This window comes from Pinus tabuliformis, chromosome 1_2, assembly GCF_031772625.1.
Source record: "Pinus tabuliformis cultivar Carrire ecotype Pingquan chromosome 1_2, CPIR1, whole genome shotgun sequence".
NCBI lineage: Eukaryota > Viridiplantae > Streptophyta > Pinopsida > Pinales > Pinaceae > Pinus > Pinus tabuliformis.
In genome coordinates, this window is record NC_142298.1 from 381,646,695 (window position 1) to 381,935,052 (window position 288,358).

Consider the following 288,358-nt stretch of genomic DNA (forward strand, 5'->3'; position numbering starts at 1 on the left):
ACAAACTTACTTTGAAATCTATGTTCGCACTGTTATGGCGATGGCCATTCCAGAAATGGTATCCTGGAACTTTGATGCTTTTGGTTCAAATTTAGATGTATTCTTCATGCTAAATGACTAATCCATCACATAAGGTAAATCATGAACTTATTTATTGAATGTCGATTTAATTGGTTGAACATTAAGGCAATCCTTGGGCTCTAGCCACTCAAGTTAATGTGCTCTGAAGATTAATTCATAGTTTTTTTTAATGCCACAATTCTTATTGATAAGTGTTGTTTTGCATATTATTTCTTGGATTCTGGTGTTTCTGAGCATTATCCACAAATTGGTTCAAGCACTTGTTATATTACCTTATACTGACATATATATTTAATTTTTTGGTACACCATTACCTTGAATTTCCTTTATAATAGATTTGCAACATATGAAGTGGTTTTCTTAACACAAATACCCATTAATACATTGTAATATGTCTGAACACTAAATATGTAGTAATAACACTAAATTCTACTCTTCGCAATTATGGTGATTATTTGATTCATATCTGTAGATGTTCTAATCTAAAAAATATGGACAGGGAATTATATTTTGGTATTTTTTCATATGTGTGTATGTGTGTGTGTCCCTCCTGTCCTATTTATGGGGTTTTCATGCCTCGTGTTGAATGCTCATATTTATATGTCCTCATGTCATGTGACTTAGGCTGAAACACATTGTGAAAAACCTTTTCTTGACACTTTGACCTTTGGACATCCCAACTCACAACATATCCATCAAACCCTAGGGCTTGCATTGCCCCAATTTGACCTCTCTAAGGAAAGTGAATTGCCTCTTGTTCATAGTTGGAGCCTACTACCTAAATTGTGTCTTTCCCTTAGAAGCCTTTAAGTTACCTTATACCTTTAAAACCTAGATTATCTATTATGCATGACCTTATACTGGGATTCCTCCCATTGGTGAAAATCCATAAAGAGAAAGGGGTAGTAGTTTTGGTGAAAATGGGCTACTACCTTATTGTTATCACTTGATCTAATGATTACCTTGTATGGTACCCCTCTCCAAGGCTTGCTACATTTTGCGGCAACCTTTTTGGTGTTGTTGTCGAGGATGAAGCACGTGTTTCATCCCTATAATTTGAAGATCTAACTTCATCCCTTTGAAGAAAATATATCTAATCACAATATTAATCCTCTTCTGGAAACTCCACTAGAAGAACAAAGCCCTAGTTCTTCGTTGAACTTCAAAGTCTCATTGCTTGTATGGTGAAGCAAGCATGTTTAGATGAAATTTTTGAATTCACCCTAGCGACTCCAATGTCATTGATATGTGAAATATAGCAAAATGGTTCTAGCAAAATTAAACAAGTTGTTCCTAGATTTGGATATTATAGGGATCCCTGGATATCCAAATTGCTTGGATTGGAAGTATATGGAAAATATGCCAAGATTTGATGGTGATCCATCTTCAATAAGTAATCACATAGCAAAATTCATCAAGCATGCTTCAAAGATCAATGTGGCTCATCAATACATTCTCATTGAGTTGTTTATTATCTCTATCAGATATAGGCATAGGTATTGGCTTGATAATTCATGTGAACCTAGAAGCATTCCATCTTTTGTTGTACTAATTGGAAGACTTCTGAATTATAAAGGGCCAACATTTCATACTAATGAAGATTCCTGTCGAAGTTTGGAGGTTTCTCTCCAAAGGGAAGGCATCATCGACTATGCTAAAGAAGTTGAAGAAGATCATGGCCATCCAAAGGAAAAAATCACCCTTAATCATCTTGATCATTATATTGACGAAGGAAATCAAGGAAATGATGAGGATGAATTCCATGACGAAAGGGACGAGTCCTTTTTGGATCATTAAGATGAACTTATGGAAAGTGATATTGAAGGTGGTCTTGAAGTGGACTATGATGAAGAGAAATATTTGGAAATGGAGGTTGAGGCAAGTTCCATCCCCCTCATGGATGTCAAGTTTGATGATCTATTTTTTGAAAACCTTGAATCCATTGATTCCATAGAACTTAATATTTGTGATTTTCTGCATGTAGAGGGCAGGAAGTGGGGAATGAGTAGTGATAATTTTGACAAGGATCCAATTTATCATATTGATGATTATTTTAACAATGACCTTGTTTTTCCTTACACTTATGTTGATGTTGTGATCAACACCCTCCAATTTTTTTCCTACACGTGAAATTTGGAGCCTACTAATGATCTAACGATCTATTATTCCAAAGTCACTTCATGATAAATGGAAGTTTTGATAAGTGTTTGAGTATTCTTCTCGGTTTCTATGTCAAAGTCACTTGCATACACATGTTTAGTCTGTAAAAAGTTCATGAGTGCATTCCTTTACGAAAGCTTGAAAAAATAGTGCAGTCCATCAAGGCAGTACCTATGAAATGTTCAACCTATGTTGACAGCCAGTGCACACTTTTAATTGGCAACCTGTCACTTTTGGTTGTGATTGCACTTCAATTTCAGTGAGTTTTTCCAACTGTCGCTTTTGTGCACCTTCGCTTTCACAAGTGCCACTTTCGCATTACGATCGTCACTTTTTATTTCTTTCACTTTAATAAGTGTATTTTTCATGTTATCTTCACTTTGGCATGTGTCACTTTCAATGTCATTCACATTTTGTAAGTGTCATTTGCACTTGTCTCTTACCGTCACAAACATCATATTTTGGCATGGAAAGTGTTGCATATCACATAAGCATATTTATGGTTCATTTCAAGGGGTAACTTTGGTTCCAGTGGGTCCTATTTATCATATAGACATGTATTACACTCATTCCCAAAGTTTCATGCATTGTCGCACAAGTGTCATCATTGTCATTGCAAAGTGTATCTTAAGTGTTGCACTTGGAGGAAGTTGTTGTATTGTTGTCACATTGAGTGGATCATGTTGTTTGTGTGTTCTGAGTGATCAATGTTTTTCCATCGATTGCTCTAAGTGTGTGATCATGTTTGAGTTTTATCCTTTCTCATCTAGACCTCACTAATCCCACACTTAGCCAAATTATGAAAACCTCTTTCCTGAGGAACTAGACTTCACTCAGCCCTCTTGAAATGCACAATGTGTAGTCTTAGCCCTTAATCTCAACCCTTGCCTCTTGGAACTGCGCAATGTGCAGTTCTTGGCTTCCAGAACTGTGCACTATTTAGCATTAGTGCTCAACCCTAACCCCTTAAGCTTTGGAATTGTGCAGATCAGCCTCCAGTCAGTATTATTTTGCGCGTTTCATAGTCTCGAGCCTCAAGCTTCCAACCTAACTCATTTAACTATGCAATTGCACAAGCCCTAGGCCACTCTCCCTCTAGAACTATGCAGTGGGAAACCTCAAGTCTACCTCCTTGAGTCCCTCAACTATGTATTCACCCTTTCCTGGCCTTCATGAACTGTGCATTGCACAGTCTCAAGCCTCAGTCTTGGCCCCTAACCTCTTGAGTTGTGAAATTGCACAATCCTTGAGCCATTCTCTCCGTCCAGCGCTCAGTTCCAACTCAGTTAGTGATTTTCATGAAGCGTGTTAGACTAGGAGTTTTTGGACTAAGGTCGACTTGTCATGAGTGGATTTCATTTGCTGGTACTATATTTTCACATTACATGATGATGATGAAAGAGAAAAAGAAGGAGACCCTACTGGAAGACACCTTTGGAGCTGGAAGACAAGATGATCAATGGAGAGAAGATGAAGAGACACTAACTTCTGATAGAAGATCAAAGATCATGATCACATGAAGACTCCATAGAAATTAGCTCCTTGGAGGATGGAGACAAAACACATGCAAGATCCTTCATGAATATGCAAATAAAGTAACAAAATGAGCAGCTTGGCAATGCCACATCATCATGAAGTTCCATGTCATCATTGTCAAGAGTCATTTCAAGAGTCACATGTGTCATAGTGTCTTGCCACATTTTTGGAATGTAATTATGTAATTCTCCAAAATGAGAAAATGTAAAATATGTGGAATACCAAGGGTCCCACATGAAATATGAAGAGTCAATATTGAGTTCGAAAAGTCATTGTAAAAACTCAAGAGTCACGATGGGGGTAAAGAGTCACATGGGGGGTGAAGAGTCACCTCATTTGTTATAAATACACCCTCATAACTCAAGAAAAATGACTTTTGGAACTTGAACTTTTACCTTGGCTTCTCTAGCATTAGCATTGTAGAGAAGATCTTTCTTTGGAGAAGCAAGTGGTGACTTAATGTTCTAGTATTGGGGCTAGTGTGGCAGCATTGTACTTGTATATCTTGCCACTTCGACTTAATATATGAAGCTTGATGAGCCAACACATTTTCATGCATGTATCATTAATATCATAGGACTATTCTTTAGATGTTTGTGGTATGTGTTTCATTCATATGTACTAAGGAAATTGAACTATTTCGATGGCTTTGGTACTTATCTTGTTGAAGGTGTGTTGTATTTAGTTTTACGATTGTGGTTAGCTTGTGAACTACTTTGCAAACTAACTTGTGATCCTATTATGCTCTTGTGTGTATCTTTTAGGATGGTACTATTAATTTTCTTCTAGAGGCTCACTCTCTTTCTCCCTGTCGTGAAAGTACATTGTATACATCACAATTGTATGTCTCATAGTGTCGACTAACTTGTTTGTTTCAAAGAATGTTGTATAACCTCTTATGTTAATAATTTCAGCCAAGGAAAATCCTTAAGGACAATGGAAACCGACCATATTTCCGGTTGGGGCTCCTACTCCAAACGATGTGAGGTCTAATTGGGACTTCACATCAGGGAGACCCCCTTGGTTGACAAATTTCCATCATCGTCAACATTTGGTGCTAGAAGGAGGGCCAAATGACAAGGTGTGCCTGTTGAGTCTATATTGAATCTCTGATCTTAAATGTCTCTTTCCCAAATCATAATCCCGAAATGATTTTCTAACCCATCCCCTGGTAAATTTTTCATCTCCGCAGAATAGTTTCATGACTTGTCACAATTAGCTTTGATGGTGATGGTGGTAGATTCATAGCCAAACATATATATGATTTTATTGGTTTTTGTAAGTCTAATGAAATCGACGATGAATATGTTGTTTGTATATTATTCACCCTCACTCTTGAAGGTCGACTTAAGAAGTGGTGTTAGACTTTACAATTTACTTCCATTCATTCATTCAATCGATTTAGCAAGGAGTTTCATCAAGCCTTTGGAAGGTATGATTATAAAAAATTATGTAATAGGATTGATCTACTCCTAATGAAATCTAGTGAATCCGTAGAGAATTTTCTTAATCAGTTTCTTCACTTTTTCTATGAATTTCGCGAGGGAGTGATTGATTCATATTTTATTAGTGAAAAGTTTTAGAACTTGGTTCTTCTCTCCGTGAAATCATTTGCATATGAATCCTTCGATGATTCCTCTCTCCCAACTTATGTTGATCATGAGACACCCAAAATATGTGAGGAGGAACCTACTATTATGTTTGTTCCTTGTCCTCCTCCTTTTCCAGTACCAATTTGGGTGCCACCTAATGATGATGTTAAAGTTGGGAAATTTGAAAATCGAATTGTTGCTCTATCTGTTCAACCTTCATCTAATTCTCATTACTCAAATCTTATTGAGGAGGACTTGGAATGGTTTAGCAATTACACGGAGCCTGAAGTAAAATTTGATCCCTTAGTTTTTCAAGTACATAATCCTATTCTTGAATCTAATCCAACTGAAATTAGAATTTCCTCAAGGGATGCTTTTCAACCTCTACCATCTACATATCATGATTCCTTATTTCACAATCTGCTTGATCAACCTACTTCAGTTCTTAATGATGATCAACCTATTGTTTAAAGCAGTAATAAAAAACAAGGTAGTTGCATTTCACAGGTAGAGGAGCAAAGTGTTGAAGACACATTTCATCTTTATTCCCTCTTTCAGGATGACAGTCTTGTATTTCTAGCTTATCACCGATTTTGCAATCATAATAACCTATCAAATGATTTCAGATCCTTCATTTAAGTTGATACTTTGGACAACCATCACCATGAAATCCCTATTTCCATTAACACGTGGTGATAGAAATCCAAGTACATCAAGTGATATATTTTCTTCTTTTGAAGGCTTAGATTTGCAAAGCATCAAATCAGAATATGTTTCTCACAACTTGCAACCTTCATTTATGTGATGGGATTCTCTTTCAATTCGGAATGATTCTGAAATTTCTTCAATTTATGCCTCTTTAGACACAAAATTTGAAGAAACAAGTTGTCAAACTTTTGAATCTTCAATATACCCTGTTGAAGAAAAGAAAGATCAAAATGAATGCTACATCGGTATGCATGTCTTTGATCATTATGATGATGAAGATAATATCATGGAGCATAACATGCATGTTGGTCCATTGTTCTTACAAGCGTAATCTTATTTAGTTACAATTGGTGTTTCTCCTCCTAAGTATTTTCATCTCTCCTCACCTATAACACACCACTCATTGTACCCATACATGTGTGATAAGTTTATTATACCAGCGAGTATTTATCTGGTTGCCCATGGTTGTGCTCAGGTACAGGATGGTGTGATTGTAGCATTAGAGGATGAAAAGCTTGAATCTATTATTCGCAATCTCTTCAATTGTAAATCTTTCATATGTCGGGAGGGACATGTTACACTTCTGAGTGATCAAGGGGGTTTTCCAATTGAGGTCTCTCAATACTCTATCTATCAAGAATCTGATATGTTTAACCTTAAGTCTAATCAAACTAGTGGCATTAATAGTGTTTTCATTGATAAATCTAATGATAGTGGTGCATATTTACCTGTTGATTTTTCTAAGGCACCCATATTTGATGTTCCACCATCAGAAAGTATAGAGACCTGTCAAGAAGTGGAGGCACTTCAGCCCATGCAAATGTATATGCCAAGTTCTCGCAATTCTATTGAGATCTCCGAACTAAGTTGGATCTAGATTGTCACACATAATTATTTCTTCGACATCTATCCACTCGTTATGAGTTTGTTCCTAAAGGACTTTCGATATTTTCAAGTTGATCTTCACTGTTAAACACAACCATCGCGAAGACAAGAGATAATATAGAACATTCTTTGCATTTATTATTCACTAGATATACATTTATAATACATTTGTGTGACTCTTGGATTCATCTTCTAAGGTGTCTTAGACTCCCTTTGACTGTTCAACTTCCACACCATAACCCTTAGCGGATTAGGTGTCTAACATTCTCCCCCTTAATCCAAAGGGGTATATACGAGTGCAAGAAGAGAGTTCTAATACAAAAATACAACAATGCATGACAACAATAATTTGAATGTGCTCTCTAAGATGATGGAATAAGGTGGGAGAACTCGAGGTCTCAACCGAAGATGGTTTAAGGATTACCACCAACACTAGAACACTTAGTGCAATTCTTGGAACTCTTCAAAATCTGGCAAGAAGTTGAAATCTTCCGCTAGAGGAAGTTTCCTTAATTATTTGAAGAGGGAGACCCTCAACCTAGAAAAGGGAGGTTTGCAACTTGCAGTAGTTTAAGGAAGGCTCCGAACCAAAGGAACACTTAGTGCAATTCCTAGAACTCTTCCAAATTTGGCAAAAAGCTAAAGTCTTTTGCTAAAGGAAGTACTACTTAATGTTTTGGAGAGGGATGCCATCAACCTGGAAAAGTGAGTTCTGCAACCTGCGGTGGTTTAAGGAAGACCATTAACCAAAGGCTTGTTCATGGGATTCTGTGTCTCTGGCTACAACTCTGAATTTGGGTATGGTTGTCTTTGGTTGTAGGCTCAGGTAGCAGGTTCAGGTTGTGACTCAAGCTCGCTTGATGCATCTTTGAAACTTGTATATGACCATCAACCCCCCCTGTCAAATACAAGGTGAGAAGATGAAGATAACTCAACTACAAGACTTTTCAATACTCTAGAAGAAATTCGGACATATGACTGAAATATCTTCTTGGTTGTTGAAACCCATTGCCAAGAAGCGATCCATCCAAGGTGAACCTTTGTTCTTGCAGAAGGTTTTTTTTTTAAGCATCTATGTGAATAATGAGTGTGTTGACCACAATTATTGCATGGGTGAAGATCAAAACAATGATCTTTCACACGACCAACTCAGTCACAATGTTGGCATCTGCAAATCTATTGTTGTGGAGGAGAATCAGGAACATGTGAATATGAACTGTCATGTAGAAATCCAACACTCTAAAATTCAATTGGATTAGAATAGTCCATAATATGAAAGGACACATCCTTATCATATCCAAGACTAGTTATATTTCTGTTATTGACAATCTCTTCCCAAGGTCTAATAATTGGCTTGGGAAGTGCAAACTGAACCTCTACATATTTATGCACATGCTCCAGAAATGGGTACTACATTTGCCATTTCTTGTCGCTGATGGGAGTCTGTCTCAATGTTCTGAACAAAAATAAGATCAGAATGATGTCTACGTTGTTGCAATTCATCTTATTGAATTTGTGATTTGAGCTGCAAGAAATCTATTTTGTTATGTGCATTTTCTAATGTTGGATAGAGTGTCCTCGCTGATGTTTATCATCTCATCTACAGTGGAATGTATTAGAGTATTCAACAGTTCTAATACATCATCAAGTTTGACCATTTTTCAATCTCAAGAATCAAACTTCAGCAAATAAAAGTGTCGACTTCAAGTTCTCAAGTAAATTTGAAATATATCTCTTCCTTTCAAGGTGAAGTAGAAAGTGACATAAAAGATCCTCAGCGAAAAAGACTAAGGAACATAAAGGCCTCAACAAAGTTTTGCAACCTCTCTTCAAATGAATAAATATCCAACCTCAATGGTCTCCAATGTTCAAATTATTTTAAAATATTCAAAACGCCACAAGCTATAAAAACACAGACCTTAATCAAAATCCACTGTAGCAAGAGAATTATTTGGTAGATCAATAAAATTGATGAGCTCTATTGTAGTGACACACAAATTTGTTGTTGCTTGGGTACCAACAAAATCTATGAAGATTGGAGAACAGTAAGTGGCATCTCAAGTCCGATGACAAGTCAATCGTTCGATGAAAAGGCGCAATGAGTAGCAACAGGTGCTTTGCGTAGCTTTTTTTTTAAGCCAGGTCCTTGAAATTATTGGAAAATTTGCTAATATCTGAAACAATGCCCCAAGTTGTGGATTTTAAATGTTGATCTTTCTGGAAGATGAATAATAATTCTACCGAAGGAGGCTCGGCACGTCGGTCACAATTTGGTTAACGCACATACCAATGCACAACCGTGCACCAAACACCATTGAAAACTTAACGCATGCAACATTTCACGCATAGAATGAACCATACACATAGCAGACAATCTTTAATCAATGCGCCACCGAATTCAACGCAGATAATATACCAGAAGTTGACAACAAAGTGTTGAGTAAAATAAGCAAATAGAGTCGTTTTGTTGCCTATTTGATGCAAATATGGAGGTGAATTAATTCCTCAAATACAAGGCATTGTTAAAATCGCTTTAACACAAGTGACCATTCTTTCTCTAGCTAATCGAACCTGTGACATGCTTTCAGGAGGTTACATATTCAGTGTAACGTATATCGCACTATGCCTGACCTCTGAAGATGCATCTTTCACCAACGATGTCAACCAAGAACGGAATGGAAGACTGAATCAAATCCTTTACCTTTTTTTAAATCCACAGAATGGTGACCCTCTTATATTCACTCAATTCAAAATTCACAAAATATGGAGGCACAAAGTGTTCTCATAACAAGAAACTTATTTCTACTCTTTGTCCTCTCTGCCAACTCAAATTCTCTGAACTGATTAGAGCCATGACGAGAGGAGAGATGTACGTATTTCGGATCAACATACGCATGGACTTTAAACTCAATGCATAGAGACTGCATAACCAACTCTAATACGGCTTCACTACATCGGCACAATACACATATAACTAGTCTCCTATATGGCTTCACTGCAGATGATTACTCAGAATCAACACTTCAACGTTGAATACAAAACTTAACTCACAATGCAACGAGTTTTAAAGTGTTGTGGATGGCCTATGGGTAAACAAAAAATGCCCAAAAAGTAATAAATGTTGTGGACGAGTTGTGGAAATAGTATAAATTCCCAATAAGCAACGAAAACTATGTATGGCCTATGTGCAAAGAAAAGTCTCCAATGAACAGTCCAAATGCATCTAGAGGAGTCAAGGCGGTAGATAGCCTTTGAAATGGTATTAACACGCTCCGATGATACCACGATGATGGGAAGAGTACCATGACTCGAACACATATCCATTTAAACAATGTAAACAACAGATAGTGCATGGTGTTTCGTTGTTGGTTTCACATTATTGCCAACAGACAGTGAATGGGATTTTAGTTCAAACTCAAAGGAAATACAAAACCATTCTCTCATAATAAGAGCACAAAACCATCAATAGGAGTGTCTCCTTGCACAACGCAGAGAACTGAATACGCTTAGGGTAACGCCAAAAGTCATTAATGATAGAGAGGCATTTTCTGAAAAGGAAATGAATTGACAGAGGAGATACAGTGGGACAGGAAACCACGCAGAAGATTCATACCATCGGAACAAATAATTCTGATGAGCCATCAATCCAATTGCAGCAGAAGGCGTTATGATTCCAGATTAAGAATAGCCAGGAGAAACAATGTGCGGTCAATAAAAGATTGAGACAAAAAAATCTCACAAAGTGAATGATTAGCGCAGGTCTATAATGGCCAAAAAATAACAAGTGGCTCGGGCTTGATCAGGGCCAAAATTTGCCCGCTCTGATACCATGTTAAACACAACCATGGCAAAGACAAGAGATAATATAGAACATGAATTGCATTTATTATTCACAAGATATACATTTATAAATCATATGTGACTCTTGGATTCATCTTCCAAGGTCTCTTGGACTCCCTTTTAATGTTCAACTTCCACACCATAACCCTTAGCAAGTTAGGTGTCCAACATTCACGATCTTCATGATAACAATTCTGATCAGATGAAATATTATTGTTTGGTTAACCCTTCTTCATCATGTGAATCCCTTGCATTGCACTCAGGGTTGGAGAGAACATATTTCACGAATCCCCATAGTTTCAAACCCTGATATTATGATTATCAAGATAAAATTCATTCTGGGTTGAAGGATTTCTCTTTGTCAAACATTTTGTGATTGATCAACTTCGTATCACTCTTGTGCATGTCATGAATCTAATCATATTTATTGCACAATCTCTCTTCTGAGTGATGGTAAATTCTTGAGTCATTCAAAAAATCAAGACCCTTTTGTTGTGATGAGTACCTGGTTTGGTTTGACCCTTGCTTCCAATATTTCACCAGCCTATTGTCTTAATTGGTTTCTTGAATTTGTGATGTCAATGATTGTTTTAATTACTGGAATGATGTCTAATACAAAGCGAACCAATGGAGAATCGAAGATAGTATAGTCACCAATCTGGTTATGGTCATTTTACATTAATTGATTTTGTTAAATCGAGTGATCTTCATGGTTTACCATTCCACATTTCATATGCTTTTCAGATATTTGAGACATTTCAGCGTGAGTTGATGGTTATGTCAGGTTTTCACCATCTTGAAAAGGTTGATGAACAAGATTAGATTGAATTCCCCCAAGAAAATTATCTTTGCGATTTGAGCACGTTAATTGAAAATCCATTTTCTAATGAGCATTAGGGTTTTCAAATTGACTTTTCTGAATATCAAGATCCAATCGCCGAATGGTTAGAGCAATCTTACATCGCAAGCTCTGTCACAAATAATAAGTTTCAATCTTTTATGATGTTTGCAAAAACTGAAAACATCAATGAATGCACTTCCGCGAGCAACCTTCAAGGATTGTATGAACGTCATTTCAAGCAACAAGATAAAGCTCGAATCTAGTTAAATTTGGTAAGCATGGCACATCTTTCGATCGATAAGAAAGACCTTCAATTTATTGGGCAAGTTTGTCAAGTTGTAGTCTTTTCTTTTGCACAATATTGCATATATCCTTGAGATTGGGGGTCGGGAGCAGTTATGGTGGCTACATTGGAAATTCCATTATACTTAGCCCTAACCTTCTAGTTTGTTAGGAAAGGAGTAGGTTTAGTTGCATGTTAGTTTCACTTTCACACTCATCCCTGTGCTTTTCCTCTTATCTAGTCATTTTCATTTATTTTCTTGCTTCATTTGCTTCCCATGTTGTTTTTTCAGTTAAGGTTTACTTTCGCTCTATTTTTTCTTTTGTCTTCTTGTTATGCCTTGTATTGTCTTTATTGTTTAATAAAAATTCTTTATTATTTAATAAAAATTCGCATGAAAGTTATTTTGAATTTGACTCGAAAGACAATGTGGAAAATTTTGAAAAGGGCAGTTGTGATGACTAACAATTCTTGGCTTATCTATTATGTTGGGTCCTTCATTTTGAGTTTTTGCGGAAAAAAGGAGTGAGGGGCAAGTGGTGGGGACGACCGTTGGGGTTGCGGAGCTGACAACCGAGAGTGGAATAGGAACTAGAAGTGAACCGGAAGTTGTGGAAAGGTGGTGGAGAGGAGCAAGTGCAGCAAAGCAAGGGGAGAACAAAGGTAGCTGAGGATGAAGACATCCGAGCAAAAGACAGGCAGAACTAGTAGTCTGAGCACAGGGCAGATGATATAAAGCAGAAGGAAGGACGAAGAAAGGTTGTTGTTGGTCAGTCAAGTGAGCTAGGGATCATTGGAGCTTTCTTGTGTTGCGGAGAAGTGTGAACAACTCCTCAATCCTGTCTGAGTCTGTTTGTGTTGGTTATGATATTCCTGTTATTGATGATCAGGCCTTGAGCCTCTTTGTATTACTTTATATTATGTTAATGGAAGAGACATTTCAGACCCACATTGTGTTCTTATGCTCCTTATTGACTCTTTAAAATTTTGAATGAATGCATATGTTTATATGGTTTCCTAAGATGGTATGAGTAGATCGTTGTGATTGGGTTAGTGTAGATTATGAGTTACTATGTTGTGGTATCTTATGTTTGTCATGACTCCCTTGGTGCCTAATTCCACCCTCATCTAACTTCAGTTGTGGCACGCCTCGAGTGAGACTCCTTACCCTTTCTGGGTAAGTTGAAAATGCGTGCGTAGCTCTAGACTACAGCGAAGCCTTGTTGGCCCCTTGTACCCAAACCTAGGGTCTCAACCTTCCTATCATTTTATGAGTCGTGATACCCAGAAGCCATGACCTGTAGGAAAGTTAATGAAGATCTAGAGGAGGACGACCTAGAATATTATTTCATTATATTTAATGTGCTTTAATTAACTGCGAATTTATGAGAATATTAAAATTATTGGAAGGATTGCATGCATTACTCATAGACAATGATGAAAGAATGTTCCTAGAGGTCAATCTTATATATTGCATCCTTGAAACTCCATCAAATATTGTCAACGAAGTATAAAATTCTATTGTAGTTGTGAAGTTGCCTCCTCTAGGGTTAGCGAAGCTGCATTAGGTCTCCTTGAAGAGTGAAATCATCAAATCAAAGTAATTCTTGACTCCATTATTCCCAATAGGTAGGCGCCGGTCTAGAATCCTTGGTGATCATCTTCTTATTGAGAAATCAATCTTCATTCACCTCCTTCTCTCTCTTTTCTTCATTCTTTTAAGGCTAACGGAGGCCTTCTAGGGCTTGGTGTGAAATCCTCTAGGAGAGTGTGCTTCAAATTTCATCCAATATGATTGTTATTTAGTCTCTCTTCTAGGGCTCCTCAAGTTTTGAATGAATTGTGGTGGTGGAATTTCATTTAATTGATGCCCTAGCTATCACACCAAGTGGGAACCCTTGAAGTTGCCCTTCACCATAGGGATTTCTTGAAGGTTTGTACTTTAGTAGCATATCATTCGAGACTTTTTCTATTAACTATCTTGACCTTGGATGAACTCTAATCTCGTCAAAGATTTCAACCTTAGGTCTTGTATAGTATTTATCTCAAGGGGTTTTTCCTGGAAATTCATCCTAGCTTCTCCCAAAACTCGCACCTCAATTGAACCTTTCCATTGAATGAGCCATCATTGCCTCATTTTGAACACTAGTGAAGATATATTAATCACACGTGAGAGATATTGGGACTCCTCCTGTTAGTGAAAATACAAGAAGAGAAAGGGACATACGTTAAAGGCCCCAAATTGTTGTTATGCCCTCTAACTCTAGCCTATATACTAGGTCTGTTAGTTTGTGCAGCAACAAAGACAGTTTATCTAGGAAAGAGAAGCAGATATTTGGGAGCAAAGATATGAAGGTGATTTTCCTCTAATTTCCAGTGTCCAGGAGGCAAGAAAAGAAGAGGTTGAATTTTCTGCAAAGTTAATTTGTGCAATGTGAGTTGTCGAAGAGGTTTTTTTAGTTTTCAAAGGTTGAATCAGGATCCTGGAGGCAGAGCGAGTCATTTCTAGAGGCAAAGTGAGGGAGTATGACTCACTTGGAAGGGTTCCAAGGGTTGTGCGAGTTTATCCAGAGCCACTAGTGTGCATTCTGGGAAAAGGTGCGAATAGCCTGGAGGAGGTGTGAGTGGCTGGAGAGAGGCTAGTGTGATTACAGAAGGATATAGAGTGTCTCCAACATATTTTTCCAGTATATTGTCGGAGGTTTTCCAGTTTGGAAACCAATTGCAATTATTCTCTCAAATTGTTGCATAATAATAAAACCCTCATCTTCTACACTGATTTTCCCTTTGGGGATTTTCCAGGGACAATTATCCGAAAACAACAGTGTTAATTTTATTGCACGCGTGCACCTATTTCTTAGTTCTTGTTTATATTTTCATGGCGCAATTTTATTGTGAAGAATTGCAGTGTGAATTATTTGTTATTTTTCGTAATAATAATTATAGAAAACAAATAAATTGTTAAAGTTATGAGAATAGTTTCCAGTTGTTGCATTTCAAGGAATTTTCACATGGGATCATATCATTGAAGATCAAATCAAAGGCTCGGAAGTGAAGTGATATTGTGTAGTTTTAGAGGGAGATATGAAGCACCAATTTCCAGATTTACGCAAGCTAACCAGATAGTGCAAGTAGCAGAGGGGCGGAAAATAGATTTCCAATTAATGTGAAGGAAAAGTTTGATTTTGCCTCAGATATGTAGCAGCAGGAAGTAGGATTGCTAGAGAGGGTTTATGGTGAGCAGATCAGTGAGTTCACAAAGCAGATCTATCACAATGATTTTGAAACAAGTGTTTTGCAACAACAAATCAACAGAGAGAAGGAAGAGAAAAGCACACAGGAAGGTAATTTTCAGAATTTCTCAGAGGGTTTCCAGTTGCACGAAAGGAGGCCGTAATTTCTAGCAGCAAAAGGTCGTAGCAGTCTTTCTAGTTCAATCAGTGCGTGTGTCAAATTCTAGAAAAGGACTTCCGAAAGGAAGAGAAAGTTGTCCATATAAGAGTAGCAGACAATTCGAGTTCCAGGAAGGACATCGGAGGCAAGCAGGTCTGCACATTCCAAGAGGAGTGTGAGTAGCAGGAGAGAAGGCCGAGTTAGTTTTCCGGAAAGAGAAGGGGATTTCCAACATGTAGTTCTCCAAGTTATTTGACTTTTGCATAGATGGGCACAACATGTCTGAGAGATCAAGATAGAATTGACAGAGCCTCAAGCTTTGGCATCTAGAAGGCCAAGATGCAATTCCGTTTAGATGAGCATGGTCTAAAGGAGTTTCTGATAGATGTAATTGTTGAACTGACATATCCTATCTAGTTTCATTAGTACAAGAATGATATGGCCAAAGCAAAGAGGATCATCCAAGACGGAGTTTGGGATGACATAGTCTTGCATATCGAAGATAAGAACACAACAAAGGACATTTGGGAAGCCATTGTAAATCTGTAAGAGAATCCTTCTGAGAATCGGAAAATGATTCTCAAGGAGAAGCTAAGGACAGTGAAAATGTAGAAGGGGGAGAACATTGCATCCTATCTCTCCAGGATTCCAAGTGTCATAGAGAACATGCAGTTGTTGGGGAGAAACCACAAGAAAGTGAGATGGTACACAAAACACTAAATGGGTTCACCAAGGAGTGGCGTACTTTCGTCGAAGTGATTTCTAGGCGAGATACACTTCCATTTTGGGAGCGCCTATGGAGCTACTTCACTCAGGAGGAGTTGAGGCTCAGTGTCGTGGAGGGTACTACTAGTAGAATTGGCAAGGGACTGAAAGTGGAGGAGAAAGAGAATGTTGCTCTTGCAAGTAAAGGAGAGGCAAAAAAGGGTCTCAGTCAGGGACAAGGCTTGAAAGGAGAAAAGAAGGTGGTCTTGTCGAAGGTCAAACGATTTGGATGTCGTGATTTTCGTCACTACGTCATCTAGTGTCCGAAGAGGAAGAAGGACAAGAAGGGGGAGCAAACAACAGCTTCGACAAAGAACAATGAGTTGACATCTAGATTGGAGGAATTCACATTGATAGTGATAGTACTTCCAAATGGCATTAGAGAAACTTTGAGGTCCAAAATGGGCCTCCTAAGGAATATTCTAAAATAATAGTGGAAATAATCAAATAAGATTAGATTACGTCATCAAATTTTAGAGAAAAAAAAAAAAAAATATATATATATATATATATATATATATATATATATATATATTTCCAACTTGTATTTTCAACTTAGCTCCCTACGGTTTTACTCAAAATTCAAGTAGGATAGCTCATTGGATGTAGAATTTAATTCCTCATCCAAGGAGTATCCATGTTTCATACATTCGATGGATCCTGCTACACGAGAAATGAGAAATACATGAAAAAAACATGATTACAATCATGTTTTTCACGTATTTCTCATTTTTCATGTAGCATGGTCCATCGAAAATATGCAACATGGGTACTCCTTGGACGAGGAATTAAATTTTGCATCCAACGAGTGCTCCCACTCGAAATTTGAGTAAAATCGCAAGGAAATAAGTTGAAAAAGTAGATTTTTATTCTTAATCTTTTTACTTTTTTACTCCAAAAGTGGTGATTCATCCCCCATGGTTGACATCATCATCATGAATCCTATTGATTCTTATAAAGTTGATTTTGGTTATATATTTTTGTTTTGAGACCCATTTTTTACCTCAAAATTTCTCTAATGGAAGAGGAGCATGATACTTCAGATTGTCAGATCGGGCAGGGTCCATGGGAGGAATAGTAGGTGGTCTAGATCTAGCCATGGCAGGTTTGATCAGTAGATCAAATCTAGTCATTGTACAATCCTCACATGGATAAGTACCTATGCTACGAGAGCCCACAATATTTCAGTAGCAGGAGGATCAAGGGGTTAGCGAGGCACAATTAGATACTTGAGAGACATTGTAGAGCTAGGGTGGCGTAGTCAGTAGCTCAAGGGACAATTGTAGAGCCAATCATAGTTATAGGAGGGTTTGAAACTCAGAGGGAATCTAGGTTCATAAGGAGCAACCCTATGGAAGCTTGATCTTTAGGATCTAAGAGATCAATACACATAGGAACAGTGATGGTAGCAGTGCAAAGCAGGAGAGAGGCAGTGTGAATTTTCAAAATGCAGTGGACAAGTGCAATTCTAGCCAGATTCACTCCAGCACAAAAGCCTCAACAGTGTGAGATCGAAGTAGCTTAGTAGCAGCACATGATGGTTCAGTTACAAGTTGCAGCAATTGAATCGGAGGTTGTGTGCAACATGAGTTAGTATAGCTACAAGATGTTCATCAGGGAGAAAATGAGCATAATGGATAGTGGAGAATGGAGAACACCTTCCCTACTAAGAGGAAGTGTTAATTTTTTTATGGATGTGGTAGCATCAAACAAGTGTTATAGTCTCTAAGGTGTCAGAGAGGTTAAGGAACACGAGATCTCCAAAACCCAAAAAAGGTTTCGAGATAAAACACTTAGAAACCTCTCAATTAAATTAATTGATCAATAATTAAAAAGTTCCCAAGTCTAACTTACGAAAAATGATTAACTAATGGTATTACTTGAGGAAATCAAATTTTCCCTAGAAACTTCCAGAAAAAGTGATTTGACAAAGTCTAAGATTATCTAAGCCATCGATCATGATTAGATCTTGGTCATTGATGCTCTAGCAAGAGATTATAACAGCGGGTCGAAGGGATTCGAGAGGATACAACTTACAGTTAGTGAGCAAGGCAATTTGAATTCCCCAGTTCACAGTATTTAGTGAGGGCGCAATTCGAGCCAAGGAAGGGCATCAGAGAGATGGAGCAACATAGATTTAGGAGCAAAGATCCAGAGGTGATTTTCCTTAGGTTTCCAGTGTCCAAGAGATAGGAAAAGAGGAGGTTGAATTGCCTACAAAGGAGGCCGATTTTTGTAGTGCGAGTTGCAAGAAGATGTTCATTTCAGTTGTCGAAGGCCGAATCAATATCCCGGAGGTAGAGCAAGTCATTTCCAGAGGCAGAGGAAGTCAATACGACTCACCTAGAAGGGTTCCATGAGTTAAGTGATTTTATATAGAGCCACCAGTGCACATTCTGGGCAGAGGTGTGAATAGCCTGGAGGAGGTGTGAGTGGTTGGAGAGAGGCCAGTGTGATTGTTGAGGGAGATAGAGCGTCTCCAACATATTTTGTCAGTATATTTTAGGAGGTTTGCCAGTTGGGAAACCAGTTATAATTATTCTCTCAAATTGTTGCACAATAATAAAACCCTCATCTGTTGCACCGATTTTCCCTTCAGGGTTTTTCCGAGGACAGTGGTCCAAAAACAACGGTGTTAATTTTATGGTGTGTGTGCATCCATTTCTCAGTTCATATTTATATTTTCACATCGTAATTTTATTGTGAAGAATTGCAGTGTCAATTATTCATTATTTGTCATAATAATAATTACAGAAGAAAATAAATTATTAAAGGTAGGGGAATAATTTCCAATCGCTACTGTTCGAGGAATTTTCACACCCATTAGGATTTTGAAAATGCAAAATGTCATGGATGATTGAAATTTTTCATATGTTGGTTATCATATTAATCGATCCATAGCCATGCATAACTAATTCTACTAAAACTCTACCACTAACAAGGCTTATCAATAACATAGGCATGTTTATGCAAGTAGGGACATCTAGTTGCTTATCACTTTGAAGCTCTTTCAACAGAAGTTGTATTATAGTACATATGATGAAGAATTTTATGAAAATTTCTCTAAATTTTTCATATAGATCATCAACCACTACAATCGGCAATTGACAAATTGATTTAAAAAAGAGCAATTCCATATGAAGTGGACCACCTATTGACAATAATTTCATATATTTTGATACAAGAAGGGGGGCTAATAAAGTAGTTGAATTCCTAAGTTGGCCACTAATTCACGTCTTTGTTAACATAATGGATGCCCAGTGTCGTAATTATTAAAAGTGGAAGGACCTATGATTTTTTAAACTGCACTTTTGGTTTATTCTCTCTAGCTTGCAATAGCTCAACGAGGAAACTTTCATTTGAAATATGGATTGTTACATAAGTTGGCCCAATTGTGTCTTGCAATGGGTTTTTCATACCAATAGTTTCTTAAAGAGACCTAATGTTCCTCTCATAGTGGACATTTTAGTGTTTATAAAACTCTTCAACAATTACAATGATATTTCCATTCCAAAAAAGCAAAAACATGTTGAAAACCATGTTCGGCATTGTGCATGTTGTTGTAAAATCTAGCAAGCCTTAGAGAGGGGCACCCTACAAAGCTTAAACTAGACCAAAAGACAACAATGGGGTAGTGGCTCATTGTCAGCATAGCCAAAACCCCCTGCTCTTTATGGATTTTCAATGATGGGAGGAGTCCTGGTATGTGAGAAGGTCACCTAATGGATATTCTAAGGTTAGGGAACAACGTGACACAATAAGGCATTCTACAAGAAAGACACAATTTAAGTTCAAGGCTCCAATTAGAGACAATTCACTTTCTTGATAGAGGCTTATTTGATGAGGCACAAGACCTAGTGTTTGATTGATGAGTTGAGTGTTGGTGTAACCAAACGTCTAGTCTAGGAGAAAAGGTTTCCAACAATCTATACTAAGTCCAGGGTTCGTGAAACCTTCGAAGAAGCCCCTAAGTTGAAGTAAACTAGACTAGGGTTCCCCTTAGGGAGAACAATTAGGACAAGAAAATTTATGGACAAGATTGAAGTTAATGCCCACCAAAAGGATAGATTTTGTGGCAAATGTTATCCATTTGATGTTTAGGCTCTCCAATCCCACAGATTCACCTTGCCTAGGGATTTGCACTAAGCCCTAGTTAGTTCACTTGGCCTTGAAGGGGGCGAATTTAGAGAAAGAAATTATGGATTAAAAGAGATTTTGATCACCAACCGAAATTTCGATGCCCTAGCAATAAAATTCCAATAATTACCTATGTAATGGAAGATGGATTTTTCATGGGAGAGCTACCAAAAGTCCATCACTAAAGACATTCATTCACATGTTATGTATGAGTAATGGATGCAACAGATCTTCTAGATTAGCATTCAATAGATCTTCATCAAATTAGGGCACAATTACAATAACTAGAATAAAAAAATGTTCCATACATTAGACATGTAAAAGATAGATATTCAACATTAAGATGCACTTACAAGATAACATGCAAAGATTCCATTCCTTTCATCCAAAGAATAGCTCCGAAGCACATTGATTTAGTTCCAAATATCAAAATGTATCAAAGCTTTGAATTCTCCACAAGGGCAAGAGGTCAAAATTGCAAAGGATGTTGAAAATCCAAGTGTGATGTGATGATGAGATACAATGAAGGCCTCCTCTATTTATATGAGGAGGTCGAGTTCTAATTTAGCTTATTATCTCCTCAAAACAATAAAGTAATGGGCAAGTAACAGCCTAGATCATAAGACGACCTAATAGCCAATGAAATAAACTAACTCTTTCCCACACGCGTGAGTCGTAGGAGTAATAAATGATGACATCATGCATGTGTAGGCCCTTTTAGGGTTGACTTTGAGGGCTATGGGCGCCATGAAGTGTGTAGAAGCCCTCTAAAATCATCCTCTAGGGGTTGGCCCCTAGATCCCTGACAATCTCCCTCTATGGACCCTAGTTTTGGTTTTGGGGGCACAAAAGTGGTATCATGGGTCTCCAAGGGGTCAAACTGCCTATCTTTGCTCCCACGTGGAGGGCTCTCAAGGTGGTGCTAGCCCTCCCATGTCTCAAGGTATGAGACCATCTTCCTCTGGGCCCTGAATTTAGTTGCCAACCCTCATGAAGTGTTAAGTCGGCTGGAAGCATGCTTGGTCCAGGTGCATCATCCCATAAAAGTCATGAATGTAGGCAAAAGTGTTGGAAAGTTGTAGGTGTTGGAGGTGCCCATGGCTATGTGTGATGCTCTTATATTGCTCAAAGACACATGGCTCTCAACACCTTACCTGTGGGTGCCAATATGCTCCTCTAAAAGACTTGCATCCTAGTTAAGTTGCCCAAGCCATGATGAAACCACTTGACAATTACACACAATATACATTGTTGGCATCTACATCATCAGGTACATTTAATCATTTTTGCATCTAAGTGAACCAAGCTTGCAAATAATGGGCAATTTGACACTTCAAACAAGGCTTCCCTTCCAAAATCAAAGCTTTGAACTCGAAATTGTGTTACCTCCCAAGGTAGAGTGGTTAATAGACCACCTTATTAGGTGTTCCCAGCGCCTAAGGGGAAACGACATGTCCTTCGTCCACCCTTCAATCAATAGGTGTCATGTGAATAATGATGGAATGACGCGGATAGGACTTCATGGCCAAGTGCCATGGTCAAAGGGACCAACTATGATGGGGCTTCTCATCCTAAGTGTATAGATGTGGGGAGGGAGAAATTTGTTGAATGGCGTTGTCATTAATGTCAAAGGAAGCCATTGGTGATTAGCATAAAGAGTGCATCCTCCTTGGAAGTGGTGAAGGAAAGAAGGCAGCCATTGGCGATCAGCGTAAAGAGTGCATCCTCCTTGGAAGCGGTGAAGGAAAGAAGGAAAGTCTTGACTATGCCTTGAAGATGGATTCTTGTAATATACATACATTGATTGCATTAATTGGAAGTACCAATGGACAAGAAGCCCTAAAAGAAAGGATAGTAAGCCCTAGTCTAGATGCCTCGCATTTGTTGACGTAAATGAATGGGCATAACAGTAAATATGCAAGCAAGACCATCATCATTTGATAGTACTCGTCATGCCATTTCCAACAGTAGGTTGCATGCCACATGGTTCATCACAGCTGAGAAGATATGACCTTCTAAAGTTGAAACCCTGAGGTCATGGTCAAAGTACCCCAAGTTGAGTTGTAAAGTTGGCATAAGATTAAAAGTTCCTAGCCATTGAAGAAGGGCCATCTCTCAAGTTCCTAGACATTGAAGAAGGGCCATCTCTCAAGTTCCTAGCCACTAAAGAAGGGTCATCTCTCCATGTTGACCAAGACATTCCTAAATGAAGGATTTATCATTTTGAAAAGGGGTTTAAATTAATTGGAGTATTATTTGAAAATTAACTTGTAATTTCGAGCAAGTCGCGCCCTCCCCCCCACCCCTTTCTGACCTCTCTTTAACTCCCTTGCAATAGTATAAATAAGTCACACATGAGCCCTTGAAACATATCTCTCTTTCATCATTAATTCACGTGAATAACTAAGGTCATGGATAGAAAAACGAAGATAATGTACAGAGGCATGAATGTAGCGCATGTTCTATTGTTAGTGGTTTGTGATGATCCAATGATCTGAGAGAAGTCTTTTTGTTTTTGTTATCTGTTTTGGCATAGGATTATGGATTTAATCAAGTCTCAAAATGCATAATGGAATGAAGTCAATACATATTGGTTTTGGTCAAGTGATCCAGAGTATGGGATGTTGGATCGACATTCAAAATGTGTAATCGAATAATATATATGTGTGTGGGCAATGGTTATGTAACTTTTCTTCTATTCTGAGCAATTATCCATTGTCTAAGCTATAGGTTGACTGAGACATCTTTTTCTGCAGCAAATTGAAGAGTCTTGATCCTGCACAACTGATGTGGTCAAAGTTATGTGCTAAGATTCTGGTTTGTTTGATGAAGTCTGAGTTTTGGACACTGCGAAGGAGTTTCATTTTAATGTATGTTGTGTTTCCGATACATGAAGTAAATGTGTCTGGTGCTTTGTGATCACATGATTGGTCTGGTCTATGCCTTGATAACACATACCAAAGCTTAACTATTTGGCTATATATATCGAAGGCGAAGGTTGAATGACTAGTGACTATTATCTACAAATAATAGAGGCAACAAGATTAATTACAATTTTGGTGAAGTCTGAAAGATTGTAGTTCAAGATCTACATTGGTCCACAAATAGCAAAGTCCAAAGTTTGTAGCTTAGTTACGCAGTAGAGGCTGAAAAGTATATGACTTGGCAGAGTTTAATTGATGTTTAATGAGCTAGCAATAGTTCATGAAAATCTGGTAGTGATAATATTATGACAAAGTTTTGATAACCAAGTTTGTCTTGTCACGATAACAGGTCCCACAAGTCACGACACATATCTTAGTTAGCATGAGCAGAGATTTGTCTAGACTAGTGAATGGTTGTTGACTCACAAGCAATGTCGACTATGCATCATGGACCGCGAACAATGACTGGCCGAAGCCATATTAGATTAACCAAGTCATCAAGTTCCTCCGCTAGTTTGAAGTCTTATACATCGGACGACAACAAATTGTATTAAAAAACATAACTATGTGAGCATCACTTGATAGTGGACTTGGTAAAGTCCATTTATTATATGTTGGCCATCGCATGTTCGAACTCCTCGATAGGCAGGCCCCATTTAAAAAAATATTTTATATACTGTTAAATTGCCACACAATTTACATGTTCCAGTGACTAGTGTCAGAATCCGGTGCCATGATTGAAAGGCGCCCCTAAAAAGGTATTTTGTCGAATATTTGATTTTTATATAGTTTATTATGGTCATTTTTATTTCTGGGAGTATAATTTATCCAAATTGATATCTAGAAGATGTTGGACGATCACAATTCAAAGATGAATGCAGCGAAAAGAGCTTTGAGAGAACAGTATGACAGCGAATTGCAGATAATGATATGATTCTTTGTGACAGCGATATTACGAACTGACAGTGGTTGCAGGTTATATGGCATTTGCTACAGGTTGCATGATAGTGTGATGGTTGCAGTGGTTGGACAATGAACAAAGTAGTCGATGTAGTGCAATGATCAAGAGCAATGGCTAAATAGCATTATCTATCTTACTCAATTATCTTTTATCTTTTGGGTGGCAGGGTGGTGCTTAGGCAACAAATTGGTGCTAGCAAGGTGTTGAAGCATCCTTCCAATCGGAAATGGTAAAACCAAGGTGTTGGTGCATCTTTTCAATTGGAGTTCATAAAGCCAAGGGGTTAGATCCTCCTTCTAGTGGTTGTAGAATCTTGGAAGTTGGAGCTTCTTGTTGATGTAATCTTTAGGACATATTAAGAGTGTTCTGTGGTTTTCTCTTGTTTGATTTTCCACATAAAAATATTTTTTGTGATGTGGATAATGTTATGCATTATTGAATGGTGTTGTTAATTATTGATGTTTACATGATATGATTAAAATGGTAAGTGTCCAATATTGATTCACCACCCCCCACCTCCTAGTATTGGTAAATATTCCAACACAATCATGGATGCATGAGTTACCAACTCGACCTTTGTTTTTCCACATCTTTTGTGCGCCTTTTACATTTTCTTAATTTTTCTTTATATTATTGCTCGTAACTCAAGGGTTAGAGCTTGCCTTATATGATGTATAACAATGATTACCCCCTTAAGGGTGAGGCATCTCATTGCTCACCAGGTGTTGGGACATGCAAGGGTTCCTTCTCATAATATGAAGAACGTCATGTCCTCAAGAATTAGGCGATGGCCATAATGAGTGAGGTAGAGCTCATGCTAAGCTTTTGCCCACGTGCTAATGTCTATGTCTCAACCATCTTTTGCATTTTGATATTCTTTTGTTTTTTTTATTTGTGGCCATTATTTGATTTTCATTTTCTTTTAGTTGCATCGACCTCCCAGGGTGAAGTCCCAAGCCCTACCCAAGAATGAGGATGTATGGTGCTAATCTTAGAGAACCAATGGTTAGCTGAACCCGAGGAAGGGAGGTGGAATATGGAGCTCATAATGTAAGATGGAAAGTGGTAAATGTGAATAGGGAGAGATGGGACTACGCTATATCAATCGGGGTTTCCCAAGTAGTGCCCCTCATATATCCATTAGGCCATTAGGGTTGGCCCCACTGAACTATGGTGAAAGATTAACCCCCCATTTAAGGCGAGGGAACAAAATGACAGTCAAAACCCCTCTTTCATGGAGGTTAAATCATAAACCATGCCAAGTGCCCAAAATACAAACAAGCATAAGCACTCGATTGTAAAATGAATAAAGTACCTTTTGGTCGAAAGCCCACCTTCCAACGTGTGCTCATGCCAAATGGGCAATGAAACATATGACTAATGTTGGTGACGGAGATATAAATGGCACATCACCACTAGTTACTAGTGGTTGTAAAGGGTTGTTGGCTGCCAACTAAAGAGATGGTAAGCGAAAATTTCTCCTATGGGGTCACCCACTTATGGTGGGTAACAGTGCACTTGGTAGTTAATTGAAACCTTCCAATTGAAAGCTTGGGTTGTAATAATCCATCTAGTGCCTTTTAGACCTTGGGAGTCAATCTTTGTGGATCTTATCAATGGAATGCCTTTGACAGAGGGACAACGTGATTGCATCTTTGTTGTGTTTTGAAAATTTTCTGAAATAGTGAATTTCATTCTATGTAATAAGGTTGTTGACAAAGCCAAAGCAAAACAATGATTTTAGTACCACGTCTAGCTGCATTTTGATTTGCCTTTGTCCTTTTCGGATTGAAGCTCCCTCTTTCTCAGCCACTTTTGGCGGGCTTAGTGGAAAAAATTGGGTTGTCAACTAGATTTTCAATTGCTCATCTGCAAATGGATACTCAATAGAATTTTTTAACATGACGCTTGTGTGAACCCTTAGGATTCATCATTAATCCAAAAGAACTGTAAGACGTGTATCTTCATGTGATCCAGCATAGTTACAACTAATGTGTGTACTGGCTTCCAATTCGTTCAACAGTTCATGAACAAAAAGAACAAGGGAAATTCACTAATTCGGAATCCATGATGTTCTGAACATTAGCAATCTCAAATTGTATGCTTTGTTGCATCCTGAGGAACAAGTACCTCACCCATCCAAGCAGACACAACCCCTTATTTTCAACATTCTCTTTGTATAAATACAATTTCGGATACTAGAACATGAACAACTAGAAAGAAGCACTGAACTATGTACCATGTCAGTAGAAAAGGAACTTATATTTGCAATCTAAATGGATGTGTTAGGCGACAATTGAATTTTGAACAATAGTTTCCCCATCTAAAAGAGAAATTGGGGACACTTTAATCTGGAGCAAGTAATGAAGCACATAATGTTAGCATCTTATGTTAATTGTAGGATAACATTAAATGCTGGTCATTAGACAGCATAAAATGTTTTCTTATTAGTGTTAAACTCTTTATTAGCAACTGATTTTATATTATATAGTAACATAAGAGGCTAGCCCATAAATCAGGCTCAACATTATGAGCTAAAGCACCTAGAGAATTTCAGTGAGGACACTTCCTCCTAAAATTCTCATTCCTTCAGCAAGCATTGAGGGTGAACATACTCTAAAGAAGTCTAAGCCTGTGTTCCCACCTCATTCACATCGACCAAAGCCAATAATGCCAACTTGGTACAATACAAGGAGTTTTGATTTCCAAATATAGAAATTAATAATTAAGTATTGGAGAAAAAAATCACCTTTCCAGGATTTCTAAAGTCGTAATTGAGTCCCGTAACCTAGGTTAAACACTTTTACCATATGGGTAATCTTTAAAATCCACAAGCGTACATATTAGTTATATAAGTGCCACCTGTGTGACAATAAGGATCCACAAACAACTTGAGAAGAGAAGCTTCAATGATATTATGCAACATGCCTGTGGCATCAAGGCCTGCAAAGCAACATGGCACATAGATGATATTTAAAGACAGTTTCTGCCTTCCTGCATATGAAGTAAGGAGCATTCTATAGGATTGTTGAATGCACAAAATAATATCAAGAAATTATAAACTTAAAGATAATACGTACCCATCATCAATTATGAGCTTGATACTGAACCTTTAAGCTGTCCACATATAAACCTCAGACCTTAAGGTTTCCTCTTCTGCTGTTGGACCGATGGTAGAAATAGAGAAACAGTTTTTCTACACAAGCATATTACATTTTCATCTCCACAAATCTCATTCTGCAGAGCCTAGAGTTTCTTGAACCTTGAGGTTGGTTTACTTGCATTTGGAAAATACTCAACTAACAAATTTTCTAATATCTTCATTCCAATTTATATTTATTTAGGCCTTGTTTAGTAGAGGGTCCACCTGTACAATTAATATATATTTAGCCAAGGAGGCCTCCACGGTTTTCATTAAAGTTGTATGTACCTACGTACATTGCCGAATATGAACAGGTACATGCATGTCTTTTATACCATGAAATACAAAAATCTGAAAAAGAAGCAATGCAAATGGTATCGAGAAAGCAGCTGCTCAAAGCTCAGGAATAATTGGTTCTCTTAAGTTTGCAAAAGCTTGTGCACGACCAAAGCGAGCATTCACTGCATCCCATGAAACTAGGTTATCCATGAATGCTGATACATAGTCTGCCCGCCGATTCTGTCACCATAGATGTGTCAAGTGACCAAAAGAATTTCAGATGAAATTAGAATTTAGAAAAGTTCCCTGATTGATAACTAACAAGCCACAGTATTAAAGAAACTTTTGTCTCCAACAAAGATTAAAATCCACACTAACCTGATAGTCGATGTAATAAGCATGCTGCATAACCGAAGAGAATGTAGAAAGTAAAACCAAACAGTAAGTATCCAGAACAAAGTTGCTACTGCAATATCCTGAATCAATTCCTAGATGTCTGTAAGTGAAGCTGACACAGAATTGTTTCTACTTAAGGCTGTAAGCAAGTCTACTTACCTCACAAACATTGCTAATGTAAGAATCTAGAGTAGTTCATGAATTTCTGCATCCTAAAACAAATATTAAATTACTTCAGAATCCAATTACCTCCCAAACATCAATGGTGAGCAGTGGCTGCAACAAGTAGAACAACGTTAATGTTCCGTTAGCATATCATACTAGAAAATAAAAACATAAAATATGCTAGCAATGACTTAGACTCTTCTCTATCTTATTTATGGAGCTTACATCTACTAGAATTTAGGAAATAGTAAGTCCTTTTGGGCTTTCTTATAAGCTAATAATTACTGATAGTATGTTCTTATTTTAAAATTATCCATGCATGTTGTTTCATATGCATTAATTATTTCATGCATTATGGTCATTGGCTCCAAAAATGCCCCACATGTCTACTTTGGAAATTGCCAGAAACTTCTATCGTAGACCTTAATGCCTGCTACAAATACCTCAACAACCAAAGACATAAGTTGCAAATTAGTGTAACCAATTCAATACTACTGTCTTTTTACCATATAAAAGTTGAATTTAATATTAATCCACATGTCTTTAATGCATATTCACTTCTCTATCGAAAGCCTAATTCATGCTGATTATGATAAATCGTTAAAAGGATGCATATTGCTTCAGTAATCAGAAACGTTTCATCCAATGTTTTTAAGAGAATAAATTATACGGCTCATACATTGTTAAGTGGTCATAGTTACGTGGGTATAAATTTCAGTCTATCGAGAAGTAAATTTGGGTTTGCAGATTAAAATCAGAATTAATTTTTTGGTCTTAGAAACCACATAAGTGTTGAACTGGATACAAAAGCCCTCTCTTGAACTGGTCTCTCTCCAATAGTCATGCAATTCGTGTTCAAAATAAAAAATTCTAGTAGGTAATAGGTTTGATTCAAATTTTCCAAGTGCATAAATTATCTATATAGATTGAAATCTTGGTCAGACATTAAGATTTAAAATAAAAATAAAAATTGATATGCCCTCTTTTGCGCACAGGAAAGAATATTTAATAAGAGAACATATCATCTAGCTAATGTGGTAGTCAAGCTGGGCCCAAGCATATTAAAGATCTGCCTCTCCCCGTAATGGGAACAGGTCATCCATCTCACTCAAGGAATTCTCCTGCGAAGAATATCTTGAGCAATCTCTCAATGGTGCAACATAGAGGGTTCAGAACAGTAAAGGGTTTAGTCCTGAAGCATTTGGAAAAGAGTTTCGAGTTGCAGAATGCTTGAGAAAGGAACTGGTCCATAACAATCAGGAACTAGCAACAAGTACAATTACATAAATGAGGGAGTATCGTATATGGCATTTATATGCCTATGGTGACCCTTCATGTACAATTGTCTACACTAGTTGTACCTTTTACTAGTTATATATGATTTACATTCTAGCCTAATTTCTATGTTCATATATCTATATATATTATTTATTATTGATAACATTGGCTTGCCCTTAAAAAAGCTGTCCTCAAAGAATTCTTGAAAGAGTAGTCTTTGGAAGATTCCCTTTCCGAAGTGTCCTCCCTAGTCCTTCCCTCATTGGATGGGAAGCTTTTTTGGTTCCAGATTTTGGATTTGGAACTTGGTTTGCATGCTTCCAAGGTTTGTTTGTAACTTGATTATAACTCTTTGAAGTTCATCTAATCCGTCTCTTAATGGCATTTTGTTGATTGCTAACATGATGTTTTCTTTAACATGTAGATCGATTGCCTTGACATTTTCTTTCTTTGTTAAAATTTGCAACTAGGGCCAAACTCCATGTGGGTCATCTTATTCATGGCTGATAATATTTTTATTAGATTCCTCTCATTGAGAGATGTAGGATTGATCTAAAGATCATCCGATTCCAAAAAGTATTTATGGAGATATGAATTTATTTTGATTATGGAATAATTATCAAGCCAACCTGCACTCATGTAGGCTCAGAAGCCCAACAGTCACATCTATTAAATTATCATAAGATGTGTATAAATACAGGAAGACTTTTCCTCATTTGCACTCACTCATCTCATCACATCTCTCTCTCTCTCTCTCCTGCACAGAAAAGAGGCTCTTCTCTACTACGCAGAAAAGAGACTCTCTCTCACACATGTGGAAGGAAGGACGCAGTTTTAGGGCTGCAACTGCAGAACCAAAGTTTGACGAGCGTTGACCAAAAGACCCCCTCCTCAAAACTGCACTGTAGGTCCATCTGGACCTCCTCTGAAGGCCGCATTTTTTGGTGGTGGAATCAAGCCGATCCGACAGTCAGTTTGCGAGATATCAACTGCCCTAGTTTTGATGATGAAGCCGCTAATGCTGATGCTGCTGATTTAGGGTTTGCTACTGTTGATATAAATCAGATTCTCTTTGTACTATTTCTCTCTGCTAAATTATTGAAGATAAAAGAAGATTTGATCAAAGGGTTTCCCCACACATTGTGGGGTTTGTCCCAGGCTAGCCGCCACATCTTGTGTCTCTTGTCTTGGCTTGTTTTCTGTCAATCGTTTAATGTTCTATCTGCACTTTACTTTATGTACATGTGATTGCTAATCTGTGGATAATAATAAGAAAGATAAGTAAACTGCTATAAGCATAGAACATACCATAAATTAACATGGTATCACAACTGAGGTGAAGACAAAGCCCGAGCAAGAGCAAGAGCAATCACCGAAGAAAAGATTGGCAAGGCTATCCTAAAAGAACTATGGGTTCCTCATCACTCTTTCCTACCGAAGACAAGCTCCGTGAGAAAGCTGACTATCACAGATGGAAGATGTCTATCGATCTAACCTTAGAAGATCAAGAAGTATTGGACCATGTGAGAGGCAATATTGTTGAGCCTCCATCAAATGCAACCGCTGCTGCCAAGAACAAATGGAAAACCGGTGAAGTCAAAACAAAGAAGATCATCTGGGACTCTATCGACAAGCACTTGGTGGCCTACATCTCCGACCTGAACACCTCCAAGGAAATCTACGATAGACTGGTGAGTTTATTTAAAGTTAATGATGCAAATCAAGTTTTGTTTCTTAGAAATAAGCTAAAGGAAATTAAGAAGGGCAAAGATGAAAGTATGCAAGCATATTTCTTAAGAATCACCGAGATCAGGAACGATCTCCTATCTATTGGGGAGACTATTACTGATAGGGAAATGGCACTCACGATTCTTGGAGGATTACCATCCAAATGGTACGTGTTCAGGACTACTCTTCTGAACAATAATGTAATTCCTGGTTTCGAGGAATTAATGGCTAGATGCATTCAAGAAGAAACAAGGGTTGAAGAGCAAGAAATGCCCATACCTAAAGGTCCTCCTACTGCTTTTTCTTCTCATGCTAAGAAAAGAAAAATTCTGGGACTAAATCAAAAAGAAACGCTGGACCTAAGGGTGGAAGAAAAGGAAGATGTTACATTTGCGATAAATCAGGTCACTATGCAAGGGAGTGCCCTGATAGAAAGGACTCACATCGAGATGATGATCAAAATTCCTCTCATGGCAATCAGAGGAATGGGAAATCTACTAGCAAAGTAAAAAGGAGTGTTGGTAATCAAGGAAGAGGACAACCATTCAAGAAGGCTAGAAATTCCAGGTATGAATCCAACATTGTTGAAAATAAGCAAGATGAATATTATTTACCAGCTGCTCTATCTATCTCTGCTCCTTCGGACTCAATGGGAATTTGGCTCATTAATAGTGGTGCATCAAGGCACTTCACTGGTTACAAATAAGTTCTCCACAATCTAATAGAGAAGGAAACTAACCTGGAAATTGTCCTTGGAGATAATATGAAATATCCCGTGAAAGGTGTAGGCAATGTCTCTCTTAAATTGAATCAAGGAAATACGATCCACTTACAAGATGTGTTATATGTACCTAACCTCAAGAAGAACCTCGTGTCCATCTTGGCAATGGAAGACAAAGGCTACAAGGTGAACTTCAGCGATCGCAAGGTACGTATATGGAAAAACAATGTTAAAGATGCCTTCACTCTTGGGTTTCGAGTTGATTCATTATATCAGGTCAGTGGAAGTCCGCTAGGTGTCATGTCTTGTGACACATCTCTTCAGTCCGAACTTTGGCATCGGAGGTTTTCCCACCTTCATTATAAATCTCTACCCGATGTAAGACAAATGGTAACAGGGATGCCTGAATTCCGAGTAGAGAAAGAAGGTGTATGTCCAGGATGTGTCGAAGGAAAGCTCAAAAGGGTACCATTCCCCTCAAGCCAAAGCAAGACCTCCAATATATTACAACTGGTTCACTCAGACATATCTAGTATGATGCTTGTGAACTCCTTGGGAGGATATTTATATTACCTTACTTTTACAGATGACTATTCTCGAAAGACTTGGATATACTTCTTGAAAAAGAAGGATGAAGTGTTCTCTTGGTTTCGACACTTCAAAGCCTTGATCAAGAATCAAACCGAAAAGAAGATCAAGATCTTAAGGACTGATAATGGGACTGAATATGAATCTAACGAGTTTCATGACTTTTGTAAAGAGGCTAGCATCAAGAGGGAGACTACTACACCATATACTCCTGAACAGAATGGTGTGGCAAAAAGGAAGAACCGTACGATTATGGAAGTTGTTCGTGCCATGCTCCATGATCAAAGACTTCCGAAGTTTCTATGGGCCGAAGCTACAAACACCGCCGTATATGTACAAAACCAATGCCCTCATCAAGCATTGGGTTCCAAGACTCCTGAAGAAATGTTCACCGGTAAGAAACCTGACATATCTCATTTTAGAATTTTTGGAAGCCCTATATATTTTCATGTGCCAAAAGAGAAAAGGAATAAATTGGGTGCATCTGGAAAGAAAGGAATCTTTGTGGGCTATGGTGAAAATACTAAGTGCTATAGAATCTATGTTTTTTTAAATTTTGTGGAAAAACCTGTGAACAGTCGGTCAAAGGGAAGTCATGATTAGTCATGATGTCACCTTTGACGAAGATATGGCTCTCAGCAAGGTGGATAACCTTCCAACTTTGAGGAGCTCTCAAGAAGCCAACACCAGGGAACCGAAAGAAAAGGATGATGAATCAATGCCTGATGTGGAAGAACCCATGGATCCTATTGATCCACCTGAGCCTTCCTCTTCTAGGAAGAGGCCCTCTTGGCTTAGGGGGTTACTCGATGATGCTGAAGGACACACTGCACCCCGAGGAACCTTCCGTGAAAGTAAGAAACCCAACAGGTATCAGGGATACCTGACCATCATGAGCACGATCATACAAAATGAGCCTTCATCATTCTCAGATGCCGTCAAGCATCAAGTATGGAAGGATGCTATGACCGAAGAATATGAGTCTATTATGAAGAATGATGTCTAGGAAGTAGTTCCTAGACCCCAGGACAAGACAGTTGTCACTTCTAAATGGCTTTACAAGATAAAGCATGCAGCAGATGGAAGTACGGAAAAATATAAGGCTTGTTTTGTCGCTCGTGCCCTCTCCTAAAAGGAAGGTATAGACTATGACGAGATATTTGCACTTGTTGCCAGATATACCACCATCCGCTCGATCATAGCCCTTGCAGCTTCACAAGGATGGAACCTACATCAGATGGATGTCAAGACCACGTTCTTGCATGGTTCAATCAAAGAAGAGGTCTACGTGGAGCAACCCGAAGGATTTGAGATTCATGATCGAAAATTTCATGTATGCATGTTGAAGAAAGCCCTCTATGGGCTGAAGCAAGCACCCCGAACATGGTATGAGAGGATCAATAGCTACTAGATGAAGCTAGGATTCACTAGGAGTGAAGCCGATCCTAACCTTTACTTTAAGGTTGAAGATGACAAACCTCTCATACTGGTGATGTATGTGGATGACCTCTTCCTAACAGGTGCAAACCCTCTCATTCACAAATGTAAGAGGGAGTTGGCTTCTGAATTTGAAATGAAGGACCTAGGACTAATGCACTATTTCCTAGGACTTGAAGTTTGGCAGAAGCTAGGGGAAATTTTCCTATCTCAAGGAAAGTATGTGGTGAAGATTCTGGAAAGATTCGGTATGGTGGACTGCAAGCTCGTAACTACCCCGATGGAGCTTGACTTCAAAAAGTTAAGCGGTAGTGCTGCTGGACCTGTTTTACGAAATGCCACCGAGTATCGTCAACTCGTCGGAGCATTAATGTTCTTGGTGAACTCCCGTCCAGACATATGTTTTGCAGTCAACACATTGAGTCAACATATGGTTGAACCTCACCACATACATTGGATTGGTGCCAAGAATCTGTTGAGATATCTTCATGGCGCAATCACTTTTGGGTTAAGATACATTGCCGGAGATGTGAGACTACTTAGATATATTGATGCTGATTGGGTAGGCAGTGTGGTGGACCGTGGACCGTAAGAGCACTTCCGGGTGCTGTTTCACCTTGCGATTTGCTTCGATATCCTGGATATGCAGGAAGCAGGAATCGGTGGCTTTGAGCACCGCCGAGGCAGAGTATATTGCTGCTAACATGGCCGCCTGTGAGGCAATCTAGTTGAGGAAGCTCTTCAGTGAGCTGTTTGGATTTACACTAGATACCACTGTGATCCTATGTGACAACTAGAGTGGGATTCATTTGTCAGAGAATCTCGTATTTCATGATCGCTCCAAGCATATTGATATCAAGTACCACTATATTCGAGATATGGTACAGCGGGGAGCTGTAAGGCTCCAGTATATCGGTACAGATGAACAGGTCACCGACATTCTGACAAAGCCCCTAGGGAAAGTCAAATTCCGGACTTTCCGAGAACAACTTGGTGTTGTTCAAAGACCCTCTGATGAGGATCTTGTATGATGCATTGAGCTCTAGGAGTTCCAGGGGGCTACGGGGTACTTCTTGGAGCGACATATGACCACAAGGTGATTCACTATCCCCTGGTGGTGTGCATGTACACCCCGTGGTGACTATGTAGCAGGATGATTGGTTCTCCAGTGAGGTCTGGATGATGTGTTCTCCATGACGATTATGTAGCAGGATGATTAGTTCTCCTGTGAGGCCTGGATGATGTGTTCTCCATGGCGATTGTGTAGCAGGATGATTAGTTCTCCTGTGAGAACGGGATTGATTAAGTTCTCCTTTCAAGGCATCCTACCCATGCAGTCTGGGACTCATGGGAAGTACCTCTCATCTGATCAATGAGCAGGGAAATAAAGTTAGGGACCATAGTAGTATTGATGGACGCATCGTTGTATCTACCGTACTCCCTACGCTAGGATGACCTTCATTGATCTGGGATCAATGATACTGGTTTGGGACTAGTGGTAGGAGTTGTACCTACTATGACGATGACTTCGGGTCAGTTGAGACTGGTCTGGGACCAGTGGTACACTCTCTAGGCTTGCGATATTGGTCTGGGACTAGTGGTAGGAGTGGTACCTACTATGACACTGACTTCGAGTCGGTTGAGACTGATCTGGGACCATTGGTACGCACTCTGAGACTGACTTTGAGTCAGTGGAGGATGATACTGGTCTGGGACCAGTGGTAGGAGTTGTACTCACTATGACGCTAACTTCGGGTTGGTTGAGACTGGTCTGGGACCAGTGGTACATACTCTGAGACTGACTTTGAGTCAGTATGATGCATCCTCGATCATTTCTTCTTCTTCATAATTCGGACAAAAGCAGAGAAAAACAGAACAAAGCAGAGCAGAGCAGTACAGATCAGTACAGGGCAGAACAAGACAAAGCAGAACAGGCAGAATAGAGCAGAGCAAGGCAAGGGTCAAGCTGTACAGGGCAGTGCATTTGATGGATGAATAGTAGCGACCGACAGACAGATTGCAAATGGAGTTCTCCCTAGTTGAGAGGGAGTGTTAAAATTTGCAACTAGGGCCAAACTCCATGTGGGTCATCTTATTCATGGCTGATAATATTTTTATTAGATTCCTCTCATTGAAAGGTGTAGGATTGATCTAAAGATCATCCGATTCCGATAAGTATTTATGGAGATATGAATTTATTTTGATTATGGAATAATTATCAAGCCGACCTGCACTCATGTAGGCTCAGAAGCCCAACAGTCGCATCTATTCAATTATCATAAGATGTGTATAAATACAGGAGGACTTTTCCTCATTTGCACTCACTCATCTCATCACATCTCTCTCTCTCTCTCCTACGCAGAAAAGAGGCTCTTCTCTACTGCGTAGAAAAGAGACTCTCTCTCACACGTGGAAGGAAGGACGCAGTTTTAGGGCTGCAACTGCAGAACCAAAGTTTGACCAGCGTTGACCAGAAGACCCCCTCCTCAGAACTGCGTTGTAGGTCCATTTGGACCTCCTCTGAAGGCTGCATTTTTTGGTGGTGGAATCAAGCCGATCTGACAGTCGATTTGCGAGATATCGACTGCCCTAGTTTTGATGATGAAGCTGCTAATGCTGATGCTGCTGATTTAGGGTTTGCTATTGCTGATATAAATCAGATTCTCTTTGTACTATTTCTCTCTACTAAATTATTGAAGATAAAAGAAGATTTGATCAAAGGGTTTCCCCACACATTGTGGGGTTTGTCCCTGGCTAGCCGCCACATCTTGTGTCTCTTGTCTTGGCTTGTTTTCTGTCGATCATTTAATGTTCTGTCTGCACTTTACTTTATGTACATGTGATTGCTAATCTGTGGATAATAATAGGAAAGATAAGTAAACTGCTATAAGCATAGAACATACCATAAATTAACACCTTGACATTTTCTTTCTCCGTTGATTACAACAAGCCAGCCTTTTGACAGAAAGTCTCTGATCCATATAGGTATAATGCTTTCAGTGCCACTTGAAATCCATGGATTTCGCTTGGAGGTTTGTGGCATAAGCACCCCACTGTATCAACCATTTAGCACTTGATACCATATCCATTTCATCGTGTAACAGCATAAAACCCTGTTTGCACTCTCAAATTTTCTCTTTGTACGGAAATGTTATGGCATCATTGTACTCCTTTGATTTCTTGGACATCAAAAATCTTAACTGTGAGATCCTTGGTAAGATACACAATAGGTTTAGTTTCCTAGTACAACTGATGTCTATGCAGTTATGAGTGCTGCCAGAATCTACTAGTAGCATTACATCTCTACTTTTTGTCTCCTCCCAATTTCAGAGTCCTCAATTGCAAAAAAAAATTCATAGATTTAAGGAAAATTGTAGGTTTGTTTTCTCCTTTTCTTTGACATGTAGATGGCTTGCCTTGACATTTTCTTTGTTCGTTGATTACAAGAAGCCTGCCTTATAACAGAAAGTCTCTGATCCATATAGGTATAATGCTTTCAGTGCCACTTGAAATCCATGGATTGCTCTTGGAGATTTGTGGCATAAGCACCCCACTGTATCAAGTTATCAACCATTTAACACTTGATGCCATACCCATTTCATCAAGTGTAACAGTCTAAAACCCTAGTTGGACTTTCAAATTTTCTGTTTGTATGGAAATGTTATCGCATCATTGTACTCCTTTGATTTCTTGGACATCAACAATCTTAGCTGTGAGATCCTTGGTAGGATATACAAAAGGTTTAATTTCCTAGTATAACTGATGTCTATGCAGTTATGAGTGCTACCAGAATCTACTAGTAGCATTACATATCTACTTTTTGTCTCCTCTAAAATTCAGTCCTCAATTGCAAATTTCTTTTCATAGATTTAAAGAAAATTGTAGGCTTGTGTTCTCCTTTTCTTAGATCCCTAGTCTTATCGTCATTCCTTTGGTACAGTGGAGCATATTTACACCAGGTAACAATCAAGGACTTGCATCAAGTGATAGGAAAGGTGTTCATTTTCCACTGTTCTATGCTAGTACAATCACTTAGCCCAATTCTTTCTTCAATTAGCAATCACTTTTAAATAAATTTAATCTTCCAGTAACAATGAGCAATTGTAAATAGAACAATAATTCAAATGTAATAGAAGACAGCCAAGAACATGAGACAAAAGAGACACAAGATTTGGTCAAAGACCAGGGAAACACCCCACAAGGGGAAAACCCTTTCAAATTCTTTGATTAGATTGTCATCAAATGTTCAGCAGAGAGACACAATGTTCCAATTCATCAATAATGAGTCAAAGGTCAACAGCTTTGACTATCCAATTCAACTAACCAATATGCAATGAGAGATGGGTCCAAAAGTCAAATCTGATCCACAGTCAAAGTCAACAGCAGTTAAATATGCCCTGGCCCCTAACCAGTCAATGTTCAACAGTCAAATCTGCTCCAAATCAGCTTGGTCAACAGTCAAACAATTCGGCTTCCTTTTCTGGTCAAACTTCAGTCAAAACAGTCCCAAAAAGACTCGGTCAAAGGAGAGAGAAAGCTGGGTCAAACATAAGATTCCTGCAGTCAGTTTCAGTCAACAGACCTTTGGTCAACCCAAGTCAAAGTGCCCAGAAAAAATTGGTTCCTTCACCAAGAAATTCAGCCTCCAAAAATCAAACTTTTGCAAGTCAAACCAAGTCAAATGCCAAGTCAAAAGTGGTCAACAACTTCCCAAACAAAAAGTCAACCCAGAAAATCAGATCAGCCTCCTTCCCTTCGAACATGTGAGCTCAGACTCCTTAGTTGCAGACCTGTACGAACCAATCAAGAGAGGAGAGAAGAAGAGATGTGTTGATGTGATGTCCAAATGAGGTGACCTTGATGTGTATTTTCTCCTTTAGGCTGACCTGTACTTTTGTGTACTTGTGGGTTTTCTATTAAAAATAATATTTTTCCTTGACCAAATTAAATTCTTCCAAGGGCAAAGAGGATCTTATTTGGATGAGTAAGGCTGTCCAAAGGAGGGAATTTGTCCCTGAGCTGCCAAATTAACACTCCCTCTCAGCTAGGGAGAAATTTATGACTACATCATGAATCTCATCTCAAAAGTCTCGTCATCATGATCAATGAACCAAGTCATATCTCGTCTCTGCTCATCTTTACTCATCTGCTGAACATTCTCGAATCTAAAGAAGAAGAATCATCATCATAGGGGAGCTCCAACTACCACCCTATATCCAAGGACAATAAGTGAGATCCACTTACCGCAAGGGTAAGGATCACACTCTATCCTATTGTCTAATGACAATAGGCGAGATTGACTTAAGGATCACACTTTGTCCTATTGTCCTTTGATCTTCCCATCTAGACCCTCAAGAGTCAAGTGGTAGAACACCTGCATCCCATCAGTTGAGAGAGATACAACTTACCATAAATGGAAACGATCACACCCTATCTCAAGTCACCTTGACCCATTGGCCAGATGGGGAAGAACAATCTCGACAAGCCCAACTTGTGGGTAGGATGCCAGCTAGGGTATACTCTGTCGAGCCCCAGACTTGATGGTAGGGGGAGATACCCACTTGTCATAAATGAAAAGGATCACACGCACACCCTACAGTGACAATAGGTGAGATCGACTTACCATAGGGTAAGGGTCACACCCTATCCTATTGTCTAGAGTTCCCTCAACAACAGGAGCTCTCCGACTCAATTCCTCTCCCTGTGAGCTCAAACAGGGGAGAAGAGCATAGTTGTGTGTTCTCGATCAGCCAAGACCCTTACCAAGGAGGGTCACCTCCATTAGTCCAAGTTGCTCTCTAAAGACCAAGAAAATCCCTTTCGGCAAAGCCTTGGTGAGTATGTCTGCTATCTACTCGTCAATCAAAATATGAGGGAGTCTCACGGCTCCTCTCTGCACAATGCCTCGTATATAGTGATACCTAATCTCAATATGCTTGGACCTGTCATGGAACACGAGATTCTCTACAAATTGGATTCCACTCTTGTTGTCGCAATATATCACTGACGTATTTAGGACCTGCTCCAACAACTCTCCAAAGAGCTTCCTCAACCATATTGCCTCACAAGGGCCATGCTAACAGCAATATACTCTGCGTCAGTTGTGCTCAAAGCTACGCACTTCTATTTCCTACTCATCTAAGATATCATGGAAAAACCAAACTAAAGCAACACCCTGATGTGCTCTTCTTATCAATAATGTTTCCATCCTAGTCGGCATCAGTGTACCCACGAAGCCTCACATCTCCGGTAGAATATCTCAGACCAAGATTAATCGTCCCATGCAAATATCTCAACACATGCTTGGTAGAAACCTAGTGTGCATGAAGAGGCTCAATCATGAATTAACTCAAAGTTTTAACTGCAAAACATATGTCTAGACGGGTGTTCACTAGGAACATCAATGCCAAAATCAATTGTCGATAATCAAAGGGATTCACTAAGTCAAGTTCAGCAACATCTCCACATAACTTCTTGAAGTTCATCTCCATCGGTGTGGCCAAGGACTTGCATTTTACAATTCCAAATCTTTCCAACAATTTCACAACATATTTCCTTGAGAAAGGAAAATCTCTTTGGGCTTTTGCCACACTTCTAATCCCATGAAGTAATGCATCAAACCAAGATCTTTCATTTCGAATTCAGAAGCCAACTCCCTTTTACACTCGTCAAAAATAAATTGTAAACATATAAAATCAAAATGAGAGGCATACCTTGAAACACTTTGAAGTAGAGGATCATGTCAGCATTGCTTCTTGTGAATGTTAGTTTTTGGCAATGTTTTAAAACTCCGACTCGGCCGAGGGTCGACTCCGACTCCGACTCGGTATTGACTCAACCGGCTCGATTTCAATGATTCGGTCGTTGTAAAAAATACATAAAATATTTATTTTTTTATAAAAAAACATAATTTTAAAGATTTTCATTCATGTTTCCAAACACACAGCATTATAATATAGATGGAAGACAACATCTGATCAAAGTGGGCTCATGAATATATCCATTATATCAAAATGACACCCAGTGCACTGTCCAATACATACACGATGATGATATAGAGATCAAAACAAAAACACATAACCAAGGAGGTTAGAAATGGCCTCTACAACAAAAGTCTGTGACTAGTACTACTGGCTACTGCTAGAGTTGCCAACATCATCTGGCTCAGTGTTACTTGGGAGCAGGAGCGAAAGCGGGGAGCGAGAGCGAAAACGGGATCGGGAGCGACATTTTCAGAAGCTCCCGGTTTGGGAGCGAATCCCGGAGGAGTTCGAACACCAATGTCACTAACATCAAGGTACATAGAGGGATTGGTGCTCTTGATTAAATACAAGTTCCATACCCTAATACATGACAAAATTCAATGGAAACATTGCAATCCCCCAATCCTAAAATCCTGAAAAACTGATAAGTCTGCTGGATTTTGAATGAAATCTAAAATTCTACTTTCTCCATATGAAATCCAATGAGGCCGGAACCACTCTCAAACATCCTGAGTCATTCCATGGTAATGTAAAAAATTTAAGTAAAAGGATGAAAATGAAGATTAAGGAGAATGTAACATTACCATGAATAGCATATCAATACTAGAGATCAGAGTGGGTTAAATGGGGTTTGGGAGAGGGGAATGGACCCCAAATAGCACTTAACCAATTTTTAAAACAACTTGGAGTCCCCAACACTCAGCAAAATCTTAAAAATTTAAAAAAAATATTAAAAAAACGCTATTTTTGGGGTTTACTGGCCGCATGAACTAACCCGACCGAGTAGTTACAGATCCGGCCAAGTTGGCCGAGTTATGACTAACTCGGCCGAGTCACGCTATAACTCGGCTGAGTCAGTCATAACTCGGCTGACCGAACCGTTTTTCTGCCGAGTTGAAATTTTTTTTTCCGGCTCAAACCAACTCGGCCGAGTCGGTTCCGAGCTGGCCGGATCTTAAAACAATGGTTTTTGGTAGCATCGGAAGTCCTCTAGCCTTGAAAATTGGTGGAGAGACTAAGGCACATGAGTTCTAAAAAACCCAGAAATCGTTTGGTAAAATTCCACCCAGATTGTATTTTATTAAAATAATTAATATTTTTAATGGGATTCCTAAGTCTAAACTTAGGAAAATTAAAATATTAATGGGTATTAATCAAAATATAGGTGAGAATGATCTAGAAGGCGGATCAAGTCATGTTTTAATCTTAGTCATTGATTATAGACTTAATCTCGGTCGTTGAAGACTCAACAGGAAAAGTATAAAATGGAGGCTTGGGGTTCACTTGGAAACACACACAGAGAGAAAATTGATCTAGAGTTTGATTTCTGGGGCTAGGAAGCTGAGAAATTCGAACTAAGTGATCATTTAGCAGCAGAGGGGCAGAGAGAATCTGGAAGAAGGAATTTCTGAAGAATACTGACAGAGAGGCGGAGAGAGCTTGCAGAGACGCAGTGCAGTAGCTGGGAGAGTTGACGTTGGGCCAATTTGGGCCCACACAGTCTTGACGCAGAGCCAGAAGGGCCAACGCAGAGCAGAAAAGATGCCTGTTACACAGAATCCAGAACTGCCGGGAACAGCCGGGATCGCTGAAGCAAACGGCAGAAGAGGTGACATAGGTCTGACGCAGAGCCTACGCAAAAATAACCGAGGTTAGCCAGTCTTGTGCCAGATCAGCATTCCGCCGTTTGAAGTGAGGTAAAACTCACACAAGTTTTCCACCAGTATTTTCTCTGTAAAGGATTGCTAGATGATCATCCTAGATATGTATTCAGATATTTCTCCTGCATAATAATAAACCCTCTGAACTGTTGCACTGGTTTTCCCGCATTGGGTTTTTCCAAGGACTATTGTGTCCAAAAATAAGTGTCCTGTGTATCTTGTTCTTTGCTTTGTTTCTATTTCATGAGATCAAATATTTAATTAGTGTAGGCTGCAAAAGTAATTTGCTTCAGTATTCAGAAGAATAACTTGATGAAAGTAATTTAAAAATCAAGTAGGTGAAGTAGATTTAGATTTGTTGCAGTAGGGGTTACTTTAGTGTACGAAATTTCACAGTGAATCCAAGCTTCACTAGATAACTATCAATACAGGCATACCAAGGTCTAGGGACTTGATTCAAACCATAAAGTGTCTTCTTCAACCTACAAACATGAGTGTTCCTTTCTTGTACTTTGTAGCCCAGTGTTTGCTCAATGAATACTTCTTCCTGTAGTATGCCATGAAGAAATGCAATCTTTACATCCATTTGGTGAAGGGTCCATCCTTGATTAGAGGTAAGGGCAAGAATAAATCTAATAGCGGTATAGCGGGCAACTGGTGAAAATATATCATCATAGTCTTCTCCCTCTTTCCAGGAGAAACCTCTAGCCACAAACCTTGCTTTATATTTCTCAATACTTCCATCAACTCCATGCTTGATTTTGTAGCCATTTCGAGGTCACAACAGACCTTCCTTTGGGTCTCGGAACAATATCCCACACACCATTCTTCATAATGGATTCATACTCTTCCACTATGGCATCCTTCCAAGCCTAATCTTTCACTGCTTCTTCAAAAGTGGGAGGTTCAGCCTGAATGATGGAGCTAATAGCTATAACATATCCCCAGTATCGGCATGGCTTCTTGCTTTCTCTAAAGGTTCCTCTGGTAGCGGCATGTCTTTCGACATCCTATAATGTATCACGAAGCCAAAGTGGTCTCTTCCTAGCAAGGGGATCACATGGAAGAGGATCCAATGGGTACATAGGCTCCATGGGATCATTAGCTACATCTGGCTCGAGCACAGAAAGGCCATCTAGTAGGTCCACATCATCATCCTTCTTCTCAACAGGAGGAGGAGGAATATCCCTTGTTTTTCCAAGGGCAACATCTTCATCGAAAGTCACATCCCTGCTAAACTCAACATTCCTCTAACCAGGCACATATATTCTAAAAGCTTTAAAATTATCACAATACCCAACAAATGTACCTTTCTTTCAAGCGGCTTCTAGCTTGTTCCTCTTATCCTTCGGCACATGAAAATACATGAGACAGCGAAATATCCTTAGATGTCCACATCGGGCTTCACACCTATGAACACTTCTTTGGGAGTCTTGTCACCCAAAGCTTGATGAGGAGTCTTGTTTTGAACATAGACAGTTGTATTAGTGGCTTCTCCCCAAAGGAACTTTGGCAGCTTTTGATCATGCAACATGGCTTAAGCAACTGCCATGATAGTCCTGTTTTTCCTTTCAGCCACAACATTTTGCTCAGGATAATAGGGTACGATGGTCTCCTTCTTGATTCCAACCTTTTTTGCAAAAGTCAATGAACTCATTAGAAGTATATTCTCCACCATTGTCAAACTTGAAAGACCTTGATCCTTTTCCCTATTTAGTTCTCTATCAGTGCCTTGAAGTCCTGAAACATCTCAAATGCTTCATCCTTGTGCTTCAGGTAGAGTATCGATGTCTTCCGAGAGAAGACATCCAGAAAGATTATATAGTATAGATAGCTACACAGAGATTTTATTGGCATGGGACCACATAGATCAGAGTAGATGAGTTGTAGAATGTTACTAGTCCTGCTTTTGCTGGAGGGAAATGGTCCTTGTTGTTGCACAAACTAGCAGACCTAGTTTGTAGGCTAGAGCTCGAAGGCACAACAACAATTTGGGACAAAGGCCCACTATCAACATAGCTTAAGTCCCCTTCGCTTCTCATATTTTCACCGACGAGAGGAGTCCCAGTATGGAGGAAATCACTTAGGATGATGGGATCAATAACGAGATATGAAATGATTTCCAAGGCCCATTCAAGGAGAGGCTCAATTAATGGTTCAAATGCTTCAAAAGGTAGTTGAAAGGCTCCCCAAGAAGGAATTGTAAAGGATTACTAGACCTTGAGCTCAGGAATGCTCTATATGATGAGTGCCTAATATCAAGAATTCCAATATTCTGCACTTGCGATTAATATGTCTATACCAGGGTCTAAAGTGAGGCAAGGATGGCTCATTCACAGGAAAGATTCAATCAAAGTGTGAGCTTTGGGAGAAGCTAGGACGACTTTCCATGAAAAACCCCTTGAGGGAAATACTCTAAGAGACTTAGGGTTGAGAGATATATCGAGGCAAAGGCTCATCCAATGGTTAACTATAATTAAGATAAAAGATTTTGAATGATGAACTACAAAGTGAAAACCTTCAAGAAATCCCCAAATCAAAAAGAGCTTAAAGGGTTCCCACTTGATGTGGTAGCTAGGGCATCAATTTATTTTAAATTCCACCGTTGGAATTCTTTCAAAACATGAGGATGACTAGAGGAGACACAAAAGAAGAAATTTGTCACGACGGAATCGCAAAATTCCTCCTCCCTAAAATTTCGCACCAAACCCTAGAAAATCTCCTTATCCTTAGAAGGACGAAGAAAAGAGGTGAAAGAATGATATTTCATTAAGCGTGAGTGATCACCAAGGATCTAGGGCCAGTGCCTAGCTATTGGGAAGATTGGAGTCAAAATGATCAAGATTTAGGAACTTCGCTCTTCAAGGAGGCCTAAAGAAGCAACTTCACTATCTATGGATGCAACTACATGGCAACTTTAGATTTTTACACTTTGATGGCAATTATTATGGAGTTTCAAGGATGAAAATGCAAATTATCCCCTAGGAACATTCATTCATTCTTTGTCCAATGAGTAACACATGCAAAAATCTCTAATAGTTTCAATGATTCCACTAATTTGCATTAATTAGGGCACATTATTTCACCATAAGAAAATAATTCCATGCATTAGACATCCATTAAAACATAAATATAGCATTATATTGCACTTACAAGACAAAGAAGAATATATCCATCCACAATCTTGCCAACAAGAAGCTCCAAGAGAGATAGCGAAAATTTTCCACACATCAAAATGCATTTATTCATCCAAATCATTCCACAATTGCAGGTCCAAATTCTTTAGAGAGAGATATCCCAAATCCAAGTGATGATGAGCAATTATAAATGAGGTATCTTAAGTTTATATGAGCCGCTCACAAGTTCAAATGGTCTAATTAGCCTAATTAAGCCCCTAATAATATTTTAATGTGCAAATAACAATAACTTTGGTGACAAGCCCACCAAATAGCTCAAATGTGTAAAATAAGCCTTCCTAATGAGGCCGAAATGATAAGAAAATGGTGCAAAGGACCATTGGAAGGCCAAGATGAGTCCTTAATGTGCCATGATGAAGAAGAGGGCTCAAAAAATGATGATCAAGGGGGTGGCCCCTTGATTTCCAAGAAAAACATCCTGTGGTGCTCCCAAGTGGTTGTGGGGCACAATCAATGGTCTCATGGGTCTCCAACTGGATCAAACATGTCAATGCTCCATCAATAAGGGCTAGAATGATAACATAAGCCCTCCCGTGTCTCTCTGAATGAGACAACACCTCATCTGGGCCCTGGGTCAGTTGCCAAGTGTCAGGTGTAAATGTGTGGCCGATTGGACAACGTGGTCCAAGTGCATCATCATCTTTCTATGATTGGGACACGAACATGCAATGTGTGGCACCAAAGAAGCCCATGGTGTAGTAATCAATGCTCTGAAAGGTAGGAGACTCATGGCTCTCAACGCTCACCCTATAAGAGCTAGTATGACCCCCTAGAGGGCTTGGACACTGTATAGGGAGACCACGTCTAGGATGAAGACCCACTTGCAATATTGTATAAAATCCAATGCATCTCCCGACCTTCCAATACAACAATTCATTAGTGCAATTGAGTAAATAAGCTTGCTAATCAAGGGGGCACTTCATAGTGGCATGACCTTTCAAATGGGCTTTAAACATGTACTAATGTTATCTTCCTTGACAAAGAGGTTAATGAAGGACCCTATTAGGTGCTTTCTACCTCTAAGGGAGTGGTAGGTCCATGGTACATCCACCAAATAGCAGGGGTCATGTGAAATAATGATGGGACGAAGTGGAGGCAAAAGGGTAGGCTCCAAGCCACAATACAAGGGTAGCTATGACGAGGGAGGCCCATACCTTGGGTGTATGAATGTAGGAGGGAGCAATCGTGGTACATGAGTTACCATAGCCTTTGTTTTTCCACCCTTTTTCATATGCCTTTTTCTTTTTATTGATTTTTCTTCATTTTACTGCTTGGGGCTCAAGGGGATGAGAGCACGATGCGTAAGATATAGTAGTGGATTCCCCCTTAAAGGGGGCAATTCATCGCCCACCAAGCGCTGGAAAAATCATGGGTTCCTTAATGATGTAAGGGGGAACTCATAGGGGCCCTACGAACCAGGGTGATGGCCATATATATAAGGGGTGGAGCTCATGTCAGGGTTTTTCCCACAAGCTAAATTTTAATGTCTCGAACATCTTTTGCATTTTATGGTATATTCCTGTTATAAGAGCCAAATTATGCTTTTAACTTTCATTTTCGCTACATCAACCTCCGAGGCATCGTTCCAAGCCTGACCCAAGGTGGGGGCAAGGGGAGGGGTAGGTTAACACCTTATGGAGCCAATGGACAAATGTGGACCCAAATGGAAAAATGTGGAAAGGGCTTATAATGACCGAAGGAGAGTGTGATATATTGTAATGTCCTTAATAATAAATAATAAAAATAATAAATAACAATAATAATAATAATAATAATAACAAATAATATAATATAATATTAAAATACAAGAAAATAAATAATAAACAATAAATAAATAAATAGTAAAAATCAGTAAAGCTATCAAAAAGTAAAAACAAAGGAAATAAAACAAGAAAGCAATAAAAATCAGTAAAGCTATCAAAAAAGTAAAAACAAAATAAATAAAACAAGAAAGCAGTAAAGTTACATGTGGACACATGGAGTGTGTGCATGTGGTTCCCCTTCCAATGTTTGCTCTATTTAATAGATGGTGAGGAAGATGAGAGGCATTCCATCATCCATTCTCTTGGGAGAATAGTGTTATGAGACAAAGGATTCCCTGGCAGTAGTACGTTGATTGAGGGCTCGGGGGTGGCCAGTTGTAGCAAGATTTTGTGCAATTGAGCCTACGGTTGGGTGGAGAGTCGTCCCCAAGACTTTGTTGCAGTTAGCAGAATTCAACTAGCGTTCAACCCCGAAATCACAAGTGAGAAACATCATCGCCACAGGTAAGTTGTCTCTACTCATATTTCTGAAATTTGATGTTAATTAGTTGATAAATTGCGTGTTGATTATATATCGCATGATTAATCTAATTAATTACCTGTTTTTATTTCGGGGCTGTTACATATGGTATCAGAGCTTAGGTTCAACTCTTAGGGCCTATAGACATTTTAATGTAGAAAACTTCGATCTAAATGATTTAACGAAAAAGAAAACTTTCGAGTGTGGCTATGACTTGAAGCTTTTGACTCTAGTTGTGGCTTATCACTCACATAATGTGGCTCTGCAAGTTGCGGTAACAAATTTTACTCATGTCCTCCTCTTTTGGCTATGAGGTTGACTCCTCACTCTTTCCCTCACCCTTGCTAGGTCGTTTACATTTGCTCTTATTCCATTGTCTAAATAGAGCTAGGTTCTCACTTCTCATTACCACCCTTCTTGTTGGCCTTTGACTCCATCTAAGTCTCCTCCTAAATACAATCATGTCCTATGATGCAAAAGGTTCTCCCAAGTACAAATACGTTTGAAAATAATTTGCATGAAGCTATGAATCCATTCAGTGCCATGTTGATCACAAATCTGTGACCTTATTTACATCTTATAAATTTGTATTCCAAATAAAAGTCGAAACGATGGTGAGCCCCAACTCCTCTTTTGCCACTTTAGGCGTTTATTTAAAAAATGTTAGCGTCCAGTGCTAATTGTATCCATTATGCTTCGACACGGTTGCTGATAGCTTAGCAATACAGACGCGAATTCCGTTGTTCTAGTATCTTTCAAAGGCGTTTTAACAGTCTCCCACAGTGGTCTGTGTTCCTCCCTGCCATTTAATTCCCCAGTTATTCCAGGTACTCACTTTGATGTTTGCAAAATTTTAGTTTTCTTCAAGAATCATTTGCTATGTGTTCATCTTGCATTTATTGGTTACCGAATCAGTGCGGATATCCATCCAGTGCATTTAGTCATGGATGTCTTCCTTAACTAATGATTAATGGACTGGATTGAATTGAATTGCTCTCAATAAATTTAGGGAGACATCTCTATTGGGGTATGCATCTGAAAGATGAAATTATTCTACTCTAAAACAGAAGGCCATTACATTTCGTGCTATTCTTCATATACCTTTAAGCCTGGTGGGATCCTGCTTGTCAATCTCAAACCCTAACTGACTTTCTATTCTCCACTGATAACGCCCATATATATACCAACAAATAATGTGCATTTTTCTTTTTTCCCCCTTTCTCCGAAGCCGAAGCAAATTGTAAGCCGCTTACTTTTCCTGAGACTGATAGACGAAGACCATTTCCATTTATTTATTTATATTTTTCACCGCGTCCTTTAAACTCCAAAAGCATTACCTTTTGGATCTAATGCTCCATGAACCACAAGCAGTCTGCTTTCATGACATAGGCACTTTCGATTCGGCTAAGCTCCCGCGACAGTGGGTTACGCTTCTATCAAAATCACTGTGTCTTTGAGGATTGAAATTTGGTCGATTGTCCCAACCACTTGTTTTTGTCTCTGGGAAGACTGTAACTTGGTGGATTGCCCCAATTGCTTATTTCTTTCTTTGGGAGAACTGAAGCTCGATGAATGGCTTGACATCTCACTTCCTTCACTGCTGAACCGGGATCCCGTTTGCAAAGACCATTACATCTGATAATGGTTGGTATTAAATAAATGAATGTGTAGTATTTTTTTTTCTTGGCTAGGTAGATTATGTTTAGCAGAGATTTAATCCATTCTTCATATTAAATTGCATCTGGAATTACTGCCCAGTTTAGGTGAGCATTATCGAATCTTTTGATGTTTCTGTTCTGTTATATTCAGACCAAGGTATTGCTTGCTCACTCTTTATTAAAAGCACAACGGCATAGCCTTTTCTCTTATAAGCACAAGAGGGGCTTCCTTTGTGGACGGTGTTGTTTTTTTTTTTTTCATTAAAGTCAGTAATCATGGGCTGTTCACTGATATCCCTTTCATGTCATGACAGTGTTGTCATGCAAAAATATAATGATGAATTAAAAATTCAAAATTAGAGGCATCTTTGTTCAGGGAGCTCTCTCATTGGTCATTTAAGTCAGTAATCCATGGGTTGTACATTGAGATCTGTTTCAGGTCATTACACTGTTGTCATGCAGAAATGTAAGTTGTAACGTTGTTGAATTAAGAATTCAAATTGTAATTTTAAAAAAAAACTGTATGCTAATATTTGATTTATCCAGCATTATGTTAAATAGACAGTTTACGTCACCCTTACTTGGGAACTTTCTTGTATCTAGAGTTTTTGTGTCAGCTGAACTTTCTATCCACTACTAGACGTTCCAGTATATCCTGTATGCTTTAAGTTGCAAAATCACTTCTTTTATGCCATATTTCTCTTGCTTTATATAGTTCCTTCAGAACTATATAAAGCTATGAATCCATTCAGAACATGTATACAGTATGTTGGTATTTCATGAGGTGAAGCATGTGATAGTTGCATACAAATTTATGACATGCATGAGCATGCAGTTCGTTATTTTGTGATTAACAATGATGAATGTTCTCATGATGACATGCAAGACTTGGCATGTGGATTATTTTCTATGATACTATGATAGTATAGCTAATGCATTGGTTGCATGTTGAGGTGTGATGATTGACAGGACTCCACAAATGGGCCGAGAGGGCCAGTTTATTTGATGATCTCGTGTGAGCCCTTACGCACGAGGGAGAATAAGTAACACCATATGGGTTGGGGGCAAACTCAATCAACACTACATATGCCAGTGGTTCCTTTGTCTTGTGTAGCTCTTGATGGATAGTTCTTGAAATGCTATGGGACCATCTTGAGGAGGCCAAGTGCCTGATGTTCTAGGCTAGGTGCCTATTATTGAGTTGGGATGCCGAAATCTGGTGGGGGTGTAAGGACTTCGATGCCTGGGAATATGCACCTTAGTAGTTGTGGAGGGAGTGGGCCAACCTTGCGATATGCCCGGAGTCATTGAGTACCGTACCAGATGCCTGCCTTGGGGCAGATGAGGTTTGAGTCAAGCGCGAGCCTTGGGGCCAGCCTTGGACTAGGATACAGACTGGGGAGGCTTATGCCTGGTTCCGAAAGTGGGAAAAGGACAAAGATTCCTTGAGATTTCCTGGGTGTTGTGAAAACTTTCGATGCCTGCTGGTTATACTAGTTCAGCAGAGGGTGTAGGGCAAACATGAAGTAATAAATAACAAAATAAAATGTTAAATAATTCAACTTAACTTCGGGATGAAGTTCCTTAAAGTGGGAGAGTATGTAATGTCCTTAATAATAAATAATAAATAATAATAATAATAAAAATAATAAATAATATAATATAATATTAAAATACAAGAAAATAAATAATAAACAATAAATAAAAAATAGTAAAAATCAGTAAAGCTATCAAAAAGTAAAAAAAAAAGAAATAAAACAAAAAAGCAATAAAAATCAGTAAAGCTATCAAAAAAGTAAAAACAAAAGAAATAAAACAAAAAAGCAGTAAAGTTGCATGTGGACACATGAAGTGTGTGCATGTGGTTCCCCTTCCAATGTTTGCTCTATTTAATAGATGGTGAGGAAGATGAGAGGCATTCCATCATCCATTCTCTTGGGAGAATAGTTTTATGAGACAAAGGATTCCCTGGCAATAGTACTGTCAGGCCAGGGTAACTCCTCTTTGAACGAGAGAAAACACTGATTGATTTATGCATTAGACGATTATTTATTTATACACATACACAGCGGATCAGTTCATCTTCTAGATGACTGTCCAGCTTCACCTCATCCGTTTCGGATTAGGTGTCAACATTCCCCCCCTTAATCTGAAGGGATGTTGGTGAGTCCAAGCATCGTTCTGAATCTTTCAAGCTTTTCTCTTCCAAGTGCTTTGGTGAAGATGTCTGCAATTTGCTCGTTTGTGGAACAATGACGGAGATGGATTGTTTTGGCCTCAACATGATGTCGGATCAGATGATATTTAGTATTGATGTGCTTAGTACGATCATGGAACTTTGGGTTCTTGGCCAATTTTATTGCAGAGGTGTTATCAATCATGAGTGGAGTTGATTGTATTTGTTTTACCTGCAAATCTTCAAGAATTTTCCTGAGCCACACAATTTCTTTCGTTGCTTCAGCTGCTGCCACATATTCTGCTTCTGTTGTGGAATCTGCTGGTACTGATTGTTTGCGTGATCTCCAGGAGACAGCTCCCGATCCAAGACTCATAGCATATCCTGAAGTAGATACTCCAGTTTCTTTGTCTCCATCGAAGTCTGAATCAGAGTATCCAATCAAGTTGAAGTCGTCCACCTGTGTATACTTGATTCCAAGGTCTTGAGTTCCCTTCAAGTACCTTAGAACTCTTTTTGCAGCAGACCAATGTCCCTCACAAGGCCTTTGCATAAACCTGGAGAGGATTCCAACAGCAAATGAAATGTCTGGTCTGGTAGTAGTGAGGTAGATGAGACTTCCTACAAGCTGTCTATACTTTGTTGCATCCTCAAATTCCTTTCCTTCAGTAGATGTGAGCTTCAAGTTTTGTTCCATTGGAGTAGAAAGGGGATTGCACTCTGTCATGCCAAATCTGTATAACAAATCTCCAATGTATTTCTTTTGAGAAAGAAATATGGACTTTGGATGTTGGGTTACTTCAATGCCAAGATAGTAATGAACATAGCCCAAATCAGTCATTTCAAAAAAATTTCCTAATTCTTTCTTTATGGATGCAATATAGCTTTCATTGTTCCCTGTCATTAAAAGATCATCTACATATACCACAAGATATACAACTGTTTTGCCAACTTTCTTGACAAATAAAGTTGCATCATCAAGATCAAAATGATTGAAGTTGAGTTTCAGAAGATGCTCAGTTAGTTTTTCATACCAGGCTCGTGGTGCTTGTTTGAGGCCATACAAGGACTTCACAAGTTTGCATACTTTGTGTTCATGTCCTTTCACAGCAAATCCTTCAGGTTGGGACATAAAAACATTCTCTTTTAGATCTCCATTCAAGAATGCAGTTTTTACATCCATTTGATGGACTTTCCAACCGTTCTGAGCAGCTAGTGCAAAGAGTGTCCGGATGGTGGCCCATTTTGCTGTGGGAGCAAAAGTTTCCTCATAATCGACCCCTTCCTTCTGTGCAAATCCTTTTGCCACAAGCCTAGCTTTGTGCTTGTCAAGTGAGCCATCAGCTTTGTACTTGTTCTTGTAGACCCACTTGCAGCCAATTGGTTTGGTTCCAAATGGAGGATCAACCAGCTTCCAAGTGCCATTCTTTATGAGGGCATCATACTCCTTCTGCATCGCTTCTTTCCATTCATCATGAGAAGCAGCTTCTTTGAAGGAAGTTGGTTCAAAATCTGTAGACAAGTTCAATTCACAATCATAAGTAACATCCATATCAACAGATGAATTAGAGTTATCTACATCACCTCCATCTTGTCGGTTTGAATTTCTGGTTCCTGTTTTTCCAATTTCATCAGGATGAACACTTTCAAGTGTCTTTGTCAGCCACTTTGGGGGACCTTTCTGAGATGGTCCAGGCTGTTCTGTTGATGGAGTTGGGTCTGAATCAAGATTGAGTCTCCCAATTCTATCAATTACATCACTTAAAGCATCATCCGTTGTTGGAGTGTCATGCAGGGGAGATTGTTCTTCAGAAGAAGATTCCACATGTTGATCTAGTATAGGAATCCCCCCTTCAAGATGTGGAATCTGATTATCAAACTCTTGAAATGATTTTGGTTTTGTGAATCTATCCAAGCGATCAAGTTGCCGCTCAACAACACTGTCAGATTTGGATGATTCAAGAAAAATGACATCTCTAGATAAAACAAACTTTTTATTTACTTCATCATAAAGGCGGTATGCTTTAGATGTGTTTGAATACCCCAGGAAGATACACTTACGACTTCTAGCACCAAGTTTGTTTCTATGTACCTTTGGTATTAAAGCATAACAGGTGGAACCAAATATCCTGAGATGTTTTACCGAAGGAACATGTCCATACCACAATTCATAAGGAGTCTTGTTTCTTATAGCACTAGATGGACATCTATTCTTTATATATGCAGCACATAGAACAGCATCAGCCCAAAACATTGTCTTTACATTTTTGAAGAAAAGCATGGATCGTACCATATTCAAAATTGTTCTGTTCATTCTTTCAGCTACACCATTCTGTTGAGGATTATAAGGCACAGTTGTTTGATGTTTAATCCCATGTTGGCGAAGATAGTGTTCAAATTCATTTGATGTATATTCTTTTCCATTATCAGTGCGAATAGACCCAATATGAGATTGTGCATCGTTTTCAATCCACTTATGAAAATTCTTAAATGTTTGAAAAGCATCAGATTTGTTCTTCAATAAGTAAACCCAACACATTCTGGTGTAATCATCAATAAATGTCATGATATATTTATTTCCATTTGCAGAAGGAACAGGCATTGGACCACATAAATCTGAATGAATAAGTTCAAGCTTCCTATGTGCTCTTGAATGTGAATCATGAAAAGATTGTTTGCTATGCTTTCCTAGAATGCAAGCATCACATTGTTTATGTTTTCTAGGAATTGTAGGCAAACCAGCAACACCATTTTTCTTCAACAAGCGGAGACTATCATAGTTTAAATGTCCAAATCTAGCATGCCATAATAAACTTGATGGAAGTGCATCTTCTTCATGATGAGAAATATATGAGAAATGTTGTGCATGAGCAGAGGTTCCTTGCAGTTTAAGGAGTCTTTCTTCTTCTATACCCCTCATGACAAGTGAGTGGTCAGATGTCTTTCTTACCTCAAGCTTGCCATCAAACATGTGAATGGAGTGACCTTGCTGGCGGATGTGGACCAGGGACAGCAAGTTTCTCTTCAGCTGTGGGAGATATAGAACATGATCCAGAAGAAAGTCTGGAAGACCAGGCAGTTTAAGCCTGATTGTGCCAAGCCCTGATGGCTTGATTTTTGACTGATCTGCAAAGTATACTGCTCCATCAACATTGTTAGTGAAATCTTCAAAGAAATCTCTCCTATGAGTCATATGACAGGTTGCTCCTGAATCAAGCAACCAGTCATTTTTCGAAGAAGCAAGTGAAACATTAAACAAGTCTTCATTTACTCCAATGTTACATTGTGCCTCAATATAGTGAGCGGATTCAGGTGCTTTACCTTTGTCTGTGTCATCAATTTTACCTTTCTGCTGATTTCTTCTCTGCTCAACCTTGTCCCATGGTAGCTTGCATGTAGAAGCATCATGTGATCCATTTCGTTTACAGCGAATGCAATGCAGATCTGCCTTTTCTGCTTGAGGATGTCTGCCCCCCCTTGCCTCTGAAGTATCTTCCTCTTCCTCTTCGTCCACCTCTTCCTCTTGTAGAATCTTGAGCAGGCTGCTTTTCTTTATGAGCAAGGCAAACAGTCTCTTCAGAAGATTCAGGGACTGTTTTCTTTCCAAAGGCTTTCTCTCTTTCAGCAAACTTTTTCACAAGAGTGTCAAAAGTTATATCTTTAAGATTTCCATTTGCTTGTAAAGACTCAAGATAGTTAGAGTAGGTAGGATAGAGTGCTTTGAGAAAGGCAATAAGAGAGATATCCAGCTCAACCTTAGTGGATTTAATGTCATGCACTATAGACTTTATTTCAGAAGCAAGAGTAAGAGGATCATTATTTTTCAGTTCAAGAGTGAAGAGTTTAATCATGAGCTGAACAACTTCAAGTGCAGAATGTGTATCATAGAGTTCTTTGAGCTTTTGTAAAGCTTCAAAGGCAGTGGAATAGGATGAAATATGACGACTTACTTCCTCATTTACAGATGCTGCGATCAATGCAAAGGCTTTGCTGTTCTTGTTTTCCCAAATGGCGAGTTCTTTGTCTGATGTGGGCTGCACAGGGTCTCTATCTTCTTCCCCGACACACACACCTTTCCACAGCTCATTGTAGATGAGGGTGTGTTTCACCATCCGAGACCATTCAGGATAGTTCTCCTTGCCAGTGAGAACTATTCCGACCATTGAAATGATTGAATGCATTCTGTAAAAAAAAAAAATATCTCTGCCAAAAAACACTTCTGTTGAGAGAAAAAAAAAAATCCTTATATGATAGCCTTATGCATTATTTTCTTCTAACTTATCATCAGCATATCATGAGCATTTCTTATATCACCATCACTTCCATAATATTATGTGCATTTCTTATATCACCATCACTTCCATAATATTATGTTTTTAAGAAAAAAAAAACTGCTCAACATATATCACATACCACTGCTCAACATATATCACTGTTCAAAAAGAGGGCGCTCAAATATATATCACTGCTCAATATATATATTAATGCAAAAACTGTTCAAGGCATTTGTATTTGTTTAACAAAAAACTCTGCTCCAAGTATACTATAAACTCTGCTGCCAGACTTCAAATAAAAACGCAGTCTATAGTACTGAAGTGGGAAACGTAGTCCACAGCATTTAAATGTATGTACCCACAGCTTCAAATAAAATAGGCAGTCCACAGCATTTATATACCCACGGCTTCAAAAAACGCAGTCACAAAAAAAAAATGCAGTTGGCTTGGAACTTCGACTTCCTGCCAATATCCTGAGCGTAGTGCTGTTCATACCACTGACGGAAAGGAGCAGCATCAACCTGAATAATGGCACTCTTTACCAAAGTCTGGGTTCGGACAAGCTCATTATTAGATGCATTGTAAACCACGTCTAATATACGAGTCTTGCGAGTCACAGCCTCGGAACCCCAAGAAAAGTTACCAGTATCGAGTCTCAAAGCCCTCCACTTTACATTACCATGTTGGTGGACAACTTAAAGCCGACGAACGACATAAAGCTGAAGGTTACGAAGGGCAATATAACTGCTACCATTGCGGGAGGTGCCAAAGTTCATACAGACGGTGTATTAACTTTGGTTCCTTCGTTTGACTTGGAAGAAGAAGCAACAGAAGCCACTTTCCGTTATGGCAACATTGAAATACAGTGCGGGTTTCACACAGCCAGCGGAGTCTGCTGCATACGGGCCACCACGTTTGACGAGATTTCTGTGTCCCTTTACAATCGTTTTCAAGCACGCACAGCGAGATAGGTTTCAAAAAAAAAAAAGCCTCACAACAAGCATGCACAGCGTAACCACAGCGTCTCAAAGCCCTCACAACAAGCACGCACAGCGTTTTCACACCACAGTCTTTACACTAATGCAGCGATACTTGCAGAATTCAACAGAACACACCACAGTCTTTACAATAATGCAGCGATACTTGCAGAATTCAACAGAACAATATAACTCGGCGTAATTTCTATACAATACAACAGTGAGATAGGTTTTACCTAACAGTGGAAACGCATCAACGTATACCATTTCCACGGACAGAGGGCGCAGTCTCCATGTCAGAACAGAGGGCGCAGTCTCATGAGAGGGCAGTGTCAGGTCAGAACAGACCAGGAGTTACAACCAATTTGGGACCTGTGCTCTGATACCATGTCAGGCCAGGGTAACTCCTCTTTGAACGAGAGAAAACACTGATTGATTTATGCATTAGACAATTATTTATTTATACACATACACAGCGGATCAGTTCATCTTCTAGATGACTGTCCAGCTTCACCTCATCCGTTTCGGATTAGGTGTCAACAAGTACGTTGATTGAGGGCTCGAAAGTGGCCAGTTGTAGCAATATTTTGTGCAATTGAGCCTATGGTTGGGTGGAGAGTTGTCCCCAAGACTTTGTTACAGTTAGCAGAATTCAACTAGCGTTCAACCCCGAAATCACAAGTGAGAAACATCATCGCCACAGGTAAGTTGTCTCTACTCATAGTTCTGAAATTTGATGTTAATTAGTTGATAAATTGCGTGTTGATTATATATCGCATGATTAATCTAATTAATTACCTGTTTTTGTTTCGGAGCTGTTACATATATGGTGTCGGGGAAGCGGGACCGCATATCCAAAGTCGGGATTTCCCATGTAGTGCCATTCCTAAAGCTAGTAGCCAAAAGAGGAGATCCCACGGGATTAGAATACAAGATTAACCCCCAAGCTAAGGTAAGAGAACAAGAGTACAAGCAAAGCCCGTTCTTTCTGTCGAATCACCCCACCAATCCATGTGTAAATGTGCCCAAGAGAAGCAAGCATAAACACCCAATTACGTAATGAAAAGTCATACCTTCAGGGTTGGAAGGCCCACCTTCAAACATACAATCATAACAGATGAGCGAGGGCACATAATGGCTGGCTCAGGTGGCGGAGAATGGTGGCACATCGAGCTATCTGGTGGCTACAAGGGGTTGTTGGCTATCAACTGAAGACAAATCTAGGAGAAAAAATCTCCTATAGGGGTCACCCACTGGTGGTGGGTAACATCTAGCTCCAACTAAGTCATGAGCTCTCAGTAGAGTGCACGAACCATGTACTTGAATAGGGAGGTCATGAGAACACCAACAATCTCTTGGGACCGTAGACCTTTTATCTGCACATCAAAGACTAAGTACACAGGGCAACATGTTTTGATGGCGTACTTAGATCGCCCATGCTTTCATTAGTCCGTAAAAACCAACAGGAAATAAAATCTACTTCTAAATGCAAACCTAATCTAGTATGAAAACATAATATGATGTTAAATTCTAATGCAAAAACAATATGCAATGCATCCTACTCTAACATGCATACATCATGGAAGTACTAAGTGTAATCATAGACCCAATGCAACTAACATATCATCCAATCAATATGAGAACACAAACTTCTCTGCTTTCTCATACAATAGATCCAAAGGCAAGGGCAGGAACGGCCATATGGAAGGTCACAAGGGCGGGAGGTTGGAAAATAAAATGGCCACACATGGAGGATCATGGGTGAAGGGGGAATAATGGGACGCAGCCTATTCCATAGGATCCTCGCCTTCAACCAAAATATAGAGATATCAACAATTAAGCTCATAAATCTTCGATGAATGGCAACCTCAGGCATATCATCCTTATCATTTGCATTGTGCTTTGTGGCCACCTGTTGGGTGATTTAATTGCAAGTTAAATCCCTGTCATTAATTTTCAACTCGGGGTTCGTAGAACTGATGAGGTATACCTGTACTATATGTACTAGGTAGTTATTTATCAGAATAGATTAATCTAATGCAATTGAAACTAACTACAAAGTTAATTAAATCAATCCAATCCAAACCAAACCAAACATAAAGAAATTGAAATCACACTTGCATAAAGGAAATCACACTTGCTTGAAATTGAAATCACACTTGCAAAATTGAAATCACACCGCACTTGCATAAATTGAAATCAAACTTGCAGAATCGAAAGCACACCACACTTGCATAAATGAAATCACTTGCAAAATTGAAATCACTCACCCCTGCTGAAATGAAATCACACTTGCATAAAATGAAAACACACTTGCTGAAAAGAAATGAAATAAAATAACTACACTATGTTACCAATATGTACAAAGGTGTGCAAACTGTGGTTGATGGGGGCCCTCCATTCCTCAGCAAGCACACTAAACAAACTATCACATCTTGGAGATCAAAGTGGCAGTGTGTATTTCATAAAATTAGTTACAAGATATTACAAGAATTCTCTATCCTCACTTTACAAATCACATCTTGGATGGAACTTGGAACCTCCAACTAACAACTAGCAACTATAACGACCCATCTAAATTGATCCATTATATAAAATTTTAAACTTTATCATATATATATATATATATTAAATTTTATAAAATATATAAGTGAACTTTATAAAATGAAATTTTATAAAATATATCATGGAACTTTATAATATATATAAATGAAATGTTATAAAACATGGAATTAAACTTGATAATATATATATAACTGAAATGTTATAAAACATGTAATTAAACTTTATAACATATATATAACTGAAATGTTATAAAACATGTAATTAAACTTTATAATATATATATAACTGAAATGTTATAAAACATATAAATGAACTTTATAAACGTAAATCTAAACTGTGCTAAAGAATATATATATACCAAAGATCATTAAAGGGCCCTTTTAAAAGGGGGACGCTTGCAACCACCTGAAAATTTATAACAGAGTGCGTTAACAGGATAATATCAGAGGGCTTAAATTGCATGGGAGGCGTGTCGAGTCGAGGGAAGGCGGTGGCTGCAGGTAGGAGGGCGGTCACCGCCAGGCTCATAGATAAAACCGGCAGCCTGGCTCGAGAGTTAGGGGGAGAAACCAGAGAGGGGCAGAGAGAACCGGAAGCAGAATTTCACCAGGAGAAAACCAGGAGAAGATAATTATCTATTGGAAGAGCTTTGAGCCGTCTGAGGTTCTGGGCACGGAGGGACAGAGAGCTTCTGTTGAGCAGCTTTCTGGATTGAGCAGCCAGGTTTGCTCAGTCTGGTTGGGTGGTATTGGTCTCCCGGAGATTGGATCAAAATAGCCACGGCATCACCAGCAGCAGAATCACCAGATCAGTAGCAGAATCAGCAGCAGTTAAGGTAAGTACAAATTAATTCTTCAAGCTTCTGTATTTCAGATTTTAGTTACTGTGTGTGAATGGTTATTACAGCAACTAGCTACTAGTGAACAACTACTAAAATAGTTAAGAACCGTTTGTATGAAGGGAGCACTCCTATTTATATAAAAAATAAGGATAACTATTCAAAAAATATAGATCCTTAAATCTCTCCAAAATCTACATTTATCTCTTGTGGTTACAACCAATCTCCTAAAAATGTAAGATACAAATCCTCTCAAAATCCTCTCATCCATGATTCTTCTCCTTTGGATGTGCATAGTTAATGATCCACATCTTCTATAATTATTCCACAAATCCTCATGAGTTGGAATTTGAAATTCGAATTTGTGGTTGGGTGGCCAAGTAGGACCCTTCTAGAATCTCCAAGTAGGCCTACAATATCACAAAACTCGTAACACTTTTATATATATTTATAAAAACATGTTAATTTCCTAATATTTAATCACAAATTCACTTAAAATACTTAAAATCAATTACTTGGAAAATAATAATGATAAACCCATATGATTATGAAAATGGTTACTTGATGTAAGGTTATGGGGCTATAGAGTTACAGAATGAGGGTAAAATGATGGAAATGAAGGTGAAAGTGGATGACATTTTGGAGGCCCAACATACCCCCTAACTGAAGATGTTGCATGTCCTCATGCAACTATTGCATTGATTTCCTTAATCATAAGTTTATCTTCTTGAAATGTTTTGCTTCTATATGAGCTTTGGCTTTGTATTGATTCTCTTTTAACTTTGCATAATCATATCATTTGACAATTTTATTCTTTTTGCAAAGTGTACTTTGAAATACATTTGATTGCAACATATATTTTTTATGGTTGGTTCTTGTGTGACAACCAAAATTTATGAGTATTGGTTTTTGTGTAACAATATTTTTGTTATTTTTTGTTGCATCAAAATACTTGAAAACATTGAGAATTCCTTTTTAAGTTTCCATAGTGACTATTAGTCATTTAATGTGTTCATCAAATGATCATTGCAAAACATATAAACTTTTGGAATCAAAATGCAATAATAGTAGATTTGGGAAAAATATGTTGGTTAGGATGAAATGAAATGTGAAATGTGACATGTGACATGAAATATGAATATATCTTCCCCCCAACTAAAGGTGTTTTCAGTTTTTGGCAAATGGGAAAGGGAATATAAATGTGGTGAGGAATTTTCCAAAATCACAATTTTAGCATTTAAAGAATTACATGATTAAAGATTAGAAAATTACATACCTTCACTTACCTGAAAAGTGGACAAGTTATGTATATAGAAGAGTGTGGTTGTTGCTGCTAGAACATGGAATATGAAGTAAAAAAATATGATCTGCTTCTTCTTTCTCTTGGTTGTATGAATTGAGGATGAAATTGGAATCTTTATTGCTACGAATATTGAATTTTGAATTGAGTCTTGCTGCAAACTGCTGAAATCATGTAGTCTTCATTCGTTCCCACTCAGTGGCATAATTCTTATCTATGTGAATAGATGTGTCGATGTCGAACATAGAAAAGAAATTGTTGGATTACTAGCCATTAATGAATGCCTATGTTGCCAGGAAACGTGGATTCGGGGACGGGGACGGGAACGGGTACGTCATTTTTTGAAATAGGGTGCGAGGGTTCATCGGGGGTATATTATAATTTATATATATAATATATAAATATTATATTTTATAAATTATAATATATATTAATTTGTATATTTTTCAACTTTAAACAAGAAAACTAAAATATTTATGTTCTAACCATATTGATTTCAGAGGTTAAATGCTGATCAAATATCCTCTTTCAAGAGATAATAGAGCCCAATTTATGTATCCTTATTTACTCTCCAAATTTCAAGATTTTTGCCAAATCCTGTAGCAGCTTGCCTACTCAAGAAATCAAGTTAATTGCAGAAGCTCTGACAATCAGCAAGTTTAATTTCTTATCAGATGGAGCATGTTCTAGGTGTGTCCTTCGCAATGGCATTGTAAAATTTGGGAAATTTGCTCTTAAACAATATCAAACTTTGCCTTGTTAAACAACGATTTTTTAGAGAACAAGCTATCTTTATTGCTGATCCATCTGTGCTGTAGAGGACAGATTTTAATGGCTGGAGATCTATTATTTAAAGGCTGATATTCCATTTATACATTGTTGTAATGCTACCAGGTTTCACTGTTTTGACCTTCACTACATCTATTGGTGTCTAGTTAATTGCATGGCTGTTTATGCTTAGAAATTTTCATCATTTTAAGTTGTAACAGTAGTGAAAGTCTAATTCTGAGTTTATAAACAAGTTGTCTAGTTATTTGAAGCATTTTCCCATTGCTGCAATGACCACTGTCCATGTCACTTGAGAGAAAATATAAAACCAACATCTACAGCAGTTGTCCTTCAACTATTTGATAAAATACCTCAATTAAGACTCATTGAAACTCAATTAAAAACTCAGAAATTTTAAGAGAAAATTGAGTATATTTGAGTTGGGAATATTACATCTACATCGACACTTTGCAATCCTTTCCGATGTATCAAAAGAACCCGGTTTATGATTTCGAAGTCTCGGGTTCTTTCAAGAAGAACTGGGTTCTTCAGGGTTCTTCTCAGAGGTACCCGTTCCAGCACCCGGAACGTGGGGACAGGAACCCGGGACGGGTTTGAGAACCCCACCCCTCGGTTCGGGAACCCATGCAACATAGATGAATGCCATTATTTAACATGAGACTACTCACCATTGATGTCAATGAGAGTCAAGATGCCTAAGTACATCTTACTAGGTATGAATAGATGTGTCGTAGTCGAGTCACCTAGAAGATCCAACAAATAGGGGACATTGATGTATTCCCACTGTTTATTGGTGAGAGAGCTTGCCATTAAGGCATGCAAGCCTCAAGGTACTTGAAAGATCTCTAGTTTTGATCCCAAATGATGTGTCGGAGTCGATGGGTCAAAACTTGTTAGAAGGGAGGCCTTAATGAATCCTCCATCATCTAACGCGAGTATGAAATAATAATTTGAAGAACTATAGATGGAAAATTTGCATTGAAGCAAGGTTTATTTGACAGAAAGGAAAAAGAAAATGGGGTGACTCAACTTTGTAAGGGAACTGAATGACTTTATTTTTGGGTTAAGGGTGAGTGAAAATGAGGCAGGAAAATATGAAGATTGCAAAGGGAAATGAGTTTTGGTAGTAGGGAGATGGAAAGTTGTGGATCGACTGCAGACTTAGAATGAGTAGCAATCTTAAAATTGATATGTGTTTAGTAGAAATGGTGTAGTGGATATGATTTTACATTGAATGATCATGTTCTTCTGAAAGAAAGTTTGTCTTTAAAAAGGTACTCATGCATATAGTTTCATCTTCCTTCATTGTCCTGGAACCTACAAAAACTTAGCAATTTCTGCAATAAAATGTAAGACTATCAAAAGAGAGAGATGATTAGTCTCTCTTCATCTGATATATACACAAAAAAACTCAGAAATAGTAATAACAAAACAAATTCAATAAAAATTAAATGCACTTTTACCTGTTTAGAAAGCAGTACCTTCTTCATTGTGTTTCTAACCAATTTTGAGCTTGAGACCTCTTCTCCATACACTTAATGCTTTATCAATAGACCATAAACTAAATTTGCATAAGCTACTGAATTGTGTTGATTCTGCAGCTACCAAAAATATGGATCGTTGCATTGTCTTGCCGCTTTACAACTTGCAATTAGACTCGGATGGTGGTTTGTCAATTATTACAGTTGGGTTTTTAATATTTGCAAGTTTTTATGAAAGTCTAAGCCTGTAACTGTGTTTGTCCTTTCTCTCTAGCGTTCCACCCTTATCCATGATCCCGTGGATCAAGAAAATGCTCAAAATTCAAAATTCTTGGATCATCTTGAAACCAACACCAAAGCATAGCTCTCATTGCCCTGAATCCAACCTAGCTCGTTTCACTGAAATCTGACTTCGGATACTCCCGGAATCGTGTTCTGCTCATTTTAGGAAACAGCTAAAAAAATGAATTTTGACTTGAAGGAATGCTCAATCAGCAATCCGTACACTCACTGGGTCATGACTTGGAAAGTTGACTGGATCTTCATTGGCCAATGAGTGATTGACACTTGTCACGAGTTGATTGGTTGACACGTGGCTATTTTTTATTGGCTACGGTTTTCATGGAGGATCAAAATTTTCGGGTGAGGTCGAACTACCCTCCACCAGAATCAAAATCGAGACCTCATGCGTATCAACAAAGCGCCTTCACCAACTCAACTACTTTATTACTTGTTAATTATAGTCCCAAATCCTCTATTTAAAGTTTATTGCGCACATTATTCAGGAAAGGGGTCGGGCTAAGCCCTAGCCCCTGGCCCTCCAGGGCCATAAAACCACGGGTGGGGGCCAAGAGCTAGGCTACAGTCCCATGCCACCGTAATATGACCAGCACTACAATGAAAGGGGCGCGGCGAAGAATGGGGCTAGTCCAGGGTCGTATGGCCCTCCATATGACCACACTGGCGAAAAATTTGAGGCTTAATGACCGTTTTGACTGTCCTACAAATTTGACCGCAGATCGGGAATATAGGCCAAATTTTCGTGCAGTTTCCACATTCAGGGCACACAGGTCGGGTTTGAGTCGAATTGTAGGTCGGGTTTCAATTTTCTTTTCTGATCTTCCAGATCGCAAAGAGCACAAGAAAAAACATACTCGACAATACTGAAACTCTTTATTCATTTGGAATGTGAATTTTAAAAGACAATCAAAGGATTTGATCTCTAACTTCAAATTGTGGCTCTTGAAACTCTGTTTGTTCTCCTTCTTATCAAATATTCCTTCTCTTTCTACATCTTCCTACAAATGATTAGTGAGATGGGTGGCTCTTACTGCACCACCAATAAATAAAATTAAATCTAACTTTAAAACTTAAAAGAAAAATATCACTAAACTTGGTTTTTATTCATTGATTCTATCCTACTCTACTCTACTGCAAATAGAAAGATTGTTTCAAGTGTATGCATATTTCCAGTGTAACCATGTGCGTAACAAAAGTAAAAAGATATTCATGTTTAGTTTTGAAAAATATACATTAAAACACATCAAAGCATGAAAGACCAGTTGTTTTGATAATACAATTAAGAAGTAAAGAAGAATGGAAGATTGATGTGACTTGATCATTGATTGGAACCATCTTTCAATAAAGCCATCATATTCCTGATTCCTTTCTTGGTTTAGATCACATTGAATATCCTCCTTTATTATCCCTTATTTTTCAGAGGTGGATAATTTTCTGGGTTTTTTCACTCACTTTTTACCCCAAAGTCGGGGTGACGGTTTGAAAGTTGAGCCCCTAACACATCTTAGTGTCTTGAGTCAATGTATATTACCGTACTAGATCACACAAAAAAATCGTGGAATTTGGTTAGGTCTAGGTAGTCATTTTTAAAAATTTTAGATTTTCCGCATTGCAGAAATTGCAATAAAAATTGTACTTGTAATGTAATAAGTGATCTCTAGAGAAGTTGTATGGGGTATGAGTAATGAAATTTGCACCTCTGACCCTCAACTCTCTACTATGATACACTTTGAGGGGTTAAAAATGTGTTTTTAACCCTCAAAACCCATTTTTCTTAAGTTTAGTGGGAAATCTGGCAATTAATTAACCCAAAAATTAAATAAATGAAGAAAAATAAATATCCACACATGTTAAATGTTGTGGAAATAAGGTGGAAAATTATGGTGGAGTTAAAGTAAAGTCCCAATGTGTTGTGGACTCCTAAAATCAAGGAAAGGACATGCTCAAATAAAATTGAATTTTTGGCATTAAATGAGAAAGTTGCTTACTTGGAAATTTGAATTTGTGAAGTTAATGCACATTTGGGAGGATATTTGGTGGAGATTTTTGTGGGAAATTGTCCCCACATGGGTTACCACCCATATACACTTGTCATTCCATCATAAAATTCGAATTTGGCACATAAGGGAAGAAGAAAATGATGTCCACTTGCCAAAATTCGATTTTTACACTTGGCATTGGAGCTCCATTCAACAAATTCGAATTTCTCTTTGGGATTGTCACCTCATGCCACTTGTTTAATCACTTTTACATTGGGATTGGCTCCCATAGTTCTATATAATAGAGCCTTGAGCTCTCATTTGTATCATATTGTTACTAGCTATTGTGTTTGCGAAAGCGTTGGTGCCTTGTACACTTTCAAAAATATCAATAAAGACTTTGGGGTTTCATTCATGAGGTGTTCCTCCTTTGGGAGTGTGATGAATTGTTGATCATTGGTATAATTCATTTTACTCATGCTTTGATCTAATTTGTTTCCATATGCTCTTGTAGATTTGTTAATGTAGAGTTATTATCTTGCATTTACATTTGATTTAGAAGTATGCTCTAGGTATAGAATGCTCTAATTGGTTTTAAATAAATCTCTAGAGTTTCTTATCATTGTTTATTGCTAAATCTATATGGAACTAATTCTTGATTGAAGTTTTGTAGAGGGAACATCTTGTTGGGATCACAGAATCAAGCGTGAGGGTAAGTCTTTGAAGAGACCAACCCACTCTTGATACATTCTTAAAGGAGCTCTCATTTGTTCTTTGAGTCTTCATAGTCTTATCTTACAAAGTGGTTTTGCAGAGGTTTTGGCACATAACTTATACACAAGTTGAGCACTTCTAAGTTTAAATCTCTTTTAAAAAACATTGTACTTCATTTCTTTCATTTGCTATCTAAGAGCTTGAAGATGACTAAGCAAAGACGAGAGTTTACTCTCGCTCTTTAGCTTAGCCTTTTGTAAATTATAGTTGTACATATACATTTTATCTTGTTGATTTTTCACTAATACTTAATTTATTTTGCAGTCATTGTTTGGATTGTTTGCTAACTCTTGTGTGGCAGATTTTGAAGAGCAACCTCCTGCAACATCTAACAAGTGTTTGCAGGACCTTTGGCAAGTGTTGGGAGTTCAATTTCCAAGGATGCCATGAGACCTTTTGAGGCTTATTTTGGCCAAAGTCAAATTCACTAGAGGGCTTCCCATTTTCCTCTCTAAGTCGTGGGCATTTGGAGGACACTTTCACCTTGTTTCCCTTACATAAGTTTTGTGAAATCTTGTCATTACTTTCTCAAGAAAGGAGGTCTAGTGTCCAAGTTTCAGGCAATTATTGTGAAGACTCTCCTTGAAGTTTAGTTGAGGACTTTGAAGGGCCCTCTTCTCATTGTAATATTAATAAAAGATCTAATTTGCTTGTGGGAGCTTGGGATTTCTCCCATGGTATCCTATCTCCCCATTTAGAGGGAGGCTTCTCTTGGGTGGATTGACATTTGCATGGTTTAAACTTTCACACTTCATTCACTTACATGCATGCTTTAATTGGGAATTAACACAACCTCACTATCACATTTCATTTTTAAGTTAAAGTTTGTTACAATTTCATTTGAGCTTTGCATTTTCTATCTCATTGTTGCTTGGAGCCACAAGCTTACACTTTACTTTGGGCAATTCATTCTTTACATGCAAGCATTTTATATTCTTAACAAACATTGATTTATTTCCATTTACCTTGGTAAATTGTTTTATGAGCACTTGAATACATGCTTCATTTTTATGCTACATTGTTATCTTGAATATTGGAGCAATTTATTGTCATTGTCTATTTGAAAAAAAAAAATTACTTTCAAGCAAATTACTTGTATCATTTTAATTCATTGATGAGACACATGCAACACTTGTAAGCTAATTTTATTCCTCCAATTGAAGTTATAATTACAACTTATGTTGAACACTATTTCATTTTCAAGCATTGCAAATCAATCTCTTTGAAGCATTTGCATGTAGCATCACTTTAATTTGGGTAATTAACACAACTTGCACTTCATCTAGGCATTTTAGTATAGAAAGGCCCCAAGCCTCATTAAAATTTTACCTCCAACATAAGTTGGTTGAAGTAGACATCTTAGGGATCCTCTATTCCTCTATTGACTCCTCACTGTGAAATCCATATCTTTGGGCGAAAGTGAGGTCTTAAGATTAAAGAGTTAAATTGTAATCTTGTTATAGGGATAATTAATAAAATTACCCAAGAGCATTTTCCATTACATTTACTTTACTTGTCTCTTAATGGTTTCAGTTTTCATATGCAAAGTCTATTCCAAAAGCAAGTATTGTAATCCTTTCAAACAAGTGTTTTTTTTTTCATACTTCAAGTCTAATTGCATATTGATGTCTTGGTTTAGAGTTTCCTTTCTTTTACATTTCCAAGTTAATTACTAATTTTTGGGTTTTGGCAAGATATGTTTCACATGTTTCTATTTATAAAGAGTATTATCTCAAAAACATCTTGTATCTTAAATATCTTGTGCTAACAATTTGTATTTACATTTTAGGGTTACTTTGCTTTCTCTTTTGAGAGCATTGCATTTTACTTTGAGAAAATATATCTTTAAATTGTTGAGCAAATTCCTTATAAGGCACTGGTTTTATGATGTTTGTCATATTAATGATTGGCATTGTTATTTCAAGTTGTTCACTTCATATTTGCTCATAAATCCTTAAAAGTAATCCATTCTCACTATAACACTCTCCTAGAAACTCACATCTTTTAACATAACTTTTCATTAGGAACCACCCTCCTTAGCTAACCTAGGAGATAGCTCAAACGGAGAGTCGGGATTAGTGTGACAGTCCCTTCTCTAAGTTCCTTGCCACCAACCACACCTTGTGGGGTTGAAGGCTTTTCTCACTAACTTGTAGGTAGGTGTAGGTAGCAAGGTCACCAGACCCTATTAGGTGTTTTCAACCTCTAAAGGGGGTGGCATGTTGTTAATTTTAGGTATGTTCTATGCTTAGAGCAATTTATTTCAATTTTACAGTTAGCTCAATATCTTTTCTAGATTAGCAATCACATCAGCATTAAAGTAAATTGCAGATAGAACATAAACATAGATCGCAGAAGACAAGCCAAGACAAGAGGACACAAGATGTGGCGCTAGCCAGGGACAAACCCCAATGTGGGGAAACCCTTGATCATTTCTTCTTATATGTTCTTCAATAGTTCCACGGAGAGAGAAATAGTACATTTACAACAGAAGTCAACACTTTGACTTATAATAGCATAGATCATCTCTAAGAAGATGATACATGAGGTAGTTGAACTCAGTTGAAGACATGCTGCTTCAACTGAATCTCCAAGGTGACTCCATCACCTATCATTGTGTTGCACCTCGTCATCACGCTGCACCTCACTGTGTTACATTGTGTTGCACCCAACATCACAATGCTGGACCTCATTACCATGCTTCGCACATCATACTGCTACACCTTATGCTACACCTTCCAGTACTTCAACATCTTGTTGTACCTTATCATCTTGCTGCACTTACCAGTGCTGCCTCATCCTGTACCTTACTGTGCCCATCATGCTGCATCTCATTGTAGCATTTAATATCACTGTACTATACTAGCAAGTGTTGCACACAACATGCTACACTTCACTTTGTCATGATGCCCATCATTGTGCTGTAGCATTTCACATCATGCTGCCCCTTATCACAATGTTGTCACTGCTCATATTGTTGCACCATGATTGCTTGTTGTCCCATGCAAGCACCATGTCCTTGCTGTCCCATCTACCATGCTCCACCATGATTGCATTTGTTGCACCTTGCTATTGTTGTTGTCTCGTTGTGCCATCATTGCACCATGCCATTGCTGATGTCCCATTGCACCATGTCATTACTGTTGTCCCATTGTAAGCATTGTTGTGCCTGCACTTTTGGTTAGGGCATGTGCCACTGCCCTTAACCCAATACACAACAAGACTATCCCTCTAAACGACTGCAGCCTAGTCAAGGTAGAGTGTTGCCTCATCTGCTATTGTTCTGGGTGTATGGCAGCCTCTCAAGTCTACATGCAGCCCTGATTTGAAGTGGCTAGGCCTGCGGCCTACCACAAATCTCTACGGCACCCTAACAGCCCTCCAAAACAGTCAATCCTTACCTCTTGCTGCCCTCAACCAATCCGCAATTCTTCTTTCCTAACTCGGCCTCCATGCAAGTGTGAACAATCCTCAAAATACATCCACTGCACCTTCAGCAACTCGACCTTCAACCACAGATTTCTCCCACGTTGTCCCAAAATCTCCTCGACCTCCTTTACAGCAACTCGGTCGTCCAAAAGACCCATGATTTGCTGCGACTAAGACCTATTTGGGCAGCGTATAGGTGTCTGCAATTAGGGCTCTTTTTGTCACTATGTCTAGGGTTAGATCTCCCCTCTAAGACTGCGGCTAGGGCATCCTCCTTAGGATTGTGTTTTCCTTGCTAGGGCATCATAACTAGGGCAGCTCCCTTAGTCTCATTTCCTCCTGCGTCTAGGGCTTCATCATCTAGATTTCTCTTGCCACTAAAACCCAGAACAAGTGGAGAGAAATTAAGAGTGTAGTGTGTGTAGAAATGACTATCAAGTCACCTTCTTTTATACTAAAACGTTGAGCACATTTGTGGGTTATTTGGTTGTTGGCCGACCTTGACGAATTGTCTTATAACATAAAAAAATTCATAACTCCTTGAATACTTATCAGAATCTGATGATCTTTAGATCAATCCTACACCTCTCAATGAGAGGAGTCCAAGAGAAATATCAGTTGCCATAAATAAGATGACCCACATGGAGTTTGGCCCTAGTTGCCAATTTCAGCACATGTCCATGGTGCATCCTTCAAGTGGTAGGTGGCAAATGATATAATAATGCAATGGAGAGGGGATCAGGGGAAACATCTAGTCCACATGTCAAGGTGCAAGGGTAGCTATAACAAGGGAAGCCCACACCTGGGTATATAAGTGTAGGATCAAATTGTGGTACATGAGTTACCCCGGCCTTTGTTTTTCCACCCTTTTTCATATGCCTTTTGCCTTTTATTGATTTTTCTTCATAACTGCTCGGGACTCTAGGGGTTGGAGAGGATGATGTGTGAGATGTAGTAGTGAATACCCCCTTAAGATGGGGTGATTCATTGCCCACCAGGGGTTGGGAAATCATGGGTTCCTTAATGATAGAGGAGGTTCATCTAAGGCCCCATAGGAACCAGGGTGATGACCATGGTAAGGGGTAGAGCTCATGTTTGGCTTTTGCCCACATGCTAAATTTGTATGTCCCAACCATCTTTTGCATTTTGTGGTACATTTCCTGTTGAAAGTGGCCAAATTATGTTTTTCTTTTCTTTTTAGCTGCATCAACCTTCGGGGCATCGTTTCAGGCCCAACCCAAGGTGTGGACAAGGGGAGGGGGAAGCTAACCCTATGTGGACCCAATCAACACCGAATGGGGAAAATAAATGAATGGGGCTAAAATGAATGGAAGGGGAGTGATGTAGGTGAAATCGGGAAGCGGGACCACGCAACCAGAATAGGGATTTCCCATGTAGTTCCAACCCAAAAACCAAATGGTCAGTAAAGGAGATCCCACGAGACTAGGATATAAGGGTAACCATGAAATCGAGCAGTGGAGAAAAGAATACAAACCTAACTCACTCTTTCTGTTGAATCCCCCCACCAATCCATGCCCAAAAGTTCCCATGACAAGGAAGATTATTCAACTATACCAATGACAAGCCATACCTTTGGCGTCGGGAGGCCCACCTTCAAACATACATTCATGACAAGTGGTCGAGGGACCACATGGTTGGCTCAGGTGGTAGAGACAATGGCACATTGAACTATCTGGCGGTTCCAAGGGAATGTTGGTTGTTGGCTGAGGACCATCTAGGATAAAAAAATTCCCCTACATACACTACCCACAAGTGGTGGGTAATAGGGCCTTAAACATGTACTAATGTTATCTTCCTTGACAAAGAGGTTAATGAAGGACCCTATTAGATGGTTTCTAACTTTCTACCTCTAAGGGAGTAGCAGATCCATGGTACTTCCACAAAATGGTAGGGGTCATATGAAATAATGATGGAACGGAGTGGGGACAAAATGGGAGGCTCCAAGCCACATGCCACAGTACAAGGGTAGCTATGACGAGGGAGGACCATACCTTGGGTGTATGAATGTAGGAGGGATCAATCAGGGTACATGAGTTACCTCGACCTTTGTTTTTCCACCCTTCTTCATATGCCTTTTTCCTTTTAATGATTTTTCATCATTTTATTGCTTGGGGCTCACGAGGATGAGAGCATGACGCGTAAGATATAGCAATGGATTCCCCCTTAAAGTGGGCCAGTTCATCGCCCACCAAGCGCTGGGACAATCATGGGTTTCTTGATGATGTAAGGGGGCACTCATAGGGGCCCTACAAACCAGGGTGATGGCCATATATACAAGGGGTGGAGCTCATGTTAGGCTTTTGCCCACGCGCTGAATTTTAATGTCCCAACCATCTTTTGCATTTTATGATATATTTCCTGTTATAAGTGGCCAAATTATGCTTTTAGCTTTCTTTTTAGCTGCATCAACCTCTGGGGCATTGTTCCAAGCCCGGCCCAAGGTGGGGGCAAGGGGAGGGGTAGGTTAACACCTTGTGTACCCAATGGACAAATGTGGACCCAAATGGGAAAAATGCATAAAGGACTTACACTGAGCGGAGGGGAGTGTGATATTGGTGTCGGGGAAGCGAGACCGCATCGCCAAAATCAAGATTTCCCATGTAGTGCCATTGCTAAAGCTAGTAACCATTAAGGGAGATCCCACGGGACTATTATACAAGATTACCCCCAAGCTAAGGTAAAAGAACAAGAGTACAGGCAAATTCCATTCTCTCTGCCAAATCCCCCCACCAATCCATGTGCAAATGTGCCCAAGAGAAGCAAATACAAACACCCAATTATGTAATGAAAAGTCATACCTTCGAGGTTGAAAGGCCCACCTTCAAACATACGATCATAATAGATGAGTGAGGGCACACAATGGTTGGCTCAGGTGGCAGAGAATGGCGACACATCGAGGTATCTAGTGGCTACAAGGGGTCGTTGCTTGTTGGCTGAAGACTAAGAGAAAAATTCCCCTATAGGGATCACCCACTAGTGGTGGGTAACAGTCTCCTTGACTTTTTTCCACTAGCACATCTCGAACATATTCCATCGTGGTTAGATTGAACTTCAAATATCTCGGAAACCATCCTTCTAACTTTAGACAAGGCTTCATAATGTATATGTGCAAACCTTCGGTGCCATAGCTCACTATGATGATTGCTATCATGTATTATTGCTTGCAAAGGTCTTCCATTGACTCTATAGAGTCCTTCAATTCTAGATCCTAGGGTGAATGCATCCCTCATGCGAGATTCCATAGGTCAAGTGAGGACCTTTCCTCTTATGAAGGCAACTCTCATCCCTTTGTCTTCCAAGGCAGATATAGATACTAGGTTCTTCTTTAATCCCGAAACATACATAACATCATGAAGAAAAACAGTTTCCCCATAATCCAAATGAAATTTGACAAAACCAAAACCCTTCACTGGATATGTAGAGTTGTCCCCAAGGATGATCTTTAGATTATTCTCCCTCTCAACCAAATTTGAGAGAACTTCCCGATACCCAAAGAAATGTCTAGAAACCCCACTATCTACCAACCAATTATTACATGAATCTGGAGGAGAGGAACTAGAAAGAGCAGAAATAAGAATATATTCAGATTGAGTAGCAAATGCATTATTTCCATACCTAGAGTTCCTTGGTCTCTTATGAGGATGATAGCCTTCTTCACGATCATCAGGAGCATCTCTTCTGTTTCTATCATCTCCTCTGCAGAAGTACCTGCCCAAGCTACAAACTCAGCATCCATTGGGCAATCGGGTCTTCGTTTCATGCCATGTGCATATGGGCAGGTAACAATGTGTTCAGGAAACCTATTTGGGCCTCTATTGGTTAACCTACGCCTCTAGATTGAGCCACAGTAACCTTTGAACCCAAATCTGGAAGTTACTCTCATGTCCACCCTAAAACCTAATTTCTTATTCTTATCCTTGGGTGGAAATAGTTGTAGTACTCTTAGGGGGCAATTAGCTTAAGCTAATTGGGTTATTTGATCCCTGAGATCTACTAGGGAAGCCTACCTTGTATTGGATTGCATCCATCACTAAGACAAAGCGAGTTGTTGCTGAGGTGACATTCCCATTATTAGAACCTATCTAGGTCATGTGGTGATGCTTTGCATAAGCAAGTTGTTGCTGAGTTGACAGTGGTGACACTACCATTGTTGGACTATCTAGGTCATGTAGTGAGGCTTTGCACTAGAGTGCTAGATTTTGCTGTAACATGCCCAATAGTGATATTATTTTCCAAGTTTGGGATTTCTTCTTCCTTCTTGTTCATTATTTTGCAATATTGTAGTGACTTTTCTGAACATCATTGTTGGAAACCATTTCTAACCAAAACTGCATCAAACGTTTCCCTTCTTTGTCCCTTTCATGTGGTGGAATTTATTGTTGTTGCATTGGTTTTCTGGATTACAACTAGTTGTCTTCTCTAGTGGTTCAAAAGCTACCATTTATTTACCAAGGATTTTTGTTTAGATCAACATTGCTGTGCACTTGGCCTCTTCCACATTTTCAGGTTTCCATAATTTAAGTTCATTGGGGATGTTGTTGTGTAATCCTGCAATTTATGTTTTCACGAATCAGGTATTTATGAGCATAGGATTTCTTGTTGCAAGGATTTCCCATTCATGGGTGTATTCACTCATTGTTCCTATTTGCTGTATTCAAGCAAGCCTGGTATAACTATCATCTTCTTCATCGTGAAAAATTGAAAACCATTTAAGAAATCATCAGAAAACATTTTCCAATTTCTTGAGTGTAGAAATTTCTATATTCTTTGATTTTTAATGTAAAACAGAATTTCACCTCCCAAGAAGGTTTCCCAAATTTAGTCCCTGTGAACTTCAGCCTTAGGGCTGATCTGAAATATTAATTTACCACAGCAAAGACCAAACAATATTTCATCTCACTTTGACCCAACACACTAGGTGGCTTGAGAAAAAGATACTAAACACATGGCAACAAATTTCAGCCCTTAGGGCACACTTTTCCAAGCATATGGCATATCATATATCACTTTAATTACTGCAGATTTATAGCATTGATTTTGTTGATTTTTCACATAATAGAAAGTTAGAAACTGATCTTCCAATCTGATAATTACTTTCCAATGATTTCCAATTGAGTTACCTTATGTCACATATATCATTAAGCAATTATACATAGAAAATCTTAACAGTAATCATTAATGCAATGGTAACAGTAGGATTATAAAGAGATAGGCAAGCACAAGAGAGACACAAATTTAACCTAGGAAAACCCAACCTTGGGAAAAACCCAGCAAATTTTTCTTCTTAGGAGAAATTGTTCTTCAACAATAATTAAAATTCCAAAATTAATCTAGGAATCTGTGCCAAAATCCAAGTCAAATATACCAGTCAAATCTGGTCTAAGTATCACCCAGTCAATGCTGATCAAACCCTCAAAATCATCACTTCTGGTCAATTTTCGGCCTAGTCAAACAGTCTCCTGCAGTCAACTTCAGGTCTGTGGTTGACTTCCTACAGTCAAATTCACAGTCAACCCTGTGGTCAAAGCTCCTCCTTCCTGTGGTCAAAGTCCAAATTTTATGCAAGCAAAACAGCCTCCTTTCAGTGGTAAAACTTGGTCAAAATCTCGGTCAAACAGCAGTCTATTCTCAGTCAAACAAGGCAGAATAGATTTGGTCAACTTGAGCAGGTCAACGACGGTCAAATGCAGCTCCAAACTTTAGTCTTATTTCTCTCTCCTTCACACATGTGGATCAAAACAGAAGATATTGATGTGATCTCCTAATTGGTCAAAGTGGAGGAAGTCAACTTGTATTTATATTAGTTAGATGGGGTGACTTTTGACAAAAAGTCACACCCCTTCACTTGTGGGGCTTGTTACCCACCACCGGTGGGTGACCCCTAAAGGAGAAATTTTCTCCTAGATTTGTCTTCAGGCGACAACCAGCAACCCCTAGCAGCGACTAGATAGCTTGTTGTGCCATTATTCTTTGCCACCTAAGCCATCCATTGTGTGCCCTCGCCCATCTGTTATGATTGTATGTTTGAAAATGGGCCTTCCAACCCCGAAGATATGACTTTTCATTATGTAATTGGGTGTTTATGCGTGCTTTTCATGGGAGCATTTGGACATGGATTAGTGGGGGGATTTAGCAGAAAGAATGGGCTTGGATTGCACTCTTGTTCCCTTGTCCCAACTTGGTGGTTAATCTTATTTCCTAGTCCCGTGGAATCTCCTCTATTGGATACTAGCTTTAGAAGTGGCACTACATGTGAAACCCTGATTTTGGTTGCGTGGTCGCACTTCCTGACACCATATATTGCACTCCCCTCCGCTCATTATAACCCCTTTTCACATTTTTCCCATCTAGGTCCACATTTGTCCATTGGTCCACAAGGAGTCAGCCTCCGCCCTCCCTTTGTCCACACTTTGGGTTGGGCCTGAAATGATGCCTCGTTGGTTGATGCGGCTAAAAAAAGGTTAAAAGCATAATTTGGCCACTTACAACAGGAAATGTACCACAAAATGCAAAAGATGGCCGAGACATAACAAAAATTTAGCGCGTGGGAAAAAGCCAAACATGAGCTCTACCCCTATCATTATGGCCATCGCCCTGGTTCCTAGGGCCCTTACAAGTTCCCCCTGCATCATTAAAGAACCCATGATTGTCCCAACCCCTAATGGGCAATGAAATGCCCAACCTTGAGGGGGTAAATCACTGCTATATCATTCACATCATACTCTCATCCCCTGGAGCCCCGAGCAATAAAAGAAAGAAAAATCAGTAAAAGGCAAAAGGCATATGAAGAAGGGTGGAAAAACAAAGGCCGGGGTAACTCATGTACCACAATTGTTCCCTCCCACATCCATATACCAATGTTTGGGCTTCCTTCATCATAGCTACCCTTGTGCCATGGCATGTTGCTTGGAGCCTTCCCGTTGTCTCCGCTCCATTCCATCATTATTTCACATGACCCTTGCCATTAATGGGTGTACCATGGACTTGTCATTCCCTTAGAGGTTGAAACCACCTAATAGGGTCTTTTATTAGCCTCTTGTAGAGCAAGGTAACACTTGTACATTCTAAAGCCCATTTGGAAGGGCATGCCACTATGAAGTGTCCACTTTTTCCGCTGATTAGCAAGCTTATTTACTCAATTGCACTAAGGGATTGTTGTACTAGAAGCTGAGGAGACACATTGGATCTTATACAGGATTGCAGGTGGGTCTCCATCTTGGACTTAGCCTCCATATACGGGATCCAAGCCCTCCAAAGGGTTATAATGGCACTCATAGGGTGAGCGTTGAAAGCCATGGGCCTCCACCACAGCAAAGCATTGATTACTACACCATGGGCTTCTTCAACACCACACATTGTTTGTTCGTGCCCCAGTCATACAGAGATGATGATGCATTTGGACCATGCTGCCTAGTTGGCCACACATTTGGCCACCTAATAGGGTCTTTTATTAACCTCTTGTAGAGCAAGGTAACACTTGTACATTCTAAAGCCCACTTGGAAGGGCATGCCACTATGAAGTGTCCACTTTTTCCGCTAATTAGCAAGCTTATTTACTCAATTACACTAATGGATTGTTGTAGTGAAAGCTGAGGAGACACATTGGATCTTATACAAGATTGCAGGTGGGTCTCCATCTTGGACTTAGCCTCCATATACGGGTTCCAAGCCCTCCACAGGGTTCTAATGGCACTCATAGGGTGAGCGTTGAAAGCCATGGGCCTGCACCACAGCAAAGCATTGATTACTACACCATGGGCTTCTTCAACACCACACATTGTTTGTTCGTGCCCCAGTCATACAGAGATGATAATGCATTTGGACCACGCTGCCCAGTTGGCCACACATTTGCACCAGACACTTAGCAGCTAATCCAGGGCCCAAACGAGGTTTTGTCTCATCCAAAGAGACATGGGAGGGCATGTGTCATCTTCTAGCCCTCATTGATGGAGCATCGACTTGATCTTGAGCCATTTGGAGACCCATGAGACCCATTTGGAGCCCAATGAGCCCAACTTGGGGTTTGGAGATGTTTTGCAGCATTTGGAGGGCATCCCCCTCTTATTCATCACTTTTGAGGCCCTCACCCTCATTCTCAACACATGAGGCCTCAACGCTAGCATTGGAGAGCACTTCGCATTAATTACATGGGCTAAATGTAAAAAATAATAATAATTAATGTAAAGCTATCTTGGTTGGCTTGTAACCAGTGGTTTGTTATCTTATTTTAGCACATTAGGGGCTTCTTCTTTAGAAAATCGAACTCATGAGACTTGTATAAATATGAGAGACTCACTCTCATTTTGGATCATCACACTTGGGATTTTCGGCTCTATCATTAGAGATTTTCGGCCTGCAATTTGTGGAAGGATTTGGATGATTAAATGCATTTTGATGTGTGTAAAAATTGCACTATCTTTTCTTGGAGTTTCTCTTTGGCATTCTTGTGGATGGATATACTCTTCATTGCCTTGTAAGTGCCTTTTAATGTTATATTTCTAAAATAATGAATGTCTAATGCATGGAAGTTTGTCTTATGGTTATTATTGTGCCCTAATTCTTGAAAATTTGTTTAAGGCCTTGATATTATGGGAAGTTTTGCATGTGTTACTCATAAGATGATGAATGAATGAATGTTCCTAAAGGATAATTTACATATGCATCCTTGAAACCCATAACATTTGCTATCAAAGTATAAAAGTCTAAAGTTGTAGTGTAGTTGCATCCATAGAGAGTGATGTTGCTTCTTTGGGCCTCCTTAAAGGGAGATGTTCCCAAATCTTGATCATTTTGACTACAATCTTCCCAATTGCTAGACACTAGTCCTAGATCCTTGGTGATCACATCAGATTAACGAAACATCATTCTTTTCACCTCTTTTCTTTCTCTTTTCTTCATCCCTTTAAGGATAAGGAGGTTTTCTAGGGCTTGGTGCAAAATCTTAGGGAGGAGGAATTTTTGGATTCCATCCAGACAAACTTTTTCATTTTATGTCCCCTCTAGGCATCCCCCAGTTTTGAACGAATTCCAATGGTGGAATTTCAAATAAATTGATGTCGTAGCTATCACACCAAGTGGGAGCCCTAGAAGCCATTCTTCAACTTAGCGATTCCTTAAAGGTTTGTGCTTTAGTAGCATATCATTCAAAACCTTTTCTCCTAACTATCTTGACCTTGGATGAACTCCCATCCCGTCACATACCTCAATCCCAGGTCTAGTATAATCTCTCTCTCTCAAGGGTTTTTTTGTGGAAATCCATCCTAGCTTCTCCCAAAGCTCACACCTCAATTGAGCCTTTCCATTAAATGAGCTATCTTTGCCTCACTTCACACCCTATTATAGACACATCAATCAAAGGTGAGGGTTACTGGGGCTCCTCCCGTCAGTGAAAATCCGAGAAGAGAAGGGGGCATAGGTTGTAGTGACAGTGGGCCTTTGTCCCAAATTGTTGTTGTGACCTCTAGCTTTAGCCTATATATTGGGTCTGCTAGTTTGTACAACAACAGGGTCGACTTGACACTTGGGGCCTACATGAAGCCCAAAATTCATAATTTAAATTTTCATTTTGTATAATTTTCTTTGGACGACCTAGGAGGCCTGTTGGCATGCAGGAATACCTCCCGATGCTACAAAAAGTCAATATATTTTGCTCTACTATCTTCCCATTATATGTTAAATCCCTTAACAATTTCAGCCTTTAAATGTGTCAAATCAGCCTAAAATATAAGTGCTAGAAATTAACTAACCAAGAAGACAATGCTAGCCAAAAATCAATCTACAATTACACAAGTACACAAGTATTGGACAACTACAAGCTTTATATATATATATATATATGATACAAACTTCAAGTTCTCCATAAACCCTACCTAGCCACAGAAAACCACAAAAACCCTTGCCAACACCAAATATCTCCAGGAAGTGAAAGTCCTCTTTGGCTTCAACATTTGTCTCCCACGAGTTCGAGGTGTCTCCTCTCCTCCTGCTAGCCAAAAATCAATCTACAATTACACAAGTATTGGACAGATACAAGCTTCATATATATATATATATATATATATATGATACAAACTTCAAGCTCTCCATAAACACTACCTAGCCATAGAAAACCACAAAAACCGTAGCCAACACTAAATATCTCCAAGAAGTAGGCATTAAAACAAGAAAGTCCTCCTTGGCTTCAACATTTGTCTCCCACAAGTGCAAGGTGTCTCCTCTACTCCACAGCAATGTTTTCTTCTCCCCTAGGATTTTACCAAACCCTAGTCTATTTTCCCTCCTTAAGGTGAAAACCCTAACCCTAAGTTTCTCTTGGATTCTACAAGAACCCTGGTGCTAAAGCAATGACAAAGACTATAATACAAAATAGTACAAGAGAGAGAGGCGTGCTCCATTCCGGAACTCTCTAACACAAAATGATGAATGAACGAATGATTAAAGGACTCTCCTTCCTCTTTATAAAAGAGGTAAGGCAGGCCAACAATACAAAGTGGGCCTAAATCCTTACAAGCAACCTTTCTCTAGCAAGAAGGCCCACTCATGTGAAATGCTCCACTCTAAAACAACACACGCCATGTTCCAAGGCAATGTCATTAACAAGTGAAGCTCCAAGATATAAGTGCTCCTCAAGCAAGCTTACCGGTTTGTTATGTAAAAGAAATCCAAGTCTGATCCAAAAACACATATACAAGGGTCTGTGCGATAGAAGACAAACAAAACCCATAGGCATGTTAGGATATTTAAACACTTAGCAGTTAGTTAAGATCAACTTGCTTTAATGCATCTTTAGGATAAGTGTGCATTTATAGTGTGCTTTTGTAACTATCTAATTGATTATGTCTTAGACATAAATTGATCAGAAGGTTCATCTTCTCCTTGGTAATAATGGCACTTGATCCATGGCTTGACCCCCAACTGGTCCATGAGCTCTATTTAAAGAGCATGGAAGCTCATTTGTTAATGATCAATTGTGAGAGATGTTCATGTAATCTGTTTTGTTTTTGCATTGATATATTTCCTCAAGTGGTAGGCTAAGGCCATGGATTGTTTCCCTCTGAGGGTTGTAATCATGTAAAACACTGGTGTACTAGTCTTTGATCTGTGTGTGTATGAGCGTTTAAGGTATTCAACCTATGTAGAAATACTCTGTTTTTTTAACACAGTATGGCAGAGGCTCCACAAGCATTAAACTTTTAAATTTTATTACTATAATATATTGTTTATATAAAACAGAAAGTTTGACTCAATTTTCTCTTTTAAGAAACATTGCAAACATAGATATAAACCTATGTCACCTTAAAAAGGGAAATGGCTACACTTTCCATAAGTGGTGTGGAGATAGAAATACTGCTTTCAAAATTTAGGAAATAAAAAATCGGAATAGATTATTTTATTATAGTTAAGTTTCAAATATCCATAAATATTAGAGAAAAAGAAAATGCATAGTTTTTCATAAGCCACATATCCAAATTTTCATTTATTTGGTTGTTTTCCATGTGTTATCATTTCTTGTATTTACTTTTCGATTCTATAATTTTGGTTGAGTCCTACACTTACAAAAACATTTTTTTCAAAATTGTTTTTCAGAGGCTATATGTGCCTTTTCTCTATAAAAAATAGGCAGGAAATATCCAAAACTCTTTGCAAAGCACACAGAAGTGTGTTCTAGTTGCAAGGTGTGAAGTGATCGAAACTCGTATTAATGTTAATACCCAGATTCAAAACCCCCGAGTGTGTGCAGATGATGCCAACTCCGAGTCCTAGGTGATGTTGACAGCACAGAAAAGCCCCACATAGTGCAGCAGATTAGCCAAAGGACCTGTAAGCAGCATTCCGAAAGAAAATATCTTTGCAAACGTTTCTGTAAAGGAAACAACCAGGAAACATTTTTGAGGGGTTTATAACAGTCTAACAGTTTTTGGTGTTTTGGTTAAGGATCTGTACCCATAGGTAAAACTTCCTGAGGGGTTTATAACAGTCTAACAGTTTTTGGTGTTTTGGTTAAGGATCTGTACCCATAGGTAAAACTTTCTGAGGGTTTTATAACAGTCTAACAGTTTTTGGTGTTTTGGTTAAGGATCTGTACCCGTAGGTAAAACGTTCTGAGGATCTGAGTTGTATAAGAAATGTTTCATGGGGAAACGGGGCTCCTTTTAGATTGGAAAACCCTATTTTTAGTTATATATATTTATTTAAGTCCTATACAGAAAATAATTGTTAAAATACCAAATTTCTGAAGCACACTTCTTCTAGGAATATATAACATCCATCTATGCCAATTGGATTTATCCCAGGTGGTTGGGAGGAATATTTGTATCCTTCCCACCCAGGCTCAATTCCCGCAAGTGACATGTTGAGCTTTGTTGTAATGGCTTCAAGCCTTGTTGTTGGGTCTGAGAAATCCCTCAAGGGATCGAAACATGTATATTCTTCATATGGAAAATATATATATATATAGAGAGAGAGAGAGAGAGTAGTCTAACGAGGCCACAATTTTGCCTGGAAAATAATGGGAATTCCAGATTCCAGCAAGATTTTGACAAAATCCGGCAGAATTTTTGGAAATTTGGGTTACAGCTGTCAAGCTTCATGATTTTGGGTGCCCCAGGGGTCCTTGATGGTGCTGAATCCATTTCCACCAACAAAAAAGATATTCAAACACTCCAACAGTCAGATTTTTTGAAAATTTTCTCACCGGATTCCAGCAAGAAATTTGCCGTCCGAGCGAAATTGTGGCCTTGGTAGACAATGCCTCTATATATATATATATATATATATATATATCGGCATCAGGATAAAATCGGCAAAGGTACAGAAAATCAAAAAATCGTAAAAATCGGGAAATTATTCGTAAAAATCGGCAAACATTGGCAAAAATTAAGATACCATGAAAATATTGGCAAACATTGGCTAGGCCAAAAAATCGTGATTTCGTGATAAAATCGGGATGTTCACAACACTAATATATATCCAACTATGTCTCTTGGTAATTACCTCCAAAAATATCATCATTATCTTCTTCAGTAACGAAAGGTGTAAGAATGTGGCTTCAAAATGTTGTAACGGGAGAAACATATTTATGTAAACCCTGAACTGGCTTCCAACATCTTGTTTGAAGCGTAAATGTGAATTCAACATTGCTGTTAAACGCAAATAAATTTCATGGAAGCAATCAAACAGCAAGAACTGCAGTCACAGAAAGACTACCCAATGACATATTCAACAGAAAAAGAATAAAAAATTAAACATAACAAAGTCATGCCCAAAGAATATGGTGAAACAATTTGGCCTTCTAAAAATCTAACGTTATGTTGACAATCTTTTAGTGTTGGATGAGTGTGACATTAGTTAAGAAACTATGGAGTCCTGTTTTGGAAAATTAACGGTCATCAAAATAAGAATGGCCACTTACTATTTGGCCCCATATGAGTGGGTTCACAGCATTTGTACTCTTTTCGACAGCAAGTTTGTTATCTTTCACTGCAACAATATAAAACAGAAAGTACATGAACAAAACCAGACTAAGATGAAATGGATATTTAAAGAATAAAAACATTTTAGATTCACCATCACATTGAGTCTGCTTATATCGAATAATTCATACTGACTTTAATTTTGAAGTCAGTATGATAAATTAGCAGCATAGTTCAAATTCAGCTACACAAACTTTTGCAGAATACTGACCTACAAGCCAAACCCAACCAGAACCAAACTGTGAAGTTGCAGCCTGCTTGAACTCCTCCCGAAAATTATTATATGAACCAAAATCCCTTTCAATAAATTCCTGAATCATTCCTGTGCAATCTCCCCCACCTTCCGGTTCCATGCATTCCCAAAAAAGGTCATGATTCCACACCTGAATGACATCCAGGTTGGAATAAATATAAGTACCTCTGTAATTTTTATTTGTTATTCGCAATAGAAAAATATAAAAACAGTGACAGGATTCAGTCCTACCAGACCATACACCCAATCCATAAAAATATAAGCAGCAGTTAAGCACTCTTCTTGCTACTGTCTGCATGCTTATGCAGAAAATATGGATTCAATATGCTGAGAAAACTTCTTCATGGACATTACAGCAACATGGCGTTGACAATGAAAGCTAAAGATTAACATTGATCAGTATGGAGTTGTTATGCTCTCTCCTGATATTTAGGATTAAGTTGAATGCTGTCCACGAACAATGCAAATTAAAGTGAAGAAGAAATTTACCAAGGGAATCATAAAAATCTGTGTAACAATCAAGCAAATCATCATATACTCATTCATGATATATTGGTGAGATTTTTGGATCTGTCAGCATATAATAGAAGTTAGTAGTGGACTAGTGATCTGTGTACCCATATCAGCATATAAGAGAACATGAAGGTATCAATACTCATTTTAGTTTTCATATGTATTAAACTTGAGTTGGATTTCCAAGACACCTTTAAGGAGATAATTGATCATCATTGGGAACATCTAACATTTTAATTTCCTTCTATCTGTCTCGACTTAATATGTAAATTCTATATTCTGTTCAGTTGTCTTTGATCTATCAATATCACATTAAAGTAGCTATTTTTGTTGCATAATATATTTTGCATTTTATGATCTAGAAGTTCATGTTAAGGGAGGTACCCCCTCTGCCTTTGTTCCAGGGAAGGAGTAGGCTGATGCTACAGAGTTAATGCACACCCAGGCCATTCTCCTAAGGCCATTATCCAGAAATAACTCAGTATTAGTATCTGCATATTATCGATTCAGAGGATGAGCAGGGATAGTTTCGAATATCATGGTGGCAGCTGCACACCTATTTAAACTTTTTTGTTCACTGGACATCCTCCATGTGAAAATTTCACTACTTAAATCCTATTGCAGCAACTGGAAATTATTCTCCTAATTGTTAATTTTATTTAACAATTTATTTGCAGTTTTCTAACACAAATACTGAATAAATCACACTGCAACCTTCACAAATAAAACTGCGGAAATAAAATAGCGCTGGAATCTGAGAAAATACTAGCACACCCATGTAAAATTTAACACTATTATTTTTGGAAAAATGTCCCCAGAAAAACCCAACTTGAGAAAACTGGTGCAACAGTGAGGGTTTTTATTATTATGCAGCAATGAAAATCTGAGTACAATCTGGATGCCGGAAACTGGCAATCCATAGCAAGAAAATCTGGGCAAAATTATTGAAGGGAATTACCCTTCCTCCACAAGCAATCCAGGCAAAACCTTCCTTCAGAAAACTCGGCCTCCTGAACCCTTTGCATTAGCCTCTCCGCAGTCACTGTGACATCAAGCCTCCAACTAGTCTTTGATGAGGTCGTTCTGCCTTCTGCTGTTGAGGAAATCATCTCTTTGGCCCTCTAGAACCTCTGCTCGGCCATTGTAACTGAGAACAAATTTCTCTCCAGCAAATCGAACTGTCCTCTATGAAGCAACTGCGCAGTCCTCTGCGCTGCTTCACTAGGAACAATTTGGCCCTCATGCTGCTGCCTCTCTGGATCTAGAAAACTTTCTCCGGATCACTGTCTCTGTCACTCACTCACTGCTTCGATCTCTGGCTCTCTCCGACAACTAATTGTTGCTACTCTAGAAATCGATCTGCCAAGTAAATCGAACTGCTCAATTGTCTTCTCCATCACCACATCAATCTTCTCTTATAATCCACTGTTGGAGCACCAACAGTCAAGATTAAAACTTAATCAATGGTTAGGATCATCTTTCGATCAATCTGTGTGAGTTTCTAGGCTATTCTCACTTTATCTCAATTAATATTGATTAATTAACCATATTCCCTAAGTTTATACTTAGGAAATATTTAAAAAACAATTAATAATCTAATTGAGACACTTCTAGGTGGAATTTCCAGAAACAATGTTACGTAAAAAATTAGTTAGCTTAGGTTTATTATTTAATTTTAATTTTAATTAGACGAAAGGGCACGATCATAAGATCTTGCCCTTTCCCAAAGGGTGTCCATGGCGGTATATAAGCCAGGCACCCGCAATTGTAATAGCATCATCTGTAATTTTCATCTTTTTAATAAATATTTATATCTCTATTTCTGCGTATCAGAAGATTTTTGTTTCATTGGTATCGGAGCAGGTTCGTTCTCTGTTAATCTTCCGCTATTTCTGCCATCCGTCTCCGCTCCATTGCCATTCTCTGTCCACAGGTCGTCTGCCACAATTAACCCGCTAACGTCTCTGCACTCCATCCGCTGCTGCGCATTCCATTTCCGCTGCAATCTCCGTCCCAAACCCTCCGCTCCGTCACTACGTAACCGCGTTTCCGCTCCATTGCACACCAGTCATTCGACCCACACCGTGCGACGTTCTGCCAGTCGTTTTGTTGCCGCCGTAATTAAGATCAAACTCTGGGCAAGTTCCATGTGACCTGCGGTTGCGTGGAAAACAATTGCGGAAACTGTCCATTACGTGACTGTCACATTCAGTCATTGAAATAATTAAAGTAATACGTAATACGTGACTGTTCACGTGACTGTTCAGAAGTTATGATATATATAAAAAATATTATAACGTGATTTAGTTATAATATACGTATATCATATTTTAATTTATATATAATATATATATAATTTAATTATAAGTTATATAATTTATAACGTTAATTTATATATATAAGGTTAATAATTATAAATTATAATTATTATAATTTATAATTTAAAAAAAAAAATTAATTAATTAAATTAAATTATTAAATTAATTAAATTAAATTATTATAATTAATTTAATCTAATTATTTAAAAAAATTAATTAATTAAATTAAATTATTAAATCAATTTAATTTAATTATTAAAAAAAAAACCAACTTAAGCTGACAGATAAATACACGCCCCCACAAACCCGCTCAATGTCGACAATGACAATGGCAGATTTCCATAAAAAATTGGTTGACGCAGAGCATAAGATAAATAACAACCACGACGAGGTCAGTAAAAGATTAAATGAAGTCGAGAGCAAGCTTGGGGAGCAAGCAGACAAAATCAAAAATCTTCAAAATACGACGAATCAAATAGAAATAAAGATGGAAAATTACCATGTCCAGACAGAAGCAGGGATACGAGAGGTCTTAACAATGCTGAAAAGTCTGTGTAAAAGGTCGAATTGTACACCCGAACAACTACTAAAAGAAGGTGAAGAGAATCAAGAACACATCTCGTCAGATTCAACTAAGTCCACAGACTCTCATGACAAAGTTGAATCCCCAAAAAAATCAGCGACACCCCACCAAGAAGCGAGTAACACAGCCTTTACAAACAAGCAACTCTGGGATAACTTTACCAATCAACACCCTTTTTTCGCTCAACCAGTAGCAACATACCAGCGACGGGCAAAAGTCGAGATGCCTAAATTCGATGGAAACGAAAAAAACAATGTTGCATGGATAAATAAAGCAGAAGAATACTTTGAGATATATGACATCAATGACGATGACGAAAAGCTTAGGCATGCATCCATGAAAATGGAAGGAGAAGCATATAACTGGTATATGTGGTGGAAAAAGACAACACGCGTCATTAGCTGGAGAAAATTTAAAGATGCATTCTTCAAAAGATTCCAAGGTGTAAAGGAAGAAGAATTCTTTTCAAAACTCATCAAATTACGACAAAAAGGAAGTGTGGATGAATACACTCAAGAATGGAAGACCTTAGTAACACGAGTACCTGGGTTATCAGAATCTCGTCTAATTCAGTCATACATCTCGGGACTCAAAACCCATTTACAAGCAGAACTTGAGATGCATGACATTACATCTATAGAAGTAGCAAGACGAAAAGCAAAAACAGCCGAAAAGAAATCCGAACCAATATTTTGGTCAACAGCGGAAAAAGCTTATGCAAGACGAAGGATACCCCAATATGTGGACTCAAATAATACAAGATATGTTCCACCACATCGTCGTGAAGATGAAAAATCTAATGTGGAAATGCAAAGGATAAAAGAGGGTAAATGTAAACGTTGTGGTGAGAAGTGGGACCCCAAACATAGATGTGCTAAAGGAAAAGAACCAAAGAACCTATATAATTGTGAAGCAACCAATGATTCAAACAGTGAAGATTATGACATAGAAGACACAGACGACGCCCCAGAATTCTCACCGGAACTAGATGATGGATGTATTCCACAAGTATCATTATCAGCTATGACAGGTATATCACAACCTCAGACTTTAAAGTTAAAAGGACACATAAAGAAGAACAACGTAGTGGTTCTCGTCGACTCTGGAAGCACACACAATTTTTTAGATGCAACCGTGGCAAAGAGACTCAATATCTTTTCATTTCCCTTACCAAACATGAAAGTGATGGTAGCTAATGGTAAGAAGATTGAAAAGGTAGGGAAATGCCATAAGGTCAATTTGCAGATTCAAGACTTTAATCTAGAGTCTCCATTCTTCACGGTACCGTTAGGAGGAGTAGATGTAGTCTTAGGTATCCAATGGTTACGAACTTTAGGTACTTATGCCGCCAACCATCAAGTACAATTTATAAAATTCAAATGGGGAGGTCAGAAGTACAAGCTACACGGATTCCAAGCACCAGAAAATCAAGTTGTATCATCATCTCAGATGATGAAACTAAGTCGAAAAGGAGCACCCGCTTATGTAGTACAATGTCACCAGTTAGAGATGTTATCTGCAAATATGACCAGAGAAGAGTCACCAGAGATACAAGATTTGATTCGGAAGCATGAAAAAGTATTTCAAGACCTACCTATGAAGATGCCACCTAATAGGGAAATTGAGCATACAATAGAAGTCAAGGTAGGGTCAGACCCTGTCAACATCAAGCCATACAGATATCCACATCACCATAAAACGGAACTTGAGAGATTAATCCAAGACCTTTTAAAGTGTGCGACCTTGATCATCTTAGAATATCTGATCAAGTGGAAGGACTTACCCGAAGAAGACGCTTTCTGGGAGAATGAATCATTCTTCAACAACATCCGTCGTTACTTATGCTTTGAGGACAAAGCATTCTTTCGAGAGGAAGGCAATGTTATGTAAAAAATTAGTTAGCTTAGGTTTATTATTTAATTTTAATTTTAATTAGATGAAAGAGCACGATCATAAGATCTTGCCCTTTCCCAAAGGGTGTCCATGGCGGTATATAAGCCAGGCACCCGCAATTGTAATAGCATCATCTGTAATTTTCATCTTTTTAATAAATATTTATATCTCTATTTCTGCATATCAGAAGATTTTTGTTTCAAACAATTTATGGGTTTTGGAGATCTAATGTATTCTAATCTTTCCACCAAATTACGTGTCTAGAACACATCTGATGCTACAAAAACTAACACTCTCTTAGTAAGGAATGTGTTCTAGTGTTGCACACCCTATCACAACACCCTGTCTCTGCATCATCTCCTGTCGCGCTATTGATGTCTGGTTGTTGCTGCCCACCAACTACTGTGCAACTCTGATATATGTTGCATATGTGTTGTTGTTGACCCTGTTGTACTTCTACCAACACTGCATTTGCACTGCAACTCTGTTGTTGCTACTACTGCAACATCTGCAACTCAAAAACATCCAAAATATTGAATCATCTGTGATCAGTATGATGCATCTGTCTCCCGAGTCTCTGACTACTACTAGCCTCTACACTGTCTCAAAAGGATCTGTGTTGTCGTTGACTCTGCACTGTGCCACCTACACTGCCGCCAACTCTGCACTACGCTCCCCAGCATTTCATTGCAACTAGTCTGCAATTGTCACTCTAGCATCTGACCGCATCTCCTGACACTTATCCATCCTGCAACTGAATACTTTGGGCCCATGTAACCAGAGACTAATCCATGAGGTGGACTCGTCAAGGACCCTGCCCGTCTGTAGCTCTCTGGGGCCACAACTCCAAGTCACCCCACCTCACTCCTAGAGGTATATAGGCAATCATTGCGAAGTCTTCCTCCAACCTCGAGGATAGTCTATCGATATCTGTTGAAGTTGCCTGTTGGTCCTACTTCTCCTCCTTGTCCTCCTTCTTGAGAGGACGCTGGGTACTGTAGTAACTGAGCTCACCACACCTGAATCACTTGACCTTTGACAGGTCCTTCTTCTTCTTTCTTTGCTTTCCTTGCCCCTGACTAGGACCCTTAGATGCGAGGGCCACATTCTCCTCCTCCTTTACCAACTTCAATCTGTTGCCCATGTTGCAATTGATGGAGCTCTTTAACAGAGCTTGTCTCAACTCCTCCTGCTGCAATTCGACCCACATCCTATCCCACTCTAGTAGTCTATCTCTGCCCAATATGCTTTGCACAAAGACCAGCCAATCCTCTAAGACGTTGTTGAGTGCCAATCGTACAAGTTCCGTGGGTTGAGGCGTTGCCCCAACAACTGACAACTGGTCTCGAACCCCCTAAATCCTGGTAAGGAAGGGATCTATGCCTTTCCCTCTTAGCATTCGAATGCATCTCAACTTCTCCCTAAAGAACATCTTCTGATGCTTGAAAGTTCGCTGGTATAACATGGAGAGAGCATCCCACATCTCTTTGGTCGTTCCCTTGGCCACTATATGTAAGACAATATGATCCCGGACACCATCCAAGATCAACCGCTTCGCCCGCGCCATCTCCTTCCTATATTCCTTCAGTTAGTTTGTATCCTAAGGAACTGCCACTACATTATCAATGTAGGCTTTCAAGTCATATTCATCTAGAAGGAAGGACATCCTAGCCTTCCAGATGACGTAATTGGATGATTTGTCCAACCTATCCTGATCTCGAAGCCCTGCAGTGCCCATCTCAAAAAAATGTCGAAAACTCCCTCTTTCCCTCTACTTGGCTATTGCTCTACTACTCGCACTCCCTCCTGGAATGCATAGATTTGCTTGATGCTACTGCCAATCTGCCAAGAAAATTCGAACTTCTAAGACTTGAATTTCCCTAAGGAAAATTTTCCCTCTGTGTGTGCTTTTCTCTCTTCCACCTAACGTTAGCTTTGCTCTAGCAAATTACTGCAAAACCCTCTGCGTCCAGCCAGAAATCTAGCCAACGAAAAAATTGAGCTACTCCCTCTACCTCTGGAATCACTCGATCTGGAAAATCGAATTTTTCTGCCTCTCTGCTCTGAAAAATCGAACTCCCTCAAGCAGCACAGCCTGCCTGGCAATAGTCTGCACTGCCCCTGGGAATTTCATCCTATTGCTCTTACTGAACAGTGAAATTCCTTCTTTCGCTTCTGAGCTCCCCAGCTGATCAATCAAGCTCTGATACCTTGTGAAAATTTCACTACTAAAATCCTATTGCTGCAACTGGAAATTATTCTCCCAATTGTTAATTTTATTTAACAATTTATTTGCAGTTTGCTACGACAAATACTGAATAAATCACACTGCAACCTTCACAAATAACACTGTGGAAATAAAATAGTGTTGGAATCTGAAAAAATACTAGCAGACACACATTAAATTTAACACTATTATTTTTGGACAAATGTCCCCGGAAGAACCCAACTTGGGAAAACCAGTGCAGCAATGAGGATTTTTATTATTATGCAGCAGTGAAAATTTAAGTATAATCTGGATGCCCAAAACTGGCAATCCACAACAAGAAAATATGGGAAAATTATTGAAGGGAATTACCCTTCCTCCACAAGCAATCCTGGCACAACCTACCTTCAGAAAACTCGGCCTCCCGGACCCGCTGCGTCAACCTCTGCGCTGCTTTGCACAATCACTGTGACGTCAAGCCTCCAACTAGTCTCTGATGAAGTCGTTTTGTCATCTGCTGCTGAGGAAATTGTCTCCCCAACCCTCTGGAATGTTGATTTGGGGTAGCATCAGATGTGCTCTAAGCCTCAAACTTTGCAGAGAGGCTTGGGCACAGGTATTCCAAAGAACCCAGAAAGAGTTTTGGGAAATTTCACCAAGAAGTGATTTTATTAAAATAATTAATATTTTTAATGGGGTTCCTAAGTCTAAACTTAGGAAAATTAAAATATTAATGGGTATTAATCTAATCAAGGTTGAAACTTTAGAAAAAGCCATGGATCAAGCCAAAATGTTCTGAGCCTTTCATTATGTTTTAATCTAGGCTATTGGTTGTCCAACAGGAAGATATAAGAAGGGGCTTGAGGGTCATTTGGAAAACATACAGAGAGAGATCAAGAAATCAATTTTCTGAAGTGAGAAGTTCTCAGGAGGAAAAATCGATTGAGGAGATCTCTTGCAGCAGAGGGGCAGGGATAGTTGGGTTGGAGGATCTTCTCTGGAACCCCGAATACTCAGCAGAGAGGCAGAGATACACCAGTGGAGGCAGCGCAGACCCAGGGAGGACTGACGCTGGGCCAAGAGGGCCCACGCAGTGCCAGAAGGGCCAGTGCAAAGGAAGAGTTGTCCTCCTGCAGAAATCTGAAACTTGTCGGGGAGCAGCCGGATCAGCCGAGAAGGTTGACATCAGAGCTCCAGGAGGCAGTGAGACCCAACACAGAGCTGACGCAGAGCCTCAGAGAGCTCCACGCAGGCCCACGCAGTTACTGCAAAGGGGCAACGCAGTTGTAGCCAGGGATAGTCAGTTCAGTTGTCGGATCAAAGGGATTTGTTGGGTGAAGTGAGGTAATCTCACTAAGTTTTATGCCAGTGTCTTTTTCTTTGTAACTATATTGCCAGAAGGGCATCCAAAGTTGTATTCAGGACTACTGCTTAATGATAATAAACCCTCAGAGCTGCTGTATCGGTTTTCCCACATGGGGTTTTTTCGGGGACTATTTGTCCTGTTGTTGCATAGAATGTCTAAGCACCACGACAACGACTCAGATCGGGGGTTGTCACCCTAATCCCCAATCTCTCCATTTAAGCTATCTCCCTACAGCAGGCTAAGGGGGGTAGACCATATGGAAAAGTGGAATGAAGAACTAGTTGGGAACCAGCCAGTTCGGGAGACATAGTGAAGCGATCAAGTACTTGATTAAGATTTAACAAGACTTATAGGATTTGATTAGATTTTAAACAATTGATACGAGTGCCTTATGGATTCAACGATCTTGCTAGGAAAATTAAGACCAAGTAATCGATTAGCAATTGCTGTTTAGATGAATGACTATCTTATATTAAATGCAGATCCTAAAACTAATGTGAGATGCAAGAATCTTCGTTAATTTTAGTTAAATGCCTACTTGAATGTGAATCCTTCAATCCTTTCTGTGTTGAGCCTGATTTCGTAGTAATTGGCAGAGAGAATATAAAGAGAAGCACACTGAAGTGTGATTAATGATACCTCTCCTGAAATTCTAACATACCCGGTGCCTCCGCCGCTGCAGAGAGCTATGGCTCTGACGACTGCAAGGTCACCGTTTTAAGTACTATTAAAACAGGCTTCTCAAGACCAAGCTTATGCTTGGAAGTAAATTTTATTTATGCAAAATTAACTTATATGCAAATGCACCAGGTGATGAGAAGATGAGATGAAGTTAGATTCAAGGATGAAAAGATGTTTATGTTGCAAAAACTTCCAATACCCAAATGAAATGCTCGCCTTTTTTTAGATAAAGACTTCGAAAATAAACTCTTGAAGATACTATAGTTAAAACACCAGCTTATTTCAAATCTTCTTGATACAATTTAGATCAAAGAAAACAAAAACAACTTTGCAATTCGATATCAGTGTCAACAGATGCTCAAAAAAATACTCAGTTTATGAAACAAAGGATATGCATTTTATCACAATTCCATGACAGAGTACTTAATTTTCAAAAATTAATTTTTAGGACAGCAGCAAGAAAAACTTTATGACAGCAGCAATATGACAATAAAAACAGCAAGCTATCAATGATATCTTTATACCAAAATTTTTCCAAGCATGCCCACATGAATTATCAAAAATTTTCAGCATGTTATGATGTAATTTCCAGAATTATATTAGATCTGATACACTTATTACAGCCATCAATTAAAACATGAAATACACCTAATGATAAATGCCCAACTCAAGAAAATAATTCCTTAATGTATTAGACAACTTACGAACTGATTTTAGACTAACCCACATGAAATTTTACCACTGTTATATTTCAGACTTCAGAAACATAATTATTCAAAGATAACAGTCACCCAAAATGTAGATCTAGGCCAAATTTTTGATACACATCAAACATAGATGACTTATTAATGTATTTAGCAATTTTTTTAGTTAATTTCAAACCACTTAGATGTGTTTTTCACCACTACTAGAAAGGTATATGACTGTTGTAGCAAACAGTGAGGAAAAAGATGGTTTAGATATCAAACCCTTAGGCCTTAGGCCTTGAAGATCACTTCCCCAAGTCGCTAAAAAAATTTCAATACCTAAAATACAAATTTTTACCAAATTTTCTGCAAAAATCCACCAATGATTAGCTTCAGAAAATTAAATATTCAAATCAGAAATGGAGCAAGGGGAATCTAGAGCCAATGAGAGCTAGCACAGGGCCAATAGAACTAGTGTTGGGCTAAGAGAAGGCAAATCTGAGCTTAGGAGCCCCAAAACTTGAAACCCTTGTTCTGAAAAAATTATTTTGCTTCAGATCTTCAGATTTATTGCAAAATCTTTAATGGCTAGCCTTATAAAAAGATTTGGGATAAGATATTGCCCTCCAGGGCCTAGATATATCTCAAAACCCCCAAATCTGCTTAAAAAATCTTAGATCTGAAGATTTACTTGGTTGATTTCTCAGATCTATTCCTGCAAACAACCTTTGAGCCCAGATCTTGCCCTCCAGGGTCTAGATCTAGCTCAGATCTGAAGACTTATTTGGTAGATTTCTCAGATCTATTCTTGCAAACAATCTTTGAGCCCAGGTCTTGCCCTCCAGGGTCTAGATCTAGCTCATATCTGAAGATTTTCTTGGCTGATTTCTCAGATCTATTTCTCCACAAGTGAAAAGAGAAAAACCCAATACCCAATATTGTTGAGATTTTCTGTTTTATAAAAATAGGCAAAAATCTCAGTGTGTGACAACAATAGGAATTTGTTGCTAGATTAGCTCCAGGTTGTTGGGAGAGAGTTAATGCATCCTATATTTGATGTGAGAGGATTTATGAGGCAATTAGATTCTCTTAGCTATAAAACAGGTATCCATACGGAATGTTTTGGTGTGGGGTGAGAGTTTGTGAGGAAATTGACTATTTTGTAATCTCCTGTTTGATAATAAAGAATTGCCAATGCCTATGTTTGGTGGACGTAGCCCAGATTGGTTGGGTGAACCACGTTAATCTGCCGTCTTCTGTGCATGATTTATTTGCTGTGTATGTATGTATGTTTATTTTGACTGCTGTGCATCTTGGCTCTAACAAATGGTATCAGAGGAATGTTGGAGTGCTCGTGCGCAGAATTGTTGGTGTGTGATTTAACTGCTGTCCAACGGAACTGCTGCGTGGAGAGGAGCGCATGATTGCTGGTGCGTTGCGTGAAGGAGCGCATGTTTGCTGCAGTTGGAGACGCGGACAAGACTGGGTGGTCTGCTGGAGGCAGCTATTATGTGCAACCCACGAGCCCCGTCTGCCCCGATCCATCGAAATACGTGTTCTGAGATTCTTTCCATCCAACAGAAGGAGCGTATCTCCACTGTTCTGATGCGTGGAGCATATCTGCGTAAGTAGGATTGCTGCGTATTTAATTTATTGCTGCGTGGAGGTGGATCGTGTGTTGAAGCTGGGTGCTTTCAGAATGATATAACAGCCTCAACAGTGTGTTTCTGTACATTCTATTCTTGCATATTGTTTTCTCAGACTGAAAAGTGCGTAGCTTTTATATGTGCTTGTGGTTTTAAGCTGTGTATGAGGTCCCGTTAGTGTATTGAAGCCAGAAGCGGGCTTTATACTTTGTTTATTCTATCTCCATGCAAGGGTATAAATATTTTTTGATAGCCCACGCAAGAAGAAATTAGGCTCTCAACAGTTTCTAAAATACGGCAAGCTGGGATAACAAAACTTCAAAACCTGACTGGCTAAAGATGTTATTAATAGTACAAATTGTGCCATGAATTTCTTACGTATGTGAATGTATGGTACAACGGCACAGAAATTTGTTTTTTAAAAAGGCAAAGGCAGTGTCATATAAGCCATAGGCAGTTTTTTTTTTATTAATTATTGGTATTTAATAGTTGGTTTTGGAGATTATTGTGTTTTTTGGTTGATACAAGATGGCAAAAACTCAGAGTGCCCGGTTTGAAATTGAGAAGTTTAATGGCAAAAATAACTTCGAGATCTGGAAGGTGAAGATGTACAATTTGCTTGTCCAACATGGTGTGGCAAAGGCATTGTTGGGCAAATCCAAACAGCGTTACAACATCACAGATAATGAATGGGCCGAGATGGATGAAAGAGCAATAAGTGTTATTCGACTATGTCTGGCAGATGATGTCCTGTTTAATATCGTGTCGGAGACAACAGCTGATGGTTTGTGGATGAAACTGGAGAAACTGTACATGACCAAATCCTTAACCAATAGGATTCTCCTGAAGCGACAGTTGTACAGTTTGCGAATGAAGGGAGGTACATCGATTGCTGATCATTTAAATGCTTTTAATACTCTTCTGGTGCAATTACAAAGTATAGAAGTAAAAATTCAATCTGAGGATAAAGTTATTACTTTATTGTGCTCGTTGCCCGAATCATGGGATCATTTTGTTACTTCTATAAGTCTTAGTTCATCAGAAACTATTGAGTTTGATGATGTAGTTGCATCTTTATTATCGGAAGAAACAAGGAGAAGGTCGCATTCAGAAACCTCTACATTCGAAGCTATGATGGTTAGAGGTCGTTCGAAAGAAAGACGCTCCAGTAGACCGAGCGACTCACGTTCAAAGTCGAAAGGGAAGAAGAGTAAGGTAAAGTGTTGGTTTTGTGGCAAATCAGGGCATTTAAAGAAGGACTGCTGGAAGCGACAGCAGCAAACTTCTAAAGCAGATTCTTCGACAGAGAAGGAGGCAAATGCGACAGATACAGGTTCGGCATCAGGTTCAGGTATGAGTGATGAAGTATTATCAGTTAATGTGTCAAATCATAGTAAACATTGGTTGTTAGATTCCAGTGCATCAAACCACATGTGTATTCATAAAGACTGGTTTAAGACATATAAATCAATTGATGATGGTGTTGTGTACATGGGTAATGATGTAACATGTAATATTGTGGGAATTGGGAGTATACAACTGCAAATGTTTGATGGGACAACTAAAATGTTAACTGATGTGAGGCATGTACCAGATTTAAGGAAAAATTTGATTTCATTAGGAGCACTTGATTCAAATGGATATAAAACTGTAATTCAAGGTGGAGTAATGAAAATTTACAAAGGTATTTTACTAGTTATGAAAGCTAAGAAGGTAGGAAATCTATTTCAGTTAGAAGGAAGTACAGGGTCAGATTATGTGTCTACGGTGTCTGAACATGACAGTAGTTCCAATCACTTATGGCATCAAAGATTGGGGCATATGAGTGAAAGAGGGTTAAAAATTTTGGCTGATTGCAAGTTACTTCCAAATCTAAAGTCTGGAAAGTTAGATTTCTGTAAGCATTGTCTATTTGGAAAACAAAGTAAGCAAAAATTTAAAACAGGCAAACATACTAGTAAAGGCATACTTGATTATATCCATTCAGATGTTTGGGGACCAGCCCCTACAACCTCATATGGTGGCTCGTCTTATTTTGTGTCGTTTATTAATGACTTTTCTAGGAAAGTGTGGGTCTACATGTTGAAAAGGAAGTCTGATGTTTTTTCAGTTTTCAAGCAGTTTAGAGCATTGGTAGAAAACAGCACTGGTAGAACAATAAAATGTTTAAGAATTGACAATGGTGGTGAGTTTACTTCCAAGGAGTTTGACAGCTATTGCAAGGATGCAAGGATTGAGAGACATAAGACCACGGTTTATACTCCTCAGCAAAATGGAGTTGTTGAACGCATGAATAGGACTCTTCTAGAGAGAGCAAGGAGTATGTTGAGTAACGTTGGGTTGCAAAAGGAGTTGTGGACGGAAGCGGTGGCAACAGCTTGTTATGTGATAAACTGATCTCCATCGACGGCGCTAGGCTGCAAGATTCCTCAAGAGGTATGGAAAGGACACCCTTGTGACTATTCTAAACTCAGAGTGTTTGGTTGTGATGCATATGCTCTAGTGCCTAAACATCAGCGAACTAAATTAGATCCAAAGTCTAAAAGGTATATCTTTGTTGGGTATGGTGTTGGAACAAAGGGATATAGATTGTGGGATCCTACTACCCGCAAAATCATCATCAACAGAGATGTAAATTTTAATGAATCCTCTCTTGTACAGTTAGATGTAGATAGTAGATTGAAACAGGATCATGTATCTGACTTTCAGCACATTCAATTTGATAGCATTTCTAATGATAGTCATGATGACCATAGTTCAGATACTAGTCATGAACAGGTTTCAGAATCAGAACATGAACAGGGTTCAGGTATAGATCATGAACAGGTCTCAGATACTGATCGTCAAGAAGTTCCTACAGATGGTAGTCAGCCAATCGAGGAAGCGCCAGAAACATCCTTAAGGAGGTCGACAAGAATCAAACGGCCACCGAGAAGGTATGATGATTATGTCACTTCTGTTGCATTTACTGCTAATGACGATGAACCTCTGTGCTATCAGGAAGCAATAGAAGGTTCGAAAAGTGACAAGTGGAAAGCAGCCATGAAGGACGAAATGATGGCCTTAGGTAAGAATGGCACATGGGATCTGGTTGAGCTTCCGAAAGACAGAAAAATTGTAGGGTGTAAATGGGTTTTCAAGCTGAAACGGGGTGTGAATGATACGGAAGACAGGTACAAAGCGAGGCTGGTTGCAAAAGGGTTTTCTCAGAAAGCCGGCATTGACTTTCATGAGATTTTTTCACCAGTTGTTAAAATAGTTTCAATTAGAATTGTGTTAACATTAGTGGCTTTGCTTGATTTAGAGTTGCAGCAGTTAGATGTTAAGACTGCATTTCTACATGGAGACTTAGATGAGGAAATTTACAATCGGAAGGGTTTGTTCAGCATCGCAATGAGAAATTTGTCTGCAGGCTCAAGAAGTCATTATATGGCCTGAAGCAGTCGCCTCGGCAGTGGTATAAGAAGTTTGATTCTTTCATGTTGAGTCAGAAATATGTTAGAAGTGAATATGATCATTGTGTTTATTTTAAACAATTTAAAAATGGCATATTCATTATCTTAGTATTGTATGTTGACGATATGCTTTTAGCAAGCAAAAGCATAGAAGAAATCAACAGGTTGAAGGCTCAGATGGCAAGGACATTTGATATGAAAGATCTAGGAGCAGCAAGACAGATTTTGGGCATGGAGATTTTCAGAGACAGGAGCAATGGTAAGCTATGGCTATCACAACAAAAGTATATTGAGAAAATACTTTTGAGGTTCGGTATGAATAATGTGAAGCCTGTGTCAGTCCCTTTTGCTTCCCATTTCAAGCTTTCTTCAAGTTTATGTCCTAATTCAGATGAAGAAAAGGAATTTATGTCTCGAATTCCATATGCTAATGTAGTAGGGTGTTTAATGTATGCGATGGTGTGTACGCGACCAGATATTTCACATGCAGTTGGAGTTGTCAGCAGGTATATGGCAAATCCGGGTAAAAAACACTGGTCAGCAGTGAAATGGGTGCTTCGGTATTTGGGAGGCACAAGTAGTTATTGTATCACTTACAATATGTTGATTCTGATTTTGCAGGTGATTTGGATAAGAGAAGGTCAACATCAGGGTATGTCTTTACTCTTGCAGGTGGAGCAATTAGTTGGATGTCAAAGTTGCAGAATATTGTTGCTTTATCCACTACTGAAGCAGAATACATTGCTGCTTCTCATGCTTGCAAAGAAGCGATTTGGTTGAAAGGTTTGTTTGGTAAGTTTGGTAGGCTGCAGGACAACATCAAGTTATTTTGTGACAGTCAAAGTGCAATACATTTGGCTAAAAATCCGGCCTATCATAGTAAATCAAAGCATATACCGATCAAGTACCATTTTGTAAGACAGGTTATCACTGAAAGGGGAGTCTCTCTTGAAAAGGTGCATACAAAGGAGAATTGTGCAGACATGTTCACGAAACCAGTTTTGTTAGAGAAGCTACGTTGATGTTTGGCTTCTCTTGGCTTACAGAAAAGATAAAATAATAAACAAACATGGTATCAGGCTAATTGTTGTCAAGGTGGAGATTGTTGAGATTTTCTGTTTTATAAAAATAGGCAAAAATCTCAGTGTGTGACAACAATAGGAATTTGTTGCTAGATTAGCTCCAGGTTGTTGGGAGAGAGTTAATGCATCCTATATTTGATGTGAGAGGATTTATGAGGCAGTTAGATTCTCTTAGCTATAAAACAGGTATCCATATGGATTGTTTTGGTGTGGGGTGAGAGTTTGTGAGGAAATTGACTATTTTGAAATCTCCTGTTTGATAATAAAGAATTGCCGATGCCTATGTTTGGTGGACGTAGCCCAGATTGGTTGGGTGAACCACGTTAATCTGTTGTCTTCTGTGCATGATTTATTTGCTCTGTATGTATGTTTATTTTGACTGATGTGCATCTTGGCTCTAACAAATATGTACAAAAATAGAGAAAATCCCAAAAAACCCAAGTGTTAAAATTCAAAATTATGTTACAAAATTTCAAATCTACACAATTAAATAACAGATCTATACAAATAATTTACAGATCTATACAAATAATTTATATATTTATCATATCTGAGGAGTATGAGTCCAACTCCGCTCCCAAATTTGATAATCTAAGGCTCTTAATAGCCAGATCTATCAAAATTTCCACAAAATATTTAAAAGATTTTGACATTTTAGAGGTACTAGCCCAAAAACACCATGCAGAAAAAATGATTATCGTTAGATAAATTCTGAGGATTATATGAAGTAGGCTCTTCAGAAAATATGTGTTGAGAGTTGGTTGTTCCAACTGAGAACTGTCCCCAAACGCTCAATGAGAACCGGAGAGATCTTCTGCAAACACTAGATCAACCATCAAATTAAGTAGAGAAATAAAACAACAATAAAATTCTAAAGAAATAAAGATACCTGCTACTTCAATCAAAATTTAAAATGTTACCCTAGATCCAACAAACTGAGAGTTATTGATTGATAGTTTTCACATAATATTAAGCAAGAACTAAAACAATGTTACCATAAATTCATGAAGAAGAACACTACAGCACGTTGAAACCCTAAAGACTTTTGCATTAATTCAAAAAAGTATACAAGAGAGTTTGAAAGCTTAGTACACGATCCAGAGATCGGATGATCCTGACTAACAAAATGACCTCCTATTTAAAGATAAATCCTCCAACGACTAGTTCGAGTGATCCACGTCAAAACAATTTCGACCGTTGATGAGGATCAAAATTTCTTTTAATCTCATCCATCGAAATTTTAAATTATTGAAGAAATTCAAAATTTTCAATTAAATGTATTTTAATTAATTTAAAAAATAAATTTTTGAATTAATTTCCTCAAAATTTTTACTTTGACTTAACCGCAGGGACCAGGGCTTAAAATTTAGCAAAATAATTAATTTACCTTAGTCCCTGGACCTCTTAAACTTTAATTTTTTAAGGACCAACGAATTTTGCCTTCAAAGAATTTACATTTACCTAGGACTTAGAATTAATTAAATTTCTGGCTTAGGATTTTAATTAATTTTGGCCAGAAGATTTAATTAATTACCCTATGAGGAGATAAAGTATTTTTCCAACCCTCATGACACTTTACATCATGATTTTCACATTTTTTAGATCACAAGGGGGAAAACCGATTTAAAAAGGACTCTCACAAACCACCTAGTTTTGTGACACAAATATAATCTAGCAGATCAAGCAATTTGTAATAAAATAACCTAACCAAATAGTTAGGATTATTCCCAAATCACTTTTACATAGACTCGATCTATAAAACTAAGACTCGCCTAAGATCCCGATGACAAAATTCATTCTGGCTTTGGGGTACGGCTGAAGGAAAACTCTGCCGACCATCCAAGAATGGATCGGTGAAACAAAAAACCTCCCGGAATGTAGATCGTCACCAGAAAAATAAGTTTACCTAGGCAATTACATACATCACACAGATCTACTGAGATTATTTACATCATATACATGCAGAATGGGTTTACATTATAACATGACAATCGGGTTGATGATGAAAGTTGGATGGCACGAACACTTCGATCAAACGTTATCCCTTTTGCGAAAAAAGGGGGTGTACTGCGATGGGTCGTTGACACGTAGTGGTCAACATGTCCAAAAATAATTGTGTCCTATGTGTTGTATTTTTCTTTCTTGCTCAGTATTTGTTTCCGCATATATGTAAATTAAGTGAAGGTTGCAGATGTATTTACTTCGAAATTTACCGTAGAAGACAATAAATAACTTGCATGATTTAATCAAGTAGGAGAAGTAACATCAGTTTGCTGCAGTAGGGATTCCGGCTTAGAAATTTTCACATGGAACCTCTACCCGACCACTAGAGCAGAGAACAAATTTCTCTCCAACAAATCAAATTGCCCTCTCTGAAGCAACTGCACAGTGCTCTGTGTTGCCTCACCAGGAATAATTCGGCCCTCTTGTTATTGCCTCTCTGTATCTGGAAAACATCATCCGGATCATTGTCTTTGCCCCTCACTCACTGCTTCGATCTTTGGCTCTCTCCAACAACTAACTATTGCTACTCTGGAAATAGATCTGCCAAGGAAATCGAACTGCTCAAGTGTCTTCATCACCACATCAATCTCCTCTTATAATCCACAGATGGACCACCAACGACCAAGATTAAAACTTAATTAATGGCTAGGATCATCTCTGGATTGATCTGTGTGGGTTTCTAGACTATTCTCACCTTATCTCAATTAACACTGATTAATTAACCATATTCCCTAAATTTTTACTTAGGAAATATTTTTAAGACGATTAATAATCTAATTGAGACACTTCTAGATGGAATTTCCAAAAATGATTTATGGGTTTTGCAGTTCTCATGTATTCTAGCCTCTCCACTAAATTTCGTGGCTAGAACACATCCGATGCTACAAAAACTAACACTCCTTCTTAACGAGGAATGTGTTCTAGTGTTGCACACCCTATCACAACACCCTGTCTTTGCATCATCTCGTGTCACGTTGTTCATGTTTGGTTATCGCTGCCCACCAACTACTGCACAACTCTGATATATGTTGCATTTGTGTTGCTGCTGACCTTGTTGTATCATTGCCAACACTGCATCTGCACTGCAACTCTGTTGTTGCTACTACTGCAACATCTACAACTGAAAAACATCTGAAATACTGAATCATCTGTGATCAGTATGATGCATCTGTCTCCCGAGTCTCTGACTACTACTAGCCTTTGCACCGTCTTTGAAGGATCTACGTTGTTGCTAACTCTACACTGTTGCCAACTTTGCACTGCGCTCCCCAACATTTGATTGCAACTACTTTGCAACTGTCACTCTGTCATCTGACTACATCTCCTGACACTGATCCATCTTGCTACTAAATACTTTGGACCCCCGTAGCCAGGTACCGATCCATGAGGTGGACTCCTTAAGGACCCTAGCCATCTATAGCTCTCTGGGGCTACAACTCCAAGGCTCAAGCCACCCCACCTCGCTCCTGGAGGTATATGGGAAATCATCACGAAGTCTTCCTCCAAACCTAGAGGACAATCTGTCGATCTCTGTTGAAGCTGCCTGTTGGTCCTGCTTCTCCTCCTTGTCCTTCTTCCTAAGAGGACACAGGGTACTATAGTGACCAAGCTCACCACACCTGAATCACTTGAGCTTTGACAGGTCCTTCTTCTTTCTCTACTCCCCTTGCCCCTGAATAGGACCCTTAGATGCGAGGGCCACATTCTCCTCCTCCTTTACCATCTTCGATCCACTGACGTTGTTGCCACTAATGGAGCTCTTTGACAGAGCTCGTCTCAACTCTTGCTGCAAATCAGCCCACATCATGTCCCACTATGGTATCCTATCTCTGCCCTATACGGTTTGGACAAAGACCTGCCAATCCTCGAAGACACTGTTGAGTGCCAATCACACTAGCTCCGTGGGTTGAGGCGTTGCCCTAACAAATGACAGCTAATCTCAGACCTCCCGAATCCTGTTAAGGAAGGGATCTATGCCTTCCCCTTTCTGCATCTAGATGCATCTCAACTTCTCCTAAAGGAACAACTTTCGCTGCTCGAAAGTTCCCTGGTATAACGTGGAGAGAGCATCTCACATCTCTTTGGTCGTTCCCATGGCCACTATATGTAAGACAATATGATCCCGGACTCCATCCAAGATCAACCGCTTCGCCCGCGCCATTTCCTTCTTATATTCGTTCAGCTGATCTATATCCTGAGGAACTACCACTGCATTATCAATGTAGGCTTTCAGGGCATATTCATCTAGAAGGAAGGACATCCTAGCCTTCCAGATGACATAGTTAGATGATTCATGCAACCTATCCTGATCTCGAAGCCCTCTCAAAGAATTGTCGAAAACTCCCTCTTTCCCTTTACTTGGTTGTTGCTCTACTACTCGCACTCCCTGCTAGAATGCGTAGATCTGCTTGCTGCTACTGCCAATCTACCAAGAAAATTCGAACTTTTGAGACTCGAAGTTCTCTAAGGAAAATTTTCCCTCAGTGTGTGCTTTTCTATCTTCCACCCAACGTTGGCTTCGCTCTAGCGAATTGCTACAAAACCCTCTGTGTCCAGCCAAAAATCTTCCAAACGAAAAAAACTGAGTTGCTCCTCTGCTTTTGGAATCACTAATTCCGGAAAATCAAATTTTTCTACCTCTTTGCTCTGAAAAATCGAACTCCCTCAAGCAACTCGGCCTACCTGGCAATGGTCTGCTCTACCCCTAGGAATTTCGGCCTGCTGCTCTTACTGAACAACGAAATTCCTTCTTTCACTTCTAAGCTCCCCAGCTGATCAATCACGCTCTGATACCATGTGAAAATTTCACTACTGAAATCTTATTGCAGCAACTAGAAATTATTCTCCTAATTGTTAATTTTATTTAACAATTTATTTGCAATTTGTTACAAAAATACTTAATAAATCACACTGCAACCTTCACAAATAAAACTGCGGAAATAAAATAGCAATGGAATCTGAGAAAATACTAGCACACACACATAAAATTTAACACTATTATTTTTGGACAAATGTCCCTGGAAAAACCCAACGAGGGAAAACCAGTGCAACAGTGAGGGTTTTTATTATTATGCAGCAGTGAAAATCTGAGTACAATCTAGATGCCTGAAACTAGCAATCCACAGCAAGAAAATCTGAGCAAAATTATTGAAGAGAATTACCCTTCCTCCACAAGCAATCCCAGGGCAACTTGCCTTCAGAAAACGCGGCCTCCTAGACCCTCTGCGTCAGCCTCTACGCTGCTTTGTGTAGTCACTATGACGTCAAGCCTCCAACCAATCTCTGATGAAGTCATTTTGCCTTCTGCTGTTGAGGAAATTGTCTTTGCGGCCCTCTGGAACCTTTGCCTGACCACTGAAATTGAGAAAAAATTTCTCTCCAGCAAATTGAACTGCCCTCTATGAAGCAACTGTGCAGTCCTCTGCACTGCCTGACTAGGAATAATTCAATCCTCTTGTTGCTACCTCTCCGGATCTAGAAAACTTCTTCCGGATCACTGCCTCTGCCCCTCACTCATTGCTTCGATCTCTGGCTCTCTCTGACAACTAATTGTTGCTACTCTAGAAATCGATCTACCAAGGAAATCGAACTACTCAAGTGTCTTTTCCATCACCACATCAATCTCCTCTTATAATCCACTGTTGGAGAACCAACGGTCGAGATTAAAACTTAATCAATGGCTAGGATCATCTCTGGATCAATTCGTGTGAGTTTCTCAACTATTCTCACCTTATCTCAATTAACACTGATTAATTAACCATATTCCCTAAGTTTACACTTAAGAAATATTTTAAAAACAGTTACTAATCTAATTGAGACACTTCTAGGTGGAATTTTCAGAAACAATTTTTAGGTTTTGGAGATCTCATGTATTCTAGCCTCCACCAAATTTCATGGCTAGAACACATCTGATGCTACAAAAACTAACACTCCACTTTATGGATTTTTCTCCCTTAGGAACCTACTTGTACAAAGAGGGTTATGTTACCTCATTTTCTACTATTTTTGTACTTAGTTTCATTTCATTTCACTTTCATCTTGGGGGGGTGTTAATTTTAGGTATGTTCTGCACCTATCATTGTGCTGCTCCTCATCATCATGATGCACCTCACCGTGCTGCACCATGCTGCACCCATCATCACTATGTTGCATCTCATCATGCTTCACCAATCATGACTGTACCCATCACTGTACTTCATCATGTACCATTGCTCCACCATGAACCATTGTTGCACCATATGCCATTGTTGCACCATGCTTGCCACTGTTGTCCCATGTGGCATTGTTGCACCATGTTGTCAGTGGTCACACTACTAACATTGTTGTCCCATGTGGCATTTTTGCACCATGTTGTCACACTACTAGCACTGTTGTCCCACTGTTAGTGACATTGCCATTTCATGTTTGCCATACTGCTGTCCTATTGTTAGTCATTGCTGCTCCTATGATTGCTTGTTGTCCCATTTGTGTTTGCAGCATCGAGCTTGCTGCTGTGTGCTTACTACACCTTACCCAATGTGCTTGCAGCACCATGCTATCGTTGTTGTCCCAACATTGTTACTATCCCATTGTTGTTGTTGTCCCATTGTTGTATTGTTGTACCATGCCATCATTGTACCTCCCTGAGCTTTTCTATTGGCTACATAGGAATTCTAAGCAGCCTCTAGGTTAGGCCATCATAGTCCTACCTATCTTCACACATTGTCATGTTGCTCCAACTTTGTATGTTAGAGCACACTGTTGTAGCCTCAATGTTATCCCACAGTCAACCCCATAAGGATTGCGGCTAGCTCTCCACTCATTGACTGTGGCTAGGGATCTTTAGGCCTTCATTCGACAGCGTATAGAGTCTTCCTTTAAGCCTCTCCTTGCTGAAACGAATAGCCTCATTTGAGATAGCGTATGACCCTTCCCATGACTGCGTCTAGGGCACTCTAGAACAACACCATAGGACCTGCGTTTAGGCCTCTCCATATAGCGTCATACGCTGCCCTTTCTTGCACCCAAGACACCTCAATAGACCTGCAACTAGGGCTTGAACAGACCTGCGTTAGGGTTGGGCAGACTTGCGGTTAGGGCAGATTAGGTCTGCGTATAAGGACGGTGAGTAGGGCCTCCTCCATCGTGTTATTCTTCCATCCTTGGACTGCGGCTAGGCTCCTTTAGGCAGCGCATAGAAGTATGGGTCTACTCCCTTGAATTCATCCTCCTTAGGACTGTGTTAGGGCATCTAGGACTGCGGCTAGGTCATGCGTAGATCATGCTAGGGCTCCTTCCCTACTGCATCTATGGCTTCCTCTCTTAGATTTATCTTCCACTAAAACCCAAAACAAGCGAAGAGAAATCAAGAGTGAAGTGTGTGTGTAATGACCATCATGTCATCTCCTTTTATACTAAAACATTGAGCACATGTTGGTGTTAATTAGTTGCTGGCCGACCTTGACGAATTGTCTTATAACACAAATAAATTCATAACTCCATGAATACTTATCGGAATCGTATGATCTTTAGATCAATCCTACACCTCTCGATGAGAGGGGTCCAAGAAAAATATCAGCTGCCATAAATAAGATGACCCACATGGAGTTTGGCCCTAGTTGTCAATTTTAACAAGGGGTCAGTGGTCCTTGTTACCCACCAAAAGTGGGTGACCCCTAGGGGAAAGCTTTTCACCTCATTTGAGGGCCATCCAGCCAACATCCCCTTGACGGTCAGCACATAGCATTATGCCAAAATTCTCCACCCACCACTCCAGTTAGATTTCTCTCCCATCTGGCAAGCTTCTTGAAGGAAGGTGGGTCATCACTCAATAGGTACTCTGGCCATTATTGCAATCATGTCCTTTCATTTAATGTTATGGGCATACTGATATGGATCACAAAGCAAATGGGATGATTGATCGATCTCGATTGTATCCTTGTTCTCATACTTCACATGGGAGGCTACTCTTTGACTCATGTCCAATGGAACTTGTCACCTTAAAATCTAGCGAGTCTTATGAGGGTAGTTCAAAAGACGAGAACTAGAGCAAGGTACAACAATATGAGGTGTGGCCCACTATCACCACAGCCACTACCTCCTGCTCTTTAGTGGACTTTTACCACAAGGGAGGCGTCCCTATATTAGGCCACCTAAAGGATATGTCTAGTCCAAGGGATAAAGGTGACAAATCAAGCCAAGGAGTGGTGCTCCTCTTAGGAACAAGGCTCAACTAACACAATTAGGGCAATGCGCATTCTCCAAGGGGGCCCAATTAGGGCACAATATGACCGAGGGTTAGAGAATAAGCAAGGTTAATAGGATTATCTAGGATCACAAGGCCAAGAAAAGGCTCATAATAGATGTATACTCCCAATTGAGGGCATAAGAAGCCTTTAATAAGACTCAAGTTGAAGCCTAGGGCAAACTAGGGCTTAGCTAGGGCACAATACCTAGGGCGTAAGACATTTGCCCTAAAATGGAGGAATTAGCCACTAAAAGAGGTTGATTTTGATGCAAACACCTCACTACCAAGTGTTGAATCCCTCCACAAGGCAACACTCTCTTCCTTAGTTGAAATCTATGCCCTAACCCTAGCTAGTGAGTTTCCTTAAGAGGTCGAAATTAGGTTTTAAGGTAGAAAAGTGAAATTTAATGTGAATTTTCAAGGTGATCAACAATGTGACCAAGGTCAATGCCTTGACCTTGGGTGATGGAGTCTATGGGATTCCTAACTTAAGAGAAATACTAAACCCTAGCAAGGAGTAAGGGAATATGAAACCCTAGGTTTCAAACCCTAGCTATCATTTTTGTGAGGGAGCAAAGTCAATGGGGAGAGCTAGTTGAAAGATTCACCCATGGGATTGTCATACAAATTCTATAAGTGGTAATGCATGCAATACTATTACCAAGATTCCATAGAATAATTTTCAACAATAACTAGCACATACAAACCCTAGATAATTAACCATTCTATACAATAGCCACAAAGTATAAAGATTTATCAAATACAAGGTACACTTACAAGATAGAATGCATGAATCAAGTGTTTATTGTTCCAAAATGACATCTCCAATACCAAAGAATAGCTCCATAAGCATAAATCCACCATAGATCACATCTCCACAAGATACAAGGTCAAATTCAACTAGGCCAAAATCTCTAAGAGGGTCGAATTAGATCACAAGTGATGATGAGAATGAAATGAGCCTATCCTCTATTTATATGAGGCTTAGGTCTTCTAATTTAGCCTAACAAAGCCTCTAAAAACAAGTTTGATTATTAGATGACCTTAGGTTAAAATCCAACCCATTAGCTAATGACAAACTAGTAAGAACAGCAATGAACATGGAGAAAAAGATATGATGGCGCGCTCTGCAGCTGTCCGCGAGGGTTTCGGTTAGGGTTTCAGAAAGCCCTCCCACAAACGCCTGAAGCCTAACCGTGCACCTGATCTGCCTGTTACCTGGCCCGGCTTTTCAGGCCCCAACTGTCGTTTTCAAGATGACCTCGGATACTGTCAGTGATGTTATGGAAACGGAGGAGGAGGTTGACTATTCTGAAGACCCGCTTCCTTCACAGGTAATTTTTGGTCGCCCTAATTTCATTTCGTCTTCAGCTGGCCCTAGCCATTCACCGCATCCCTCTCCGGTGGTTACTCTCCCGGATCCCCACCCCTCTCGTCTGCCTGAAGGTTCCTCCCCTCACGAGCCCCCTGGCTTGGAACTCCCTCCTCTGTCACCGGGGACTCTCCGTTTCCTGTCGACTGTCATCCCCCCGTCGCCATCCTTTGACCCGCACCCTCCGTCCACTTCGTTCCTGGCTGCAACATCTTCTGGACTGCCCCCTTCGTCGGCGGCCGGGCCTTCTGCTCCCCTCCACTCACCCTCGGGTTGTTTTGAGACCCCTGCAGTCAGGGTCAGCTCATCGAAGGCGACTCCCCTGGAATGCTCCCCGGATCCATTAGCGGACCACCCTTCAGCTCCGCGTTCGGGAAAGAAAAGAACCAAGTGCGTCAAAGCAACCTCCAGGGACATTTCTATTCGGTTCGGAGAGACATCGGCTATTGGGGAGGCAGCCAGAATGGCGAACACCATTCTCGTAGGGCATGTTCGAGGGCGTGCATATTCGGCGACCCGGCTCACCCTTTGGGTGAAGGAGATTTGGGGAGGGGTTCTTAAAGAACTTCCTGAGGTGCAAGTTCTACCCCGAGGCTGGTTCGCCCTTCACTTCGCTAAGGAGAATTACACGGACATGGTATTAGCTAGGTACTGGCACATTGAGATGGCGCCGGTGCTGCTAAAAAGATGGAGCCCCCTCTTCGATCCTGAACGAGAACAGATAGGGGCTGGGCCATTGTGGGTTCGCCTGCCTGGGCTCCCCCTCCAGTACTGGAGCGAAGAAGTCTTCATTCGCATCGGGAACGCCCTGGGATCATACCTCGACCATGATCGTACCTTCGTGGAATCCAGGAACAGAACGCTTGCTCGCATCCTAGTACATCTGGACACTCGTGAAGGCTTGGAGGAAAAGATTACACTTCACTGGGGCAGATTCACGCGGGTTCAGATTCTGGACTACGAAGGGGTGCCATTCAGATGCCGCCGCTGTCATAGGGTGGGTCATATCTTCAAGGATTGCCCTCTCAACAAGAAACAAGATGAAGCCCCTGTGCCATCAACCATACCCTCGAGGACTATATCTCCGGTCGCTCAGCGCACTCCGGCATCGGGCACCCCCACCAGCATACCTCATCAGGCACCTGGAGCAGCTCACTGCACTGTATCAACGCCGGTCACCAGATCTCGGGCAGCCTCAGCATCTACATCCGCTCCGGGTACATCACTCTTCCCTCCTTTGTCTATTTACTCTATTGTTCCCTCTTTGCACTCTCCCTCATTGTCTGCTGCATTCTGCACATTGCCCTCCTCCCCGGTTTTTGCTCCTTCCGCACCCTCATCTCATATGCACCCCTCGCCATCTTCCTCTCCCTCATCATCCCGGGGATCTAAACACAACTATAACCTGCGCCCTCGTACCCACACCCTGGGTTCTCATCTGAAAATCGCCGGATTGGGTATCACATCATCTGGGTTGACCCCTTTGTCTGCTCGAGGGAGAAAATCACATCTATCAAAAGCTATCAGGAGAGCGGAAGCTGAGGTTGCCACTGGGCGACAATCCACCATTGTTGGGGTTCTTAGAGCAATGAACACCCCTGGCAATCTTCCTCCATGAAGTGCCTTTCTTTCAATTGCCGAGGCTTGGCTAGTGCCTCCAAGAAACTAGCCCTGCACAGACTGATTGAATCATCTCCAGTTGACATTATCCTCCTCCAGGAAACCCTTGGCCCTGCCGACTCCATATCTGCCTCTCTATCCTCCATCACCCCGGGATGGCAATACACGGCGATGGACTCCACGGGTAGATCGGGGGGCCTTGCGATTGGTTTTAACCCTGCATCTATCAGGGCTCATGGTACATGGGGGGGACCTGGATTCTTGGGACTAGACCTCTTCTCGGCTGATCTGGGTATCAATCTCAGGGTTATCAACATATATGGACCCTGTCATCAAAGAGAATCTTTCTGGAATCACCTTCTGAGTTTATCTATCCTCTCAGCTGAGAATACCATCCTAGGGGGTGATCTAAATTTTTCTCTGGGATATAGCGAATCTTGGGGATCTATGGCACAGATTGACTCGATCACCGGATTTATGACCGACCTCCTGGAACGTCATGACCTGATCGATGTTCCCATGAATAAACCACTCCCCACCTGGAGGAACAGAAGAATTGGAGAAGCTGCCCTGGCGCGCAGATTAGATAGATTCATTATGAAAGGTACTCTGTTTCAACAGCTTCATCATTACAAACAATGGGTCGGTACCGGAGGAATATCTGATCACTATCCTATCTACCTGGAGATTTCGGGGCCAAACAAAAAACCAAAAGCCCCCTTCAAGTTCAACCACGGCTGGTTACAGGATCCCTCTTACATCAAGCTGGTTAAGGATTTCTGGATACACAATCCGATTGATAGAACAGACTCACTGGCAAAAGGCTTCTGCATGAACCTATCGCAGCTCAAACATCATACTATCGAATGGGCCAGAGAAAAATACCAAAAGGAGAACTCAGCTCTTATGCACATAGAATCCGAACTATCCTCACTTTCAGATGAAAGAGGCCTGGGCTTTACTACAGCTGAAGACAAAGCCCACCTGGTGGAACTTGAAAATCAGAAGCAAAAAATCTTAAGGGAGCGAGAAGAATCCATTCGACTTCGCAGTAGAGCAACATGGCTAAAAGCCGGAGATGACAATACCCGCTTCTTTCACAATTATGCAAAAGGCAGGAAGGTAAAAAATACTATATGGAGCCTCCCTCTGCCAGATGGTGGTGTAGCAGATACTTTCTCCAAGCTCTCACAGCTGGGATCAACCCACTTCAGGAACCTCTACAAGCAACCCCCGGGTTCAACTATTGCAGATATCATCAACATCGCTGGTCACTTCCCCAGGTTTGTAAATGAGGAAGAAGCGGAGAATCTTTTCGATCCAGTGACACCTGAGGAACTTGAAAACACCATAAAGTGGTTCAAGAAGGATCGAAGCCCGGGGCCGGACGGATGGACCATTGAGTTTTACATTACCTTCTATGAGCTGATCAGCAATGATTTACTGAGGGTTGTAGAGGAATGCAGGGTATCCGGGTCTCTGTACAATGCCATCAACTCAACTTTCATAGCTCTGATCCCCAAATCTGATTCCCCTTCCTCCTTTGACGATTATCGCCCCATCTCCCTCTGCAACGTGCTCTACAAGATCATCTCCAAAATCATAGCAAATCGCATCCGTCCTATACTGTCTCGTCATATTGCTCCACATCAATTTGCTTTCCTGGAACACCGTCAGATTCATGAAGCCATTGGAGCGGCTCAAGAAGCCCTTCACACTATCTGGACCAAGCATCACAAAGCCATTATCTTAAAGATTGATTTAGCCAAGGCTTTTGACCGAGTCAGTTGGCTCTACCTCAAGATGCTTCTCATCCATCTGGGGTTCCCTAATAACTTCATCACTTGGATTATGGCTTGTATCACCACTCCCACCTTCAGTGTACTGATAAATGGATCTGCATCCCAGTTTTTTCACTCTGAACGTGGTCTTAGACAGGGTTGTCCTCTGTCTCCCCTTCTTTTCCTGATCGTCATGGATGGCCTGAGCCGCCTTATTGACTCTGCTAAGAGAAATGGGGATTTTAGTGGTCTCAAGATAACAGATGATTGCTTCCTCACCCACCTTCTTTTTGTGGACGACGTTATGATCTTCCTTGATGGCAGCATCCGAGATTCCCGCTCTTTCTCAAACATTATCACTCTTTTCTCATCTGCCACAGGGATGCTTGCCAACCATACTAAATCCTCCATTATTCTCTCCAGAACTTCTATCCAAGAATCCCACCTGGCCCGACATCTGTTTCCTTATAGCATCCATCCCTTAGACCATGGCCTCAAATATTTGGGTTTCTGGATCAAGCCTATCAGCTCAAAGATCACGGACTGGGTCTGGCTAGTCGCAAAATTGGAGAAACGCCTCAATATCTGGAGCCATCGATATCTCTCTAGAGCAGGTAGACTCGTACTGGTTAAAGCTGTCCTGGAAGCTACCCCGGTCTTTTGGATGGCACTAGCCTGGATCCCGCGTAGCATCCTGGCCAGGCTACAGCAAACTTGCAATAGGTACCTGTGGAATGGGAATCAGGATAAGCGCATATATGCTTGGGTCGGATGGAAGAAGATCGCAACTCCAAAAAAATGGGGAGGATGGGGTCTAAAAGATCTCCCTACATTCGCTCAAGCCCTCGCGGCAAAAATGGGGTGGACCTTACTCACTGGCAACAATCTCTGGACCAACATTACATATCACAAATATATCTGGCCTCTCCACATCTTGGATTGGATTCGCCTTCCTACCTGGCCTAAATCTGGCATATCACCTGTATGGAAAGCACTTCTTAACTCTATGCCACTTATCAGGGATAATCTGGTATGGAAAATCAATGACGGAACACTGGCTCGTATTGGTCTGGACCCATGGAATGGAAGTGGCGGTAGGCATATTCTACCTGAAGCACTCATCCGGCATCTTCACTCACAAGAGATTAAAGTTCTGGCTGACATTGCTGATCCACAAAACTCTTCCATATTTGACCAGCGTTGGAAATCTGCAATACAGATCAATATCCCACCCCTCTGGCACCAGGATTGGTCTGCATATATCAATGCATTATCAGAATCGCATATCAGGATCAAACAAGGACAGGACGAGCTCATCTGGTATCACTCGGAGAACGGAGTATACACTCCTAAGTCTGGCTATCTCACTCTGATATCGCACAAGGTTCCGGACACAATCTCATTTTGGTGGAACTCAGTTTGGAAACTCACTGCTCCCCCCAGGCAGAAACTATTCTTCTGGTGTATCTTAAAAGGAGTTGTCCCCACTGGGGAATATCTCATGCGTCGTGCAGTCTATGGACCGACCTGGTGCACCCTGTGCAAACTTACCTCCGAATCGAGCGTTCATTTGTTCATAAACTGCTCTTCATTAACGTCTTTATGGCAATCTGTATCATCCTCTATTCAACACACAGGCAAATGGGAGGGAGATGATATAATTCGAACCTGGGAAACTTGGTTTTACAATCACAAAAACTCCAAGCTACAAAGCCTGCCTATCATTATTTGCTGGTACCTATGGCTTGCACGAAATCGAACGATCTTCGAAGATAAACCTGTGAACTGGCCGCATCTTACTGCCCTCATCATATCGGCCTATAATGAGCTGCCTGAGCCGCCGCAGCCTAGATCTAGAAGACCGCGTGACCCTCCGCAAATAGAACATAGCACTCCATGGGCATTCTTCGATGGCGCAGCCCAACAGCAGGGTTGTGGGGGAGGCTTCCTATTATTCATCAATGAACAGCATTTCTTCAAAGTAAAACTGGGGTTGGGAACTGGCACAAATAATTTTGCTGAGATTATCACCCTCTGTCACCTCTTGCATTTTGCATTGGGGCACAACTGCATGCATATTCATATATATGGAGATTCGAAGATTGTCATTGATTGGTTCAACAATATTACTGTTTGCCACACACACACTCTCAGCAACATTTTGGATGATATTAATTTACTGAAGGCACAATTTATTGACATCACTTGTCATCATATCTACAGGGAACACAACAGCAGTGCCGACCAACTATCCAAGGAGGCCACGGCACTTCCCAGAGGAGAGTGGATGATTCAGGAGCAGCGAGGAACAAATGCATACCACTACTACCATCGTCCGTACATAGATACACACTATCACAAGGCAGCCAGCCCATGAGATACAGATCTGAAAAATGATACTTTTTGAACTTTTTGTACATAGCTGATAATATCACTTACTAGACGCCCTGCGTGGCAATATGTATATATATAACAGACCAACAAGGAACATCCTGCGTGATGATTTCTGCTTTCGAACAGACAGAATAGATATATAGCTATACCCACATGTGGCAGAAGAACTTACAGCATATGCAAAATGCATCTACAATATGTAATTTTTCAAAGTTAATGAAAGATTACGATTTTTCCAATGGAAAAAAAGACAAACTAGTAATAATAACCCACACATATGAGTCATAGCCTCTCTAAATGCTGACACCATCCATAATTAATGCTCCAAATAACATGACAAAGTGTGATGAGTTGTGAAATTGTGTATATGCATGGGTGATCCAAGATTTGAGGGATGACCCTCAAATCCACCTCAATATCTCCTGTGGGGTCCCAAGGGCAGTTGGGGCACCATCAAGTGGTCTTCATGGGTCTCCAACTATCAAATAAGGACTCCTTCTCTCCAATGTTAGGGCTTCTTCTAGTGCAACAAGCCCTCGCTAGTCTCTCAATAGGAGACCATCCTCATCTAGGCTCTTAATCAACTCCAGCCCATCAAGTTGTGTCAAGGCCAACCCGGAAGCATATTGGGTCCAGTTATGCCATCATGAAGAATCCTCAAAACCAAGTCAAAGTAGACCAACATGCTGGGTCTTGAAGGTACTCTGGGACATGTGTCATTTGCTAATGTTGTGAGGAGACTCCAGTGTCTCAAAGCTATACCTGCCTAGGCCATGTACTTCTCTAGAAGGCTTGGGTACCTGTGGAGTGGGTGCCCAAATCCTGGGCTGTTGAACCACCTGGCAATAACAAAATGGATTCTAGTGAAAGCAACCATCCATCAGAGACTAAGATCAATAATGCATCTAAGTGAACCAAATTTGAATGTTAAGGGCAATTTAATACTTCAAACAACGATCCCCTTCCAAAATCAGGACCAAGTCCTCGCAAAGGTGTTTTCTCCCTTGGTATGGGTGGCTAATGGTTAACCCTTAGCCAAGGGTGGCTAGGGGTTTCATTTTCCATTTGTTGTGTTATTGTTAGGTTCCCTTTACTCCATTCCATACGCATTGAAATGAACCTAGTAATCTATGGGGAAGCCCCCCTTTCTTAGGATTCCATTTACCCTAGCCTAACGTGTAAAGGAGAGTTGGTAAAGTGACAGTGGCCAACCTCCTAGTTCCACAAATCTTCACCAAGTTAGCACTTTACATCTTTGGGTGTGAGATTGTGTGGTAATAAGAGGCAAATCAAGTTTGCAAGCCATAGGTCCAATCCTCTGCAACACCTTGTAGGGACCATGGTACTTGTTACTGCTCAAACTCGCAGGGGTCCTAGGAGGGGTTCTTATAGGGAAACTACTAGGTCAAGGGCAACAATGGAGCGATAGCCCATTGTCACCTTAGCTAAGGCTCCCTACTCTTTATGGACTTTCACCAATGGGAGGGGACCCGGTATAATGGGAATCACAATAATGAGTATGTCAATGAGAGGAATAAAAGGTGATTCCAATGGCCTACTCACAAGAGGGGATCAAATGTATGGCTTTCTTACTTGAGTAGCAAGGTGTAAGGCTCTCTAGAAAGGGCCAAGGGGATGTTAAGGGCTAGGGTTTAAGGATAAGACGTGTAAAGGAGATACCTAGTCCTAGAAATCCTTGTGAAAAACTTGGTTTCCAAGCGGTCTTTGTGAAATTGGCTTCAAAAAGTTTCGAGACCACATGGGACCAAGTGGGCACAAAATCAAGTTAAGGGTATGAAGTTGATCACCCAATGTGGGGCTTCACCTAATTCGGGAGGAGAAGAAGATCAAAGGACACATTTTCTTTGTGGTTTGAATTCAATGATCCTAATGAGGACACTAGCCAAGGGAAAACTATGGCAAGAAATGGTCCCCGAGATAGGGCATGCTACATCTCGAGATCCCACCGTCGAATTTGCTTCCAATTTGGAGGGCCTCTAGAGCAAACCTCGGCGCAATTATGGACCAAAAAACGAAGTGTTTGGATGGCTAGATTGTGAAATAATTGATACCCTAGGTGACCTATGTAGGCTAGGCCTAGAAGAAGAGGGAGGTGAAAAGAATAAGCGTTGAAAACAATCACCAATAGAGGATTAGTGCCTTGCCCTTTGGGAGAGATGGAGTCGAGGAGAATTTATGGTTTAGGAAGAATTCACCCAATCAAGGAGGCCTTCAACAACTTTGCATAGCATTTAGAGCATGAGCATTATTATTGCAAAGACTTTATAATTCGGTTAGCAATAAATGATGACTTATCGAGATGTATTTAACATAAATTATCTCTAGGATCATTCACCCATTCATACATGGCCCATAGCATGACGCAACGCTATAAAAGATCAAATTTCCACAATTTCGCATGAGAAAAGCACTAAATTTCAGCCTAGCATAGAGAAAATCCTAGCAACATGCATGTAACAAAAGTAAATAACAAGAATAGCATTAAAATAGCACTTACATGTAAGAAAGAGTATATCAAATCATCAACATATGCCAATAGTGAAGCTCTAAGACAAAAAGAAAGAGATCCAAACATCAAAATTCATTCTTTTGTCCAAACTTGTCCTCCAAGTATAGCGAAAATCTCACAAGAGAAGATAACCCAATCCAAGTGATGATGATCAAAATGATTCATCACACTTGTATCTATACACTTCCTAATGAATTCAATTTAGCTAATTAGGCCCAATTTAGCCCCTAAAATAAAATAATGTGCATAATAACAAAACTTTTGGTGACAAACCCACCAAATAGCTCAATAATGTAAAGAGAAACCTCTCAAGAGGGTCGAATGGTCAACAAAGTGAGTCATTGGGCCTTTGAGGAGGCCTAATGAAGTCCAAGGGGTGCCATGATGTAGAAATGGACTCCAAGCATAGTGGACAATGGGTTGGCCCCTTGTTTTCCAAACAAGAACATGTGGTGCTCCCAAGTGGGTGTGGGGACACAAGAACTTCCTCATGGGTCTCCAAATCGATCGAATATGCCTGCAGGCCATCAATAATGGTGGAGTAATGACATAAGCCCTCCCTCTGCAGCGGGAGACATCCTCGAACATCTGCCAAGTGTATGGTGCAATTCTGGGTCTGGTTGGGCTTGGTGAACCAGGTGCATCATCCTCATCCAAAAGGTGGAACACGAGCAATCCATAAGCGTTGTTGGGATCCATGAAGTGATATCTGCTTTGGTGGAGGCCCATGGCTCTCAACGCTCACCCTACAAGTGCCAATGTGGCCCTCTAGAGGGCTAGGACCCCGTATAGGGAGAACAAGCCCCAAAAGAAGACCCACCTGCAATCCTGCGTAAAATCCAATGCATCCCCTTGCCCTCCAATACAACAAGTCATTAGAATAATCAAGTAATAAAGCTTACAAGTCATGGGATCAATGGGGCACTTCATGGTGGCATGCCCTTTCATAGTGGGCTTTGGCATGTACAAGTGTCTCCAAGCTCAATAGTGTTGATTTTTTGGGTAGCATCGGATGTGCTCTAGCTCCGAAATTTTGTGGAGGGGCTAGAACACATGAGATCTCCAAGACCCAGAAATCGTTTGGAGAAATTCCACCCGAAGTGCATGTTATTTAAATAATTAATTATTTTTAATGGTGTCTAACTTAAAACTTCGGAAATTAAAATAGTTAAAGTGAATTAATGTAAATATGGCTGAGAAGCTTCTAAGTGACGAGGATAAAGTCTAATTTAATCTTAGTCGTTGATTAGAAATTAGATCACGGTCGTTGATTTCTCAACAGGAAAAGTATAAAGGAAGGCTTGGGGCCAGTTGGAGAACACACACAATGAGAGCAACACTTGAGCTAGATCGAAATTTTGGGGCGTGGTTTGCTGAGAATTTCGAAGTAAGGTTCTAGTGCAGAGAGGGGCAGTTCAACAGCGGGACTTTTGTCCAATGCTGAGAATACATAACAAAGAGGCAACGCAGCACCAAAGAGAGACAACGCAGCTCTAGGATGGTGATGCAGAAGCTGGAGAGCTGACGCAGTCACATAGAGGCAGCGCTGGGGTTTCTGTGAGGCAGATTGGGCATCAATTCAGCAGATCGATTTTTGAGTTGGGAAGGCTCACTAGGAGGGTGACGCAGCTCCTACAACAACCAACCGAATCTACTTCACCTAGATTGTAAATTATATTACAAGCTTATTTCAAATTTCTTCATGAAACATTGAAGTAAATTAATGAAGCAGCCTACACCAATTAAATATGATTCTGAAACATAGAAATTGAGCAAAGAAAATACAAACACATAGGACACTGTTATTTTTGGACAAAAGTCCCCGGAAAAACCCAATGCGGGAAAACCGGTGCAGCAACTCTGACGGTTTTATTATTATGCAGAAGAAATCTGAGTAAAATTCTAGGATGCTTAACTAGCAATTTGACACAGAGAGAATACTGAACAAAAGACTAGTGAAATGATCTCACCCTGTCACTGGAGAATCAGTGACTGATCTTGATGCTCTGGAGGCTTTGTGTCACCCTCTATGTGGCCTCCGCGCAGAACTGCGCCACCCCTCTTAGGTATTACGTTGCCTCTCCTCTAGATCCTCTGTTGGCTGAGAAATCAACCTTCTGCCTCCCGAATTCACACCCCAGCTTCCAGCAACTGAATTTTGACTTCCCTTAGTAGGAAACTCGACTTCCCCTCAAGGACTGCACTGCCTCTACGTTAGCACTGCGTGGGCCAACATCAACCTTCCTCTAGACGTCTTTATGTTCTCCCTCTGCCTCGTACTCTCCGAAATCCCCTTCTTCCAGATTCTCACTGCCCCTCTGCTACAAGAAATCTCCTCAATTGATTTTTCCTCCTCAGAACTTCTCACTTCAGAAAATCAATTTCCTTGATCTCTCTGTCTTGTCCAAATGACCCTTAAGCCCCTTCTTATATCTTCGTATTGGACAACCAACGGCCTAGATTAAATCATAATCAAAGGCTCAGATCATTTTGACTTGATCCGTGTCTTTTTCTAGAAGTTTCACCCCTGATTAGATTAATACCCATTAATAATTTAATTTTCTTAAGTTTAGACTTAGGAACCCAATTAAAAATATTAATTATTTTAATAAAATCACTTTTGGCTGGAATTTCTCAAAACACTTTCTGGGTTCTTTGGAAAACCTATGCCCAAGCCTCCCTGCAAAATTTGAAACTTAGATCACATCCGTTGCTACCCCAAATCAACAGCATAGACCATCCATCACTTTCCTCAAGTCAGTCATGTCATCCTTTCCCTTATCGGAAAGTGATCTTCTAATCCACATATGGCTTTCCTTCGTACAGCGACCTCTTCCACGTCATGTTTCCTTCAGGATCTTCCATCCAACCACATGAGTGCTTAGTTGTAGATGACATCTACAACTTTCTTCTAATAGCCCTGTATCAATCCATCTAGATGTTTTTCAAAAATTAGAAATGATGATATCAAATTTACCTTTTGTGATGGCCTTTCATCATGACATTGTTTGTAGCAACATCAACATCTTGCATACATATTGACACATCTCCAAAATATTCAATGTCAAGGGTCTCCTTTCTTTCCAAACTTCATCAGAGTCTTCAAACCTTTTCCAAGGAAATGTCATGGTCAATTCTCCTAGTCATCGAATGTTGATTTCCTTTTTCTACATGCTCATAGTTGCATCTTTCGCGATCTCTTCTTTCTTTCTTCACATATTGCTCCTCGGGAACTTTCATCCATAGTTCCTTCATCTTTGTCAATCACCTCATATTCCATATGAGGATATATTATGTTGATTTCATCTAGTCAATATGTGAACCATGCCCTCATGCATCTTTCCAAAGGAGGAGATCCCTTTTCTTTGATCATGCTCATTGTTAGAAAATCATAAAGGCAGAAAGATTTTCTTATATAGATAATTACTTGTGATTCTTCTATCTTTATGTTCTTCTTTTATCTTTTAGTTCATTAAGCAATTACCAAAACAATAACACAAGAACAGCAGATGTAGGTGGACAGCCAGGGCAAAACCCCTATCTAGGGGAAAACCCAGTCAACAATTCTTCCTTCAATAGTTTCTCGAGATAATCCAAGACTCTAGACCCAGACAGAGACTTCCTCCACACCAAGTCAGCCCTCAAGTATTCTTGCAGATGATAACCCTTCAAAAGCAACTTCAACCTAGCAGCGTCAACCTAGTAGCAACTTCGACCCAGTAGCAGTAGCAGCAGCAGCTTCGACCAGACTAGGAAAACTTCGATCTCCCTTGATACACCTCAGAAGTGAGTGAGAGTTGTCCCAAAATTTCAATCTTGAGGTCTTCTATCTTCCTCCAGAAACTCACACTCCTTTCCATCTCTTCTTCTAGCCCTTTCTCAACTTCGCACTTCCCAGCTTCCAGCTTCAGAAATCGAACTATGTGTGAGAGAGTGAGATGCTCCAAATGAATTCGAATTTCCTTGTATATATAGCCTTCCAGGGAGGTCGAATTACTTTCCTTGAGGCCGACTTGGTGTGGAGGAGACTAAATTCATTTTTTACTCAAAAATATTTTTTTTACATGATTTGAAAGCCCAAGAAGGATCTATTTTAATGTACAATGACTCAAATGACTCAGAATAAATCCTAGAAGTCCTCAATGGGGAATTTGACCTAAAATATGATGACCCAAGCATGAAACCCATGCTTTAATAAGTCATAGAAATAATAATAAAAATATTTTCTTCATTCTTTTGATAAGTACATCTCAAATACATTTATGAAGACCGAACTTAGTCACATTTTTCAACACTTGTGAGATAAAAAATTTACCCATGCAACCATATGATGACTTGACTCAATTAAATACATGCATAAATAGTAACATACCTCTCTCCTGCTTTTGGTCATCTAGGCTTCCTTTAGCAACTTCCTTTCCTTGATTGAGAGTACTCCAACCATCTTGACATGCTACATTCCTTTGTCATCATACCATCATTCTTCCAAACAATGAATCCCATACAAGGTGGAATTCTCAACGAGACACTTGCTTCTTCCAAGAGATGAACCTTCGAATGAAGATTCCAATAGAGGATCTTGATTATCCTCATCCTGCAAATGCTTCTTCCTAATGATGTATGATGAGCTCTACACTAGATGACTTTCTTCTAACCATAAGTACTACTTATATTTTTCAATGAGGTTACCAAGAGCTACTTTCTTCTATGATCACTGCTACAATCATGTAGACTTCTACTTCAGCTATCTTTCAAGCTTTTATAAGAATGTCTCGAGCTCTTGCTTTAATCGTATGTTGCTCTTGCTTTAATCGTATGCTTCTAATATGATGCCATCTTCTACTACGATGCATCTCGTCATAATGCTTCTCATCTTGACTGCCATGGTGGAAGCCTTTTCATCTTCCACTTCTCCTTGCTATGTATTGGAGAAACCCTAATAGTGAAGATCTATCCCTTTGGATTTCTTCTCATCAGGTTCTTCCAAATATTCAGTGATATGAGCCTCATTTCTTTCCTCTTGTTGTCCTTCCTGAAATTTGGACAATCTCTCTTGTAGTGCCCATATTCTTGAGAGCCATAGCATTGGATCTTTGCCATATTCTTCTTCTTTTTCTAAAGATCAAACTTCCCAAACTTTCCTTTTCTCTTAGCCATGGCAGCAAATGCTTGAACTTGTTCATTTGATCCCACATCACTTTTTTCCTTCAATCTGGTTTCTTCAATATTACATAATGACCAAAGTTCAATGAATGGTGTAGCTTCCTTATTTCCATAAATGCTTGATGTAAAGTTGCCCCATTCCTCTGGTAGTGCATTGAGTACTATGGGGGTCATTTCTTTATCAGACATTATTTCTCCAAACTCTTGTAGTTTGTCTCTTATTTCTAATACCTTCATAAAGTATGAGGCTATTCTACTAGCTTCTTGTATATTTCTTTTAATGTCTCCAACTCTAATAAATATGGTACGAGGGGATCTTTGATGGATTCTATAAGGATCCTTTGAGCCCTTGCTTCCCCTTTCATGTACTTCGCTAGACCTTGTAACAACCCATCTATAAATATAAAGAACGCAAGAATAATAGCAGGCATATAGCACATACATATGATAGCTACATATGCATGTGTCGCATACACCGTACTAGTATTATATACTAAATTAACTATAAGTGCTAAATACCATGACACTTCTTTGAATAGAGGTTCTACTCATTCATCAATATTGCTTAATGTATGGGTAAACCTTAAAAGAGGACTATATAAATTATATATTCCTGATTATTGATAAAAATTATATTAATAAATTAATAAAATAAATTTTTAAAATATATATAAGAAATTAATTAAAAGGGGCTCTAAGTATAAAGTTATAATGTTATATTGAAATATATATATATATATATAATAAAACAATATATCACATTAAACATTATACACATTATGATTTAATATATGATATATTAAATCATAATATTTATAATGTTTAATGTGATATATTAAATCATAATGTTTATAATGTTTAATGTGATATATTGGCCGTGGGGGTTTGGTCTAGTGGCAAGTGAACGATTTGTTAAGTCGTTCGTGCAGCTATGCAGGTCACAAGTTCAAACCCCAAGAATACCTGAGGGACGTTCAAGGCGGCCTAGGCGGACTCTCCTAGAGGTTATAGAGGTAGCCGATGGGATTCGACCCTGTGTAACGCAAGTACGATACCATCGTCGTTGCTGATTCCTCAAGTATAAAAAAAATAAATAAATAAAAAATAAAAATAAAAATAAAAATAAAATGTGATATATTAAATCATAATGTGATATATACGATATAATGTTTATATTAAAAGAATATTTTAATAAAAATATAATATGATTTCAAAACATAAAACATATACATTCACGACCTTAAAAGAGATAAGGGAGGAATACGTAAGGGAGGAGCGTGTCACCAGCAGGCTGAGCGGTGGGCTGCAGATGGAAGAGCAGCCACCGCCAAACAACAGGATAAAACCACGGGACAGTGATTTGGGAAGGAGGAGAAAACAGAGGGAAGAAATGTGAAGGAGGAGGAACATCATGAAATCATCCACAGGAAGAGCTTGAGTTGTTCTGAGGTTCTGGGCACAGGGGAACAGTTGGCTTCTGCTAAGAAGCTTACTGGATTGAGCAGCCAGGTTCTGCTCAGTTTGGCTAGGTGGATTCGGTCTTTTGGTAACTGTAGCAACGCAACCGGAGGCATCTTCAACCACAGGGGCACAGGTAGGTACCTCAGCAGTTTTGTTAATTGATTTTGTAAGATTTCAGGAAATTGTTTACAGGTTCATGATATAAATCCTTACTGTTTTTGCATTTTTTATGGTCTTTACATTTGGTATCAGAGCAGGTTAAACCCTTTCGACCTTACCGGCCCTACGCATTGTGTAACTCTCTGTTGAATTTTATTTCTGTTGAATTTTCTGTTTGAAACTGTTGAAACGTCACCTGATGCAGAAAATTATTTTTTCCTTGACTCTGCGTACATAAATTTATCTCCATGCCCTTTTGAAGATGCATAAACATTGTTGATAAGCATGTTTTAACTGTCTCTTTCAGCGTCTGATATTCCTTTACTTTCATTACCTGAAAGTGATTCCTGAATGAGACTCAGCTCGAGACTTGAGAATGGCTTTCCTTCTCTGTTAATTCATTACTTCTCAATGTACCTCTGCGCATTATGATGGACTAAGGAAGCAAAGTGTTTTTTTTTTCTAAACTAGTACTATCGGAGATGCCAGAATATAAATGTTTACCTAAGTTCATCACAAACTTGCCACAACCTTAGTATCTTGAGCCAAGGTCGAGTAGGCTTTAAAGCTTTTATTTCCTATGGCCAAGAAAGGAAAACATACTCTGAAAGCAAACATGAGCGAATGATTTAGTAGACAATTTATGTCGAGCACCTTTGTTCTTGAAGTGGACCGTCCTGAGTGACATTGCGCAGATGGGTTTAGTATATAAAAAAAATCATTGATTTTGCTAGCCAAGTTCCCATGCGATGTCGCTATGGAACCTTGTGTGAAAACAAGCCGAATTAGGAATATGCATAGAAATGAAAATCAGGTAGTCTATTCCTTGGAAAATCTATTAAATGAACCATGGGCAAACTTGGCTCTGATACCAAATGTAAAGACTGTAAACAGATACAAAAACAGTAAGGGATTTATATCATGAACCTGTAAACAATTTCCTGAAATCTTACAAAATCAATTAACAGAACTGCTGAGGTACCTACCTGTGCCCCTGCAGTTGAAGATGCCTCCGGCTACGCTGCTACAGTTACCAAAAGACCGAATCCACCCAGCCAAACTGAGCAGAACCTGGCTGCTCAATCCAGTAAGCTTCTTAGCAGAAGCCGACTATTCCCCCGTGCCCAGAACCTCAGAACAACTCAAGCTCTTCCTGTGGATGATTTCCGTACATGATGTTCCTCCTCCTTCACATTTCTTCCCTCTGTTTTCTCCTCCTTCCCAAATCACTGTCCCGTGGTTTTATCCTGTTGTTTGGCGGTGGCCGCTCTTCCATCTGCAGCCCACTGCTCATCCTGCTGGTGACACGCTCCTCCCTTACGTATTCCTCCCTTATCTCTTTTAAGGTCATGAATGTATATGTTTTATTTTTGAAATCATATTATATTTTTATTAAAATATTCTTTTAATATAAACATTATATCGTATATATCACATTATGATTTAATATATCACATTAAACATTATAAACATTATGATTTAATATATCACATTGTTTTATTATATATTTTTTTTAATATAACATTATAACTTTATACTTAGAGCCCCTTTTAATTAATTTCTTATATATATTTTAAAATTTTATTTTATTAATTTATTAATATAATTTTTATCAATAATTTGGAATATATAATTTATATAGTCCTCTTTTAAGATTTACCCATACATTAAGCAATATTGATGAATGAGTAGAACCTCTATTCAAAGAAGTGTCATGGTATTTAGCACTTATAGTTAATTTAGTATATAATACTAGTGCGGTGTATGCGACACATGCATATGTAGCTATCATATGTATGTACTGTATGCCTGCTATTATTCTTGTGTTCTTTATATTTATAGATGGGTCGTTACAGACCTTGAGCTTTTTCCATTGGAGGTTTAGTGATTGAACCCTCAACTTGATTAATGACTTTTTTTTCTATGAGGAGCAAATCTGTCCTCTTCTTCCATTCAAGAAAGTTTGATGACCCAACCAATTTGTTGCTTTCCGTGCAAAATGAAGTCATTTTGATAGATTCAGATGTCGACATAATGATACTTGTGAAGATACCTTTTGATGACAATATCTTCAACTTGATGCCTTCTTGATTTTGATGATGATGTTGATAGTAGAAGATGTCTTCCTTCAAAAGTGATCCTTCAAAGAGAGGGAGATCATGTCGGTTCCTTGACGATGATGACAACGCCTTCTCCTTGATGAGCTTCCCTTTCTCAAAGTCATCATTAGTCAAATTTTCCTTCCTGTAGTTGCAACTTCTTATTCGACCTCTTTTTCGACCCCTGCAATTTGACTGCGGTCACTGTAGAAACCCTAGTGTTTACACGTGTGGGAGAAAGACAAAGATTTACTCTTCTCTCTTCTTCGCTTGGATAGAAGCTTCTTCTTTTGCAACTCGTCTTGCAAGATGGCTTGACTTCAACTTGTTTTCTGCCTCCTTAGGTGACTGTAATAATTCGGCTTCTGTTGCAACAAATGAGCCCTAATCTCCTCGAACATGTGAACAAGAATAGCCCAAAACATTCCCAAAATTACTTCGATCCTTTTATCTTCTTCGACGGTGATGTGTGAGCTTCCCAGCAATGCTTCAAGTGTATAACCCTTCTTTGGATGATCTTCTAGTGCTTTGGCCCTCGAGTATCCTTTAAGCTGCCTTTCCTTGCCTTGTCACCTTCAGCTCTGATACCATGTTGAGAAATCTAGGGGGCAGCAAGTGTAGGTGATTTCTCTTACTTTGGTAATTGCTTGAGATGTATTTTTACTTTACTTGATTAACTTCTTCTTTCCTTTATTATTATTAGTGTTCTCTATCATCAAACAGCTACCAAATCATAAAGAACAATGAGACAATAGGACACAAGATATAGGCGATCAGTCAAGGCCAAAACCTCTCCAACTGAAAGGAAAACCCACCAGAATTCTTCTCTTCTTGTAGAACTTCAATTGACGAATTCCAAGACCTATGACCCTTGACCAAGACCCTCCAAGATAAGTCAATTTTCCTTCTTGAACAAGTTCCAACAACAAATTTCAATCTTCCAGCAACAACTTCAACCCCAACAACAATTTTTGCAACTTCGACCTAACAGCGTCAACGACTTCGACCGAGCAACTTCATAGCTTCGACCTACAAGCAGCTTCACAGCTTCGACCTTGAAGCAGCGTCAACCTTGTAGCTTCACAGCTTCGATGCAGCTTGCAAATTTCGTCTTACCCAGTAACTGTAGAAACCCTATCAAAAGAGAGAGAGAGAGGCCCAAAAACTTCGAACTTGTTCTTCTTCTCCTTCTTCGTCCTTTTCTAGCTTCTATCTTGAGGAGATCGAATTTGCTTGAGAGTGTGTCCAAATGAGGTCGAGCTCCTTCTTATATATAGGATTTTGAAGGGTATGAATTGCTATCTTTAGGCAAACTTGTCCCTTCATGTAGGCCAACTTGATCTTTGTGCCATGACCAGGTCTTGGAGGGTCTTTTGACTTTATTTTGACTCAATAAATTTTTCTTTACAATATGTAACATGCCCAAATGGGTCTTCAATACATGACAATGACTCAATTGACTTTATGAAAAAACTAGAAGCACTCAATGGGTGCTTGACCTATAAAATAAATTTCGTTGAGCATGGAACCCATGCCTCGAGAATAACAAGAATAAATTTATTTTTATCTTTCCATTAAACACATAAAATCATGATTACATATGTCATTATGAAGACCGAACCTAGCTACATATTTCAACAAGATGATCTCACTAGGGGCCATTCAAGAGAGAGACACAATATAAGTTCAAAGGCTTCTTTAAGGAAGCAATTCGCTCTCAATGAAAAGACCTAGAAAAGGGAGGTGCAAGACCTAGGGTTTGATGTATTTGATGATAATGGGAGTTCGAAAGGTCAAGACCAAAGACAAAAGGTTCCCTGTGATGAATTCCAACCATTACAAGGCTCATGAAACCTTAAAGAAAGTCCTCAAGTTAAGGGAGAAAAAACTAGGATTTCCCTCTTAGGGCAACACCTTGGGCAAGAGATTTTATGGAGGAAATTTGAGTGTGCCCACCAAAATGATGGTCATGTAGTCAAGACCTATCTCTTGATGTTTAGGCTCTCAAACCACCATGTTGACCACTACGTGTCAATGACCCATAGCAGTACACCCCCTTTTTTTTGCAAAAGGGATAGCGTCTAATCGACATGTCCATGCCATTCAACTATCATCATCAGCCTGATCATCATGTTATATTGTAAACCCTTTCTGCATGTGTAAAATGTAAATAATCTCTGTAGACCCGTGTCATGTATGTAATTGCCTAGGTAAACCTACTTTTCTGGTGACAATCTACATTTCGGGAGGTTTTTGGTCTCACCGATCCATTCTCGGATGGTCGGCAGAGTTTTCCTTCAGCCTTATCCCAAAGCCGGAATGGATTTTGTCACTGGGATCTTAGGCGAGTCCTAGTGTTATAGATCGAGTCTATGTAAAAGTGATTTGAGAATAATCCTAACTATTTGGTTAGGTTATTTTATTACAAATTGCTTGGTCTACTGGATTATATTTGTGTCGCAGAAATGGGTAGTCTATGAGGGTCTTTTTCAAATGGGTTTTCCCCCTTATGATGTAAAAATATGAAAATTATGATGTAAAGTGTCTTGAGGGTTGGAAAAAATAATTTATCCCCTCATAGGTTAATTAATTAAATTTTCTGGCCAAAAAATTAATTAAAATCCTAAGCCAAAAATTTAATTAATTCTAGGTCCTAGGTAAATTTAAATTCTCCGAAAGCAAAATTCGTCGGTCCTTAAAATTCAAATTTTAAAAGGTCCCGGAACTAAGGTAAATTAATTATTTTGCTAAATGTTAAGCCTTTGGTCCCTCTGGTTAAGTCAAAGTCAAAATTTTGAGGAAATTAATTCAAAATTTTAATTTTTGAATTAATTAAAATGCATTTTATTGAAAAATTTGAATTTCCTCAAGAATTTAAAATTTCGATGGATGAGATTAAAATAAATTTTGATCCTCATCAACGGTCGAAATTGCTTTGACAAGGATCACTCGAACTAGCCGTTGGAGGATTTGTCTTTAAATAGTAAGTCATTTGTCAGTCAATTCATCCGATCTTTGAATCATGTACTAGGCTCTCAAGCTCTCTTGTATACTTTTTTGAATTAATGCAAAAGTCTTTGGGGTTTCAACGTGCTATAGTGTTCCTCTTCATGAACTTATGGTAACATTGTTTTAATTTTTTCTTAATATTATGTCAAAACTATCAATCAATAGCAAATAAATTTTGATCCTCATCAACGGTCGAGATTGCTTTGACAAAGATCACTCGAACTAGCCGTTGGAGGATTTGTCTTTAAATAGTAAGTCATTTGTCAGTCAATTCATCCGATCTTTAAATCATGTACTAGGCTCTCAAGCTCTCTTGTATACTTTTTTGAATTAATGCAGAAGTCTTTGGGGTTTCAACGTGCTATAGTGTTCCTCTTCATGAATTTATGGTAACATTGTTTTAATTTTTTCTTAATATTATGTCAAAACTATCAATCAATAGCTCTCTTAGAATAATCTGAATACAGGTATCTTATTCAGTTTGTTGGATCTAGGGTAACATTTTTAATTTTGATTGAAGTAGCAAGTACCTCTTTTTCTTCATAATTTTATTGTTGTTCTATTTCTCTACTTGATTTGATGGTCGATCTAGTGTTTGGAGAAGATGTCTCAAGGTCTCATTGAACGTTTGGGGATAGTCCTCGGTTGGACCAGCCAACTCTCAACACATATTTTCTTAAGAGCCTACTTCATATAAGCCTCAGCATTTATCTAACGATAATCTTTTTTTCTGCAGGGTGTTTTTGGGCTAGTACCTCTCTAAAATTTCAAAATCTTTTAAATATTTTGTGGAAATTTTGATAGAACTTGCTATTAAGAGCCTTAAATTATCAGATCTGGGAGTGGAGTTGGAGTCATACTCCTCAGATCTGATAGATCTGTAAATTATTTGTATAGATGTATAAATTATTTGTATAGATTTGTTATTTACTCGTATAGATCTGAAATTTTGTAACATAATTTTGAATTTTAACACTTGGGTTTTTGGGATTTTCTCTATTTTTGTACATATAGTGTATTGGGTTTTTCTCTTTTCACTTGTGCAGGAATAGATCTGAGAAATCAGCCAAGAAAATCTTCAGATCTGAGCTAGATCTAGACCCTGGAGGGAAAGATCTGGGCTCAAAGATTGTTTGCAAGCATAGATCTGAAATTTTATCCAAAGAGATCTTCAGATCTGGGCCAGATCTAGACCCTAGAGGGCAAGATCTGGACTCAGAAATTTGTTTGCAGGGCCAACCATTAAAGATTTTGCAATAAATCTAAAGATCTGAAGCAAAATAATTTTTCAGAACAAGGGTTTCAAGTTTTGGGGCTCTTAAGCCCAGATCCGTCTTCTCATAGCCCAAAGCTAGTTCTATTGGCCCTGTGCTAGCTCTCATGGGCCGTAGACTCCCCTTGCTCCACTTCTGATTTGAATATTTAATTTTTTGAAGCTAATCATTGGTGGATTTTGTAGAAAATTTGGTAAAAATTTGTGTTTCAGGTATTGAATTTTTTTTTGGCAACTTGGGCAAGTGATCTTCAAGGCCTAGGGCCTAAGTGTTTGATCTCTAAACCATCTTTTTCCTCACTATTTGCTATAGCAGTCATATACATTTCTAGTAGTGGTGAAAAACACATCTAAGTGGTTTGAAATTAACTAAAAAAATTGCTAAATACATTAATAAGTCATTTATGTTTGATGTGTATCGAAAATTTGGCTTAGATCTACATTTTGGGTGACTGTTATATCTGAATAATTCTGTTTCTGAAGTCTGAAATACAACAGTGGCAAAATTTCATGTAGGTTAGCCTAAAATCAATTCCTAAGTTGTTTAATACATTAAGGAATTAATTTCTTGAGTTGGGCATTCATCATTAGGCTTATTTCATGTTTTAATTGTTGGTTGTAATAAGTATATCAGATCTGATATAATTCTGGAAATCACATCATAACAGGCTGAAATTTTTTGATAATTCATGTGGGCAAGTTTGGAAAAATTTCGGTAAATTTTTAGCATAAAGATATCATTGATAACTTACTGTTTTCATTGTCATATTGTTGTTGTCATAAAGATTTTCTTATTGCTGTCCTAAAAACTAATTTCTGAAAATTAAGTACTCTGCCATGGAATTATGATAAAATGCATATCTTTTGTTTCATAAACTAAGTATTTTTCGAGCATATGTTATTAATTTGTGAAGATGTTTTTGTTTTCTTTGAGCTATAATTGCATTTGAAGGAATCTAGAAGATTTGAAATAAGCTTGTGGTCTAATTCTGATATTTCTAAGAAGTTTATCTTTCAATCTTTGTCTAGTGAAGTGAACATTCATTTTGACAATTAAGGGCTTTGATATATAACCCTGAATCAGATTGTAGCATAAGCATTTTTCATCCGTGAATCTAATTTCATCTCATTTTCTAATCATCTCGTGCGTTTGCATATTAAGTTAGTTTTGCATAACTAAAATTTATTTCCAAGCATAAGGTTGGTCGATAGAGGATTAGGTACCCATCAATCTTTGCTTGAGAAGCTTGTTTTTAACAGTACTTAAAATGGTGACCTTGCAATCGTCAAAACCATAGCTCTTTGCAGTGCCGGAGGCACCGGGTATGTTAGATTTTCAGGAGAGGTATCGTTAATCACACCTTATTGTGCTTCGCCTTATCTTCTCTCTGCCAATTACTACGAAATCAGGCTCAACATAGAAAGGATTGAAGGATTCACATTTAAATAGGCATTTAACTAAAATTAACCAAGATTCTTGCATCTCACATTAGTTTTAGGATCTGCATTTCATATAAGATAGTCATTCATCTAAGCAGTAATTGCTAATCGATTACTTGGTCTTAATTTCCCTAGCAAGATTGTTGACTCCATAAGGCACTGGTATCAATCGTTTAAAATATAATCAAATCCTATAAGTCTTGCTAAATCTTAATCAAGTACTTGATCGCTTCACTATGTCTCCCGAACTGGTTGGTTCCCAACTAGTTCTTCTTCATTCCATTTTTCCATAGGGTCTAACCCCCCTTATCTTGTTGTAGGGAGACAGCTTAAACGGAGAGATTTGGGATCAGGGTGACAACCCCCGATCTGAGCGTTGTTGTGCTACCTAGACACTTTGTGCGACAATACACCAAAAACCCTCCTCCGTAGAATTTCGCTCTAAGCCCTAGATTCTCCTTCCTAGCCTTAAAAGAACCGAATTTGAGAGAAATTTATAGTGGAAATTTCAAGATGATCACCAAGTGATAGGACTAGTTCCTTGCTCTATGCACATATGGAGTCTATGATGCTTCAGATAAGCCTAATTTCCCTCTAAGGAGGCTAACATTTGATTCACTAGCTATCAAAATTCCAACAATTACCTACTTAATGGAATAATGGATTTTGATGGAAAATAACAAGTACTCCACTAGGAACATTCATTACATGCTATAATGAGTAATGCATACAACATTCATCTAGGTATTCTTCAACAAATTGAGCTTCAACAAATTAGGGCACAAAATTTTGACCTAGAATCAATAGTTGCATGCATTAGACATTAAAGAAAAAGATATTACTGCCCAAAGCTCTAGGAAATGAGAGCATGCTTTGAATAATGTGTAGCAGTGGTTACTCCCTTAGAGTTGGGGAAGTTCATCGCCCACTTGGGGTTGGGACATGCAAGGATTCCTTTCCATGATGTGGTAGAGAAACATTGGCCCAAAGAACTGGGTGATGGGCATAATGATAAGGGGTAGAGCTCATGCTTCGCTTTTGCCCACGTGCTAATGTTCCCAGCCATATTTTGCATTTCATAATTTTCTTTCTTTGGTTTCTTGCTTGTGGCTATGAATGTTCTTTCCTTTTCTTTTAGCTGCATCAACCTCCTGTGGCAAAGTTTCCAAGCCCGACCCATATATGCGAAAAAAGGGGAGTGGATGTGCTAAATCCCAGTGGACTCGTGGTCATATGGACCCGGAGATGGGAGGTAGAAAAAGGGCTCATAATGTACGGAAGGGAAGTAACAAGTATGGAAAAGGGATAGATGGGGCACGCTATCTCAATCAGAGTTTCCTAAGTAATGCCCTTCCTAAAGCCAAGGGCCATTAGGGGAGGTCCCACTAGACTAGGATTGAAGATTAACCCCCCATTTAAGGTGAGGGAACAAAACCATAGTCAAAACCCTTCCTTCTTCCAAGTCACCCCATAATCCATGCCAAATGCCCAAATGAAAAACAAGCATAAGCACCTGATTGCATAATGAATAAAGTACCTTTTGGGTCGGATTGCCCACCTTCCAACATGTGCTCTTGACAAATGGGCGAGGAAACATACAACTGATGTGGGTGGAAGAAATAAGAATGGCACATCACATCGGCTACTCGATGGTTGTTAAGAGCTACTAGTTGTCGGCTGGAAGAGATGACCAAAAGGAACTCTCCTATGGTGTAACCTACTTTTGGTGGGTAACAATTGGCTCCAACTAGGACATGAGTTCACCGTAGAGGACATGATACATGTGCTCGAATGAGGAGTTCATGAGAACTCGGGCAACCTCTTGGGACCGCAAACTTGTAACCTGTACATCACAATACAACTGTTTGGGAGCATGTGCATTGGGCGTACTTTAATCACCAATGTTTTTCATAGAAGAAATACTCCATACATAAAAGTAAATATATACTAAATGTAAGTCTAATCTACATGCAATCTAATTTAGCATGAGAACATGATACGATGATACTAGCTATGAAAAAGGAACATGCAATACACCTACACTACCATGCATGTTAACACATTATGCAAGAGCTAAGCATAGTCATATAGCCAATGTAACCAACATATCATTAGATCAATATAAAAACACTTGCCCTTATGAACCATCATGAGGCAGAGCATCTAAATATCACATTATCCATTGCAAGGTTTGCCTGACAAATGGTAAGGGTGAGAGGTGGAACATATGAGGACCATGTATCAAGGATCATGGATGAGGAGGGAAAAGAGGAATCCAATTTGTGCCACCTTTCTTGCAACGAGAATTAACCGATCAAGCTCATAAACTTTTGATGAAGAGCAAGCTCGGACATCTCCCCCTTACGACATGAAAAGATAGATGGCTCATACATATCCACAATCACATCATCTTGATTATCAACGAAAGAACAAGGTGTCGTACAATCATCATATCTTTCGAAGAACCACAACCCCCTGTGAAGGCATTGGGGAGGCTCCTCCATTTCATGGCTCCCAAGAGATTCAATAAGAGGGGCATGAAGCTCCTCTTGGCTACTAATGACAACATGATCATTAGATTGAGGATCATTATCATGAAGCATATAAAATAAGCCCTTCTAATGTGCCATTTCTTTGTTCATTTCGGGTAGCATCAGATGTGCTCTAGGCCTCAAATTTTGCAGGGAGGCTTGGGCACATGCATTCCAAAGAACTCAGAATCCGTTTTGGGAAATTCCACCTGGAGACGATTTTATTAAAATAATTAATATTTTTAATGGAGTTCCTAAGTCTAAACTTAGGAAAATTAAATATTAATGGGTATTAATCTAATTGCGGGTGAATCTTCTAGATAAAGATGGAGATCAAGTCAAAATGATCTGAGCCTTTGATTAGGAGTTAATCTAGGCCGTTGGTTGTCCAACAGGAAGATATAAGAAGGGTCTTGAGGGTCATTTGGAAAATACATAGAGAGATCAAGAGATCGAATTTCTGAAGTGAGAAGTTGTCAGGAGGAAATTCTGATCGAAGAGATCTTTTGCAGTAGAAGGGCAGGGACAATGATCAGGAGGAAGATTTCCAGATCCGGAGAGGCAATAGCAAGAGGCTGAGTTATTCCCAGTGCAGGAACTCGCAAGTGCAAGAACGCACGAGTGCAAGAACACACGAGTGTAGGAACGCGCAAGTTCAGGAACCCGTCAGTGCAGAACACACGAGTGCAAGAACACAAGTGCAGGCAACATGAGTGTCGTGGTTGCTTAGGGAATATCTCTGCCAGATTTTCTTGCCGTTTGGACTTCCAGTTGGGCATCCATAGATGTACTCAGATTTCACTACTGCATAATAAAATAAAACCCTCACTGCTGCACCGGTTTTCCCAAGTTGGGTTTTTCCGGGGACATTTGTACAAAAATAACAGTGTCCTATGTGTTTGTAATTCCTTGCTCAGTTTCTATGTTTCAAAATCATATCTAATTTGGTGTAGGCTACTTCAATAATTTACTTCAATGTTTCAAGAAGAAATCTGAAATAAGGTTGTAATGTAATTTACGATCTAGGTGAAGTAGACTTGGTTGCATTAGGATTCCTGAGATTGTTAGATCTAAGAATTTTCACATGGTATCAGAGGTGTTGATGTGAAACAAGAAGAGCAGATCTAGCACTAAAGCAAGGGCCAACTTTCTACAGCAACCAGCAATTTGAATCCCCTGAGGGATTGAGCAGTTCTATCCAAGAGGGCTATATTTTCGTGGGTGTCTCTCTCTGAGTGAGCTGAAAGAGGGGTAAGACTGCCGAATCAAGAACTTGCCAAGGCAGAGGGAACCACACATAGCATCAGCGCAGAGCTAGAGGGACGTAATTTTCTACAAGCTGAGTGCTGGGCAGAAAAGTCGTCAGAAGAAGGAAGCAGATCGCATAGCGAGGGAATACTTCCTCAATGATTTCTTGGCGAGGAAATTAGTATTTCTCATTTGCTGAGCAGCAGAGGAGAAGCAGACTTACCAGCTCCATCAAGGAGTGCGTAAGCCAACCTAGAAGCTACAGTAAGGAGAAAGAGGGAGTTGTTTGACAGTTTTCGAAGGATATGGCAACCAGTGGCTTGAGGGATCAGGACAGGTTGGACGAAGCTTCCAACTACGTCATCTGGAAGGCTAGAATGTCCTTCCTTCTAGATGAGCATGCCCTCAAGATGTATGTTGATAGTGTTGTAGTTGTCCCTGCGAATGCAGATCCGCTTAATTAGAGAGCTAAAATGGCAAAGGCCAAGAGGATGATCCTGGATGGAGTCAAGGATTACGTGGTATTGCACGTTGCTAGCAGAGCAACTGCTAAGGAGATTTGGGATGCTTTGGCCACATTGTATCAGGGATCTTCTGAGCAGCGGAAGATGTACTTGGAACAAAAGTTGAGATTTGCGCAGATGCAAAAGGGAGAACGTGTGGATCCATTCCTCACGAAGCTAAAGGAGACCCGTGATGAGTTGTCGACTGCAGGGCATACACCTCAGGATTCGAAGTTAGTGAGACTGGCCCTAAATTCTATCTCGGATGAGTGGCAAGTCTTTGTCCAGAGTATCCTAGGCAGAGCAACATTGCCTAATTGGGATGAGATGTGGGCAGCTCTAAAACAAGAAGCGCTGAGGAGAGACCTGGTCAAGGTCAAACTTGACAGAAGCAGTAGTAGCAGTGGGTCAAAGCCCAAAGTAGAGGAGGATAATGCAGCCCTTGCATCAAAGGGGCAGCAGGGGCAAGAGAGACGAAAGAAGGATGTATCCAAGGTGAAGTGTTTCAGATGTGGCAAGATGGGCCACTATGCATCCCAATGTCCTTTGAAGAAAAAGGACAAGGATGAGAAGCACGATACTAAGGTTGCAGCCGTGAAGATCGAAGATGAGGAGTTCGCCATGACAGCCAAGATACCTCCAGGAGGGAGGTGGGTTGAATTGGATTTGTAGTTCGAAAGAGCTACAGATGGGCAGGATCCTTGAGGAGTCCAGCTCTTGGATCAATACCTTGCTAAGGGAGCCCAGTTTTGTGGTAGCAGGATGGACTAGTCTCGGATGGTGCCGAGGAGTGTCGAGGAGACAGTTGCAATGCCTAGGAGCGCCAGAGTCTAAGCAACGCAAAGCAGAGTTGGCAACAATGCAGATGGCACAAAGCAGAGATCAGCTGCAGTGCAATATATTTAGAGGGTCGGCGCAGAGACTAGCAGCAGTCAGTTCCAGCATTCACGTGGTATCATACTGAACACAGTTAGTTCAATAATTTGGATGTTTTTCAGTTGCTTCTCTCAACGACTGAGTTGCAGTACAGATGCAGTGTTAGCAGTGGCAGTGCTAGTAACATAGCAGATGCAACGTTTGAGAGGAAGTTGTAGTACAGATGTAGCATTGGCAGTGGCAGTGGCAAAGGCAGCAGTACCGTAGCAACAGCAGCGCGGTAGTAGCAGTAGCACAATAGTTGGTAGACAGCTTGCCAGACATCAGCAGCACAGAGGACAATGCTTCAGAGTCAAAGCAGTATGCAGCAGCAGTATATTGCTAGAGCACATTCCTCACTAAGAGGGAGTGTTGATTTGGGGTAGCATCGGATGTGCTCTAGGCCTCAAATTTTGCAGGGAGGCTTGGGCACATGCATTCCAAAGAACCCAGAAACCGTTTTGGGAAATTCCACCCAGAGACGATTTTATTAAAATAATTAATATTTTTAATGGAGTTCCTAAGTCTAAACTTAGGAAAATTAAAATATTAATGGGTATTAATCTAATTGTGGGTGAATCTTCTAGATAAAGACGGAGATCAAGTCAAAATGATCTGAGCCTTTGATTAGGAGTTAATCTAGGCCATTGGTTGTCCAACAGGAAGATATAAGAAGGGGCTTGAGGGTCATTTGGAAAATACATCGAGAGATCAAGAGATCGAATTTCTGAAGTGAGAAGTTCTCAGGAGGAAATTCTGATCGAAGAGATCTTTTGCAGTAGAGGGGTAGGGACAGTGATTCGGAGGAATATTTCCAGATCCGAAGAGGCAGTAGCAAGAGGCTGAGTTATTCCCAGTGCAGGAACGCGCGAGTGCAAGAACGCGCGAGCGCAAGAACGCGCAAATGCAGGAACGTGCGAGTGTAGGAATGCAAGTGCAGGAACGCAAGTGTCGTGGTTGCTTAGGGAATATCTATGCCAGATTTTCTTGCTGTTTGGATTTCCAGTTGGGCATCCATAGATGTACTCAGATTTCACTGCTGCATAATAAAATAAAACCCTCACTATTGCACCGGTTTTCCCAAGTTGGGTTTTTCCAGTTTTTCAAGGGACATTTGTCCAAAAATAACAGTGTCCTATGTATTTGAATTTCCTTGCTCAATTTCTATGTTTCAGAATCATATTTAATTTGGTGTAGGTTGCTTCAGTAATTTACTTCAATGTTTCAAGAAGAAATCTGAAATAAGTTTGTAATGTAATTTACAATCTAGGTGAAGTAGATTCAGTTGGTTGCATTAGGATTCCTGAGATTGTTAGATCTAGGAATTTTCACATTCTTGTCGTGCAAATTTTCATAAGATACAGATATGGAGTCAGCAGGGTGAACTTGAATTGCCTTGAAAGATGTTTGCTTCACTCTACAAGCATTGACTTTGAGGCTTAATGAAGAAATAGGTCTTCGTTCTTCCAATGAAGTCGCCAAATAATGATCTATATTATCGTGTGGGGATAAGACACATGCTTCGTGTCCCTGGCAACGATGCCAAAATGTTACCACAAAATCTAGCAGGCCTTGGAGAGGGAAACCCTACAAGACAAAAGCTAGACAAAGTGCTAACAAAGGGGCAGAGGCACAATGTCACCTCAGCCAAAACACCCTGCTCTTTACAGGCTTTCACCAATGGGAGTCCCAATAAGAGAGGAAGAGATCAATTCTAAAATAGCTAGTCTGTAGATAAGGTATAGATGATCTCACTATGGCTCATTTAAGAGAAAGACACAATATAATTTCAAAGGCTTCCATAAGGAAGCAATTTACTCTCAATGAAAACACCTAGAAAAGGTAGGTGCAAGACCTAGGGTTTGATGTATTTGACGATAATGGAAGTTCCAAAGGTCAAGACTAAAGAGAAAAGGTTCCTTGTGATGGATTCCAACAATTACAAGGCTCATGAAACCTTCAAGAAAGTCCTCAAGTTGAGGGAGAAGAAACTAGGGTTTCCCTCTTAGGGAAACACCTGGGGCAAGAGATTTTATGGATGAAATTTGAGTAGATGCCCACCAAATTGATAGGTCATGTAGTCAAGACCTACCACTTGATGTTTAGCCTCTCAAACCACTAAAAACCCTCCTCCCTAAAATTTCACTCTAAGCCCTAAATTCTCCCTCTTGGCCTTAAAAGGACCAAATTTAAGGAGAGAAATTTATGGAGGAAATTTCAAGATGATCACCAAGTGATAGGACTAGTGCCTTGTCCTATGGGTATATGGAGTTTAGGATGCTTAAGATAAGCCTAATTTTCATCTAAGGAGGCCAAAATTTGATGCCCTAGCTATCAAAATTCCAATAGTTACCTACTTAATGGAATAATGGATTTTGATGGAAAATAACAAGAAGTACTCCATGAGGAACATTCATTACATGTCATAATGAGTAATGCATACAACATCCATCTAGATATTCTTCAACAAATTAGGGCACAAAAATTTAACCTAGAATCAATAGTTCCATGCATTAGACATTAAAGAAAAAGATATACAACCATAGATTCCACTTACAAGATAACATGCAATACATCCTTCTATTAGACCAAGAAATTGCTCCAAAGAATGTCAAAATGAGCTTCCAAATATCAAAGTGCATCTTATGATCTCCAATTCACCCACAAGAAGCAAGTGTGAGTTCTTTAAGAAGTTCGAATTCACAAAGTTGATGATGAGAGAGATCAAATGAGATCTCTCTAATATATATGTGTCCAATGATGTATAATTTTAGCCTATTAGCCCCTCAACTAATAAAATAATGGGCAAATACTAGGTAAGGTCACAAGTCGACCTTATAGCCAATGTGAAAACATAATAATTAACCCATAGGAGGGCTGAAATGCTGACATCATGCATGTGTAGGCCTCCTTTAGGCAAGCGTTGGGCTCCTCTAGTGCCAAAATGAGTGTAGAGGGCTCCAAAAATCAAGGTCTAGGGGTTGGCCCCTAGACTTCCATGCAAATCATCTTGTGGACCCCAATTTTGGGTTTGGGGCACAAAAGTTGGTCTCATGGGTCTCCTGGTGGTGAAATAGCCTGGTTCTGCTCCAACATTGAGGGCTCTGAGGATGGTGCTAGCCCTCCCATGTCTCAAGGGGTGAGACAAACCTCATCTAGGCCTCGGATCAGCTGCCAAACCATGTGATCACTGCTAAGCCGACTAGGGCATGTTGGTCCAAGTGCATCATCTCGTGAATAATATGGGGCAAAGTGCAAGCTTGTTGAGGTGTTGAGGGTGCCCATGGATATGAATGATGCTCTACAAGTGACAGGAGTCCCATGGCTCTCAATGCTTCACCTGTAGGGTGTAATATGCTCCTCTAGTGAACTTGGGCCCCAATTAAGTTGCCTAGACCATGATGACAACCTCCTACCAATCACACACAATATCCAGTGCTGCATCTTCACCATCAGGTATAATAATTATTAGTGCGTCTAAGTGGACCAAGCTCATTAATCAAGGGAAAAATGACACTTATACAAGGCTTCCCTTCTAAATTTGGGGCTTTGATCACGTAATAGTGTTACCTCCCTAGGTAGGAGTGGCTAATGGATGACCCTATTAGGTGTTCCCAGTCCCTGAGGGGAAAGACAGGCCCTTAGTACATCCCTCAATCAATGGGTGTCATGTGACTAATGATGGAACATAGGGGAAAAGTGGTCTCAGGGCCAAATGCAATGGTCAAAGGGGGAGCAATGATGACTAATTCCACATAATGGGTGTACATATGTGAGGAGGAAGCAATCGTGGATGCATGAGTTACCCCATCCTTTGTTTTTCCACCCCTCTTATTGCCTTTTTCATTTTCTCGATTTTTATTTTTATCACTGCCTGAAGCTCTAGGAAATGAGAGCATGCTTTGAATGATGTGTAGCAATGGTTACCCCCCTAGTGGTGGGGAAATTCATCGCCCACTAGGGGTTGAGACATGCAAGGGTTCCTTTCCATGATGTGATAGTGCAACATTGGCCCCAAGAACCAGGTAATGGCCATAAATATAAGGGGTAGAGTTCATGCTTGGCTTTTCCCACATGCTAATGTTAATTTCCAGGCCATCTTTTGCATTTTATAATTTTTTGTCTGTGTTTTCTTGCTTGTGGCCATGATATGCTCTTTCCTTTTCTTTTAGTTGCATCAACCTCTCGGGGTAAAGTTTCCAGGCCCGCCCCAGATATGCGGAAAAAGGCGATGGGATGTGCTAAACCCCAGTGGACCCATTGTGACGTGGACCCGGAGATGGAAGGTGGAATAAGGGCTCGTAATGTACAGAGGGGAAGTGAGAAGTATGGAAAAGGGATAGATGGAACACGCTATCTCAATCAGGGCTTCCCAAGAAGTTCCCTTCTTGAAGCCACGGGCCATTTGGGGAGGTCCCACTAGACTAGGATTGAAGATTAACCCCCATTTAAGGTGAGGGAACAAAACCACGGTCAAAACCCTTCCTTCTTCCAAGTCATCTCATAATCCATTCCAACTGCCCAAAGGAAAAACAAGCATAGGCACCTGATTGTATAATGAATAAAGTACCTTTTAGGTCGGATTGCCCACCTTCCAACATGTGCTCTTAACAAATGGGCGAGGAAACATACAATTGCTGCAGGTGGCAGAGATGAGAATGGCACATCACATTGGCTACTCAGTGGCTGTCAGGGGCTGTTGGCTGCCAGCTGGAAGAGGTGACCAAAAAAAATTCTCCTTTGGAGTCACCCACTTTTGGTAGGTAACAAACCTTCAAGATGAAGTTCATAGGGATTAGATCCAAGAAACCTCTAGTGTGAGGTGAAATTTCCGAATTTGCAATAAAAGTCTTAAAACATAAATTTCTACATTTTGAACCCAGGTCTCTGCATTAATACAAATCTGATCACCTCGTTCCTTGCTGCTAGGCCACATATTTTTATTCAAATACATTAGGAAATGGTTTTATTTCTATGCTTTAGCTACACTAACCCATTACTGACTGAGGGTCCTGAGAGTTCTGCTCTACCTCCCAACTAGCAAGTAGTTTTTCATAGAAGTCAAAGACAAGGAGATGTGTTACATATCATTTCCTATGCCCATTGCTACACCTCCATTCATGCATCCTTAGTAGAAAGTTCCATCCTCATTTACAGGAAACTAAAGCTGCGCCTCTAGACTTAACATTTTCTTCCCCAAAGTAATTCCCATTCAGTCCTTCCTAGCAGGTAAATTTCAGGGCACTTAAGTAGCTGCTGTAATCTGAATCTTTGGCTACTGATTAGCACAGAATCTAAAACTGCAAAGAATCTATTGACTGCAATTACCTGGCCTACTTGAATAATGCCACACAACGTAAAAGGTTGAAAGAAACTTGTAAGCACCTGGGCAGCATTGTTAAAAGCTGGCATAGGATTCCCATTGTTATATGTTACTTTGATAAGTTCTTCAAGTGTAAATCCTTCTAATTCATTGCCCTCAATTTGCTTGTTTAAGTTATCCACATAGCCTTGATGGTGTTTTCCCCAATGAAATTCCAGAGATCGACGAGTCATAAATGGCTCTAATGCATCCTGACAAAATACATAATAAGCACATTAAGCAGATAGTTGTTGGATATGTTATGAAAACTTTATTCATAAAATCCTAATTCAAAGAGGAACCTGACAGTCCAAACTGCCATTTAATACAAATGAGCAAGGTACTTAAAATGAACTGTTGAACATTCAATGGAAAATTGAACTATATGCATGGAGCTCTATAGATACATACAAGTTTATATGGTGGTTCCTTCAAGCCAAATAGTGCAACTGTTAATGGAGCCATCCGAGACTTCAGCATTGCCCCTCTCTGGAATGTAAAAATATCACTCAGAGCACAGACTAAGAAAGAAGACTGGGGAAGGCATAAAGAAATATAGAAATCTAGGCATTGATGCTTAAGAGTACACAAACAAGCATATGCACCATTTAGTCAGGAACGAATTCCGTATTGTTATGCACAAAGATTGCTCTTAAAGATTAGCATTCACGTCCTACATGCTTGTCACTTGAAGATATTAAAGAAACAAGGAATATTGATCCCATTTGAAACTAGTGTTATCAGAACAGGACCAGTCATCGAACTGGTTGACCCTAGAAACCTAAACTGGAAAAAATAATTGAAACACAATCCCATGTTTGAATCTAGATGAGACAACTATTGAAATAGTGAATATGCAACTTGTTCCAGTCTTTCCTCCTCTTGTTTTCTATTTCTTGGACCGAAAAATGTGTATTGAGGAGAACCATAGTAAGCAGGTATAAAAGACAGGGACAAGCAGGGTTTCAAATAACATGGTAAACAAATGTAAATAAACTATGATAAACCGGTTAACACATCTGGGCAGATATATGTCGAAAGAACCAATGATGTATTTCATTTATGTCATTGACATGTGGTGAATAATACGCCGATAGGAGGAAACAAGTTCGATGTTATCCTGTAAGGAACAACTTGTATCTTATTACAGCCTTGGACCTAACATGTTATTAACTTTGTCCTGACATTACACTTCACTATATCATTATTTTTTGCGTAACACTATTGGTCCCCTAGGAGCTAAGTCTTACAAAATAAGCATTACAATGTTGAAAACCATCACCCCTTAATGTCTATTTTGTTTTGAGTGACTCCCAGCAGGTTTCTAAACTTTTCAGACTTTTCTTGTTTTCAGAATTCTCATGTTAAATGCCTTAGTGAAAATGTCTGCTACATGATCTTGTGACTTGCAAATAAGTAGCTCTATCTACTTATTTCGTACTTCCTCCCTAATGTAATGATGATGTACTTCTATGCGTTTTGATTTTTAATGAAATATCAGACTTCTTGTCATTTTTATTGCACTTTGACTGTCACATTGCAAGATTGTTGGATAGATCTGTTGCAGCTTCAAATCACTCAATATCCTGCGTAAGCAAACTGCTTCACAGGTTGCTCTCACTGCTGCTTTATATTCTGCTGTTGATAATGAAAGTGCAACAAAAAAATTCTTTTTACTTATTCATGAAATTACACCACTTCCAAGATTACACACATGACCTGATGTTGAATTTCTATCATCAACCTCTACCATCCAATCCGCATCTGAAAAAATGCTCAAACTGAAAATATTGTTCTTTTCAAAAGCAATTCCAAATAGTGCAGTACCTTATATTTCATCACTCCCTTCATCACATTCCAAAGTACTAACCAAGGACAATTCTGTAACGTCCCCATTTTCAGTTTCCTCTATGGTACAGCTAGAATGGATTTCCAAGGTACATGCTGGCCAAGTCACAGGAGCAGGATTGTGTCATTAGGGGTCCTGAAAGGGTTTTGAGGAGTTTTATGGGGTCTAACAGCATTCGCTTGGCATATTCCATCATCATGGACAGTTCTGCATAGTTTAATTTTGGTTCCATTGTATTCTGATAATTCGTGTTGGCATTCGGGAAGAATATTTGATGGAACACCTTAGTGTAATACCTCATTGGAACCAGAACGAGATGATCGACAAGACGGGATGACGAGAAGTCACTTCCAGTGGCCAAAGAAAGCATGGTGGGTGATTTACCATTTTCCCAGATTAAAAGTGACTTTTATTTGTCACTTAACTTAATAAAAGAAGGGGAAAATGATTAATTGAATGAAAAAGGCCAAAAGTGACTTAATAAAATAAAATTAAAAGTCACTTAAATGAAGTCAAGGGGGAGCTTCTAGAATAATAATAAAATAAAATACTTCTAGAAGATTGGAGATCTATCTATCAAACCTTTGAAAGGAGGGGGGGATCATTTGAGGATATCTTGGATTTGTGCATTGTGAGAGGTTTTGCAAACTTGGTTCTCAGGATTCAAGTAGCCCCAGGATGTAAACCCTTGGGTGATTCAATGAGATCGGACGAAAACCATCTCATCCCTTGGTGAATTCATTCAGAGCTCATCGGTGTGTTTATTGATTCCAGTTCTATTTTGGAGGACAATCCAGCATTGTAGCGGCCATTACTGCAGTTATTTCCTATGGAGAGTTTGGATGTAATTTTCCCCAGTAAATAAATAAAGCTGCATTATTTCTATTTCTCGTGTTATTTATGGGTTTTACTGCAAATTTTACTTCTTGTGTTGCTAATTTTATGGTGTAAATGTGAAATTTTAATTGGGTTTAAAGAAGAAAGTTTATGCTGTAAATTTTTAAGCAAAATCTTGAGAATTTTATAAACAGGATACTAAAGTGGTATCAAAGTTGTGCATCCTGCCAGCATGAGGGTTTATTGCAGATAAATTTCGAGACAAAATGAAGGGTTTCAAAAGAAACTACTTTCAGTAGTCCTCTGTAATCATCCTAGCAAGAATCTCATCCATTTCGATGGTTCTCTATAGCCACCCTAGTTGGCCAAGTTTTGTGTTATTGCAGATAATCTGGGGTTTAATTCCTATTGCCAAAGATCTTTCTCCTATTAAATCGAGTTGCATCAGCATCATTCTATTGAAGGTGGACATCGGTTGCTGGAAAATTATCCCTTTGGAGATCAAGTGGCCCAGATCTACTTATCATTCCAAGAAATCAAGTCTCATTAAGATTGTTGGAATATTGCCATTGAAGAACAAAATTCTCCAAAAACGGTCCCGCCCATTTCACTAACTGAGAACAAGGTTATTTCTAGTATTAATGCGCAAATTTGAGGGTTGTCAATATAATTTATCAAGGCCGAGGGTTTAGTTTTTGAGGGCCGACAGCCTACTCTCAACCAAGGCCGAGTTTCCTAATTTTGTGAGGTCAAGAACCTAGGCCTATTTGATTGATCTGAAAGGAGGCACATATATATTTTGTGAATTGATTCGTTGAAAAAGGCCTCATTGCTTTAGGAAGGCATATTGATTGGAAGGCCGAAATCTCATTTGCCAAAGAATATTATTGTAGAAACTATTGGGGATTGAATCTTTTTCCCAAGAGAACGGAATTATTATTGTTATTAAAGCCATACCCTTGGCTAATCAAATTTTGGGAGCAAGCCAAAATTGCAAACATTATATTCTTTTTTTTAATTATTATTAAAAGAGCCAAATTGCATTCAATCAGTCGAGTGGCACTGTGGACCGAATTCTATATTTTCTAGCAGGCCAAGGCCAAAAGCATATTTCATTGGAAGTCGATTATCCGTCTTTCTGAGAACCGAAAGCACACTTCCTTGATTAGTCGAGCATGAGATTTTGCAAAACCACTGAAGGTTGTGTGCGTTGAAGAGATTCGTGGCGGCTTGATAAACTCTGTGCCGACGGGTCAAACTTCAGGTATCGATCAGAATTGAAGCATCTTTGTTGGTTCGAATATATTCTACTGGGATCGTGGTTGGGGTTGAAAATGAAGTCGACGATTCAGCGATACATTGGACGCAATAATACACCAAGTTATCAAATTCAATAGATTTATATATGTTCACAATGGTTGTTTTGAAGTGATGCGAAGATTGAGTAACTAGTAACATGATCTCTTAATCGAGCTCATTTGGTTCGCGATCATATTCATCCTTCACCAAAAAAGGTATACCGTTCTTAACGCCGCACACAAACCCCTTTCATGGCATCATTGTCTACCACGATTGTTTGGAATAGAATCTGTGCTAGTGATCCAAATCTTATATAATGTCTTGGTTGTATTACTAAGAGTTTTGTAGCTGACATATGTTGTAAATTGTTGGTTGAATTCTGTAAATTGATTGGTGCTTTCGAATTGAGCTTATTACAAAGAATTTGTGTGAATCCCTTATATATTGTATTATTGTAGCCGCTAGGATTATGCCAGACCTGTATTGGAGAATCAAAACTCATCTTTATCTGTGGATCAAGGAGACCGAACCTATCTTAGAGTCTGAGCTTTGGTATATTTAACTTTTCATCTTCATATGTGCATCTAGGAGACCAACCTTATCTTAGAGTCTAAGCTTCGGTGTATTTAATTTGTCATCAAAATCACAAGTACTGAGTTGCCTCTTTGGTGGGCCGAAATTCATTAAGGCAGCCAATACTGAATAGAGGCCAAGCTTGTACAACTCAGAGATTCCAGCCTTCCCTCCAAGCTGATACCTTTGCCAGGCCAAGTTGTTGTAGCAGAGGGTTGATCTTTAGAAGAGAATAATTGTGTGCCAAAGGGGAGTACCAGCTTCTAGCATCAATAAATTATAGAGTAGCCCATGACACATGGAGTAGAATTGACATAAATTTATCCCTTGGTGTATATGAATCTCATACTGTCATAAATATATAGATGCCAAAACCTTGTAATAATATGCATGAGGTTAGAATCATGTTGTGTGATTGGGTCTATAGTTTCAGAATGCCATATGAATTGATGTTTTATGCCGCCCATATTGTTGTCTATGTCATATATGGCTTATCCTTGTTGTATGATGATGATTGTGAGCTTGATATGCCACTATGTATGAATGTCTAAAGGCCCTGTAATATCTACATATTGAGACAGTTGCTGTCAGGATTTGGTGTATCAGTATTTTGTTGTCGGAGCACGGTATTGTCAAACAACGTTGTTGTCAAGAGGGAGTTAAAGGTTGTTAGTAGGGTTTGATCCTTGTACTGCTTATATTGACAGTGATGTGCCCAGTCAGAACTTGAATGTATTAGGTGTTGTTGTTATAGTTTGTATGCTTTTGGTGAGTCAATCGTTTGACAATCAAAGTATTGTTTGTGGTGAGTCACAGACGGTTCATTGCCAAGCATGAGCTTTGTCATGTCTATGAGAGAACTTGTTCATGTTATGTAACTTAAAATACTACAGAGTTGTTGTGTTGACAGACTTGACTGTCCTAAACAGTCTGTAAGTCGATTAAGTATTGGTGGCAAGAGGTTGTGTATTATCAGTATATGAGGAAGAGATCATTCTTTAGGTTGTTTGCATCAATTTATTATCAGAGAACTGAAAGAGTACTGTCGTAAATTGACAGGAGGGATTTGAGTCAGAATCTAACATATAAATGTTTTGTGTATGCCACTGACAGTGTATAGTTGAGTGTAACGTTTGATATGGTCTTCCAATCTACTACACAATTCCATTATAGTGTGTTACCCCTCATATACCATGAGGATTATTTCAGATTAAAGACCCTGCCTAAGTAAGTTGCATCTGAAATGTGATGGCTTAGAAGCCACACTTTGTGGTCTTTGATGTATATTGTTCACAAATTATCATTTCTTGTTGGCATCATCATCTCACTTTTTGGAGGTGTAGCATAATGTGCTCGTGGTTAACCCATAACACTTTACATTATGAGGGAAAATCATCAACTAAGGGTTTTCCCTACCTCATTATTTGATTTAATTGTTTATTGAGGTGATAAATTGGTTCTCCTAGCATGTCATATTTTGACATGGGTTCTTGCACGTATTTAAGGGGAACACCCATCAACTTAGGGGTTCCTAAGTGTTGAGTGTGATTATTTGAGTTTCAACACCCCTTAGCACTCATTTCTATGGCACTTACCATGGGATTTATGATGGTTTATTTGGAGGACTAAGACGCCATCTTGAGGAATGCTACACTTGTGCACATTCTTCTAGGGCACACTTGCTCTCTTGGCCACAGTTTGATATGAGTTCACATGATGATATGTGGTTTGAGGGGACTTCATACTTGTATCGGGTGACATTTCCCTCTTCATGCACATTCTCCTAGGTCTTTGGCTAATGGTTTGAGTAGTTTAATAGCCCTTAAATGTAGATCTAATCCTTTGCACATGCACCTAGATTGTCCCTCTCTTGGAGATTGTTATAACAACCAAAGTGAACCTTATTGCAAACATCTCTATGGTATTTCTTAAGGGACGAATCAGTCATTGAATTGGACAAAACACTCTAACTATCATTTCTATTTTTGGTGTGTAGTTGGTTTCTCAAGCTATTGTTGGCACATTTATTGAGGGAGATAACAACTACTATTCGCGCACTCTCCTAGGATGCACCTCCTCAAGGAGTATTTTATTGTTATTTGACCTAGTTAATGTGGTCCTCCTTGCACACTCTTCAAGGGCACATTTGTGGAGGACTATTTTATAGATTTGGCTCTAGATCCAAGGAGGCATGATTTGGATTTCTTAGCTACCAGAATTAACCAAGATCTTTTACTTCTGTGATGTTAGCAAAATTGCATGTGAAAGAGTATGAAAAACCACATGTGCATACTTTAAAGAAGAGGAAACATAATGACAACCATCAAATCAAAGAACACACACAAGTTGATAACGGAGTTCACCTAGTGTGGGTTACGTCTCTGGGCCCGGTGTCAAGAGTGGGGAGGCCACTTCATTAATTGTTGCAAGATGATGGTGAGTACATGGTGTATTCTTTGTCATTACAAGGATAAACTCCCTCAACTAGAGTGGCATGTCTCTCCACAAGACGTTCTCCTATAGGAACTCTCACTCATATGGGCCCTCCTTTAGCATGACAAGATATCTAATTCTCACATGAAGTGGCATACAAGTATCCTCCAACAGAATGGTAAACAAGGATCTCAACATCAAAAACATCATCTCAACAAATCAAAAGAAAGACATGGCATCACTGCATCATATACCTCCACTTTCAAGGATGGCCTGAAAATGCATAGCTCTGCTGAAGAAATAAACTACATCGTTGAATTTGTGGCGCGAAATCATGTCAAATGACTGTAAACTCGACCCCTTTCTGACACCGTCAAAATATGGACCCTCAGGAATCTCAAAGATTCCTTCTCGCTGGTTGATTGGAATTCTGCTGCTCATATGACAAATCTGACTTCACCACTGCGCTCCTTGCGAAAATTGAGTAATTTGAGTATAAAGTTGGCTTGGTTATGAAAATGTCAAAATTCAGCCCTTAGGGAATCTTTTAGATTCCTCATGATTCTACAAAGATTCCTCTTTGCCAGTTGACTGAAGATTTGTTGCCTAGATGACAAATTTGATCTCACCATCACACTCCTTACGAAATTCTAAGAAAAATGAGTATAAAGTCAGCATCATTCTACCTCTGTCAAAAATCAACCTCCAAGGGAATCTTTTAGATTCCTCAAGATTCCTTGCGTCAGGATTCCATGCCTCGTTTTGCGTGTCTGTGTCAAGGTTCCATATGACCTCGTTTTGTGTGCCCGCCTCCATTGGCCTGCAATTCGTTCCCCTGCTATCTTCCCCGACGCACAAATGGTTTATGATTAAATATAATCTTATCGGCGGAGATTACAAGGAATAGGCCCCGTGGGTCGTTGGCAATCATTTAGAGTGACATGTTGGTGGGCCGAGTTCAAACCCCGCGGCTTTGCATTTGTAATTCCTGTCGAACCATATATAAACTATTTGTTATACATTGTTCGTCGATTATATAACAACCATACAAATTTATATGGCTCATATAACAAACTCAACACCGTGTGCAAGTTTCGCCGTTGGTTATAACCATAGTTTATATGGTTAAAAATATTTTAATGTCCACCATTATATGACCAACGCATGTGCCTTAACCGTTTCGCTTGACCATTTCATGTTAACAATTTCATGCTTGACCTCCATGCCATTTGTAAATGGATTGGCCCAACATTATAATATGGTTATAACATATATGTTTGTTATTTAATATCCCACCAAGGTATATGCTCCACATGCCATTTTAATATGGCTCTAACCGATTCCTTTTAATAGTTATTTGACCATTTGAAATGTATTTCGTTGGTTTTGTGTAAGTCCACATCCTTAGGATTTATAACCATAAGAGATTAATATAATAACCATTTTCTTATTATTTAATTTTCGTTATTATATTTATTATTATTTTTTATTTTTATTTTGTTTTGTCTTTTGTGCAGCGTTGGGTGACCAATGTTGGCGTGCCACGTATCAGTTGGTCATTCGGTCGCCATGCAAAGCGGGACCCGCGTTCCTTTACGAATTGCAAACTTCTGACGATCATAAAATGGTCATACGAACTTCAATTGAGGTGTCGTTAGTGTCGTTGGGTTCGTAATGACGAGCTCTACAACTTGATGCCAATGTTGTTGAGATTCAAGAATTTTGAAATTTGAGCCTTTCTAGAGCCACCTGGATCAAGGCATAACCAACTACCTTGGCATAACCTTCAAGGGTGCATCTTGTGATGGATTATTTTATGTTATCTTGCTTGGTCAATGTGGTCCCCTTGGACATTTCTCTAGGGCGTCCATCTCTTTGAAGGATTATTTATTAGTTTGGCGGTCCTAAGTCCAAGGGACCTAACTATGGCACATTTCTCAGGGCTGAAACTTCCATGGCCTATTTTATATTATTTTTGCTTGGTCAACATAGTCCTATGACCATTTTATGTTGATCTTTCTAGGGCACACCTATTATTGAGATTATTTTTTATTGATGGTCAATGTGGTCCCAAGGCCTCCATTACGCACTAGGATCAACGACGTGCCTTTTGTGGAGATTATCTTGCATTATTTCTTGAAAAAAGATTCTCTTGGAGAGCGTCTCCGTCCACTTGACTTGTATTATTTTAATGAACAGTGCTTGTTGGAGATTATTCTTGAGGAGTGTTTTAAAGAAGGGAACAAATGGCACAATGCATTGGCTTGCATGAGTATGTTGCTTAAGCATGAAGACATGTGGCACCCATACTTATGTAGCCTCATCATTCTAGTATATTATGAGTAAATTTTCCTAGGAGAAAAGTTGGATATAGAAACAACAAATACTATTTTATTGAAGAAGAGTTGAACTTAAACCTATATAAGGATTTGAACACTTCATTTTAAGGCATGGTTGGATTAACAAAGGAAATCTTTAGAGCCTAGTTGAAGTCAATTTGGAGCAATTAGATCAGCATGTGAGTTTATGTGTGGTTATCACATTCCCTTTTTTTGTCTCATGGGTAATTAAGCTTTAAGTAGAGTTGCCATGTAATTTGGTTCTAGAAATGATCTCTCCATGTGCAATTGTTGTCATATGAGAAGGAAATAGTATGAGATTGGAATCCTCCTAGTTTCTTATTGTGACCTCGATATTGGGGATGCTAAGCGTAATTCTAGAACAAGTATGGTGCAGATTTTTGTTTTATTTGTTCTTATGGGGTTGTAGTAAAGTGCTTGGGTTGATCAGTGTTTAGAGGGTGCTCCATCTTTATCCTATTTGCTCATGATTCCATCTTAGACTTTATCCTTCATTATTTCATGGTTGTCTATTGTTATCTCACATTCAAGGTTGTAGTTGTAATGATGCTCCTTGTGTAGGGCCCTCATTTACTCTAATAATCCTTATTTCCATGTTGGTTGGTCATGGCGCATTTGTAATGGCTTGAATCTGCATTCTCCACATATTTTGGCCTTCCATGCTTATTATCTTAACTCCATTGTTCTTATAGATTGGCACTAATCTTAGTCCTCCATCCATTTTATCTTCTATACTATAGAAAACATGTTTTACTATAAGTTGTTTTTCATATCACCTTGAACCTGTTACCCACTAAAATGGGTAACCATATAGGAGAAAGGTTTTCCCCCATTCATGACAACCAGTCGGTCAGTCACATAGTCAGCATCCCCTGACGACCACCACTAACTGATGATATGCCATTATATCTTTGCCACTTGTATCATCCCTATGACTCACCCATCCGACATGAACACATGGATGAAAATGGGCTTCCACGCAAAAGGTTCTTTGATCATTTTGCAATCGGGTGCTTATGCTTGTTTGTTTTTGGGCATTTGATATGGATTATGGGGTGAGCTGGAAGAAGGATGAGTTTTAACTATGATCTTGTTCTCTCACCTTAAATGGGGGGTTAATTTTCGATCCTAGTCCAATGGGACCTCCCCTACTGGCCCAATGGGTATAGGAGGGGCACTACTTGGGAATCCCTGATTGAGATAGCGTAGTTCCATCTATCTCTATGTAATACTTAACACTTTCCATCATACATTAGAAGCCCTTATCTCACATTCATTCTTTAGGTTCAACTGGTCATTGGTTATCTAGGATTTGGCACCCATACATCCACATACTTGGGTAGGGCCCGAAACTTTACCCTAAGAGGTTGATGCAGCTAAAAGAAACAAAAAATGCATATCATAGCCATAAAACAAAATCAAAAGAAAAGGATGTCAAAATGCAAAGGATGGCTAAGGTCATACACATTAGAATGTGGGAAAAAGCCTAGGATGAGCTCTACCTCACTCATTATGGCCATCTCTCGGTGCCTGAGCACATGTTGCTCCATTACATCATAAGATGGAACCCTTGCATGTCCCTGTTAGGTTTTGTAGCCACGAAATTTGTGGAAAGGGTAGAATACATGAGATCTCCAAAACCCAAAAATCGTTTCTGGAAATTCTACCTAGAAATGACTTAATTAGATTATTAATCAGTTTTTAAATATTTCCCAAATCTAAACTTAGGGAATATGGTTAATTAATCAGTATTAATTAAGTCAAGGCGAGAATCATCTAGAAACTCACAGATCGATCCAGAGATGATCCTAGCCATTGATTAAGTTTTAATCTTGGTCATTGGTGCTCCAACAGAGGATTATAAGAGGAGGTCGATGTGGTGATGGAGAATACACTTGAGAGGTTTGATTTCTGAGTAGATCGATTTCCAGAGTAGCAACAGTGAGTTGCTAGAGAGAGAGCTAGAGATCGAAGCAGTGTGTGAGGAGCAGAGACAGTTAGTCCGAAGGAAAGATTCCAAGATCCGGAGAGGCAGCAGCAAGAGGGCCAAGTTATCCCAGAGAGGCAGCATAGAGGCTCTGCACAGTAGCTTCAGCAAGGCGAATCGATTTGATGGTGAGAAAAATCATTCGCAGTTCAAAAGGCCGAGCAGAGGTTCCAAAGTGTCGGAGAGACGATTTCCTCAATAGCTTGAGGCAAAACAACTTCATCAGAGGTAGTTTCGATCCACACGTGTGGGAGACAGCCCAAAGGCAGCGGAGAAGGGCTCACACTAGGGTTTGGACAGCCAGTTTTTTGAAGGAAAGTTGTGCCAAAGATTGCCTATGGGAGAAGGGAAATTCCCTTCAATATTTTGCCCATATTTTCTTCTTGTGGATTGCCATTTTTAGGCATCCAGATTGTACTCAGATTTTTCATTGTTGCATAATATAAAAACCCTCATCTGCTGCACCAATTTTCCCAAGTTGGGTTTTTCCGGGGACTTTTCTCCAAAAACAATTGCGTTATTTTTATGTGTGTGTGCTAGCATTTCTTCCAGCGTTTATTCTTCCACAGTTTTATTTGTGTAGATTGCAGTGTGATTTATTCAGTTTTTGTCGTAGCAAACTGCAAATAAATTGTTAAATAAAGTTAACAATTAGGTGAATGATTTCCAGTTGCTGTAATAAGGTTCCAGTTTGGAATTTTCACATGGTATCAGAGTGCAGTTGATCAGCCGTGGGCGCAATTGATCAGCCGTGAGTGCAGTTGACCAGCCGACAAGCTTAGAGGCGAAAAGATAAGGAATTTCATTGCTCATTGTGGGCAGCAGGCTGAAATTCCCAAGGGCAACGCAATCATTTTGCAAGGAGGCCGAATTACTTGTGGAGGTTCGATTTTTCTTAGTGGGATAGAAAATTTTGATCTTTCCAGATCGAGTGATTCCAGAGGCAGAGGGAGTTGCTCAGATTTTTCGTTGAGCAAATCTCTAGGTAGATGCAGGGGTCTTGCAGCAGTACACTAGAGCAAAGTCAAGTTCGGGTGGAAGAGAGAAGAGCACACACAGAGCGAAAATTTTCATCAAGGAACTTCTAGTCTCAAGAAGTTTGATTTTTCCTTGCAGATCAGCAGTCGTTGTGAGCGGATCTTTCATTGTGAGCGGATCTTCTCACTCCAGAAGGGAGTGTGAATAGCAGAGCAGCAGCTGAGTAGAAGGAATGAGGAAGTTTTCGACAGATCATTGAGATGACCGCTGCTGGGCCTCGTGATCGGGACAGGTTGGATGGAGCTTCAAGCTACGTCATCTGGAAGGCAAGGATGTCCTTCCTTTTGGATGAATTTGGCCTAAAAACATATATTGATGCAGTGGTATCAGTTCCCACAAATGCAGATCAGTTAAAAGAGTACAAGAAGGAGATGGTACAAGCAAAGAGGTTGATCCTAGACGACTTTCGGGATCATATTGTCTCACATATAGTTGGCAAAGATACCACCAAAGAAATGTGAGAGACTCTCTCTACGCTATACCAAAGTACTTCCGAGCAGCGGAAGATGTACCTAGAGGAGAAGTTGAGATGCATTAGGATACAGAAGGGGGTAGGCATATAACCCTTCCTCACCAAGATTCAGGAGGTCTAGGACCAGTTGTCAGTTGTTGGGGCAGTGCCTCAACCCACGGAGCTAGTGTGATTGGCACTCAACAGTGTCTCAGAGGAGTGGCAGGTATTCGTCCAAAGTATCTTGGGCAGAGACACCTTGCCAAGGTGGGACAAGATGTGGGCCGATTTACAGCAGGAGTTGAGACGAGCTCTATTGAAGAGCTCCGTCGGTGGCAATAGCAACGGATCAAAGCAGGTGAAGGAGGAGGAGCATGTGGCCCTCGCATCAAAGGGTCCCAATATGGACAAGGGGAGCAGAGGAAGAATAAGAAGGACCTGTAATAGGTCAAGTGCTTTAGGTGTGGTGAGCTCAATCACTACAGTACCTAGTGTCCTCTCAAGAAGAAGGAGAAGGAGGAGAAGCAGGACCAGCAGGCAGCTTCAACAGAGATTGATAAGCTTTCCTTCAGGCTGCAGGAAGACTTTGCCATGTTTGTTGATATACCTCCAGGAGTGAGGTGGGGATATTTGGCGTTGTAGCCCCAGAGCGCTACAGATGGGCAGGATCCTTGAGGTGTCCACCTTATGGATCAATACCTGGCTACGGGGGCCTACAGTATACAATAGCAGGATGGATCAGTGGCAGTTGATGCAGTCAGTACGAGAGTGACAGTTGCAGAGACTAGTAGTAGTTAGATGTTGAAGAGCGCAGTGCAAAGTTGGCAACAGTGCAGAGTCAGTAGCAGCACAGATTCTTTAGTGACAGTGTAGATACTAGCAGCAGTCAGAGACTCGGGTGACAGATGCATTATACTGATCACAGTTGATTCAGTATTTTGGATGCTTTTCAGTTGCAGATGTTGCAGTTACAACAACAACAAATGAGAGGGAGTTGCAGAGCAGATGCAGCAGTTCAGCAGGGTCAGCAGCAGCACAGATGCAGCGTAGATTAGAGTTGTGCAGTGGTTGGTGAGCAGTATGACCAGACATCAACAACGTGACAAGAGATGATGCAGAGACAGGGTGTTGCTACAGGGTGTGCAGTAGCACTAGAACACATTCCTCGCTAAGAGGGAGTGTTAGTTTTTGTAGCATCGGATGTGTTCTAGCCACGAAATTTTGTGAAGAGGCTAGAATATATGAGATCTCCAAAACCTAAAATCGTTTCTAGAAATTCTGCCTAGAAATGACTTAATTAGATTATTAACCAGTTTTTAAATATTTCTTAATTCTAAACTTAGGGAATATGGTTAATTAATCAATATTAATTAAGTCAAGGCAAGAATCATCTAGAAACTCACACGGATCGATCCAGAGATGATCCTAGCCATTGATTAAGTTTTAATCTTGGCCATTGGTGCTCCAATAGAGGATTATAAGAGGAGGTCGATGTGGTGATGGAGAATACACTTGAGAGGTTCAATTTGAGCAGATCGATTTCCAGAGTAGCAACAGTCAGTTGCCAGAGAGAGAGCTAGAGATCGAAGCAGTGTGAGAGGGGCAGAGACAGTGAATCCGGAGGAAATATTTCCAGATCCGGAGAGGCAGCAGCAAGAGGGCCGAGTTATCCCAAAGAGGCAGCGTAGAGGCTCTACGTAGTAGCTTCAGCAAGGCAGATCGATTTGCTGGTGAGAAAAATTGTTCTCAATTCCAGAGGTCGAGCAAAGCTTCCAAAGTGCCAAAGAAACAATTTCCTCAGCAGCTGGAGGCAGAATGACTTCATCAGAGGTAGTTTCGAGCCACACGTGTGGGAGACAGAGCAGAAGGGCTCACACTAGGGTTTGGATGGCCAGTTTGCTGAAGGCAAGTCATGCCATAGATTGCCTGTGGGAGAAGGGAAATTCCCTTCAGTATTTTGCCCAGATTTTCTTGCTGTGGATTGCTAGTTTCAGGCATCCAAATTGTACTCAAATTTTTCACTGTTGCATAATATTAAAACCCTCATTTGCTGCACCGGTTTTCCCAAGTTGGGTTTTTCTAGGGACTTTTGTCCAAAAACAATTGTGTTATTTTTGTGTGTGTGCTAGCATTTCTTCCAATGTTTATTCTTCTGCAGTTTTATTTGTGTAGATTGCAGTGTGATTTATTCAGTTTTTGTCGTAGGAAACTACAAAAAAATTGTTAAATAAAATTAACAATTAGGAGAATAATTTTCAGTTGTTGCAATAGGGTTCCAGTTTGGAATTTTCACAGTCCCAACCCCGATGAGCGATAAACTGGCTCATCATTAAGGGGTAATACAATTGCTATTTCTTTCAAACCAAGTTGTAACCCTTAAGCTATGAGCAGTAATTCAAAAAAAAATCAAGCAAAAGTAAACAATGCACAAGAAGGGTGGAAAAAGAAAGGTCAAGTTGGCAACTCATGCATCCACGATTCTTCTTCACATCTATGCACTCAGGATGAAGATCCCCATCAACCGGTCCATTTGACCATGGCACTTGGTCATGAATTCTTCTCCCCTTCGTACCACCATTATTATTCACTAACACCTATCAATTGAAGGGTGGACTGAAGAAATGTTACTCCTCCTTAGGGGTTGGAAACACCTAATAGGGTTGTCCTTTAGCCACTCCTACCTAGGGAGCAAACACCATTGCAAGCTCAAATCGTTGATTTTGGAAAGCAATCTTTATTTGATGCATTAAATAGATCATAACACTCAAGCTTGGTTCAATTAGATGCCAAAATGATTTTTGTCCCTAATTGGTGGTTGTTTTCACTAGAATTTATGTTGTGATTGTCATGTGGTTTAGCAGCCCATGTCTGGGGCACATTTACACAGGTACCCAGGCCATTAGAGAAGTATATTGGCACTAACAGGTGAAGCATGGACTCTTGGGCCTCCTAGCAACACTAGCATATCACACATGTACCAGAGCACTCCTTGCACCGAGGACGCTATGCCACTTTGCACTAGATTTGATAATTCTTCAGGATGACACACCTAGACCAGCATGCCCCTAGGCCGGCCTTAGCACCCTATGAGAGATGGCAGCTGATTCAAGGCCCAAATGAGGATACTCTCACCTTCCGAGACTTGGGAGGGCTAGTTGCACCTAAGAAGTCCTCAAAGTTGGAGCAAAGATGGACACTTTAAGAAGTTGGAGACCCATAGGGAGCACTTTGTGGTGCCCTAACTAGATCTTGGGGCCACAAGAAAACATTGAGGTAAATTTGAGGGCCAACTCTCAAACCTTGATTTTTACATGCTTCTACATTACCTTGGACACTTCATAGCACTTAGACATGGCATTTACATCCTATTTCATGCATGACGTCAGCCCTAAAAGGCTAGTGACTCACATGTGTGGGCTTATTAGAGCATTTATGATTGAAATTGTTGGGTTGGCTTGTAACCCAAGCATATTTTGTGATTAAACTTGTTTTAGGGGTGTCATTAGGCTAATATTAGGTCCTACTCATATAAATAGACGAGAGGCTCATTCATTTCTAATCATCGTCACTTGGACTAATTCGGCCTCTTTTGGAGAATTTCGGCCCTTCTGTATATTTGGAGAGATGTGACCTATAGAGCATTTTCTCTATTGGAGCAATATTCTTGTCTTTGGAGAAGTTATCTTGGATCAATGAAAGGATTGTACATGCATGTTATCTTGTAAGTGAGCTTTATTTATTGATAAATTTCTGATTTTATGTCTAATGTATGGAATGTATTGATGATATAGGGTTTTCTATTGCACCATTGTTATTGAAGATAAATTGTATAAAAGAGAGATCTCATCATTGCATGCATTACTCATGTATAATATGTGAATGACAATCCCCTTGGTGAATCTTTTAATTAGCTCCCAAGTGAATATTGATCCCTCACAAAGGTAATAGTTAGGGTTTTGTTGCTAGGGCATCAAAATATCCTTACTCCTTTGCAAGGATTAGCCAATCTTTAACATCCATAGACTCCATCCACCCAAGGACTAGGCATTGGCCTTGTCTAATAGGTGATCAACCTTTATCTTATCCATAAATTGATTTTCACTCTCCTTATCTCCCTATTTTCGACCCTCTTAAGGACAAGCAGTCTCATCTAAGGTTTAGTGTGGATTTGTCTAGGAGGGGAATTTCTAGCATTAGATGGATTCAACATCAAGAGTAGAAGTGGTTGCCTCAAAATCATTCCTCTTGGTGGCTAATCCCTTTATTTTTCTCCATAATTTCTCTTGCCCTAGCTATTTTTCCCTAGGAGAAACCCTAGTTTGGTTAAGCTTCAACTTGAGGGCTTCTTGAAGGTTTCATGTGCCATTGTCTTGCTAAAATACATTATTGGAAACCTTTTCTTGGTACCTTGACCTTAGGACATTCCATTTTACACGTCATTACTCAATCCCTAGGTATATTGTGCCCTAGATTGGCCTCTCTAAGGGAAGTGAATTGCCTCCTCATTGTTCGAGCCTTGTACTTTAGGTTGTGACATCCTTTGGAAGCTTATTGTGTCACCTTAAACCTCTAAGCCTAGAATATCTCTCATAGGTGACCTTATACCAGGACTCCTCCCATTGGTGAAAATCCATAAAGAGCAGGCGATAGTGGCTTTGGTGACAATGGGCCACTACCTTATTGTTGTCACTTGGTTTAGTGCTTGCCTTGTAGGGTACACCTCTACAAGACCTACTAGATTTTGCGCCAACATCTTTGGCATCGTTGTCAGGGAGGATTTGAGTGAACCTACTTGTTATCCGAAGTTTGCGCTTCATTTCATTGATTGAGCTTATCTCGTAGACAGAGATAAATTTGCTCATTTGGCGACTCCATTGGAAGAAGGAAGCCCTAGTTCTTCATTGAGCTTTAATGTTTCAATGCTTATAGGGTGAAGCAAGCATCTTTTAAGGCATTTTAATTTCACCCTGGCAACTCCACATTTGGTTGCTATAAAAAACCCAAGGCAATGGCTCCTTGGGATCTACATGAAATGTACCCTGCTTTGGATGTCAAGGATATTCCAAGATATCAAAATCGATGGGATACAAGTGCTATGAAAAATGTCCCAAAGTTCGATGGTGATCCTTCTTCAACTATGGATCATGTGCCAAATTTATCAAGCATACTGTAGAGTTCAACATGGTTCATGAGGATGCTCTCATGAGGTTTTCATTAATTCCTTTGGGGATGATGCAAGAGACTCGATTAAACGTTCTTGTAGACCTAAAACCATCCCTTCCATTGAGTTGTTCACTAAAGAATTTCTTAAGTATTGGAGACCCATGTGTCATTTTGAAGTTGTCCTTCAAGACTGGACCATAGCTCTCCAAGAGGAAGGCCTCCTCAATTATGTTGAAGAAGTTGAACAAGATCATTGCCATTCCGAAGAGAACATCGCCCTCGATTATTAAGTAGATCGTATTGAAGAGGATCTTGATCATTCTATTGATGAAAGAAGTCAGGGTTGTGATGAAGAACAATACCATGAGCAAAGGGAAGAGTCCTTTTTGGATCATCAAGATGAACACATTGAACGCAATCCTAAAGATGGTTCAAAAAGGGAGCATGGTGAGGATCATGATGAAGATGACACTGACAAATGAAGTTGAGGTGAGAACCATTCTTTTCATGGATGTTAAGTTTGGTGATGTACTTTCTAGAGACCTTGAAAAGCGTGATCCTATTAATTTCCCAAAGATTAACATTTGTGATTTTTTGCATATAGAAGAAGCAAAGTGGGATATGAGTAGCCACCATTTCGACAAAGATCTGATTTATGATATTGATGGTGATGGTGATATTAACAATGACCTTGTTTTGCCTTACACCCCATATAATCAGGAAGATATAATCGTTCATATATTTGAACCATTCATTGATCATCTTGTTGTTGTACCTCAATCATATTCAAGGCGCATAAATTTTGAACATGATGAGTCACAATTGTTTGACCCTCTTGAATTTGATTGTTGTGACAGACAGCCTAGGTGTCGAGATCTTGTCCTTCAACCATCTCCCTTATCATATCATTCCAAGCATGTCCCTGAGGACATTGATGAGAGTTACATGCCCAAGATAGCTCTTTGGCAAAGGTTCATGAAATTGATCATTGATTAGTCCATATTCAGGTTACAAGAAAGAATTTGCAGGAGTAAGCAAAATATGGATTCATCCTTCTTCATCCTCTATCCTTTCTCATGGTAGTAGGGCTAATCCATGGTTTATCTATTTCCCACCTCCCACCCGTATGATCTAACATGTGAGTATTATGATGATTACAAAGTTTCTTTGTTTTATCCCATGGTTGACCATAGGGGCAGGAGTTATGATATTGATCTAATGATATATTGGTTGCATTGGTTATATGACTATACTTAGGTCATGCATTGCATTCTAGCATAGTAGTGTAGTTACATCGCATATTGTGTGTGCATTCTAACATCATTCATATCATGTTTCTTGCTAGAGTAGATAGCATTTAGAATAGATTTTATTTTCTGTGCAGAATTTATTATCTTCATATAAAACACAAGTGATACACACCCAATGCACATGCTCCCAAACAAGTCGATTGCAATGTGCAAGTTATAGGTCTACAAGCCCAGGGATTGTTGGAGTTCCCGTGAACTCCTTGTTCGAGCATATAGATCATGCGCTCTACAGTCAACTTATGTCCCCAAGTTGGAGCCAGATGTTACCCACTAAAATGGTAACCCTATAGGAGAAAGCTTTTCTCCTATTCATGACAGCCAGCCAGTCAATCCCATAGCTGGCAGCCCCTAATAGCCACCACTAGCTGATGATATGCCATTATATCTCCACCACTTGAATCAACCATATGCACCCATCTGACATAAACACATGGATGAAGGGGGGCTTCCACTCAAAAGGTACTTTGATCATTTTGCAATCAAGTGCTTATGCTTGTTTGTTTTTGGGCATTTGATATGGATTATGGGGTGATTTGGAAGAAGGATGGGTTTTGACCGTGATCTTGTTCTCTCACCTTAAATGGGGGGTTAATCTTCAATCCTAGTCCAGTGGGACCTCCCCTAATGGCCCAATGGGTATAGGAAGGGCACTACTTGGGAAGCCCTAATTGAGATAGCATAGTTCCATCTATCCCTATGTCATACTTAACACTTGCCATCATACATTACAAGCCCTTATCTCGCATCCACTCTTTGGGTTCAACTGGCCATTCGTTATCTAGGATTTGGAACCCATACATCCACATACCTGGGAAGGGCCTAGAACTTTGCCCTAGGAGGTTGACTTAGCTAGAAGAAACTGAAAAAGCATATCATGGCCACAAAACAAAATCAAAAGAAGGATGTCAAAATGCAAAGGATGGCGAAGGACATACACATTAGCACGTGGGCAAAAACCTAGCATGATCTCTACCTTACTCATTATGGCCATCACCCGGTTCCTTAGCACATGTTGTTCCATGACATCATAAGATGGAATCATTGCATGTCCCAACCCCGATGAGCGATAAATTGACTCATCATTAAAGGGTAATACAATTGCTATATCATTCAAAGAAAGTCCTAACACTTGAGCTATGAGCAATAATACAAAGAAAAATCAAGCAAAATTAAAAGGTGCACAAGAGGGGTGGAAAAAGAAAGACCGCGTTGGTAACTCATGCAGCCACAATTGCTCCCTCCTCACATTTGTCCACAAAGAATGAGGATCTCCATCACTTGGTCCCTTTGACCATGGCACTTAGCCATGAAGTCTTCTCCCCTTTGTACCATCATTATTATTCGCTAACACCTGTCAATTGAAGGATGGACTGAAGAAATGTTAATTCCCCGTAGTGGTTGGAAACACCTAATAGGGTTGTCCTTTAGCCACTCCTACCTAGGGAGGAAACACCATTGCGAGTTCAAACCCCTAATTTTGGAAAGGGATCTTTATTTTAAGTATTAAATAGCCCATAACACTCAAGCTTGGTTCACTTAAATGCAATAATCGTTTTTGTCCCTAATGACGGATTGCTTTCACTAGAATTTATGTTGTGATTGCCAGGGGGTTCAGTAGCCCATGTTTGTGGCACCATTCCATAGGTACCCAAGCCATTAGAGAAGCATTAGCACTACCACGTGAAGTGTTGACACTCTTGGACCTCCCAATGGCACGAGCATATCACACATGTACCAGAGCACTCCTTGCACCCAAGACACTATGCCACTTTGCACTGGATTTGATGATTCTTCAGGATGACACAACTGGACTAGCATGCCCCTAGGCAAGCCTTAGCACCTTATCAGGGATGGCAGTGGATTCAGGGCCCAAATGAGGATGGTCTCACCATTTGAGACTTGGAGGGCTAGTTGCACCTGAGAAGCCTGTTACCCACCATTTTGTGGGTAATATCCCTAGGAGAATTTTTTTCTCCAAGATGGTCCTCAGCTGACAACCAATAGTCCCTTGCAGCCACTAGCTAGCTCATTGTGCCATTTCTCCGCCACCTAAGCTAGCCATGTGGTCCCTTGCCCATCTGCCATGACCGTATGTTTGAAGGTTACTTAGGTTAGCCTCCCAAACCTAAGGGTATGCCTTGTTATTTGGAAATTGAGTAGTGTAGTTTGCTTATCATGGACACTTTTGGGCATGGATTAATGGGGGGATTCGGCAGAAAGAATGGGCTAGGTTTGTGCTCTTGTCCCCTAGACCCCTTTTAGGTATTAACCTTGGATTCTAGTCCCGTGGGATCTCTTTTACTAACCATTTGGCTCTAGGGATGGTATTTCATGGGAAACCTCGATTTTGGTTGTGTTGCCTCGCTCCCTTATTTGCTTATATTACCCCCTTCCCATTGATTATTACCCCATTCATCATTTCTCCCACTTGGTTCCACATTCCTCTACTGAGTCCACATAGGGTTAGCATGCCCCTTCCCCTTACCCACACCTTGGGTCATGGCCTGGAATGAAGCCCAAAGGTTGATGCAACTAAAAAAAAAGATAAAAGCATATATGGCCACAATCAATAGGAAAATGTAACACAAAATGCAAAAGATGGTCGGGACAAACACATTTAGCACGTGGGAAAAAGCCAATACATGAGCTCTACCCCATCATCATGGCCTTCATCCTAGTTCCTACGAGTTATATGAGCCTCCTCCATCATATAAGAACCCATGATTGTCCTAACCCCTGGTGGGCAATGAATCGCCCCACCTTAAAAGGGGGATATCCGTTGCTATATCTTATACATCATGTTGTTACCCCTTTGAGCCCCAAGCAGTTAATCAAAAAAAATCATAAAAAGGCAAAAGGCATATAAAGAAGGGTGGAAAAATCAAGGTCGGGGCACCTCATGTTCCATAATTGCTCCCTCCTACACATCATAAACCCAAGTGTGGGCTTCTCTCTTATTAGTTACCCCTATACCCCAGCATGTGACCCAAGGCTGCCCCTTCTCATCCCCTATTTCATTCACCTATTTGTCACATGCCACAACCTTTTGAAGGATGTGCCTTGACTATATTATTCCCTTTAGAAGTAAAAACCACCTAATAGGATTATTGGTTAACCCCATTTGGAATTTAGGAGACATTGGCACATCCCGAAGCCCATTACTGAAGGGCGAGCCATTATGAAGTCCCCCCCTGTGGTCCATGATTGGTAAGCTCATTTACTCAATTTCTCTAATGACTTATTGTGCTGGAAGGCTAGGGGACACATTGGAGCTTATGCAGGATTGCATATGGTCTCCATTTTGGGTTTCGTCTCCCTATACAGGGTCCTAATCCTCCAAAGGGCTACATTGGCACATGTAGGGTGTGCGTTGAGAGCCATGGGCCTCCACAACAACAGACAACACTCCATGGATCCCCACAGCCATTCAGAGATTTCTCGTGGTTCACTCATTAGACGAGGAAGATGCACCTGATCCATCATGCCCAGCTAGCCCCAGATTTGCACCACATACTTGGCAGATGATCCAGGACTTGCATGATGATGTGGCATCACCTACACCATCATCCTAGCCCTTAAAAGCAATCTACAGGCATCTTCGATTTGTTTGGAGACCCATGAGGACACTTGTGTGCCCCCACGTGTCATTTGGAGCACCACAGGTTATTGCAAGGGGCCACCCCCATGTCCACTGCTTTTGGTGGGTCTCACTCTTCATTGTGGCACCCATGGACCTCATTAGGCCTCTTAGAGGGCCCTATGACATGCATAGATTATTATTTGACCTCTTAAGACTCAAGAGGCTTACTTTTTCATTTATGAGCTAATTTGGTGGGTTTGTCACCAAAAGTTGAATTATTAGAACATTATTTTATTTTTGGGGCTTATGTAGGCCAAGGAGGCTAATTAGAACTCCTAATATGTGTATAAATACAAGTGAGATGAGTTCTTTTCTCATCATCACTTTGATTTGGATCTCTTCTCTCTCTTGATAATTTTGCATTTTTTCTAGAGGATGAATTTGGATGTGTGGATATTGACATATCTTATCTTGGAGCTTCTCTTTTGTCAATTGTGGATGGTTAGATATACTCTATTACATGTAAGTACATGCTTTTAATGTTATTCTTGTTTACTTTGTCATATACATTGGACTGGGATTTTCGTTATTTCTAGGCTAATTGTTGCATCCATTTACTGCTTAAAATTGTGGAATTTTGTCTCTATTATTCCATCTCTCAAATGTATGGACACTGCAATGTGAACAAAATCTCCTAGGGGTAATTCTATAAAAGAATTTGACCTTGATAAGCCATCTCCTTTGCACATCGAAGTATAAAAGTTGCAAGATTGCTTCTCCTTGACCTAGAAGGCTAGCGAAGTGATCTTGAGGCCTCCTTGACCAAGAATCAAGAATCCTACTCATTATTTCATCATAGACTCCATTCTCCCAAGACTAAGGCACTGATCTACCAAAAGGTGGTCACCAAAAATCACATCCTTTCACCTTCATTCAGGTCTAGCCAAGTTGGGGTACCTAGGGCATCAATTTCCCAACAAGCTAGCCCTCCAAAAATTTTGATCTCCTAGGGTCTCTTGCGTTGGTGTTTCCTCAAGATCTCCTCCAATTTTGAAGCCATTCCAACGGTGGAGTTGGGAGAAAATCCAAGCCCTAGCTCCGGGATCAAACTTTTCCTTAGCATCCCCAAGGCTAGCACCTCATAGGATCAAATCAACACTTTCAAGTGAAAATCCTTTCTTTGATCCTTTCCTACTTTGTCTAGGGTAAGAACATCATTGGTTGCCATACTCATTCCTCCTATCCTAGGCTGGGTCCACTTGGTCCTGTGTGGTCCTGCTCCTTTGAAAAGACAATTGTTCAAGAACCATCCAAGATACCAATTACAACAAGGATTTTAGGGATTGGGAAGTTCCTTCATAAGTCATATCTCATAAACCTACCCTTAAATCCTCCCTTCCTTACCCCTAGAATACATTCTACCTTGCTTAGAACGCAAGCAAACTCTATCTTTCAAACTCTTCTGGAAAGGGATTATTTGGGTCACTCCACATCCATTCATTGACTTATCCTTCATCGGTGACTCCATAATATATCGAGTCTCCTCCCATCGGTGAAAGTTCGCAAATAGGAGGAAGCCTTAGCTGAGGTGACAGTGGTCTAAGTCTCCATTTGTTGCCCTTGGGCTAGCATTTGCCCTTTAGGTCCCCTGTTGGTTTGAGCAGTAACATTTTGGCATTGTTGCCGGGGAGGAAACAGGCCTACCTCCCTAATGAATCATTGAGGAGTTGATTCATTGACAACATTTATAAAATATTCCTCTGGTGTCTCCACTCATTATCCAATTCCCTAGTTTACTTAAAGGCGACAACGTTTCTCCTTTAACTAGGGTTGCTGCAAAATGGGGAGATCAAACTCCATCACCTATTGGAACCGCCCTTTTCCCTAAATTCGAGAAGGTCAGTGATACATCTCCAAAGATGCCATCTAGTTCAAGCACTGACTCCAAAAAGGATCAACCCAAGATGAGCAAGAGTGAAAGACATTTGGTTAGTGTCTTTGCCACTTTGAAATTGAGTAATGATCCCAAGCCATTACCTGAAAAATTTAACCGATGGTTGCCCAAATTCAAAGGGGATGCTACTTGGACTGCCCATGGTTTTATTGAAGAATTCTACTAGCAGATGTCCCCTAGAATGATATTTGATGAAGATAGGATCATGATGCTTTTTGCCTTATCACTTGAGGGACAAGCAAGAGATTGGTATCTTAGCCTTCCCCTGGATGCATAAAGGACTCCGATGAATTTGAGGATCTATTCATGAAAAGGTGGTCATGCAATGCCCAAGGGACCTTCAACATTGAAAAGTTCTACCAAATAACCAAGGGAAGGGAAGATGTGCGAGAGTTCATTCAAAAGTTTGATAGGGTAGTCAAAGATATACCTGATCATTTGAAGCCGTTTGAAGCCAACATCCTTGACAAGTTCATAAAAGTTGTGGGTGGTCACCTCACCTATGTGTTGAGGGATAAGAAACCGTCCACTTTGGTCGAGGCTAAAGAAATGGCAATGGAAGTTGAAGAAAACTTGCGAATTTCAAAGGTTGATATCAATGATCACCCTAGAGCCAAAATTGAAACCAAGAAGGAGAAGTCCAAAGATCAACACGAAGAAACTCTCCTTGCCATTCTTAAAAGGATGGAAAGGTTCACCAAAGAAGCCAATGCACGTGACAGGGTTGTCGTGAAAAAAATCACTGCCTTAGGAAAGGCCCAAAAATTGAGTTACATCCCTAAAGGAAAGCCTTTTCCCAAAAAGCAAAGTGAAGAAGATAGGCCGAGTTCTTCTCAAATCCTAAACACATTGGCTCCAACTAATGTTGTTGAGTCGGATTCTTCATCTAAGGCTGAGGAAAGTGAAGGTGACGAAAGTGAGGGTGAACAAATTGATGAGCAAGCTAATCTAGTGGAATCTAACATCTTCAACATTTTGTTAGGGGGATCATACACGCATCCTCCCATTAGTGAGGTCACCCTTAAGGAAGAAAAGGAAGAATCCATTCTTAATTTCGATAGTCAGGGAAGATTCAAAGGGGTCCAATATTCTTGAAAGGAAAAGGACAAAGACCCCTCACCTCCTAAGGAATCACCCAAGGAAGATCCATCACCTAAGCAAGCCCCTCCTAAAGAATCCATCCCCAAAGTTCCTCCCAAGAAGGATCCCCCAACAAAAGTCAATCCAAAAAAGGATCCTCCTAGGAAAGAATACGTCAAGAAGAAGGAAAAGGGGAAGGAAATTAAACTCGACATCGACATAGGGGTTGTCGTAGGAAAGATGACCATACTTGTTCCCTTAAAGGAGATTGCTAAGCTTCCCGAGCAACAACAACAACTTAAGAAGTCCCTGGGGATTCAAGAAGAAGAACTACTTGAAGAATTGCAAAACATTCATATTCCTCACTGAAACCCTGGGCACGAACCTTTCTTGCTTAATTTGGCTATCAATGACCTCTTCATACACAATTGTATGTTAGACTCAAAAGTTTCCGCTAATATCATGCCTTTGACTATTATAACAATTGGGTCTCAATAACACTTGGCCATATAAAAGGGTGTGTGGTTTTAATTCCAAACCTGTGGAAGTGGAAGGTATCATCAAAGACCTTAAGGCTTCTGTAGCTAGGAATCCCAACATATCCCTCCCCATGGATGTTATTGTTATTGATATCCTTGACGTGTGGGGGATGTTGTTATCTCGAAAATGGGGAGCTACAGTTGGGGGGCACGTTCAAATGGACCTATCATACACAACCATCCCACAATCATTTGGCACCCCTTTTATCCTTTATAGGGACCCTGCTTATTTACCGCATGTGATCAAACCTCGACCATACTATTAGACACGCAAGGTTGAGAAACCTTCCCATATCCTCCCTACCCAGGAAATTTGAATCCTCAAGTGGCAGTCTCTCAAACAAGCAAAAAGTGGAAGCCTAAGAAAGAATATAAGGTTGGGGATTTAGTCTTGGTAGATAAAGATCTCGTACCTGTCAGGATTCATGGAAGGGTTGGGGATGACTATTACTACATTTCTAAACTTAACGACGAACTTTGGCCTGAGCCGGTCAAATTAAGTCGTATCACCTCCTTCCTTGAGACTTGACATTGTATCATATGCATGGTAGAGTAGGATGCATTGCATGCTGATTTCTGCATTAGAAATAGCATCATATGATTTTTCTCATGGTAGATAGATGCATATTTGCATATTTTATTTTCTATTGATTTTATGGCCTAACATATTAGCATGTGCGATCATGAGATGTCGTGAAAGCATGCTGCCCCATGTTGTTCCATTTATTATATGTGCAGGTGACAGGTCTATGGTAACCAAGAGATTGTTGGAGTTCTCGTGACCTCCCGTTCGAGTAGCTTCGCCCACTTCTTCGAGAGATCACATCCCAGTTGGAGCCAGATGTTACCCACCATTTTTTGGGTAATATCCCTAGGAGAATTTTTTTCTCCAAGATGGTCCTCAGCCAGTAGCCAGTAGCTCCTTGCAACCACCAACTAGCTCATTGTGCCATTTCTCTGCCACCTAAGCCATCCATGTGGTCCCTCGCCGATCTTCCATGATCGTATGTTTGAAGGTGGGCGTCCCAAACCTAAAGATATGCCCTGTCATGTGGAAATTGAGTAGTGTAGTTTGCTTATCATGGACACTTTTGGGCATGGATTAATGGGGGGATTCAGCAGAAAGAATGGGCTAGGTTTGTGCTCTTGTTCCCTAGACCCCTTTTAGGTATTAACCTTGGATTCTAGTCCTGTGGAATCTCTTTTACTGACCATTTGGCTCTAGGAATGGTATTTCATGGGAAACCCCAATTTTGGTTGCATGGTCCTGCTCCCTTATCCGCTTATATTACCCCTTTTCCATTAATTATTACCCCATTCATCATTTCTCCCACCTTGGTCCACATTCCTCTACTGGATCTACATAGGGTTAGCATGCCCCTTCCCCTTACCCAAACCTTGGGTCATGGCCTGGAATGAAGCCCAGAGGTTGATGCAGCTAAAAAGAAAGATAAAAGCATATATGGCCACATTCAACAAGAAAATGTACCACAAAATGCAAAAGATGGTCGGGACAAACACATTTAGCACGTGGGAAAAAGCCAATACATGAGCTCCACCTCATCTTCATGGCCATCACCCTGGTTCCTACAGGTTCTATGAGCCTCCTTCATCATATAGGAACTGATCACTGTCCCAACCCCTGGTGGGCAATGAACTGCCCCACTTTAAAAGGGGAATATTCATTGCTATATCTTATGCATCAAGCTCTTACCCCTTTGAGCCCGGAGCAGTTAATCAAAGAAAATCATAAAAAGGCAAAATTCATATAAAAAAGGGTGAAAAAATCAAGGTCGTGGCACCTCATGTACCACGATTGCTCCCTTTGACACATTATAAACCCAAGTGTGGACTTCCCTCTTATTAGCTACCCCTATACCCCAGCATGTGACCTAGCACTGCTCCTTCTCATCCCCTATTTCATTCACCTACTTATCACATGCCACCACCTTTTGAAGGATGTATCTTGACTATATTGTCCCCATTTGGAGTTTAGGAGACATTGGCATGTCCCGAAGCCCATTATGGAAGGACATGCCATTATGAAGTCCCCATTTGTGGTCCATGATTAGTAAGCTCATTTACTCAATTTCTCTAATGACTTGTTGTGCTGGAAGGTTAGGGAACACATTGGATCTTATGCAGGATTTCAAATGGTCTCCATTTTGGGTTTCGTCTCCCTATATGGGGTCCTAATCCTCCAGGGGGCTACATTGGCACATGTACGGTGTGCGTTGAGAGCCATGGGCCTCCACAGAAAGCAGAGAGCACTCCATGGATCCCCACAGCCATTCAGAGATTGATTGTGGTTCACTCATTGGATGAGGAAGATGCACTTCATACATCATGCCCAGCTGGCCCCAGATTTGCACCAAATACTTGGCAGATGATCCAGGACTTGCATGATGATGTGGCATCACCTACACAATCATCCTAGCCCTTGGACTTACACGATGATGTGGCATCACCTACACCATCATCCTAGCCCTTGCAAGCAATCTATAGGCATCTTCAATTTGTTTGGAGACCCATGAGGACACTTGTGTGCCCCCACATGTCATTTGGAGCACCACAGGTTATTACAAGGGGCCACCCACTGTTCCACTACTTTTGACAGTCTTACTCTTCATTGTGGCACCCATGGGCCTCATTAGGCCTCTTAGAGGGCCCTCCGACATGCATAGATTATTATTTGACCTCTTGAGAGGCTTACTTTTTCATTTATGGACTAGTTTGGTGGGTTTGTCACCAAAAGTTGAATTATTAGAACATTATTTTATTTTTGGGGCTTATGTAGGCCAAGTAGGCTAATTCGAACTCCTAAGTTGTGTATAAATACAAGTGAGATAATTTCATTTATCAACATCACTTTGATTTGGATCTCTTCTCTCTCTTGAGAATTTCGCACTTTTTCTAGAGGATGAATTGGAGCTTTATGGATGAGTTTTGATGTGTGGATACTAGTCTATCTTATCTTGGAGCTTCTCTTTTGTCAATTGTGGATGGTTGGATATACTCCGTTACATGTAAGTACATGCTTTTAATGTTATTCTTGTTTATTTTGTCATATACATTGGACTGGGATTTTCGCTATTTCAAGGGCTAATTGTTGCATACATTTACTGCTTAAAATTGTGGAATTTTGTCTCTATTATACCATCTCTCAAATGCACTGACCATGTAATGTGAACGAAATCTGCTAGGGGGAATTCTACAAAAGAATTCGACCTTGATAAGCCATCTCCTTTGCACATCGAAGAATAAAAGATGCAAGATTGCTTCTCCTTGACCTAGAAGGCTAGAGAAGTGATCTTGATGCCTCCTTGACCAAGAATCAAGAATCCTACTCATTATTTTATCATAGACTCCATTATCCCAAGAATAAGGCACTGATCTACCAAAAGGTGGTCACCAAGAATCACATTTGTTCACCTTTATTCAAGTCTAGCCAAGTTGGGGTACCTAGGGCATCAATTTCCCGACAAGCTAACCCTCCAAAAAATTCAATCTTCTAGGGTCTCCTGCGCTAGTGTTTCCTGAAGATCTCCTCCAATTTTGAATCCATGCTGATGGTGGAGTTGGGAAAAAAGCCAAGCCCTAGCTCCGAGATCAAATTTTCCCTTAGCATCCCCAAGGCTAGCACCTCATAGGATCAAATCAACATTTTCAAGTGAAAATCCTTTCTTTGATCCTTTCCCACCTTGTCTAGGGTAAGAACATCATTGGTTTCCATACTCATGCCTCCTATCCTAGACCGAGTCCACTTGGTCCCGTGTGGTTCCGCTCCTTTGAAAAGACAACTCTTCAAGAACCTTCCAGGATACCAATTACGATAAGGATTTTAGGGATTGGGAAGTTCCTTCATAAGTCATATCTCATACACCTAACCCTTAAATCCTCCCTTCCTTTCCCCTATAAGACATTGTACCTTTCTTAGAAAGCAAGCAAGCTCTATTTTTCAAACTCTTTTGGAAAGGGATTATTTGGGTCACTCCACATCCATTCATTGACTTATCCTTCATCGGTGACTCCATAATATACTAGGTCTCCTCCCATCGGTGAAAGTCCGTAAATAGTAGGGAGCCTTAGCTGAGGTGACAATGGACTAAGCCTCCATTTGTTTCCCTTGGGCTAGCATTTTCCCTTTAGGGATCCCCTTTAGGTCCCTTTCTAGTTTGAGCAGTAACAAAGCCCTCAACATTAGAGTAAAGATACACATTTGAGCAGTTGGAGACCCATAGAGACCACTTTGTCGTGCCCCATCTGGATCTTGGGACCACAGTGAGCCATTGAGGTGAATTTGAGGGCCAACCCTCAAATCTTGATTTTTGCATGCTTCTACATCACCTTGGACACCTCATAGCACTTGGACATGGCATTTGAAGCCTATTTCATTCAAGACATAAACCCTAGAAGGCTAGCATCTCACACATGTGGGCATATTAGAGCATTTATTATTAAGCTGGTGGGTTGGCTTGTAACCCAAGCATATTTTGTGATTAAACTTGTTTTAGGTGTGTCATTAGGCTAATATTCGGTCTAACTCATATAAATAAAAGAGAGGCTCATTCATTTCTAATCATCATCACTTGGACTAATTCGTCCTCTCTTGGAGAATTTCAGTGCTCTTGTATCTTTGGAGAGATGTGACCTATAGAGCATTTTTTCTATTGGACCTATATTCTTGTGTTTGGAGAAGTTATCTTGGATCAATGAAAGGATTGTATATGCATGTTATCTTGTAAGTGAGCTTTATTATTGATAAATTTATGATTGTTTGTCTAATGTATCGACTGTATTGATGATCTAGGGTTTTTCTATTGCACCATTGTTCTTGAAGATAAATTGTATAGAAGATAGCTATCATCATTGCATGCATTACTCATGTATAATATGTGAATGACAATTCCCTTGGTGAATCTTTTAATTAGCTCTCCCAAGTGAATATTGATCCCTCACAGAGGTATTAGTTAGGGTTTTGTTGCTAGGGCATCAAAATATCCTTACTCCTTTGCAAAGATTAGCCAATCTTCAACATCCATAGACTCCACTCAAGGACTAGGCATTCACCTTATCTAATAGGTGATCAACCTGTATCTTATCCATAAATCGAGTTCCACTCTCCATATCTCTAATTTAACCCTCTTAAGGACAAGCGGCCTCATCTAGGGATTAGTGTGAGTTTGTCTAAGAAGGGAATTTTTGGCACTTGAAGGGTTCAAAATCAAGAGTAGAAGTGGTTGCCTCAAAATCATTCCTCTTTGTGGAAAATCTCTCCATTTTTCTCCATAATTTCTCTTTCCCTAGCTATTTTCCCTAGGAGAAACCCTAATTTGGCTAAGCTTCAACTTGAGGGCTTCTTTAAAGTTTCATGTGCCATTGTCTTGGTAGAATACATTGTTGGAAACCTTTTCTTGGTACCTTGACCTTAAGCAATTTCATTTTACACGCAATTACTCAAGCCCTAGGTCTAGCATTCCCAAGATTGGCCTCTCTAAGGGATGCAAATTGCCTGCTTCTCATTGTTCGAGCCTTGTACTTTAGGTTGTAAAATCCTTTGGAAGCCTATTATGTCACCTTAAACCTCTAAGCCTAGAATATCTCTCATAGGTGATTTTATATTGGGACTCCTCCTAAATCCCTCTTTAGTTTCCCATTGGCTAGCACCAATCTTGAGCTTTGTATTTCAAGTACTAGTTTGGTCATTAACATGGTGTATAAGCAATTATTGTTTTTCTACTACTGCCTTTCCTATTGCAAAATCATGAAAATCATTAGACTCACACTCACCTCCCAGTTGGAGCCAGATGTTACCCACCATTTTTTGGGTAATATCCCTAGGAGAATTTTTTTCTCCAAGATGGTCCTCAGCCAGTAGCCAGTAGCTCCTTGCAACCACCAGCTAGCTCATTGTGCCATTTCTCTGCCACCTGAGCCAGCCGTGTGGTCCCTCGCCGATCTTCCATGATCGTATGTTTGAAGGTGGGCCTCCCGAACCTAAAGGTATGCCCTGTCATGTGGAAATTGAGTAGTGTAGTTTGCTTATCATGGACACTTTTGGGCATGGATTAATGGGGGGATTCGGCGGAAAGAATGGGCTAGGTTTGTGCTCTTGTTCCCTAGACCCCTTTTAGGTATTAACCTTGGATTCTAGTCCTGTGGAATCTCTTTAACTGACCATTTGGCTCTAGGGATGGTATTTCATGGGAAACCCCAATTTTGGTTGCGTGGTTCTGCTCCCTTATCCGCTTATATTACCCCCTTTCCATTCATTACTACCCCATTCATCATTTCTCCCACCTTGGTCCACATTCCTCTACTGGATCCACATAGGGTTAGCATGCCCCTTCCCCTTACCCACACCTTGGGTCATGGCCTGGAATGAAGCCCAGAGGTTGATGCAGCTAAAAAGAAAGATAAAAGCATATATGGCCACATTCAACAGGAAAATGTACCACAAAATGCAAAAGATGGCCGGGACAAACACATTTAGCACGTGGAAAAAAGCCAATACATGAGCTCCACCTCATCATCATGGCCATCACCCTGGTTCCTACAAGTTCTATGAGCCCCCTTCATCATATAGGAACCCATGACTGTCCCAACCCCTGGTGGGCAATGAACTGCCCCACTATAAAAGGGGAATATTCATTGCTATATCTTATGCATAAAGCTCTTACCCCTTTGAGCCCGGAGCAGTTAATCAAAGAAAATCATAAAAAGACAAAATTCATATAAAGAAGGGTGAAAAAATCAAGGTCGTGGCACCTCATGTACCACGATTGCTCCCTTTGACACATTATAAACCCAAGTGTGGACTTCCCTCTTATTAGCTACCCCTATACCCCAGCATGTGACCTAGGACTGCCCCTTCTCATCCCCTATTTCATTCACCTACTTATCACATGCCACCACCTTTTGAAGGATGTATCTTGACTATATTGTCCCCATTTGGAGTTTAGGAGACATTGGCATGTCCCGAAGCCCATTATGGAAGGACATGCCATTATGAAGTCCCCACTTGTGGTCCATGATTGGTAAGCTCATTTGCTCAATTTCTCTAATGGCTTGTTGTGCTGGAAGGCTAGGGAACGCATTAGATCTTATGCAGGATTTCAAAAGGTCTCCATTTTGGGTTTCGTCTCCCTATATGGGATCCTAATCCTCCAAGGGGCTACATTGGCACATGTACGGTGTGCGTTGAGATCAATGGGCCTCCACAGAGGAAGAGAGCACTCCATGGATCCCCACAGCGATTCAGAGATTGATTGTGGTTCACTCATTGGATGAGGAAGATGCATTTGATACATCATGCCCAGCTGGTCCTAGATTTGCACCATATACTTGGCAGATGATCCAGGACTTGCACGATGATGTGGCATCACCTACACCATCATCCTAGCCCTTGTAGGCAATCTATAGGCATCTTCAATTTGTTTGGAGACCCATAGGACACTTGTGTGCCCCCACATGTCATTTGTAGCACCACAGGTTATTACAAGGGGCCACCCACTTGTCCACTACTTTTGACGGTCTTACTCTTCATTGTGGCACCCACGGACCTCATTAGGCCTCTTAGAGGGCCCTACGATATGCATAGATTATTATTTGACCTCTTGAGAGGCTTACTTTTTCATTTATGAACTAGTTTGGTGGGTTTGTCACCAAAAGTTGAATTATTAGAAGATTATTTTATTTTTGGGGCTTATGTAGGCCAAGTAGGCTAATTCGAACTCCTAAGTTGTGTATAAATACAAGTGAGATGAGTTCATTTATCATCATCACTTTGATTTGGATCTCTTCTCTCTCTTGAGAATTTCGCACTTTTTCTAGAGGATGAATTGGAGCTTTATGGATGAATTTTGATGTGTGGATACTAGTCTATCTTATCTTGGAGCTTCTCTTTTTTCAATTGTGGATGGTTGGATATACTCTGTTACATGTAAGTACATGCTTTTAATGTTATTCTTGTTTATTTTGTCATATACATTGGACTGGGATTTTCGCTATTTCAAGGGCTAATTGTTGCATGCATTTACTGCTTAAAATTGTGGAATTTTGTCTCTATTATACCATCTCTCAAATGCACTGACCATGTAATGTGAACGAAATCTGCTAGGGGGAATTCTATAAAAGAATTCGACCTTGATAAGCCATCTCCTTTGCACATCAAAGAATAAAAGATGTAAGATTGCTTCTCCTTGACCTAGAAGGCTAGAGAAGTGATCTTGATGCCTCCTTGACCAAGAATCAAGAATCCTACTCATTATTTTATCATAGACTCCATTCTCCCAAGAATAAGGCACTGATCTACCAAAAGGTGGTCACCAAGAATCACATTTGTTCACCTTTATTCAAGTCTAGCCAAGTTGGGGTACCTAGGGCATCAATTTCCCGACAAGCTAACCCTCCAAAAAATTCAATCTCCTAGGGTCTCCTGTGCTAGTGTTTCCTGAAGATATCCTCCAATTTTGAAGCCATGCTGATGGTGGAGTTGGGAAAAAAGCCAAGCCCTAGCTCCGAGATCAAATTTTCCCTTAGCATCCCCAAGGCTAGCACCTCATAGGATCAAATCAACATTTTCAAGTGAAAATCCTTTCTTTGATCCTTTCCCACCTTGTCTAGGGTAAGAACATCATGGTTTCCATACTCATGCCTCCTATCCTAGACCGGGTCCACTTGGTCCCGTGTGGTTCCGCTCCTTTAAAAAGACAACTCTTCAAGAACCATCCAGGATACCAATTACGATAAGGATTTTAGGGATTGGGAAGTTCCTTCATAAGTCATATCTCATAGACCTAACCCTTAAATCCTCCCTTCCTTTCCCCTATAAGACATTGTACCTTGCTTAGAAAGCAAGCAAGCTCTATTTTTCAAATTCTTTTGGAAAGGGATTATTTGGGTCGATCCACATCCATTCATTGACTTATCCTTCATCGGTGACTCCATAATATACTGGGTCTCCTCCCATCGGTGAAAGTCCGTAAATAGTAGGGAGCCTTAGCTGAGGTGACAGTGGACTAAGTCTCCATTTGTTTCCCTTGGTCTAGCATTTTCCCTTTAGGGATCCCCTTTAGGTCCCCTGCTAGTTTGAGCAGTAACAAAGCCCTCAACATTAGAGTAAAGATACACATTTTGAGCAGTTGGAGACCCATAGAGACCACTTTGTCGTGCCCCATCTGGATCTTGGGACCACAGTGAGCCATTGAGGTGAATTTGAGGGCCAACCCTCAAATCTTGATTTTTGCATGCTTCTACATCACCTTGGACACCTCATAGCACTTGGACATGGCATTTGAACCCTATTTCATTCAAGACATAAACCCTAGAAGGCTAGCATCTCACACGTGTGGGCATATTAGAGCATTTATTATTGAAGCTAGTGGGTTGGCTTGTAACCCAAGCATATTTTGTGATTAAACTTGTTTTAGGGGTGTCATTAGGCTAATATTCGGTCTAACTCATATAAATATAAGAGAGGCTCATTCATTTCTAATCATCATCACTTGGACTAATTCGTCCTCTCTTGGAGAATTTCAGTGCTCTTGTATCTTTGGAGAGATGTGACCTATAGAGCATTTTTTCTATTGGAGCTATATTCTTGTGTTTGGAGAAGTTATCTTGGACCAATGAAAGGATTGTACATGCATGTTATCTTGTAAGTGAGCTTTATTATTGGTAAATTTTTTTATTTTTTGTCTAATGTATCGACTGTATTGATGATCTAGGGTTTTCTATTGCACCATTGTTCTTGAAGATAAATTGTATAGAAGATAGATATCATCATTGCATGCATTACTCATGTATAATATGTGAATGACAATTCCCTTGGTGAATCTTTTAATTAGCTCTCCCAAGTGAATATTGATCCCTCACAGAGGTATTAGTTAGGGTTTTGTTGCTAGGGCATCAAAATATCCTTACTCCTTTTCAAAGATTAGCCAATCTTCAACATCCATAGACTCCACCCAAGGACTAGGCATTCACCTTATCTAATAGGTGATCAACCTGTATCTTATCCATAAATCGAGTTCCACTCTCCTTCTCTCTAATTTAACCCTCTTAAGGACAAGCGGCCTCATCTAGGGATTAGTGTGAATTTGTCTAAGAAGGGAATTTTTGGCACTTGAAGGGTTCAACATCAAGAGTAGAAGTGGTTGCCTCAAAATCATTCCTCTTGGTGGAAAATCTCTCCATTTTTCTCCATAATTTCTCTTTCCCTAGCTATTTTGCCCTAGGAGAAACCCTAATTTGGCTAAGCTTCAGCTTGAGGGCTTCTTTAAGGTTTCAAGTGCCATTGTCTTGGTAGAATACATTGTTGGAAACCTTTTCTTGGTACCTTGACCTTAAGCAATTCCATTTTACACGCAATTACTCAAGCCCTAGGTCTAGCGTTCCCTAGATTGGCCTCTCTAAGGGATGGAAATTGCCCCCTCCTCATTGTTCGAGCCTTGTACTTTATGTTGTGAAATCCTTTGGAAGCCTATTATGTCACCTTAAACCTCTAAGCCTAGAATATCTCTCATAGGTGATTTTATACTGGGACTCCTCCTAAATCCCTCTTTAGTTTCCCATTGGCTAGCACCAATCTTGAGCTTTGTATTTCAAGTGCTAGTTTGGTCATTAACATGGTGTATAAGCAATTATTGTTTTTCTACTACTGCCTTGCCTATTGCAAAATCATGAAAATCATTATACTCACACTCACCTCCTTTGTCACTCCACAACACCTTAATAATTCTACCACTTTATTTTTCCACTAATGCTTTAAATGTTTAAAAGGGCTAAAATCTTGTGACTCATTTTTCACAAAATAAACACAAATCTTCTTTGAAAAATCATCAAGAAAATTGGCAAAATATTTTGTACTACCAAGGGATTGACCTCTTGTGGACCACAAGTATTGCAATGAATCAATTCAAGTACCTGCATCACCCTTGTTCCACTGTCCTCAAACTTCACTATGTGTTGCTTTCTTGCTAAACAAGCCTCACAAACACCATTCTCTTCTTGTATGTTCAATAGACAATTCACTGTGGTATGCCTACTAAGCAACCCTAAATAGAGATAATCCCACTAACCACACCTCTATTGGAAAAGTTGGTTTGCTAAATCAGAACAATTGAAAAATGCTTGTTGCTTGCTTGGAACTCCTTCAAATTTGTACATACCATTGTTGTGTATACATATCTTGCTTTAAATATCCTCCTAGAATTGTACGATTGGGCCCCCCTTCAACCCTGGGTACTCTCTAGAGGATAAAATTAAGCATTGATTCAATCCCTTCACAGTGTTACATGGAGACAAGGACACCTCTTCTTGGCAAAGTTGGTTTGCTAAATCAGAAGAATTGAAAAATGCAAATTGCTTGCTTGGAACTCCTCTAATTTTGTACATATCATTATTGTGTGCACATATCTTTCTCTAGAGCAATGTTGCACGACTCGTACTCGTATAAGACTCGTCACACTATTGACTCGTCGACTCGTATAAGACTCGGGAATGACCCGTATAAGACTCGTCAAAATACAAAAAAAAGGTTAAAATATGGTAAATTTTAAGCACAAAAAAGAAACTAATGACAATTCCAATCCATATAAGTTATAAAAACCACAATATATGCAATAATTCATAACATCATCTCATATCTATAAAAGTACAACATAACATATTCGATTTTTGTAAGCAAAACATTTAGATACCGAATAAGAAAAGGACTCATGATTCCATAATTAAAATAAAAAATGTCAACAAGTTCAAAATTCAAATACATATGTCATAAATGATAAATGATTGTCTCATAATAATCTTTCCGACATTTAGGATCACTGGCCATCTAAAAACCAGCAAACAAATCAATGTGAAAAGTTCCCAAAATGCTTCTGGAACACTCAGAATTGTTAGTATACAAAACCCAAAAAACACCATGTGAAATGATAGAATGAAAGATATCAATTTCTACAGTATGCAACTAAGGAAAAGCCAAGTAACTTAACATTTCATAGCTGATTTTATTGTTGTTAGGACAACAGCTAATTTAACCTTCAAATACTAGATTTAGCAATGAAAACCTTCAAAATCAAACCACAAGATATTGAAGAGAATTTTATGTGCAAGAAAAGAAGGAAATATCTTGGAGAAATCTTCAAAGGATTGGAGGTGAAACTTGGTGCAAGGTGGGAATGAGCTTCTTTTGTATTTGAAGATGGGTACTCCAACCGAGGAGGATCCCAAGTCTTCAAATTTTGAGGCACCTGCTATTCCTTAAGATCTTTGCCAAGAAAAATTATTAGTAGATAGGTGCCCCCTACACATGAAACCTTGAAAATAAGTCAGCCAACCGAGATGAACATATAATTTAGGATTTCGAAGTATAAGAAAAAGAAATAGACTAATCAAATAACCAAATTTGAAGAGTCTATTCTTACTAGGTGACAACACCCCTTCAAAGGCCTATTACAACAATAATAAAGCATTCCTCATTTCCAAAAAAAAAAAAAATTCCTTTTGAGGGTCGACGGGGCTTATAAGGGTCCATTGTGGGTCTTATGGCAAACCCGCGAGTCTTATAAGGGTCCATTGTGGGTCTTATGGCAAACCCGCGGGTCTTATACGGGTAGCCAAGTTTAATAAAATACCTGCCGAGTCCGGGTCTTAAGCGCAGGTTCTATGTGAGTGACCCAGCTCGCTATAGAACCCGCCAAGACCCGCGAGTACTCGCAGGTCTTATACGGGTGGTGCTTCACTGCTCTAGAGCTCCTCCCAACATTGTACAACAAAGCCCCCTTCAACATTGGGTACTCTATGGAGGACAAAATTAGGCTTTGTGTCAATCCCTTCACAATGTTACATGGAGACAAGGACACCTCTTGTTCCTCTTCCTCCTCTACTTCTACTTTTATTTCTAGATGTGATGTTGATGTTGGGTTGGGGCTTCGTGACTTGACGGGGTTTCCTCCTTTGTTGCAACAAGATCCTACTACTTTCTCTTTAATTGTCAATTGTTTCTATCCTTTTTTGTCAACATTTTAACATCTAGGAGTGTTCTAACTTCTCCCATAATCTATTAATGATTGATTGTAGTCTCAAGTCTTGTTGATTTTTTTCTTGGTCATTTGTTAGACATTAATAAAATTATATTATTTTTATCTAGCCAGGGTATTTATTTTCTTGTCTTCGCTGAAACACTTTTTCTTGTCAAAAACAACAATAGCATTCTCATCTATGATCTTGTTGGGAGAGCTCCACCCAAAATTGTATAGCCAAGCCCCCCCTTAGCTATAACCACTCCCTACAAGATGTCATCAAGCTTTGCATCTATCCCTTCACAATGTTAAACAATTACGGGAACACCTCTTCTTCCTATCCACCTCTACTTATAATTTTATTTCTAGCTATGATGTTGATGTTGAGCTAGGGCTTCGCTCCTCAATGGACTTTTCCTCCTCTTTTGCACCTATATCCTACTCCTCTCTTTCATTGTTAGTTGTATCTTTTCTTTGTTGCCGACATCTTAGAATCTAGGAGAATTCTAGAGACTCCCATAGGCTACTAACAATTGATTATACTCGCAAGTCCTATTGACTTTTTTCTTGATCATTTTTCAACATTAATAAAATTATCTTATTTTATCTATCCACAATATTATTTTTCTTGTCTTTGATATAATATTGTCTCTTGTCAAAAACAACATCAAAGCTCTTATCTACAATCTTGATTATGGAGCTTCTCCCAAGATTGTACAACTAGCCCCCCTTACCCCAAGTACTCTCTAGAGGACATCATCAAGCTCTACATCAATCCCTTCATAGTGTTAGATGAAGACAATGACACCTCTACTTCTACTTCTATTTCTAGCCATGATTTTGATGTTAAGCTAGGACTTGGGTATTCACACTGCAATAAGTTTTCCTCCTCAATTGCACTTAGATCCAACTATTCACCCTTTCACTGTTAGTTGTATATTTCCTTTTTCATTAGCATTTTAATATCTAGGAGTGTTTTAGACACTCCCATCATCTAGTGACGATTGATTGTACTCTAAAGTCCCATTGACTTTTTTGTTGGTTAATTGTTAGACATTAATAAAATTATCCTATCTTTATCTAGCCACATTATTATTTTCTTGTCTAAGATGAAATATTGTTACATGTCAAAAACAAGAAGAAAGTTTGATATGTAGTCATCTTCATAGAAAGCAAATTTCCTTTTAGACTAGGTACGTAAAGAACATCTCCAATGTTTTAAACTTTGTCACCTAATATTCTCATCAAACCTTGATCCCTACTTTCATCCCCACTCGCTCTCAGTTGTTGCATCATGGTATAAACTAGGTTCTCATCCACATCGGAGTTGCCTTCTACGACCACCCCTATTGTTTTAGGGTTCTCCTTTTTCTTCTAATTTCTGCAAGGAGGCAGGAATTAAGAGGGAGCTGACAGTATCTTACAACCCACAACAGAATGGGGTTGCAGAGACAAAAAATAGGTCAATCATAGGGGCTCCTCAAGCCATGATCCACGATCAACATTTTCCCATGTTCCTTTGGGCAGATGCATGTAATATGGTAGTCTATATCCAAATAGGAGTCCTCACAGGATCTTGGAGGACAAGACACCAGAGGAAGCACTCCCTGGTGTGAAGCCAGTGGTGAGCCACTTACATGTATTTAGTTGTCTAGTCTATATACATGTACAAGAAGAAAAGAGGACCAAGATAGAGCCCTCCAGAATAAAGGACGTGTTTGTTGGAACAGTGAGATTTTGGAGGCTTGCAGGATTTTCATTCCAGCACAACAGAGGACTCTGGTTAGTTAGGATGTGAAGTTCGAGGACGGCCTTGCATCCAGGAAGTCACATGAGACCCTACTAGTGACAGAGGACAAGGAGCAGGAAGCTCCGAAGGTTGATTCTAGATCAGCAGCTTCCAATTTAGGAAGTCAACCTTCAAATGAGGAGAAAGAGAGATCGACTCCTAGTTTTGTCAGAAGACCTCGATGGTTCATGCAGACATTGAGAGATGCTCAGGAGCATGTGGAGGGTCCTATGGGCACAGTTAGGGAGAGCAGGCCTCCAAAGAAGTTTCTGAACTATATGGCACTAATAAGTAGCATCATTGAAGAAGCAATAGACCAACAAGTTTGGAGAAATGTCATGAAGGAGGATGATGCATAAGACATTGTGCCAAGACAGAAGGGAAAGCCAGTCCCAAGTGGCTATTCGAGAAGTTCCTTCCTCCCTAAGAGGGAGTGCTCATGTTTATAGCAGCAGACAGGAACTCTTGCACAGGTCTAGTGTCAGACATGCAGAAGTCATCCAAAGGGCCTTTCTATTTTGTAATTCACTTTAATTAAAGTTAATTATTAAAGTGAAGAATCTTTTATTAGTGAGTTGATTAATGTCTAATAAAATGTAAAGTATTTACATTAATGATTTAAATGTAATCTCCATCGCCAATTGGGATTTAATCTCAACTGTCAATTTCATTGAGAGATTAGGGTTATGGAGACTTGGTCATCAACTCAATGTTATAAAAGAAAGACAAAGTGAAAGGAAAATTCACAGAGAGTGTGATACACAGTGTTAGAAAAACACAAGTGAAAGAGTCATAAAGGATTTTCACTCAGTCTGCAAGTCCAAAGGAGAAAAGAGGAAATAGTGTGAGCAGGAAAAGGAAATTAACCCATCTCTCAGACAGCAAGTGTAGAGGCAACTTCCAGAGGTCGTACAACCTGGCAAAAAATAATGGTGGCTGTACAAATTTCGAGGACTGATTTTAACAATGGCAGGAGGAGTTTTACAACAGATTTTGGTAGGGCCATACAGGCTGTACAGAGAACAATAACAGCTAAGTTTTGCTATATTTTTTTCTTGTTTTCTCAGTGGGCTATTTTCCCAGTTTGGGAGCCCTTGTAAGTTTGGATTATTTTTAATGAACAGCTAATATTTGAAGGGCATAAATTTCTGTGTGTATTTTGAAGATTGGTTCCCTGTAGCTTCCACTGATTTTTTATTTGCAGTTAAATCTTCGGGAAGTTTATTTTATTCTATGAGATGAATTCAAACAAAATTAATTTTTAAGTAAGGAAATCATAAGGAATTAATTTACCTGCATTTCTGGAAAAGAGATTTTAACCAAAATAAACCATTTAGAATAAGTGTTTCTTCTTGACTCCATAAGTTGTTGGATTAGGCACTTAGAAATCTAAAGGAAAATATTGAAATATATGTAGTTTACATCTCTTTCAGATCTAGCAGTTAATGTTTAATGTATATTTATTTACTAAGGTTACTATGGTTTGATTTTAAAGCTATTATCTTGAAACCCTAATCATAAAATTATCCCTAGATCTAGAAGTATCAAGTTTATTCTTCATTCTTAGGGCCATTTAATGTGTTAGGTTCAAGTCTTTCCTTATTTCATTCGTAGAATATCTTAACATAGACTTTATAAATATTCATAAGCTAGAGGTTATCTCTCAAATTTTATATCTAATTGCTAGTTGTGAATTTTCCTTGAGTTATTTTTTATTTGTTTATCTCTACTTTAAGAAATATTTAGTAAACTCAAGTAAATCCAATAGTAACACTCATAAAGCATAAGTTGGATTGACTTCTTGATCCAAATTTATTTATTTCATAGTGATAATCTTTAATCTAAACTTGTTACAAGCATATTGCGGCATTTCTTTTTTGAATATCATAAGCTCCTAAGTTGTGTCATAGAAGACCAAAAACCATCTTGTAGACAAAGCATCTCAAAACTTGATCAATAGTCTGAACCTTTATTCATTACAAGCCATTATAGATATATGCAAACCATGGTGCAAGCTATAATGCATGCAGCTCCATTTAACCAAACACACCTAAACACTACTTCAACAATCCTTTAATCATTTGATTCAAGCAAAAGAGATAAAGCACTCAAGCAAATAAACATATATATATATATATATATATACACACACACACACACACACACTTGTGGTGATAATTGGTGAGTTTCGAGATGATTAAGGGCAAAAGTGAATATTTTGGTAAGCAAAAGGTTGCCATATGGAGGACCTATTATTGCTTATTTTAGCAGGGATCCTAGGAGGGGTTCCGAAGGGACTACTACTAGATCAAGTGGCAACAATGGGACAAGGACCCACTATCACCTCAGTCAATGTCCCTACTCTTTACGGACTTTCACTGATGGGAGGAGTCCCGGTATAGGGAAATTACTATAATGATGAGATCAATACTCATGCACAATGTGATTTCAAATGCCCATTCAAAGGAGAGGCTCAGATAATAGGCTACGTGTCTTAGAAGCAAAAGAAGGGCTCTCCAAAAAAGGCTTGAGGGAAGGATGACCTCAAGTTTAGGAATATTCAAAAATGATGAATGCCTAAGATCAAAACTTCCAAAATCCCTAACTTGTGATTGATGTGTTTATACTATGGTTCAAAGTAAGGCAAGGATGGTGCATTCAATGGAAAAATTCAATTGAAGTGTGAGCTTTGGGAGAAGCTAGGGTGACTTTCCACAAAAAACCCCTTGAGAGAAATACTATAAGAGACTAAGGGTTGAGAGATATACTGTGGTAAAGGCTCATCCAATGATCACCTATAGTTAAGAGAAAAGGTTTTGAATGATGAACTACAAAGTGCAAACCTTCAAGAAATCCCCAAGTCAAAGGAGCTTCAAGGGTTCCCTCTTGGTGTGATAGCTAGGGCATCAATTTATTTGAAATTCCACTGTTGGAATTCGTTCAAAACTAGAGGATGCCTAGAGGAGACATAAATGAAGAAACTTGTCAGAACGAAATCCTAAAATTCCTCCTCCCTAAAATTTCGCACCAAGCCCTAGAAAATCTCCTTATCCTTAGGGGATGAAGAAAAGAGGAAGAAAAGAGGTGAAAGAATGATATTTTGTTAAGTTAATGTGATCACCAAGGATCTAGGACCAGTGCCTAGTCTATTGGGAGAATGGAGTCAAGAATGAGATTGATTTAGGGTTTTGTTCTATCAAGGAGCCTAATTACAGCTTCGCATGCCCTAATGAAGCAACTACCCAACTACAACAAGGATTTATACTTCAACTTGTCAAATAATGGAGTTTTAGGGTTAGGTTTTCAAAGACAACCCCTAGGAACATTCGCTTTTTCTTGCCCAATGAATAATGCATGCAATAGATCAAGACTACCAAAGTGATTCAAGATTTTCGCATAATTTAGAGCACAAGCAGCATCATGATGTAGTATTCCATACATTAAACCTATGTTGCATGAAACTTCAAGGAACCCGACATTTTGGGCCATACCCGTACGTGAAACTCCGAAACTTGGCCGAAACTCAACCATCATGTAATCAATCATCTATTAGAGTTAATATAGACTCGTTTTTCCTTCTAAATTTTCATCTATGGGTCTTATTCACTTTTTTTCTTGCAAGGTAATGTGTTATTCACTTATTTATTTATATATATATTTTTATATATACATATATGACGTTTCGGATGACGATTCGATCGACGTTTCCATTTTTGGGCAGTGTCGTTTCTAAACGTACCTGTTTCGGAAACTTCGAAACATTTCGGCATTTCGTGCAACTTATCATTAAACATATAATGAAAATGTTGCATGAAAGAGAAACTTACATGGCAGAAAAAGTATATCCATCCATCACATTTGCAAGAGAGAAGCTCCAAAATAGAATAGCATTAACCCAAACATCAAAATGCATTAAAGAATCTCCAATTCGTCCTTCAATAGCTATAGCGAAATTCCAAAAGAAACAATGATCCAAATCCAAGTGATGATGAGTTACAAATGAGGCCTCACTTGTATTTATATGAGCCTCTAATAGTTCAATGGGTCTAATTAGCCTAACAAACCCATAAAGGGTCTCTAAAGTGCAAAATATCACCCTAATTGGTGACAAGCCCACCAAATAGCTCCGTAACATGAAAAATAAGCTTCTCAGGAGGGCCGAAATGATAATACAATAGCTAGGAGGGCCATTGGAATGCCCAATGAAGTCCAATATGTGCCAAAATGGATGGAAGGGCTCCAAAAATAGTGATGAAGGAGGTGGCCCCTTGATCTCCAAGCAAATGACCTGTGGTGCTCCCAAGTGGTTGTGGGGGCACAAAAACATCCTCATGGGTCTCCAAGTGGATCGAACAAGCCTGTATCCCATCTATAAGGGCTGGAACAATGATGCAAGCCCTCCCTTTGTCTCCCATGGTGAGACACATCCTCATTTGGGCCCTGGAACAACTGCCAAGTGTGTGGTGCAAGTGTGTAGCTAGTTGGGCAAGGTGGTCTAGGTACATCATCATCGTCAAATAAATGGAACACGAGCAAGCATTGAGTGGAGCTGAAGGATCCCATGATGTGGCTATCTGCTCTCTGCTATAGTGGAGGCCCATGGCTCTCTACACTCACCCTACAAATGCCAATATGACCCTCTGGAGGGCTTGGACCCTGTATAGGGAGACCAAACCCCAAGACGAAGACCCACCTGCAATCCTATATAAGATCCAATGCGTCTCCTCACCTTCCAGTACAACAAATCATCAGTGCAATTGAGTAAATGAGCTTACAAATCATGGAACCAAGTGGACACTTCACAGTGGCATGCCCTTCCATAATGGGCTTTAGAATGTACAAGTGTCTCCAAGTTCAAGAAGGAGGTTAATCAAGGACCCTATTAAGTGGTTTCAACCTCTAAGGGAGTGATAGGTCCATTGTACATCCCTTAAGTGGCAAGTGTCATGTGATATAATGATGGAACGAAGTGGGACATCAGGGGAAGGCTCCAAGCCACATGCCACAATACAAGGGTAGCCATGATGAGGGAAGCCCACAGTTAGGTGTATAAATGTAGAAGGGAGCAATCGTGGTACATGAGTTACCTCGGCCTTTGCTTTTCCACCTTTCTTCATATGCCTTTTTCCTTTTATTGATTTTTCTTATATAACTGCTCGTGGCGCCACGGGATGAGAGCATGATGTGAATGATGTACAAGTGAATATCCCCTTAAAGTTGGGCACTTCATCACCCACTAGGGGTTGGGACAATCATGGGTTCTTTAATGATGTAGGGGGCTCATATAAGGGCCCTAAGAACCAAGGTGATGGCCATAATGATAGAGGGTATAGCTCATGTTGGCTTTTGCCCATGTGCTAAGTTTGAATGTCTCGGATATCTTTTGCATCTTATGGTACATTTCCTGTTGAGAGTGGCCAAATTATGCTTTTTATTTTCTTTTTAGCTGCATCAACCTCTGAGGCATTGTTCCAAGCCCGACCCAAAGTGTGGACAAGGGGAGGGGGAGGCTAACTCCTTGTGGACCCAATGGACAAATGTGGACCTGGATGGGAAATATGGTGAAAAGGGTTATAATGAGCGGAGGGGAGTGATGTATGTGGTGTCAGGAAACGGGACCACGCAACCAAAATTGGGATTTCCCATGTAGTGTCATTCCTAAAGCTAGTAGCCAATAAAGGAGATCTAACAGGACTAGGATACAAGGTTTAACCACAAAATTGGACAAAGGAGACAAGAGTACAAACCAAGCCCATTCTTTCCACCGAATCCCCCCACTAATCCATGCCCAAAAGTGTCCATGATAAGTAAGCCAAAATACCCAACTACATAATGAAAGGCTATACCTTCAGGGTTGGAAGGCCCACCTTCAAACATACGATCATAACAGATGGGCAAGGGAGCATAATGGTTGGCTCAGGTGGCGAAGATGGTGGCATGTCGAGCTATCTGGTGGCTGCAAGGGGCTGCTGGTTGAGGCCCATCTAGGAGAAAAAATTTATCCTATGGATATCACCCACAGGTGGTGGGTAATAGGACCCATCACACCTCTGTAATAGTGTGGCATCCTTGTCATCGCCTAATATTCCGACACAAACCCCAAAAAGGTAGAGATGGCTTAATACTTGTAGATGGATCCTGAGCCAATATTGCAGATCTCGAGGTATGGTGCAAAAATCCCAATGTTGGTGCCCACCTATAATAGTCAATCAAGACTCAATAAAAGTTATTAGACAACATACAATAAGTAATCACTTCTAACAACATCATAATATAAGTTAACTTTATAATTTGCCTAAGTTTACCATGGTGGGACAACCTTATCCCTATCACATGTGTCAATTCCCAAGTTAAGAAGTATTTGTTGGGTCAATTGGCTAGAATAGGTGAAAATGATGAAATAACTTATGGAAAGGGGAAAGAAATTGAGTGTTGACCCTCAACGTCATATATGATGACATTAAGGTCTTCTTACAAAAGGTGTCAATAAAATGCAAGAGAAATTGTAGGAAAGCAGTGAAAAACATGGAACATGCTCAAGCAAGAGCCAAATTATATCAAAATCATACTACCCCACAATGATTTAACATTGATAATTATAAAGACAAATAGTTCATTGCTTATAAGCAGGTGCATGAAATTGTCGCCAAGATATTGCAAACCATTCACAGTTGTGCAATAAGTTAATGAGGTTGCATACAAATTACACGTTACAACTACCTTCACATGTAAGAATTCATCCATTTTTTCATGTAAGTTTCCTCAAGAAGCCAATCTAAGGGTATGACAACATTCTCCCCAACTATGTAGATTTGTGGCAAGTGGAATAAGAATATGATGAAAGGGTCTGAATTACATAAAAGAGAGTGAGAAAACTCAAAGTGAAGAAATAAAAGAGTATTTGTGATTTAGTAGTCTAGTACTCTACTAGAAGAGGCCACTTAGGTATCAAAAGCTTTTGTTCAAGAACCCATTCTTCTTGGGGACATTGAGAAATTGAAAGGGGTGACAAATTATGCCCTCAACAATCCTCAAAGATTGATAAAAAGGCACCAAGCGGATACATATGTTTCTCAATCAATCTTTTTGTTGATGAAAATCTAAATAAAGAAAAAAGAGGCCAATCAATTCAAAGAAAGACAAATGGGGAAAAGCCCTTAATTTAAAATACAAATTTTACCTTAAATTTAAATTCCAATATTAATGTGCATTAATAGTCAAAGTCAACCATCAAATCCTGCTAGCATGGCTATTTTGAGAGTTTCATTTTGTAAAGAAGCAAAGGTTCAAAACTTGCGGTAATCAGGAGGAGAAACCAAAAATATCCAGCCATGTTAAGGGTTGGTGTGGCCAAAGCTGGGTGTGATCCCCGGGGGATTTTGTTGGCTTAGGTGCTCTTGGGTTGCAATTTCTTATACAATAGGCTAGTCAAGCAAATCACATAAACACTAGTAAACAAAAAAATTGTAAAATTGGCCAATGGGACTATAAAAGCACAATGGTAAGTAAATATTGGGGGTGTTAAAGAATCTCCAAGAAATCTACATATGACAAAATCATGTTGACATAAAAAAATTTGTAAAAACTCCAAAAAGACAAGAAGAGAATAGGAGAAGAAAAGAAGGCTTTGAAGAGGTACAATTGGTCACTAGAGCTTTCAAATGTTGAAAGATGTAACTAGTGTCGGTCTTCATAATTGTACCATTATGTATTTTATGTAAAAAGCAAAAGAAGAAAAAGAAAAAGAAAATTTATTTTTCGAAGCATGGGTTTCATGCTCAAAAGAATTATTATAATTATTATTATTTTATTAGATAAGCATGTTCTTCATGCTTCTAGGTTTTGTTGAGTCAAAGAGTCAAAGTCCTATTTGGACCTCTTGAAAAGAAAAAAGGAAAAAAAAAATTATTATGTAATTTTGGGTCAAAAACCCCTCTAGATGCCAAGTTGGCCTACATGACAAGTCAGCCCTGTCCCAATGGACATGTCTGTTCGCACCCCTCTGGACAATATAAATAGAAGATGATATGAGCTCATTTGGACATACACTTGGATGTGTTTTTGATCTGAAATTTCGTAGAAGAAGAGAGATGAAGTGGAGGGACGAAGTCTGAAATGGAAGAAGAGTTTCTTCTTGAGATGGAATATGTGAAAATTTTGCCTTGGTACTTCTCTTGTTGTTGATATCTTGATGATGAATTTGTTGAGTAGAATGGAAGGTTTGACTTGGCATCTAGAGGTGGAAGTTCTTCTGTGGTCATGGGTCTTGGATGTCTCACTTTGATCTGATTTATAAGAAGAGATTTTGACTGGGTTTTCCCCTAGGAGAGGGGTTTTGCCCTGGCTGAGAGCCTATATTTTGTGTTCTTTTGTTTCAGGATCTTCATGTTTATGCTATAGTAATTGTTGTTATTTTTCGTAACATCGGATAGTGTTCTAGTCTCGAAATTTTGTGGAGAGGCTAAAACACAGGAGTTCTCAAAAAACCAAAAATTGTTTCTGGAAATTCCACCTAGAGATGGCTCAATTAAATTAGTTGACCATAATTAAAAAGTTCCTAAGTCTAGCTTAGGAAAAATGGTTAAGTAATAGTAATTAATTGAGAAAGGTGAGAATTCTCTAAAAACTCACACGAATTGACTTAGAGATGATCTCAACAATCGATTAAGTTTTAATCGTGGTTGTTGGAGTCCCAACTAGAGATTAATGGAAGCGGTTGATGGGTAGATGGAGAACAAACCAGCGCAGATACTCAGTTGCCCAAGCAGTTCGAATTCCTAGTTGTAGGAGTGATTCAGCAGTGCAGATCGAGCCACGAGGCAAGTAGCAGGAGACAAGAGGCAGGAGAGGTCAGCAATAATCTAGAGGAAGTTTTCCAGTTTCAGAGAGTCAAAAAGAGGAGGCCGAAATTTTCTCCAGGAATCAACACAGGGACTACACAATTGCTTCAGTAGAGCAGTTCAATTTGGCTGAAGGGGAGGGCGTTTTTAGTTCCAGAGGTCGAGAAGATTTTTCAGAGGGCTAGAGAACCATTTTCCTAGTCAACAGCAGGCGGGACAGCTTGATTTGCTGGAGTTCCAGGCCGAGCGTGAGAGGGTTTGCGCTAGGGTGACGCAAGGCTTGCGCAAAGCAGGGTGGATGGCTTGCTTTTTAGAGGCAATCAGGTGTCAGGATTGTTCAGAGAGAGGGTAAAATCCCTCAGTATATTTTTGCCAGTATTTCTCTTAGGTAGAATCGCCAGTTTGGCGATATTTTATTGTACTCAAAACTTTTGCTGCAAATAATAATATAAACCCTCAGCTGCTGCAACCGTTTTCCCACATTGGGTTTTTCCAGTGACTTTTGTCCAAAATAACAGTGTCAAAAGCTTTGTGTGTGTGCTAGTATTTCTGAGTTCATGTTTTGCTTTCGCGGTATTTTATTTGGTGAAGAAATTGCAGTGTGAATATTTCGTTATTTTGTCGTAAACAAAATAAACAACATAATTAAATTTACAGTTAGAAGAAATATTTCCAATTGTTGCATTTCAAGGAATTTTCACAGTTGTTTGACGAAACAAAGCAAAATAAATATTAACAAGAAGCCAACTAATTCACAAGCAATTACTATGAAAGAGAAATCTAATAAATTGATAAGCCTCCTGATTTCTCAACATGGTATCAGAGCGAGGTTTAATTAAGGAGACCTGAAGATCACACTCTGTTGACTTATGGATAGAAATCTTTCGCTTTGTGATATGAAGGTTTATTTTGGTCTAGACGAATTTCGAGGCACACTCCTGTAGGTCATAAAGATTTTGTGGTCTAGTTCAAAATCTATGAGAGATCTGAAGAATATCAAAATAGTGGCATCGCTGGAATCTTGGGTCAATGGCTCACAAGAAGTGAACACCATAACTTTTAATGGCTCGGTATAAAGTTTTGGGTGGCATCTAATAACCTATAACAAAGGCCCGCGTTTCTTACATATAAATCGCACTTTTTTTCTTTGACACATGCAAACGCTCCCTAAATATTCTAAGGCTCAATCTCTGAAGCTTGCAAATGTTCCATGACATAATTTGCACTCTGTGAAATTGTTATTTGCATCCTTCGATGACACACATTTTTTATGGCTCGAATCTGTTCACTATGTATGCAATTGCTCTTGTGGATCGGACTATGTGGTGGCTTTCAAACGCTCTATGTTCACGCAACATGATAGCTCGTAACAACTAATTTTGGTGGTCACATACACTAGTCTACCTGAAGCATGTCTCTCACACAGTGGCATTTTAACTAGACCTATAATCTCGCTTCACTCAGTGAGACTACCACCTGAGATGGTTGGTCTCATGATCATCACAATTACATCTTATTATATTTTGAAACTCGTCGCTCGCAACTTAGAGAATGTGTAATGAAGCATGCATTCTGCATATTCTTGTTATAAACAATGAATGTTAGGCATCATAGGAATTAACATCTCATTGTATTGCATTTATGGAATGAATATGGCTCGCAACATTTTACAGCTCTGTCATGTCACAATGATCTCCGTACTTTCGTTGACTCCCTATATGGCTTCGGTCCTCCGCTTTTTTCCCACATAACTCTCGCTCTACATGTCTCACTCTAAGTTATTTAAATGGCCACAATCTCTGTCGACACCAGTAATGGGATATGAGCCCGCTTGCTCCTCGTAGAAATCAAATTTAGTGATATTATGTTTGCACATTAAAAGAGCGGGTTGTACTATTTATTTTGGTCGGCATTGATAGGTTAATTATAAATAAACACCAAGTGTTATTATATATATTAGTCGACATATAATTAGACTCATTGGAATATCAAAATAATAGAAATCAATAGATGACCTTGAATGCTTTAGCATGACAGTATTCATATAATGGTGATCTGATAGGAGTGTTTCGGTATTACATCTATTTTGGAGAGGCAGTCTTGTTGCTCAAGAAGCAGACCCGAAAGAAGACAATGTTTCGCTTTAATCAGAAGAAGTCTTGGATTGATAGACGAAGCTAGCAGCTCATCATAAGAAGAAACTCAGACACTTGTGTTGAGTATAAAACACATGTTGGAGAAGTGAAGGACAAAATGCTTGTCGCATTGAAGCAACTCCCCAAAATCTTGGAAAACAGGTAAAGATAATATGAGTTACGTATATAGTAATGTTATGATATTAATAATCTTTACGACGTATGTCCATAGTTAGGTTTCTTGCAACATGTTTGAAGTTTTTTGCAGTTTCTTTATAATAGGTCTAAATAACTATAAAAGTGTTAGGGTGTGAAAATCACAATTTTTATCTAGGGTTTGTAGAATTTTCATAAGCTAAGGAGTCTTAAAGACTCTTGATATTTAGGGTTTTTGACCCATAAAATGAATCAACCCCAAGAGCTATAACCCTAACTATTTGTTCCCTCTTATGAAGCTCTAGCTCTTGATTTCTAGGGCTTGCAGATAGAATCTATGGTTTGTGGTAAACCCCTAGCAAGGGTTAAATTGGATTGACCCTAGGGCTTGAAAGTCAAATATCTAGGGTTGGTGTTTCCGCTAACAATAAAAACCCTAATAAGGGTTAGGTCATGGGATATATAGGGTTTGTAACCAAAACCCTAGATGCACACATTTTAGAAGTCATGATAACCTTAGATTGACAAAAATTGACATCATGCTCTTGTACGTGTATATTTTGCTTGGTTGTACTTGTTGATGAGAATTGCAGGTACATGATGATGGCTGTCAAAATTGTGAAAACAAGATGAGAAAGATGTAAGAACAAAACAAAATCAAATCTTGTGCTTGATGATGACTTCGTGATAATGATGAGCATGATGGAAAGAGGGCGCTGCAGAAACACTAAGGATATTGAAATTTTCATCGAATGAGTATATTCCAAAGACATTTTGATTATTGAAAGATGAAACAAAACCTTGTTGCATTTAAAGATAGAACGTGCAAAGGAATGATGACTTCAGAGGGAGCTTTTTGAAAGGGTTGTGGACTTTGAGGGAGCAGTTTAACTCCGAAGTTTTTAAGGTATGTCTTTAAGTTTTAAGGTCCCAAGTATTAGAGAATGGCTCCATGATGTTCAGGAAGGTCGAAGTTGTCTAATAACATGATAATGCAAAAGGAAGAGCATGTGTAGCTATTATTACTATGATCTCCATTGGAAGAACAAAGTAGCTGATGTTGGACACATCTCCCTAGTTGAAAGGGAGTTTGGATATATTCCCTTTGTGTGTGGAGGAATGTGTATATCCTCCCTAGTTGAAAGGGAGTTTGGATATATTCCCTTTGTGTGTGGAGGAATGTGTATATCCTCCCTAGTTGAGAGGGAGTGATGATGGACATGATTCTCTACTTCATGTGTCATGCACTAGGCCAGGACTAACAGTCGTACGTCTAGTGAAGGCCATGAGGAGAGAATGGGGACCGAAGAATTGGGTAAGCATCTAAGACTAGTACTCCTTGGGGATAGATGTTCTTGGAAGTTTGACCTTGGTGATGACAAATTTGTATACCATAAGGTTAAGGCGTTGACCAAATCATGACGATGAGTTGTTGTCCCTATTACCACTCAAACTAGTAGGGGTTATAGGAGGGGGGTCCTATAGAGCACTTGCTAGGTCAGGGGCAACAATGGAACGATAGCCGACTCTCACCTCAGCTAAGGCTCCCTGCTCTTTGCGGACTTTCACCGATGGGAGGAGACCCGGTATAAGGGGAATCACTTAGAAGTATGGATCTATGAATGGATAGAGAGTGATTCCTAAGGCCTATTCACAAGAGAGGCTCAATTAGGTGGCTTACTTGCTTCAAGAGCAAGGTGATGGGCTCTCTAGGAAGGGCTAAGAGGATTCTTGAGCCTAGGTTTGGAGGATATGCCTTAACAAGGGGCTTCCTATACCTAAGGATCCCTAAGGAGAAATGGCTTCTAAGCAATCCTTGTAGAGTTTGAATTACAAAGTTGTGGGACCACAAAGAACCCAAGTAGACCCAAACTAGGTCAAGGGTGTGGAGTTGACCGTCAATGAAGGGGCTTGACCTAGTTGGGGAGGAGAATAGGATCAAAGGACTAATTTTCTTTTCAAATCCAAATGCAATGATCCTAATGAGGACACTAACCCAAAGTGACCTAGGGAGAAGAACAGTCCCTAAGCTAGGGCTTGCAATATCTTAGGATCCCACTGTCAGATTGACCTCAAATTTGGAGGGCTCCTTGAGAAGACCCCAACGCAGTTGTGGGCCAATTTTCAAGGGTTTTGGATGGCTAGAAAAGATTTCGCTTGATGCCCTAGGTGAACCTCTAGAGTTAGGCCTAGAATTTGGTAAAGCGAATAAAAGAGAGGTAAATTTGACCACCAAAGGGAAACATAGATCAGTGCCTTATTGCTTGGGATTAATGGAGTCAAGACACACATAGATCAAGAATTTTTGTATGCTAAGGAGCCCTAATTGATCTTCGCTAGCCTCTCCAAGGCAGCAACAAGGTCAATAGGGATTTATACTTCAAATTTGAGAAGGAGACAAAGTTTTGAGGTCTTCAACCTAAGAGGTGCCCCTAAGAACATTCACCCAATCCCTCAAAGATCAACGCATGCATTTAATCACTTATTCAAGGTCCCAGGAGAATTTTCGCATTGCATTTAACCCATACAAGAATAATGATAACAATACCATGCAGTAAACAAGTAAGATAACAAGAATAGCATCAAAAATTCGACTTACATGAGAGAGAGAATATATCCATTTATCCACTTCAAATTAGAAAGAAGCTCCAAAAACAATAGAAAAAAAATCCAAACATTGTAGTGCATCCAGAAACTCCAAAAATTATCCTAGCAAAAAGTGCGAAAATCTCTCAAGAGATACTAATCCAATCCAATGATGATGAGAGAAATGAATCACCTCTCATCTATTTATACCATCTCTAATGAGTTCCATTTGCCTAATTAGCCTAATTAAGCCACAAATAATAAAATAATGTGCAATAATAACATCCCTTGGTGACATGCCCACCAAGATAGCTCAATAACATAAAATAAGCCTCTCAAGAGGGTAGAATGATCAATAAATTGAGTCGTTGGGCCTTTGAGGAGGCCTAATGAAGTCCAGAGTGTGCCATGGTGAGGAAAGGGACTCCAAACATAGTGGACAAGGGGTCGGCCCCTAGTTTTCCAACCAAGTCATTGTGTCGCTCCCAAGTGGGTGTGGGGGCACAATGACATCATCGTGGGTCTCAAAGTGGAACGAAAATGTATGTAGACCATCTGTGAGGGCTAGAATGATGACATAAGCCCTCCCTGTCTCCTACAGTGAGACACATCCTCATCTAGACCCTGGAACATTTGCCAACTGTATGGTGCATATGTGGAGTCGGTTGGGCATGGTGAACCAGGTGCATCATCCTCATCCAAAAGGTGGAACACGAGCAATCAATGAGCGATGTTGGGGATCCATGAAGTAATCTTTGTTATGGTGGAGGCCCATGGCTCTCAACGCTCACCCTACAAGTGCCAATGTGGCCCTCTGGAGGGCTAGGACCCTGTATAGGGAGACCAAGCCCCAAATGAAGACCCACCTACAATACTGCATAAGGTCCAATGCGTCCCCTTTCCCTCCAATACAAAAAATCAGTAGGATAATCAAGTAAAAGAGCTTATAAATCATGAAATCAATGGGGCACTTCATGGTGGCATGCCCTTCCATAGTGGGCTTTGGCATGTACAAGTGTCTCCAAGCTCAATAAGAGGGTTAACCAAGGACCCTATTAGGTGGCTTCAGTCTTTAAAGGGAGTGACATGTCCATGGTAGTCCATCAAATGGTAGGTGGAAAGTGATATAGTCATGGAATAGAGTGGGAATTAGTGGGGTGCTCCAGGCCACATGTCATGGGACAAGGGTAGCTATGATGAGTGACGCCCACACTTTGGTATATGAGTGTAGGAGGGAGCAAATCGTGGTATGTGAGTTACCCCAACCTTTGTTTTTCCACCCTTCTTCATATGCCTTTTGCCTTTGATTGATTTTTCTTCATAACTACTCGGGGCTCCAAGGGATGAGAGCATGATGTGTAGTATATAGCAGTAAATACCCCCTTAAGGTGGGGCAACTCATTGCCCACCAGGGGTTGGGACAACCATGGGTTCCTTAATGATGGAGGGGGCTCATGTAGGGCCCATAGGAACCAGGGTGATGGCCATTGTAAGGGGTAGAGCTCATGTTTGCCTTTTCCCATGTGCTAAATTTGTGTGTCCCGGACATCTTTTGCATTTGGTGGTACATTTCCTATAGTAAGTGGGCAAATTATGCTTTTTCTTTTCTTTTTAGCTGCATCAACCTTCGGGGCATCGTTCCAGGCCCGACCCAAGGTGTGGACAAGGGGAGGGGGAGGTTAACCCTATGTGGACCCAGTGGGCACAAGTGGACTCAGATGGGAAAAATGATGACTGGGGCTAGAATGAGCAGAGGGAAGTGATGTATATGGTGTCGGGAAGCGAGACCACGCAACCAAAATCAAGATTTCCCATGTAGTGCCAACCCTAAAGCTAATGGCCAGTAAAGGAGATCCCATGGGACTAGGATACAAGGGTAACCACCAAATCGAGCGGAGGAGACAAGAGTACAGACCTAGCCCATTCTTTTCGCGAACTACCCCCCCCATCCATGCCCAAAAGTGTCCATGATAAGTAAGGAAAATTACTCAACTATACCCATGAAAAACCATACCTTCGGGGTCTAGAGGCCCACCTTCAAACATATGATCACAACAAGTGGGAGAGGGACCACATGGTTGGCCCAGGTGGCGGAGATAATGGCACATCGAACTATCTGGTGGCTGCGAGTAGCTGTTGGCTACCAGCTGAGGACCATACAGGAAAAAATTTTCTCTTGTGGATATCACCCACAAAGTGGTGGGTAACAGTACCTTAGGCTAATTAGCCCATGCGATGGTACTTAGGGTTGGTATCTTGGCAAGTAGCCTAGACGATACCTAGATCCCTGTTAGGGGTGGTGTCTTGGCAAGTAGCCTAGGTGACACATGGAACCGTATTGAGTTGGTGTTTTGGCAAGTAGCCTAGATGACACCTGGATCCCTGTTGAGTTGGTGTCTTGGCAAGTAGCCTAGATGAAACCTGGATCCCTTGATGGGTTGTTACCTTGGCAGTTAGCCTAGATGGTATCGATATCTCTACATTATAAATTTATATATGTTGATGGTAATACTCTTCCGAGAACATTTCAACTTGAGACCATCCTTGTACTGTTTGTACAATTATGAATACCTCCCTAGTTAAGAGGGAGTGTTAAAAAATGTAACTAGTTTCGGTCTTCATAATTGTATCATTATATATTTTATGTAAAAAGCAAAAGAAGAAAAAGAAAAAGAAAAATTATTTTTCGAAGCATGGGTTTGATACACAAAAGAATTATTATTATTATTATTTTATTAGATAAGCATGTTCTTTGTGCTTCTAGGTTTTGTTGAGTCAAAGAGTCAAAGTCCTATTTTGGATCTCTTGAACAGAATAGGGAAAAAGAATTTTTATTGTGTAATTTTGGGTCAAAAACCCGTCTAGATGCCAAGTCGGCCTACATGACAATTCGGCCCTGTCCCAATGGACATGTATGTTCGCACCCCTCTAGACAATATAAATAGAAGATGATATGAGCTCATTTGGACATACAATTGGATGTGTTTTTGATATGAAATTTCGCAAAAGAAGAGAGATGAAGTGGGGAGACAAAGTCTGAAATGGAAGAAGTGTTTCTTGTTGAGATGGGATATGTGAAAAATTTGTCTTGGTTCTTCTCTTGTTGTTGATATCTTGATGATGAATTTGTTGAGCAGAATAGAAGGTTTGACTTCGATCTGATTTATAAGAAGAGATTTTGACTAGGTTTTCCCCTAGGAGAGGGGTTTTGCCCTAGCTGAGAGCCTATATTCTGTGTTCTTTCTTTTTCTGTGATCTTCATGTTTACGTTGTAATGTTTGTTTGATGAAACAAAGCAGAATAAATATTAATAAGAAGCCAACTAATTCACATGCAGTTACTATGAAAGAGAAATCTAATGTAAATTGATAAGCCTCTCGATTTCTCAACATGGTATCAGAGCGAGGTTTAATCAAGGAGGCCTAAAGATCACACTTTGTTGGCTTAGGGATAGAAGTCATTCGCTTTGTGATACGAAGGTTTATTTTGGTCTGGAAGGATTTTGAGGCACACTCTGGTAGGTCATAAAGCTTTTGTGGTCTGGTTCAAAATTTGCGAGAGATCTAAAGAGTCTCAAAATAGTGTCATCGTTGGAATCATGGGCCAGTGGCTCGCAAGAAGCGAACACCCTAATTTTTAATGGCTCGGTATAAAGTTATGGGTGGCATCTAATAAACTGTAACTGAGGCCCGCATTTCTTACATAGAGATCACATTTTTTTCTTTGTCGCATGCAAAAGCTCCCTAAATGTTAAAATTGGCAACTAGGGCCAAACTCCATGTGGATCATCTTATTTATGGCAGCTAATAATTTTCTTCGATTCCTCTCATTGAGAGGTGTAGGATTGATCTAAAGATCATCCAATTCCAATAAATATTCATGGAGATATGAATTTATTTGTGTTATGGGGCAATTCATCAAGGTCGGCCAACAACCAAATTGCCCCCACTTATGCTCAACGTTTTAGTATAAATAGAGGTGCCTTGAAAGTCATTTGGACACACACTCTTCTTGTGATCTCTTCCTCTCCACTTGTCTTTGGGTTTTGGTGGGAGGAGAGATCCTAAGAGTATACGTTGCCCTAAGAAGAAGATGCCCTAGCTCTACGCTACCATAGAGAAGCTTAACGTTGGCATGGAGAAGCCCTAACCACTGGCCTAATGATGCCCTAACTACAACGCTGTCATGAAAAGAGAACCCTCTTTGCTATCAAGGAAGGAGCTATATATACGTTGTCCTAGAGGGTCTGCCCTAGCCCTAGATGTTGTTGATCCAAGTGTGCAACGTTCTCAAAGAGATAGCTCTAAAATTAAGACAGCCTAGCCGCAGGAAGAGAGGGGTCTTGGACAGCATGGAAGCAAGGGTCTGAAGTCTGCTACAGGAGGCCAAAGTTGAGGCAAGTGCAGATTGTTTGAGGGCTGGAATCTTGTTGTTTCAAGGGCTGAGAGAGAGCTACTAGGTCGAGTCTTAGTAGGGCAATACGTTATTGTTCTGAGATTGTTTGGTCACATTTTGTGGAGGCAAAGGCTACAGGAAGGTTGTTGTGCTAGGCCGCAAGCCATAGCACACAGTTAGGGACTGCGTGAGGGTTTTCAAGGATGGGCAGTGCCCTAAGAAGGCAGTGTGGCATGGGAGGAAGTCTTCCAAGATGGGCCGCAGTCCTTATGGGGTTGGTTTGTTGACTGTGGCGTATGTTTAGGGCTGCGTAAGTGCCCTAACCAGGTCTGCAGCAAACAACAGTATGCAAATATAAATGACAGCAGTATTGCTAATCTAGCGTGGGCAGATTTGAGGGTTGTCTTGAGCCCTTACATTCAGCGTGGAGGAGAAGCATCTCTCCTTGCCTAGTCCGCAGTTTTTGGAGGGTTGTTCGAGGACTGTTGAGAGGAGTTTAGGGCTGTAGCAGTATGCCCAAGTGCCCTAACCAGAACAGTCAGGAACAACAAAGTGTCAAGCAGATTTGGAGCAGTGATAGAGGTGCTTTGATATTGACCAGATTCGGAGCAGCCTGTGGGAGCCACGTGTTGGGTTAACATGGAGTGTTGAATACCTCAAAAGGGGTGCAGCATGATATGATGGATGCAGCAGCATGGTATATTGCAACAGCATAGTGTTGTAAGGTGCATGGGGCAACATGTTTTAGAAGCAACAATTGGATGATGCATGGTGTTAGAGACAGTGGTGAGTAGTGCAGCATAGTTCACAATGATAAGGTACAGCTCAGTGATGGTGCAGCATGGTGGAGCACAGTGATGATGTACATGGTATGATGTGTGTAGCATGGTAATGAGGTCCAGCATGATGATTGGGTGCAGCACAGTGAGGTGCAGCACAGATAGGTACAGCTAGGTGATGTAATCACCCGTGTCCATATCTGTTATCTCATGTGACAACTTCTTAGAGAAGATCTCTGCTCTTATTTAGATAAGTCAAAATGTTGACTTCTGATGTATATGTACTATCTCTCTCTGTCGAACTATTGAAGAACATATAAGAGGAATTGATCAAGGGTTTCCCCACATTGGGGTTTGTCCCTGGCTGGTGCCACATCTTGTGTCCTCTTGTCTTGGCTTGTCTTTTGCGATTTATGTTTATGTTCTATCTGCATTTTACTATCATGCTAAATGTGATTGCTAATCTGGAATTGATATTGAGCTAATATGAAAAATTGAAGTAAATTTGCTATCAACATAGAACATACCTAAAATTAACATGGTATCAGAGTTGAGGTGAAGACAAAGCCCAAGCAAGAGTGAAAGAGCAATCGCCGAAGACAGTTAGAAAGGACAAAAAGGCTCAATGGGTTCTTCATCCCTCTTCAAATTCACCAAGGGTGAAATCGAAGCAAAGAACATTATCCGAGTGGCGCAGCGGAAGCATCTGATGGCCTACCTAAAGATCACTTTAATGGGAAGTCTGGATCTAAGGCAAATGCCTTGCTTGCAATAAGTTCGGCCATTATGCGAAGGAGTGTCTGAATGGTAGGGACACATCACTTGATGATGATAACAATCATTCCAGGGACATCTTCAATGATCGAAGGAATGACAAGTAATGCAGGTCATCAAGGAAATAGCCGACTCTTCAAAGAAAGCAAGGAACCCCAGGTATGAAGAATCAAATGTTGTTTCTAATAAGAGAGAGGAGTGTTATCTTATATTGGGCCTCTCCACTACTTCTCCTCCAGACTTTTTTGGAATCTGGCTTATTAATTATAGTGCTTCAAGGCACTTCATCGGATAGAAGGAAGCTCTCTCTAATTTGGTAGAGATGCAAACAATCGTGGAGATTATACTTGGAGTCAACGCCGTCTATCCCAGAAAGGGTGTAGGGAATACTACCCTTCAATTGAATAAGGGTAGCATGATTCATTAACAAGAAGTTCTTTATGTACCTGATCTCAAGAAGAACCTAGTGTCCATTTCAGCAATGGAAATCAAAGGTTTCAAGGTGGCATTCATCGATGGAAAGGTACATGTTTGAAAAAGGAATTTTTCAAGATGCTTTTATTCTTGGGTTCAAGGTTGGCAATTTGTATCAAGTTGCAGGAAGTCCACTGAGGGCCATGTCAGTTGACACATCTCTTCTATAGCACCGAAGGTCTACTTATTATGGGGCTCTACCCGATGTGAGTCAAATGGTGACAGGTATGCCTGAATTCAAGAAGAGCATGAAGGTACATGTCTAAAATGTACTGAAAGAAAACCTTACACGGGGACCATTCCCCTCATGTAGCAAGTCCACAGGTTTGGAACAACCCGAGGGGTTTGAGATTCATGATCAGGAATCTCATGTATGCAGGTTGAAGAAAGCTCTCTATGATTTAGAGCTAACACCCTGGGCTTGATATGAGAGGATTGATAGCTATCTGATGAAGCTGAGATTCACTAGGAGTGAAGCCGATCCAAACCATTACTTGAAGGTTGTGGATGATAGACCTCTCATACTGGCACCTTATGAGGACGACCTCTTTCTGACAGGTGCAGACCCTCTCATTTGCAAAAGTAAGAGGGAGTTGGATTCCGGATTTGGAATGGTAAACTGCAAGCCCGTGACTACCTCGATGGAGCTTAACTTTCAGAAGTTATGTGGTAGTGATGTCAGACCTGATTTGGGAAATGCCTCTGAGTTTCATAAACTCATTCTAGCATTGATGTTCTTGGTGAACTCCCGTCCGGATATATGTTTTGCAATTAGCATGTTGAGCTCATATATGGTTGAGCCTCACTAGATTGGTGCCAAGAATCTTCTGAGATATCTTCGGGGCACAATCTCTCATGGATTGAGATACACTACTGGAAATGTGAAGTTGCATGATTATTCGAATGCTGACTGGGCAGGAAGTGTGGAGGATCGCAAGAGAACTTCTGGGTGCTAGTTCTATTTGGGTTTTGCTATGATATCCTAGATGAGCAGGAAGCAAAAGTCGGTTGCTTTGAGCACCACTGAGACCGAATACATAGCTACGAGTATGACCTCATGTAAAGCTGCCTGGTTGAGGAAGCTCTTCAGTGATTTGTTTGGACACATGCTGGATACCACTGTGATCAGGGGGATTGGTTGTTGATGAATCTCGTATTCTATGATCGCTCCAAGCATATAGACATCAGGTACCACTTTATCTGGGATATGGTACATCGATGAGCAAGAAGGCTCCATCGCATTGGGACTGATGTGCAGGTCGTCGACATTTTGTTGAAGCCCCTGGGAAAGGTCAAATTTGTGACTTTCCGAGAACGACTAGGAGTTGTGGAGAGACTCTCTCCTAAGGGTCCTGTAAGATATGGACATTGAGCTCTGGGAGCTCTGGGGGCTTGGGAGTACATCTTAGAGCGATGAGCAACGATAGGGTGAGTGGTTCAAGCCTTCCCCTAGTGGTTTGCTTTGTAGGCAGGATGAGTGGTTCATCCTTCTTCTGCTGAGACACAGTCATAGGGTGAGTGGTTCAGCCTTCCCCTAGTGATTTGTTGTGTACAGGGTGAGTGGTTCAGCCTTCCCCTGAGATACCCCTTGCGACATGTAGGCAGGATGAGTGGTTCATCCTTTTCCTACTGAGACCTCCTACCCATGCAGTCTGGGACTCATGGGAAGTACCTCTCATCTGGCCAATGAGTAGGGAAATGAGGGTAGGGACCATAGTAGTACCAATGGATGCATCGTGTTACTACCGTACTCCCTATGCTAGGATGATATTGATCTGGGATCATTTGGAACTGATTTCATATCAGTAAGAGTGGTATGATACACTCTCTTTATTTGGAACTGATTTCGGATCAGTAAAAGTGGTATGAGACACTCTCTTTTATATGGGACTGACTTCGGGTCAATAGAGGATGGTATGATACATTCTCGATCATTTCTTCTTCTTCATAGTTCAGCAGAGCAGAGCATAGCATAGCAGTGCTTAACGCTGGCATGGAGAAGCCTTAACCGCTGGCCTAATGATGCCCTAACTACAACGCTATCATGAAAAGAGAACCCTCTTCGCTGTCAAGGAAGGAGCTATATATACGTTGTCCTAAAGGGTCTGCCCTAGCCCTAGATGTTGTTGATCCAAGTGTGCAACGTTCTCAAAGGGATAGCTCTGAAATTAAGACAGCCTAGCCGCAGGAAGAGAGGGGTCTTGGACAGCATGGAAGCAAGGGTCCGAAGTCTGCTACAGGAGGTCGAAGCTGAGGCAAGTGCAGATTGTTTGAGGGCTGGAATCTTGTTGTTTCAAGGGCTGAGAGAGCAGGCTACTAGGCCGAGTCTTAGTAGGGCAGTACGCTATTGTTCTGAGATTGTTTGGTCACATTTTGTGGAGGCAGAAGCTACAGGAAGGCTGTTGTGCTAGGCCGCAGGCCATAGCACACAGTTAGGGACTGCGTGAGGGCTGTCAAGGATGGACAGTGCCCTAAGAAGGCAGCGTGGCATGGGAGGAAGCCTTCCAAGATGGGTCGCAGTCCTTATGGGGTTGGTTTGTTGACTATGGGGTATGTTTAGGGCTGCATAAGTGCCCTAACCAGGTCTGCAGCAAACAACAGTATGCAAATATAAATGACAGCAGTACTGCTAATCTAGCGTGGGCAGATTTGAGGGTTGTCTTGAGCCCTTACATTCAGCATGGAGGAGGAGCATCTCTCCTTGCCTAGTCCGCAGTTTTTGGAGGGTTGTTCGAGGACTGTTGAGAGGAGTTTAGGGCTGCAACAGTATGCCCAAGTGCCCTAACCAGAACAATCAGGAACAACAAAGTGTCAAGCAGATTTGGAGCAGTGATAGAGGTGCTTTGATATTGACCAGATTTGGATCAGATTCGGAGCAGCCTGTGGGAGCCACGTGTTGGGTTAACATGGAGTGTTGAATACCTCAAAAGGGGTGCAACATGATATGATGGATGCAACAACATGGTGCTGTAAGGTGCATGGAGCAACATGTTTTAGAAGCAGCAGTTGGATGCTGCATGGTGTTAGAGACAGCTGTGAGTAGTGCAGCATAGTGCACAATGATGAGGTACAGCTCAGTGATGGTGCAGCATGGTGCAGCACAGTGATGATGTACATGGTATGATGTGTGCAGCATAGTAATGAGGTCCAGCATGATGATTGGGTGCAGCACAGATAGGTACAACTAGGTGATGGAATCACCTGTGTCCAAATCAGCTATCTCATGTGACATCTTCTTAGAGAAGATCTCTGCTCTTATTTAGATAAGTCAAAATGTTGACTTCTGATGTATATGTACTATCTCTCTCTCTGCTGAACTATTGAAGAACATATAAGAAGAATTGATCAAGGGTTTCCCCACATTGGGGTTTGTCCCTGGCTGGTGCCACATCTTGTGTCCTCTTGTCTTGGCTTGCTTTCTGCGATTTATGTTTATGTTCTATCCGCATTCTACTATCATGCTAAATGTGATTGCTAATCTGGAATTAATATTGAGCTAATATCGAAAATTGAAGTAAATTGCTATCAGCATAGAACATACCTAAAATTAACGCTAAATATTCTAAGGCTCGATCTTTGAAGCTTGCAAATGTTTCGTGACATAATTTGCACTTTGTGAAATTGTTATTCATGATCATCACAATTAAGTCTTATTATATTTTGAAACTCGTTACTCCTAGCTTATAGAATGTGTAATGAAGCATGCATTTTACATATTCGTGTTATAAACAATAAGTGTTAGGTGTCATAGGAATTAACATCTCAGTGGATCGCATTTATGGAATGAATATGGCTTGCAACATTTTACAGCTCTGTCATGGCACAATGATCTCCAGACTTTTGTTCACTCTCTATATGGCTTTAGTCATCCGCTTATTGCCCACAGAACTCTCGTTATACATGTCTCGCTCTAAGTTTTTTAAATGGACACAATATTTGTCGACACCATTAATGGGATATGATCCCGCCTGCTCCTCGTAGAAATCAAATTTAGTGATATTATGTTTGCACATTAAAAGAGCAAGCTTCACTATATCATTTGGTTGACATTGATAGGTTATTTATAAATAAACACTACATGGTATTATATATATCAGTGGACATATATTTAGACTTGCTGGAATATCAATATAATAGAAATCAATACATGACCCTGAATGCTTTAGCATGACAGTATTCGGATAACGGTGATCTCATAGGAGTAGTTTGGTATTAAATCTATTTTGGAGAGGCAGTCTCACTACTCAAAAAGTCGACATGAAAGAAGACAATGTTTGGCTTTAATTAGAAGCAATCTTGGATTGATAGATGAAGCTAGCAACTCATCATAAGAAGAAACTCAGACACTTGTGCTGAGTATAAAACACATGTTGAAGAAGTGATGGACAAAATGCTTGTCTCATTGAAGCAGCTCCCCGCAATCTTGGAAAACAGGTAAAGGTAATACAAGGTACGTACATAGTGATGTTATGATATTAATAATCTTTAAGAAGTATTTCCATAGTTAGGTTCTATGCAGCATGTTTGAAGGTTTTTGCAATTTCTTTATAATAGGTCTAAATAACTATAAAAGTGTTAGGGTGTAAAAATCACAATTTTATCTAGGGTTTGTAGAATTTGCATAATCTAAGGAGTCTGAAAGACTCTTGATATTTAGGGTTTCTGAACCCTAAAATGAATCAACCCCTGGAGTTATATCCCTAACTATTTGTTCCCTCTTATGAAGCTCTAGCTCTTGATTTCTAGGGCTTGCAGATAGAATTTAGGGTTTGTGGTAAAACCCTAGCAAGGGTTAAATTGGATTGACCCTAGGGCTTGAAAGTCAAATCTCTAGAGTTGGTGTTTCCACTAACAATAAAAACCCTAATAAGGGTTAGATCTTGGGATATCTAGGGTTTGTAACCAAAACCCTAGATGCACACTTTTTAGAAGTCATGATAACCCTAGACTGACAAAAATTGACATCATGCTCTTGTGCGTGTATATTTTTCTTAGTTGTACTTGATGGAAATTGCAGATACATGATGATGGTTGTCAAAGTTGTGAAAACAAGATGAGAAAGATGTAAGAACAAAACAAACGCGTATCTTTTGCTTGATGATGACTTCGTGATAATGATGACCGTGATGGAAAGACCGAGTTGCAGAAACACTAAGGATATTGAAATTTTCATCCAATGAGCATATTCCAGAGACATTTTGATGATTGAAAGATGAAACAAAACCTTGTTGCATTTGAAGATAGAATGTGCAAAGGAATGATCACTTCAGATGAAGCTTTTGAAAGGGTTGTGGATTTTGAGGGAGCAATTTACCTCCCAAGTTTTTAAGGTATGTCTTTAAGTTTTAAGGTCCCAAGTATAAGAAAATGACTCCATGATGTTCAAGAAGGTCGAAGTTCTCTAATGACATGATAATGCAAAAGGAAGAGCCTATGTAGCTACTACTACTAGGATCTCCACTGGAAGAACAAAGAATATGATGTTGGACACATCTCCCCTAATTAAAAGGGAGCTTGGATATATTCCCTTTGTGTGTGGAGGAATGTGTATATCCTCCCTGGTTGAGAGGGAGTGATGATGGACATGATTCTCTACTTCATGTGTCATGCACTAGGCCAAGACTAACAGTCGTATGTCTAGTGAAGACCATGAGGAGAGAATGGGGACTAAAGAATTGGGTAAGCATTTGAGGTTGATACTCCTTGAGGATAGATGTTCCTAGAAGTTTGACCTTGGTGATGACAAATTTGTACTAATCTGTATACCATAAGGTTGAGGCACCAACCAAATCATGATGATGAGTTTTTGTACCTTAGGCTAATTAGCTTGTATGATGGTACTTAGGGTTGGTATCTTGGCAAGTAGCTTGGACGATACCTAGATCCCTATTAGGGGTGGTGTCTTGGCAAGTATCCTAGATGACACCTAGATCCCTATTAAGTTGGTGTTTTGGCGGGTAGCCTAGATGACACTTGCATCCCTGTTGAGTTGGTGTCTTGGCAGGTAGCCTAGATGACACATGCATCCCTGTTGAGTTGGTGTCTTGGCAGGTAGCCTAGATGACACCTGAATCCCTATTGAGTTGATGTCTTGGCAAGTAGCCTAGATGACACCTAGATCCCTGTTGAGCTAGTGTCTTGGCAGGTAGCCTAGATGACACCTGCATTCCTGTTCAGTTGGTCTCTTGGCAGGTAGCCTAAACGATACCTAGATACCTGTTAGGGGTGGTGACTTGGCAGGTAGCCTAGATGGTACCTAGATCCCTGTTGGGTTGTGTAAAGTTTTGTAGATGTTCTATGCTAAGAGCAATTTCACTTTTCTCACAGCAATCATACAAGTAGATAAGCAAAATGCAGATAGAACATATAAGCAGATCTTACAGAAGACAAATCAGAAACAAGAAAAATGTATGTGTTTGTTTCGGCAGTCAACAGGATGCTTCAACCAGCAAAGTCTCCTTTGGTCAGCCAGCCCAGCATGTGTCACAACAACCCTCCAACCAGTAGATGAGTCAACCCAAGTCAGTTCTACAAAAGTCAACGCTGTCCTGAAAAGTCAATGCAGGGGCAGCAAGCTAAAAGTCAACGCAGCAGCAAAACGGTCAACCCTTTGACCTCGATTTTTGTGCCAGGTAGTATGGCCTTCAAAAATCGAACCTCCCACAAGTTTTCAGCTTGTTTGGACCAAGCGTTGACCAAAGTCAACGCTGGTCAAACTTCTGCGAAACCCTAGCAGCAGAAAAATCCTCTTCGTCCTTCCCACGAGTGGCTGAAATTCGTCCTCCAGGTAGCTCGTACTTTTTAGGATGAGAGAGGAAGATGTGAGTTGTTGTTGTGATCGAATTCTCTCCAACTTTTCCTGTATATATATATCCATCAATGAGGGTGTGTGACACATCTGTTGGGCATGTGAGCCTACATTACAAAACTGGCTGACCTTTGCACATATAATTTATTAAGAATAATAAATTCAAAATATAAGTTCTGCTCATCGGATTAAGACTATTTTTATATGGATTTTACACCTCTCAGAAAGAGGAATCCAACAAAAATATTAGCCTCTTAATCTGAGCATCAGAACATGGAGTTTGGACCTAGTTGTCCAAATTTAACACTCCCTCTCAACTAGGGAGAACTCCATCTATTAGTGCAATTAACATCGTGAGTCATCCCGCCGAAACTTGCTTTGCTGGCTTCTTTATTTCAGAACAGAAGTGGGTCAGTCACAAAGACATCATTCCCCGACTGACATAATCAGTCCAGAGGTCCCAGACCTCACAAATCTTGATCCCAGATCAAGTGGTTGGACCATGCCATCCTAGATAGAGAGTACGGCAATCTCTGATGCGTCCATCAGTCTTTGCTAATAGTCTCTAGCTTTTCCACACCTCATTGGCCAAATGAGAGGTACTTCCCATGAGCCCTGAACTCAATGGGTAGGATGCATACGGGGCACAGATTAAATGAGTGGCGAACCAGCTCAATAATCACAAGGGTGGGGCAGAAGCATTATGAGTGCTTATAGCTCCGAGAAGCTATCCCCAAAGCCCCCCAGAGCTCCCAGAGCTCATTGTCCAACAGGACCCACATCATAGGGTCTTTCCACGACACCAAGACTCTCACGGAAGGTTAGGAACTTGACCTTCCCCAGGGGCTTAGTGAGAATATCCGCGACCTGCTCATCAGTTCCTATATGATCGAGCCTTACGGCGCCTCGCTGTACCATATCCCGGATAAAGTGGTACCTGATATCAATATGCTTGGATCGGTCGTGGAACACAGGATTCTCAGTCATACGAATCCCACTCTGATTATCACAGAGTATTACAGTGGTATCTAGCACATGTTGGAACAGCTCACTAAAGAGCTTCCTCAACCAAACTGCTTCACAACAGGCCATACTAGCAGCAATGTATTCGGCCTCCGCGGTGCTCAAAGCCACCGACTTCTGCTTCCTGCTCATCCATGAGATCGAAGCAGAACCAAGATTGAAACAGCATCCAGATGTGCTCTTACGATCCACCACACTGCCAGCCCAATCGGCATCAGTATATCCCCGGAGTATCACACTCCCGGCAGTGTATCTCAGCCCATGGTTTATCGTGCCCCGAAGATATCTCAAAAGATTCTTGGCACCAACCCAGTGAAAATGATGAGGCTCAACCATCTGTTGACTCAAAGTATTCACTGCAAAACATATGTCCGGACGGGTGTTCACTAAGAACATCAAAGCTCCTATGAGTTGACGATACTCAGTAGGATTGGCCAAGATAGGCCCTGCAGCGCTGCCACTCAACTTCTTAAAGTTGAGTTCCATTGGTGTCGACACGGACTTACAGTCCACCATCCCAAATCTTTCCAGAAGCTTCACAATATACTTTCCTTGAGAAAGGAAAATCTCTCCAGGTCTCTGCCAGACCTCCAGGCCTAGGAAATAGTGCATCAGTCCTAGGTCTTTCATCTCGAACTCAACAGCAAGCTCCCTCTTACATTGATGAATGAGAGGGTCATCACCTGTCAGGAAGAGGTCGTCCACATACAGCACTAGAATGAGAGGCTTTCCTTCCTCAACCTTAAAGTAAAGGTTTGGATCAGCATTGCTTCGAGTGAAGCCCAGCTTCATCAAGTAACTATCCATCCTCTCATACCAAGCTCTGGGTGCTTGCTTTAACCCATAGAGGGCTTTCTTCAACCTGCAGACATAAGTGTCTCGATCTTGAACTTCAAATCCCAGAGGTTGTTCTACATACACCTCTTCCTTTATTGCACCATGCAGAAAAGCAGTCTTGACATCCATCTGATGAAGACTCCATCCTTGCGTAGCAGCAAGGGCTATGATGGATCGGATGGTGGTATATCGAGCCACAGGTGCAAATATATCGTCATAGTCAATTCCTTCCTTTTGAGAGAAGCCACGGGCAACAAATCTTGCCTTAAACTTTTCAGCACTCCCATCAGATCCATGTTTAATCTTGTAGAGCCATTTAGCGGTGACAACAGATTTGTCCTTCGGTCTCGGGACCACATCCCAGACATCATTCTTCATAATAGCCTCATATTCTTCATGCATAGCATCCTTCCAGACTTGATGCTTGATGGCTTCTTCAAAAGATCCAGGTTCGGATTGTATAATAGTACTCATGGCAGCTAGATACCCTTGGTATCTACACGGCTTCTTGCTTTCTCGGAATGTTCCCCTTGGGGCAGCATGACCCTCAGCATCTTCGAGGGTGTCCCTGAGCCATGATGGCCTCTTTCCTAGAGAAGGGGAAGGATCAATAGGGTCCATTGGCTCTTCAACATCAGGCATAGTCTCATCCTGGGGTTCTTCCAGATTTCCAGGTCTTTCTTCATGGTTTTCTTCAGATCTAAGAAGATCTACTACTTTCTTCAGGGAAGCATCTTCGTCAAAAGTGACATCATGGCTTATCTCTACTTCCCTTTGACCAGGTACATAGACTCTATATGCCTTAGAAGTCTCACTGTAGCCCACAAACATTCCTTTCTTCCCAGTAGCGTCCAGCTTACTTCTCTTTTCTTTCGGCACATGAAAATAGACAGGACATCCAAAAATTCTAAAATGTGAGACATCAGGTTTCTTACCAGAGAAAACCTCTTCGGGAGTTTTGGAGTCCAAAGCGGAATGAGGGCATCGGTTTTGAATGTACACAGCAGTATTTGCAGCTTCTCCCCACAGAAACTTTGGAAGACCCTGGTCACATAGCATGGCACAGGCAGCTTCCACAATAGTCCTATTCTTGCGTTCAGCAACACCATTCTGCTCAGGAGTATATGCAGTGGTAGTCTCCCTCTTAATGCCAGCTTCTCTGCAAAAGTCTTTGAACTCATTTGACTCATATTCAGTGCCATTGTCAGTCCTCAAAATCTTGATCTTCTTTCCGGTCATATTTTCCACCAAGGCTTTGAAGGTACGGAACCACATGAAAGCCTCATCCTTCTTCTTCAAGAAGTATATCCAGGTTTTGCGAGAGAAGTCATCAGTAAATGTCATATAGTAAGAACATCCCCCCAGGGATGTTACAGGCAACATACCAGAAAGATCAGAATGGACCAGTTGCAATATCTCAGATGTCTTTGTGACACTTGAGGGGAAAGGTCCCCTTGTATGTTTTCCTTCAGCACAGCCCTTACATACACCTTTATGATTATTTCCAAAATCAGGCATCCCTGTCACCACCTTCCTTGCTTCGGGAAGAGCTTTGTAATGAAGGTGTCCAAATCTTCGGTGCCATAGTTCGGTTTGACGGATAGTATCACAAGTCATAGCTCCCAACGGACTCCCTCCAACCTGGTAGAGTGTACCAACTCTAAAACCAATTGAGATAGCTTCCTTGAAGCTCTTCTTCCACATGAGTACCTTTCCATCAGAGAAAGTTACATTGAATCCTTTGTCTTCCATGGCAGATACAGACACAAGGTTCTTCTTCAATTTGGGTACATAGAGTACATCTTGTAGATGGAGGACTTGTCCTTGAGACAAGTGGAGGGTCACAGTCCCGGTCCCTTTCACAGGATAAGTGGCATTATCCCCAAGGGTAATTTCTAGATTAGTATCCCTTTCAACCATGTCAGAAAGTGCTTCCTTGAATCCGGTGATGTGTCTTGAGGCACCACTATCGATTAGCCAGACATCCATAGTGTCGGGCGGAGATGCAGCTGAGAGAGCAGATATTAGAATATACTCATTTCTTTTATCAACAACATTAGACTCCTCATACCTGGTATTTCTGGTCCTTTTAGAAGGTGGATGGTTTCCTTCAAAGTGAGCCTTCCTCTTTCCTTTGGATTTGTCATTTCTTTGATTCCCATTCCTTCGGTTGTTGTTGTTGTCGTCACTATCGGGAGAATTCTTCTGGAAGGGGCATTCTCTAGCATAGTGTCCAGTCCTATGGCAGGTGAAACATTTACCCTTCTTCTTTTGAGTCTTAGTCCTTCCTTTGTCCTTGGAACCACCAGAGTTCTTCTTTCGGGAATGAGCAACATAGGCAGCATTTCTTTCATTATCAAATTCCTTCATCCTTGTTTCTTCTTGCATACATCTAGACAGAAGCTCATCAAAGTTAGGGATGGTATTATTGTTGAGAATGGTAGTTGTGAATACTTGCCATTCATATGGAAGTCCTCCAAGTGCGGTGAGAACCATCTCACGATCAGCTATTGTCTCCCCAATAGCTAGCAGATTGTTCCTGGTTTCGGTCAACTTCATAAAGAAAGTTTGAATAGACTCGTCTCGGCCCTTCTTCATATTCTTCAACTTGTTCTTGAGGAATAGCACTTGGTTCACATTGTTTACTCGGAACATAAGTATCAGTTTGTCATACATCTCCTTGGATGTGCCTAGTTCAGATATGTAGGCAACCAGACTCTTATTTATGGATTCCCTGATCAGCAGTTTTGCTCTGATTTCTCCCTTCTTATACTTGTGTTTAACAGCAGCAGAGGCATTTGATGGAGGTTCTTGAATCTTCCCTGTCACATGATCTAGGAGATCATGATCTTCTAATTTGAGATCTAATAACATCTTCCAGGCATGGAAGTCATCACTTCCAGTCAGCTTGTCATTCTCCCTGAATTCAAGCTTAGAGGAATCCATTTCCTTCGATGATGATTGCTATAGATAGAGTTTATCTTCACCTCAGCTCTGATACCATGTAAAGTTTTGTAGATGTTCTATGCTAAGAGCAATTTCACTTTTCTCACAGCAATCATACAAGTAGATAAGCAAAATGCAGATAGAACATATAAGCAGATCTTACAGAAGACAAATCAGAAACAAGAAAAATGTATGTGTTTGTTTCGGCGGTCAACAGGATGCTTCAACCAGCAAAGTCTCCTTTGGTCAGCTAGCCCAGCATGTGTCACAACAACCCTCCAACCAGTAGATGAGTCAACCCAAGTCAGTTCTACAAAAGTCAACGCTGTCCTGAAAAGTCAACGCAGGGGCAGCAAGCTAAAAGTCAACGCAGCAGCAAAACGGTCAACCCTTTGACCTCGATTTTTGTGCCAGGTAGTATGGCCTTCAAAAATCGAACCTCCCACAAGTTTTCAGCTTGTTTGGACCAAGCGTTGACCAAAGTCAACGCTGGTCAAACTTCTGCGAAACCCTAGCAGCAGAAACCCTAGCAGCAGAAAAATCCTCTTCGTCCTTCCCACGAGTGGCTGAAATTCATCCTCCAGGTAGCTCGTACTTTTTAGGATGAGAGAGGAAGATGTGAGTTGTTGTTGTGATCGAATTCTCTCCAACTTTTCCTGTATATATATACCCATCAATGAGGGTGTGTGACACATCTGTTGGGCATGTGAGCCTACATTACAAAACTCGCTGACCTTTGCACATATAATTTATTAAGAATAATAAATTCAAAATATAAGTTCTGCTCATCGGATTAAGACTATTTTTATATGGATTTTACACCTCTCAGAAAGAGGAATCCAACAAAAATATTAGCCTCTTAATCTGAGCATCAGAACATGGAGTTTGGACCTAGTTGTCCAAATTTAACAGGTTGGTACCTTGGCAAATAGCCTAGATAGTACCTAGATCCCTTGATGGGTTGATACCTTGGCAGTTAGCCTAGATGCTATCAAGATCTCTAGCATTATATATGCTAATGGTGATACTTTTCTTAGAACATTTCAACTTGAGATCATCCTTGTACCGTTTGTACAATTATGAATACCTCCCTAGTTAAGAAAGCGTGTTGAAAGATGTAACTAGTTTCGGTCTTCATAATTTTACCATTATGTATTTTATGTAAAAAGCAAAAGAAGAAAAAGAAAAAGAAAAAATATTTTTCAAAGCATGGGTTTCATGCTCAAAAGAATTATTATTATTATTATTACTATTATTTTATTAGACAAGTATGTTCTTCATGCTTCTAGGTTTTGTTGGGCCAAAGAGTCAATGTCCTATTTTGGAACTCTTGAAAAGAAAAAGGAAAAAGAATTTTTATTATGTAATTTTGGGTCAAAAACCCCTCTAGATGCCAAGTCGACCTACATGACAAGTCGGCCCTGCCCCAATGGACATGTTTGTTCGCACCCCTCTAGACAATGTAAATAGAAGATGATATGAGCTCATTTGGACACACACTTGGATGTGTTTTTATCTGAAATTTCGCAGAAGAAGAGAGATGAAGTCAGAAATGGAAGAAGAGTTTCTTCTTGAGATGGAATATGTGAAAATTCTGCCTTGGTACTTCTCTTGTTGCTGATATCTTGATGATGAATTTGTTGAGCAGAATGGAAGGTTTGACTTGGCATCTAGAGGTGGAAGTTCTTCTGTGGTCATGGGTCTTGGATGTTTCACTTTGATCTGATTTATAAGAAGAGATTTTGACTGGGTTTTCCCCTAGGAGAGGGGTTTTGCCCTGGCTGAGAGCCTATATTCTGTGTTCTTTTGTTTCTGTGATCTTCATGTTTATGCTATAGTGTTTGTTTGATGAAACAAAGCAAAATAAATATTAATAAGAAGCCAACTAATTCACAAGCAGTTACTACGAAAAAGAAATCTAATGTAAATTGATAAGCCTCCCGATTACTCAACATCAAATAGGGTTTGTAGATCTCTAATCTAACATTTATAATGAAAAAAGCATGCCTTGGTGCCACTCGGTCACCCAACGGTGAAAAACTATTAGCTCAAGGGTATAAAATCATATTATTATCAACTTTCTTTGAAAAAAGGCAAAGAATAGATAACGACAAAGATGAGTAGCACCCTAGAACTCTAAAAGAGATTTCTAAATTTAAAACCCAAACATACCAAGAAAATAGGGGGCTTTCTCCTATAAAAAAGATATCATTATTTCTTCATTCACATACAGCACTAGGGTTTCTGATACGGTGCAAGTCAGATTGGTTTCAAGATTGTTTTAGAGAATAATAAGAGGTTCGGAGGGCCAGTGATCTCCACTATATATGAGACTTAGTCCCTAGTAGGATAGTAGACTTAGTCCAAATATGCATTATATTCGCCTTTTACTCCTTTCGTACTTTATGTTTTGTAGTTCACCTACCTCATTATAAATATGTCATATTTCACTTCCACAAGAATGGTTGCAAGCTTTTGAAAGCTTTCTTTCCTTTTCTGATGTAGGGCTACTCTCCTTTTTTGATATATACATAGGATCATAAATAATAATGTAGAAAACAAATAGGCTTATGCCAGAACAATATTAGACTTATGACAGCAGTGCTCCAGTGCATTTTAAATGTAACTACTTTCTATCTGAAATATAAAACTTTTACAATTGTTTCTTTGAAAAATGAGAGTGGTAGTGGTTTCAAACAAGAAAACAAGCTCGCTCCAAATTTGTGTGATTTTAGAAAATTTAATAATATGACAAAGAAAGAACATTTTCCAATTGCTTTCAGAAAATGAAACCTGGAGGAGGTTTTCTTGGACAGATTTTTGAGGAAAACTAGACCAAAATATAGAATAATGTGAATTTACCTTTTACAATGAAAAAAGCTATATGCATACATCAAGGAAATGAAGAAAATAGAAGAACAAAGATGAAATACCAAACATTTTTCCTTGTCACAAACACCTCCTTGGGGAGATTTACAAGACCTAAAACCGAGTTTATTTCAGTTGAGGACAGTTGTAAGCATTTAATACCCCAAACACCCTATAATGGCTACACAATTTTCACTTCAATCCTATGAAGTTTCGTGTCACTTAAGTAGGATTCTAAAGCATTATCCAATATTAATTAACCCTACATCTCAACAATGGGTTAGGTTAATGTCTAGATTCTTAAGGAAACAATAGACAATCTTATTACTACACGTCAAATTATGTAAGTTACTCCATGTTAGATCAGTTGTGATTGACATAAAACACAAGTTATCTTGAGCATAGAGCTCGAAATATAACATCATGGCATGCAACTCATTCAAGACTTATATAATTGCTATTTGTGGGTTCATTCTTCAATGCCATTATACATTTCTAACTCAACTCTTGAATTGTTTGTTTGTCCTTTGCTACATTATTTACAACGTTTGACTAACTACCATGTTCTTATTAAGCAAATAGTGTACTAGTCATTTTTCCTGACAATAACAAATCCACTTTTATCTATTTGAAAAAAGGGGCTACGAGTAAAACCCCCCAACTATTCGTACTGAATGATAAAACTTATAATAAGTTGATACCTAACCTAGACCAAGTATGTCTTGCCCAATCTCAATTCTTTGAATTTCCCAAAGTTGTCTGAATATTGATTGAAAATCTTCTCGGCTCTGTTCAATGTTTTTCTTCTTATCAAACAGGATTTAATTGAAGGCTGAATACTTCTCATACTATGGAAATGCAACGATTTCCAATAGGTATTGTCCTCGAAACTAAAGCATCAATAAACATGATACCTTTGTGTTATTTTTATTTTTAACTTTAGCCCAACCCACTTATTCTCTTTGAGAGGGACAACCAGGCAATTTATTGAACTCTCCCAAATGAATTCCCAAAGTAATCTAGAGATCAGTATCCTAAGGAATATTCCGAGGATCATCAAACAACTTCCCTCAAGTTGAACCACCTAGACCTTCTCAAGATATGCAGTGTCATGATTTAGCTCAACCTACTAATGATATTGAGTTGGGGGGGCTTCTTGTGCCTTCTCATGCTCAATGACGAGATGATGTTACTCTGCTCCAATCCACCAAGTGTAGAAATGGAAAATTGTTTATACTTTTTTAATGAAACCTTTGAGGAGGCATCCTTATAATCTAGCTTGAGACAGTAATAGCCAAGTGGTCAGTCTCAAAATGAGATCTGCACCTAAAAGCCACTTGCTCACGGTTCAACTTTTGATTCTAGATAATACCTTCCAAATATAGAAGAATCTCCTGTGTGGTATATGATAACTTAATCGATATCATACAAATCGCTGGGTAGATGGTTTTAAGAACTAAGATAGTCTCCATGGAAACCAAAATAAAATTTCCTAGAGACTCCCCAACTAGAAATGACGTCAAATATTTTAAGATCTAAGAATGAAGATCAATTATCTTTGACGAAAAGATGTTGAAGCGGCAATTCAACCAATTGGAGGAATCTTCTTTGGGCTTGACACCCAAAGGGTTGAGCTTTGCAATTGGAATCTTAGGAGCCTCTTCTACAAAAAGGCCTCCTGACACCAAGAAAGAGCAATCAATCCCTACAATAATGTCTCTAAACAGCAAGAGGTTGTCCCATTTCGAGAAAGGGGGATCGAAACCCCTCAATTCAACAACATAGAAACCACCCCAAGACTAGTCAAATCAGCCTATTCTAAGGGCTAGGCAATGGATGCATTCTAAGACGAACCTAGAACAGGAAGAGATGGAGCTGCAGGGCCCATCCCCTTCAGTGGGGGAGGAAGTAATTCAGAGGGTCTTGCTCCCAAAGGGCAGAAAGAGGTCCTAGAGGAGTGGTGCTAGACATGAAGTTGACGAAGACACAAGGTCAGGAGGCAGTTAGGACAAAACCTTAGTTAGAGAGGCAAGATGTGAGCATGGCCATTACTCTAAATCACATCACATCTTTGCAACATCCTCGAATAAAGATTAAAAAATAGCATACTAGCCCTTAATTATCATTAAATACTTGTATATTTAATAATCGGCTAGTCACCATATCAACATTCTGAAATGCAGTTTCCAGAAGGAATGGCCCTCGATAAGTATCGAGAAAATAACTTCAACTAACCATACTTCTTCCTGGTAAAAAAATAAATCTAATAACCTCTGCAAAGTTCATTCAGTAAGAAGGGGAGACTTGACTTGCATTTTCCAAAGATTCGTTATCCTTAAAACCTCAGTCCTAGACTCAGAAAATTGAAAAGTTTACACATGTGGCACACTTATTTGCAATTCAGTGATATCCTTGAACAACGAAATCCCAAAAATAGATAGATTCTTGAAAGCTTATTAATTGAATTTAAATTATGCTAGTTGTCAAATGATTCATGACTTGTCAATGACAAAGCCAATTAACTGGGCAGTAGATAAATTATGTCCAAACCAAAAGAAAGTGAAAAGTGAATGGCAGGAAAAAAGTTGCAAAAGTGCGGCAAGGGTGAAAACTTTTTGAATGAGAGGTGGGATGGTGCAGCAAATTTTATTTGTAAATAAGGAAGCTAACATGCCGCAAGTGTGAAAGATATGGTTGCTGTTGAAAGGGGGAGGGATAAAAGAAACCATGCAACTATGAAAAAAATGTATATTGTGATAATAACAAGGTAGTATAATTGTAGTAAAACCAAAAAGAGGTGCACAAAACGGCATGCCAACTGATTTGAGTTAATGCAAAGATATACTGAGGCAACCAGTGCAAAAGGTCCCCGTAAGTTGTGTTGTTATTCCTGCCCACAAAAACTGGATGATATATATCAAAGATTGTCCCATATAGCGGAACTAATTATAATATTATTATCAAAATCAACCATAATTGTTGAGAACTCTCTTTTTTAAACAGTATCATTATTCAAAAAGTTATCATCCTTGCCCTAAAATGAATGAAAAGATTGTATATGGGATGCAACGTTGCTGTCTTGCCTTGGGAAGGGATAGTAACAAGGTGGTGTAAGGTGGGGCTGACAGAGGCTACATAGCAGAACAGGCAATATAGCACAAAATCAATTTGACAGTGGCACACATATGAACAATTCGAGCTTCATTGCGAACAAATCTCTACAACAGAAGTAGGGCCATTAAAGGTACAATAACTACAAAACCCATCAGATGAGATGCATCACCAATGACAGAACTCAGTATAAGAACTATACCCCCCTTCATTGAATGAAACGACACTGGCGTGTGCATAACGTTTTATGATTACCTCTTCAGCTGGTTGGCATCTGAAATGCCGGGATAGGACTAAGCGTCACCAAATGCAGATACTAAGCATACAAACCCACGTTATTACGAGAAAAACATAGATTCAACTTAGCTGCTATGAAAAAAACAGAGATTCAACTTAGTTCTGAAAACTATAATTTCTACAAATAATATAGGTGAAAAGAACCTAAAGCATTGCACAAGTGAGGGTGCAAATGATGGATGATTTAAGGAAGAAAGAGACATTCAAATTAAGACGACAGAAGAGAAAACATACAGTCTTTGTCTTGGACCGAAAAATGTTGGTGTGCAATGGACGATGTTGCAATAGCAGTGAATGCTGCAATAGTGCCATTTGGGATTTGAAGTCACAGCACAGATGTTAGAATTTCAGACAAATTTTGCTCAAATATAGAAGATAAGAGTAGTGAAGTAAATTAGCAAGCAGCGGGGTTTGGGTTTAAGAGCAATGCCAAGAGGTTCTCAGTGTATGCGTGTGTGCGTCGTAGATAACACTGAATAAAATATATTTTTCGGGATTACGAAGAACAAAATGTGAAACCGAATAAATTATTGAACTACGCCATCTAGGACGAACACAACGACACCAAAGATCATTTGTTCCAAAAGAAGTAGCTTATAGTTTACTTAATGAAAGAGTAGCACGCATTTGATGTAATAACCAGTTTTCACAATGACAAAAGCAGGGTTTTTAGATAAGAACTAAATATTTAGCGGGGTTTTTAGATAAAAAGTAAATATTTATTTTAATTTTGGATTTATTAAGGGAATATATATTTTGAAAATTTGTGGTTTTGGTTGTTGTTAGATTATAATATTGGTGTTCAAAGTGCATTGAATTTGTATTATTTTGTGAAGTTTTGTAATTTTAATCAAAAATTTTGGAAAATGTGAAATAATTCTATTTTGTTAAAAAAAAAAAAAAAAAAAATTTAGAAAGCTTATTTTTAATTTTCTAGTTTCTTAGTTAGTCTTGATGCCACATAATTTCATTAATGGAGAACAATTTATTTTTGGTATTAAATCAAAAGAAAAAACTAGTTTTGTGAGTGGTCATTTCGTTGGTAAGTGCTCTGACATTGACATTGACAGAATGCTCTGAACACGTCTTTTATATGACTAGGGGAGCGTTTATTTGGTTAGTGCTCTGACACTGACAGTGAGACAGGTATTGTTAGTGTATTTAACTTTTATTATTTCGTTTTAAGCTCTTTTACATTTAACGCTTTTACAAATTTAGTTGTGCGAAAGAACAGTTGCATAGAATTATGAATTTGTGTGAAATGAAGGATGTACGGAGGACGGGGTATATGCGGGAAAATGGGCGCGCATAGGGAACTTCATTCCGCAAATATGAAATTAATTTTAAACTCTTTTCCATTTAAAAAATCTACAGATATAGTTGTGCGGGAACGCAGTTTCATAGAGCTATGAATCTGTGTGGAATGAAGGATGGAGGATGGGGGTATGTGTGGGAGAAAAAGGTTGCATAGAGTTGTGAATGTGTGTAGAATGAAGGGTGTGCGGAGGACAAGGTATGTGCGGGAGAACGGGGGTGTAGTGGGGACTTTATTCTACAAACACGAAATTAATTTTAAACTCTTTTCCACTAAAAAAATTTACAGATTTAGTCATGCGTGGGAGCAATTTCATGGAGCTGTGAATTTGTGTGAAATGAAGGATGTGCGAAGGACGAGGGAGGACAAGGTATGTGTCGGAGAATGGGGGTGCAAAGGGGACTTTATTCTACAAACACGAAATTAATTTTAAACTCTTTTGCACTAAAAGTTTTTACAGATTTAGTTGTGCAGGAAAGTAGTTGCATAGAGCTATGAATTTGTGTTTAATGAATGATGTCTCAAAGAATGGGAGTGCAAAGATAACTTTATTCCGTAGACGCAAAATTAATTTAACTCCGAACAAAAACTTTAATCTGGAAAGCAATAGGTACAACTAGAAAGAGTGGTTTGTAAACTACAAATAACAAATTTAGGTATTCAAAATTTCATTTTGTGAGTGGTCATTCCATCGATGAGTGCTCTAACACTGACATTAACATAATGCTCTGAGCAGGTCATTTGTGGGGGAGTGAGACGTTTCTTTGGTTAGTGCTCTAACAAGTATTGCTAGTGCATTTATTTTTTAATATTTCATTTTAAGTTCTTCTCCATTTAAAACTTTTACAGATTTACCTGTGTGGGAGAGCATTTGCATAGAGTTGTGATTATGTGCAAAATGAAGGATGTGCAGAGACGGGGTATGTGCGGGAGAACGGGGGTGCAGAGGGAGCTTTATTCCGCAGACACATAATTAATTTTAAACTCTTTTTCATTTAAAACTTTTACAGATTTAGTTGTATGGAAGAGCAATTGCATAGAGCTATGAATCAATCCGGAATGAAGGATGTGCGGAGGACGAAGTTGTACGGGAGAATGGGGGCGCAGAGGGAACTTTATTCTGTAGACATGCAATTAATTTAACTAGGAACATAAACTTTAATTTGTAATGTAATAGGCACACTAGAAAGAGCGTTTGTAAACTAGAAATAATGAATCTTTTGTGGATTAAATACTTATTATTATTATGCAATATTAGATTAAGTGTCTTTTTAATGCATGTGAACAAGTAGTGTTGTGTGGGAGAATGGATGTGTGAAACAAGGACGAGAAACGTTGATACATTGTGCAACTCTCTCGTTTCATCTACGCATCGGTACATTGAATGAGGACGTGCGCACATGCGTAGTCGATGAATTGAATGTTAAAAGGATTGATATTTACCTGCAACGGTGTTTTCTATTAATCAGATGATAGACATCAGGACGATAAAAAATCTGGATGGCAACTTTATCTTCGATACAAATATTTTGTAACATGTTTTAGACGCAAAATAGTAGCAGGTGGTGATTTCTAGGGAAATGAGTCAAAAAACATTTGAAATGGCTAGTATAGTGAGGAAAAATGTTATTTGCAGTGATACAAATAACTCATTTGCTCATATCGATAGGGAAATTTGGTTGGTCGATTACGTATTTGAAATAGCGGAATGTGTAATGTTTGCTCTTTGCATAATATTATGAATACTTGTGATTTCACATTTGTGGATTAAATACTTATTATTATTATGCAATATTCAATTAAGTGTCTTTTTAATGTGTGTGAATAGTTAGTGTTGTGCGAGAGAACTAGTGTGCGGAGCATGGAACAAAAACTTTAATTTGTAGTGTAACAAAAACTTTCATCTGCAATGTTGTGGTTTTATGCATAAATTTCTCGTCGGCAAATTTCTTTTGCACACCTGTTTTGACTTCTTACTTTTTTCTCCAAGGAAAAATCATAACTTTCATTATATAAAATATTGAAAATTATATGTTGTAGATAATGCAAAAGGAGCATATGTCAAAACTAGCGGCCATGTATGCCACTTGATGTATAAAGTCAAAATGTGATTGTTACATAAATGTAACTGTACATAAAAAATATATACAATTCATAGTTCTAATATCGGAAACATATGCAAAAAAGAGGTTCGTCGACGAGTTGTGTAGAATCAGGTAGATGTTGCCACATGTGGTTGATGATCAATGAATGGCCTGTGAAAATATTGACATAACTCATATCCTATATGTTCCTGTATCATCCAAGAACCAAAAGGTTGCTGCGTTGCTTCCTTGGAAAGACTGTCATAAATTTTGTTCCTTTCCCTGTAGATATAACGACAAGATATATAGCCAAATTGTGATTTTAAAGTAATGATTTCGTCCAACAAATTCATGAGTGTGTGCACATGACATTCTAATTGATGATTGAACCAATTAATAACAAGTTTAGAATTTCCAAAAATCTGCAGTTGTCGACATCCTTTCTCAAGGGAAAAAATAAGTACTCTGAGGCTATTAATCTTTGACTAGTTATTAATGCCTCTCCCTAAACCCATCTTCATCTTGTAATAATGGTCTTCATTTAAATACCACCACAACCATCTTGTTGAGTTGATCCATCAAAATACGCCCAAGGAAAAGTCTTGTCAATGATTTTTGCAAAAATGTTCTTGTGATTTTGTTTTTATTCATCTTCCACGATCATGTTATATAGAGCCACTATGTGGGAACAAGTGAAAGTCCAGTTTGGGACCTTATCTTGAAAAATATTTTGGTTTCTTCCTAACCAAATACCCCAACAGACCAAAAGGGGTAGATTTCGAAGCTTTGAAGGATGAGCTCTATTCCACCATGATTCCCAAGCTGCTTGAATAGTATCTCCCTGCCACCTGATATTGATTGCTAATGATTGATATATCTGATTCCATATTTGGATTGTTGTGGAACAATGTAGGAACAAATGATTGATTGATTCTACATTATTCTTGCATAATATACACCAAGATGGTCCCTGAAAAGATCTTCATTGAAGATTGTCTCCTGTGGGAGCTTTATTACGCAACAAACACCACATAAAAAACTTTGCTTTTGTTGAGCCTTTTAATTTCCAAAGCGGACGCCACCACTAGACATTGTTGACAGGTTCATGTTCAGCAAAAATGGAGTAACCTTCTTTTGGAGTATATCTGCCATGAGGAGATAGAGCCCAAATTAATTCGTCCTCCCGCTCCTATATTCTTACATGTGCCTCCGAGAGAGCATTTATGTAGATATCCCAGTCCTTATGCCATTGAACAGGTATCCAAAGATCCTGTGCAGATTTCCATTTTTGACCAAATATAGAAGAATTTTATGGGTCTGCAATGTGATCTGAAGTCCTTATACCAGATACCTCCAGGAATTGTATAAGGCCTGGAGGAAGTACATTCGTGTTACCACTTCTCGGCCACACATCCACACCAATACGAACCTTCCCACCCGATCCTACTCTCCATGCCAAACCTGCTCTGATATATTCAAAAGAATTTAAGACAAACCACAAAATCATAGAGACATATGGCCTGTTCCATCTGGGAAGTCTGATCCATTCCTCAATCTGATGTGGACTAATGTATTTCTTGGTTACCACCTCTGACCATAAACTATTTGAAGTTATCAGTTGTCATCCCATTTTGGCTACAAGAGCTTTGGAAAAACATGTAAGGTTCTTCATCCCCCAACCTCCCCATTTTTTGGGAATGGCAATGAGATCCCAACTTACCCAAGCAAAAGGTTTTCCTTCCTTATTCCCTCTCCAGAGAAATCTACAACAAATTTGTTGTATTCTGTGAATAATTCCCTTTGGGATCCATGATAAAGACATCTAGTATACAGGGATGGCCTCCAACACAGATTTGATGAGAACTAGTTGACCCGCCCTAGATAACCAAAGGTGATGCCATACATTAATTCTTCTCTCAATCTTGGCTACTAACCACATCTAGTCCACAATTTTATAATTATTAGGTTTGAGCCGATATCCCAAATACTTGAGCTCATCTTCAAAAACCAAATGCCTATATGGAAATCTTTGTTTTGCATAGACTAATTCGTACTATGTACAACCCATAGCAGATAAAGTGGATTTTTCCTCATTAGTCTCCATCCCTGTAGCCTTACAAAATAATTTGATAATAAGGTTGAGAACAGTGGTGTCACTAACAACCCCATTCAGAAAAATGAGGACATCATCTACAAAGAGTAGATGAGTCAAGATGATATTTGCTACAATTTTCACACCTTTGAATATCCCTTAATTTCTTTCTTTAGATATCAATCTGCTCAGGCCCTCCATGACCAATAGTAATAGTAGCGACGATAAGGGGCATCCCTGCTCGAGACCACGTTCTGTGTGGAAAAAAAAAAAAATCGATCCATTGATGAGAATGTTGTACGATACAGAGGTAATACAACACATTATCCAGTTAATGAAATCATATTGAAAACCTAAGTGAGTCAACAACATCTGGATGTACAACCAACTGGTCTTATCATATGCTTTGGAGAGGTCTATCTTTAGGATCATTCCCTTCAGGTTCTTAACTTTTAAGGAGTGAAGACCTTCCTGTGCAATACCAATTGCTTCATGAATCTAACGATTTTCCAAGAAAGCAAATTGTTCCTTATAAATATGCTCGGATACAATAGGATTAATGCAGTTTGAATGATCTTCGCAATGATCTTATAGATTCAATTACACAGAGAAATAAGCTGAAAATCATTAAACATTCTATAGAAATTACCACTATAGATCACCTGGTAATGCAATGTACTAAAGCAAAACACTTGATCTACTTCTACAAACAATTTAGCGGAAGCTTAATCGAACATGAGCAACATCAAGCATGAATAGATATAACTGATAATGAGATGTAATCAACCATAACATAGAAGATATATCACTGGGGAAAGCACCAGCCTAAAATCCCAACTCTGTATTATCATACAAGTGGAAATCTTGTTCAAGTTACAAAAAGGATCAGCTCTCAAGCTATCTTGCTCTCTCTACAATCAAACAATACAGCTCACAGACTTAATAAACATAGAATATATCTTCCTCAAGCCCTCCAAGCCTCCTATTTCCTTTCGCAATTTTGATTGGGGTCTAATGATATCACATGTGTGAATTGGCCTCATCACACTCACTGTAACCTTAGGTCCAACTGCGCAATCCATAAGGAATAATATTCCTTTTGCATGCAAGGAATAATTCACCAAGGATTATCCTAGCAACTGATAGTACACTGTCCCTCCATCTAATCTCAACTGGGTCTCTGATTGAACTGACATGCATGAATTATCCGTGAGTGAATCTTCAGTTATCTGAATTACAGTAGTTACATGCATGCAAGCATTAACTAACTGAACTCTCATTAATTAAACAAACTGTTAAATTAATCTAACTGGACTTGACTAAGTTAAACTAAGTCAACTAATTACAACTCAATATTACAACTCATCCTTATCTCTTTAACTGAAGGTTAAATTCCTCAATTAATGGAGAAATTGTTGCATGTCCTCACATAGAATTCAAGTTTGATTTTCCTTAATTAATTAACTCAAGATGAATTAATTAATTAATTTTCAAACTGCTATTGATATCAAATTCGAATTTTACTTCCTATGTTTAGTCCAGGGACTGACTAAAATAAGTAGGGATCCCAAAAAGTTATTTTTAGCACTTTCACTTTTCACCCATTTTTGCTAAGATCACCAATGGCTGAACTGCTATTTATAGTCAGGATATTTATAGCAGTGCTATTTTTAGCAATTTCTATTTTTAGCATTTCTTGTTGCACACTTTTCAACAGGTTCTAGGCTTATCAGATTTATGAATTAAGGCTATGAACGTAGCATTGAATGCATCATGCATTCTCCCACTCTTCCTACAATCCTTGATCACCCCAAGAAGATCTTGACCTATCAGGTCAAAGAAAGCCAGGTAAAATTCCACAAGCCATCCATTTGGTCCAAGACTCTTGCCTTTTTTAAACCACTTCAGTACAACCTCTAGTTCCCCCATAGTCACTGGCATATTCAGATCTTCATTTACTTCCTCATTTAAAAATCGTGGAAAGAGGCTAGCTACCTTTATAATCCCTGCCATAGACGCCTCCTGTGGAGCTTTGAACATATTTCCAAAGTGTTGTATACATAGATTCACTAAGCTCCTGAAAGAGTGCAATGAGGATCCCTCCTTATCCTCCAAGGACCATATAGTATTGAAAGTCTTTCGACCTCTTGCATGTTGTTGGAAAAATTTTGTATTATCGTCTCCTACTTGGAGCCAGATAGCTCTACTCTTAAGTCTCCATGTTTCTTCCTTTTCCTTTAATATCTTGATTTTCTTTGCTTCTAGTTGCGTAATATATAGCTTTGATTATGGAGAATCATACCCACCACTGTCAGGGTCTTCTAACCTGGCTAATTTAGATTCAATATTGTTGAGGGACTCTTCATCCTTGTTTCTCTTTGCCTTAGCCCATTCTATTATCCTCTGCTTAAGGCGAATAAGGTTTCCAACCAGGTACTCCACCGACGATCTTTCTTCAATCTGTGATCTATCCTACCATACCTCTTTAACAATTCTTTGAAAATCCTCATCCCTTAACCATGTCGAATTAAATTTGAAAGGTGCCCGCGGTTTTGGAGAAATACCTGCTATTTCTAAAAATATAGGTGAATGATCTGATATTCCTCCCAAACCAACCCACTGCCTAACCATTTCTATCTAATCCATTAATGGTTCCTTGATTAGGAATCAATCAAGATGCCTTGTTAACTTAGCATCCCCAATTCTTTGATTTATCCAGGTAGGTTGAATACGTGATATTTCTATATCAATAAATTTGTTATTCTCCAGGATCTGTTAAAAAAAATTGTGAATGAATCTACTTGTGCATGGCTTCCCCAAGATTCTTTATGGCCCAAGGAAAAATTTAAATCTCCCCCCAAAATTATATTGTCAGCCTGCAAAAATGATGATCCCATAATTGCTTCCTAGAATGCCACATGACTATGACATGGTCCATATATATTAACAATCCTAATGTCAATACCCAATTCTTCAGAAAATACATCCACCATTAATACTCCTTCCCTCCCCCAAATATTCATTAACTTCATCAATCTGCAATTTATGCCTACAAAAATGCCACCAGATCTACCTCTCATGTCTAAGGCATGGAAAGTCCATCCCAGTTTGATAACTTCTAAAAGCGATACAACTTGGGCATTGTCCTGAAGCATCTCTTGTTGAAAGATCACATCCAATTTCTCTGACTCTAATAACCTCCTAAGGGCTAGTTTTTTTGCAAGGCTAACCAACCTACTATAGTTAAAAGATAACCACTTCATCGGGAAACCGTTTCCGGGTTTCCTTTTGCTCTAAGAACTCCATCAAGTGATGATTGTCTACCTTCTTCTACATCCATACTGGCCTTATGAATGGCTTTCGATATATAGGATTACTTGCCTCTAGAGGATATGGGAATCTTTGGTGGAGATGAGATACCTAATCCTCGCCCGACAACTATGGGTTGTTTGGACAATGATCTCAAGTTATATTTATGGCTTGTATTAGAATCGAAAGAGGTGTCCTCCCTCGTAGTCATCGATACTTAGGATAATACAGGAATGACAGGGAAAGCAGCCTGGCAACATATAGCAACCGGGACTAAGGGATAAGCAATCGAACTTAAATTGCATAAAGATGAAACCACCCCAACATTCTTAGTAGGATAAGATGCATACAAGAAGAAAGATGGATTGAATGAACTATTAGGTTCCAAGGATGAGATAGAGAGATCAGTACCCGGACAGAGGCCAGTTGATGAAGCTCGTGCACATATAACCCTCAGAGATGTAGGTTGGGAGGAAGAAGGTTGTTTCCCTTTATTCTTGTCCATCCCCTTTTTCTGTCGAACCAAACTTTTTTGTGGCATCTGGGTCATAGCATTTGGGCCTTCTCCATTCCCAGGTGTACCTTCATTCCCATCTAAAGGATACGCTACTGTCTTTTCTTTTGTGATCAGTGGGAATTCTTTGTAGAGGTGTCTAACTTCATGACACCTCCTACATCTAAATGGTACACCCTCATAGTCCAATTTCTGCAATCTGGAGAATCCCCTCCATTGTAGCTTCAAGTTTTCCACCAGCCCCACCCTGGTATCCAAACGAACCAAAATATATGTGAAAGCCATCTTGCTCGATTCTATAAACGATTTATCATAATCTAAAAAAAACCCCAAATCATCCCCAATACGTCTGAAAACAGCTTCAGTCTAGAATTGAAGAGGCAAACCTGGAAACCTTACCCAAATTAGACCAATTTCTCTCTCTCAGGATCAAATAGGGGTGACCATCTCTTCATCATAACAGGGACCATTGCAATATGCCAAAATTTTGTCAATACTCATGATGCATGTTTAGCCCTCATAAAATGTAAAGCAAACCATTCCTTGGTCATTGTCACCAGAGTTGGCAATACTTCCAAAATTCGACCCAAACCTCCGTGACACATTTCTACGTACATGCGGTAGAGTAATTTATCCCATGAACCCTCTGTTAGGCCCCTATACTACTAGTGTAACCCCTTATTGTTATTAGTACAGCCCACTTATTATATTGATGTACCCATGTAGTGCCCATATTGTTACTATTGTGCCACATAGAAGCCCACTATTGTTATTATTGTGCCCTTACATTATTATTGTTATGTCGGCTTTGATTATGTTATGACCCCTTAGACTCCTATATATAGAAAGGAGGTCTTTTCATTTGTATCATCGAAGAATTGCTCATTTATGTAATGTAAAGGAGGTTGCCCCCTCGAAGAGGCTGAATTCTAAGGCGTGGATCTCTCTTTTCTATCATTTTGTGAGCTGGTTTCATAACATTTGGTATCAGAGCTTTGGATTCTAGGGTTTCGCTGCTCCAAACATGTCATCGTGGAATTTTCGCTATAATTTTTTTTTTGCGACGTTTCAGAAGCTAAAAAAAAAAACCCATTTGAGAAGAAATCGCTCTGAATCTCGGGTCTGAATTTCAGAGCTGTTTGCGCTATATTTGCAGAGATATGATCTGAGGAAGTTGGTCTTTTTGCAGACTCCTGAATTACATTCCAAATAGGTGACCTGGGGAAAATCATCATAACTTTCTCTCTGAGCATCGGATTGAAATTTCGTAAAAAGGTAAAGAAAGAGGACGGACTGTAGTTTCTTGTATATATTTTTTAGAGCCAAAGGTTGAAACAGGGACACGTGGCATGTTGTACAAGTTCGCTCTACTGAACTAGTCTATAATCAGGTCACTGTGGGAGATTTGGCATAACTCGTCCTTGGAGAATCCAATTTGGATCAGACTGGTGGCATTGGAAAGAGGACGCAGAGGGCTACTACAGGTCGCAATTTCAGAACTTAAAGATCCAAAAGTACAGAGTTACAGTCGTTTCAAGATCGAGCTCCTAAAATCAAGAAAAAGCAAGATGAGGAAGTTTGATGGCAAGGATCCGGTAAATTAGATACTTCAGATGGAGCAATATTTTGATCTACATGGTGTACCACTGTTACAAAAGGTATGTATTGCATCTTCATATTTAGAACCAGATCAATTTTTATGGTATGAAGGGCTTTGTTCTCGTAAACAACGTGTTATGTGGTCAATTTTCACGGAGGAAATGGTAGCACATTATGAGGATACAAAGAGCAACACCACAACAATTGGAAAGAGTAAAAGGGCTTTGTGACATAGTGGAAAGCAAAATTATGGAAACCAGGAAACAGACCCCTCACAACTATAAAGATGGAAGTGATGTTTCTCTCAGCCTTCCACAACCTACAAGGGTTACTGTTGTTGGGAAAAGTATCCATTCAGAACGCCCCTATCCCACTCTAAGGTGTGATAGTGCCTTAGCAACAAACAAGGAAAACTATTTTCGTATTCTTCTTTATGAAATGTAAACGAAGAGGAAGGATGTAACTAACCTGTGTCTTTCGCTAGTTTGTTGATCCAATCGCTCTCCTCTTTGTTCGCTTCCCGCTGCCTGCTCCCTCACTAGTCCAGCTTCACCAAGTTCCTGCAAGATCACAGAAGAGGAAACTACACAAAAGATATAGATTTACATTCATAAAAAGCTTAGGATCAGATTAAGCTAAACATGCAAATATAACAAAACATCATTGTTATACAAGCATATAAGAGAAACTCAAATAGTTTTATTGATATGATAAGAAAGTCCAAGAGGAGATACAACCAAGTGAGTCCCGATCCAGCATCTACCTCCCAGCAAAGGAATCCCTTCCTCTCCTCCAACAAAGCATAAATCACCCAATGCACTAATCTCAATCTCAAACCAACAACAATTCTCTGCAAAGTACAAAATTCCAGCCTCTGGATCTCTGGGATGAGGGATCCATATATAGATGTGAGCAGAGAGGATGAGTCAGCTTATGTTTTGACTTGTGGCTTCTCTCTGTCAGTTCTTGCTTCCACTTGGAGGCTGAGAGCCTCTTACTCATCCTTGGTCGAACTCAGTGAGGCAAGTGTCATTGAGGAAGATTCTGGAAGCTTCCATTGTCTGTACACCTCGCGGAATGACACTGCCATTTGGCATTTCTCGCTCAGCGCACCCTGGTAGTGCATTTAGGTGCGTTGCAACACACCTAGCTAGTGTACTGGGGTGCTTTGCAACGCAGGTAGCTAGTAGAGCATCTGAATTGATCCTGAATTGACTGATTCTGAGTAGTTTTTGGTGGAGAACTTCTGGGAGAAGCTATCATTGGTTGACCTTGTTCCTTTAGGGGTAGGAACAACACCTTTAGGGACTTTGGATCCCTTGGATTATGGACATTTCATGCTCAATGCTGTAAGGCACAAAAATGTCTATAACAGTTGCCCCCTAAAGTATAAGGCCGTTTATCGGGTGAAATGCTTTATTAGGAGGATCCAAAGTTCTTTCAATGCTGGGAGGAGACCTGTAATAAGATACAATACAATACATTATTTTCATACTATTTTCATGATCTAGCTGAGGCGGGCATTCCCATGCTTAGCTTTATAAATTCATTTTTTATGTACATAGGACAGACAATCGTCTGATGGTAGACTGATGATTCTGATGAAATCATCATCCTTTTGGTAGGATGATTATCTGTGCTGCAATGTTGTACATGTCAATGTTTTTATTTTTCCTGAATATATATCGCAGCCCGGATGGATGAAACTAGATCTGGGGTCTTCAATCTCGTCCGATCTTCACTCTAAGTACAAGTCGATCCATGTGAGAAATGTTTTGAAGTCGAACATGGAAAGACATCGCTTGATTACCAGTCAATGATGTAAACTGTTAACAAGCGCGAGAGGAATCACTGATAATGATAATGACCCTCAAGGTACTGCAGTACAATTCACGTGGTGTGAATAAAGGACTTGGCGTCGAACACCACACAAAATCTTTCGGTCGAAGGTCATTGATGTATACCTGTCGCCGGAAGTGAGAAACTTGCCATTGAGGCATGCAAGCTTCAAAGTACTGAAGGGGTGTTCCTAGATCAACTTCTTGGATAATGAGTTGATGTCGACAAGAAGCGATCCGTCAAAGGAGGGCCTTGATGTATCCCACATCAATGACACGGAACGGAGCAAATGATTTTGATGGAGGTGAAAACGATCTAATGATATATGGTTCAGGGTGGTGGTCATGAAAGAATGAAGTATAATGTATGGTAGTGGATGGGACACGGTTGACTTCTCTGGATGACTTCTCTTGAACATGTCGGTGACACTTATGTGATGGATTGGTAGCATTTACCCCAAAGGTGGATGGTATGGCGAGACCATGGTGATGTGACCGGTGAATGAAACAACCCAACCCGACTCAGGCACGGAGTGGAAGTGTCATGTTCAAGAGCGACTTGCTACCAATAAAGGTTCTTTGAGTTTCTTCCCAATTTTTCCCCAGTCATTGCTGACCAGTACCTCTTTATTTTTGTCAAGCTTGAGGAGGATAACATATGCTTGTTCTATAATTTTCCCTTCGGGCAAACCCATCGCTATGTTTTAACGAGCCTAGCGATAGTGAAACTCGTTCTCGTCTAAAGACAAGTTTGTCGCTATTCATGTTTTTTAACGAGTCTAACGACAAAGATAACTCGGTCCTTTTCATCTTTAGAGAGTCTGAAAAGATACGTAAAGATAACTCCGGAAGTCCTTTTTCGTCATCTAATCCCTTAAGTCCGAAAAAGTATAAAACAATACAGAAGGGATGAATTTTCGATAGTTTTAACGAGCCGAATAAAACAAGCGCTCGATCTTTTTGTGCAATAATCCCTCAGGTCCAAAAAGATTAAAATCTAGAGGAGGGATAGCACTTCCGGTCGCTTTAACGAGCTGGAAGGCCAAAACTTGGCAATCTTTTCATATTTTACGAGTCAGATGAAAAGAGCTTAAAGAAGACTCGTCTTTTGAGGAACGAGTGATAAGACGGGTAGCAGCTGATTCCAGGTAAGGGTTGGAATTTTCCAATCACGGCAGTGTCACAAGGATGGCTAGTGAAATCACTCTTCGCAGCTGTTCCTCAAAATGGGTAAACAATCAAATGGAGGTGAATGATCGGCCAATGGAAAAGTGGAGGTGACGGTGCAAACACGACCAAGGCTTTAATGGCTGATAATGTTACATTCACGGTGGTTATTTACCGGAGGATAGTTCATTTTTTAACGAGCTTAAACGCGGGTCGAAACACTTGCTCGATTTTATGTTTATTTTTTTAACGAGCATGAACTATGCGCTAAAACTGCTCGATTAATCCAGTCATATGATAAGAATGTCTCATATAATATGCCATTTTTTATGGAGCTTGCACCTTACAAAGCTTTGCCCCGCATCCTTTCTTTATGCAAGTTAGGAAACGACTAATCCAAAAAACAGATAAATAACCGCTCTTTGCTTGCACTCCAAAAGGTTTGCATGCCCCCAGGTATAAAACAGAGTTTCGAGGTCTCCCTCTATTCGAGCTGACAAAACATTTGTTTTATCAGGAAGGGTCACCCTTTATTCGAGCTGACAAAACATTCGTTTTATCAGGAAGGGTACTACCTCTTACAGGTTACCAAAGATTGTCTCATTTACACAGCAAACAAAACACTTCTTCGGTGATGTCTACCGAGATAGACAAAGGTGAGTGACAACGAGCGCCAAACACATAACTTTGACAAAAGAATCTTATTCTAGAACAACCCCTCTTCCAATCACGGACGGGGTACGGACTAGTCATATTCTCCCGCGGAAACCTACTCTATACCCGAAGTTTTCCTGCCGAAGCAGACCAGGATGCATGCCCCCTGGGTTCCAGTCATATCCCTCTGAATTACTCGCGCTCATCGGGAGGACGGACCGTAGGTTGAGACATTTCTTGCGTGAAGAGACCATTTAGGGATGGTATATGACTATTTGCGATGCGTGATCCGGGAAATGAAAGTTGGTCCACGAGCTTGACCACTCTTCCTTCGTGCGGAAAACACATTGCTCTAAAGAGTGAGGAGACGATGGCTCCCATGCAATATATATAGTCTCGTCCAAGGAGTAGGTTATAATCCAAGGGTCCTTGAACGACCATCACGTTCATTTGAACGGTCTTCCCTTTCAATGTTATGGGCACATTGGGGAGGATCCCTAAAGGTCGACTGGTTCCTTTATCGAAGCCTGTCAGATTTCTCATTTCAGGCAAAAGCGATGGCGAACCAAGCGCTTTCCAAGCAATAGAGGAAAGGATACTCACAGATGCCCCCTCATCAATGATGGTGCTAGCCATGACCATTCTGTTTATTTGAACGATAATTCGGAATGGTATGCTTGCTGGCAAACGGGGTCTGCCTAGTTGGTTCTAGTCGAAGGATACAACTAGGTTGCTTGGTGGTGGGACCGAGTAGATGGCCGGGTATGGCTCTGACGAACTTCCTTCCTGCGATAAAGGAATGGGTGGATTGCACCCGTGTTCGTCGGAGCCTGTGTTGATGAAGAGAATTTGGATGGTGTCATCCTTATCCTCTTCAGTGACTGTATCATTTGAAGATAAAACCTCTGAAGGCAAAACCAGGTCAACTGCCGCCTCGACCTTTTGACTTTCGTCGGGTATGGATTCAGTTGGTTTATCTTCAATGATAGACGCTTCAGCTGACCACTTGAGCGGGCCAGCTGGATTCTCAACTAACGAAGGACTCGGCAAGAGTTTTTTATATCCAGGAGGAAGTCGTAACGGTGAAACCGGACGATCATCCAAGACTCTTTTAGCCTCGTCTAAGAAGGGACAATGGTGGAGGGCATGGTCGCCTTCACACAGTCTACAGGGAGGTCTAGCCCTCCCTTTTTGTCCTGGAACTTCACTTTCGCTAGTTGACGGTGTGCTTTCAACATGGCCATCAGAGGTTGACGACACCGGATTGTGCAAACGGGGAGACCAGTCCCTTAGTATCCGAGGGATGCAAGGACAATTTCTGTGAAAGTGGTCTCCCTTGCAAATGACACATGGCGATTTAGGCCTAGTCAATGCTGTGTGTGGATTTTCATTAGACGACACTTGTTTTCCCTTATTTGCCTTTGGCTCCTTCTTATTTTTCTCTTTCTTCTTCTTTTCCTTTTTCTCCTTAGGAACTTGGTTTTTAGCTTTACCAGTCCCGTCACGCGAAGAGGAAGGAAGAGAGGAAGAATTAGAGGAAGTAGAAGGCTGATGGGAAATTCTGGACTCGTCTAACTGTTGATTTGACTGTTCAGGAATAGTGGTGTTCTGAACGACATTGGTTGAGAAGAGCCAGACCGGCAAGCCAATTGTCAGTCCTGGAAGCGACAATGTGGCCATATGGGGCGCACCAACATCTCCCCAAGAGGAGAAGGGACTAGGATTTCCACCAAGGGGAATTCCTTGGTTGGTAGGCTCCATTTTCTCAACCTAAAGATCAACGCAGGAAAAAGGGTATGAATATTCCGTTTAAAATAAATTTTAACGACGCTTGGACACAACTTGCTTTTTCAATTTTAAAGAGTCGAGAAAAAGCAGAAGATGACTCTAGTCTCCTTCGATTTTTAATGAGCCTGAAGTGACAAGTGCTCAGATGGACCTTTTCCGTTAAGGAGTCTGAAAAGGAACGAAAGGGACTGCTCTGGAGTTCTAGGTAGAGGGTGTGCCAAACCAATTGCAAAACCGCAGAATACTTTTTAGGGTACGGGCAGTCAATCTTCCCGAATGCTGTGTTCAGTGCATTGCGATCAGTAGGGCGGCCGACACGGCTTCCTATGGATAAAGGTTTTATGCCTATAGGGGTCTCCCAATATATACTCGACGGTACGTAGGAGCACAATCCGTACTGGCACTTATTGTCTCTCAGGAGGAATCACCCAACCATCAGTGAGGCCAACAGTTACCAGGTTTTACGACATCGGAACACGTCTCTAGCCTAGACCTCTATGTTGTGCGTTAAGTTACAAAGCGTTGTTAAGTTCATTCAATTTATTTTAGCTTGATCTTTCTTAGAAGTTTGCCTTTTTGGATCACCACGAGATGTAGATACAATTCCTAAATGCAGTCTAAAGATGATAAACAAGCTTTTATCTCTTTTCAACAATGAAAATCCTAGCTACAAGGGGAAAAGAAAGACACAATCTTTTCTCAAAGAGCATAGAGCACACTGTAAATGCACTTTTCCTAAATCAATCCATACAAACTGTCAAAATGCAAATGCACTTGTGCATGTATTTGTTTTCACTTTCTTAATATTGATGCCTAAAAAGAAAGTTTTTGTACAAATTTGAATTCGATTTCAAGTGAAAACACAAACAAGCTTCTTTTTGAAACCAAAAAGACGATTACGACACTTTATGATTTTGAAGTAAACACTTGTTTCGACACTAGAAATTCACAAATTCAAACCAAAAGACAAAAGTAAAAGCGTAATCAACTGTCAACAGCAAACAAACTTACTCCTAAGATCAAAATGACACTTACGACAGGTCTAGATCTAAGGGCGACAGTATGACTAGTTTACTTTTGTAATGGGAAACTGCAAATGATGTAACAAATACACAAAAACAAATACAGTTTCTTTTATACAACTGAGGTGGAATTAAGGCAAAGAAAAGGGGTTTTCAGATAGGTACACTCACTGATAACAGGCTGCAAAAATCAGAGATAAAACTGAACAAAATGAAGCAAAGAACCACAGCTGCACAGGGCAAAGGCTGATCAACGCACCTGTTGCACAGAGAAACTGAATTGCAGCGCAGGTAGCCCTCTCGGGACCTGCGTTGAAATGCAGAACCTCTTCACAGAGCCTGCGCTGAAGCAAAAACGAGAATGGTCTCTGGGTTCTGGGTCACGGTTTGCAGTTTAATCTATGGTTTTTGGCCGGATAAAAGCTATCAATAAGGTACAATTAGAGGGATGATTTAAAGGAGGACTAAGAGCTATCACAAAGGGCAATTAGAGAATTTGTGGATCAGCTGTTTAGATCATAAACAGGCCCAGTGAATGGACTAGAGTAGTAGCTCTCTACTTTGCATTTGTAAATGGCAAATGCAGTTCGATTCGCCACTCCTGAGTTTATGAGAAGAACAACAATAGAAACACCAATAAACTAACTAGATACGGTTCCCAACGGAGTCGCCAATTTGTTGTTGGGAAAAGTATCCATTCAGAATGCCCCTATCCCACTCTAAGGTGTGATAGTGCCTTAGCAACAAACAAGGAAAACTATTTTCGTATTCTTCTTTATGAAATGTAAACGAAGAGGAAGGATGTAACTAACCTGTGTCTTTCGCTAGTTTGTTGATCCAATCGCTCTCCTCTTTGTTCGCTTCCCGCTGCCTGCTCCCTCACTGGTCCAGCTTCACCAAGTTCCTGCAAGATCACAGAAGAGGAAACTACACAAAAGACATAGATTTACATTCATAAAAAGCTTGGGATCAGATTAAGCTAAACATGCAAATATAACAAAACATCATTGTTATACAAGCATATAAGAGAAACTCAAATAGTTTTATTGATATGATAAGAAAGTCCAAGAGGAGATACAACCAAGTGAGTCCCGATCCAGCATCTACCTCCCATCAAAGGAATCCCTTCCTCTCCTCCAACAAAGCATAAATCACCCAATGCACTAATCTCAATCTCAAACCAACAACAATTCTCTGCAAAGTACAAAATTCCAGCCTCTGGATCTCTGGGATGAGGGATCCATATATAGATGTGAGCAGAGAGGATGAGTCAGCTTATGTTTTGACTTGTGGCTTCTCTCTGTCAGTTCTTTCTTCCACTTGGAGGCTGAGAGCCTCTTACTCATCCTTGGTCGAACTCAGTGAGGCAAGTGTCATTGAGGAAGATTCTGGAAGCTTCCATTGTCTGTACACCTCGCGGAATGACACTGCCATTTGGCATTTCTCGCTCAGCGCACCCTGGTAGTGCATTTAGGTGCGTTGCAACGCACCTAGCTAGTGTACTGGGGTGCTTTGCAACGCAGGTAGCTAGTAGAGCATCTGAATTGATCCTGAATTGACTGATTCTGAGTAGTTTTTGGTGGAGAACTTCTGGGAGAAGCTGTCATTGGTTGACCTTGTTCCTTTAGGGGTAGGAACAACACCTTTAGGGACTTTGGATCCCTTGGATTATGGACATTTCATGCTCAATGCTGTAAGGCACAAAAATGTCTATAACAGTTACACCACAACAATTGGAAGAAAAAAGAGAAAAAGGGCTTTGTTACAATTGTGATAGCAAATGCACTAAAGGTCATAAGTGTGCTGAGAAGAAATTATTTTACATAGAATATGAAGAGGAGGAAGAAAAGGATCAAGAAACATCAAAAGAAGAGGATATATGCCAGGACCCACCCCAAAGAAAGAAGAAATGAATCGGACCATATCTTGTAAAGCATTGGCAAGAATTACCACTCCTCAAACTCTCAAGATAGAAGGACATATCAAGAAGAAAAAGGTGCAAGAAGTGAAAGACCACATCGAGAAAGAAGAAATGAATCTAACCATATATTGTAATTCATTGGTCGAAATTACCACTCCTCAAACTATCGAGATAGAAGGACATATCAAGAAGAAAAATGTTCAAGAAGTGAAAGATCACATCAAGCATCAAGAAATGAATCCGACCATATATTGTAAAGGATTGGAAGAAATTAACACTCCTAAAACTCTAGAGATAGAAGGACATATCAAGAAGAAAAAGGTTCAAGCAAAGAAAGATCACATCGAGCATCAACAACAAGTTCTCCAACTTTTAAAGGATAACGCCACTTCGGCGCAAAATCAAACGAAACAACAGGTAGATCAACATCGTAGTGAAAAATGTTTTGATGTAGGTGATTGGGTATTTTTACTGCTACATCTCAAGCAAGCTATTTATGAGAAGGAAACGTTGGCAATACTACATGCACTTAAAAAATGGCGACCTTACCGAATGGGAAGACTCTTCAAGGATGAGGATGTGGAAGCATTGTTTTGTGCTATTTCTATTATCCAACCAGATTGGATAAACGAAGCAAGGGATGAATGGAAGAAGGACGAAGAAGTATGGCCACTTATTCAAAAGTTGCAAAAGATCCCAATTCAAACAATATTGCTAGAAATTGAAGAGGAAGGAAAAATCATATTGGAACCTGGCGCAGTCACAGAAACAAGAACCCGACAGCTAAGAAATCGATCAATTTTAGAGTATCTCATCAAGTGGAAGAAATTACCTGCTGAAGATTCCACATGGGAGGACAAGAATTTTATACAGAAGCATCAAGAACTACTCAAGCGTTGAGGACAACGCTTTTTGAAGGAGAGGGGCATGTTAGGCCCCTATACTACTAGTGTAACCCCTTATTGTTATTAGTACAACCCACTTATTATATTGATGTACCCATGTAGTGCCCATATTGTTACTATTGTGCCACATAGAAGCCCACTATTGTTATTATTGTGCCCTTACATTATTATTGTTATGTCGGCTCTGATTATGTTATGACCCCTTAGACTCCTATATATAGAAAGGAGGTATTTTCATTTGTATCATCAAAGAATTGCTCATTTATGTAATGTAAAGGAGGTTTCCCCTCGAAGAGGCTGAATTCTAAGGCATGGATCTCTCTTTTCTATCTTTTTGTGAGCGGGTTTCACAACACCCTCCCTACTAGAACACGATCTGTCGTGTCCATAACTTCATCCAATTTGATTCCTTCCCCTAGAACCAACAATCTCCCTCTTTGTCTAACTTTTGTGCTCTTTGTTTTCTTTTCTCGTTTCTTTGGAGTACCTTCATCAGCATTTTTGAAATCTTGCGAGGGGTTTCCAGTAGAATTGCTAACCCTAACCTTCACCTGGTAACAATCGAAATTACTAACAGGGATCCCGTCAAAACAGCCTAAGGTCTTAGTTGTAGATATATTCCGAAGACCCTAAGTTATGTGGTATATTCCAATCCTCTGTTCCTGACCATAACCTACGATGTATTGATACCTAGAAGGTCCTGGACCAACATTTTCTTCTAATACCTTGCATTCCCATCCTGATTAGGGGTTCCAATGCTTCGATGTTCTGCAGGGATAGGGTTTAAACATTTCTCCATAAATTGCAAGGACAATGGGGATGGGACCGAAATTTCCAACTATTGTTGTACATAATTCAACATAGGGTCCGCTAAATTTCATGAGCAATGAAACCCTAATGAACTTTGCCCTGATGCCAAAAATAGGTTTTCAATACCTAGGGTAGCGGTACTTCCGTAAACCACCTTCAAAGAAAACTTAGATGAGGCGATCTCCATAGTCGGTGCTCCATCTAATCTCAGTAGCTCCATACCAAAATGTTGAGGTAGAAATTCTGTCCAGATCGACACAAAATCTAAGGGATCTGAAGAATAATCTACTAGCTCTTCGTCCATGTCAACAACATATTTGACCTTCGATTGTTCTGAATCATCCTCAATACCAGCCAGATACTCCATGTTCTCATCGCATAATACCTGCCCAAGCCCCACACCTCCAGCCCCAGGCTAAAACATATATTACCTCCCCCCTTCTCTATTGCCTACGACTTGTTGCTACAGGTGATTGTTGAAAGTTATCCAAACCCTAACAGAGACCGCGGGTTCAATCCTTCACAAAAATTCAAAGCCATCTTTTTGGAACATGTTTCATATTAGGTTATAATGTGGTATCATTGTTTTGACTTCTTACATTTGTGAATTAAATACTAATGATTGAATATTCAATTAAGTGTCTCTTTAACTGAACCGATAGTAATACATTTCTGTAAGTTTTGGCATCATTGAGAAGAGCAATAACATAATACATGTTGAGGAAGATTGATATTTACTGATCGCAGTGTTTTCTATTAATCAGAGAACAAACATTGGGACCATAAAAAAATTTGTATGCCAGCTTTATCTTTGATACAAAGATTTCGCTACATGTGTCCGATGCAAAATAGTAACATGTGATGACTTCTAGGGAAACGAGTCAACACACATTTTAAATCGTTTGTGGAGAAAGGAAAGAAGATATTTGTAGTAATACAAATAACTAATTTTCTCATATCAATAAGAGATTTTACTAATCAACTATGTATTTTGAATAGTGGAGCCTGTAGCATTTGCTCTTTACAAATTGCATTTAAAAGTTGGGAGTATTGTTCGAGCTTTTGTTGACTTACATAAAATGTTATCTATAAAGTTAAGGTCGCATAAAATCACATTCTCAGCTTCAAAAATGTCTGAATGGCGTCTCTAATTATCGTATGAAAAAATTACAAAATTGTGAACATAAGGCCATCAGGAGACAGTCTCGGAGCAATGTAGTGTGATGTTCCTTGTTATTGATAGCTAGTATATGTTGGATATGAATGCATTGAACATAAATCTATTGGCATAAACTAATAATTCGTGGTTGGTGGCAGTAGTGTGGAAATACAAAAGCCCTACAATACTTCCAACTTTTAAATGGAATCACCTTAGACAGTTTTCTATTCACAATTATTAGTTCTTGCTTCATTAGGGACTATAGCATCCACCTCGCGGTCAAAGTGCATTGAATATGTATTATTTTGATTGACAGTCTCTTCGCTGATTGTGATGATCACAGGTATTTTGTATTTATTTTATATGGTATTTTTTTGCTTCTTATGACACATATATTAGTGATATTAAAGCAGTAGCAAAATTCGAAGTAAATGGACACAATGGTTTTGGAATGTCAAGATTTATTTCCATTACTTTGCATAAACATTAACTTTGGTATGTTCGTTAATTATTGAGTATGTTGTGTGTAATAGTTTTGACACGGGTTATAGTAACAGCTACAGGAGAACGAGTGTGCGAAGCAAGGAACATAAACATTTTTCGGTGCAAAGTTTTGTATGTCCATATGCATTCAATATTATTGAATTTTATAGCAAGAGGATGTTATTATAGGTTAAGATTCAAAAACTGGAAACATTAGGTTTTTTAACAAATATGTAAACATAATATTGGTAGGAGCTTTTCCTTGTGCGAAGCTTATAATGAAAGCTTTTATAATGGTAGGAAGCTTATCTTTGTTTTAGTTTGAATAAGTTCATTGTGCAGGGCTTCTAATAAAAGTTTCCATTGTGTGGAGGAAGCAAATAAAAATTTAAAGAACTTGTGCTAGATTTTGTATAACCATAATTGTAGGAGGTTGTTTCATTATGCGAAGTTATCCTTGTGCGCAACTTACAATGAAAGGTTTCATTATGTAGAGAAATACTATCTCCGTTTTAATTTGAAGAAGAATATTTCATTGTGCAGAAGAAGCAACATGTGCACATTCATAGTCGGTTATATTTGTTTTAGTTTGAATAAGTTCATTGTGCAGGGCTTCTAATAAAAGTTTCCATTGTGTGGAGGAAGCAAATAAAAATTTAAAGAGCTTGTGCTAGATTTTATATTACCATAATTGTAGGAGGTTGTTTCATTGTGCGGAGTTATCTTTGTGCGCAACTTACAATGAAAGGTTTCATTGTGCGAAGAAAGCCTATCTCTGTTTTAATTTGAAGAAGAATCTTTCATTGTGCAGATGAAGCAACATGTGCACATTCATAGTCGATGAATTGATTGTTGAAAAGACTAATATTTATTTGGAGGATTGTTTTCTATTATCAAAGGACATATATTGACATGATAAAAGATATAGATTAGATATAAGTCTTCTGGATTAATCACATTGTTAGGATTTGGTCGACGTTTCAAACCAACTAATGTGGTTCATCCTCAGGACAAGGTGGTTCGAAACGTCGGCCAAATCCTAACAATGTGATTAATCCGGAAGACTTATATCTACATTATGGATCACAAAGTCTTAGATCTAACAAAAGATATAGATGTTAGCTTTATGTGCGATACAAAGATTTTGTAACATGTTTTTGACGCAAAATGGTACTTTGATTGATCAACTACATATTTGAAATAGTAGAGTGTGAAAAGTTTGCTCTTTGTAAAAATGCGTTTAAAAGTTGAGAGTATTGTTGGAGCTTCTGTTGCTTTACATAAACTATTATTTCCGAAGTTGATATCGCATAAAAATCACATACTCAAATTTCCATAGTGTCTGACTAATGTTTCTAATTCGTTCGAGCTCAATTGGAAATCAAGATGTGATTTTATGTGATGTCAACTTTGGCATAAATTATTAATTCATCGTTGATGGCATTAGTCGGAGAATACTTTAGTGTATGGCGATAGTTTTTTTGTATGGTATTTCTTATTATTTTGTATTTTGTTCAAATATTTGGGTTTTTGGATACATTGTAAATGATGGTTAATTAATTGGCGTAATGTGTGCGGAGGTACAAAGTATCCCGAAAGAGAGTTTTTGTTCCTTGACTTGTGCAAGTCGCTTGAAGTCATTGGTTTCTTATTTTGAATATATTGTAATGTTTAGTTCTCTTTGCATTGAAATTTTTGAGAGTTCCTGAGTGTGATTTTAGCGTTTCTATTGCTGAAATCAACTGACTTGAAGGCATTGAACATAAAGCAGCTGACATGAACTGTTAATTCGTGGGAACGCAGTGAACATAAAGTTACTAGCATAAACTATTAATTCATGGTTGGTGGCACTAGTTGGAGAATACTTTAGTGTATCACAATAGTTTTTTTTCCAATATTTCGAATTATGATTAGAGCCAACCCTTATCTACGTTCAAACATTTGGGTTTAGTATTGTGCGACAGGCAGGTATGCAGAAGAAATGTGTGGGGCAATATATGCAACTTTGTCCAACTGGATTTAATGCATTTTGACAGTTAGCTTTACATCGTAGTGTTCAAAATCACATGTCAAGTCATTCATAAATCAAATTTGGTTTGGTTTAACATAGTGGTGGGGACCAGCTATCACATAGATTTTTCATAGAAGGCAGTTGAACACATCTTCGCATAATATTTATTTGCGAATGTTCTTGCACGGTTTACTTTTTACAACTATTATTGATAGCTTTTTAGCTAATTGTCATGATCACAAGTAATTCATTTTTATTTTATGGCATAATTGTTTTATTCTTATGACACGTATATCAATGACCTTGAAGCAAGAGAAAAGTGAAAAGTAAATGGACATGATACTTTTGGAATTTCAGCATTTATTTCCATTACTTTATGTAAACATTCACTTTGGTATCTTTAATTGTTATTTATTCAGAGTGTCGTGTGTAATATTTTTCACACGAGTAATAGTAACAACTGGTGATTATGAATAAAACATAGAATTGTAAAGTTAAATGGAATTTGAAAATGTTAGTCATTAACAAAGTATTTTTTAGTGCAAAGAAAAAATGGGTAGCAAAGGAAAAAAAGAGGTTATTTGCAGTGATATGATTAACTCACTTGTTAATATTGATGAGAACTTTGATTGGTTGACGATGTATGAGCGGTATGTGAATCTGCCAACATAAGAAAAAAAAAGAAACAATATTTGGAGCAGTGAATTAGCGAAAGTTGAGTGTGTTCCAGAAGTATTTGATTTCAAAAAAATTGTTTATTTGTGCACAAACAATTTCAATTCAAGAAAAAGAACAATTATGCTAGGAGCAACGAAGTTTCCTTTGAATCCCAAGGAATTTACATGGTTACTCAAGTTATGAAACCGAACAAGTGTTTAAAATTGTTTGATGCAGATAGCTTCCTAAAGCCAGAAGGAAGTGGGATTGACATTATTTGAGAATTCATTTCCCCAACTTTTGAGGATCATCTGATCTATCTATTTTAGATATTTCTTTGTTTAGACAACCATTTAGGGATTTTTCTTGGTTGTTTTCCCACATGATGGGTCGATAAACTACAACAAATGTTCCAAAATGCATTTCTATGTGCTTTATCACTCATAAAAAAATAATTGTATTGATGTCATTTCCACTGATTTAGATTTTCGGTTAGTTAGATTATCCAAGAGCAATAGATCCTTTATGATGGTGTATCTAATAACAGCCCTCGAGTCAAGTCATGTATTTGACAATTTACCTTGTAAACGTAAATTCAATTTTTGCGAGCAACTAATGCAGTTCTAGTATCCTATATTGTGGAAGTATACATCTTCTTTAAATTTTTGTGTAATTCAAGATGTGTTTGTAAAGCAAGTCTATTGCATGGTAACTAGATAATGGCCTCCTCAAATATATGCAAAGGCTCAAGTTTTCCTATGTGGTAAAGAGGAGAATGAGGAAAGGGAAAGCAATATGGTCATTTGAACTTATGGTTTTGAAGATAGAGCATTTTTGTTGTCAAAGTTTGGTATAGATAGGTATTTTGTTATTGAAGTTTGCATGCAATATCGTCATTGGCTAGTTAAATTTGAATAGAAAAAAACAATTTATTTCTTTTCCATTTATTGTTGGAAAAGTTACTTTGAAGAAGAGGGCTCATGCTAGCGATCTTGCAAAGTCTTTAGATCCTTTTAACTTAGGTGAAGCTGAAGTTATTCAAGACTTTGATACAAAACATTTTTTCACAGAATACCTAGAGTCTATTAGGTACGGGAACTTGTTTCCAAGAACTGGAGAGCAGAGAAAGGAAAGTCACTGTGCACCAACAAAAAATCAAGAATTGTTAATTAGTGTTGAATAGATCGCTGAAAAAGAGATCTTCAACACGAGGAAGATACAAGCAAAGAGGCACAAATCCTATGGGACAATCTCAATCTTGCACACACAGTGCTAGCCCAACTTCATCTACCAGTCAAAAAAGGAAAAAAACTACTACAGGTAAAAAATTGGTTCACGGTGGGCTATCAGATGATAGAGATGATGAGGAGCCTCTTCGTAGAGTAACTCCAGAAAGAGTGCACATGACTAAATCGACTAGATCCAATATTTTTCTTAAAACATGGAGCATTGAAGAGGCTATAGACATAGAAGTTTATAGCGTTATACTTCCTTATTGGGTTGGTACTTGTTTGAAAAAAAATCATAAAATGATGGAGCAAATTGCAGAAGAGGTCACTACTTTTGATGAATGCCTTATCACATTGCAAGATGCAAATTATGACAGGGGCAGTAAAATATTAAGGATTGAAAGGGTACAAGTTTGCAACAAAAAGTTTATTGATCGAGCATAAATGAATGTTGATCTGTCTAGGGTTGCAATGTCGGGGCTCATGAAATTACATCAAGCTATTACTGACATGCTTGGAAAGTTTGTTAATCGATGAGAAGCAGAAAATCTGAAGTTGAAGGCAAGAATAAAAGAGTTGGAAGATGATCTAAGCTCGGGTCCTTTGTTGATGACTCCACTGGCAATACACGGATCACCATTGGAAATTTCTACTCCTGGAACATTTCATAGATTTGATAAACCTGTCAATATTCTTAATGTAGTGAAATTGTATATTATTAGTAATATATTTGAAAGATTGCAAGTTATTGAATCTACATGGAAAGAAACTTTTGATCTGTGGCATTTAAAGTAGAGAACTAAGTTATCTGTCAAGTGGGTCAAAAGTGAGCTCAAGGGAGACAGGGAATTTGTAGAAAATGACTTACTAACTTTTAGTCACAATCTTGATTTACTGTCTGATCTAGAAAAAGAGAAACAAGGACTCCCAGATGTTGATCGGATGAAGCAAATCAAAGTTGCATGGTCTAAGAAAATCATAACATTAGAGGACATTATTTCTGAATGTGGAAGCATATAAAATAGAAGAATTGATGCATATCTCAAGGTGGTAGTGATTGCTCGAGATTTAAATGGTCTATGCATTACATATGAGTCTAGATTAATTTCGAAAGACAGGATGATGGGTGAATTAGATAAGTTATAACAAGCACATACAACAAATTTTGATGATATAACTTATTTTAGTGCAGAAGAAATGTGCAAATGGCTAATTACTTTTGTTAATGTTAACAAAGAGTACTTTGCCTTGGCTTTGCAATTGCAAGAAGAATCTAGAGAGATTGAATAGGATATATTCAATGTATGTATTAAACAAGACATTATTGGTGCTCTGATGAAATATTTCATTAAAGCTGAAGTGAAGGAATTCCATGGAGAAATCGTTATTCTGAAAGACATCTAACAACGAAACAATGACGGGCTATGCTTTTGCATATTGTAAGTGTTTCGATATCTTGGAACATTTGTTTTTTGTTTATGGTATTTAGTTATTGAATTTTTATGGGTATGTTATCATGGAATAATCTAATTCTTGAATGCATTTTCTTGTTTTCCATTCCTAGTGCCTTTTAGAGATTACGGTCCATGGGAGCCCAATCCCAGCCCCCATTGGGATGAATGCATTTACTTTTGTGATTTAAGTATTAGGATGTTGATAAATGCTTTATGCAACAAATACTATTTTCTAGACCATGATTATGTAGTCAATCCTTATTTCAATTATGATGACTGTGTGTTCTCATTCCTAGCTTGTTTACCAATTATGTAAATAATTATGAGAATGTTTTGCATAGGATGTTGTGTAGGTTTGAATTTTGGGATTTTGTGAAAAAAACACTAATCGAAAATGTGTTTTTTAGTATTTGCTTTGAGCTTATATATATTAGCCAATGTTCAATCATTCATGATAATTAAAAATTTTATTTACTATTTTCTAATACTGAAACTGTTTACCAATTATATCAAGAATTCTTAGATAATGTTTTGTATATGAACTTGTATAGCTCAAAATTTTGTACTGTTCTTTGAGAACATTTATTGAACATAAGTTTATGAGATTATGCTTTTAATCTTGTATATTATATGTAATGGTTTATAATTGATGATAATGAAAATGAACATTTAGCAAGAGTTTTAGTTCTCATATATCTATTCCATTTGTAATGTTTATTTTAATCATAGCTATAATGATTAGCATTTGAATTTGAATACAATTGTTGTTATTGTAACTGTGTTGGTTATTGTTCAAGACTTCTCAAGCACAAAGATTGATTACTCTGTTCCAGTTCTCTTTACAATGAAAATGAACATTTAGTAAGAATTTTGGTTATCAGATATTTATTCCATTTGTAATGTTTATTTTAAGCATAGTTATAGTGATTAACATTTGAATCTGAATACAATTATAGTTATTGTAACTATGTTGGTTATTGTTCAAGGTTTCTCAAACACAAAGACTGATTACTCTGTTCTAGTTCTCTTTATTTATGAATGCATGTACATAAGCCAGAGTTGCAAGGATCAATGTTTCAATGTGCAGAGCTTCCTTGTGTGAAGATTTCATTTTGCAAGGCTTAGAATGAAATTTTTATTATGCAGAGTAAGCTTCTTGCCCAGAGTGAAAGCTCTACATAATGAAACATTCACTATGACTAAATCATATTTGTTTAATAATAAATTTTATCAATTTCTAAAAACATGAGGGACTTATGACACAATAAATTATTTTGCTCAAGTTGAAAGCAAGATCTCATAATAATACATTAAACTATGGGTTTTATTTTTCAAAGCATTGTGCAAAAACTCCATATTTCATTTTGCAATAGTCAATGATAAATCAGTCTTTGTAAGTAATTTAGTTATACACATGTACATTTTATTTTCTTAAAGCAAATAAGAATTTAAAGAACTTGTGCTAGATGTAGAAACTTGTTTCATTGTGCAGAGCTCACATTAAAGCTTTCATTGTGTGGACAAAGCTTCCTCTGCACAATGATAACTTTCATTAAAAAACTATAAACCTAAAAATCATAAATATAAATTAAAGTAATTTAACTTTATGACGAAATCAATTTTATTTAATAATTGTAGAAATTTGTTTCATTGTATGGAGTTTTCATTATTATGCAGAAGAAGATTATATAAGTTTTAATTGGATACTAAGTTTGTGCTTAAAGTTTTAATAATTTCATGTATATGTAATAAAGTTCTATTTGCGACACTGTTTCACATTATTTAAAAGATTCTTAATTTAATATTTCATGATAATAATAAATATTTAATGGACAAATGTCGTTATTCACACCTCGGCACTATGCACAAAATGTTGGTTTTTCGTTTTATTGTAATTCACAAATTATTTGTTTCAACAATCATTTTGGCTATTTGTTGTTATTGTCACATTCGCACTTCATCATTACACACAAAGGAAGGCAACTCCGCTTAGTTTTCTCTGCACCTTCGCATTTCGCACATGTGGTCAATCAACAATGTATTAGAGTTTTTGATATATTGTTTGAAATACAGAGGCGTGAACCCATAAACTGTGTAGAGACTGGAAATTCATATTCAAAAAATATTGAGCAATATTATATATCAGATTTGTTTATTATGCAGAGCCCAAAAATTCATGTTGAGCATATACTAAGGAATACTAAGTTCGGAAAATTATTATTTTTCATGTAATGAATGTGGAAGAGGCATGAAACAGTAAAGCACAAAATTACAAATAGTGTTATGTACAACTGAAAAAGGCTTTAACTATGCGGAGTTTGCTTTTCTCATTTTGGTCTTTGGCATAATGACATTAACTCAATACTAAGACATTTCTGTATTCTTTTGGTGATTGAGCGAATTATGGTCTTTGTCCATTATGCTATCACATGTAAACTAACATTGATATAGTAGTGGGTGCCAACCGAGCTATGAACTCGTTTCATAATAGAGATTTGTTTGCGGTTTTTCTTGCTTGCATTTCAACTTAGAGATATTATTAACAGTCTATAGGCTAGTTGTTATTATAAAAAAAAAATCATATAACAATGATGTTAAAGCAACAATAAATTACGAAGTACGTGGAGTAGATGGTTTTGGAGTTTCCAGATTTGTTTTGAAATTATTTCCACTACTTCCCGTAAGCATCAGCTTTGTTGTTTTGAATTTCTATTTATTGAGTGTCCTATCAAACAAATTTCGCACGTAGAGTTGTAATAGATAATGGAAACGGAAAAAACACAAACTTACAATTAGCATTATAATTTTGAGATTAATTTCGGTGTTGTCTATTGAGACCAAAATTTTGCCAAGATAACAAATTTGTTGCTAGAGGGTGGTTGTAGCCATTAACGACATTTGTCCATTAACAACATTTGTCCATTTAGAAAACCCAAAGGGTGGTTGTAGCCACTACAACGCCTAGATAGCCATGGTGATTGTGAATTTACTTTCATTGTTTTGTTTTGGTTGGTTCTCATGTTTCCATAGCTTGGGTTGAGTTATTAGTCCTGGAAGCCCTGGTTAAACAAACGCTCTCGAAGCCCTGTAACAACTTGGGTTGAGTTACTAGTCCTGGAAGCCCTAGTTGGACAAACACTTTAGAAGCCCTTGGTGGGTTGAGTTACTAGTCCTGGAAGCCTTAGTTGGACAAAAGCTCTAGAATCCTTGTCTAAGCTATGGGTTACGTTACTAGCTCAAGAAGCCTTGGTTGGAAAAACACTTTGGAAGCCCTGAAAGGCTTGGATGGAGACCAATTTGATGATGTTTTTGGCGATATCCCACCATGAAGTGGAATCACTATTTGATGGGTTGAGGTGGATGGTCTCTGGAAGCCCTAGATGAGTTTTGATTGATGTGTTTTATGAGATCCCACATTCATGCTTGGAATATGGCACCGGGGTGAATGACTAAAGAGATATTTGGCTCAGCCATTCTCTGGTCGGGTGGAACTGGTAGTCCCATCTCCAGTTGGTTCATTGCAGGCATTAATGAGAAATCCTTTCCCTTGATTTTCATGTGTAAAGGTATTGATGAATTTATGGATTTGATGGTTGTCATGTTTATTGTATTTTTGTTCCTATTATGTTGGTTATATGCAGATTTTATGGTAGCAATTATGTATGGCTCTCAACATGTTTTTACTTGTATGTGAATGGATAATGTGTCTATGACCTAATAGATGATAATGCGACAAATGGCATGAGGGAAAAATGGTTCATAGCGATCCTCAGATAAGTATGAGATCCCTACACTTAACTCTGTTATTTACACCCGTAGATTACATGTCGATGATATGTTTGACAAAATTCCTGTCATGACTAGTAGGGATCTAATCAAGGTCTTGAACAAGTATTTGCTTTAATATTGTAATTTCCATGTTTATTGATTTTAAGAGATGGATTAGTTCTAGGCAGTGACCTGGGCTCTGGGCTTGAAAAAGTGGCTCAAATCCTGGAGTTGCTAGCACAACACTGACAATTCTGGTCCACAGTCGCTGGTAGGTAGGCTTGTGAGAGCGACTTTAGGTTGCTGGTTGCTCCCTTCCCATAACATGAGAGCGACTATGGCCGAAGAGACCTCAAACAACAGTGGGACCCGGGGACAGGATGTCTGAGTGCCTGACTTGTCTTCTGAGGGTTATGTTGATGATGTTGGATGTCTGTATGGTATGTTTCCATCAGTTCCACTTCCTTAATGTGACTTAGGAGGTCGAATCATATCAAAGTGGCCTCTCGTCGCATATTTACCCCGGATGGCCTGTTGCTGGGGTAGATGTGGGATGAGGGTGTTACAGAGTGGTATTAGAGCATGGTTCACCCCTCAGACTAGATGGGCTATGTGTTGGCCATGCATGCATGTCAATTGCATGTGTGTCTCTTACACTTATATACTTGTTATATTTGCTTGATAATTGATTAGGGTTGTAGTATGGTTATCATGGAGAGTTTGATATTGATTTCATGAAATGCATGGGCATAAGTATGTGACTGACTATCTATGGATTGTATGTCGATTACATGTTGATTTTATGGTGCCTACTTACATCCTTGTATGTTAGGTTACATTTTGACTATTTGGATTACATGTATCAGTCTTGTAAGTTGATTACAAGGTTTGATCGCTTATGTTCGACTACATGCGTTTATGCGTAGGTGTCGTTGATTTGGCATTGCTTATGCATACTATTCGTTGCATGTGAAAATGGGTACAATGGAGTAATGGTTGTTTTTATGCATGAGGTCATAGCATGCATTATTGATATGGCCTTGCATTGATGACTAGATCCTAGTTAGAGTGATGTTTATGTGTTACATTTATTTGTGTATGTCTATACATTGTGATGATTATGTTATATATGTATCACGCTGATTTGGTGATCTTGCAGACAATTTATCCTCCCCAAGCTATACTAAGGTACATTGATATATTGTGATTCGGTCTATCTAACATATTATGTCTTGCAGGAAGAAATATCAAATGGATAGCAAGATGGTTGACTACTTAGATTCTCCCTACGAATCCGAAGAGTAGTATGGTGTTGGGAACTCTTTCGAATTGGCAGTGACACTCAGAATCCTATAGGAGGAGATAAGGAGTTGTAAGGAAGATAATGACATAATCATACAACCATAGGAAAAGTTAACATAAGTGAATGCAGTAATACTTCAGAGCTTGTTGGATTTGCAGCAACAAGGACCACTACGGATCAGTCATGAGCAGGAAGATAAAACTAATTGGGCATATGGTAGTAGATCACATGGTGGTCATCGATCAGATAGATATGATGCATTTAGAGATGGCAGATTGTTGGACACTCTGGAGAGGAGAAGGGATAGACACATATGATTTTATTTCTGATTTATATAGGCACTATGATCATCATCGTTATCATCCTTACATGAGGAATGATAGGGGATACTTGCCGATGAGTTTAAGAAGGCAAATCCACCTACTTTTGACGGAGAGATAAAGAGATCATAGGATGTAAAGGCATGATTGCTTGGTATGAAGAAATTCTTCAGGTTGCATGACTACTCAGAGAACATGAAAGCTAGAGTGGCTATTTTCAGTCTTAAAGGTAAAGTAGACATCTAGTGGGAAGATGTGAAGAATGTCAGAGATATAGATGAGGAAGATCTGACTTGGAGTGAATTTGAGCGGCTATTCAAGAAGAAGTATCTGTCAGAGAGATACTTTGATGACAGGGAAAAAGAGTTCTATGAACTAAAGATGGGATCCATGGCAGATGATGAGTACACCAATAAGTTCTTGGAACTGTTGGTATATGTGCCTTACCACAAGGAGGAGAAGGCTAAGATTCAAAGATGCATTAGTGGACTGCCAGTGGCATTCAAAGACAGGATTGATTTTGATGAGCTTAGATCATTGGAGGAGGCCATTCGAAAGCTAAAGCATTGCTATGAACAATCGAAGCACAAAACTGAGACTAAGCTAGACTGGAGAGGTAATGTAAAGAACAAAGGAAAATGGGATAAAAAGTGAGCAAGGCCATAGGGTACAAATAACAAGGAGAATGTTGCACCACCTAAGAGGTTTAATGCATCAGATAGAGGATAGGGACATCGAGCTGAGGAGAAGAAAAAGGATGGAGGCTAGAAGCCTATAGAGCGTTGGAATTGTGGCAAGATCATCGCAGGAGGGATTGTCCGCAGATTCAGGGTGGTAGACCTCAGATATACAATGCACATGAGGAGCAAACTGTTGGAGATGTAGGCCAGAGCATTCCTCGTATCTATGTAGTCATGGACAACAAACATGCAAAACATCAAACATATATCAGTGAGATGGACGGTAAGCTTTTTGATCAAGTTATTTCTATTTTGATTGACCCTGGATCTAATTATAGCTATGTTAGTCTTGACTTGGTGGATAAGTGTGGTTTGAGTAAGGAATTGCATGTAGAGTCTTGGTTAGTGTAGTTGACTACAAGTACGAAAAAGCGAGTTCATCATTGGGTAAGAGCTTGCACATTTGACTTAAATGGTATGTCTACCGCAACACATTTGAATGTTTTACCATTGGGTTCATACATTATGTTGTTGGGCATGTATTGGTTGTATCTTCATAGAACCAAGGTTGACTATTATGAAAAAGCCATTGAGTGTGTTGATGACAATGGGGAACCAAGAGTCTTGCAAGGTAAGAAGAAAGCCATATCAATTAGGATGGTGACAACTATGTAAGAAATGCGTAGTCGCAGGAAAGAATGCAAGTTATTTGCAATACATATTTCTAGTGATAAGAGTAAGGAGGTTGAGGATGCAGATGTGTTGAACAAGTACCCGTTTTTATAGTAGTTCAAGGTTGTATTTCTTGAGGACATCACCGAGTTTCCACCTCATAGGGAGGTAGACATTTCTACCAAGTTAGCGCCAGGGGCCGCTGCAATATCGAAAGCACCTTACAGGATGAGCACACCCGAGTTGGTTGAGTTAAAATTACAGCTGGAGGAAATGTTGGATAAACGATACATTAGGACAAGTGTATCACCTTGGGTCGCACTGGTCTTGTTTGTGAGGAAGAAATATGGCACCCTCAGATTATGCATTGATTACAGGTAGATGAACAAATTGACTATCAAGATCAAGTACCCTTTGTTGAGGATTGATGACTTGTTCGATCAGTTGAAGGGAGCAGCAATGTTCTCGAATATTGACTTGAGATCCAAATACCATCAGGTACGAATCAAAGAGGAGGACATTTACAATATTGCGTTCAGGACCAAGTCTGCGAATTATGAGTTTGTTGTTGTTCCATTTGGCTTAACTAATGCTCCAACCACAGTCATGTGTTTGATGAATAGTGTGTTGCATCAATATTTGGATAAGTTTTTTATTGTGTTCATTGATGATATACTGGTATATTCTAAAAATGAGGATGAGCATGTCGAGCACTTAGGGGTAGTGTTGAGGTTGTTGAGAGAGCATCAGTTGTATGCTAAGCTCAACAAATGTAGTTTCTTTCAGACTGAGGTACACTACTTGGGCCATGTTGTCTCCAAGGAGGTCATTGCAGTTGATCTAGAGAAGACAAGGGCCATCATGGAGTGGGTAACTGCTAAGAGTGTGGATGAGGTGACATCTTTCATGAGTCTGGCAGGCTATTATAGGAGGTTCATCAGGAACTTCTCACAGATTGCTTATCCTATCACATCATTACAGAGGAAAGGTAAGAAGTTTGAATGGACTAAAGAGTGTGAGCCTAGCTTTGAGCAACTTAAGTAGTTGTTGACAAATGCACCAGTACTATAGATTGCAAATATAGACAAAGAGTTTGAGCAACTTAAGTAGTTGTTGACAAATGCACCAGTACTATAGATTGTAGATATAGACAAAGAGTTTGTAGTATGTATAGATGCTTGCAAGAGAGGGCTCAGTGGAGTCCTTATGTAGGATGGACAGGTGGTATGTTATGAGTCTCAAAAACTAAACGAGCACAAGCAGAACTATTCCACACATGATCTCGAGTTGGAAACGATTATACATGCATTGAAGATGTGGAGACACTATCTTCTTGGCAGGCGGTTTGTGCTTATGAGTGATCACATTGGGTTGAGGTATTTGTTTGAACAACCGAATCTAAATGCCAGGTAGGCTAGATGGTTGGCCACGATCAGTGAGTTCGACTTCGAGATCAAATACATCAAAGGCAAGGAGAACCGAGTGGTAGATGCTCTTAGTAGGCAGGTACAGGTGAATCACTTAGCAGTTATGAGCTCTTATGGCACAGATTTACAACACATGATCTTTCGGGCAAGACAGCAGGATGTGAGATATATGGAGATTGTGCACTAGTTGCAGCAAAATATAGATATAGGTACAAGTTCAGGTGATAGTACAGATACAGGTGTAGGTGCACAGGATTTGGACTATTGTCTTGCGGCAGATGGATTGGTCAGGTTCCGAGACATGATAGATGTGTCGGATAATAACGAGCTCAAGAAGGTGATCTTGAGGGAGTTTCATGCAAAACCACATTCAAGTTATCCAGGTTATCAAAAGACACTAACAACGGTGAAGAGCTATTACTATTGGCCAAAAATGAATAAGGATGTAGCAGAGTTTTTGGCTAGATGTTTCGATTGTCAGCGAGTGAAGGCAGAGTGCAAACATCCAGGGAACTGCTACATTTGATCATTATTCCTGAGCGGAAATGGGAGGTCATTTCCATGGATTTCATCATAGGGTTTCCAAAGATAGTGAAGCAACATGATTCCATCATGGTCATTGTGGACAGGTTAACAAAGGTTGCACACTTTGTTCCGGTAAAGTCTACATTCTCATCTAGTGATGTGGCATAGGTATTCATCCGAGACATGGTTAGACTACATGGTGTTCCAAAGAAGATTGTGTTAGACAGGGATGCAAAGTTCACTTCCAAGTTTTGGAAGGAGTTATTTGTAGGTTTGGGCACAAAATTGTTTGTCAGCACAACTTATCATTTGTAGACGGATGGACAGAAAAAGAGGGTTAACATGATATTAAAGGACATGTTGAGGATGTATGTGATGCATTAGCAACAGAAGTGGGAAGAGTATCTCCCTTTGGTCGAGTTTGCATACAACAACGATTATTAGGAGTCACTGAGGATGAGTCCTTTTGAGGCATTATATGGGTGGAGTTGTAACACTCCCATTAGTTGGAGTGATCCAGTTAGCAGAGTATTGATTGGACCAAATATGTTGGCATACATGGAACATGAGATGTAGGTGATCAAGAATAATATTAAGGCAACACAGGATAGGTAGAAGAGTTATGCAGATAGGAACAGGTTGTTCAAGGAGTTTCAGGTTGGGGAACAAGTGTACTTTTGCATCAAATCGAAGAAGAGCTCCTTGTAGATTGGCTCATGTGCCAAACTGGTGCCACAATTTTATGGACCCTTTAGTATCACTGAGCGAATTGGGCCAGTAGCCTATCAACTTGCACTACCTCTGATACTGAAAGTCCACGATGTTTTCCATGTATCTTTGCTTAAGAATTATGTTAAGGATGTTGATCATGTGATTGACTGGTCTATATTGCAGGTGGAACCAGATGGAGAATTCCAGTCGGAGCTCATGCTCCGGAACCAAGCAATAGAGCAAGTTAAAGTGCAATGGAAGCACTTTGGGCCCAATGAAGCTACATGGGAGATGGTAGATTAGATGCGGCCTATGTATCCTTCCTTGTTTGTCGGTTGAGGCAAAGCAACTTGACATGGTGGTTTGGTATTTTCTTATGGTGGTTTGGTATTTTCTTATGGTGGTTTGGTATTTGCTTTATGGTGGTTTGGTATATGTTTTATGATGGTTTGGTATTTACTTTATGGTGGTTGATATATGCTTTATGATGGTTTGATATATGTTATATGATGTTTTGATATATGCTTAGACATGGTGTTTAGTATATGTTTTGATATATGCTTTGGTATATGATTTGGCATATGTTTTGGTATCTATATTTTGATGATGTTGTTATATGTACATCTGTGCATGGATGTAAATATCGTAACGGGCTATGTTATAAAGCTCCACTATGTGGTATGGGTGTCATGTTATTATGTTATCATGTGGTTATGCTATCACGATGTTGTGAATTTATATGTGTTGGCACTCAATGAGATGATCATTGTAAATAATGTAACGAATTGTGTTATAAAGCTCCACAATGCGGTATGTTTTCATGTTGTCATGATGTTTTTTCTCTTGAGAAAATCTTTCATTGTAAATACTGCATCGAGCTATGTTGTAAAGCTCCATGAGAAGTATGTCTTCTTTTAGCAGGTTGCTGAGGTATATGTGTGATTGAACACCGAGGACGGTGTCCCCCAAGGGTGAGGGTTATGTAATAGTCCCGGTGAAAATTCCATGTAATAAAGTTAAAAAAAATAACCACGGATGAATGGGACACTTATTCCAAGATGAATGTTGGGCAAGACATCCTAGGGGGTGTTCATTTGGTTGTTTATGGCTAAGGAAATTGGCAAAGGCAATGACTAAGGCATTAAAGGGCATTTTGGCACATTTATTTATGAAAATAATGAAAATTAGGAGAAAAAGGAGGTGAAAGGTCACAATTTGAATGTGAGGAGGAAAATGAAGGAAATAATGGAAAATGAAGAAAATAGAGGCCTCATTCATAAAAAGGCTTTTGAGGATCAGTGGATAACCTTTTGTCAGTTTAGTGTTGGAGCTCTCTCATTATTCTCTGTCTCTCTCTCATACTCTTGGATACTTAGAGATTTATTGGAGCACTCTTGGAGGGTGTGGCATACTTGGATTCTTAGAGAAAGAAGGCAAAGGAAGAGCAGGAAAGCGCAAGAAGGCATCAACATCAGCAACTACATCAGATTTGCTTGCAGGTACAAAGTTCCATGTATGATTTCTTCACTAGTTTTGGCATGCATGGCATATGCATGTGGTTTCCTGGTTGTGATTTGTCATTGGCATGGAGGATTGCCTAGCCTTTCCATTTCTTGGTGTTGAGGGTGCTGGACCTACCAACATGTTAGGGGATCTCCTCGGTAAGAAGTCCCAACTAGGCCTTAGACCTTTTGGAGTAGTAAAGTTATGCGTTGACTGTGATAGCATGCGGAGGTAAGCAGGATATCTTTGTCGGAAGCAAGTGTGTGACCTTACAGCGAGTCAAGAGAGATGCATGGGGAGGTTCTAACACATGAAGGGAAAAAAGGAGTGTATCCCTTATAAGCATGTAATAGTACGTACCCTGAAAGGAACACACAAGATGAATGACATCACAAGCTAGAAAGCAGAATAGTTGACAATCCAAAGTGATGGGTTAAACCAACAACGCAACTTCAACAAGATTCATATAATCGTATATGAAATAGTTCATACACAAATGCGTAAGTTAAACAACATACATTGCTAAAGTAACTAGAACAGTTGAACTACAATAACAACACATGCATGAAGACGTGTTGACTATGTTATATTATATAAAGTGAAAGTTCCATCCATAGATACAACCATGAAAGCCACTAGCCCCAATAGTGGAACATTACAGTCAACACTGCATACTCCTCCAAAGAAATGCACTCACTCTTCACTGTGGAGAAGCCAAGGCTTGTCACAATACTCTCCAATCCCTCTCTAAGAAATGCCTAACAAAATCTGGGCTCCCAAAAGCCTCTTCTATGAGTTATGAGGTTCTATTTATAACAAAGGGTGGGGTGACCCTTGACATTCCCCTTACATAAATGTTTACATTACATATGATTGTTTGCATTCCACGATTGACACTTGGAATTTCACTTTACATCATGTTTAAAATAATAATACATTTTCCACATATACCCATGTGGGACAAAAATAGGCTTGAGTTAGCCAGATGAGACAACACTAAGACTCAGACGGTTGTAGAAAGACCAGCTCATCAACCTCCTCTTTGTGATCCTCAATGATGAACTGATGTTGTGCTTGGTAGTGCACAATGGTGTCATCGTACTCTTTGATGATGTCATCCTGGAAACGAACTCTTGCCTCCATTACTTATGGGTATACTAATTTGGAACCTTTGTCCAACTCGTCCTGTAACATGCGTAGCTTAGTCTTGAGCAAGGCCGAACCAACGATGTACATCCGCATGTTATCTACATTGACTTGCAAATCGATGCGGGTGGCCATGAGCATCAACTAATCAAAGTACGCGTTGAGCTCCAACTAGAGTTGGTTCTTCTCTTTGGCCTCAGTGAGCGTACCAATCGACATGGTGCCATACTTTCTCACCATGACATCCAAACTCTTGAACAACCGTGCGTACAAAGCCTCAACACTGGTGATGAGTGACGAGAGTTCTTCATAGTTTCGGATCAAACTCTGGGTGCGTGCTTTGTCCAACTCTACCTGTAGCTTCATCATCTTGTGCAAGTGAAGTGGGGCTCCCTTGTATCTCATTAATGTCCATGTCTATACATGATCAACAACGACATGTATGTCTGTGAGTGTTCACGCTATCTTAGTGCAGTGCTGGTGATGACCATGTAGATGGACAACTGCCTTGTGCATGGTGATGAACTTATCGTACAGTCTCCGCGTGACTGTCTCGAGAGTTGATACTTCAGAAAGTATCACTGTCTTCATCTCTGCCTTGGTAGATCCTGTTGATTATTCCTCTCACTTCCTGGATGCTTGCAACTCGTTAGCCATGCGCTCGTTTTCTGCGATCAATAACTTCACACTCGAGCTCATGGCTTCGACATATGCCTTTGTAGCATCGACCAAGGTAGCTGGATGTCTTCGTACATATGACACAATCATCAGTTCTTCAAAGTGCGCACGTGATGCATGCTTATCTGGGGTGTGCGCTCTATGTGCTTGTACAACTCTGTGTTGTAACTCATCAAAGGTTATGTTGTACACATCTGTTCCCAGATTATCCTCAAGGAGAATGGTATCCCATTTTTCACTTGGGACTTCCTTTGCTGCTGGAATTGGTGAAGCTTGTGGGGTGACCTCGGTTTCTTTTGGCATGAGGTCGGTGTCTTGATCCTGTTCCGGCTGCTCCAGCTCCATGTCCATCTGTTCTACTATCGGTTCATCCTGCAAAGCAAGTTCTTGTTCCTACGACTGCTCACCCTTTTCCTCACCTATTGTAGGTTCAAAGTCTTCAACCTGTATCGGCGTGATTTGCATTGTCTGTGCGCCTTGCACTTCCTCCTGTTCATGTTCCTATTCATGTTGCGCTTCCTTCTCTCTTCTATGCAACTCGTGCTCTTCTTTGAGCTTCTGCTCTACTTCCTCCAACTTCCTCTCTACTTCTTCCATTCTTCGCTTATCTCTCTTTCTTTGTACTATGCTCCTATCACGTTGTCGCCTCTTTTCATCTATCTCCAAAGCTACTCTTTGCACAAGTGGGTCTTCCTTAAACTTGTAGCATTGCTTCGTCTTTGTGCTTTCGGAAATCTTCCTCTTGCCTTTGTCTTGCAAAGGTTTGCTGCTTGCTGCTATTGTTGTTTCTTCTCCCTGTGGTGTTTTTTCCTTGAGTGCTGCTAGCTACTCTACTACCATGATGACCGATTCATTGAGCTTAAAGGAGTTATAACAATATCTCCATGGGTCTTCCTCTGGCCAATGACACACCCCGTGGATCCAAGAATAATACACTCTCTCACAGTGGTCCCTGCATAAGCAATGTGTATTGTACAGATTGAAACTCTTAGTGTTGAACTTAAACTTCTTGAAGTTCTCAATCTCAAAATCCACTTCTTTTAAACTCTAGATCGCGTACAACCCAATCGAAAAGGAAGAATAGGCCATGGTGCCTTCTTCTTCCTGTGCAATCCAATTGATAACCCTGTCGAGATGTGGTATGCAACCTTCTACATGACTAGCTTGTTCATGGTAAACCTCGGCAACACGTGTGGAGCCTTCTCTGAGCTGTACATCCTCATGAAGGTGCCATCGAGTGAGGCATACCAATCTGCAATGTTCAACAACGCCTCCATTGCTGCCTAGGATATGCAGGGTGAATCTTGTTCAAAGATCATCGTGTACAGAGGGGCAATGAAGTGGTTAGATAGTTTGGCTGCGACTCCTCGGTAGCTACATTCTAAGAGCAACTTACAATATACATTCACAACATTCTCTAAAGGCGTCCATGCCCGACCCATGCCAGGAAACTGTTGACGGGCATGGATTGCATTGAGCAGGTAGGTAGACATGAAGAATCTTGCTTGTTGATCCTTGGGCAGACTTTGAGCATTGGATACATGCACTTTCATCTAGAGAGCCAACATGTCGGACTAGTTGAAAGGTTTTCCTTCACTTGCCAGCTGATCCAACATAACAACCCAACTCTGTGGGAAGGTCTCCATACTCCCTTGGCCATACAAATGAAATGCAAAGATGACCAAGAATTGATAAGCCTTCATGAGTGTCTTCGTCTTGTAGATCTGGTTGGGTGTCATCCTGAACTTTGATGGCTCCCTTACCCAACGCTTCAATATGTCTCTTGTATTCGTGCTGCTATTGGGAGTGTAGAACAGTGCATCCATCCTGTTCACCGGCTGTGGAAAATGGTACATCTGTTGATAATCTTCTGTCCTGAAGGAAGCAAGCTTTACTCCATTGACACTGCTCAGTATCATCATCTCAGGATCAGTGTGTGAGACAATCCAGTGGATCACATCTGCACATGGGAAGGTGGGATACTTGCATGCAACCTTGTACAATCCTAACTTATGAATATTGACATAGATTTGTCGGTCCTCTAGATTCTCCTCAAAGCTGCCTACGAAAATAATGTTGATGTTTTTCCATGTGATCTGGGTGTCTTTGTCAATGAACATGTGTGTCTCTATGTACATGGGCAAGCTCATAAACCCCTGATCAACCACATCTCCAGTACTTCTTTCAATTGTGTCTTTTGATCCATCTCTCTTGGAGGCCATGATACCTGTACTGTTGAGAAGCTACTAAAAAACCTGTGGTACTTGGAGACAAAGAAGACACTCAAGGCAATACAATGTCAGTGAAAAACATAAAGCAAATCGAGAATCAATCGGGCAACAAACTGGTGACTGTCGAGTAATATTGCGCAACATTGACTCTAGGAGGCTGGGAGACTGTCAGTTGGAACTACGCATTGCGCAGTCTCAGCTACCAGTGAGGTTGACTGCTGACTGGAACTGCATAATGCGCAGTCCAGTGAGGCTGACTGCTGACTGAAACTACACAATGTGCAGATCAGTCAGGCTGGGTTGCTGGCTGGGATTGCGCAATGTGCAGTTCCACTGATTAGGACTTGGTCACTGCCTCCAAGGATTGAGAAGAGCACAACTGGGTGCCAGTGTCAGTAGCCTCTACGCAATTCCCAGAGGCAAAGCAATGTGCAATGCATGCTGGGAGACACAAGATCCGGGCCAAGGCAGCCCAGATCTGCCCAAGGGAAACCTGAAAACACGAAGGACTGAATGTGTGTGCAAAGATGGTGCAAATATGAGTGAATAAACATGCATGTAATTCAAGCAAGTGCAGAAACCAGTCAAACGAAAAAATCATGAAGCTCATGAAGATAGTTGCCGCAATGACAATTGTAAGTGCAAAAACAATGTTATGCATGCAACACTAAGGAAAGGCAATACAAAACTCAAAACAACACTTCCACAAGTTGACATACATTGAAATGCCAACAATCGTTCAAGAAAAAAAGGGAAACAACACTCATACAAGCCGAAGAATAAAATGTGACATAAAAAGCGACAAAAGGCATGAAAAGCAAAACTTTCCCAGAAAAGTTGTGTCGACTGTGTCGAAGGTTCCTAGATGCCTCGGGAATGCCAGAGGTCCAAGATCGAATGTGAAGAATAAGCTATGATGCATTGTTTAAAATTTGGTGAACTTAGGGTTTATGACGCGCATGCCACAAATATAGGAAAAAGCGACACTTGGCAGGGAGTTTCTAAAATCGACTTTGCATGTAACTCTCGCTACTAAAAATAAATCCCTAAAATATAGGGATGCTTTTTCACTTTTTCTTTTTTTCTTTCTTGGGGAAACACTGCCCGACATGCAAGGAAGGATTGTGCATTTCTTGAGGGAACCGGGCAACCTACCGGTACATGCAACGAACAATCACTGAGGGAAAGCTTTTGCATTTTTTCTGGGCTGAGTGGCCCTGGCTGGCTGGCTAACTCTGCGCAATTTTCTAGAGTAGTGTTACTGGCCTGCTCTGCGCATTTCTGGAGAGCAGTGTCGGTTGGCCTGCTCTGCGCATTGCTGGAGAGCAATGCTGGCTACCCTGTTCTATGCAATTTTTGAGTGTAGGGCAGCTGTTGGGTTGCTCTGCGCAGTTCCTGAGGGGAAGAAAGACCACGCAGTTCCTGAGGGGAAGGAAGTCTGCCCTCTAGGATTACACAGTTTTTCCTGACATCCTAATGGCCGAATATGAACCAATTACTGGGTGAGCTTGTATTTGGTCGACAAAACAATTAAGTAAACACAAGCTATTGAGTGACAGATAAAATCAAATACACTCAAGTACCTGATTAGCGCAGGATAGCTGCTATGATTTCAAGGATGGAGGCTCCAAAACGAAGCGAACGCAAAATTTTGGAGGGTGGTTGTAGCCGCTACAACGCCTAGATAACCATGGTGATTACGGGTTTACTTTCATTGTTTTGTTTTGGTTGGTTCTCATGTTTCCATAGCTTGGGTTGAGTTATTAGTCCTGGAAGCCCTGGTCGAACAAACATTCTGGAAGCCCTGTAACAACTTGGGTTGAGTTACTAGTCCTGGAAGCCCTGGTTGGACAAACGATTTCGAAAACCTTGGTGGGTTGAGTTATTGGTCCTGGAAGCCTTGGTTGGAAAAAATTCTCTGGAAGCCCTGTATAAGTCGTGGGTTGAGTTACTAGTTCTGGAAGCCTTGGCTAGAAAAACGCTCTAGAAGCCTTGAAAGGCTTGGATGGTGACAAACCTGATGATGGTTTTAGTTATATCTGACTGTGAGGTGGAACTATTGTTTAATGGGTTGAGTTGGATGGCCTCTGGAAGCCCTGGATGAGTTTTCATTGATGTGTTTTATGAGATCCCACATTCATGCTTGGAATATGGCATGGGGGTGAATGGTTGAAGAAAGATCTGGCGCAACCATTTTATGGTCGAGTGGAATGTGGTAGTCCCATCTCTAGTTGGTTCATTGCAGTCATTAATTATAAATCCTTTCCCTTGATTTTCATGTGGAAAGGTACTGATGTATTTATGGATTTGATGGTTGTCATGTTTATTGTATTTCTGTTCTTATTATGTTGGTTATATGCACATTTTATGGCAATAGTTATGTATGGATCTCAGCATGTTTTTACTTGTATGTGAATGGATAATGTGTCTATGAACTAATAGATGATAATGTAGCAAATGGCATGAGGGAACAATGGTTCATAGTGATCCTCAGATAAGTATGAGATCCCTACACTTAACTACATTATTTACACCTATAGATTACATGCCGATGATATGTTTGACGAAATGCCTATCATGGCTAGTAGGGGTCCAATCAAAGTCTTGAACAAGTATTTGCTTTAGTACTTTCATTTCCATGTTACTTTACTAATTTGAAGATATGGATCAGTTATGGGCAGTGACATGAGCTTTGAGTCTGAAAAAGTGGCTCAAATCCTAGAGTTTTTGGGACAACACTGATAATTATGGTCCACATTCGTTGGCAGACAAGCCTGTGAGAGCGACTTTAGGTTGCTAGTCACTCCCTTGCCTCTAACATGAGAGAAACTATGTCCCAAGAGACCTAAAACAACAGTGGGACCCAGGGACAGGCTGTCTGAGTGGCTGACTTGTCTTCTGAGGGTTCTGTTGATGATGTTGGATGTCTGCATAGTGTGTTTCCGTTGGTTCCACTTCCTTAATGTAACTAAGGAAGTCGAATCATATCATAGTGGCATCTCGTCACATGTTTACCTTGACTGGCCGGTTGCTTGGGTAGATGTGGGAGGATGGTGTTACAGTACTTGTTTAGTTGAAAATTAAAAAAATAATGGAGAAAATTTCTAGAGTAGATTCTACTTTCAATGATCACCCTGCCACTTTTCAAGATGCAAACTATAGCAAGGACAATAGAAAATAGAAAATTGAAAAAGTAAAGGTGCATAGTAAAAAAAATATTGATAGAGTAGAAACAAATGTTGTTGTGTCTGCAATTGCAGCCAACAAACTCATGAGATTCCATAAAGCTTTTGGTAATGCACTTGTAGTGTCTATTGAGCAATAGGAAGCATAGAACTTGATTCTCATGTTAATTTTTGGTAGCTCAGGGACAAATTCACTCCTTTGGACAATCTTACTCATCAAGCAAGACCCCTCCTAGCCCTTAGAAAAAATTAATTTGGTTAAAGAAAAATATATTTTAATATGGTAACCCACATGTACATAAAAGGACAGGTCGACCCTAAGAAGAATCTGGACACCCTTGGATGGCTATAAATACAAATCAAGTGATCCTCATTTAGAGATCATCCATCATTCTTCTTTCTTTGGTTTGGCTTGCACAAGTCTGAAGTTGATTCGTGGAAGTTGGTTCTCACAAGTTTGAAATTGCAGGGTTCGAAGCTTGTAGGTGTGATTAGGATTTTTGGTTCCCAACTACAGGCATTTTACAAGGTATTTCCAGTCACAACCTTAGGCATTTATGCTCATGCGTTTGGTTGGAGGGTTTCAACCGCATGCACGTACACTCCCTCCGTGCGACTGAAAACTAGGGTTTTATTTTTTTATAGTTGACTGGAGGCTTGTGAATCAGGGTGTTAATTATTAACATTGTTGGGTTCATCTCTTGAATGTTATTTAGTTTAGTTTGATGAATAGTTTTGTGGATGAATATATGGATCATTGTACTCTCTTATTGCTAAAGCATTCTATGACAATCTAATAAGAAACATAACTTGAAAGGGTTTTCCCCCTTTGTGGGGTTTTGCCCTGGTCTCTGACCAATCCTGGCGTCTCTATGTGTGAATCCTTTTGTTTTATTGTTCCTTTATGTTCCGTTGCATTGATGATGATATTGCTCTTTCCATATACTTACATATGTTGCTGAATAATGTTGTAAAATTGAATGATGTTATGATTTTGTGGGGAGAATTCAATATGTAATTGATGAAATGCAATTATCTAAAGCAAATAACAATATAGTCCTGAGAAAAATTAACATGGTATCAGAGCTAGTGTTGGACCTCAAAATTACTCTCTCTTTGACAACTTTTCTCACTTCTTTCTCTTGTTTTTCCATAAAAGACAGATCCCCATCACTGATAAATGATAGATTTTGTCTCAAGGAAGACATTAAATGATTGACATGTTATACTTTTATGTTTTTTCTATTTGAAATAAGTTTTTGCAAATTAGCTATGGAACGTAGCCCATTCTATAGCTAACTGTGTGTTCCGTAGCTACTTCCATGGTTGAACAGGTTACAGGTGTCAAATGAGGAAACCGACCACATGGTCATCTCTGGAATGGTCACGACATGGATCCTATCCTAGTCACCTAGCCCAGATCGACAAAAAAGCCAGCTCAAGACCATAGTCAAAGGTGGAGTCAAACGAAGAAACCCAGGAGCAATAGGACTCTGTGTCCACTCTTCATGGTTAATTAATAAATCCGACAGCTTTGTTGTAGCATTAACTTGAACCAGCCACCAACGATAATAGTTTCCTGCAACCATCTTGTTGACTTAAAGTCACATGTAGCTGATCAACCATTTACGCAGATCTGTTGTAATACGTGGAGACCACCTGTAGCTAAATTCTCTCAAAAGACAGTTAGGAATGTTTCTTTAAATATCAGTCGTACAGAACTAAGAGGAGTTCGAATTTCTATATGTATTAAGCTCAGACTTACAGCTCTGTAATTTTGGAACTTATTTTCCTATTAATAATATGAAGCTGTGTTTGACCAAGTGATCATTTGAAAGAGTATCTTTAGCTAGTTAGCAGCTCAACTCAGTCAGTTGCAGAGGGCCCCTGCACTGAAGGAGGTTTTTCTTTTGTTATTTTGTTTACTGTTCAGTTTAGTTTCATTATTTACTTTTAGCAGTGTTTGTAGTTTAGGTTGATTTCCTGTAGTTTGTTTTCTTTTAATTCTGTTCAGTAGCATAATGTTAGAATTCAATGGTGCAGTCTTGTTTCTCCTATCTATTTCATAAATGAAACTTGTTTTGTTTTAACAGGGTAAGGTGGAAAAGTAACAAGGATGCATTGTTGATTAGTTTACTTACTGTTTGTTTCCTCTGTTATTTATTTCCTAGTTCAGATTGCCAATGCATTGTGTGGATAAATGTTTTTGGTCACCATTTCAAGCTGATATCCATCCTAAACTAAATGGTTAAACATTCATTTCACACGAGGATTGGAATCAATTAGTTACTCTTTGCATATTTGATTTAGTTCTTTAAACTATAAAGTACAATAAGTTGCTTGTTTGCCATCTCAAGAAAGTTATCTTTCAAAATTGGAGGCTTGGACAACTAAAAGTGCTTTAGTCAGTTTCATTCTCTGTAATTATTTCAATTTTCCTTACAACTTCACCTTTTAATTTTTGACTTAGGATTAAATGACAGGATAGGATAGATGCTCTGTTTTTCCTTCCTTTAACTTAGATTTTGATTAGTTCACCTTTAGGAAATTTAGACTCAGTTTCTCATAATTTAGATTGTACATCATTAGAAATCAAGGAAACCCCCAAAACAAAACAATATAAAAATACAAAACAACGAAGTAAGAAGGGTTAACTAGCACATACAGTGCACTACACTTCATCAGCTTACGAGCCTCGGTTGATAATTTATGCAAAGCAATTTAGGAAACTAAATTGACTAAACATTTTGGCGCCGTTGCCGGGGAAGTGTAACTAGGTAACTTTATCTCTTACATTCAAAAAAAAAATGATATGCATAGAGAAAGAGACTCTAGGGGTAGATTTATAGCTAGAGGCAGGAGTTCAATTCCTACAACACCACCTACTCCACCAAGAATAAGAAAAGATACACCTCCATCCCAAATTCATACTCCTAGTCATAGAACTCCTGAAATTCCGGGGGCAGAAATCCAATCAAAAGAATCTCCTACTTCATCTACCAAGTCAGTCCTAGAGGAGAAAATTCTTGAATCTCCAATAGCAGGAATAGCCTTTTTCACCTCCACAGGAGAGCACATTTTAGTTGAAGAATTAGGAATACCCGATGAGGAAGAAGAACTAGAACCTCTCTCCCATATCCCATTAATAGAAGAACTAGAGGAGGAGAAAGTAACCTTGCAGGTTGAACCCTATACTGACCCTGAAGAAACTATAATGGCAGAAGAAGGAGAAGATGGAGAATTCACACTGTTTGGAGGAGGGGGTAGAGGAGATAATGGAGGAGGTAGAGGAAATAAGGGAGGAGGCAGAGGAAATAGGGAAATAGATAATTCTTTTGGATTCCCTATAGTGGATGAAGAAATAAATGCCACAATGAAAAATATCTCACCTTCTGTCCTCCCAAACTTCCATGGGTTAAAAATTGAGGATCTTGAAACATTTTTATTTGAGTTTGAAGTCTTGTGCAGAACCTATGATTATCTAGAAGACTCTCAAAAACTTAAGTTGTTCCCTTCAACATTGAAAGGAGCTGCTTTAAAGTGGTTCATGGGGTTAGTCACTCAGTCCATTAGAACATGGAATGACATGAAAAAAACATTTTTGGATAGGTATTTGGATTATTGCATGCCTACGAATCATAAAGATGAAGTGTTCAAAATGATGCAAAGAGAGGATGAAAACTTAGAGGATTTGATTGAGAGATTCAACTATAATTTGAAAAGAGCAAAGATGGACAATCTAGATGAAGATACCTTAAAAGCTGTTTTATTAAAAGTCATTAGAGATGAGAGGATAGATATCCTTAACATGATGGGGAAGGGAGATATCTCTCAACTCCCATTAAGTGATATAGGAGAATTATGTGTTCATCTCACAAGAGGGAAATCCAAAACTAGGAAAGGTCCAAGAGATCCTTCTCTTGCTAGAGTAAATAAGTCTGCAACTGGATCAGTGAGTAGGGCAGAAATTGGTAATATGCTTCATGAATTCAAAACAAATATCCTAGGGAGTGTTGAGTCCCAAACCTGCACTTCCCTATATACCCTTTCAGCCTTCTTTTTCCATTTACTTCATCCACCAAGCTGTCAAATCATTGCATATTAGTCTAAAAAGAGCTTATGAAATGGTTTCCTAACTATGTTTATGGCTGTTGTTTGATTTAGATTTTTGTTCAAACAGCTGCGGAAACTTGTCACTTTCCGCAGCCAGCTCAAGTTTCCACAACCATTTTGTTAAAGGCTATGTTACAGGTGTCCAATGGAGAAACCGGCCACATGGGCAAGCTGCAAGTGACATGTACATGGAGCGTGTCCCCTCAGTTCAGCCAAATCACTCATAAACGGTCATGGTCAACGACGGTCAAAGGAAGGGCCAAACAAGGAGTTTTGCGGTGGCACGGCTCTGTTTTGCCCACGTGAAGGTTTGCGTGGCACGATCCTCAATTTCCGGAGGTATTGGCACACCTATAGATCAACCCGTGAACTGAATCGAGCAGCCACCACTCCATGGATTTAACTGTCATGATGACCATAATGCTAGATCTCAGGCCGTGGAGATTTACGTGTCTCTTTGGCAGCATAGAATCTAGGAATTAGTTGCAGCATTTTCACTTATAAATAACGCGTTGGTATACGCTGGATAGTTAGCTTTTCAGATGTAATTTTGACTGTTGTTATAAGCCCACTGTACTGTGCTTTACTTTGTCTTATTACTGCACTTTAATATATGAGAAGACAACATTCCTGAATTCGATTTGTGACTAAGTATTGACTGGCTGAGGTTGCAGAGGGCCCCTGTACACCAAAGCTCTGTATAGTTTCTTACTTGCTTTCATTTACTGTTTTTATAATCATTGCTTGTATATATATTGTGCTGTTCTGATGTTCATTGCTGTCTATATTTCCTTTATGTTTTTTCAATAACTGTTAGCTGATCAATGCTTCTCTTACAGGTTTTTTTTTTGTAGGCAGCCCGGGCAAATTTACATATTTTTAATGACTATTGACATGAGATCATCTTTTCCTTTCTGCTGATTTTCATTTACTGAGTTTAATTCCAGCATTGTCATTTCTTTCAGTTTTGCTTTGCTTATTTATTTTTCTGCCACTTAGACATCATATTACTCATCTGTTTATGATTTCCTTTCTATAGCCAAGCGACTCAATTAGTGAGGAATCAGAATATTACTTGTTGTAGTATGATTTAGTTTGCTTTCCTGCAAGTTAGAGATTGAATTACTTATGTCATTTTCAAGAATTGAAATATGAATGAGTAGTTAAATCTTAGTTTCTTTTTATGCAATTTAATTTCTTGCAATTTAGATATCATATTACTCAGCTTGTTTATGATTACTTCCTATAGTCGGAGCGAGTCGAAAGGTGAAGGGTTAGAATGTGGGTTGAAGTAGTGTGATTTAGTTTGCTTTGCTTTCAGTCTTTGAGTTGCTTTAAGTTCAGTTTTTATTTTCTTTTTCATACAGCAGTAAGGATACTGGGCCATTGTCACTAGTTCACTGTTTTGGTACATTTATTTCCTTTTGAGAATTGATTTCATTACAGTCAGTTTGAAACCTTCTTTTTGAGAACTTTTAAGTTTGGAAAATCATTGTAGAAATCACCATTACCATCCATACTTAACTTTCAATTTCGCCATCTCACACTAGGGAATCCACAGAAGATAAACCCAAAAACAAACTAAAAAAACTCAAAAACGACAAAAGACTAAGAAAATGGTTATCTTGCACATACAGTGCACTTCACTTCATCAGTTTACGACTCCCGGATTGACATTTTAAATAGCAATTTAGGACACACTAAATTGACCAAACATTTTGGCACCGTTGCCGGGGAAGTGAAACTAGGTAGCCAATTTCTTAAAAAAAAAAAAAAAAAATCAAGGAAGGAAAATTGATAACCTCTCAAAGTATGCTCTCCTCTTGCACTTAGTGTGACCTGGAGGATCAGAAAAGAGAAATTTATTGGTTTAATAGTTTCTTGAGTATGCTTTCTTCTTGCACCTAGAGTGACCTGGAAGATCAGAAAGAGAATTATTAGCTCAACTTGAAGAAAAATAAAAAAATGACATGCATAGAGCAAGAGGTTCTAGGGGAAGGTTTTTAGCTAGAGCCAAGAGTTCGATTTTCACAACTCCATCTACTTCAAGGAATAGACAAGAGACACCTCCATCATCTCCAACTCACACTCCTAGCCTTAGGATTCCTGGAATTCAAGAGGCAGTAGTTGAATTAGGAGACTCTCCCACACCATCCATCGAATCTGAATTAGGAAAAGATCCTTTCTTTCCTTCTACAGGGAGACACATTGTAATTGAAGAAGTAGAATCACCTGAGGAAGAAGAGGGAGAAATTCCTCCTCGTTCACCATTAGTAGAGGAACCAGAGGACTCTGAAGTCTCTGAGGAAGCTATCATGACAAAAGAGGTAGTTAAAGGATTTGGTAGAGGTAGAGGTAGAGGAGGGGGAGGAGGAAACAATGGAGGAGGTAGAGGTAACAATGGGGGAAATAGGGATGGAGATAACTCATTCGGATTTCCTATAGTCGATGAGGATTCTCGAGCAACAATGAAAAATATTTCACCATTTGTCCTCCCAAACTTTCATGGGTTAAGAAATGAGGATCCTGAAACATTTCTATTTGAGTTTGAGGTCGTGTGTCGAACTTATGATTATCTGAAAGACTCTCAAAAAATCAAACTGTTTCCTTCAACATTGAAAGGAGCTGCTTTGAAATGGTTCATGGGATTACTCACCCAATCCATTAGGACTTGGAATGATATGAAACAAACATTTTTGGATAGATACCTGGACTATTGTATGCCCACCAATCACAAGGATGAAGTATTCAAAATGGTGCAAAGAGAGGATGAAAACTTGGAGGATTTACTTGAAAGATTCCAATACAACCTGAAAAGAGCAAAAATGAGTAACTTAGATGAGGAAACCTTGAAAGCCCTTCTATTAAAAGCCATTAGAGATGAATGGATAGATATTTTGAACATGATGGGAAAAGGAGATATATCTCAACTTCCACTTCATGATATAGCAGAGCTATGTGTCCATCTCTCAAGGGGAAAATCTAAAACTGGAAAAGGGCCTAGAGATCCTTCTCTCATTAGAGCAAACAAATTTGCAACTGGATCAGTAAGTAGGGCTGAGATTGGCAATATGCTTGATGAATTCAAAACTAATATCTTAGGGAGTCTTAGTGAGCAAATAGACACCCTTAAGATACAAAATAAGTAGAAAGCAGAAGCTGAAGCTTTGGCCATCTTTTGCCCAAAATGTAGCAAGAAACATGCTATAAGGGAATGTCCCTTGGATGCAAAAGTTGTAGAAACATGTGTGATTTGTTTAGAGAATCATGAGACCAAGGATTGTCCTTCAATTCCTGGGCTCAAAGCTGTCTTTCAAGAAGATCCAAATACAATTGAGTCTCTCTGTTTTGTTGCAAGGAGACCTTGGTTGGGGCAACAAAACCAAGGGTTTAACAACTCTATGAACTTTCAAACCCCACCAAATTGGAATCCTTGGCAACAACCTTGGTCCCAACCTCAAAATCCTTTTCAATCATGGATACAAGGCATGCAAAATCCTTATGGGAGATTTGCTCAATTTTATCAATATCCTCCATCCTTTCAAAACCAACAAGCTCCACAACTTCCAAATCAAAATCCACAACTATCATTGCCATTTCCACAACAACAACAACCTTCTCAACAGAATCCAAATTCTCAACTCTTGCTTCCATTCCAACAGAAGCCAAATCAACTTCCTTCCCAGCCATTGCCAAACCCCAACAATAAAAACCCTCAAAATGCTTACATGGTAGAAGGTCAACAATTTCCTACCTATATGATTGTTCCTGTCAATGATGTACAACTCAGATCTGGTAGAGTTTTAGATAAACCTTCTATAGATGTCCAAAAGCAAAGCATTTCTGAGGAAGATTCTCTTGAAGCCAATAAAGGTTTTGAAGCATCTCTTCAAAACCCAAGCACTCAAAAAGAAAAAGAAAAAGAGTTAACCCCCAAAAATCCTATAGTTGAGCAACCTACATCTTCATCCACACCTCCTTTTCTTGAAAGATTACAAATTGACAAAGGGGTGGAAAAACAAATCTTGTTGCCTGACTATGATTTTCTAGATGAATTGAAGAATGTCTATATCAAGATTCCCTTGTTACAAGCCATTAGAGAGATTCCTATTCTAGCAAAAACAATAAAGGAGTTGAGTCTTAAAAGACCAGGAAGGAAACCAAGAGATACAAGAAGAATCCACCTGGTAGGAAAAATTGCAGATATCATGATGGGTAAAATTACTATGCAGAAGTATGTAGATCCCGGTAGTCCAATTGTCAAAACACATATCAATGGGGTAGAAATTGCAAATACTTTGATTGATTTAGGGGCGGTTATCAACATTATGATTAGACAGACTATAGAACAACTGAAACTTCCTAATCTTCTTTTTACACCTACTTTACTGCAACTTGCAGATCGATCAATTATCAAACCAGATGGTGTATTAGAAGACATTTCGGTCTCCTTAGACTCTTGGGAATATCCAATAGATTTCATGATTTTAACTCCCAAGAGTAATTTAGGAGGACACCCTCTCATCTTAGGAAGACCTTGGCTAGCCACAACTGATGCTTTTATCAGTTGTAGGTCTAGGGATATGTATATTTCTTATGGTAATTCGACAAAGAAATTCAATCTGTATCCTCCAGCAAAAGCAATTACAGAAATAGGAGATAATGAGTGGGTTGATGATGAGGATACTATACAACCTGTCTTTACCATTTCTGAAGTCAGTGAAGATAGTCAAATTCTGAACACATTATAAAACTTTGAAACATCTTCAGAATATGACCACACACAATTTCAGTTAGATTCTGACATTGAGTATCTATCATCTAGACAAATGTCTCTTTTCTCTATGGAAGAGTTTGGTAGTTCCGCCATTGAGATCTTTCCAGGTAAAACATTGAATATCAACAAAAACTTGGAAAGATCACAACAGGGAGAGCTAACCAAAATCTTGCAAAAACATTCTACTGCATTTGCATGGGAGTATACTGATATGAAAGGTATTGACCCTAAGACTTGCATTCATCACATCTACATCGAGGAAAATAGTAGACTAATCAGACAACCTCAGAGAAGGATGAATCCAAACCTTAGGGAGATAGTGAAAGAAGAGCTCCAAAAACTACTCAATGTAAACTTCATTTATCCAATTTCAGATAGCCGATGGGTTTCTCCTTTGGTTATAGTACCTAAAAAGAATGGTAAATGGAGGGTATGCATTGATTACAGGGAATTGAACAAAGCAACTTTGAAGGATCACTTTCCTTTACCCTTTATCGATCAGGTATTAGATACTTTAGCAGGGAAAAAGTATTTTTCATTTTTTGGATGGTTTTAGTGGCTATAATCAGATTCAGGTAGCACCTGAAGATCAGGATAAGACCACATTTACCTGTCCATGGGGAACTTTTGCTTACCGAGTACTTCCTTTTGGATTATGTAATGCACCCGCAACATTTCAAAGGGCAGTACTAGGAATCTTTTCTGATCTAATCCATGATTGTGTAGAGGTTTATATGGATGATTTTACAGTTTATGGTAATTCGTTTGAAGAGGCATTAGAGAATTTGGAAAAAGTCCTTATAAGGTGTAAAAAACAAACCTATCGTTGAGTCATGAAAAATGCTTTATGATGGTTACTGAAGGGATTGTTTTAGGACATCATATTTCAGGGGAAGGGATTAAAGTTGATAGATCAAAAGTTGAAGTCATCTCCAAGTTGCCTATTCCAAATTGTCAAAAAGATGTTAGAAGTTTTCTTGGATTTACTGGATACTATAGAAGATTTATTGAAAACTTCACCAAAATAGCATCTCCACTCTTCAAATTACTTACAAAAGCCTGTGAATTCAAATGGGATCCTGATTGTCAATCTGCATTTGAAACTTTGAAAACAAGAATATCTGAAGCACCCATTTTGAGAGGGCCAAATTGGAAACTTCCTTTCCATATTTCTACAGATGCTACAGATACAGCTCTAGGAGCTGTGTTGGGTCAAAAGGATTTAGTTCCTTATGCCATTTACTACACCAGTAAAGATTTGACTCCCACCGAGTTAAACTATACTGTGACTGAAAAAGAGTTCTTAGCTGTTGTTCATGCAATCAATAATTTTAGACATTATATAACAGGCTATGAAACTTTTGTCCATACTGATCATTCTGCAATTAGATATCTAATGAACAAACCTGTTACTAATGGCAGAGTTACAAGATGGCTCTTACTTTTACAAGAATTCAATATTAATGTGTTGGATAGACCAGGGAAACAAAATACAGTAGTTGATTTCTTGTCTAGAATCCAAAATACTAATGAAGATTCTCCTGTAGAGGATAAGTTTCCAGATGAGTATTTATTTGCAGTAACTACTAAGACTCCTTTGTATGCAGATATTGCTAACTATTTGGTTACAGGAAAGCTACCTCCACATTTATTTTCTAGTGAAAAAAGAAGAATTATTCAGGAGAGTTCGAATTATTCATGGATTTCTATTGAATTGTTTTAAACAGGGCTAGATTGTGTGATCAGAAGATGTGTTCGGGAAGATGAAATGCCTGACATCCTCAAGGCATGTCATGATGAACCATGCGGTGGACACTTTGCTGACAAAAGGATGGCCTATAAGATCCTTTCTTTAGGATATTATTGGCCTTCCCTTTTCAAAGATGCAAAAAAATATGTCAGAAGGTGGGACAGCTGCCAAAGAGTTGGGAGACCGACTCTTTCAAATGAAATGCCATTACAACCACAGGTACTCGTCGAACCCTTTGAAAAATGGGCTTTAGATTTCATTGGACCCATTAATCCACCATCTAAACAGAAGAAGTATATATTGGTATGCACTGATTATGTCACTAAATGGGTAGAAGCCAAAGCATTGCCTTCTGCCATTGAAAATTCAGTTGTTCAATTTCTTTATGAGGATATTTTTACTCGTTTTGGTGTCCCAAGAGAAATTGTGACAGATCAGGGAAGTCAATTTACATCTAACTTGATGGAGAAGCTGATGGAAGAATACAAAATCAAGCACAGAAAATCTACTCCTTACCATCCGCAAGCAAATGGCCAAGTGGAGTCTACAAACAAAGTTCTTGAGAGCATCATCACCAAAACTGTCCATCTACACAGAAGAGATTGGGCAGAGAGGCTTCCTGAAGCCTTGTGGGCCTACAGAACTACATGGAGGAATACAACAGGACATTCTCCCTATGAACTTGTTTATGGGAAAGAAGTCCTGCTCCCCATTGAGTTTCAAGTCAAGACTTTCAAGATGGTAGTCCAGTTGGGGATGAATCTATCAGAAGCCCAAAAGCACAGAATGGAGCAGCTGAATGAGCTAGATGAGATCAGACAAGAAGCAATTTTAAGGACTGATCTAGTTCAACATCAAAGAGCTAAGTGGCATGACAGATACATCAAAGAGAAAAAGTTTCAAGAGGGAGATTGGGCACTACTGTTTGATTCCAAGTTTAAAGACTTCAAAGGTAAATTTCAGACCCATTGGCTTGGGCCATACGGGATTGACAAAGTCTTTAACAATGGAGCGGTAAGAATCAAGACCATTGATGAATTTCAGACTCCTCTTATTGTGAATGGCCACCGATTGAAAATTTATCATAAGCCACTCTCAAAATAGGAATTTGTCAAGATGTTCCAAGAGAATTCTGCAATAAGGCTGGTGGAGAAGAATCCTTCTTCCCCACCAGCCTAGCCTTTGTTTCTTTCAGTTAAAAAAATAAAATAAAATAAATAAATAAATTTTTAATAAGCCTGAAAACCAATCATAGATTGGCGGTCTTATACAGAAAATATAGAGTGAAAATCAGGGGCACCTGACACTCCATATTTTCCAAAAAAAAAAAATCTCTCCTCTCCTTCTTTTTCCATCTTCACTCCACCTCCTTTGCCATATTCACTCCATCTCCATCTCATTCACATTTTCGTTTCACTTCACTTTCACTCCATTCCACTCATTTCATTTTCATTTCATCAATAAAAGTCCCTTTCGGGACTATTTTCACTCAGTTAGTTCTTTTCTAACTATCTTTGTTCAGCTAAGTGGGTGCTGTCCCAGTTTCTGCAGCTGGAAGCAGTTTCCGCAGCCAGACACGATTTCCACAGCTACCACCACTCTGTTTTTGAAATTCACAGTCAAAATGTTAGTGCAATAATCATGAAAATGCAAGTGTAATTGAGCAAATGCCATGAAGACATGGAGCATCTCCAAGACATCAAGGAAGAACAGTTGGTTAAAAGCTATGAGCAAGAAATGACAAAGTTTCCAAAGGTATGAGCAAATTTTTGTATCAAATAACAATTAAAGTCATGATTATGCATAGTTATCAAACCATAAAAAGTTCTACTATGTGCAATGATTCGATACGATAACTCCATTACCCACTCTTATTCCACGATATTACTCCACACACCATGCATTCATTTCTTAATGGTCTCATGATTGATTTTCGGGTTTAAACTCAAGTTGACTGCACTTTCATTTGCCACCTGCACTCATGAGATGTGACCAATCCCATTACGGCTCCTCTCCACCGCATTTCCCGCAGCCATCCATCAAAACGTGTGATATTCCGTACGCAGCCGTTAATTCAAAAAAGATCTCGACTCCACTCTGTTCACTTACCATTTCATTAAAGATCATCCTTTTCATATACACGCATTTCAATTTGTGAACTTATTTGCGGCTGCTCATCCTCTGTTCCGCCTGTAATCTGAAGCATTCCCGTTACCTGCTACCGATTGCAGCCACTACATTTTACCATAAACCCTGCAACCGAGCTACCTTCCCTCTGCTAAATCCTCACACGCAATTGAATCCTCAGTTGAAATTCAAAACAGAGGAAGGAATGGGAAAACTACTAAGGGCAGAGCCAGAAGGACCGAAATATTTAGAAGGTTACCCTCAAGCAAAAGATTTGCTGAAGAAAGCCAAATGGTTACGCTTCATCCAAAAGTTTAAAGGCTATAATAAAGAGGTAACCAAGGCTTTTGCATGGTCTTTCGATGGTCAAATGGTGGAGATTGGAGATTTGAAGCTCACGGTGACTGAAACAACAATAGTAGCTGCCATAGGCTTACCCTAGGAAGGTGAGCGATGGTTCAAAAACAAAAGCGTGGATGAACAGGCATGGAGAATTATGCTAAGAAACCCAGGTATGGACACCACTATGTTTACTAAAGGAATTCCTGTTCATGCATTGAAGGAAGAATGGGCCAGTCTGCTGTTAGTTATCCAAAAATTTGTCACTTGTGAAGGACGCTTTGGTTCAATGTACATGTACCATGCTAGACTGTTGATGAATTTCTTAGAGAATCAGACTCTTAATTTGCCTTATTTCTTACTGTTGAGTTTGAAGAAGATGAGTATTACAGTCCAAAAACACATAGGCAATATAGAACCTCATCTATATCATCATGGACTTGTAAAAATTCTCATTGAGGACCAACTGAAGAAAAACAAAGATACCTGGGAACAATTCTTGATAAGAAACTACTTCCAAGAGCCATCTGAGGCCTCTGAAAGTAGTACACCAAAGACACCAAGAAAAAGTAGGAGAAAAGAAAAGAGTACCATAGTCCAAGACTCCCCTACTACAGAAACTCAAGAAGTTGGTCAAAAAGAAGAAGAAAACAGAACTAAAGACAAGAAACAGAGAAAAGAGAAAGGCAAAAGGACCATCCAAGAAGTCTACCAATCACCTGAGCCATCCATAGAGGAGGATTATCAACCACTGTCAGAAAGATTAGTACATCTTCAGGCTGCTATAGCAAAGAAAAAGGAAAAAGGGAAACAGAGTATACAAGAAAAGAGTACTAGTCCACCATACTTAAGGAGAAGCACCAGGCTAAGAGGAAAGGGGAGTAAAACACAAATAAAATGGCCCCACTTCATCGACTTGGGTGGAGAGACACCTGAGAAACCTCTAGCTGGCTGTAGTCCACCTCGTCCTCAGCCAAGCATTGAAACTAGTTCTCCACATGATGAAAGCCCTTCTCGGCCAGAGCTAGAGAGCAGTGCTCCTCCTCCACAAGATTTTGAACTCAGTCCAAGAAAGACACCTGAAGTAGATCCCAATCAACAGTAGGTATATGACTACTTGGAATCTTTAGAAAAATCAACTGCAGGTTCGAGTACCACTCTGCCACTAGATGCACAAGTTCAGTCCTTAAAGCAGGAGGTATTTGAATTAGAGGTCCTAAACAAGCATATCAAGCAAGAAAATGAAGCACTCAAGGAGCAGAGCAAAGTAGATAAAATTATTCATGATAACACTATGCTTCATTTGGGACTATAGCAAAAGAAAAACAAGAAACTGAAAAAAAAGTGCAAAAAGTTGAGCAGAGCATTGATCAATCTCAAATTCATATGTCTAATAAGGAAACCCAGGATGGTGGTAGCACCAAAGAAGAAGAAAAGAGGGCTAGATGTCCTAGCAGAAGCTTCAGAACATATGGATTAGAGGGGAATGACTAAATTTTGGTTGCATGAGGACATGCAACACCTTCACAACGGGGGTATGTTGAGTCCCAAACCTGCACTTCCCTATATACCCTTTCAGCCTTCTTTTTCCATTTACTTCATCCACCAAGCTGTCAAATCATTGCATATTAGTCTAAAAAGAGCTTATGAAATGGTTTCCTAACTATGTTTATGACTGTTGTTTGATTTAGATTTTTGTTCAAACAGCGGTAGAAACTTGTCACTTTCCGCAGCCAGCTCAAGTTTCCGCAGCCATTTTGTTAAAGGCTATGTTACAGGTGTCCAATGGAGAAACCAGCCACATGGGCAAGCTGCAAGTGACATGTACATGGAGCGTGTCCCCTCAGTTCAGCCAAATCACTCATAAACGGTCATGGTCAACGACGGTCAAAGGAAGGGCCAAACAAGGAGTTTTGCGGTGGCACGGCTCTGTTTTGCCCACGTGAAGGTTTGCGTGGCACGATCCTCAATTTTCGGAGGTATTGGCACACCTTTAGATCAACCCGTGAACTGAATCGAGCAGCCACCACTCCATGGATTTAACTGTCATGATGACCATAACACTAGATCTCAGGGCGTGGAGATTTACGTGTCTCTTTGGCAGCATAGAATCTAAGAATTAGTTGCAGCATTTTCACTTATAAATAACGCATTGGTATACGCTGGATAGTTAGATTTTCAGATGTAATTTTGACTGTTGTTATAAGCCCACTGTACTGTGTTTTACTTTGTCTTATTACTGCACTTTAATATATGAGAAGACAACATTCTTGAATTTGATTTGTGACTAAGTATTGACTGGCTGAGGTTGCAGAGGGCCCCTGTACACCAAAGCTTTGTATAGTTTCTTACTTGCTTTCATTTACTGTTTTTATAATCATTGCTTGTATATATATTGCGCTGTTCTGATGTTCATTGCTGTCTATATTTCCTTTATGTTTTTTTCATAACTGTTAGCTGATTAGTGCTTCTCTTACAGGTTTTTTTTTGTAGGCAGCCCAGGCAAATTTACATATTTTTAATGACTACTGACATGAGATCATCTTGTCCTTTCTGCTGATTTTCATTTACTGAGTTTAATTCCAGCATTGTCATTTCTTTAAGTTTTGCTTTGCTTATTTACTTTTCTGCCACTTAGACATCATATTACTCATCTGTTTATGATTTCCTTTCTATATCCAAGCGACTCAATTAGTGAGGAATCAGAATATTACTTGTTGTAGTATGATTTAGTTTGCTTTCCTGCAAGTTAGAGATTGAATTACTTATGTCATTTTCAAGAATTGAAATATGAATGAGTAGTTAAATCTTAGTTTCCTTTTATGCAATTTAATTTCTTGCAATTTAGATATCCTATTACTCAGCTTGTTTATGATTACTTCCTATAGCCGAAGCGAGTCGAAAGGTGAAGGGTCAGAATGTGGGTTGAAGTAGTGTGATTTAGTTTGCTTTGCTTTCAGTCTTTGAGTTGCTTTAAGTTCAGTTTTTATTTTCTTTTCATACAACAGTAAGGATACTTGGCCATTGTCACTAGTTCACTGTTTTGGTACATTTATTTCCTTTTGAGAATTGATTTCATTACAGTCAGTTTGAAACCTTCTTTTTGAGAACCTTTAAGTTTGGAAAATCATTGTAGAAATCACCATTACCATCCATACTTAACTTTCAATTTCGCCATCTCACACTAGGGAATCCACAGAAGATAAACCCAAAAACAAACTAAAAAAACTCAAAAACGACAAAAGACTAAGAAAACGGTTATCTTGCACATATAGTGCACTTCACTTCATCAGTTTACGACTCCCGGATTGACATTTTAAATAGCAATTTAGGACACACTAAATTGACCAAACAGGGAGTCTTAGTGAGCAAATAGACACCCTTAAGTTGCAAAATAAGCAGAAAACCGAGGCTAATGCTTTAGCTATTTTCTGTCCAAAATGCAGGAAAAAAAACATGCTCTAAGAGAATGCCCTTTAGATGCAAAAATTATAGAGACTTGTATGATTTGCTCAAAAAATCATGAAACCAAGGGTTGTCCTTTGATTCCAGGTCTTAAGGCTATTTTTCAAGAAGAAACAATTCCAAATTCAACAGAACCTCTTTGCTTTGTCTCTAGAAAACCTTGGCAGGGGCCACAAAATAAGGGATTTAACAATCAAATGTATTTTTATCCCCCACCAAATTGGAATTCTTGGTAGCAACCTTGGCCTCAACCTCAATCTCAATCTCAACCGTGGGCACAAGGAGTACAAAATCCTTATGGGATATTTTCTCAATATTATCAATATCCTCCATCATATCAGAATTATTCTCCCCCACACATTCCACAACAAAATCAGCAGCCACAACTTCAAAATCAGAACCCTCAACTTTCATTACCATTTCCACAACAAAATCCACAAAAAATTCCACAACAAAACCAAAATCCTCAACTCTTACTGCCATTTCAGCAGAAACCAAATCAACTACCTGCCCAACCATTACCAAACCCCAATAATAAAAATCCTCAGAATACTTACATGGTGGAAGGACAACAATTTCCAACTTATATGATCACTCCTCTAGATCTCAATGATGTTCAACTAAGATCTGGTAGGATATTAGAAAAGGAAAGACCTTCTGTAGTTATTCAGGAACAAGACAATTCTGAGGACGATTCTCTACAGCCCAATAAAAGTTTTGAGGGAACATTTCTCCAAAACCAAAATACTGAAAATGAAAAACAGAAAGAACCAGCAAACTCAACTCCTATCATTGAGCAGCCAATATCTACTTTTGTACCTCCTTTTCCTGAAAGATTACAAGTTGATAAAGGAGTAGAAAAGCAGATCATGTTGCCCAATTATGATTTTTTAGATGAATTGAAAAATGCCTGTATCAAAATTCCTTTGTTACAAGCCATTAAGGAGATTCCAATCCTAGCTAAAACAATAAAGGAGTTGAGCATAAAGAAACCAGGAAGAAAAAAAAAAGAAACAAAAAGAATTCACCTGGTAGGAAAAATAGCAGATATAATGATGGGAAAAATTGCCATACAAAAATATGTAGATCCAGGAAGTCCAATTGTGAAAACACATATCAATGGAGTTGAAATTCCAAATACATTGATTGATTTAGGGGCAACAATAAACATCATGAGCAAACAAACCATGGAACAACTCAAGCTTCCTAATCTTCTTTACACACCTACATTACTGTAGTTTGCTGATAGATCTGTAATCAGACCATATGGAGTGTTAGAAGATATTTTAGTATCCTTAGATTCTTGGGAATATCCTATTGATTTTATGATCTTAACCCCCAAGAACAATCTAGGAGGACATCCACTCATATTAGGAAGACCTTGGCTGGCCACAACTGATGCTTTCATTAGTTGTAGATCTGGTGATATGTATATTTCTGACGGGAATTCAACAAAGAAATTCACTCTATATCCTCCAGCAAGAACAATCACAAAAATAGATGACAAAGAATGGATTGATGATGAAAATGACATTTAGCCTCTCTTTACTATTTCAAATATTAGTGAAGATAGTCAAATCTTAAATACAATGGAAAATTTTGAATCATCTCCAGAATATGAACATGATCAATTTCAAGAAAAATCCAATATTGAATATTTGTCATCTAGGCAGATGTCTCTTTATTCTATGGAAGAATTTGGTAGCTCTACAATTGAAATCTTTCCAGGGAGAACATTGAACATAAACAATAACTTGGAGAAATTACAAAAGGAAAAGCTAATCAATACATTACAACAACATTCTGCTGCATATGCATGGGAATATACTGACATGAAAGGAATTAGTCCTAAGACTTGTATTCATCACATCTACATTGAGGAAAATTGTAGACCTATCAGACAACCTCAGAGAAGAATGAATCCAAATCTTAGGGAAATTGTGAAAGAAGAGTTGCAAAAACTGTTGAATGTAAACTTCATTTACCCAATTTCAGACAACCAATGGGTTTCCCCTTTAGTAATTGTGCCTAAAAATAATGGTAAATGGAGGGTGTGCATCGATTACCGAGAATTGAATAAAGCTACCCTTAAAGATCATTTTCCTTTGCCCTTTATAGATCAAGTGTTAGATACATTAGCAGGTAAGAAGTATTTCTCATTCTTGGATGGTTTTAGTGGTTATAATCAAATTCAGGTGGCACCTGAAGATCAAGATAAAACCACATTTACTTGTCCATGGGGAACTTATGCCTACCGAGTACTTCTTTTTGGGTTATGTAATGCACCTGCAACATTCCAAAGAGCAGTACAAGGAATTTTTTCTAATCTAATACGTGATTGTGTAGAGGCATATATGGATGATTTTACAGTCTATGGGAAAACATTTGAAGAAGCTTTGGAAAATTTGGAAAGAGTTCTAAAAGATGTAAGGAAGCAAACTTTTCACTAAGCCATGAAAAATGTTTTATGATGTTTACAGAAGGTATTGTTTTAGGGCATCACATTTCAGGAGATGGGATTAAAGTTGATAAATCTAAAGTAGAAGTCATCTCTAAATTATC

At 39.4% G+C, this 288,358-nt stretch overlaps 1 protein-coding gene across 2 annotated transcripts; it reads right to left on the reverse strand.

The window, feature by feature from the left end:
* Positions 1 to 27,406: 27,406 nt before the first annotated feature.
* On the reverse strand, positions 27,407 to 223,652 carry LOC149205966 (superoxide dismutase [Fe], chloroplastic-like). Of its 2 annotated transcripts, none has more exons than XM_089395240.1 (8): positions 223,300 to 223,652; positions 144,181 to 144,258; positions 143,793 to 143,981; positions 84,209 to 84,380; positions 83,937 to 84,004; positions 28,173 to 28,199; positions 27,906 to 28,003; positions 27,407 to 27,767 (listed from the first exon to the last, which is right to left on the reverse strand). In XM_089395240.1, exons 1-8 carry the CDS (start codon positions 223,375 to 223,377, stop codon positions 27,725 to 27,727), a joined length of 753 nt encoding a protein of 250 aa, XP_089251366.1. In that variant the 5' UTR covers positions 223,378 to 223,652; the 3' UTR covers positions 27,407 to 27,724. The 2 variants fall into 2 exon arrangements, with proteins under 2 accessions (XP_089251366.1, XP_089251365.1); XM_089395239.1 differs by having other exon boundaries at positions 27,906 to 27,929; positions 223,300 to 223,648.
* Positions 223,653 to 288,358: the final 64,706 nt, after the last annotated feature.

What these genes read in the sequence shown, in the direction of transcription:
- LOC149205966 (XM_089395239.1), bottom strand. Translation starts at nt 223,377, where the DNA reads ATGGCACTATTGCAGCATTCACTGCTATTGCAACATCGTCCATTGCAC. An exon ending in TGGTTGGGTTTGGCTTGTAG is followed by an intron (nt 84,005 to 84,208) that starts GTCAGTATTCTG and finishes ATATTGTTGCAG; the next exon opens with TGAAAGATAACAAACTTGCT. An exon ending in CACTCATATGGGGCCAAATA is followed by an intron (nt 28,200 to 83,936) that starts GTAAGTGGCCAT and finishes TACTTGTTGCAG; the next exon opens with CCACTGCTCACCATTGATGT.